The sequence below is a fragment of the Oryzias latipes genome, chromosome 21 (genome assembly GCF_002234675.1).
Source record: "Oryzias latipes chromosome 21, ASM223467v1".
NCBI classification, from domain to species: Eukaryota; Metazoa; Chordata; class Actinopteri; order Beloniformes; family Adrianichthyidae; genus Oryzias; species Oryzias latipes.
Window position 1 is genome coordinate 29,467,095 of NC_019879.2, and position 288,358 is coordinate 29,755,452.

The 288,358-nt window shown below is 40.1% G+C and overlaps 10 protein-coding genes across 24 annotated transcripts; 2 read left to right on the forward strand and 8 right to left on the reverse strand.

Moving 5' to 3' along the window:
- Nucleotides 1-6,592: 6,592 nt before the first annotated feature.
- tex30 (testis expressed 30) lies at nucleotides 6,593-10,472 on the reverse strand. The gene is made up of 5 exons (XM_004086917.3): nucleotides 10,123-10,472; nucleotides 9,702-9,938; nucleotides 9,463-9,514; nucleotides 9,171-9,385; nucleotides 6,593-6,813 (listed from the first exon to the last, which is right to left on the reverse strand). The coding sequence occupies exons 1-5, from the start codon at nucleotides 10,138-10,140 to the stop codon at nucleotides 6,658-6,660; spliced, it is 678 nt and encodes a 225-aa protein (XP_004086965.1). The 5' UTR covers nucleotides 10,141-10,472; the 3' UTR covers nucleotides 6,593-6,657.
- Nucleotides 10,473-10,574: 102 nt separating this feature from the next.
- On the reverse strand, nucleotides 10,575-19,911 carry kdelc1 (KDEL motif containing 1). Its single transcript, XM_004086918.3, has 10 exons — nucleotides 19,536-19,911; nucleotides 18,370-18,575; nucleotides 18,057-18,262; nucleotides 15,198-15,275; nucleotides 14,881-15,053; nucleotides 13,089-13,326; nucleotides 12,808-13,017; nucleotides 11,650-11,739; nucleotides 11,475-11,579; nucleotides 10,575-10,696 (listed from the first exon to the last, which is right to left on the reverse strand). The coding sequence occupies exons 1-10, from the start codon at nucleotides 19,724-19,726 to the stop codon at nucleotides 10,679-10,681; spliced, it is 1,515 nt and encodes a 504-aa protein (XP_004086966.1). The 5' UTR covers nucleotides 19,727-19,911; the 3' UTR covers nucleotides 10,575-10,678.
- Nucleotides 19,912-23,820: 3,909 nt separating this feature from the next.
- On the reverse strand, nucleotides 23,821-184,091 carry stxbp5l (syntaxin binding protein 5 like). 13 transcript variants are annotated; one of them, XM_023950971.1, is made up of 30 exons: nucleotides 182,247-184,091; nucleotides 148,694-148,791; nucleotides 118,405-118,486; nucleotides 106,836-106,936; nucleotides 97,327-97,461; nucleotides 87,171-87,234; nucleotides 81,408-81,491; nucleotides 76,468-76,591; nucleotides 73,783-73,858; nucleotides 73,367-73,521; nucleotides 70,631-70,703; nucleotides 69,947-70,094; nucleotides 69,478-69,545; nucleotides 68,868-68,908; nucleotides 68,109-68,323; nucleotides 67,828-68,003; nucleotides 67,419-67,544; nucleotides 66,062-66,213; nucleotides 61,821-61,889; nucleotides 57,574-57,639; nucleotides 51,397-51,501; nucleotides 47,767-47,820; nucleotides 44,445-44,624; nucleotides 35,113-35,217; nucleotides 33,872-34,111; nucleotides 30,972-31,335; nucleotides 28,437-28,602; nucleotides 27,963-28,074; nucleotides 26,995-27,215; nucleotides 23,821-26,247 (listed from the first exon to the last, which is right to left on the reverse strand). In XM_023950971.1, exons 1-30 carry the CDS (start codon nucleotides 182,412-182,414, stop codon nucleotides 26,206-26,208), a joined length of 3,810 nt encoding a protein of 1,269 aa, XP_023806739.1. In that variant the 5' UTR covers nucleotides 182,415-184,091; the 3' UTR covers nucleotides 23,821-26,205. The 13 variants fall into 13 exon arrangements, with proteins under 13 accessions (XP_023806739.1, XP_023806740.1, XP_023806742.1 ...); XM_023950972.1 differs by lacking the exon at nucleotides 47,767-47,820; XM_023950974.1 differs by lacking the exon at nucleotides 35,113-35,217.
- Nucleotides 184,092-198,466: 14,375 nt separating this feature from the next.
- Nucleotides 198,467-205,468, reverse strand: gtf2e1 (general transcription factor IIE subunit 1). The gene is made up of 6 exons (XM_004086919.4): nucleotides 205,278-205,468; nucleotides 204,508-204,811; nucleotides 204,274-204,431; nucleotides 201,403-201,598; nucleotides 201,075-201,313; nucleotides 198,467-199,502 (listed from the first exon to the last, which is right to left on the reverse strand). Exons 2-6 carry the CDS (start codon nucleotides 204,795-204,797, stop codon nucleotides 199,060-199,062), a joined length of 1,326 nt encoding a protein of 441 aa, XP_004086967.1. The 5' UTR covers nucleotides 204,798-204,811; nucleotides 205,278-205,468; the 3' UTR covers nucleotides 198,467-199,059.
- Nucleotides 205,469-205,938: 470 nt separating this feature from the next.
- Nucleotides 205,939-208,922, forward strand: rabl3 (RAB, member of RAS oncogene family like 3). The gene is made up of 8 exons (XM_004086920.2): nucleotides 205,939-206,090; nucleotides 206,624-206,715; nucleotides 206,790-206,919; nucleotides 207,000-207,114; nucleotides 207,197-207,347; nucleotides 208,183-208,254; nucleotides 208,384-208,422; nucleotides 208,516-208,922. Exons 1-8 carry the CDS (start codon nucleotides 206,045-206,047, stop codon nucleotides 208,570-208,572), a joined length of 702 nt encoding a protein of 233 aa, XP_004086968.1. The 5' UTR covers nucleotides 205,939-206,044; the 3' UTR covers nucleotides 208,573-208,922.
- Nucleotides 208,923-209,037: 115 nt separating this feature from the next.
- LOC101157849 (granzyme E-like) lies at nucleotides 209,038-211,130 on the reverse strand. The gene is made up of 5 exons (XM_023950984.1): nucleotides 210,966-211,130; nucleotides 210,707-210,872; nucleotides 210,407-210,548; nucleotides 209,720-209,980; nucleotides 209,038-209,645 (listed from the first exon to the last, which is right to left on the reverse strand). Exons 1-5 carry the CDS (start codon nucleotides 211,015-211,017, stop codon nucleotides 209,490-209,492), a joined length of 777 nt encoding a protein of 258 aa, XP_023806752.1. The 5' UTR covers nucleotides 211,018-211,130; the 3' UTR covers nucleotides 209,038-209,489.
- Nucleotides 211,131-216,395: 5,265 nt separating this feature from the next.
- Nucleotides 216,396-217,921, reverse strand: LOC101158094 (granzyme E). Its single transcript, XM_004086941.4, has 5 exons — nucleotides 217,802-217,921; nucleotides 217,543-217,690; nucleotides 217,189-217,330; nucleotides 216,741-217,001; nucleotides 216,396-216,665 (listed from the first exon to the last, which is right to left on the reverse strand). The coding sequence occupies exons 1-5, from the start codon at nucleotides 217,851-217,853 to the stop codon at nucleotides 216,513-216,515; spliced, it is 756 nt and encodes a 251-aa protein (XP_004086989.3). The 5' UTR covers nucleotides 217,854-217,921; the 3' UTR covers nucleotides 216,396-216,512.
- A 7,987-nt stretch (nucleotides 217,922-225,908) lies between these two features.
- On the reverse strand, nucleotides 225,909-232,985 carry LOC100125517 (UDP-glucuronosyltransferase). The gene is made up of 5 exons (XM_004086921.4): nucleotides 232,072-232,985; nucleotides 231,459-231,590; nucleotides 231,112-231,199; nucleotides 226,861-227,080; nucleotides 225,909-226,327 (listed from the first exon to the last, which is right to left on the reverse strand). Exons 1-5 carry the CDS (start codon nucleotides 232,930-232,932, stop codon nucleotides 226,045-226,047), a joined length of 1,584 nt encoding a protein of 527 aa, XP_004086969.1. The 5' UTR covers nucleotides 232,933-232,985; the 3' UTR covers nucleotides 225,909-226,044.
- Nucleotides 232,986-240,070: 7,085 nt separating this feature from the next.
- Nucleotides 240,071-261,032, forward strand: nxph2 (neurexophilin 2). Its single transcript, XM_011473651.3, has 3 exons — nucleotides 240,071-241,335; nucleotides 241,450-241,608; nucleotides 258,006-261,032. Exons 2-3 carry the CDS (start codon nucleotides 241,564-241,566, stop codon nucleotides 258,750-258,752), a joined length of 792 nt encoding a protein of 263 aa, XP_011471953.1. The 5' UTR covers nucleotides 240,071-241,335; nucleotides 241,450-241,563; the 3' UTR covers nucleotides 258,753-261,032.
- Nucleotides 261,033-262,023: 991 nt separating this feature from the next.
- Nucleotides 262,024-276,481, reverse strand: spopl (speckle type BTB/POZ protein like). 3 transcript variants are annotated; one of them, XM_023950604.1, is made up of 12 exons: nucleotides 276,294-276,481; nucleotides 275,183-275,267; nucleotides 273,233-273,351; nucleotides 271,484-271,605; nucleotides 271,216-271,367; nucleotides 270,994-271,121; nucleotides 269,954-270,131; nucleotides 268,461-268,516; nucleotides 268,180-268,302; nucleotides 264,222-264,364; nucleotides 264,069-264,122; nucleotides 262,024-263,549 (listed from the first exon to the last, which is right to left on the reverse strand). In XM_023950604.1, the coding sequence occupies exons 3-12, from the start codon at nucleotides 273,308-273,310 to the stop codon at nucleotides 263,405-263,407; spliced, it is 1,179 nt and encodes a 392-aa protein (XP_023806372.1). In that variant the 5' UTR covers nucleotides 273,311-273,351; nucleotides 275,183-275,267; nucleotides 276,294-276,481; the 3' UTR covers nucleotides 262,024-263,404. The 3 variants fall into 3 exon arrangements, with proteins under 3 accessions (XP_023806372.1, XP_011471954.2, XP_023806373.1); XM_011473652.3 differs by lacking the exon at nucleotides 276,294-276,481 and adding an exon at nucleotides 276,024-276,242; XM_023950605.1 differs by lacking the exon at nucleotides 275,183-275,267.
- Nucleotides 276,482-288,358: the final 11,877 nt, after the last annotated feature.

Sequence of the window (288,358 nt, forward strand, 5' to 3'; positions counted from 1 at the left end):
TACAAATTAAGCTTTCTTTCAGCAATACAGCATTCAACCCTGCATTTTCTTCTGGAAATGCAGCTCCTTCTAGTGTTACATTTGTTTTCTTCTCATGCTATCTTCCGCCGTTTTTCGGCACTTAACTCCTCCTACAATTTTTAACCTATTTGAACCGTTCAACTTTTAAAATGTTCAGCTCTTTCATCTTATTACTGCTATGACTTTTGGTTTTTCAAATCCTTGTACTTTTTAAGATATTTTAGGATATTTCAGGATTTTTTGCTTCATTGAAATACATTGAAAAAAAATCCTTGCAAACCTTTGTTTCTTTCAACCATTATAACTTCAACATACTTGTAGCTAGAGACACCGTTCAAACATTAAAATGATCACAAGGCTTTGGACTATAAAATACGTTCAGAAATCATTATGGGATGTCGACACAAACTACTGTTTGGTGGCCATTTTTTGACAAAATCTGAAGCAAATGTTGCAATAAACTTCATCCATGGCTGGTACTGAACATATTGAAATTCACTGGATCTGGACATATAAGGAATGTGGGCGTGGTTAGCAAACAAACTTCGTTGCTAAGGACGTCCAAAGGTTTACTTTTTCCGATTTGTCTGAAACTGACGTCAATCTGTTCGTCATGCCCCGGTGACCCAAACATAAAATGGTTGCTATGGAGATAAAATCAATAGAAAAGCCGCCATTTTGAAAAAAGTGGATTTTCTGTCAACGTAGAACATGTAGTTTTACCAATATGATACTCTTAAACAATGTGTTTTTTTGAGTCAGTTGATGATGCTGATTTTAGTGCTAGCACTTTTAGCCATATTAGCAACATCTTCACATTTTCGAAAGTTTAGCCATTTTTTCAACAATTTCAGCTTTAATGCTTAACTCCTTCTACAAACTTTGACCTATTTCAGCCATTCTACTATTACAATGTTTAACTTTTTCATCTTATTCCTTGTTCAGCCATTTCTTCAGCTAATTCAGCTTTCATTCAGCACTACAGCATTCAACCCTGCATTTTCTTCTGGAAATGCAGCTCCTTCTAGTTTATTTATTACGCTCATCTTCCGCCGTTTTTCGGCCTTTAACTTCTTCTACAATTTTCAACCGATTGTAACCATTCAACTTTTAAAATGTTCAGCTCTTTTACCTTTTTTCTGCTATGACTTTTGGTTTTTCAAATCCTTTTACTTTTTAAGATATTCCAGTTTTTCCGGGAATTTTTGCTCCATTGAAATACATGGAGAATTTTTCGTTCAGAAGTTCACAGTTAAACTCCTTCTACAATTTTTCACCTATTTTAACCGTTCGACTATGAAAATGTTCAGCTCTTTCATTTTATTCTAGCTATGACATTTTGGTCCTTCAAATCTTTGAACTTTTCCAGATATTCCCGGATATTCCCAGATTTTCCAATGTTTTTGCTCCATTGGCCACACCTTTGCTTCTTTAAACAATTGTAACTTTAACATTCTTTTGGCTAGAGACACCGTTCAAATATTGAAATGTTCACAAGGTTTTGGACTTCAACATAAGGTTTAAAAATTATTATGGGATGGCAACACCACCTACAGTTTGGCGGCCATTTTGTGCCAAAATGTGAGGCAATTTTAAACTTCTTCAAACTTTCACCTATTTTTACCATTCTACTATTACAATGTTCAACCCTTTCATCTTATTCCTTTCAGCTATGACTTTTGGTCCTTCAAATCTTTGAACTTTTCCAGATATTCCCGGATATTCCCAGATTTTCCAATGTTTTTGCTCCATTGGCCACACCTTTGCTTCTTTAAACAATTGTAACTTTAACATTCTTTTGGCTAGAGACACCGTTCAAATATTGAAATGTTCACAAGGTTTTGGACTTCAACATAAGGTTCAAAATTATTATGGGATGTCAACACCACCTACAGTTTGGCGGCCATTTTGTGCCAAAATGTGAGGCAATTTTAAACTTCTTCAAACTTTCACGTATTTTAATCCTTCTACTATTACAATGTTCAACCCTTTCAGCTTATTCCTTTCAGCTACGACTTTTAGTCTTTTAAATCTTTGAACTTTTCAAGATTTTCCAGGATTTTCCAAGATTTTTGCTTCATTTAAATACATGGAGAATCCTTGAAAACCTTTGTTGCTTTCAAGCATTATAACTTTAACAAGCTTTCAGCTAGAGGCACCGTTCAAACATTGAAATGCTCACAAGGCTTTGGACTTCAACCTACGTTTTGAAATTATTATGGGATGGCAACACAACCTACTGTTTGGTGGGCATTTTTTGACAAAATCTGAAGCAAATGTTGCAATAAACTTCATCCATGGCTGGAACTGAACATATTGAAATTCACTGGATCTGGACATATAAGGAATGTGGGCGTGGTTAGCAAACAAACTTTGTTGCTAAGGACGTCCAAAGGTTTACTTTTTCCGATTTGTCTGAAACTGACGTCAATCTGTTCGTCATCCCCAGGCGACCCAAACATAAAATGGTTGCTATGGAGATAAAATCAATAGAAAAGCCGCCATTTTGAAAAAAGGTGGATTTTCTGTCAACTTAGAACATGTAGCTTTTACCAATATGATACTCTTAAACAATGTGGTTTTTTGAGTCAGTTGATGATGCTGATGCTAGCACTTTTAACCATTTTAGCATCATCTTCAAATTTTCAACAGTACATCCATTTTTATCAACAATTTCAGCTTTCATGCTTAACTCCTTCTACAATGTTTGACCTATTTTAGACATTCTACTTTTACAATGTTCAGCTTTTTCATCATATTTCTGCTTTCATTCAGCAATACAGCATTCAACCCTGCATTTTCTTCTGGAAATGCAGCTCCTTCTAGTTTATTATAGTATCTTCCGCCGTTTTTTGGCGTTTAACTCCTTCTACAATTTTTAACCGATTTTAACCATTCAACTTTTAAAATGTTCAGCTCTTTCATCTTATTTCTGCTATGACTTTTGGTTTTTCAAATCCTTCAACTTTTTAAGATATTCCAGTTTTTCCGGGAATTTTTGCTCCATTGAAATACATGGAGAATTTTTCGTTCAGAACTTCACAGTTAAACTCCTTCTACAATTTTTCACCTATTTTAACCATTCGACTATGAAAATGTTCAGCTCTTTCATCTTATTCTAGCTATGACATTTTGGTCCTTCAAATCCTTGAACTTTTCCATTTATTCCCGGATATTCCTGGATTTTCCAATGTTTTTGCTCCATTGGCCACACCTTTGCTTCTTTAAACAATTGTAACTTTAACATTCTTTTGGCTAGAGACACCGTTCAAATATTGAAATGTTCACAAGGTTTTGGACTTCAACATAAGGTTCAAAATTATTATGGGATGGCAACACCACCTACAGTTTGGCGGCCATTTTGTGCCAAAATGTGAGGCAATTTTAAACTTCTTCAAACTTTCACCTATTTTTACCATTCTACTATTACAATGTTCAACCCTTTCATCTTATTCCTTTCAGCTATGACATTTTGGTCCTTCAAATCTTTGAACTTTTCCAGATATTCCCGGATATTCCCAGATTTTCCAATCTTTTTGCTCCATTGGCCACACCTTTGCTTCTTTAAACAATTGTAACTTTAACATTCTTTTGGCTAGAGACACCGTTCAAATATTGAAATGTTCACAAGGTTTTGGACTTCAACATAAGGTTCAAAATTATTATGGGATGGCAACACCACCTACAGTTTGGCGGCCATTTTGTGCCAAAATGTGAGGCAATTTTAAACTTCTTCAAACTTTCACCTATTTTTACCATTCTACTATTACAATGTTCAACCTTTTCAGCTTATTCCTTTCAGCTATGACTTTTGGTCCTTCAAATCCTTGAACTTTTCCAGATATTCCCGGATATTCCCAGATTTTCCAATGTTTTTGCTCCATTGGCCACACCTTTGCTTCTTTAAACAATTGTAACTTTAACATTCTTTTGGCTAGAGACACCGTTCAAATATTGAAATGTTCACAAGGTTTTGGACTTCAACATAAAGTTCAAAATTATTATGGGATGGCAACACCACCTACAGTTTGTCGGCCATTTTGTGCCAAAATGTGAGGCAATTTTAAACTTCTTCAAACTTTCACGTATTTTAATCCTTCTACTATTACAATGTTCAACCCTTTCAGCTTATTCCTTTCAGCTACGACTTTTAGTCTTTCAAATCTTTGAACTTTTCAAGATATTCCAAGATTTTCCAGGATTTTCCAAGATTTTTGCTTCATTTAAATACATGGAGAATCCTTGAAAACCTTTGTTGCTTTCAAGCATTATAACTTTTAAAAGCTTTCAGCTAGAGGCACCGTTCAAACATTGAAATGCTCACAAGGCTTTGGACTTCAACATACGTTTTGAAATTATTATGGGATGGCAACACAACCTACTGTTTGGTTGGCATTTTTTGACAAAATCTGAAGCAAATGTTGCAATAAACTTCATCCATGGCTGGAACTGAACATATTGAAATTCACTGGATCTGGACATATAAGGAATGTGGGCGTGGTTAGCAAACAAACTTTGTTGCTAAGGACGTCCAAAGGTTTACTTTTTCCGATTTGTCTGAAACCGACGTTGATTTGTTCCTCATCTCCAGGCGACCCAAACATAAAATGGTTGCTATGGAGATAAAATCAATAGAAAAGCCGCCATTTTCAAAAGAGTGGATTTTCTATCAACTTAGAACATGTAGGTTTTACCAATATGATACTCTCAAACAATGTGTTTTTTGGATTCAGTTGATGATGCTGATTCCAATGCTAGCACTTTTAGCCATTTTAGCAACTTCTTCAAATTTTCAACACTTCAGCCATTTTTTCAAAAATTTCAGCTTTAATGCTTAACTCCTTCTACAAACTTTGACCTATTTCAGCCATTCTACTATTACAATGTTCAACTTTTTCATCTTATTCCTGCTAGGACTTTTGCACATTTAACTTTTCAAGGTTTTCCCAGTACAGTTAAGCCATTTCTTCAGCTAATTCAGCTTTCATTCAGCAGTACAGCATTCAACCCTGCATTTTCTTCTGGAAATGCAGCTCCTTCTAGTTTCTTTTTTAGTTTTTATTTCCTTCTGTGATTGTTCTTAATAATTAAGACTTTCCTAAGGTTATAACATTATTATTATTTATTCAGCACTGCATTGTACTTTGTATTTGCATAAATGCTGCATTTTGGTGTTTTTGTTGTCTGCAATTGTACAGTAAAAGAAAATCAGATCTGATTTCTGGTTTATTTTTTACTTTTATATGTGTGTGTGTGTGTGGGGTGTGTGTGTGTGTGTGTGTGTGTGTGTGTGTGTGTGTGTGTGTGTATTTGCAATCATGTTCTTATTGCATACCTGAATGTGAATTTTTGTAAAACGGCATAATGTGCAATAAAGTTTATTTAAAGAAAAATCTGATCCTGGTTTCAAATCCAGAAAACGGATTAAAATAAAATAAATACTTCTTAAATACTACAATCAATGTCAATCTACAATACTTCATTACAAATCACAACAAAATTATAAATAATAAAACTTTCAAGTTCTTGGATATTAAAAATGTTGTTTTTTTTAAGTTTTAAAACTAAACCTAAACTAAGGAATCTGAAATGAAAGTCAGTTCAGAAGAAAAAGGTAAAATTATGACCTATATATATATATATATATATATGTATATAACCAGTTTAAAATAAAGTTGTATTTTTTCAAAAGATTTTTTAATTGCGATTTGTTGTTTGTAAAGAATCATTTTTCAAGGCTGAATGTTGATGTTGACTGATTATTTTCTTTAGAATTCAACTTTATTTTTTTTAAATACAAACTAATAACATTCTTAAAACATAAATTTGAAACTTCGTAGATGTATAATGATATTTTTGTTGATTATAAACAGAAACATTTCAGATTTAATTAATCTATCCATGCATTTTTCACACCCGTCCATCCCTTTTGGGGTCAAAGCGTTGCTGGAGCCTATCCCAGCCAATGTGAACGTACACCCAGTTTACAGAAATCAGTTAAACCATGAAGCATATGTTGGAATGTTGGAGGAAATGCGAGTGCTGCAGATAAAACCTGTGCATGCATGATTAGAAACATGCAAACTCCACTCAGACAGATCACAGCTGGGCCTTCGTCTGAGGCAATAGTGCTAACAACACAATTGTGTTGCCCCTCAGCTTAATATTCTAGAAATCTGCAGAAAAACGCTCAGAACTTAAAATAAAACCCTCAGTTGTTTTTGTTTCACCTTATATTACAGTTACAAAAAATAACATTTTAAAATAAAGTAAAATAAAGAAAATCTAGTTTCATGTTTTAAACCACATCTTGCTTAAAAAAACTAAACTCTATATTAAGTTGAGCTGACTCTCTTATTTTTATGACCTGATTACAGTAAATTGTTTTTACAAAGTGACAGCACATAATTAGTCATCTCTATCTAAATTTAATTATAATTTAAAAAACAAGTTTAAACATTCCCAATGATTAAAAACTGAAGTGATCTAAAAAAAAAAAAGTTATCGCCTTTAATTAAAAAGTATCTGTTTAATGCAATAATCAAGCGTATAATAATGTGGAAAGACGAAAGAATAGAATGCATTTTATTGAAAAAATTAACACAACAATATAAACAAGTTACATGTGCCCTAGTCTCACATCTCACTTATCCAGGAGATAACTTTTTGGTTGACCTCATCCATGATGGATTCCTCAGACCGTCCTCTGACAGCCAGTCCATGGCTGCCTCCCTGCAGCCAGAACACCTCAGTGGGAGCTTCCATGTCCTTCATCATCTTGTTGAAAAGGTCCTGAGAACAGATAACATTAAAACCGGTGCCGCACAAAAGAAAAAAAAGAGAGCTTAATGACAACAAGCAAAGAAGCCGTTTGCACCAGAAAAGCGTGGATTATTCAGGAGAAAAGGTGGCATCCTGCCAGTGGCGCCTCCAGAAATTTTTCATGGGGGTGGCCGGTAGGGGGCCACATTAAATCTTGGGGTGGCACACAAAAACCATGAGCTAAATTTTTTAAATTCATTCTACTAAACGTAGTAAAACAACCTTTAGAAAATCAACAGATAGTTAAATGCCTACTGATTTTTTTCTAAAACATTAACTTATAGTTGATACTACTGTAAATTCTAGTAGATATCATAGGGCCAGTGTTTTTCAACCATTTTTGAGCCACAACACACTTTAACCTTGAAAGAAATCCTGCGGCAAACCAGCAAAAAAAGATGTAAAAAAAAATTTAGAAAAAAAGGAGAAACTCATAGTCTGTATTGATCTACAGTCCCTCTGCAATCTCACATGCATTTTTGTGATAATTGTGGCAGAAAAAGCTGATGTAATAAAAGTTAAGTGAAAAGATTCAAAAACTGTTTGATGTGTGTTCGTTGTTGTTACAAGACGTTAAGAGGAGAGACTCATTGTGCGCTGAGACGCTGTCACTTTAACCCAATGCATCATGGGAGATGTAAACAGCCGCCAAACGCAAAAATAGCGTCTCTGAGCTTCATTGTTTTGTTCACTTTTTTCACGGTCTGATACCAGATTCTGTGGAAAGCTACACCGCTAAAGACGAGCTTTATCTGGTACTTTTCTTGGAACTGAGCGGCTTTATGAGCAGAATCAGAACAAGGATGTGAAGACTTTAACCACTTCTGATTGGTCAGACTGATGACATGTGATTAAGCCTCCTAGAATGATTGGTGGAGACAGTAAAAGGGGCGGGACCTTTCAGAAAACAGTTAAAACTGCAGCTAAATCGGGGTACCCCCATTCTTATCAAAATGTTTTTAATAGAATCAAATAAACACAAAGAAAAAAGTATTTACGATCTTTCATATTCCTAATTTCAAAGTGTTTTATCAGGGGCTGTTTGGATGAACACAGAGCTGATATCCTGGAGATGGAAAATGTTTTAGACCAGTTAATGACGGTAATTTCCCACGGCACACTGGTGCGCTGCGGCACACTGGTTGAAAAACACTGCATTAATTCTAACTTCACCAGTTGGTCCAGGAACAGGTGGAAGACTTTTTGCTGAGTTCTGCCTTGTTTCTCTGAGCAATGATGCTGACTGTCCCTCATCAGATGCCGTCTCCCTCATTCTCTTCTGTCATTCATGCTGGCTGTGGATCATGCTGCTCTTTCTCATCTTCCTTCTCCTCACTACTCCTCTGTTGCTCCCCTACCATCTCTTTCGCTCCTTCTGCTGTACTTTTCTTCTTAAAATAAGAATATATGTTGAATTTCTCTTCATTCTCTGAAAATTGACTTACACAAGCATCAACTATGACTATAGGTAACTATATGTAGAAACAGGACAAAAACCCATCAAAATGTTGTGGTAACACAACAACCAGTGCTTAAATAGTGCCATAAAATGAGAGGCGCGTGTGACAGGGCCATTCTTTTTTACATATTAATAAAAAGTAGTGGCACATCCACCACCGCTGATGATGTGGTGTATTTGCACCAAGTATTTGCGCAAAATACAGATCAGGTGACCTAAAGTACAGTAAAGAGATTGTTAAAAGACACCACTGAAAATATTTAACAGGCATGAAAAGAAATGTAGTGTTTTGGGAGGTGTGATGGTGTGCGCGTGTGAGTGCGTGCGTGCGCACGTGTGTGTGCGTGCGTGCGTGCGTGCGTGCAGAAACTGGTGCTCGCGCGATCCAGGAAGAGAGGGGGGAGAGCGCGTGTGAGTGTGTGGAGCGCATACACACGCGGTCAGTCGCCGTTTTGGACTTAAGGAAAAAGTCATAAAGAAAGTTCATCTTTAGGAACTGAGACTGGTTCTTTTGTCTAACCGGCCCGGAGGCTCTGGGGGTTCGAACGCGGAAGTGAACCCCACGTCTTATACATCTTCTGCGTCCCACGGCTCGTCTTTAGATGTCTGCGCACTCAAAGGCAGCAGGGAGGGGAGGGGGTGAGGGCCGGTTTAGGTGATCAGAGCGACTTGCCCGCTTGCTGGCTGTGCATTTGGGATGAAATGCACAACTGGTCCTACCACAGCTTATAGTGGCTAGTGGGGTGGGGTGGCCACTGGGGTGGCCAGGTGTCGGAGAGGGGTGGCCGTGGCCACCCCTGGCCACCCCCTGGTGGCGCCACTGCATCCTGCAGGAATGAGCATCAAACTTTTGCACGAGTTTGCTCACCCTGTCACACATGTCGTCCTCCGTCCCAGACACAAACAGCACCGGGATGCTTGCGGGGAGCATGCGCAGATCTTCACTCCTCTGCAGGTGGGCGTGGCTCTGCGCTGGAGGATGCAGGGGGAAGCTCAGGCAGATGAGGCCCTGCGGAGCATCATCTCCGTCCTGGCTCAGCTGCCTGGCCAGCGCCGCAGCCGCCCGGCCGCCCATCGACCTACCTGTGGGAGGACATCGTTACCTGTGAATAAAAATACAATTGGAAACGCGACACAAGCCGGAAGAATCTGTAGGTTACCTCCTAGATATATGGATTTTACTGCAAACTTCCCCTGTGATTTCAAGTAATTCTAAAGAGGGAAAAAATGTAAATCAGTTCATTTACAGGATGAGATAACTTTATCAGGAAAAGTTACTATGGCAGCAGCACAATAAAAGTTAAAAAGCACACAAAAAAGGAAAACAAGCATAAGAAGACCTATCAAGAATGAATATTCAGGTGTATAAAAATGCATCTCCCCTTTCCTAGTGACTGACCCAGGCAGCGTGATACGCTTTCACCCTGTAAGCCAGGTTTAGAGCCCTGCAGGTGAAGCGGAGGCAGAGCAGTCCGTCTGATGCCAGGGCGCGCGCCAGGGACGCCAGGTGCCTGAAGTTCATGTCTGCGCCTGCGCCGTGTGTGAGTATGACGGCGGTGAGCGCATGCGTGGAAGTGGTCGGGACGCTCCACGCCGCATCCAGAATCTTGGTCCCAAACGGAATCTTCACGGTTTCCTGTGATCGACAGGGCGGACACCTTAAAAAGTTCACACGAACAATAACGACGTTTTGTTTGCGCGTAAAACCACGCCCACTGGTTCATCTCGCGGGTAAAGTCTCGGTTTAGCATGCAGACCTGAGCTTCTACTTGTCAACTGATAAACGTAACCCGACTTGCAACCCAATTTACGAGATTTACCTCGAAAAACGTGTCCATCGCAACCGAACCGAGCGACCAACTTAATTCACCGACGACAGAAGTGGAAAGTGCGACACCTAGTGTTTCAAAAGATTCATTACACCTTTTCCATGTTTCTGGGCTTTGTGACGTGAAGAGCAAGATCGTAAAAATCTAGCGCTTGTCATGCAATTAGAGTACACATTCAATAAAAAAACAATACATTTGTAATTTCTGTTTTTGCCTTTGGTGGTCATAAACCTGTTATTTTAATTATTTGTAGATGAAAAAAAAAACTTTTTGGGTTAAATCGGTCCAGGTATAAAAATTTCCCTAACTTGTTATTTTTTCCATAAAGGGATCCGTTGAAGAACTGATTCGTATCATTGTCAAAAAGTCAACAATTCTGTGTTTCAAACATCATTTAAAAGTGTACAAATCCTCTTGAATAATGGCAAAAAGAAAAGTCAAAACACAGTGAAAAAAAACGTTTATTAAAAAAGTTTCAAAATACACCAAAGTCACAAAGTTGGTCGTTTTTGGCAGCATATGGTATGAGGACGTTGTTTTTCAGCTATCAAAGCTCATCCTTTATCTGTAAAAGCAAAAAAGAAAACGTATATTAATATTAAAACAAAATCTAAAATTCTTGGTTAGTGTAATGTCACTATTTCTACAGCAGGGGGAGCCAGACTAGAATTTCTTTATGCTTGGAAACATTTTCTCCCATTCTTTCAACAAAAATAAGAAATTAGACCTCATATTGTTCATCTTTATGCTTTAGTTTAATCATTATATTTATATATGCGTCTTTTTTTACTTGATTTATTTTCCTATTAATTTATGACCCAATAAGGTCTAAGAATTGTGTAAAATCTTCCTCTTTTTGTTTTTAATAGCTTGAAATAAACAAATGCGTTACAGTTGTCGACGCATTTTATAATCCAGTGTAGATGTAGAACATTTCATTATACCCAAACTTAAGGTTGAATTTTTCGGGGGAAATTGGGGTTTTGAGATTGTTCCAGCATTTTTCACATATAAAGAAATTAAGCTTAAAATTCCATTTCCGAGTATTTCTCTATTCAAATCGTCGTGAATCTGGCGCTAAAAGATCGTAATTGTGACGCACAAAATACGCTTGGCAGGCCACAAGCTCCCTACTATGACGAGCTCTCAGCAACGGAGAGGGGAAGAGGGGCGGGGTTGCTCTGCACTAACCGTCCCGCCTATGAAACTATGAAGACGACAGGTTCTTAGTCCACATAAGCGTATTACATGTTCAATTAAACAAGGACTATTTAAAGAGACAATAACAGCGACAATAAATGAAATGCTTTGATGCAACAGAAAAATGAATCGTTTTCTCGCACCCCGGCTCTGTGACAGGAACACGGGAAGAGTTCATCCGCCGGCTGCTCCACCGGCTCCATTCCCTCCCGGACCTTTGGCTGGCTCACCTGGAGTTTGGAATACTCCTGCAACAGCAACACTTTCAGGTCTTTGATGCTTTTTTATTTTATTTTGCAGTGATGCAAACAACGATACCGTGAAAAGTCTGTAGTAGTAACAAAAAACGGTGTCTCCCATGAGGTGACGGCGAGCAAACTGTTGTCCTGCAAGTGCAATCTTCTGAGCCTGATGGAGAAAGAAAAACGTGTTTACCTTTTTTCATTTTTTTAAATCGTCGGTGGGTTCATACGACAGAGTTTAAGGGCCACCAAAAAAATAAATAAAAGTAAAATTACGAGATTTAAAGTTGTAAATTGACTAGATTAAAGTGGAGGTGATCATACAGAGCAGCAGGTGAAGGCCTCACAGCAGCAGAGCAGACCCACTAAACTCAACAGGTGAGCTGAATGTTTATTGATAACGTTCCAAATGTTTGGAAGCTCATTTGTTTGATTAATGATTTATCAATGTTTTATTTATTGATGGGGGGTTTGCAGGATCTCTGCAGCCGTTGATGAAGACGTCGGTGTCGCTGCAGATGTCCACTTCAATCCTTTATTCCTCCATTGAAGACCAGATCTCTACGTCTGTGTGACGCTTCCGTCTGAAGAGGAGGAGCACTTTCTGGCATTGTCAACGTTCTAATATAACAGACCATTTTCATTCCTCTTTATTGTTTTATGTTGAAACAGGACGTTCCATCTGCAGGAGGGGGCGTATGGAACACTGTTTACTTCTGCATTGGTGTTCGGATGACAGGTTCATGACGTAATGTGACAGATGAACTTCAGGTTATGTGAATGAAAAGCAGAATAAAGGCTGCAGCGGTCCTCTGCACCCAAACGTGTCTCTGACCTCCTTATTTTACAGATGAAACTCCGCTTTACTGACACCGAACCCCGGAAAGACGAATACACTGACAATAATCTGATTTTGAGTCGCCAAAAGGTTCAGAATTTCTCTGTATTTGAAACCTTGAGCTTCACAAAAGGCTCCACATCTTTCATCTTCAAGCTAGGCTCTGATAAACAGACAACATTGTTTTTCCCCTCATTAAGGTATGACTTTTTTTCTCAAACATTTACGACTTTAAGATCTCGTAGTTTAACTATTATGACTTTTTTTCTCGTAGATTTACCACTTAATAGTCGTAATTTAAAAAGAAACAAATTGTTTGTAAAGTGGCCCTAAAGCTCCGTCGTAGGACCACCTGGGAGGAGGACTTCTTTTTTTATTTTTTATTTTCATCCTCACCTCTGAGTCGTGGTCCCGAGCCCACTGGATCTTCTCCAGCAGGTCCCCCAGGTCCGCTCTCACGGGGACGTAATGCTCCCACGCTCGCAGCTGCTTGTAGAAATGCTCGTAATAAGCAGAGTCCACCTTGAAGACCACGCTGTCTCCTGCCAGCAGGTACGGCAGCCTGTAGGCCGCCACGGTGCCGTCGATGTTTATCTGATACTTGTACTGCAGGTGAACAGAGAGGTCAGGACTCCTCCGTTGGGAATTAAAATAAAGAAAAAGCGGAGAAGTTTCACCTTAAAGAAGTCGAAGAAGGAGACGTGTTTGACCAGCGGACCGTAGAGGCTCTCGTCGTGCTTGAAGAAGAAGAAGTTGGTGAAGGCGGCGTCGATGAGGTCGGGGTGAGCCCTGGAAAGCTGGACCAGCTCAAGTCGCTCCCGACGGCTGTCCCGCCCCCTCCAGAAGGCCGTGGCGTTCTTCTCGGGCCACGCCGGCCCGGTGTTGCCCTGAACAGACATCATGTCCAGGCTTACTCTGTTTGTTGCACAAAATCAATGTCAGGATCTCTGCTGTGCTAAAGGTTCCTCAGGTTTTTAGAGTCATCGTGACCTGATCCGGAGACATGGGCGCCAACTACAACTAGGGAGCAGTTGGCGCCCATGTCTCCGGATCAGGTCACGATGACTCTAACAGCCTCAGGCTGTTAGAGTCTAACTACTAACAACAGTTTGAATTGAACTATGAAAACATAGGAGTGGGTGACCGGCTGCTCTAAAAAAAAACAAAGTGTGGCCGCAGTTTAAATGTACTAAAAGTCATAAGAAAAAAAATAAAATAAAAATGGTTGGTGAGTTTTGTTTCTTCCTCACAGATTTGCGTTTCAAAGCGCAAACAGATTTAAAATTAGGAGTGCATGCTTGTGTGAAAATCTCTTCTCCACCTTGAACTTCAGTAAGTCTAAGTAGAGTCCAGATTGACTGTCAATCATCTTTAAGCCACACTGAGGGTCTCAGCTGTACCAGAGGACGCAGGAGCCGAGTGTCCAGCAGTAAGAAGACGGCATGAGACGCCGCGTTCAGAAGATGATTGAGGTGACAGAACTGTAAAACTTGAGTCTTCTGTTGTATTTAACAGTAATAATTTCAGTGTTAACTGAACTGTGTTAATAATGATGTTTCAATCTGAAAACAGCAGATATAGAAGACCAAATAAACAGAAAGTTACTACTGTTTTTTTAACTTATTGATTTTGATTTGATTGAGAGTTTTATAAGTAAAATTGGTACAAAAAAACAGTTCTTAATAGAGTATAGTTGGTACATGTTGTGTAGCAGAGAAAGTTACACATAACTTGTTTACACCAGGGTCCTTAGTCATCTTATTTTGGGTTATAAAATATAATAAAAAGTCAGAGGAGGTGGTTGTTGTTTTTTATTTCTGATTCAAATCGGCATCGGCCCTCAGACACTCACAAGTTCAAAATACGTTTCCCTGTTTGTTAAGACGACTGAACCAGTGGGGATACCAGCTCAGGCCAGACTTAGGTGGCAGTGGAGTGACAAGAGCCACAGGAGGAGGCCCCGCCCACAGAAAACAAAGATTCAGGTCCGACCCATAAAGTCAGCAAAAGCGCATTTGGCCTGAACACGACTAAAACCGTTCTCCTCCTCTGGTTGTCCATCAACTCAAAAGTCTCCAAACCGCCTCTCTCTTTTTTACGATCAAAGGACTGAGAATCGATTCGTCTTCTCCGTCTGTGCTTCTCGCTCGAGTTTGAGAAAACTTCAGGTTAAAATACTGCTGGGAAGAAAAACAAGACGTTTCATGCAAATGCCTCCGCTGAAATTCAGGGTGGAAGGTACTTCAAACCCCTGTGTTCCTCATTTCCTTTTAAAGTACCGGCTCAGATGAACGCAGACACTTGAAATCCTCACAGAAAGAGACGTGAATTATTAAAAAACCTCCATAAAGACGAGAATAATTCAAATGCAGCCCATTTTTAGAGAACGTTTCAAACCGTTTTCTTGGTTTCTGTCCGTCTGCACGAAGCGGTTTGTCTTAAATGTTCCTGGATGGGCCCATGCCTCACCTTCCCATGGTCTCCAGGACGGACTCCGTCAGGTCGTACGTGGGCATCACGATGTCCCGGCTGCTGTTGGAGCCACACCAGGAGAAGATGGGATGGATCTCCTCCGTGGGTTTCCTCTTCTCCAGGGGCCAGTCCCCCAGATTGACGAAGAACTCCACATCGGGGAGGTGCACCTGCACTCACAGGACGCCCCCACGCCACAGGTCAGGCCTAAATAGCCAACACTGGGCACTTCTGCTGAATCTCAAAGACTTTGGCAGCTGAAAAGATGACGTGGTCGGGCCTGCATTTTGTTTTCAAACCTTCAAGGCGCTTACCTTCCGAGTGAGCGACAGCAGAACGGCGTCCATGAAGATCCGGAAGCCAACGTGTTCTCCAAACGTCTTGATGTAAACCTGAGAGGAAATGGAAAACCGTTCTAAAGTTCTGGAAGTTCTGGCTGGAAATAAACCAGAGTAGGAGCCAGAATGAAGAAAACTCCCATTCCTGTCAGAGTTAGACAGACTTGGCTAATTAACGGACATCCTTGATTGATCATCAGCTGATCTCTGCTTTGAAAGATGTTCATAAATGACCCCCCCTCAAAAAAAAAACATTTATGAACAGAGAAGAGAAAAAAAAACTTTTATATTGTGAGAAATCGAGAAATCTTAGAACTTCAAATTAAAGTTGAACAACGGTTTTTATGAATGATTTGATTTTTTTTGCCCATATCTTTTACATCCTACATTTATTTTCCAACCACTTAACATCTGAAATGGATTTGATATTTATGTGTCTTGTCATTTTTAAAGTATTATTTCTATTATTTTTAATGCTTGAAAATAAACCAATCTACCGTAAATTCCGGACTACAAAGCGCACCCGATTACAAGCCGCACCCACCCATATTCACGTGTTTGACTGCGTTTATACATACACAAGCCGCGTCAGAGTACAAGCCGCGCATGTGATAGCCGATATTGTCATCCTGACAGATCACGCCCAGCATCCCAGAGCGAGTGCTATTTATTAGCACATTGTGGGTGGTGCCAGTTTTGCCTCTGGGTCACGTATTTGAGTGTATCGACATCTGTCAAACAGCATGGACCTCTATTCTGTTCACAAGTCCCTCAGTTATGGTGTTTTTATTTCATTTTTTTTTTACTTATTGACAATCTAGGTATCATACATAAAATTACAAACAGTAACCATATAATCAACATTACATCCCTCAGTTATAATGAGGAAATTTACATCCGCGATTCCACATTTCCCATGAGTCTTAGGGGCTAAAGGCGGGGCCAACGCCCGGCTCGCCATTCTGTTGTACGTGTTTAAGAATTAGCAAGTAGCAGCAGTGCATGGAGGGGTGAACGGGAAAAGCTCTCCTTCCGCTTGTGTCGCGGCAGCGTTATGGGAGTAACAGGACTGGTTAGAAAACACAACGGTAAAATACAGCAGCGGCGACTGAAAAGCGCGCGCCTCAGTGCGGCGCGTGCGTCAGAATTCAGAAGCCTCTGCGCTCCGCTCCCGCCCCGCGCGCTCCTTGTCTCCCCTTCCTATCTACTCCGACACCTCTGGCCAGGGCGGCTTCAAGGAGGAGCACTTCGTCCCCGTTGCGCCGGTGGATGGAGCAAATCGTTTCTGTGCAAAGCAATCGGACTTAATACTGTACGTTTTGTGTATGAGGGGCAGATGCGTTGTTACGTGTGGGAGCCATCAGACTGCCATCGGCCCCGCAGCTCAATCAGCAGGAGAAGATGTCTCCAGCTCACACGGAGGCTGTGAGTTTTTCAAAGCAAAATTCCGCTTTTACGGTTTCCTTAGAAACCGTAAATGGAGTGTAAATTCACTCCATGCGCTGTTCTCTCCGTCACGCAGCAAACCGGGTTTTCCAAACCCGTTGGTGACGGTGGACTTTTTCACGCTGCCTTTAACTATTGCTTTTAACTTGAAAGCTTCATCATATTGTAGCGGCGATCACGTGCACGTTGGGTCTGATGGCCCCAAAGGATTCTGGGATGCGGCCGGGCATGCGTGTTTCATTTTGTTGAACCATGACTGAAGTGTCTAAGACCTGAAACCAAGTCCATGCTGTTTGGCTGCATAGAGGTGTGTTGAATAAAAATGCCTCGTGCTTGGTGTTAGATAGAGAACTCAAACTATTCACTGAGTTCGAAAGTACGTACATGGCGGCCGCCAATTAAATCCATAAATTAGCCGCGTCACTGAATAAGCCGCAAGGCTGTAAGCGCAGGAAAAAAGTAGCGGCTTGTAGTCCGGAAATTACGGTAATCCAAACATGAATAAATATAAGCAAAAACTGCTACTGTGTGTTTTTGCAATAACCTAATCAAAGATTATGTCATTTTTAAACATTTTTATACAAGAAAAGTAAAACGTATGAAACTCTAGTGAGTAATAGCTAAAGAAAAAAACCAGATTAAAGTCATGATGATTTTGATGGAAATTACTCCTAAACAGGAGATTAATTTGATAAATGTGATTAAATGTCACTTTTTTCTGCTGTAGACAAAAGAATTTCCCCATCATAGGATAAAAAAAGTCTTTTAAAGTCTATCTGTCAATCCAAATTTGAATCAGAGCTAATCAACATTGTGTTTTATTTTTAAAAAGTGCGTTTAATAACTTTAAGGTAATAAAGAAAGCAGATTTTTTAACCCATTGGGTGAAGTTTGGCCCTTCTTGTTTTTCCTCTTTTTTATCCATTGATCTTATTAATTGATTTAAATTATTTTGTTACTGTTAATTGCTGCAACCCCAAAAACAACAAAATTAAAAAGGTCAAATGAACTTTAAAGCACAAGTAAAAATTGCTTCTGGGTTCTCCAGGGTAAAAATTTTTATTTTTTTATTTTTTGGGGGGGGGGCTGTAAGATTTTAGGGTTAAAAAAATAAAAATATTTAACTGTGAGATTGAATTATTTGTTTCACATCACTAATAGAAATTAACTGTTGAGTAAATAGTTATTGCTAATGGAATTTTCTTTTCTTTTTCCTGCTGTGAGAAACACCACAGAGTTTCAGACTTTAAAGTTGGAGTTTTGTTAAACCTCCAAACTCCCCTGAAAACTCTCCAACTGTCCCAAACACTCAGACTTTGGAATGTAAACCCTCAGTTGGCTCATTCATGGCACACTTGCTGCTTCTCACAGGGATCTGGTGGAAAATACCTTGTTGTCTTTGATGGTGTAGTGACAGAGGCTGTGGCGCTGCCTGAACCGCGGTGGGATCTCCCGCGCGTTGCGGTCTGGATCGACGGTTGTGAAGACGGACAGATCCTGGTCTATCTGGGCGAAGGCCTGAGGACAGTGCATGTGGGCCTCCCAAACAGAACCGCTCGGCTCAGGACAGTCGCAGCCTTCGTGATAAACCGGACCTGCAGGGGAGGCAGTACTTTTCAGATCCTTTTTTTGGAATTTCAAAGCACTATGAGGTTTGTGAAATAATTTTCAGAACTAGGAGGCTTTTTAAAGGCTATTCTACCTTTAAGCGTATAGGGAGACTTCCCAACGTGCTTCTCTTTGTGCAAAATGTGGATTTGCAGGTCTGTGTAGGTGGCATACATTCGATAGCGCACTAAGAAAGACCCGTCCCGACGGTCCAGGACCTGGACCCAGATCCTGGGGAACTGCTCCACCGCAGACTTCATCTTCACCTCAAAGGTTTTCTCCCCCGGTGAAGCTGTTAGGCTGTGAGGAGAACATTTTACACATAATCACACATCTTAGAAAACGGGTTGGAATTCCTGAAAACTGTTGTTCTTTTTGGAATGAAGACATTGGAACGACTGAGCATCTTTTCTTTGAATGTTTTTACTCTAATGTCTTTTGGGATAATATGCATTGTTGGCTTTTCACCAAAATTCCATGTTTAGCAGACTTTTCTATTAAGGACATCATTTTGGGTTTTATTTTAGAAAACAAAAACACAGAATTTATTTTAAATGTAATAATCATTTTGGGTAAATTCTATAGACACAAATGTCAATTCCGTAAAAATCAAACCCTATATATTTTTTTACATTTCATGAAGAACTTTGCTCTTTTTTTTCATCCCTAAACTTCATAGAAAATAAACTTGCTATGGAACTTCAAAATATCATAGGTACCTTGCAGATGTTTGATAACCCCTAAGTTATTGATCATTACAATGCCCATGTCACCCCTTTATTTTACTTATTTTTAGTTCAATCTTTTTTATTTAAGTTTGTATTTTTCTGTATAATTGTATATTTAACTTTTTTAATGTTGATACATTTTTCTATACTTGTTGTATTTGTAACTTGTTGAATATTTTTTACAACTTCCACAATACTGTAAACCTGTAGCGTTTTTTCAATTTAATATTTTTTTTAAATATTTCCTCAATAATTATGAAGGCTGGGAGGGAGGGGTCCTTTCTCATCGAACTGAGACCTGATTGGCTGCCAGACCACTGCATCCAGCTGTGATTGGCTCTCGTAGTCCATAACAATGATGTGATTTGATAACAACGCGGAAGTTAAAGGAAAGAGTTTTCTGAGGCTTATAGGGAATGTTTCTTGAGTCAATAAACACAAACTACAGTACAGTATTTCTGGGAAAACAAAACAAAGATTTGAGTCATATGCTGCGCTATGAAAAGGTTATTAAAAAAGACAATTAACTTACTTGGTCCCCGAGCTGTCAACCGCCTGGATGTAGAAAAACCGAGCTGGAAGGACGATGTTTGTTTCCAGTCCTGGTCCCCATATCAAAGTTTGGTCCGCATCCAGAACCGAAGCAGCCTGAGCTCCGAGGTGCCCATCAAACACCTCCAGACAGAAACACGTCGCTAACAGAGGCAGCAGTCCCAGAGACATGATGGTGATGACGTCCTCGGCACCGTGGACACGTATTTCACCTTTCTCTGCTCACCGTATCGAGTTGGAGTCCGAGGGGCATTTGGACTCAAACAAGTAAATACTAGCACTGCCAAAATGTACGGCTATCACCTGCAAAATTGTCTTTAAAAACGATTAAATTGTCTTTGTTCTCCTTCTTCTTCCTCTAGTTAAATGGCGGGAGGCACCAACGAAAAGGCGCATTACCGCCACCTACTGTATGGAGGATGGATCGGAGTGGGGGACTACCTAACTTAAAAACAAAAACAAAAAAACTTTATTCTCCTCAATAATCTGGTTCTGGTCAAAAAACCTATAACTGCATCATTTAACTTTACCTCCCGTCCCAAAAGCTTCTTCAAAATCAGCCGTTCACCTTCTGGCCACGGGCTCAACTACCTAATTTCATAGGGGTATGCGGCCACATCAATTGCAAAATAATAATATTAACTTTGGTTTGGCGCTCCTATGCGACGCACATGCTGCATACCCACATTTTGCTTTTTTCTGCCCTATACAATTCACAATGACACAAAATGTGCTCCACTGGTTCTTCCCCTTTCCTGCAATCACACAAACCAGTTGGATGTTTCCCCATCAAATGTAATGTATCATTTAGAGCAGCGTGTCCCATCCTCAATCGTGATATTATGCCGTGAACTCTGGTCTTTACTCTGATATTCATACCTCTCCCCACTTTGTTTTGAATACTGAATAGATGTCGACCTTTCCTCTCACGTTCCCATCGTTTCTGCCATTCTTCTATAACACGCCTCCTAATAATCGCCCTAATTTCCGTTCTGCCTAAAGGAATTTCCATCTCTACACCCCCTTTTAACGCCCGTTTTGCCAGAAAATCAGCCATTTCATTTCCCTCCACCCCCCCTCCATGTGCTGGTACCCACATAAATCTGATGCTTATCTTCACTTTTTCCAACCTGAAGAAACTCTCATAAATTTCATACATTAGATCTGACCTGCTATCAGAAGAAAAATATTTCAAGGACATCAGTGCAGATAATGAGTCTGAACATGTTATACCATCTCCAATTCTATTCTGTTCTAACCAGTGTAAACTAAATGATATTGCCAACATTTCAACTGCAAACACTGACAGATCCTTTGACGTCTTGATTCCGACATATTTTCCTAATGTAGGGATACAGAAAGAAAAACCAGTCCTCTTATGTTTTGTTGTGGATTTCTTGCAGTCTTGAAAAGGCGGGATCTTTGCTCGTGAAAGTGAGACCTGATTGGCTGCCAGGCCGCTTCATCCGACTGTGATTGGCTTAACCCTTGTTCTATCCTAGGCACTTTAACATTGGGAGTTGGGTCATCTAGACCCACTAGACAGTGCTCTGAACCTTTTTTCTTCAATGATTTGTGATCTTCACTGGTGTCTATGGATTACATGAAATCTAAAGATACTCTCTCATGCTTAACCAATGATTTGATTGGATAGCACCACGGAAGTGAAAGCAATCGTTTTTTTTAAATATAACTTTATGTTAAAAAAATTGGATCAGAGTAAACAGAAAAAGTGAACAAGGGGGCGAAGGAAAATGAACAATAAATTAAAAAGAAAGTAAAAAAAAGATTCACAGATTACACCGAACAAATCACAAAATTAAACAAAAGCCAAATGGGTTACCACTTATCCAAACTATACCTTTCAAATGGGTTACAGGTTTTAACAGCTTTTAAATTCACTGAATTTTGTGGCTAAAGTGATGTATTTTACATTTTATTTTTTGTCTTAAAGTTGTATTGATGTGTTTTTTACTGTTTGTCTCAAAGTTCAGTCAGTTGTCTTTAAAGATAGTTTTTCTTTCCGCATCGGTGTTTTGATTATGATTCTGACGTTTTTTACTAAAATCCCACAACGTGAATGTCTTAAATAGCAATATTTCTTGATTACGTGAAGTTACTGTGGTCATTGGTGCACATACGACACACACAGATCCAACTGTTCCCCTCCTAAACTTCCATCCATTTTCTTAACCCGCTCTATGCCTTCCGGGGAGGCGGGATTTCCGGAGGCTGTCCTGACTAATGTTGAGGGATGGCGGGTATTACTCCCTGGTCTGTTGCAGGGTGGATGGAGCTGAAGCAATCCCGATCACTATGCCGGCTCCCGGGAGGTGAGCTGGCGGCCAGACAGAGACCCGGTGTGGGATGGAGAGCCAGCCTGTTTGGGCCTCCTGAACATTTTTCTTATTTCCATCGAGGCAATAATTAAAATGGTCCCCTGATTCTATTCTTGTTTTTACTTTGACCCTCTCTGGTTAATGCGGGACAGCAAGTCTTCAGCAAGTCGTTGTGACATCACAAAAGCTCATTAATTGAAACCGCGCGCCTTTAAGGCAGTTTGACAGTGATTTAAAAGAAGAAAGACTCAGAAATGCAAAAACAGAATGATTTCTTGTATCATTGGTTCTCTCTCATTAGAAAAATGCCACAGAAACATGTCAAAAACTCAAAAAACATGATTTTCGTCGGAGCGGAACCTTAATGAATGACGGCCAACAATTATAACTTGAAAATTCTTATTTAAAAATATGCAAATATTTTTTATGCATGCCACAAAGACTATATGATTAGTAATATCATATTTCATTTTTAAGTATTGTGAAATATATTTAAAAATGATTTTTTAAATATATACTCCCAAAATTCCACAGAGCTATGGTAAAGGATTTGAAAGGACAATAAGGGAAAGTCATTAAATATGGTGCATTTTAAGGTTTTATACAAAATGTAAGTTAAACTGATCTGAAATCTTTAAATATTATTCAACTGAAATCTTTATACATGTCAAAGGAAATAAAAAAAATACACAACTTAAGCCTGCTGACTGTTAAAATACTCTTACCACCTTCAAAATTCTTCTACAAAACTCAATTTTATTTTCCTGCTTTTTTCTTGGATTTCTTTTTGATCATTATCATGGTAAAAATTATAAACTCAAAATGTTTATTAAATTGTTCTTGTCTTGGAGAAAGACAAAAGAATAAAAAAAAGTGAAAGGAAGAGGCATCAGACCCTCAGTGGTTTGTAGGCTTTGTTTCTCAATCAACACATGTGGTGAATCTTCATTTCTAGCTCCCTGGATGGGAAAATAAGCGAGCCAGATATACTAATGACTGCAGCAAACGCAGATGGAGAAAACGCCGCCTGGATGTTGGCTGCACATTTGCTGGTTGAACCCAAGTCTCCACTTTTTGCTCCTAAATTGATGAAGCCAGGAAATAGTGAATGCAGCAGTTCCTCCAAAGACTTCTGGAGGTAGTTTGTAGACAAGAGAAAGTCTCAATGGCCTTGTCCAAACTGGAGAGCGGCATTCTGCATATGAAGGCTGCTGACGTCACAGCGCCGCCACAAGTGCTGTCCAAATTCACAGACTCCTTCATGTGGCCAACGAATACGGCCTTCTTTTTCCTGATTTCAAGGAATGGTCTGGTGTGTCCTTCTATGCCGTCCGTATCCCAAGATGCATTGCGGTTGTACCCAGACATTTTCTGACAACAATGGGAAACCGGACCCGGGGTTGGAGATAAATACACCTTTTTATAATTACACCTCCTTGATTAAAAGTTGTATCAAATAAGCCAGGAAAGCTTTGAGCTCCATGCCTGGTTCACTACTCCTCTCTGTTTGGGACTCACGGTTGCTAGGTGACAGGACATTCGTCGATGTAACGGCTGGAATTATCTAAAGGTTAGACTAGTCCAAATTCATAGCCGTTTACATCCGGCCTGTCCGCTGGAAGAAGGACCCGGCCAACATCGCCCGGGAAGACCGCGGCCATTGAAGGACGCAGCCCTCGAATTTGGACAGACCCAACGACTATGCTATCAAGTTCAACTTTAAACCTTCAGCTGTTTTGTTGATTACTGTTTTGTATTTCATACTTGACAACTTTGATCAATCGGTGAATATGTTATTTTCTGGGGGCACATTTTTTTGCCCTCCATATTTGCCTAAACCTGATGGACTTCTAGAGTAATTCATAAAACCGTTTCCCACCAAACCACCCAAGATGCCTTCACTCAAAGACCAGGGAGCCCGAGTGCTCAGCTGTGTACATCAATCAATGTTTATTTCAGTATGTTTTTGCATCAACATATTTTCAGACCTTTTTTTTTCTCAAGTAATGTCTATTACACTAGTATATATTGATATGAACAAAAAGTGGTAGAATCCAAGAAAATAAGACAAACTTGGCTGCCATCATTAAGAAAACCAAATGGATGCCTTTTCAGCAGACTACAGTGTGAAGAACTACATAGTTCCAGTGTTTTAGACAAAGCCAGAAAAACCATGAACAGATAACACATATACAGAAAATATTATTATTATTTTGTTTCACCCAAAGTTCAACTGTACAGTTAATATAAAAACAAACAAAACAGAAAAAAACATATAAACCAAAATCGTACTAACAAAACACCCTGTCAGCAGAAGTCAGAACGTTTTTTTTTAGGGTTTTATTTTTTTAATTTCTTTTTTTTTTTGTGTGTTTTCGTTGCCACTGAAAGAACTCCACTGAACACAAATCTCATTGACGGTACAGAGATAGGAGAGAAATGTATGAGTATGATTCTGCCATGTTTAAGACACGTGTTTGGTCATGTGCAACTCTAGAAGTCTGAGCTCAGCTGAGCTGAAGAGCATGAGTTTGAAGGCCATTAAAGTCTAAGGAACGTCTCAGCAGAGCAAGCAGAAATGACTGATTCCATGTTTTATTCCTTTATTTCTTTTTTAGCTTTACAAATGGATTTTGTTTTGCACTTTGTAGATGGGAGTGTGTTTCTTTGTCAGATCTGCGATGATTCTTATGTCTCCTATGTGAGATGGGAACAATAGATTTTCTGTTGGATTTTTTTAACTGTTTTTTATTTTAAGATCAGTTCAAGATACGGACAAGTACACGAGTACGAAATATCCTCCTCACTTGATGTGGCTTGTCTGTCGCGTGGCTACCCAGTGACGAACAACACTATCACAATTTGATATACAACCATGTATCATGAAACATTAGTTGTTCATAAACTACATATGCCTTTAGTTAACGAGGCCAGAACCATCAAATATAGGACTGCGACACAAGAATATCATAGTCAGAAAGAACGATAGAAAAGAAAAACACAGGTTTTGGCTTTCATTTGAAATTACTGCCAGTGTCTTACAGGTTTTCCTCACTGACTTAACATCACCTAAAGAAACACGATTGGTTGGCATGAACTCACTAGAGGTTTGATCATGCAGGTCCTCAAAAGAAGATGACCGTTGAGTTCAAACCGTGAGACTGAGGTGGAGAGAAGCAGGTAGATGTCCTTCCCTTTCAATGTTTGGCAGAGAGGGACTGAGTTTGCACAAACACAGAACCTAATGGCTTACGCAGCCGTCCATCCCATCCTAAGTTCTTTTGAACTCAGATTCAGTCTGTGGCCGACTGAAATGTGTCATCGTATCTCTGTTGTGAATGGATTCTTCCAACCTTTTTGTTTTTTTGATGATAGCTGAATTTTATGCAGATTTTACAAAGATAACGTTTTTCTCACACCCATCTCTGTTTTCATACTTTCTTTTGGAGTATCCCTCATCCCCCTTTAACGCCTTTTGTTAATTAGCAGCAGCTGAGAAAGAAAGAAAAAAGTAGCTCAGTGTGATTAGAGTATGCAGAGTTAGGTGGTAATACTACTGAGTCATATTTGTACTGTGAAGCAGTTAAAGTAAGAACAAAGTTGTACTATATTTGTATAGGTGTGTGTAAATAGTTACGTATGCTCGTTTATATTGTGTCAACTAATATTTTCTGAGTAGGAAAACAATCAAATCCACCAAAAAAATAAATAAAAACAAAAGGGAAAGTAACAAGATTTGGCTTAATAGCGATGCAGGTATACATTTCCCTTTTTATATATATAATTTTTGCCAGTATTTCAAAAAATATAAAGTTTTTCATAGTTTCCTTTCATTGGCTTACATTATAAATAAAACATTTTTAATATTGATCACTTAAAATAGCATGCTGCTTTTTAATATGGCAGTTGTATATTTTTAATACTCATCCATTGTTGTTTCATGCATTTCTTGTTGGTTTCTTAACTTTGAGCATCTACACTGTAAGGTCCAGAAAACTCAACCACGTCAGTAGACGCTCACACACACACACACACACACACACGCACGCGTGCGCGCACACACAGACATGTTGAATAATTCCAGGTTAGTCCTCAGACCTTCCTACTCCACCATCACTCTCTCTCTCTCTCTCTCAGATGAGGAACCGGCCCTTCCTCGCCATTTAGCAACATCGCTGAAAACGCAGCCGGGCCCCAGAAGACAGTCACTCACGTTTCATCCAACTGATTTCATATTTCTAAAAATGAAAGTTCTGTTGCAGCAACACATTCCAAGCAGACCCAAGGCAGCCTTGATCCTCCATCCTGCTCTCAGAACTGGTACCATTTCTTGTCCTTGCATTTCAGCATCATCTGAAAAACAGAAGGGAAAATACAAACGCTCTCTTAGCGGGAACAGCACTTTTTTATTTGAGCAGAACTCTCAGAGTATCTTAGTATTTTTGAATAAAATGAGGTTTTATGTTATTGTGCCAAAACAAAATTGGTTTGTCTAACGTACACCCATTGCTTGTATTTTGTCTCAGAGTCCAGACTTGTATGTAATTGTTGTCTTTTTCAGGTTCTCTGAAGGTCTTTTTAAAAGTGTTTTTGTTCTAGATATTTCAAGTCAATTTTTCTTCCCACAATAAAAAATCTGGTTCTATATTGGTATTTTGCATTGACAGAACCTTTGCTCTTCCCTTGTTATAGTTATTACCTTTATTATTATTATTATTATTGGCTTGATGACTTAATGTGTCAGTGTATAAGATGGCTAAATGTCAAATAAAATCAACATGAAACACTTAAAAAAACTTTATGGAAAATGACTGACGGGACTTTAATGGGAAGGATTGCATCTGAAACATTGTCATTAAAAAGCAAAATTAGCGTGTTCTAACATTTAATGCTAATACTTGGAGATGATCCTTTCTTCATTTATACCAGTTCTTTTGCTCAAATTATTTTTTATTTATTTAACCTTTATTTATCCATATATATATATATGTAACAGATTAATATAAATATAAACATAAACTGGTATTTTTCTAGGTTAAAAACAGATTCAGGTTTTCTTTAAAAAGTCGCGTAATGCATGAGAAAAGACTTTCTCCTAACCTCGTGAGCGTGTTTGGAGAACGTTTCTGCACTGGTCATCATCAGGGCGGTGCGCTCCTCCAGCTCTCCCAGCCTCTGACCTCTCTCATCCAAGGCGATGCGGGCGCGAGCCAGCTCACCCACTGCTCCACCTGCTGCCACTTTCATTCCCTCCAACCCTCCCTGACCAGGAATGTGCTGCGCCAGACTCCGGGAAGCTTTCCCAGCAGCTGCTTCCCCGACTGCAAACCGCAGAGCGAAAAGCCAGAAGATGAAAAACAGAATTATGCTTTTAATAAAAAAAAAAACCTGTGTTATAAGACCCTTTATAGAGCTAGTTATTTGGATAGATAGATAGAGAGATAGATAGAGAGAGAGATAGAGAGAGATAGAGAGAGATAGAGAGAGATAGAGAGATAGAGAGAGAGAGAGACAGAGAGACAGAGAGACAGAGAGACAGAGAGACAGAGAGACAGAGAGACAGAGAGATAGAGAGATAGAGAGATAGATAGATAGATAGATAGATAGATAGATAGATAGATAGATAGATAGATAGATAGATAGATAGATAGATAGATAGATAGATAGATAGATAGATAGATAGATAGATAGATAGATAGATAGATAGATAGATAGATAGATAGATAGATAGATAGATAGATAGATAGATAGATAGATAGATGGATGGATGGATGGATGGATGGATGGATGGATGGATGGATGGATGGATGGATGGATGGATGGATGGATGGATGGATGGATGGATGGATGGATGGATGGATGGATGGATGGATGGAAAAGGAGTACACAGACCCACTACATTAAAAAAGCACAGTGTCAAGAATACACAAATTGAGAATCAGTATACGAAAGATAATAATTTAGCTTTTAAGTTTTTGTTTGCCTTTTTTCAACATCATACGACAGCTTTTAGGCTGATCACAAGAACAGACTGAAATCAATATTCGAAATATGTCAAGAAGACGCACACAACTCTTCTCTGTCAAAGGTTTGAGGGTTTCCTCCAAAGAAACCCTTTAAAAATCCTCTGTTCTGGGCCTCTGGTGTTTCTATTGGAGTGAATAGTTCTCCCAGCATTTCCTGGAATAAATAAAACAACAGGATCAATGTTGGCAAAAACACATTTCTTGAAAATATTTAAAAGTGGCAGGTTTTTTTTTCTGCAGCCTTTACCAAAGGGCTGTAATTAGCAGTAACCCTGTATCGTCTGTAGGTGGCACTATAGCAGCGTCCGTTACCGAGGACATCAGTTACCAGAGGGCAGTGAGGGTTGCTAAGATTAACCATCCAAAAGGATGCTGGTTTCAACGTGTAATCATGCACAATGTCAAACTGCATTCAACTCTGCGGAGCTTCAGCTGCTTGCGACTGCAGTCAACAGCATCTCTGCCGACTTAATGCACCAGCATTGTTCCTACATTGAGGATTGCAGAAATGCCTACCTGCAGGTTGTCACACATCTCCTGGGTGTAGGTAATTCTCTGAATCTCTGTCGGGGAGCTGAGGTATAGGGCCTGCCCCCCATTGGTAAAATAAAAGGTTCTTGCAATGCGCATGTCTGTCAGAGGCAGGTAATTGACATCCATCAGTGGTCTTAAGCTGGGCAAACTGTGGGTACAATGGCAGGAGAGAAAGAAGAGTTAGACCTGCAGTAACATATTAGAGCCGAGTTTACTGCATGATTTTCGAGCAAAGCCTCAGCAGAGTACAGATCAGTTCATGGGACGTTTCTGGTGTCAAACGGTGCAGAGTGAATTGGATTTTCCGTCCTTTAGGCTCACATTGATTAACCACAGACAAACATACATTCACAGTTTTTCTTTTACTGTGAGTGGACCAAGTTGTCTGGAAAGATCTTACAAGTGTCGATCTGGACAGAAAAAGGAAAAATCCACTAGAAGACCAACAGTACAGTTTAGGTGGAATATTATGGGTCATTCCAGAAATGGAGGACATCTGGCGCTTCACGAAAAATAAACCTTCATTTTTCTGATTTTCTGCTACATTATTTCATCAATAATATTGATCAAAACTGTTACCACCTTTTGCAGGTAACAGGGTTGCAAATCTGTAGAAGCATGTTCTGGGACACATGTTCCATATTATTGGAAATATTGTGTGTCTTAAAACAACAGACACCAATGACGAAATTAACACACTTGAAAAATGAATGAATGAATGAATGAATTCATCTTCTAAACCCGTTTTGTCCCTGTCTGGGTCACGGGCTGCTTGGAGCCGGACCCGGCCACTCGTGGGTGAAGGCAGGTACGCCATGGACAGGTCGCCAGTCTGTCGCGGGGCCACAACCACACATCCACACTGAGGGACAATTTAGAGTAACCAATGAACCTATGAAGCATGGACGGCGAGAGGAGGCCGGAGTCCCTGGAGAAAACCCACGCATGCACGGGGAGAACATGCAAACTACACACAAATTTAACTTTTTATTTCAATACAATACAATTTTATTTATATAGCCCAAATTCACAAAAACAGTCGTCTCGATGGGTTTCGTATCTGTAATTGAAAAAGTAAAACATAAAATCAAAAGGATCATGAATACATAGAATTCAATGGGAAAATACTAAATTGACCTAACAAACTGACTAAACTGCCCTTAGACCCTCCTTTGCGGAAATTTCAGATTTAATTAGGATATTAGGGGGGTGTGACAAGAGAAATATTGCATTTTAGGGGGTACTCCAGATTAAATAGGTATTTTTAAAACGATTTTAAAGTATTCTTTTCTCCTAATTTTTGTAGATTTGGTCTTAAAACAAATACATTTACTTAGAAACTGCACGTTATTTTGTATATTAACTGAGATGCAAACTGTCCTCCAATTCTGAAATGACCCTTATCGGAAAAACAGGACAAACTCCAAAAACTTTAGATACTGTTGGACAGGCACATGCTATGAAGAAAAAATGCAGTATGTACAGAGCCATAGCAATCCTTACAAAGGTGTTTATTGCAGGCCATGGTAGCACCACTCTGCTTTTTTGGCTAGGCATCAAATAAAATTGTTACTGCTTCATGTTTTGCCCTCAAACTTAAAATACTTCTGAACCGATGACTAAAGCTTAGATCCCATCCTTTTTCCTTCTGCTTCCCTAAGATCAACAGACTAATACTCATGTTTTACAAGTGCTTCATGCGAAAAAAAGTCCCAAGTTCATTCATCCAAATGTGCACCAGAAAGCTGGGATTTAACCCCCAGATCCATGGAAAAAACCAGGTCTAACATATTGACTTGAACTTTAATTTCTCATCTGTGTCTCCACCTCACTTTGCTTTAAAATGGATTTGCTGAATCTCCGATCAGATTAATGGAACTGTAGAAAGACAAGAACCTAATGTATTAAGTTCCTGTCGGCAGTGGCTCAGGCGGTTGAGTGGGTTGTCCAATGATCGAAGGGTCGGCGGTTCGATCCCCGCTCCCCCCAGCCAACTGTCGTTGTGTCCTTGGGCAAGACACTTCACCCTCCTTGCCTCCAGTGTGGCTCCACTGGGGTGTGCATGTGTATGAATGATTCCGGTGATGGTCAGAGGGGCCGTAGGCGCGAACTGGCAGCCACGCCTCTGTCAGTCTGCCCCAGTGCAGCTGTAGCTACAACCATAGCTACCATCACCAAGAATGAATGAGGAGTGAATGAATAATGGACACAATGTAAGCGCTTTGAGCGTCTGGAAAAGCGCAGATAAATCTAATCCATTATTATTATAATTATTATTATTATCCCAGTAATATCAGCCATTTATGGTTTAAATGTATGCTGTCTTAAAGCTTGATAACAAGTGTTTTCAGTGTCACTTTCCTGCTTGCATGCGACGCATATATTAGTGGCATTTACATTTTTGGAAAACTGCTGCTAATTTTCCACCAAATCATTGAGAAATATTTGTGATAAAGCAGAAGGAAAATAGGGGACGACATATAAGAAAATGGCCGTGATGAGGCCTTGTGGTCATACCTGAGCATCATGACGTGCCCGTTGGCACAAAAACAGGCCAGGCACACGCTGTTGCACACAGACACCACGTCAGCTCGCAGGACAAACGACGACTCTGTGATGTTGTGCACGAAGAGGCAAGACTGCGAGGGCATCAAGAACACTTTGGCCTGCCTCTCGGAGCACACCACAGTCAAGTGTCCCTCTCCGCAGGCATCTTGGGAGGACGAGGGGGAAAAGTGGACCAGTTTGCGCCTCCGCGGTCGATCAGAGTCCTCTGGAGCGTTCTGGTCCCGCCACACCTCATAGGGGCACTGAATGAGGGCTCCAGAGCAGTCCAAGAATGCAAAGCGCAACACAGAACCCTTCAGCATTTGGACTGCTCCTGAGAACGTTGGGGGGAAAAAAGAAAGGAGTGTAGTCTAAATCTGGGATTTTGAAAGCAGAACCCGCAACACACGGTTTCACATGGCAAAGACAGAAGAAAAAAAAAACATTGTTTCTCTACCGAAAACAGCTAAATGCTTTAAAGCACTGCACTTTTTTTTTTAAATAGGGAAACATAACTCAGAGGGTGGACAGAAGTGCACATTTGATCAGATCCAATATGCAGAAAGACACAAAAATCAAAGGATGAGTGTGATCTTTATGATCTGTTGGAACTAAAACTGTGTGGGAAATTAGCTACTGGTTCACTTAATCCCTAAAGAGCTTTTACTACTTTTACTATTTGACTATACTGGTATTTTGACTTTTTGAAAAAAATCATCAGCATCAGGGCAGTAATGCACATGTAATTGCCTGTTTCCTGTGCAAAAACAAGGAGGCTCCACAATCTAATGCAAGAGCAATGATTTGCATGCTCATGCATTAACATATTAAAATACCCTCTGTAATGTATTTGTCATGCGTTCTCCACAGAGCATCTATTTAGTAAAAAAGAGCACTATTCAATTCTGTGACGGGCAGTCAGAACACAGCAAATTGTGCTTTGAACATTTTAGCCCAATTTACATAATCCTTCCTTTTACTTTTCTAAATATTCTTTTGTTTCAATTTGACCTCAGTTGTGATCTAAGTTACCATTAGTTTGTATCAGTTTTCATAACAAATTTGGCGTTTTTCCCCTTAAGGCACCTCTCTCTCCAGATTGTTGTTTTTTTACTTTTTAGAAAAATGAAGGGATTTTAAACAATTTTGCTGCAGATTTAAATTCCAGCCAACAATGCTGGGATTATGTTCCATCCCGTCTGGCTCCTTTTCTTTTATTGTAACTTATCTTTGAGAGAGAAAAACTAAACTGCAGCTATTTTATAATCACATTTACATCCACAAGGTGCTGGACTTGTTTTCTGATTCTGCTATCACTATCAATGAACTCAATCATAATAATGACAGCAGTCTTATGTATAAAAGACCACAAGTCTGGGCAAATGAAGAAGGAGGCTTTTGATGCTGTAGTAAATGAGAATAAACCCGGCTGGACCCTGAGCAGCTAGAGAACAAATAAAAATGACAAAATAGATCAAATAGATGGGGGAAAACCATCTAACATGGGATTTGCAGAATGAAGATGAGCAGCTAGAATAGATGTGTGAGGCGATTGTTTGAGGCATCAAGCATAAAAACATAAAATGCCTTTTAAATGATCAAGGTGTGAAAACTGACAGAAAAGTCATACAGACAGGAATCCAGGAATTATTGCTCTCAATAAAACCTCAACATGCATGTTTTAATGGGAAATAGCAGGACAAAAATGAACCTTTAAATGACTTATACATCACATTTTTTATTATTACCAGTCCATAAAATCTACAAATTATTATGTCAAATCAGACTCTCAGCTGAAATATGAATCTAGTCATTCTTTTCTCATGTTAAAAAAATTATTTCTGTAAAAATTAAAATGATTTATTCTAAAGAAGTGAATACGGGAAGAAAGAAGAAAAAATTAAAAAAGATTTGTATAGAAAGAAAGACTTTATAGTAAGAAAAAAATTGAATTATTTCTGAGAATAGATAAGATATTAATATAACGTGAAATTTTGTTTTCACAGATAAACAGCAAAGTTGGTCTTAAAGGTAAAGAGGACTTAAATATATTTTTTGTACCTTTTGACTGAAGAAATAACTAAATATTCAACATGTGCTTTAAAACAAAGAACATGTTGGTAAAAGATGAGCATTTCTTTAGATCTACTGATCTTTAAAGGTGGAGCAATAAGAAAAAAGGAAAATGCACTTCAAATACTCCCCAAATTCATCGTGGTCTTTCTAAAAATCCAAACGTAAACCATCATTAAGGGCTAAACAAAAGAAGTGCGGGATCTTGTGGGCTAAACATTAGCAGTCATGTACAATGGATGAATGAAAAAATGCTTTGTAGTGATTAATCTTAACCTCTATAGTGGAGACATCAAAAAGTTTGAGCTTTTTCCTTTTAAAACAGATGAAAGGAGGTTTGCTGACGATGATGAACATTTTAGAATGATGCTGCTGCGTCTCGTTAATGTTTTGTTTAGCAAAGACATACAAACTCAATGATGCATCCCCCAAACGGAGCACAATTTAAAGAAAAAATGTTCATGACACGGCTGCATCCTGCAAAGCTGATCTCCAAGCTGCTGGATGACAGAGTTGGAACCTGATTGATGAAGTCAACAGTTTTTCATCAGTGACTCAACAAAGTTATCGTCAGAAAAGATGGAAGAGCTGCAGCAAAAGACCCATTGAGATTTTTCTTCCAGACTGATGTCATTTGTCTTTTCTTTCACGTGTTTGTTTTTGTTTTATCTAGGAAAAATGGTTTTGTATTTCATCTTTTCTGCACATAATGCAACGTTGCAGACCAGATAAGGAGTTTCCAAAAAATACATTTGATCTGAAACCCAAGTTTTTAAGTCTTTTTTACTTTTACTTACCACTGGGGCCTACAGTGACGGAGTCCTCCATCCTCTCTTCATGGTCGATTGGAATGGACATTGGGATGAGCAGGACCACACCTAAGCTGGTGCCCACCCACAGACACGGACCGGGCAGTACGTCGTTCTTGCGTCCATAGGACTCTCCGAACTGCAAAGTGGTGACGGCCTCTTTGGTGTCCCTGTCGATGCTCGACACGCTGGAACTGCGAGAGCGGCTGAAGGAGTTTTCGCGACTCTCTGCGGGTGCAGCCCCCGAAACAGACCAACAAAAGCGAGAGAAGATAGAAGAAGCAGTGGCAAAGGCAAAAATGGACATGAGCAAAAGAAGAATGACAGTGTTTGAAAAAGTAGAAGAAGGGAACAGCACCATAAGAAGATAAAAAAGGAAATATGGGGAGAGAGCCAGATGGGGAAAAAAGACACGTATTGTAAGAAGAAAAACATATATTTACTGGTCAGAAATGATTTTTCTAAAGACTTCAAATGATGTGAAACAGCAACAAAAATGCCAATAAATGAATGAATAACACTGAGAAGCAAAGTGATCGACCATCACAAAGAGACAGCGAGACAGAAACTCCTCAACACACAAACCACACACCTTTCTGCCTCAGGTTTGTTGAGATTTAGTCACTAAATTCAAGGACACAAATGCACCAATTTCACAGCCTCCCAGCTCCCATTTGACTGCAGCGTTCTTACATCGTCTGCCTTGCCTCCATCGTGAAAGTATTTCTGTATTGCCGCATTTCTGAATTATTCAGAGCCAAGAAAATGTGTAGAACTGCACTTCCAGCCCAATGTTGCACAAAGCGTAAAGTTTATGTAACAGCCACTGTAAGCCTGAAGAGTAAAGTTGAACTAAATCTCCGATGACATTAGATGGAGAAAAATCTTCCCGGACAGTCGGATCAACCAGCAGATTTTGCCTGATAAGATCCATTGTCCAGTCAAACAAACAGGCACAACTATTGAGCTGAACGGTTTCTCTTTGACCTTTACCTGTCTTTGCATAACTGCACCTGCTAAATAATGCAGTCCACTTTAGAAACAAACCAAAAAAAGGCTGCAAAGACCGCCTCACGCATCCAAGTTCCTCCCTGTCCAGGACAAGATGAACCAACCGAGCGAGTGTTTTAAATGACACATGGCGTAGGTCACAGGACGAAGCGACATCTGGACGGACGAACGGACGGACGTCAGCAGGACAGCGGCAGACATGGCCAGAGCCCTCTTACCTCTCTCATTCCAGCAGTAGGAGGTGGTGGTGGTGTGGTGCTCATCGTGCGAGTACATAGTGACGCCATGTAACTGCTGAAGCATTGCCCTCCTGGATGCATGCCCTACTCATCCCCCACAACATCAACCCCCACAGAACAGACCGAAGCCCGGCGTGACCCAAAGAAACAAGCACACACAGGTGTGCAGCCAGTCCGAGCCGCGGAACAGACGAGACGGACAACAGCAAGTACCAGAGAATGACAGAAAGGGAAAGAAAAAAAGAGGCAACTGAGCGTGGGAAGATTGTTCAAAAATACACAAAAATAAAGATTGTAACTTCATCAATCCCCCTTTCCCAGTCCCTGTGCAGCTTGTGCAGATGAAACTGTGCCAGTGTCCTCACATGCAGTCCACTGAGCCCGAAAGAGAGGCGTAGGCTGTGTCCAAATTCCCACCCTAACCCACTAAAAAACTAGATATGTAGTGCAATGGATTTTAATGCTCAATACTTTTTTTTTAAACAGCGGATATGATGTAATTGATTTCCAGAAGTTACAATCTAATTAAAATGAGCATTTTGCGATGGTTATTAATGAATACACTGTCTTCTGAAGATAAAAATGTTGATGGTTTATTAAAAAAATACATTAAAATCAGTTTTTTGGGGGAAAAGACGCAATGCATTGTGGTCAATATTCGCTGATCCTAGTGAGCATCGATGGACACTATTTCAGCAAAGACTTCTGGGAAATTTCTAGGGCACTGGATTTTGGAATTGTAGATTCGGACAGTACTACAAAACGGCAAATGCACTATAAAGTGCACTATGTAGTGAGTAGGGAAGGAATTCTTACACAACCCCAGTGTTGTCTCTCAAACATGTGGATGTGGGGTTTCATAAATCGTGTGTCAGCTAAACCTGTGGTGCAGGTTTACAATGGGCCCCAAAGCATGCCAAGTATGGTGTTCCACAGGGTTATAAACATAGACCACTACAGTTTGGTACAGTGATTTTGATGATCCAGCAGAGCTTAAAGATGAACAGAATCAGGAGATTTTAGGCAGAGTAACGCACTCAAACACATCATGACACATTCGGAGACACAGCATGTATTTTCAGTGATCCTCTGATGACAGATAGCTTTGTAAATACACCTTGAAGAGTCCAGTAGGATGGAGAAAAGTCACATAAAATACATCTTTAGAGAGGAGGGGCAGAGCTACGAGAGCGGAGGGGGGCGGCTGCCATTCCCCACAGCAAAAAGCACCCCCCAAAAACTTTACCCCGCAATTTTTAGTCAATATTAGTATCATTATTGCCATAGTTAAGGAAATCATCAATACAAGCTTCTTCAAGCTGTTTAGAGAATATTTGAGGCATTCAAAAACATTGTGTTCTTGTTGTTGTGAAGGTGGGCTGCACTGTGCCACAGTGGTTAGCGCTCTTGCCTCACAGCAAGAAGGCCCCCGGTTCAAGTCCTGACTAGGGTCTTGAAACAGAACACCAATGGGGAACCTTTCTGTGTGGAGTTTGCATGTTCTCCCCGTGCATGCGTGGGTTTTCTGCGGGGTCTCCGGCTTCCTCCCACCGTCCAAAAACATGCTTCATAGGTTAATTGGCAACTCTAAATTGTCCATAGATGTGCGTGTGAGTGTGCATGGGTGTGTGATTGTGGCCCTGCAACAGATTGGCGACCTGTCCAGGGTGTCCCCTGCCTTCGCCCACAAGTGGCCGGGATAGGCTCCAGCAGCCCCGTGACCCCGAAAGGGACAAAACGGAAGATGATGAATGTTGTGAAGGTTCAGTGGATATACTTGATTCTCTTATTGTGCATGAATTCCACATTAGAGGGGCATATTAATCTTAAGAATTGCTATACATTTGTTTGCTACTGCTTTATATTTGTATTGCCACCTCAGCTGAAAATAACTGTGGTTTTAATATTAATAACAAGAACAATAATCAAACTTTTTGAAATATGCATTTGTGATCCTTTCCTTTGTAATCACCTTCCGCTGTTCTTATTTGCCACACTTCCAAAGTCTTCCACACCCACCTGCCCCCCATAAAAAATGTTGTAGCTCCACCCCTGTAGTAGATTCATCATGCTCCTTTGTCTTTCATAATTCAATAATTAGCTTAAAAGATCTTGTTTCAAATATCAAAGTTCAAATCTTTGCAATAAAATAAAAATGGACCAGTGTTATAAAATAAACACACACTTCTCTGGCTGCAATCAAAGTTTTCTATCGATTTGGCAAACTGAACGCATTCAGTACAGGAAACACGGCACGGAGGAGATTGATTGACAGTGGGCTGCAACCAATCAGGACACGGAAACATTGTGAACTGCTGAGAAAAAAAAGCATGGAAAATTACACTGAAAGAATGAACAAAACAACTAGACAGCGTAAGGTAAAATGAGATAAAGCAAGATTTGTGGAACAACTTTCAGCTTTTTAAATTTGATATAATTGAAGCTTTTTAGCCTGGCAAATGATCATGTTTCTGCTTCTATTTCTATTCTCATTTATGTTGTTTCATGTTTGACTGTGTTGGGCGCGTGGGGATCAGGAGCTTGGTGTATTTTATGATGTATTTTCTTTTCTTTTCTTTCTTTTCTAAACAATGTATTTATCCTGTAAAGAAGCCCCTCAATGAAACTGGGTGTGAAAAGTGTTTTTTTTAAAGAAAAAGTTGTATTTGATGCTCAACAGAACAAAAAATTCTACAAATCCCTCCGTGTAACCTGAATGTTTCACAACTCCCCTCTAGAAAGCTCTTATTTCAGAAGCAGGTTTGGTCTGGAGCTGGAATCATGACTCATGTTTACAGGCTTTCCTCCTGTCAACATACAACATCTGATGTTAAACTCTTCTCTCTGTTAAGGCCAAAGCTTCTGTTTTTTCAGGAGCTTCTTTTCTAAAATACTTATCTATATCTCTCCCTTCATCCTTTGAAGGGTCACTGGGTCGCTGGAGCCTATCCCAACTGTTTTAGTGGAAATATAGTGGAATTTACCAATCAACCAATAGTGATTGGTGACTAACATGGCTTCCCCATGTTTGTGGAAGCCAGAGTGCTCTGAGGAGATCCATCAATGTGCAGGGAAACAACACTAAATATTGCAGTATTGTTTTTTTGTAATTTCATTGATACTTTCGATGACATAAACATGTTTCTCTACCCCCTTTTGTTTCTCATGTGAAGCCCTAAAATATGTTCAGATATAAAGGTCTAAAATAACTTTCACAAATGCCAAAGTGTTGTTTATCCTTGCCATTTTCATTTCATCGAGAAGTTTTGGGGCATGTTTTCAGAACTCTTGGGTCTTGGACAGCACTGGCGTGCAGAGCCGCTGAAGATCGCAGCCTTCTGCTGTGCGTCTGGGCGGCAGCAGCATGGTTTGGCCTGGGTGGGATTACGCTGGGTGACAGAGCCTGTGGGGGTCCTGGCTACTGAAAGTCAGGCACAGTGGTGCTCTGACAGGACACAGGGGCCCCTGGGGGTCCCTTACAGGGAGCCAGGGGCATTGGAGGCCATGTCAGGGTGCTGATAAGAGGAGACAGACAATCTCAAGTGTTTAGACCAACATGGTGCCACATGGTAGAAGGTAGTAAATTCTTGAAACACAAGTTTGTTTTACAGGCAACTGATTAAAAAAAAATCGTTTGATCTTTTCCTGCTACTTTTTACAAATTTTCTTTAGGTTTAACAGAAAAGCCCTGCAGCTAAGAGCATAAAAGTCCAGTCTGCTGCCTCTGATGCTGTTTTTACAACTATGATGTGAATCTTGGTAGTAAGATTCAGGTTTTTTTTGCTCTTCTTGCTTTTTTTAATTATTTTGATAGAAGCTTGCGTTCTGCGTTCTGATTGGATGTAGACCGTTGTCAATAGATTCCCTCCTTTCTGTGCCTCCTAAAATAATTTATTGAGATTAGATGGTCTCCTTTTTTTTTTTTACCCGTGGAGCCTCCAAGTGCATCTGAGGATACGGCCTGAAAGTGAGCGCTGTTGACCCCTCTTTCCAGGAAAGAAAAGTTAGAAGAGAATGTCCAGCCAAGTCTCCCCAATAAAACATGTTTCTGTTTTACGACATTAAGGAAGGAGTGGACATTGGGCCAAGAGGTGCGTCACAAGGCTTATTAATGAACCTGGAGAAAGAAAGCGGGGCTGTTCTGTCTCTGCTCCTCTGTCTGCTTAACTGTTTTCCTATATTCCTCTGCATAGCTTCCTTTAATGCAGTGTTTTTATCTGACTTCTTGCAAAAGATTCTTTACCGTACTACACTATGATAAATGATTGAATTTAAGGTCTTTTCTCTAAAAGACTTCAGTATTTCACCAAATACATATCCATCTTTGATTGTGAGGAGATCTTTGTTTTCATTCTATAATACTGGACTCATTTTTCTATCAAGATCCAAACAATAGAAAAGTGTGAAAATGTTCGTGCCTGTTAAAGAAAAGGTTATAAAGTGTGAAGTGGAAAAAGATGAGTATCAGATTTTATCTAAGTTATTTTAAGCAGGTAGCACTGCAATAAACGGGGGACTACTGCATTGTGGGTTAAACTTGTTGTTACGGCTGTGGCCGTATTTGGTTTTCTTCGTTCTGTTTAGTCTGTGTTTGCATATTTGTTTGTATCAGAGTGGGACTTCTGTGTTTTGTGTATCTTTGCGTGTGTGTCTGTCTGAATATTTTCAGGTGTGGTGCTGGAAAGGGTGTGGCCTCCATTTGGACCCAAGCTGATAGATACAGCCTTTAGAAGCACCATGTGGACCTCCAGCCTGGAACAAGGGAGCTTGGCTGCAACCGGTCTCCACTGCAGTTTGGTGCTCTTCTCCATTTGTTTGTGTTGCACTTTGTAATTGTTTTGTTATAGTTGTGTTTAAATGACGCTGTAAGGGTGAACTGCCATTTTCTTTAGTATGAGTTTTCTCCTGTGTATTTTAGTCCAGGGAGGTTAGTGTCTGTCTTTGATTTCCCTATTTTGTAAAATCAGGTAAGAAGTTTTCTGGGCTTAGATAAGTTTTGGTTTTGTTTATAATTTTGGCCTTGGCTCACCCTGAAGCCTTTTAGCTTCACTTTAAGTTCTTTTTGGTTGTTCTTTATTCCTTTGTAAATAAATGTTTTACTTTTTTATGGAGACACTCTTTTGGTGTTTTTGTTAATTTAAGTTTGGTGATAAAACCATTGACTTTTATGTTCTGCTCCTCCAAGTACCCCTAGACCTAAAAAGGGGTGTAACACTTGTGGTTTAGTTTCATAGTTAAACAATTAGCTGCAGCCTCTGAAGGAAAGAAAGCCATATGGAAATGTTTACTGAACAGTAAATATATGAAGCCATCATCCTGGCTTCCCCTGTGGTCTCCCTCCTCTTGTTTGCTTGCCTGCCATGCAGGCCTTATTAACTTCAGCCTCATTTCTCGCAGTGCTTGGTGACCTTTAATTATAACAGGTATACTGCTGGGTCTTCACTGTGGTAACCCAATGCAACTGGTGCACAGCAGTGCAGCGAGTAGACAACAGACGATGCACAAAGCTCTGTGAGGGGCTCACAAGGAGCGTGACCGACAGACTCAGACCCTCGTCAGTAACTGATGATAATAGAGGGATTTTGTGCTTTACTTGTTGCACACATGCTCTTCCTGGTTGAACCACAAAGAAGTACATAAAACAGCGTTTAGGAAGTCTGCAGCCCAGCTGCCATAGAGGGATTAACAAGAATTCCAACTCCCAGTGAAAATATTTGTCATTTAAGTTTCAGGAATGCAACAAAACAAATATTTCCTGTAATTTTGTTCCCAGGGATCTCTTGTTTTAGTCATTTCTTCAAACGTGGTCTACAGAGACAGTTGTCCTTTTACCTGACGTCCTCTGTCCTTAGAGTGACAAATGATGAATATTTTGTGTCTCTGCACACCTGCTGATATTCACCTCATCAACGACTAATGATGAACAGCACCTGCTGTACTTCTAATACATAAATGATGACACGTTATAAAAGTTACATGATTTTGTCTCTGAAGTATAAGAACTACTGAAGCTGATTTATTTTTACTTGAACAGGACAGACCTGAGGTTTGAAAGGACAAATTGGGTGAAGTTTTAATTCAATATGATGTGTTCAAATCTTCTGGCTAATTTAACTTTTAACAGACTAAAGAAAGTTCCTGTTGCATGACATCATTTTGCAAATTTGTTTCTTAAAGACAGCAAAGAATCAATGAAAAAAAAGGACAATTTCCACTATTATCCACAAAACTTAAAGCACTGAAAGCCAGAGCTTTCATGAAAGCATTCATCTGAGGCAGGCCAGCTACCTAAACCAGGCCACCATTTCATAATGGAGTTGCTGAAGGTGACGACTCGAGACTAATTGCAAAACTTGCTGTGTGTTACTCCTTTTGACTTAAAAGAGAGCACACATCGCCACCCTTCAGGCCACAGCAACAAGTGTTTGGGAAGCCTGCATTAAAAATCTTTAAAAACTTGAAAGCAGAACTCAGATATGAAGAAATAATGGAGCGTGACCTTCGCTTCAGCCAGCAGCTCTGGTTGATCTCTTGTCTGATGTTTTGTGCAGCGTGGCTGGAGCAGCTATGACATTTTGGAAATCGTTGCAAAGCTGAACCTCCTGTTGAGAGATTTGCCTTTTGTGAATATAATGAGAAAGTTTTGGCTTATGTGAGACCTCAGAGGGAAAGACTAAACCCGGGTTATAATTGCGCCACAGCCAAAGACCTGTCCAGTCAGAGCCTTACAGAAGTTTTGGCACTCATCGAGGCGTTTGACAATCACATGGCTTGTTTGCAGTGACGCAGGACTGACACCGACTTCAAATACTTCTTATTTAGAATTTAACGTGAAGGATTCAAAGGGTTATTCGCTTAGTAATTCTTGGTTTAAAACAAACATAATAAGAGTTACAGACCATAACTGATTCCACTTAAAATAAACCCTTTGTCACTTAAAGCCTTAGTCACATGTGCTAGGGGCAGCCGTGGTGAAGGAGTAGAGCGGTCGACCGCATCCACCCTTAAGGGCAGTTGTGACGAAGACTTGAGTGGAGCTTTGCCTGTTTTTTTAAAACACATTTTCACTTTGTTTTGACCTCGTCTTTGCTGTATTATTGGAATTATGAAGTTTTGTTTTGTCTTTGCTTTATTTTGGGAATTATAGATTTTTATTTTATCTATACACTTTTGTTCTTTGTTATAAAAAAAACAAAACAAACAGTTTGATATCAATTTATGCAGTAAAAAAAATTGAGAATCTTTATCATATTTATCAAAGTATAAGTCGCTTTTTTGTCATAGTTTGATCAGCGGTGCGACTTATACTCAGGAGTGACTCATATATGATTTTTTTTTCTTGTTTACGTTTCATTTCTTGGCTCTTGTGATTTTTACTCCGGAAAATACAACTACTGGTACTTAGAACTGAGTTTTATGTAAAGTTTCAGGTATATTCTGTAATGTCTTGGAAACAAAGATCTGTCAAAAGGATTTGTTTAGTCTGAAAGTAAGAGGTAAATCTAAATGTTTGTTATAATTGGATAACGTTTTTTTGGAAGCATGTACACGGTTAAATTCTTATCCGATCTTTGATCCGATCAAAGATATTTTGAACATGCAACCGCAGCTATTGACACAAAATAACTGTATTATCAGGGCAAATTGTAAGGTAGGAAAAAATGCCTAAAAAGGCCCCAGTTTACTCAGGGTTAATGTCATCACAAATGGCTCCATTGGTGCTCCTTGATCTGTATAGGGCTCTCAACAGGAACACTGCTACACAGTTAACTAAATTCCCTGAGTTAAATCAGAGCCCTGGGATCTTTAACACCCTCATTTCTCATTCATGTGGGGAGCTTCCATCCCAGACCTTGCAATCACCTTGACCAGTGTTTGCCTTCTTCCCTTTTATTCCTGCAACCTCCATCCCGCAGCCTTTGCCATGCAGCCACACCAGCCCCTCCCCTGAAGCTATTTTGCTGGACTTTAATAGAAAATTCTGTTTTGACAGTGAAAGAGATAAATAGGGTTTTCAACATGACAGGAAATGTCAGGAGTCCTGTTACGATAAAAAATGTGCATCGCTCTTCAGTCCTGAGTGGGAGGATGTTGTTTACTCAAAGTCAATAGAGGTCCTGCTTCATGTCTTGATGTCGGCTGCCTGGCAGTGACAGACTAAGTGCAAGGATTCATTTGTATCGAGTAATCAAATGTCGTTAAACACATCTTTGCTAAGGCTGTTTTTCACTGACACTTTGGAGGCCATTCGTTAAAAAAAAGGCAAAACAAAAAACATGCTTCATCTTTCTCCTTTTGGAAGAAAATAGAAGCTTATCTCACTTTGAGTTAAATTCTAACCATAGCACAGATGTCCTAACCAGAGGATTGGTCTTCATTTGATCGAAACATCAGAAAAACGACCAGAAGTGCAGAAAATTGTCACTGAACACAGGAAGTCAGATTGACCTTTCTACCCCTTACTAATTCACAGGCACACACACTTCCAAGCTGATCAGGCCGTGACACAGGGTGGCAAAACGAAAGCGCAGTGGAAGAAAAGTAAAATTTGTGGAGTGCTTTTTAACCGAACCACTTAAAAACAAAAAAAAAAAACTTCCTTAAGCTCAAACTGAAGAGGAATAAGAGAAAATTAGCGAGCGTGTTCACGCAGTATTAGACGTTTGTTCCCCCTTTGTTTGTCCTAAAGCAAACGTATTGTTAAAAAGTTACAACGGAATCATCTTGTCATTTTGTGTTGAAGACAAACAATGTCATCCCATGCATTGCAAATTAACCAGTCCTGTCATAAATGAGCAAAAATACAAATGCTCACTTATGCACAAAACAAAAATTAACCAGAAGCAGAACTTAAAGTACTGTGCAAAAATGAAAACTGTTAATCACTTAACATTGCACCAACCTTCAGGCCTGGGACATGGCAGACACAAGCAGCAGCTTTGTTGTGTTAGAAGCAGAAGGGGCCTGCAGTCCTGTTGCAATGTTATACGGTGCTGCTAATGCAAGCTGCAGATGTGATAATAAATGACATTTTTACTGCCAACTATCGGCACCTTCATGTTGAGGCCATGTGTCACCGTGACAAATGGTCCATCTTTTTCCGTCAGTTGGGATAAATGTGCGTGTTTGCTGCTTCTATCCTGAGCTGCACTCTGATTTCCCGCTCTCTCCTGCCAGCTTGCATTAGCACGTGCTTGCCTTATGTTAACTATGTTACAGGCCGACATCCACTGACCTCAGGGATGGGGTGACATGCACTCGTTGGAGGGAGGGGTAAGGTATGGATGGGAGTCAGGAAGACAAGCACACACCTTCAGTGTGGGACACAGGCAAAGAGATCTCCATGCAAGCAGCAGACTGGGCCTTGCGGAAGGGCGGTCGGCCGGGGCCTCTGCGGGTAAGCCTTGGCCCCTCAGGACCCATCGGAATGCGAGGCTTTCCCGCGGAGCAGGGCTGGGAGGTGGGGCTAGTGCAATGTCCATTGACATGATCTGTAACAACGGCAAAGCATTATCAGTCGATGGACAGAGTGAAATCGTTCAATTCTCAAAGACATTTTAATCCACTGCAGCAAAATCCATCTGCATAAGTCTAAAGAAGCAGTTTTTTATGAAGAACAACTTTTCTGAACTCACTCGGACAATATTCCTTCTTACAAATGTAGACAAATAATTACAGCAAATGGCCTATGAAGATGGAGCTTTGTGCAGTGCAGGATGAGGGATCTGGTTATTGAGAAGTAGTGATTACAGGTGAAAGGGAAAAGTGCATGACAAAGGCTGGAAAAGAGCATTAGGTATGTGTGGGGAGGAGAAAGAGATGCTTAAAGAAAAGAACAATTTGTTCTATGACAAGAAGAAGAGAAAGCAGGCCTGTTTTATGTCCAGTTTTTTTTCTTTTCTTTGTATGAAACCAGAAACGCATTTAAAAAAAAAAATAAGGCAAGGCAGAAACATTTTGTGTGATTCCTGGAAGCTTGAAGTGAAGATCAAAGATAAAACCAACACTAACATCTGTCTTTTTAATTCCAATGCGAATGGGTAAAGCTGGAAGAGCTACCGTTTCTCTCCTGCAGATGACGCCGGCATGAAAACATTTGTTGCTTCCTTCACATGGTTTCCCCTCGGGAGCAGCATTTGTTGATGGCTTTATGCTTTTTTTGTAGAGCTCATGTGGGATTAAGGGTGTGAGCACAATAATTAGTTTGCAACCCTATTAATGAAGCAATGAAAGAGGAGCATGACTGTGCGACCTGGACAGACTCTGCCTTTCCTTTGTTGCATTCAGGACATTTAACAAAGAAGAAGCCAGCAAATGTAATTGATGGCCCTGTGATACCTGCACCGGGCCACTCTCATTCCTCCTTGTCTTGGGAAGCAGGAGTAAATAAAACAATGCCCTTTCCCTTGATGACAACCTTGAGGCTGTAAAAGCAAGGTTAAAAGCATTTGTGGTTGATAAAAAGGTCTGATGGAATTGCTTTTTTCTTTATTGGGGTTTGAAGAACCCGTTTTAATCGCCCTGCTACCGTCTCTTTCTACAAATGAAAACCTCCACCTCTGTAAAACCCCTTCACTTTTGGTTGAACCTACAAAAACCATCACAATCACACAATTAGATTGGGAACAATTTGTACTGGAATCTAAGTAAATCCATACAATAAGAAGAAATTAATGCAAAACTAAAAATATTCATGCGTAAATAAGATCAAATTAGTCCCATGCCAGAGTTCGCTTTCTGATCGTGAAAGCTTAGCTGAACCCTGATGTGGACCAAACACGGAAACTCTGGTTGCCTTGAAAGCAACAGCACGCTTCACTGTGAACTGCAGCATGGTTCACTTCAGTGTAAACGCAGACTCTCTGAGGTCTAAATCGAGGAAATGAATTGAGGGAAGTAGAGGGACCGTTCAATATGAGCAGGGGCCCTCCCAGTTCAAACAGGCTAGTGCGACATTTTCCAGGATAAAAGATAACCCAAGTCCAGCTGACAGCCTCAAACAGGATGAATGAGACACAGGCATCTTTCTTTTTGTTTTTTGTTTTTCCCAGGGAGCGTGATTTGCTTCAGTTTTTGATTGGGAATACGCCATGTTGAAGCAAATTAAAGTAAATGAAGTTCTTTATGCTTTATTCTTTTATTTTTAAAATTCTGACCACTTTTGGCCTAGAGTTAGAAGGGCAAAAGTATTGGAAGGGTTAGGGCAAGATGTATGATGTCAGGCGCCCTCCGGGTCCTCCTCACAAACTTGTCTCAGCCATTTATGGACTTAGAAACCAAATTGCAATCATTTGTTTTTAGAATCTTTGAAGTTCCACTGACAATATTGGCCGTTTTTGCGAGTCAAACAAAAAGCCATAGTGAAAAATGGCAAAAATGGGTTTTGGTCATGACACCAAGTGAAATACAACCTTATAATTGAGGGTACCATTTTTTTAAGTTGACCATATGGTCAGAGGAGGAGCTGACGGTCTCTCAGAGCTCCCCACTGCTTTCATTTTTTCTCTTTTGTGAGAAGAGGACATGCAGTATTCTAACAGCAGAGTACATGTTGTTCCCTGTTCTCTCTCCATTTCATCTGCTGGTCAAGAATAAATTAGACTCCTATTCAAATGGTCGTCACACAAATGATCCAATTTCAAAGTGAAGATGAAAAACTCGAAGGTCCCGCCCAGTTGATGTGCCGCACGCTCACCAAGTTTCACAGCAGGAGGGGGGGCCGCGGGAAGCGTTCACTGAGCGTAATATTGGGTAATTTGAAGGATTAATGTGAAGCCAGGAGAGAGCCTTGCTGTGACTCTGTGTTAATGTGGCATCAATGTAGAGTTTAAATGTGTCCAAAAACTGGAAAACAGCTTTTTTTAACGCCACACAAAGAATGTCACACATTGTATACCCACGGAAACACAATCAACTGAAACTGAAATTTTCTCTTTAATGTTAAATCTTTTATTCTAGGTGTAGAACAGTTTCTGTGCCTGCTTTGCAAAAGAAAAGCAGGGGGGGGGGGGGATTAGGAGGGTCAGTGGGATTGGGGGGGTTCCAGACACATTTAATGTTATGAAAGCAGATGCTCAAAGAGTGGACAGTGTTTGTGAAAAAAAAGGAGAGTAAAAGGGAAACCTCAGGCTGTGATGCGCACGCAGCAGTTAGAGATGCATGAGGACGCTCAGTATCTGTAATGCAGATGACTCAGTCATAATGGAAGAAAGACTGTTTGAGAGAAAAATGATCCAGTTATAATGGCGGAGGCAGTGGGTGATCCAAAACCGCAGAAAGGCTGTCAATGGAGGAAAGACTGAGCAAAAAACCAGAGGATGGTCCAATCGAGACGAAGCGATAGGGAAGCCTCAAGTATAAATATGGGCATGAGTTACAAATCACCTTTAGAAACACTTGCAAAATGTAGAAGAAAGAGACAGCTGATTAAATCAAAACACATTTAAAGCAGAAAAATGGACAAAGACTTCAGGCTGACTGTCTCATGGGCTGGTTGAACAGGGAAATTTTGAGGAAAGTAAAAGTGGTAAAGCAAAGAAAACAACAGAAAAGCCTAGAAAATATGTCAAAAGCATAAATTAATCAAATTCAAAAGAAAATCTAGTGAAAGCTGCTGGCTTTCGCCTACCGTACCAAGATCAGTCTTAAGATCTGTGGGCAGACTTAATTTTCTGCCGGGTCCCTTTACTGAAACAAAAGAATAGGAAACAAAGCACCAGTTAATCCCTTCAAACAAAGTGAAATAAATAAATAAAAGGCAGATAATATATGGGAGAAAAAAAATCCAAATAAATGTTCAAAAACAAAACTGAGTTAAAATGAGCAACGAGCCAAAGCATGCAGATCGGTGCTTTTTGCACATTTCAAAATTGCAGGCTCCATTCTCGCCCCAGGCCGGATCTTTACTGGCATTCCTACCACTCAAAATACAGGTTGTACATTTTCAAATCTTGCTTTTAGTAATAAATAATGGCTTGCAGATCTGCATGATCGTATTCTCCGAGGCCTGGGACGTCTGAGATGGAGATACAAACAAAAAAAGGGCCAACACTACAAGGTGTTGCTTCAACGGCCACATTAAGACACTGAAGTCAACCAAAAGAATTCAGGGAAACATTTTGCAAGCATTTTGCAGTTGGTAGAGAACTGGAGAAGTTGACAAGCTCAGTCTCAAAAAAAGGGAGGGAAAAAAATCTGTTGGTCCACATGGAGAAGTGTGGCAAAAGTGGTACAAAAACTTTAAGGTGATAAGGTTTTGGATTATTTCTCTGTATGGAGCAGTGACTGACTTCAACCTCTATCCAACCATGTATGTATGATGGCTTATGCCTTAGTCACAACTACCTTTATGGACGGATATGGGTGGTCTGCGGGGAAAAAAATAGTCAAAACTGTTCAGGGCCGGCACGAAATTTGAAAAAAATCGTTGACTTCTTGGCAAGCCTCAAGGGCAAAAATGGTTGTGCTTTTTTTGTGATCATGAGAGAGGTTGTAGCGAACACTGATAGGGTAAGTCAGGATAAAAAACATGCAGTTTTTCCAATCTTAACGGACTGCGTAATGAACCCGTTGGTGCTGTTCACCTGGTAACTGCACACTCCTAGCACGCAGCCTGCCTGTCAGAGTGTAGTTTGTGTGCGTTATCTTATGGGCACTGAAGTGTCACGTGCACACCCCTTTGCAGTACTCGCACCATACTGAAGACGTGTAGTGTGTAGCGTGAAGCTAACATACGACAGCATCACCTGTACGTCTCAAGTGCATGCAACTACCATGAGCCTCACAAATACTTCACGATGCACTTGCCACGCACACGACAATGGTACGTTCTATGTTCATGACCTCAAGATGCGGCCGCTGGTCTCCACCCTCCGCAGGTCGTACAGGCGCATGTGACTAAGGCATAAGATGTGATGACCTGCAGTGTCACATGACTGCTGAACCCTTAAAAGTGTTTTAAAGTATGCCAATTTAAACCCAAACATCTGCAGAAAAGCTTGTGCTGCCCTTATGATACACTAATATCACGTATCACACGTGAAGTGACAGTTTCATATAAAATGTGTGTTTGTGTCACTGTTGTTTTTTGATTAGGTTATTTTTGACTCTTTGTTGCTAAACTAAAGCTTCTCTGTCATGAAATTTTGGTTCTATGAGTTGTTTTATCACTTATAACTAAATAATTGTTTCGATTGATGGATGTTTACATGTGGAAGATACAATTTTGATGTCAAGACACATTTGTAATCTGACAGATCTAAAATGGGTCAAAGTTGAGTTTTCTTTAAGCAAAATGTTGAGTTTTTCATTCAAAAGAGTGGCTAGACCAGTTTTCCAGCCTTTACTCCCAGAGTAGGTAGAGAATCCTGAAACCATAACAGCAGAACATTACACTACAACATCCCAATTCCATCTTCTATTATTTAAAAAACAAACAAAAAAAAAAATTTAGCCTATTTTTGAGGATGAAGTTCATAAATGTTTAGATTAAAGTTGCTGATCTTTGTGTATTTTCATCACAGCCCCGATCAGCCGACGCCGCTGCAATAATGAACAAAATACCAGTAAATATGCTTTCATAAGTCTATCACACAGTGGCTGCACAAACTCTTCTTCTATGGTTTTAATCAAAGCAAACATAAAGCTATGTTGACAACGTTTTGCGCTTTCCTGTTAGCAGATTCCTCATGGGATTTTATTGATCGATGTGTGCAATGTTAGCATTCAATTTAAAAAGGATTTGTGAAACCCATTTTGTAATGGATTTTGGTCTAAATATCTGAATGTTTCGCAGTGATTTTTAATCACACTGAACCCTGAAACACTGAACAAAGCATTTATAAATGTATATGTCATTCCTTACAGACCTGTTTCAAAAACCAACAAATAATGTCAGCCAGTAACTGTTTATAATCTTTAGGAATTTTAGGAGCTGCAGCTACAAGAGCAGTTAGAAGGACTGCATTTGTGATGTCAGCTCCCTGTTCATTAATACTCAAAAAATGTACAAACAGGCCTCATGCCTTCTCTTATGCTCTGCTTTCTTGCTCCGGCACGGCAGCAAGAAAACTGGACTTTTTAGGGCTTTGTTTTTGTTCTTATCTGCAAACAAAACTACTTTTCTTGGAAAAATGTTCAGTAATTTGCTTCTACTTTAGAAAATTAAAAAACCACATCTGTCTTGGCTGTCTAAAGGTTAAAACTCTTATTCTTTCTCTTATTATAAAACATATTTTATCTTGACTCAAACAGGTTTTCAAACGGACGACACAGCCCACAGTTCTCAATTTTCCTCTGAATCTTGCATGGGGAGTATCATCTGACCAAATGATCATCCAGTTCTCAGGGCTGACATCACCAATGGCGTTTCTACGGGACTAAAATGCAAGCATTAGTCATTTTCATCAGCACCTGCTGCCGGCCTGTCTTTGGGTTTCATGCAGTTAGTTCAACACAAGACCAGGATGGATGTTAGCCAAGAGCACACCAAGAAAGGTTTATGGCATTATTGACACACAGCAAGAGACTCTGAGCCCTACAGCTCCTGAAACGAGCCTTTTATGACAACGATGAGTGATTCCAGAAGATAAAATCACAGAGAGTGAAGGACTGGAAGTACCAAATGAGAGAGGGGCAGTTTCCAGCTGGAACACACCCCCTTTCCTCCTCCTGAGAGAACTGATTCACATTTTCAAACAGTGAACATAGGTTCTACAAACAAAGATCTGGCACACAGAAACACAGAAGGACCACAAACTGCCCTACAGTCATCTGCACTAAGCATGGAGCACATTCAAAAGGCAGCCACACGCGCTGTAGTCCTGGCAACACAATCCCTGTAAGCTTGATTACACTGTAAGCAACCTGGCTGATGGGTCATCGCATTGTGAGTCAAGGAGAAGGAAAGGCTCTAATTTGTATCGTCTGAATGCATCTACTTCATCGCTTCAGAATGATCATTTTATTACGTTTTTTTGAAAAGCAGCTGATTATTCCATCGTGGCCCTTTCCAGAACTTATCGGGCTGAACATAACCTAAAAATACTCGGCCAGTCGAGAAACACGTGCCAAGGATTAGTGGTGTCTTGCTGATAGTGTTGCTCACAGTGTGGAAGCAGAGACAGCATGCAGGGTGCAACGTTGAAACAACCAACAACAAAAAAAAGAAGAAAAACTCTTGGCTCCGCGTATCGTCACACAAGAACAACCACAAGCAGGTGTCCGTGGAAAGAGCCGAGCACGGAGTGTCATCCCTCCTCTTACCATTGTCCAGTAAGTAAAAGACTGGACTGCAGTGGCTGGCTCTCAGACTGGCCACAGGCTCTGGCAGCACGCGGGGGTCATTGTGGAGAGATGTTGGATAATGAACTGGAACAGGAGAGCCAACAGAACAGACAGACTTGTTTAAGGAAAACAGGAAGAGACAAGCATGTTGGATAAACTGGGGAGAAGAGAGACTTGCAGGTCAAAGAAAGGAAACAACTGGAAGACTATAAAAAAGGCAAAACAGTCGGTCCAGCAACAGCATGACACTCCCAAATTATCATAGTGCAGTCTAGGAACACAGAGACAAACACAACTCATCTCTATGGCATGCATCCATCCATCCCTTTCTTTGGAGTTCCTGCACATTCGTTCATTCTGTCAACCCAGCAGCCACTGACACAAAGCAATGTCCCACACAACATTGAATGCTCCCTAAAACCTGAAACATTAAGAGCTACACAGCTGTACCCACATCTCAAACCTTCCAGCAAATTCATTAAGATCCAATAAATACTCCCTCAGATTGATTGGTTCAAATCCAATGAGTCATTTCTCTTCTTCCTCCGTCTGCTGTCATGCTTATTACGCCGACGCCTTTAAGGCGGCGGGACCGGTAGCCGTGTGCACGAGAACATCAGATCCCTGACAGCCAGCAACTCCACAAACAACAGAACTCAGAACCTGCACGAGATTTTCCCAACCTAAATAGGGGGACAAGGTTTTATCTGCATACAAAATGTACAGCACTGGCTGCAATTCACACTACACTGGTGTGCACCTGATATTACAGTTAAGGAATTAATACTTCTTTATGAGTCTAATTACTTTGCTACACATCTTTTTTCATGCCAGAAAGATAAGATGCAAATGAATCTTTGAAATTATTTTTAAAAAGGTAATAAAATTAATGTTTTAGAAATTTTTATGGGTCATTTAGTAAATTAACCAATGAATTCATTTTCTAGCATAAGAAAAGGACATATAAACATGTTATTTAATAGCTTTTTTTCTGTTTAACATTTAGCTGCACAGCAGTTTCAGTTACCATGTCGCCCTGGGTGCCTGTGGCTAAAAATACCGCCGCAATCATGTCATTTTGTTAGTCCACCTTTCCATCTTAAAGTAAAGTAAGCCGTGCTGCAGCTGCATGGCTCTCTCAGGAATACAGAACAACACAATTAAAGAAACGGGTACACGTGTGGGGCGTGATGACAAGAAAAGAATAATGACAAAAAGCAGACAAAAAAAGGACAGGAGCCGGCAGTTATTGACACTCATGGTGAAACGGGACGACGGCTGACGTTCCTAATAAGCTGTCTGCAGGCTGGATTTGGTTGTGAGCAGACACAGCACACCTGGGCTGCCAAGGATAGTCAGACAGGCTTTAATGACCGCAGAGGAGCATGGCAGTTGGTATTCAGCAAGTGGAAAAACAGCCACAAACAGGGGACACCTGTGCCACCTCATTTGACTGCAGGGATTACAGCTTTCAGCGTGTTTTGTACCACTCTTTAATTAACCCAGGGTTGTTTTTAAGCTGTAAAAAAAGGACCAAATCTTCGGGGACAAAGATTCCTACAGACTTTTCAATCTAATCCCATTTATACACTGCAAAAAAAAACCTGTGACACTAGTCCCCATTTTGCTCTTTTTCTGGGTAAATGTCACTCTGAAGTAGGTACTCGTTAACACCTTGTCGTGCTTCACGTCCCCGTCATGCTTTTTCTTCAACCTTTCATAATTCTTTACTTTTCAAATCTCTAATTGCACAAAGACAGGCCTGAGATGACACTAACCACCACGATCTCATCGCCCTTGCTGTGTAGAAAGACACTCTGCCGTGACAGAAAAAATGTCTAATTCTTGCTCTGCCCGTCCCGTCATTTGCTCAGAGGCATCAGTGGATAACACAGGCAGGAGAGCCAAGAGGGAAAAGGTTTGACAACACAGGAGACCATGAAAGTCCAACATTGCACTGAATTCCTGGCAAATTGGTTCTTGTTGTTGGTTTCGTTGACAACTAAAATATAAAGGAAAACATCCCTTTCTTATCTATAAAGTCAAATGCTTTTAAAAACTCATTTAATGAGAGCAGTTCAAGTGAAGGGTACCGTAATTACAAACAACATTAATTCAAAACTACAACAAAGACCGGAAACTGAAAAGAAGCAATTAAACGGGTTATGTGGTCATAGCAACTATCTTCACACTGACAAGCACAAGAATTCCATGACCTTTGCTACGATGGATGAAACTGAACACAGTACAATTAATTAAAGAGCAAAAAGATATCAAGAGCATTTTGAGTGTTAATACTTAGTAACGTCTGGTATAGGTTCTTGATCTGCTAGTTAAATTCTGTACTGTTTTTAGCTGAGGTTGTATTGACTGAGTAATCTATGAGGGTTATCTAAGATTTTGCACTGCAGGATTGCATTTTCCAATTTCCTAATAAGACAAAAGACAGAATGTCTGATATCTTACTTTTCTGATGGCTCCCTTTAAGTGTAGCACTTCCCTAAACCCTTAGTCACATGCACCTGTACAGGTGCTGTGAGTTTCTGGGATGTTTTCACTTGTGGAGGGTCGTAGAGAGGAATGGCCACATCTTAAGGGCAGTGCAGGAGTGTCTTGTTGTGCCCCTTGAGGCTAGTGCGGCCATCTCAAGGGACTTCATCAAAATGGAACGTACCACTGTCATGCGAGTGGTAAGTGTACCATGAAGTATTTGTAAGGCTAATGTACGTTGTACGCACTTCCGGGTGATGCTGTCATACGGTGTCCTTAAGCCGTACTCTAGTCAATACGGTGGGAGTACTAGTCTTCACTGACTTAGCGCAAATGCCGCATGTTCAGGGCGTTCAGGTGAAAAAATTTAAACGATACGCCTGCACCTCACTTCACCTTTACTTACCCCAGAGTGTCGTATACGTGTTCACTACGACCTGCCGCCCGTAGAGAAAAAAAAAGCACATGAACGTTTTCTCTCTAGAGGTTCAATGAGCGGTCTATGATCTTGATATTATCACCTGCGTGTCCCGTACAGGTTTGACTTCTGTTCTCCCACACACCTGTATCCACGCGTCAGGACAGTTGGGATTAAGGCTTAACTGCTTTCTTTTTCCATCTGACCATGTCTTTACTCTCCAAAGTACTTCTTACATCTAGATTTTCAGGGCAATCTTTGACTTAGACCTGCCTACAACAGGACTGAGGCATTCTATCAGGCGCAACATTATGCCCAGCTTCCCTCTTTATAACTGCTCTCTGAGGGAGAGCTGACACAGAGAATGTCAGACTAACAGCACGGAGGCATGTCGGTGTCCTTGGGACTCTGAGGGCTGCAACATGAAGGGAAATGGCTGCTGGCTTCTCCCCTTACAAATAGTCTGAGGTGAGTGTTTACATTGCACTTATTTAAAGGCCTTGGCCTGAGAGGCCCAGGTGAATAGATTCTGACAAAACAGCAAACGGCAGAACCAAGCAGGGTTATCACTGTTAGGACATGAGTGATGATGCTGCCTTTTACTCGGGCGGTAGGTAGCAGCAGTGTTCTTAGTGACCTGAACACTGAAATTACCCTTCTTTTTTGTCAGAATTCAAGTCATTCACTGCCGGCTGGCAACTAGAAAACTTTGTCCTCCAACGGCCGTCTGCCAGTCCAGTTGGTACTAGGAAAATTGAATTTGGAAAATAAAGAAAAACGTAGCAGCAGCCCATCACTTCCAATCGGGGAAACTGTATTTCCTTTTTTTTTTCTAACTTCACAATGAACTGTGATCTAGATTTAATGTGTTTTCAGAGGTGAAGTGGTGTAAAACATTTAAAGGGAAATTTCATAACTCCATCCTAAATTGTGGAAGATTTGATTCTGCAAAGTGTCTTGTTTTTATGAACACACATGAAATGCTCAGGTTGTTGGGTTGGCTTCCTCTGCTTTTTACACGTTTTAGTCTCTCTGCACCAACACACTTTAGCAACACACAGCTAATCACATCACCGCGTCCGGGTGAGTAGATGTCAGTTATTAGAGTGCTGCAGCACAACATTTAAACACCATTCTTACTCTTTTCTTGTGTCTTCTTCCTAAATTTATGTCAAGTTAAAAGTCAACGCAAAGATTCTGTTACTGCCACAGTTTTGTGCTTTTATTTTACTAAACTGAAACAAGTAAACCCTTGAAAATTAAAAATCTCATATATGAGATCTAAAAAAGCAACAATTTTCACAGTTCACAGACTATTGACTTTTGTGATTGAACTCAAACAAAAAAATGTGGGAGAATCTGATACTTTTTTTAAAACATAGTCATTGAGGATGGTTTAAAAACTTGTTCCAGACTCTTGTGGAGATATTCTTTATTCCATCCATCATACTTGTCTGGGTTTGGGTTCAGATACGTAGCGGTCCAGCTGTTTGGACGCATTTGAAAATAAGATTCTCAGAAATTTGACAGCAACAGTTGCAGCTCGGTTAGACTCAACAATACCTAAAACTAAATCTTACATTGACAACAGAGGCGAGATAGTGATGACTAAGATCTCTAAAAAACAAAGACATTATTATCAGGAGGGAACCAGCCTGTTAGCCAATCAGCTGGTGAACAAAATGTCCCTTCAAATAAAAGTGTCTGCCAAACTATCTGTAATATAAGCATCTCGATGTCTAACATGCTTAAAACACATTTTAGAACAAAAAAAGGGTCAAAAGGTCATTTCAGATCCACTATTAAGTCGGCATATAAATGATGACCTGATGGTCTCTGCTTAAGCCATCAGTGGTTATGATGTTTGGTGGTGCAACCAACGCTAAGAATGAGAAATGTTCTCATAATCTGGTGTGTGAATTAGCTTTAAAAGCTAAAATAAACTGATAGAATGCTGATTTGAATGACTGAGGAGCTCATGAGTAAAAAATTTAACTTTTGAACAAATAAAAAGAAGATAAAAAAAAACATAAAAGCCATTAGATTATCTAATACAGAAAATAAAAAGACTGCTAACTTTACTTAATTAAAATGGAGATCACACATTGCAAAAAAAAAACAAAAAAAAACAAACATAAATAACATGATTATCCTGAGTTACAATGATAAAGCTTTTGCATACCAAGCAGTAAACACAAAACCCGAAACAAAACAGTCATTAAAGTTTCCAGAACAATCTCTACTACCTAACCATGACATTCTCTGTTTTTTCTTCTTCTGGTATTTATTTAGTACTAAGTCAGTTTCATTGTTACATCAATTTACAGAAAAAAAACCTGATGATGTCCCACTATGGCCTGACTCATTCTGCAGCATGTTTAGCAAAGGCTAAACAAATGGAGCGTAATAAAAAACAAATGATCCTTCTGATCTTCATACTCTATTCGATCAAACATACCCCATCAACATGTAAAAACACAGAAGGCGATCTCATCTTTATGCTTTCCTTTCATGATTTGCAATTCGGTTTGTTGCAGTTAAAAACTTACAATATCCCAGCTTTTTCTGGTGTTTTCCTGTTCTTTTGTCAGATACCACATGTGCATTTCTCCAAGACTACACGCCATCCCATGGTACAACATAAAAACCACAGAAAAAAAACACAGCGATACAACCGTTATGCCTGGTCCTTTTCTTTTTAGATCTGTTTAGCCAACAGAAATGCAGAAGAGCATCTTATAATATATTAAACGTGCTAGAACATGCATTTTTAAGCACTTCGGAGAGAGCACGGACATTTAAGCTTGGACTCAACGACGTCATGTTAGTTACTGCCACACTTTGTCAGCTTTCTTGCTGCAGCTAACTGCTGTTTATTCAGTGTTGGTTCAAAGCAAACATGCAAATGCATAAACAAACTGAATCGGGAGGTGATAAGTGTTACTGTTTCTCGTTCTTACCTTTGTGAAAACGTACATTCATTACAGCATCACGGGAACATGTGGACAAGAGTGCATTAGATATGCAATCCAGTTTCAGTGCAGGACAGCAGCTGAACATAAGCTATCATCTCAAACAGCTGCAGTAAAGATGCTCCGGTAACAGACCTGTGGGCTGACCCCAGCTAGTTAAAGTCAAATGAATCCCAGCCACTTGGCAGTAAAAAAAGAAGGTAGGTGAAACATGGCAACAAGGACACGTATGCACACATGGAGGAGCTGTAGTGGATGAGTGCACATGAAGGTTACCTGAAGTGGGCGACTTGCTTCTGTCCATGTCGGTAGACTGCTGGTTGTCAGTGAGTTCAGTAAGGCCTGCAGCAGCCGAGAGGAGGAAGAAGCAGAACAGATAGTCAACCAGGGGACTACAGAACAGAATTCATCTAGACTCCAAAAAGAACAATCTTTAGGATGTCACCTTTGAGTTTTCAGGAGGTTTCAACACTAGGACAGTCCCATAGAACTGGTTCAATTGGGTGCAAATCTGTCCAAGTGCTTGCACATCCTTCTGTCACCGAATTTATTGATGAAAGACTGTCACATTTGGTTTTAACTGTTAAAAAAGGAGTTCTCCTGTCGATGAACTCTGGTAAGTACAGAAGAGTTCTGTGCAAAAACATCCTTGGTCATTTGCCACAGCTTCAGTTTTATTTAGATCTTTAATGTCTACGTCAAGAGTTTTAGCTTGTTTTGAAAGTCAAACCGCAAGTTCACATCAATTTGGAAACTTCTAAATACTTGTGACGGACTGGTGTTGCTTTATTTAAGATGGTGAAAGGACACACTCCTCAACATTTTCTACTTCTACCAGTCTTCAGGTGAATATCATGAAATATTGTACTGGCTTTTCCGTCCCCCTGACCTCCAGATTCTGGACTCACGCCTTCTCTGCATCTCCAGTCTCAAAACTCACCTTTTTGGACTATACTCTTCCTGACTGCAATGGATTTGCCTTTTTAAACTTTTAACTTAATATTTGTGTTTCTTAAATTTGTGCTTTTATCCTTGCCTGGTGACCTTGAGTTCAGAGAAAGGCGACTTATAAATTAAATGTTTTATTATTATTAAAATGGTGACAGTAAAACCTTAAATTTGATGGTCATCACATTTTGAATACATTGTCCATTGCGTTTTTCGACTCTTTTGTGATTGCACTCTACGAAAAAGTCACAAATGGCACTTGTTGAAGCACTTGGCATGGTCACAAATGTGGTGGTTTGTCCTAAAAACTGCAAACAATCAGCAGAAATATAGTCTACAATATTTTACTGTAAACACTTTATATTAAGATTCCTTAACAAGCTCTGTTAACACATTAACAAGCATTATAAATGAATTTATAGGGTGTTAGTAAGACATTTATTAGTACAATAAGTCTAATAAGGATTATTAAATTACTTAGTTAACACATTTACAAGCATTATTATTAGGATGTTTTCAAGATGCTAATGATGCATTTACTGATATTATAGGTGCCTAACAAATTTTTCAGTGTTAATAAGCTTAATAAGATTTATTAACAACCTTTGTTAACAAATTAAGAAGTATTATTATTGTTTGGGGTTCTAGTAAGATATTTATTAGCATTATAGATGCCTGACACAAGCCGAAGTGTTCATAAGTTTAATAAGTTTTATTAACTAACTTAACAAATTATTTGGCTTTATTAATGTGTCAGATGCTAGTAAGATATTTATTAGCATTATAGATGTCTTGCAAATACCTGAAAGTGTTAATAAGATTTATTAACATCTAAGGTCAGACCATTGTCTTCTAAATCCATATTACTAAACTGTTTATAAGCTTAACAAATGTATTAATTAACTTTGTTAATAGTTTATTAATTGTTTTGCAGCACCTCATCTAAAGTGTGGACGTTTTTTACCACAAACAACCACAAAGCATAAAGATTGTAAAAAGAACTTTATGACATTAAAACAGACAACATACACAAATCCCTCTGTAAAAGATATATAATAATTTAATTCAGACAAATAATTTTTTTTTAAAAAACATATATACTGGTGTTGGATGACTAGCATCATAGCTATAAGGATAAAGTAGTAGCATCTATCCTGAGTGAAACATTCATTGCAAATCCCATCACCAGGAGACAATTCTCTGCATTCAATGCCAACTGCATTCAACCACTGTTGCCTTGCTTCAAAGTCCACAAAGAAAGTTGCACAAGCCAGTCATTTTTAAAGAACGAAGACAATAAACCTACAGGAGCCATGCTAAAGCTAACACGCTAACGACCGACCGGTACAGAATCAAAGATGGGCGGGGCTTTTTTCGTCACCTGTGTGAAAGCAAAGTCTAAGAGGCCATTCAATTGGCTGAAATCGAGCATGCCTGCTTTGCTGATGAGTTTGATTGACAGATTCATTAGCCAATGGTGACATTGGTTAACCTGCCCATCTTTGATTCATAGATGGGCAGGTTAGCGTGTTAGCTTTAACATGGCTCCTGTAGGTTTATTGTCTTCGTTCTTCAAAAATGACTGGCTTGTGCAACTTTCTTGTGGACTTTGAAGCAAGGCAACAGTGGTTGAATGCAGTTGGCATTGAATGCAGAGAACTGTCTCCTGGTGATGGGATTTGCAATGAATGTTTCACTCAGGATAGATGCTACTACTTTATCCTATTAGCTATGATGCTAGTCATCCAACACCAGTATATATGTTTTTTTTTAAAAAAAATATTTGTCTGAATTAAATTATTATATATCTTTTACAGAACGATTTGTGTATGTTTAGTCTGTTTTAATGTCATAAAGTTCTTTTTACAATCTTTATGCTTTGTGGTTGTTTGTGCTAAAAAACGTCCACACTTTAGATGAGGTGCTGCAAAACAATTAATAAACTATTAACAAAGTTAATTAATACATTTGTAAAGCTTATAAGCAGTTTAGTAATATGGATTTAGAAGACAATGGTCTGACTTTAGATGTTAAAAAATCTTATTAACACTTTCAGGTATTTGCAAGACATCTATAATGCTAATAAATATCTTACTAGCATCTGACACATTAATAAAGCCTATTAATTTGTTAAGTTAGTTAATAAAACTTATTAAACTTATGAACACTTCGGCTTGTGTCAGGCATCTATAATGCTAATAAATATCTTACTAGAACCCCAAACAATAATAATACTTCTTAATTTGTTAACAAAGGTTGTTAATTAAGCTTATTAACACTGACACATTTGTTAAGCACCTATAATATCAGTAAATGCATCATTAGCATCTTGAAAACATCCTAATAATAATGCTTGTAAATGTGTTAACTAAGTAATTTAATAAACCTTATTAGACTTATTGTACTAATAAATGTCTTACTAACACCCTATAAATTCATTTATAATGCTTGTTAATGTGTTAACAAAGCTTGTTAAGGAATCTTAATATAAAGTGTTACCGATTATTTTTTCTACTGTAAAGAAAAATGCGTTGAGCTGTTTAAATTACAACAAAAGTAAACCAACATTTCTTTATCCTTCACAAGTCTTGGCCAAGTTGGCAGTCTGTTGAATTTCTAGAAACTCAATCTGTGAAACTTTTCCCCATCATGAACACAAAAACTCAAATTGAACTTGGTTTTGTCTTCCTGGAGGGCTTTGTGTTACACCGTTTTATGATGTGAACATTTGGGAATCAACCGGGTTGCACTAAAAAGCAAATAATTCTGCAGTTTTTAGTGCAAACACACAAAAATTAAAAGGGCAAACACACAAACACAAAACAGATCAAACACAAGTCCAAACAGAATCATTTCAAGTCTGATCGCATGCATCAAGCACAGGCCATGAAGAAGTCCCAGATCCCTCCCATGTTGAAGAAGACTATATAATAGAGGAAATTTATGAAATATTGATATTTATCATCTTCTTTACTTTGGTCAGAATGCCGATAATTTATGGGGTAAACTTTTTTGGAGTCATCACACTTTCGGTAGAGTTTTTCAATTTAATATGTCTTTGTTGTCTATGTCTAAGGTTCTAAATGCTAATTTACTTTCAACCATTTATACTGGCTGTACAACAGACCGAAGACATTGAAAGGGACTCTGAACATTTACTAGAGTTTGGAATCAAGAATTCCTTTGTAACCACTTCCTAAAAGCCTTTTTTAGGCTCAGCCCATGGGCAAGGCTTTACTCACCCCAATGAATATACTTCAGTTAAAATATACATCACATGGAACATATAATATTTATAACTGCCTTCAGTTAACAGAGTCCAGGAGTGACTTTCTTTCTGCTCAGGACATACTGTAGACATGACTGGAATAGCTGCTCTTCATGGAGCAAAAATGATGTTATGGGCTGCCATAACATCAGAAGCGATCATTATTCCAATCATCTCTTTGGTTTGTCACTTTACCGTTGGTCTACATGCCTTCGCTGGCAAAACACTCACCCATAATCCCCCTCTTTTCTGCACACACACACACACCGAATCCCAACAGCTTCAGTGGTAGGAAGGCTAGACTTACTCTGATAGGATGTACGGATCCTTTTCTTTGAATCTGAATAAAAGTTAGACAGGCCGCGCATGCAAAACTCTGTCAGGCAGGCCCGCATGCCCACATCGGCAGCCACAGAGGAGGAGGAAGCAGGGGAGGGCAGAAAAATACAGGATGGAAGACGGAGAGAGGTGAGATTATAAGGGCAGAAAGAAAGGGAGAAGAAGAAGAAGGTGACAAATCAGGGGGGTAAGGCAGAGGCAGATTAGCACAAAAACCGAGGAAAAAAATTGATGACACAAGGGAAAGAGTTTGAATGAAAAAGGGGAAAGATGGAACAGTGTTAAAAAATTTTGGGGTGGAAAAGCAGGGGGTGTTAAAGGGGAGAGAGAAGAATACACAGACTTAGAGTGGAAAAGAAAGTGAGAGCAAGCAGCAACTGGGTTAGTGTCAGGGCAAGACAGACAAGAAATACCAGCTTCTCCGGCAAACCCCAGAAATGCTGAGTTGACTGGTAAAAAGTTCAAACACTGCAGAAATACTTAAGCCTTAGTCACATTGGTTAGGATTTTTTTGCTTTGTTGGGACCCGTGGAGGGTCATTGAGAGGAGCAGCAACACGTGTGTCTTAAAGCTCCATCGAGGCTTGTATGACCACCTCAATCATGAAAATGGAAAGTACCATTGTCCAGCGTGTAGTAAGTGTATCGTGAAGTATTCGTAAGGATAGTGGACGTTGCACGCACTTATGAAATGCAGGTGACGCTGTCGGACGGTGTTCTCACGCTACACTCTAACCGTTAGTAAGGCGTGAGTACTGGCTCCTTAACGACTGTACACGAATACCGCACACAATGGGTGTGCATGTGATCTGTACGATGTCCACACAAACTACACCCTAAATGTCTCATTTCTAACAGTCAAGAAGACCACGAGGAGCTGGCACTAACGGGTTCCCTGCACCTGTACGACACGCGTGCATCTCACCTACTTCACCCTTACTTACCCTTGAGTGTTGTTTTCATTGCGACCCGTCGACTGCAGAAAAAACGTGCATGAACATTTTTTATTTCGCACAGGCCGCCAGCGTGCCACACACAGGTTTGACCATATTTTACTTGCAGACGGCCTCCATCCACCCATAAGGGCAGGTGTGACTAAGGCTTAAGAGATAAACCTCAGCAATGAACTAGATAAAACACTGCACTTTTCAAAATTATATTAAACTATGACTAAGTAAACATGCAATAATAAAAAGCATTACTGTGATTTTTTAAACTTCCTTTATTTAGGAACAGATTTGCTAAATTTCTAAGCAAATTCGTGATTAACAAAAATTTGTATTTTCATATTTTACTTTAGTTTTATTGCCAACATGACTGTGTGCATCATCATTAGGCAACTATACCCCAACAGATTTTAACATTCTTCTCAGGGAAATCTCAGGAATTTTTTTTGCCAAAAAACGTAAATATTTTTAGAGATAACAAAAAATGATAAAAAAAACATTTTTTTTGGAAAAAGAAACCTTAGGCCTTTTCTTTCTCAGTAAACTCGGCAAACTGCCTGTTTTTGTCTGTTATGTTTAACTAACGCCTGACTTGACAAGTTTGATGTTATGGCAGCAGTTTACCAAATGAGAGAATGTGAGAATAACCTCTTATTGGACTTTTGCACACTAAAAATAGAACGATGGCAGTGTGCATTCATCTGGTGGAATCCTTCATTAAGTTTTATTTACTTTCTTTATTCCTAAGCTGCTGGATCTGACAAGTGTTAAGTTTAAAACCTAACATTTTCCTGCTCCTAGTCATATACCATATTGTAAACTATTGTAAACTGTCCTGTAAACGCTTTTAAGGATAACATTAATCAAATCTCATAAAAATGAGGGTTGCCTAATAATTGTGCACACAAAATTATACACAAACACACATATCTGACAACAGCTAAAAATGCATTTGAAAGGACAAAAAGCAACCTTCATAAAAGCAACTAAATTAGTTTTCCAACACTTGGTGTACTGACATTTTTGCATTACTTGGTTGTAGACTCTAGATTATAAACCAATAGTGTCGGAACATACAGAAACATTTTTACTGTTTACTTCCATCTCAAATGTGACCCCTATGGCCCTGCATCTAAAGCCATTTAGTGAAGTCAATAACAATTCTGAAACAGCATATGTGAAAATATTGATCTCTAAAGGTCTCAACCATTCAGCTTTATTAACATCCTGCTCTAAAGATAATTTGAAATGTTCTAAAATGAGTTCCTTGCACAGCTGTAAATAGCTGGTTAGGGTACGACCAATGAAATATTCATGCTTGTGTTATGGGGTTATATATCAACGTAACACCTTCTTCTTTGCCTTTTGGCAGCCCTCTTTTAGTGCCAAAGCGAATCCTCTGCCTCCATCTAAGCCTCTCCTCTACATCCTCCTCACTCACATTCTTTTACCTACATCATCACTGTTCCTCCTCTCAACGTGGCCAGACCATTTCCATCAGCTTCCCTGCATTTATCTCCTAAACACCTACCATGATCTGTTCCTCTGATAGATTTATACCTGATCCTATCCATCCTGCTCTCTCCCATAGTGAGCAAATGTGTCTTGCTAAAACATATTTAGTCACAATTCACACCTTAAACCTTCCTCCACCTGTTCCATCTTACTTGCACATGCATCTCCACTTCTGTCCTACACACTCCGTTGTTCTGGACTGTTGACCTTACGTTATTACAGGCATTCACCTTGTCATTGTTCCACTTGAGTTGTTCTTTGTCCTGATCTTCATTCCTCTTCTTTCCAGAGCAAACCTCCACCTCTCCAGATGTACAGCTGCTCCCTGCTCTCACTACAAATCACAGTCATCTGCAAACATGATGGTCCACAGAGATTCCTGTCTAACCTCATCTGTCAGTCTGTCCATCACCATGGAAACAAGAAGGAGCTCCAAGCTGATCCTTGGTGCAGTCTCACCTCCACCTTTAACTCCCTCAAAGACCTACAGAACTTCTCACCACTGTCTTCCAGCTCTCATCCATGTCCGGAAGAGCTCCAATGTTCTTCTCTGTCACTCCAGACTTCTTCATCCAAACCACAGCTCCTCTCTCTGTGTCCTTTCATAGACTTTCTCAAAATCAACAAAGACACAATGCAGCTCCCTCTGCCCTTCCCTTTTCCTCTGCAGCAACATCCTTAAAGCAAATTCTGCATCTGTGGTTCTCTTTCTCTGCATAAAACCCCACTGTTGCTCTTTCCAACCACACCATAATAAATCAGCTTGAACCTGCTCTTGCTCTCTTTCCATTCCGTCTCTTCAACTTTTAGGACATCCACCTTCTGCCAACTTTCTAGTTTTCCCTTTCAAAGTCCCCTCATTGAACACGCCTTCCTTCTTTCTTTTGCTAACCACCAGTAGGTCAACAGTATCAGTGGTGGTCGTTGTTATCTTGAGCCCTGACTGATCTGGTTCCAAAGTTCTGTCTGTGCTTTGGATGATTGATCTGATGGATTAGACTTTGATTTTAAATCAGATGCCCTTCCTGACACAACCCTCCACATTTAGCCAGACTTGGGCACACAACCATCCTAGATTGTGCTGGTTTGATTATGGTTTATCAGTGTAACATGTAATGTTAAATCATTTGCCTTAGAAGACATTTGCAGTCAAGACAAGCAGCAGAAAACAGGCAGACGGGGGTCAGGAAGTACAACAAGACCTCTGTGGCTTTTCACCAACAGATCTGGGCTCAAGCAGAACTAGCAAACAGAGAAACCAAATGACAACATGCATAATAATGCCAATGTCGGATGAGATGTGACCTTTTGACATGCACCTCATAACACGGTGTCAGGTGTTCTTGTTTTGTGTTATTGTGAAAGAAAAAAGGAGGAAACAGAAGAAGATCATCCACTTATTTCAGGCTGGCTCATTGATGCTTTTTTTTTCTTTCTCATTAAATCTCAGAGATTAAGAGATTTTAAACAAATTATTTTCCCATCTGTGCATGTTACAACTCATATGTGAAACCTGTAGTTCTATGTTTTCTAGAACATAGAAAAATCAAACAAAAAGGCTTGGTCTACAAACTTTTATCTTGGTCTCATTACAATTATAAATAAAAATGCCTGAAAGATCATTGAAAAACAGACAGAAAGAGAGAGTATAGGAAGAGATGAAAGGAAACTGTAGTGTGTATGTGACGGCTGCTTTTTCAAACCTTTGTGTAAAGAGGCGCAGCGGCGTGTGAGAATAAGAGTGCTACCTGAGGTGGACTGCCTGTTCCTGCGCGGGGAACGGGTAAGGCGTTGGTAGGGATCGGTGGCCCCGTATAGATCCAGTGTGGAGATACACAACAGCACTGTCTTCTGCAAGTAGTCCACCACTGCCAGACCATTGCAGTTCCCAAACGCCAAGCTGGAGAGGCACACAAGGGCAGAATTTGTCGTCACACTAACACATCAATACAATTTCACCATCTGTGATCTGCTCGTTTCCACACTACAAAGTAGAAACCATCATAGAAACTGTTTGTTCTAGTCCTATTAGCTGTAGAACTGGACTGAGTGACCCCACCCCCAGGCGTTCCTAATAAGAAGGACCTGCTGGCTCCAAGAATCCAAAGTCCCATAAACTTCTATACAGACATAAACAACTGTTACTCAGTCATTCTATTTGTCAAAACAACCTTTCTTGCACTGATAGCTTTTATTAACATATTCTTGGTGTGGTGTAAGTCATTCAAGATAAAAACTCGCCAATCAGACGCCTCAATAAAAGTGGGTGGTGTCACGTCAAACATTTTAAGTGTTTGATTGACAGATTCTCCTGAGCCTGCTTATTGTGGAAAGTAAATGAAGTCTTCTAACTTTCCTGACTGGAAAGCGTGGTTGTCATAGGAATGTGGACTCAGACCGACTCACAACAATCACTACATACTGACGACGTCTGGTTCCAACGTCATTTTCTATGGCTAACTTCACACTCTGTTTGTCCAGTTCTCTTAAACTGAACTAGTTTAACAGTCACCCCCCCCCATTCCAACCCCTTAATGGTAAGTGTCAATAAGGGAGGCATTGGGTCTCATTTTAGAGTCTTTGCCATTACCCATCTGTGGATTTAAATTTACAAGCTCTTAGCCTTATTTCAGACACTCTGCCACTACACGGTAGACCAATGGCCAGTGGTCAATTTATTGCAATTTGATAGTCTTTTGCTTTTTAAAAAACGTCCCTGTCCCCAAACCTAATAATAATGAGATTTTATTTTACTTACAGCCATGAAACCTAACGTAAAAATAGCTACAAATAAAGCTGTTTCCAAATTGAGACACTGCTAATTACAAGGAAATATTTACAAATACTCAACCCTAATCATGACTCAAAGTGATTATTTCTTCTGAAATGTTTTGATTCACAGTTTAGAGCTATAAAAACAAACTTTAGCCCATTACAAATCAGGTCACTGATGCTAGCTTAAATCTTTACTTTTTTTAAATCGTAAAGTAATTAAAAATAACATCTCACGTCTCTCTTTTGAGGAAATTGTTAATTGACCCATTGTCATTGCTCATGCTGTAAATGCTCAGACGGCTGATAGACAGAATGGATCTGCTGACTTACAGGCCGTATGCAGAGTTGATGTCCACGCTCGTGATCTGTGGAGGAGGTTCTCCATCCACCCACAGCAGCTGGATGACCAGCTCCGACTGGTAGCCAGGAGGGACTCGGACGACTCGGTCCTTCACCCTTAGACAATCAGGATAGAATTTTACATGGGGACCCATACATTTGATATCATTATTGCTCACTTCATATTTGTTATTATGAAAAGAATTCATGACAACAAAGAAGTCTTGACTGAAGTCTTTATCTGTGCTAAAAAAGGCATCAAAATGTTAACAAAAAAGATTGGACTGCAAACTGGTGAATGTTTCGGGTTTGCAAGCCGACAAGACATGTCTTAGCAACAGAAAAACGGCTGTATCTGTTTTTTGAAGTGAACGTTTGGAAGGCTTTTTGGGGGTCTTACTTGAGGCAGGGGATGCTGTCTTTGGCACCCTCGGGGGTCCTGCTACCAGGACTAGCTGGGTGTTGATGGTGGGGCTGGGGTGAGTGGGGGCCCGGCTCTGAGAAGCAGGGATTGTTTTCATTTTCTGACGGAGTGATGATGTCTTCTGAATCGCACTGCAAGCGGACCTCTAGTGACTGAAGAAGAGAGGAGAACCGAAACATGCACAAGTCTCTATCAACCTCAGCAACTTTACATTCCACAAAGAAGGAATTGTTCCGTAGGGACAAACCGTAACTCACCACTATCTGAGTGTTGGAATCATATTTGCTGAAGCGGTACAGAATGATGTGCGCTGAGATGCCAACCACACAGAAGATGCGGCTTTGAGGGCACCAGCTGACCATCTGAACAGCGAAGGGGTCTTCCTCCCCCAACTCGGCAGCCCGGCCCTCACCGGGCTTCGGCTTCTCAAACACTTTGGAGGTCTTCAGCTTGTACAACATCTGCAGCGTGACTGTTCAGGCACATTTGGGAACATACTCATGAGGAAAAGCACTTTCTGTTTCTTAAACTAAAACTTGTGCGCAAATGACACATCATTAGGAGTAATGTGGCTGATTTAGTTTGACAACACCAACAACATTTCAACATTTACAGAATATCTTTCCGTAGCACGGCAGCATTTTGATTTCCACTTGTGCCTTTAATGTACAGTGCCTTGTTTGACTACAGTCAGGAGTTTTAGCCAGACTATTGCCCCAGGACTAAGTTTAAGCACCGCTATATTTTAAATGTTTGTAATGAAAAACGAAATTGAGATCATGTTGACTTTCTGTGTCATTTTGAGGAAGTCTGTAGGCTCTGATAAGAAAGCAGAAGCCTGCATGAGTCACAGTCAATGTCTGCTTATAGGTGTGGTTAGAAAAAGATCTGAAAGACTGCTTGAGTTTGAAAAAAATGTCCATCGACAGTCATTTAGGTGGAGAAACTGCATCTGGGCCTCAGATCACATAAACAAGGGGTGGTAACATCAAAGGAGATAAGAAATGAAGCCTTACATGCAGATGCGTCCCAAAACTTCACGGATCCATCAGCATGTCTGGAAAAACACACAACAGTTAAGAGTTGAGAGAAGGCAAACAGATATTTAGACGTAGTTGCATGTTTTAACACTAGTGATACAGATCTTAGAAATGTCATAAGTTTCTTAGACTACTTTTTCAAATTGCTTGAATTTACAGCCAACACATTCTACCAGCTCAGACTGCTTCATTTAATCATAGGCATGAAAATCGGCATATTTCTAGCGTTTTTCACAGTGTGTTCTCCGCAGAAAATATTGCCACATCAGAGCGGCTCAACCAGGCTGCTGCTGATATCTGTGAGTTTCATTCCGGTGAGGAAGACACCACCTGCTGTGCAAGCTTCAGAGCACATTAACATCATTGTCGACCCCTTACACCGCAGCACGGTCCTCCGCGGCCCCCTCCTGAGGTTTCAAAGGTCTCAAATCATACTTCTAAGTACCAACAATTCAAAGTATAAATCACAGCCATCTGGTCCTGCCATAATGATAATGGCTTGCACAGACACTATTGTGGACTTTTTCCCAAAACTGGATCTTTCCAGCTGCTTGGACCCATTTCAACACATTTTCGGCTGACCTACCCTGTAATGATGATCTCAGGATAGGTGTGGGATCCTAATGTCCATGATCCTCCACTGACCGGCCACTCCTGACACAGTGACAGAGAAAGGCCTAGTTATTTATACTATCACTACCTTGATTCTCCTTTTCCTTTTATGTCTTTGTTCAGAAACTTACAATGCCATCAAGCTTCATTTTTCAAAATATCCAAACACAAAAGTAAACTGGCTAAAAGGAGGATCAAAACCAATCATTGGCTTTGGTTTGGTAGCTTTATTTTGTGAGAAAGTTTACCATCAAAATTCAGAAAACATAAGGCTTTAGAAGTAGAGTTCAGGTTTGTCCCCAAAAGATCAGAAAGGATTTACTTTTAGGTGTATGAACATTATTGGCACTTGCTTATGTTGACTTTTAAACAGCAATGATTCACAAAAACAGTCCCAAAGCAGATTTATAAATATGTATATATCTCTGTGTTTTGCTTCCTACCTTTTGGCTGTAGCCGGTCTTTTTGTGTTTGGCTCCTATAGAGTACAGAATGGGTATAATATCTGGTGGGCAATCTGCAAAATAGGCTGTGCAGGTAACTGGAGACTCATGGACGTCCATGGGATAAGGGTTTTCAAAGACAGGGAAGCTGGAAGATAGAAGTATGAGGATGGAATGAATAAGTGAATGTCTACACGTGCACACGGATGAGAAACCTCTCTTTAAGAGGCTGACAGGTGAGCAGTCAGTCAGTCAGTCAGAAGAATTCATTCCAACTTCAGGCATAATTTTCATGTCTATGCTGGAATCATTTTAAAGACCCACTGTGATGAAAATTGTGTTTTTAACATGTTCTTCTGGCATTTTCGTGATGATGGGGGAGATGTATTAAAAAGCCTATATCATGCTTTTCTTAAGCCTCTCATAGTAAACTATATCTATATTTATGATAGTATATAACATGCCAGGGCGTGATACGACTCTATCTCTGAAGCACCACCTTTAATCCTACTTAAAAGACCATAAAAAAGATCAAAAGATGATCGGAGTTGGACTTTAAAACAAGACATAACGTTCTATTTCCAGAGTTAAAAAAAAATCTTCCAAATTTTTTACATTGTTTGTGTTTTGTTCTCCTCATCAGGCAGTGATGGAAATCTGTGAGTAAAACAGTGAAACACATACTTGCTCTGCGTCAGATCCACTACGATCAAGTCCTTCTCCAGTAGGACCACCACTGCATACGGATCCTGGACCTCTGCAAAGTACAAAACCATCAGATTATTCTGCACAAAAATCTAACTTTTTTTTTTTTAAGTGTGGTCCGTCCATGATGAAACCTGATATCAGCAAAAAATTAAATAAGTCATCACAAATGGGTTCAGGGTAAACAATTTGGCTTATTTTTTTAAAGAATTTCATCATGTATGAAAATGTACTTAAAACTGTAAGATGAAAACATGCGATTGGAGCGCTTTCATTCTGTGCTTCACCTTAAACCTCACATCTAAGGGAAATGGAAAACCATAAATCATTAGTTTATTATTTGACAAAACTCTTCCAAACTATGACTGGCAGGCTTTAAAAAGAGCTTAAGTCATGCAGCAGTTCTCCATGAGTAAACATACAAACAAAACATGTATATTGGAAACCTTAAGGTTCACAGATTTATCTATCACATAAAAAGTGAACAAACCCAAAGTTAAAATTATTTCTGCTGCGTTTATGTCCAGTTGTCAAATTGTTAATCTAAGTTCTAGCTTTATCTATTCCTGAATGACAAAATTAGGATTCAAGTAAATAACCACGGCACGGTTAATGATGTGTCAGAAACCACCTGGATCTCTGGAGTTTACATGTGATGCAGTAGAGGATAAAACATGTCTACTCAACAATTCAAATCAATTCAATTTATTTATAAAGCGCCAATTTGCAATCGAGGTTTTCTCAAGGCGCTCCACAAGAAAAGCACGAAAAATCAAACCAAGAAAAATTTCAAATTTATTACAATTGTTTTTGTCAAATTTATTCTAAAATTGACAAAAACAATTTTATCGGGCTCTGATCAGACAAGACAGTGTTGGAGGTGAACAATAGATCACGTCAAAGATTTTTCAGTAAAATCTTCCATACAGAACATAAAGGTCAGACAAAAATAGAGGGACTCTGAGACAACCTTAACCTAAACAGCTACATTTACCATCATGCTGTGCAGAAAATCTAATTTAGATGCTTAATGTAGAGTCATAGCAGTAAAGGACCAAACTGATTTACAGTGGGGCAAAAAAGTGTTTAGACAGCCACTACTTGTGCACATTATCTCACTTAAAAAGATGAGAGAGGCCTGTAATCTTCATCATAGGGAAACCTCAACTATGAGAGACAAAATGAGAAAAAAAAAAAATATCCAGAAAATCACGTTGTCTGATTTTTACAGCATTTACTTTTAAATTATGGTGGAAAATAAGTATTTGGTCATCTACAAACAAGCACAATTTCTATCACAGTCCTGTAACTTCTTCTGTAAGAGGATCCTCTGTCCTACACTCAATACCTGTATCAATGACACCTGTTTGAACTGGTTATCTAAAGAAAAGACACTTGTCCACAACCTCAAACAGTCACACTTCCAACTCCACTATGGCCAAGACCAAAGAGCTGTCTAAGGACACCAGAAACACAATTGTTGACCTGCACCAGGCGGAGAAGACTGTATGTGCAATTGATAAGCAGGGAAGAAATCAACTGTGGGAGCAATTTTTAGGAACTGGAAAACCAAAGTAACAAAGGCTACCATCAGTAACACACCACACCAACAGGGAATCGAACCCTGCAGGGCCAGACGTGTCCCCCTGCTAAAGCCAGTGCCTGTCTAAAGTCTCCTAGAGAGCATTTGGATGATCCAGAAGAGGATTGGGAGAATGTCCTATGGTCCAATGAAACCATTTTTTTGGTAGGAACTATACTCATTGTGTTTGGAGGAGAAAAAAATGAAGAGTTGCATCCAAAGAACACCAGACCTACTGTAAAAGGAACCAGGATGACTGATCCGAGTAAAACAAAAAGGATTAATGGGGTATGGTCAGATTTTGAGTGAAAACATCAGGGGTGCTCATTACGTCAATCACGATCGACATAGATGGCGGGACATTAAATAAAATAAAAAAAAAAATATATATATATATATATATATATATATATTTTTTTTTTTTTAAAGAATTGCCGTCAGCGAATAATCATCCCCACAATGATTTAACTTGATTGACCTGCAGAACAGCCAATCCAACATCCTCTAATGTATATATGTCACTGTGAGTTAAACTTCAGTGTGCACAGATCTTTTGGAGGTTTTAGTCTCAAAACAAGCTCATATGCTGAAAAAGTGTGAGGACCCCTATATTGAATGCTTGAATTTCCTCCACCAAACCAAGTCTCCTGCATCTGAGGTCCTACACCACCAGTTCCTGACAGTTTTAGTCTTAATCTTTACACTGTAAGGTTACGTTTAAACCCTGTTTTAGTTTAAATGAGGTAAAAGCTCTGATCCATACTTTCAACCCGCCCCGTTCCCAATATCCAACTTCAATGAGCGGTTCAAAAAAGAATAATAAAATGATTGTCCTACACCTCCTTACAGCTTTCCTAGCTTCTAAAAATCTTCACACATAAGGGGTCCCCATGTATTTTATATACTTTTTATGGAGGACCAACGAGCTTAATAATGAATCAATATGAATTTAACCCAGATCAGATAGGCATGAGGACTGTGTTCTAAACTGCATCTGTCTCTTGTCTTGTTTGGTTCCATGGTGGAACAGATCAGTCATTTTATGGAGCTTTATTGTCAAAGACTTTGTGGAAACAAAGCCTATCTGTCAGCAGATATGCAGAGAAAAATCAAAAACCAAAGTTCTGACTCACCATTGATGTATGGAGTTTCACATAGAACCATGAACTCCACGATGGGATAGTCCATCTCCAGAACAGTGATGGCTTTACCGTGCATGATGGTTAATGTGGGTCGTCGTCCCGCTTTGTCATAGGAGAGACCCCCAGAGAAGATAACAAATGGTTCGCTGTTGTGAAGGATGAGTGACTTAAGTCAGTAAAACGTTGCAGAAAACATGGTCATTTTTCAGTTTTATAAAATTATTAGGAGTTAAAAATAAGAAAACAGAAAACAAAGATGCGTTCTCAAAGAAAAGAAAGTTGGATGACAGAATTTAATCTTAGAAACAAACAATATTCTTGAAAAAAGGTTATTTTTCATCATAAAACAGTCAGAATTATTCATGCGGCATAGTCTTTTTAGAAATTCAAATGTTAGAAATACACACCTGCTCCTGGAGGTCTTGTACTCCACCTTAAGAATGGGTTTACACGACTCCTTTCTTCCATCTTTTTGTATCTTTCCTGTTGGAGAACAAAACCCATTTTGAATGTTGGTCATATAACTTTACATATTTTACTGCACCGTTGAACTCCTATTAACTTATCAGGAGTACAGAATAATCTGATTCATAATTTATGGTCGTTGTGCAGGGGTAGAGCCGTTGACCTCTAATCTGAACATCGCAGGTTCAGTTCCCGACTTGCCAGGAGCCGCCATCAGCGTGTGAATGCGTGTATGTGCGTCGGTAAATGAGACTGTAAAGCTTTTTGTACCTTAAAACAAGGTAGAAAAGCGCCATATCCTCCTGACCATTAGGAAAAAGAAAAGTCAAGTGACACATTTAACACTAAAATGATTTGTAAATCCACCAAAAACTAATCCTAAATCCCCACCCCTTCACAATCGGCATCATTGAAAGCCTCAAATGTTCTCTGCAGATCCCAGAAGGAGTTCATTCAGTAGAATGCAGTCAGTGGGAAATATTTAGGTTTGAAATATTTGCATTGCAGTCAGGACGATGTACGTAAGTACATGCCACTGTTTGTGGTTTACCCTTCAGGTTATCGCTTTAGGGGTCGCACAGGTGATTTGGGAGAGAGTTTTTATGCCAGATGCCCTTCCTGACACAACCCTGTATTTTCAAGGCACAGGGAGATCCAGATAGGCGGCAGGGACAACAGGTCTTGCCTGAGACCACTGATTTTTGGATCAGGTTAAAATTCCTGCGTGACAATCCTTCACCCAACCAACTGAGCTATCCAGCCACTACGCCATGTACCATTTATGCCGTGTCCTTTTGTGGGAAAAACAAATATAAAAAAAAATTTAAACAAGGCAAACTGATTTTTACGGGCCTTTTGATTATATATTAAGAAATATGTTCTTCAGCCTTAAATATGATTGATCAGACTTTTGTGGATAGTTAAAAATAGGTTTTATTGTTTAGAAAACACTTTCGAGGGTAGTGTTTAGGATTGCCTTTAAACCAGACATGTCCAAAGTCCACCCCAGGTTCAGATTTCCACTGGCCCCCGCAGGCCCCTGCTATAAAATTTATAAAAAACCTGGCACAAAACCTTTACAATAATGACAAAAATGATCTAGAAATACCACATACACTTTTATTTTCTCTTTTAATAATTAGTAGTTAATACTTCAATAGAGTATTTGATACCAAAATTGGTGTTGTACGGGTATCATGATACCTTGGTATCGATACTCCTTTCACTAGTTTCTGAAGATTTGAAGGAGTTCTGATAAAAACTCTCAACCTGCTGCTAATTCAGGAAGTAGAAAAGCTAACTTATGTTGAAACTCCTGGTTACAACCATGTATTTTCTTACAGAGTTTCTCCATTTTTACTTTGCTCTTTTTCCCGCCTCCATCTTTTTATTTTGACTTGCTATTTTTCAGCCCTAATGCAGCACTTCACCATCAGAATATTTTCCTCCACGGCTTTAATCTTAATGTGAGCTGAGCGCCCCCCCATCATAAATCATTACACAGTTTCAACACAACAACGCTTGCCGGATATGTTTGTTGTCCGTCCGTGTTTCCGTCTCTTTTTACAAAATGAGCCGATGCATCAAAGAGATTTTTTTCTTCTTCTGCATGTCAAACGGAAATGCTTTTGTTGATGCACAAACAGAAATTCTTACAGCTGTGGGGATTTAGGTTACCCAAGCCTAACAGTTTCAGAACCACGGACAGAAACAGCCCCTCTGCTGTTCATTCATTACAATCATGGAAATGTCAGTTTCAAGGTACAACAAGGGGCTGTTTTTACAGGTCAGACTCGGAGTTCTGCAGCTGCAATATCCAACAGAAACACATCACGGTCAAAAAAATCCAGGCTCTCCGCTGAAGGTTTCACAATATAAGAAAAAAAAGGTTGCCTCATTTCCCTGAGGAATAAAACAGCTTTCAACACTTATAGAAATGCATGCGTGCGTGCATTATACTGCTGTCTGAGATTGGCCCCTTAAGAACTGTGAGCTTTGCTTCTCATTAAGCTGCTTTCATTCAAATGCAGGAGAACATGACTGCATCCCGATTCAATAAAGGCAATTAAAAAAATGCTGCTGCTTTACTTCCACAATGGGAGCCCATTTAAGAAATGTTTCTAAAAGCTGCGAAAGAGACAACTGGTGGCCGAAGTGGATAATAAGTCAAGCAAGGAGCTGTAAGAAAGTATAAGTCAGGATTTCAGGTGCAACTGCGAAAAAACTAAAATGCTTATTTTCCAATGACAAACAAATAGAAATATTAAAAAAATATTCATAGGACAGCACATATCTGTCATGTTCCTTTGAAGCCATTGATGCCTATTGATGCAAATATGCATCAAACTACTTGGGCTCCTTAATTTAGGTCATCACAAATTTGCACAAAGTTGCACAACTATTTATGAATCTATTTACTTATTTGTTTGTTTGTTCCGATATCTGATGAGGTGTAACTGTACTATCACCTTTTTCTCCCTCGGGCCGTCATAACAGGTAAGTTCAATTACATTTCAACCAAGCATCACACAGACGGTCCAAATCCCGCCTGACGGCTGTGTGAGTTTGACAGTGAAGCCCCAATTTTCACAGTTTCAGTTCAAGTGTCGCCATGGCGCGTGTCTCACCGTGAGGGAAGGTGACCTGGAAAGGTTTGGTGGTGTTTCTGAGGTTCCACAGCGTCAAGCTGCCGTCTGAGTGACTGCACATGAACGTCTTCCCCTCATGGTGCCAGCTGACTGAATGGATGGCCTGAGGTGAGGAGACAAACAAAACAAGAGGGGCGGAACGGCCTTCAGTTTAGTGAAGTCAGTACCGTTTGGAAAACACATTGGCAAATCTAAATGTTTTAATTCTCACGTTTTATTCAAAACCATACATTTAGGGTTAAAATGGACTTCATCATAAAAAACAAGTAAGACTAAATCTGCAACACATGCTCCGATTTGCACAAATTCTGCAAACTTTTTGTTTGGTTGTAAAAAATTAAAAGTAATACAAAATAAATGTGATCAAACCCCAGAACTTTAACATTTTATTTAACATTTCTACTCCGCCTTGATCGTGTTTGAAACTGATTTTGCTTTTTAACTGCTTCAAAAACTTTTCCTACTGTCAGCTTTAGCTCCGCCTCCTCTGATCAGTGCCGCAGCAGAGACATCTGTATGCTAATACGATGGAAAAACTTTGCCACCATCAAAAATGTAAAATAGCAGCAGGATTTTATCTTGAAGTACAAACACACAGGAACCAGAAAAAACTAAACTAAACCAAAAACGACATTTTCATTACCTACACGTTTAATTTATGCAACATTATAATATAATATTAAAAAATCTAAATTCAACAACAGTTTGACATTTTCTTTGTGTTTTCATGAATTTTTCACTTTGTATTTATTTATTTTTTTACACAAATTTGTGAAATAAGTACATGGATATTTTATTTCGAGCACTTACACATTTTTTTTTCAACTCAGTTTTTATTTCTAAAAGAAAGTATGAGAGTGTGATTATTATCAGTTGGCCATCTTTCCAAAGAATAAACAAATCTTTACATTTCGTGCTTTTAAGTTTACTTGTCAATGAAATAATAAAGAAATAAAGCACATGTAATGTGTCATCGTCAGCCTTAAGTTTAGACCATAAAAGACACAAAAAATATTATTTATTTCTTTTATTTTTTGGCGCAGTGACTCTTAAATATTAATCTCAAATATACTTATACTAACCTCTTTTATTCAATCTCAAAACCACAATTAAAACTTTTAGCTGGTCTGCAGGGTAACTCTAAGCTCAAGGACCCAGAAGTTTCTAAATGGTGGAATTTCAGAATAAAAGACTTTGTTACATTTGCAAAACAGGACGTATGTTTTTTTTTTCAGAAGCTGAGAAGATGAGCATTAATGGTGATTGGGCCCCTGCTGTGGGGCCCTTTTCCTGTGAGCTGGGGAGGACGGGCCTGGGGGCTGACGTCAAGTAGACCTGCCACACCTGGAAAAAGCTGAAAAGGATAGACCAGGACAGAAGACGATAAAGAGGTGGTTGATGGCCGATGCCCCAGTAGGGGCAGAAAAGAGCAGCAGCTACATGTACAATCTGCTTTATTTTCTATCAGCATTTTAGCAAAACAATAATGTGAAAGGGGGAAATGATCCTAAAATTACAATTTTACCAATTGCAAAGCCATTTATCAACCCTCCCATCAACAAAACCATCCGTCCATCCATACATTCCAGTGGCTCAGGTAAAAATATCATCACACCCTTGAGATTAGGAGTTTTGGGCCTGTTAATCTCTCAGGTTTTGTCTGAAACCATCTTCTAAGTACTAAAAAGTGTTTAATTGAAATACGGAAGGTTTTTAGAACAGTATTATTAATAATGATGGATTAGATTTATCTGCGCTTTTCCAGGCGCCTATAAATGTGTCCATTTTTCATTCACTCCTCATGTTTTCTTGGTAAAGGCGTGGCTGACCGTTCACGCCCACGGTCGTTCTGACCATCACCGGGACATTCACATTCACAGTGGAGCCACTCTGGAGGCAGGGAGGGTGAAGTGTCTAGCCCAAGGACACAGTGACAGCTGACTGGGGGGAGCAGGGATCAAACCCCCGACATTTCGATCATTGGACGACCTGCTCAACAGCCTGGGCCACTGCGGCCCAACAGCGTTAAATCTTGTTTTTGACAGAACTATATGGCTTTCAATTCTCAGATAGTAAGAAAAAAAATACAAGTGGAAAAAAAAATAAACAACTATAGGGTTAGTTTGTTTGTTTTTTAAGATTGGGACATAAATTCTATATTTTATGCCAAAAAGTCAGAGTTAATTTTAGCAGAAACTGTTAAGCCTCAGTTTTTATGAGTGACTACGGTTTGAAGTGTGAGTAACTGCACTGCTGGACATGAGGGTCACTTTAAGCAAATATGTAGTATTTATGCTCACTGGAGCTGGAACAAAGTACTTTTTATGCTCATAAACATTCTTCACAGTAGTGCTGTTCTCTACAAACCTCTATGCATAAGTCCAAGGTAGAAGCCTTTTTTTTTTTAGCTTTTAGCTTTAAATTTAAAATTCAATGAGGTCAACACAGGTCAGCACTTCAGGGAAAGTCGTGACAGTGATGTGTACTGTCCAGTACAAAATCAAAAGGACTAATTCGGAGGATATTTGACCTTACATTGTTCAGAATTAACATCTTTAATGTGCACAAAGTGAGGCTGCAAAGGACTTTCTCCTAAATATTCCAAGCAGATTGTTTTTAGTTCATGAAACAGAAAAGATTTTTTGTTCTTTGCATATTTTTCAACATTGGGTGAAAAGGTCAGCAGAGACTTCTGTTGAGGCTTTGTTCTAATAACCCTTAATGTGTCCATTATTTTAATGCACTTTTAATTCATGTTCAGAGAAAATACACAGAAGGATTACAGGATACTACAAGCCTTTAATTATTCAGCTACAAGATTCACCTCCTGTCTGTAAATTCAGTAATGTTGTTTTTTTTAGAAAAAGAAAGCAGACAGGGAAACAAAGATTTTTGCGTTAAGTCACCCAGTGACTGGAATAATCTTCCTCTCTCTTTACAAATACAGGTCTTGCTTTCCTTTTAAAAACATATCCCATTGTTTTTGATTTTTTTTAATTGTTTGGGGTTTATAATGTTACTTCTGTTGTGTGTTACTTGCTTTTCAGTTTTGCTATTAAAATTATCATTGTTATTTTTTCCATCAATTATTCTCCCTCAGATGATGGCTTCTGTTTTTAATATTTAATTTAATTAATTTGTTTCAACTTTACACTTTAAGTCACATTTATTTTGTGCAACATCATTTAGCAGATGTTGAACACGGAGAGCCGAATTTTACTGCCTGTTTTTTGCCTGTTTTTTGTTGCTTCTCACTTAAATGTGTTCTATAGAAGAAGCCCTTGAAAATGTTACATCTCAAGGGGCTTATTCTCATGTTTAAATGTTGAAAAAAAATACATTTTGTAGTATTATTAGTTGTAGTTATATTAATATAAGTGTTTAGGATCCTCTGAGTTTTTTGCACCTTAAAGAAAATAAATGAATAGTCAGCAGCACAACAAGACAACAAGTTTGTTCGGATTTTTCTCCTCTTCAAGAGAATAAACTGAGCACAATTAAACCTAATTTATGACTTCTGCTGTGTCAAATTTTCTTAAAATAAAACATTTTTGCTTAGATAAAGCTTTACAACACAATTACCTTAATTTTGATTCTTTTGTTGTTCAGATAATTAATTTCTTGTTTGTCGTTGACCTGCACTCTCAGCTTCTTTGACCAAAGCAGACCTGCATAAAGCGATAAACCTGTTCTAGCTGTCTGAGGTCTTTGGAATTAACGTGAGGATCTCTGAATTTTCCAGTTTTTGTAAAAACTTAAGTCAAATTTCTCTTTTAGGTTTGAAAATCATCCAGTCAGACTGGACAAAAGGCTGTGAAGGGCTTCAGTATGCATTCCTGTGCAGCAGGTCGAACCAAATCTGCTTCAACAGCTGGACCACGACTTACACAAGTCATGTTCTAGTCCTTCCAACATCTGCCAGTGTCATGCTCACATAAACTCCTTATTATGTTGTAACTCAGACTATGAAACAATCGTCAGTGACAAACGCGACGCTGCGAGCTATAGGGGAATCCTGGTGGGACAGTTCAATAAGCAGAGCTGGGAGAGATTTGCTGACAGTCATTAACTCCTTAAAGGGAAACAAGTACAACAGACACTTAAGGTGGGAAATAAACTCAATGATGATGGACAGAATCCACATCAGTTAATTCCAGACCACATCTGGGTCTTTCTCTGTTAGAGAGGTGTCGTTTCAGCATTTTAGTGAGGAATTAACGGTCCGGGTCTCTGTGCATGCTCATGTGGACGGTGCAACCTCACGCTGCATCGCCTCTAATACGATTTTATCCAAAGAGTGCTGCGCAATGAAAAATCATTTTCTGAGATTTGAAGCATCAGCTGTCATGGAACGAGTAAATGACAGATTTGTTTTAATGAATCTTTATTTTTCTGTGTGGGAGGGCTTTTTTTTTTTAAAGTGTATTAGCGGGGGAAAAATGTTGGGTTGGAAGCCTCATTAAGCAAACATATGAAAATTTAAAACAGAATAAAATATTTGACTTGGGAGCCATAAAAAGCCAGCTCTTTGACCTTTTGATGAGAGGAAATTAGCACCAGACTTTAAAAATTAAAAGCCGTTGTTCAAGAAAATGGAAAATCGCTTTGTTCTGTCTTTAAATGAATTGATCTGGTTTGGAAAACTCACTCTATCATTTTGTTTTTATGGAACATTTTTAGTTTTAGTTTGTTGTCATCACAAAAAAGCCAATTATATGAAAAGTGTTTCGGACGCAACACTTAGCAGATAAAAGTTCTGCATCAGAAAGGTCTTCCTCCAGTTTACATTTAAAGTGTTTTTCCTGCCGGTAAAAACAGCTGCACACATTTAGGAGAACTGATAGAAGCTAAATTAGAAAAGATACAGATTCAAATATTCAAAAAGAGCTTGTAGTCTGTGAAGTAAAAGAAACTTTTACCTCATCGTAGTAGATTCGGAAGTCTGCCTTCTTGGCCCGGAGGTCCCACTGGACCACAGTCCCACTTTCAAAGCCTATTAACAGCTATGGAAAAAAAAAAAAAAAAAAAGAAAAAGGAAATGCATGTCAGAAACATGAGCAACAACACAATAATTTAAGCCTACATAATTACTTTGTTTTAAAAAATATATATCTTTATGAACGCCCAACTAAGAGAAATATATTACCAAAACACTTCATAACAGCTGCCAAGCATGGTTGTAGTATAATGATCTCGACTTTTTTTGTTTAGACATGGCAAAAATTGGATTCTTGTACAGAAGCCATGTCACAAGAACATCCTGTACTTAAGTCCAAAATACTGCTGAGTATTGTGGAGGCATGTTTCCAAAGACCTGTGAGATCTGTCAGCTAAACCTTCACTAAGACTGAGCCACAAAACACAAAAAATATCTGTAAAGGCCCGTACACACCGGGACGAATATTCGCCAGCCGTTATTCGCCTGCGTTTTTCGCCACGTTTTTTGTGTTCACACACAGGCGATTTTCGCTGACGGTGAGCCGAGCGAACATGCAATTTCATTCCCTGACATTAGATGGCGCTTAATGTAAACAGAAATACTCCTGTACACAAGGTGGCGCTGCGCAACTTTACGCTTCTTAAAGTCACTTTTCACTCATAAGAAGAGAGCAAGTATTTACGCGCTTGTCAGAATCATACAAAGAAAACATGAATATTTCAAGCACCAGTAGCTCCAACTGGTGCTTGGTTCGGGGATATTTTAGAGTGTCCGTCATTATTTCTTCGCAGCAGTGTAGACGCTACTTGGCGTCTATCTTCTTCGCTGGTATGTGTGCTAAGAAAGGCAGTTTTGTGTTTGAGCGCCCCCAAGTTGTGTTTTACTGTAACTTCAGAAGCTCCAGACACGTGTGCAAAAGCGCCATTCTCATTGGTCGTATAGTTTTTGACGCGGTGCGTCAAACCAAAAAAACGAACCCGAGGCGTTTTTTAAAAAGTGACGCTTTGACGCGTGGCGTTTTTTCGCGTCGGTGTGCACACTCTCATTGGTGCCCTTTGTTTAGTCACGAGGCGTTAAATGTCGGCGAACATCGCGCGCGAAATTCGTCCCGGTCTGTACGGGCCTTTAGCCTTTCTGCACCCGAATGGATAATAAGTAGATGTGGTTTTTCAATGTTCAGACATAGAGATTAATATTAACAATAATTAAGGTAACGATATGCCGCCAAGCAAAACAATAATAAATCCCTTCCGTATGCTGACGACTGTAACGCAATTAACCTGTAACGATTCACTCTTATCGTATTTTTATCTGTTTTCTAAGCGCTCCCAGTGGTTTTTTGATTATGACTATGCCATTTTAAGCTAAAATATTTTTAAAAAGCTGTAAATTTCTATGACATAGTTTCTGTAGAGCGGCAGTAGTTCTATAGAAATTCGCCTCTTATTTGTGGGCGGGACCAATGGTGCGGAGCAACCTGCCCCCTCCGTCACGTCCATCACCTCCCAGCTGTCTGTTCACTCCTTCTCCCTCTAGCTTACAGCCCCTCACACCAAGAAGCTAACATTACTGGTGCAACAAAAACAGTGAGCAATATTGGAACCATCCAGCCAGATGGCACCTCACACGAGGAAAACGGACCTTCCCAATGAATTTCTGGCGTCACAGATACGCTCCTTTTTAAACTGGATGTTTTTCGTCTGCCCCTGATTCACATGAACATGTTCAAAACACCAAAAGCACCGTTTTAATCAAAGACCGTCTTTAGTTGTTAACAGTCTTTTCAGAAACAGTTTAAGTTTTTGTATTTCTTTTTCTAACACATTGCTTCTGAAATTTGGACAAATTAATAAAACTTAATTTTGTATTTTATCTTAGCAAACTGTTATGCTGTTTTCATAGTTTGCTTGTCATTTGCATTTTCAAATGGTTTCTATGACATTTTCTAGTGTATTTCCTTTGGGTTTTGTTTCCAGTTTTCACAGATTTCCCTGAAATTTGTTTTCCAGGAGGATCCAGGAGGTCCTGCCTCTCCAGAGCCCTCTGTTTGGTTTTCTGTCTTCTTTAACACTTGCCTCTCTCCAAATTTCTATCTTGCACCTGGTTCTGGTTAGCGTTAGCATGTGGGAAATGTCTGGAAACAAATCCAACAATAATTTTCAAACATTCAATTTTGACAACCAAAAACTGCTATAATCCATTTTACATTTTTTTACTTCATATATTTTCTGGTTGATGATATATTTTAATGATTAATTTGGAGAATGGAAGCTTTATCTTGAACCGGAAGGTGCATAGAGTTCGCCTTGGCATGTCACATATTATATTATCACATGCAGTGGGATGTGAGAACCACGTTTTCCATCCACCATGGAAAAATCATTTTCCATTTTGTTAGTAGTGCAGTTACAGTTTGTAAGCAGAAGCTGTGTTTTGTTTACTGCTTAAACAATTTAATAAAAAAATAAGAAGATGATCTCTTTGATAGTTTACCGAGCCTTGTTGATTTACCCATGGCACATGCACACTCTGGGGCTTGTTTGCTCCGCCTTGATCCGGGCGGATTAAGCATCTTCCCACACCCACTCCATTCATTTTTCAGTGGCTTCCCACTAGACAACGCCTCCGCTGTCCTCTCTGCAGGACACAAAGGAGGAGGAGCTCCTTCTTTTGCAAAACTGCCTCAACTCACCACACTGGAAAAACATCATGGGTTGTCCACGCCTTCCTGCACCGTACTGAATATAAAATGTGGCTATTGCACATGTAAATATTTTATTTCTATGTCGTTTGCAGTTGTTTATTTCTTGTTTGACAATTTTTTGTCTTCTTGTTGGCTACACACCATGCTGTGCCCTTCGAATTGCCCATATAGGGGGGTAATAAAGCTTAATAAATTAAAGATTGAATTGAAACAGAACAGGAGGTTGGTTTGGATAGCCAGCGGAAAGTCAAACTTGTTTCCGGTGACAGGTAGACTTTACAAGAGTCCTAGAATTATGCAGAAAATTTCTTTGGAAAGCCAGGAGGTGCATTAGGTTTGACCTGGTGAGCCTTAAAAATCCTGTCTTTGTAAAGCTGGAACGGAAGTCAGCACCTAAAAAAAAAAAAAGGTCCCTCCAAGTCAGGAAAGCAACCAAATTTTGCAGAAACTATATTTTAATTTCTATTGTGTTTTTCACAATAAGAGTAATTGTTGGCTTTGTAGAAAACTGTCAAGAGTGTAGATCCTACATTTACCAAATTGTGCTGCAGATCTTATTATTGACAGCTTCAGTTGCAGAATGTTCACCTCTGCTGCTCATATTAAGCACTAAAACATGCCTTATATCTGTAACATCGGTGCAGCAAAATGATTTTTAGACAAGAGTCCAAATGTTTATTTGCTAAAATCCAGAAATACTTTGAAACTTTCTTTCATGAGGTTTTATAAAATCTTATCAGACTACTAAACTACGTCTGCTGCTCCGATGTCATTTGACCTCCAAGAACCATCCACTACAAAACTACTATTCAACTTCTACTAAAGACGGAACCTCTTAAGAAATTAGAGCGTTTACCTGAATACTAAAGTGCAGAAAAGTCATGTTAGGAAAAAAAAAGATTTTTTAAAGCTATCTATGCATTGGACACAAACTACTAATGACACAGAAACAGCCTAATGTAATGGCCTCCCAATTTAGTTTAAAGTTTATCTCGCTTTTATTCTCAGTAAGGCTCGTGTAACACCTGCACTAGTGGTGCTGGTTATTTCACTGGTTGGTTGGTTGTTCATTGCTAGTCCGGCTTACACTCTTCAAATCATTACACTAGCTGTGTTTACATGGTCACAAGCAATCAGAATAAAAGCCTGATCAGAATAAAAATGCATCATGTTAAAATGCCATTTTGAATACTCTGACCTGATCAGACTCCTTCAGATCAAAATTTCCTTCCCAGTAGCTGCGGCTACACGATCGGATCAACAATCTGCAGATCTCGATAGGAAGGACATTTTGGAAAGTCTAGAACTGCGAGTCTGATCGGGACAGAGTATTCTGAACAGTGTTTTACATGACGCATTTTTATTCTGATCAGGCATTTAATCCGAATACTTTTGACCCTGTAAGCCCAGCTGTTGAGATAGGTGGGTTGTGCTGATTGTGGTGCATGTAAACAATTTATTTGATTGATTCATTTCTGCCCTGCTTTTTACGTCATAAGTAGACAATGGGGGCTCTGGAGAAAGCTTTGGATCATGAACAGGACCGGCCGGCTGCTCTGGACTCATAAGTATTGTCTACTATGTCTTAGAGTGAAGCAGCCAGAAGGTGTGCGCTCCGGCTGCGAGCTGCCTGGCTGCGTTAACCCGTGTCTCGCGGGAGACCTGTGTCTCCGTCCAAAAGAGAGGGGCTTCGAGACGGGGTGCAAGATCAAATAAATAGTAAATAAAGGCTGGTGTTTATCGCACTTATTTATGTGTGGCCAAGACGTACATTTCTGCATTGCCCGTACGTACTTTAAGTGTGTCCAAGGTTAACTCTTCCTCCAAGACAGAAAAGAGTTCCGAACTAGCTGCACATGTTATGTGAATTATATACTCTCAAAAAATAATTATTAACTAAAGGGAGCTGCATTTCCAGAAGAAAATGCAGGGTTGAATGCTATATTGCAGAATGAAAATGAAACTTAAAGGGAAATAAAATCAAACAAAGAAATGATCAAAGTTGACCATAAAGAAAGTGAAAACAACATCAACAAAAAGATACTTTTGTGAAAATGCCAGCGCCGGGTATTGAACCACCGAGCTTCTGCACCACAGAAAGAAGCAAAGGCTTTCAAGGATTCCCCATGTAGAACTCCGCTACTTTTTCTTCTACGGCTGTTTCCGGTCTTGTTCTGCACATCTCAAAAGTTGTTTTTTTTTTTTTAATCAAATGTGTGACAAAATTTAAACGTCTGTTCTAACTGGTTAACGTTTTTCAGGGCCCACGTACACAGTTTAATTTTAATTTGATCTTTGATCAGAGTAGAGAAATTTTGCAGCTTTAGTATCGATCTAAAGATTCACACTAGAAAAGAATGTTTTTCTCCTGCATCCATGTTTTCGACATATAGGCACAACAGAGAGGAAATTCTGTCTTTCTCTTCTCCTCCTTTTAATGTTACCTGATTATTTTAGGTTCCCATCCTGCATCTTTTAGTAAAAATAACAAAAACTGTTTTTTGATATAAAAAAGGGAAGAGGCAGTGTATTCCTCTAAGGTTTTGTTTTGCTCCTCATCGAAACATCTGCCGAGTGTTTGGAGGGAAGTACCTCTTGTTTTCTAAGACATTTTTGTTGAAGTCTCTCCAGATGGTTCTGAGTAACAACCCATCTGGTGCATCAAGCAAAGACACATCCAGCAGCCTGTTTTCTCCTAATTGCGCAGCCACTACGGTTTGTGAAAGCAGCCATAAACTTGACACTCTTTTTAGTACAGAGAGAGGTTGCCAAGCCTGCAGTCATCAGAAGCACAAATCCATCCGCAAATCAATATGCAACCAGCCTCTGTCTCGCACAAACCTGCCACTTCTCCGCACAACTCGTCTCAGTCTGACCCAATAAAACTCAACTATTTGGAGCTGTCCGCCCTTTCACGCCATTAAAGAGAAGAGGCAGAATGAAAGATAGAGAGGCAACAAGAGATTTTGTCAGTGATAAAGTGATTTGAAGGAAACCCGAACAGGTGATGGCGGGCTCCTCTTTGATCTAATTGCTCACCTTGCCTTCATCCTTTGGGCTGTCGCTCAGGTGAACCACGGGTCCTGGGTGTGTTTTAGTTGATCTGAGATGGGAAAGAAAGAGAAGAGGGAGGACAACGTCAACTGCAGTGCTATGAGACATTACAAATATAAATGAAATGACAGTGTTCTATACTCTGTGTACCAACATTCTTAAAAGTAGAGTGACATTTACTGGCACTTTGTGGAGGAAAAAAATGAGCCCTCATGTCCTGAAGCCAGCAGGGACCAAGATCTTCCAAATGTTACAGGCAGGATGCCACATTTTTCAAGGTGTTATTGTTAAAAGTGCAATTTACCATTATATCCCCACTGACATCAACACTTTTATGAAAACAAGCAAAATGTGTTTTTATGTGTGTTATTTAAAATTCATTTTTACACAGAATAGACACCAGAAACCAGGACAAGAACATAAACAGGCAAATAAAAGACCCCAACCACAGACTCACATGTAAAGCTTTTTCTACCAAATGGTTCTCCATTTTAGGAATATTTTCTAGAATTTCCATTGATTCAAATAAAGGGTGTAACGATTAATCAACTTAAAAGATGAATTGATTTATATTCCTGCAATTCAACCATATTGATCTGTCTGAGGCAAGTTGTTTTGCATCAAAAAAACAAGAAATATAAAGAAGTTTAAGGTTTGAATTATTGTGTAGTATATTGAAAAAAATATTTATTGAGGTTGAAGTAAAGAGGTGGATATCATGCATCACCGCAAAACAGATAAATTATAAAAGAAAATTCACAAAAAACACTCCAAAAGGCCCCACGCTACAAAGGCAGTCAGAGATGGGTCAAAGGATCGTGACAATACTTTAAAGTGAAATATTTTTGGCTTTCAATGACATTAAGACTAACGGGCCCAGTTTGTTTGGAGACGACAGATGATAACATATCAACAAAGAAAGGGTTTTACCACTAAATAAAAAAACAAAAAAGAAATATTGACCATGCCCGTCACAGAGAATGTAAGACCCATGTTGTCACCGCAAAGGATAAAAGCTAGCTAAAAACAGAAATAATCTAAATCATAACCATCTGTTAAAAATAAATACCAACCCTTAACATTAATATTTAAGGTTTTTTTTACAGCTGAGAAACAATCTGTTGATTTTCTTAAAAACCTCAGACCACTTCTTCCATTTATCAAATGTAAAATTATCAAGAAAAATGCTCATCCAGCCAATAATTTCAAACAGTTCAACTAGCAATTTAGCAGAGATCTTCATCAAAGTTCCCTGAAGCTGCCAGTGTGGGAATCTTTTAAAATGGAGCAAATGACATGTGATTATGTTGAGATTAGATGGTTACCCTGCAAGAACATCTGAGGACATGGCCTATGGGGGAACCGGAGCGTTTTCGACCACTCATTCCAGATAAAGATAAGTAAGAAGCCAGTCCCCCCAATAAGATTCGACACGAAAAACATGTTTTGTTGTTATAGGAAAGGAACAATGTGTCGAGAGTCACATGGTAAATGGCCTATACTTATATAGTGCTTTTCTACCTACAAGGAGAAGCGCTTTACAATCACACACACATTCACACACTGGTGTTGGCTCTGCTGCCAAACACAGGTGCCCGGCTACCACCAGAGGCAAGGTGGGGTTCAGTGTCTTGCCCAAGGACATGGGTGTGCATGGCGGGAATCGAACCTGTAATAATACGATCATGGGTCGACCGCCCTACCGCTGCACCACGGCCGCCTTCAGTCTATAAAAGCTGTTGGGTAACAGAAAGTGGGAGGCTTTGATCTTTGACTTTAACATTGGGAGTTGGGTCATCTAGACCCACTAGACAGTGCTCTGAACCTTTTTTCTTCAATGATTTGTGATCTTCACTGGTGTCCATGGATTACATGAAACCTTTCACCTTTATCCACCTTTGTCATGGTAGGGAGAACACGTCAATGTAAGGGTGGGGTCATGGTCTGGTCAGTCTCCTCCCCCTCCATCTCAGTTCCACTCCGAACCACCTCCAGCTGTTGGCACTCAACCTCATCTGCCCTGCTGTTTAAAAGGAGACTCAACCCCATCATTCAATGCCAGATCGTTGTCCTCTATGGTGACTACCCTGGTCTCACGTCTAGGTTTGCTCTGCTGTTATTCTGCTCTCGTTCCTGCCCTAACGTTGTTCTCCTGCTACAGGAAAATCTCATCACGAGTGACACCTGCCATCTCTGAACCATCGCCATCTTAAGCAGAAACTTCTCGGAGAGGGATCCAATTAAACTCTTCTTACCTGTTACTCGCCGGCCTTGTTTCTGGGTTTCAGCACCTGGGTCCGCCACGTTCCGGGAACCATGACAGGGGGGGTTATAGGTGTCCAGCAGCCAACTTTGAGACTACCGGTACTACATTTGAAGAAATCCCTTCCAAGAACAGTCCTGTCTGAGGTTTCTGAGGAACCTTAAACCTAAACCAAACTAGTACCTAATCCTATTAAAAGAGCCTAAGAAATAAGAATCTCTTGTCAAGATTTTAAAGATTACTCAAATTTCCACTGTAGTTATTTTTCCTTTAAAAAGTTTTACTGCTGAAGAAATAGTTGCTTTGCTGTGCTTATTGAGTTTTCTGTGACACTGGCCATGACCTCAGGCTAATGCTCGCCATTGTGAGCAGAAGGCTGTTTTCTTCTGCAGAGGAAAGCTTCACTCTGTACAAACAGACTGAAGAGCCAGAGGTGGGCTGCTGCTGACTTCCTGAATATAAGTGAAAAGTTTCCCACACAGCTGACAAGGCCACGCTTTCAAATGTGCAGAAAAGCAAATTAGAAAAAAATGAATACGCCGATGAAAGCTGAGCTACTGCTTTTGTTTGGAGAGATTATTAAGCCAAGTGCAAGATGTCTTTCATTTCTTTCCACTAATTATTTATTTCACCTCAGAAATATTGCTGTCAATTTACAGACTGTATTACCTTGGTTTATTTCAAAGTTCAGAAGACTTCAGCGTTAACTCCTTCACGCTGCACGTCGCTAATCTGCAATTTAATTTAATTTAATTCAGGATGGCTGCAGATATTTAACTTTATTTTGAAAAAAAGGAAAGACTGTTTTTATAATATAAAAAAATAATTAAATAGATGGGCATAAACGGGTTAAGATTTAAAATTGTAAGCAGTCATTAGCCATTATGGATTTCCCCGGCAAAACCAATAACGAAAAAATAACATTAAATAAGGAGAGAAATTTAGAAAGCTCACAGATATTAAAGTTCAGAAAGGAGGATATTACTGGCAAAGAATTTTTTAAAGTCTATTGCGAGTGAGGAGGATGGCTTTAAGTCCCGCTATGATCGTCTTTTGATCTATTTTCAAAGCGCTCCCTGTGGTCTTCTAAGGATGACTTTGCAGTTTTAAGGCCAAATCCAAAAACCTGAGTCATTTTCTGGGACTGTTTCTCCAGGATTTCATGAGAAATTCACATCTGAGTTGTGGAAAAGACCGTTGGTACGGAGTGACCCCCTCCCCCCTTCCTGTCACCCAAAGCGCACTGTGAGAGGGCACTGTTAACGTGCTCCTCCGCTAGCTTACAGCCCCTCACACTCCATTACTGGTGCAATAAAATGGCGAACAACATGGGGATCATCCAGTATAGATCCAGATTCCAGCTCAGACGAGGAGAACAAAGGCATAAACAGATCTATTTATCTACAAGTGGATGCATCAGAATGGAGCTTGTGCCGCCCAGCGAATTTTCTACATCGCAAATACGATCTTTTTTGAACAGCGTCTTTTTGTCTGCTATTCATTCATCATGATTGGAATAGCGCTTCAACTAGATCCTCTTGGTTTGAGTGAATAGTGGTTCTTCTCCAAGTTGCTCTCTGCAAAATATCTTGTACTGTTGTACTGAGATATCTTCTGTTGGTCAACAACCCACAGGTCCAGGCTGTAGGTAAATGGAAGAGCATAAATAAACCAGCAAATGGGGAGCTTTGACTGACGCTCTCTGTTTCACATAAAGGACCAGTACAAAGTCTGCATCAGGCCCAAATGTCAAAGTCTCCTACCAGGGGAACTGACTCATTTCTAACCTTTTTCTTTATTTCACTGCATGTTTTATGTTATTAACTCACATGGAGAGTTGGAAGGACTTGTTAACTCCATCCAGCAGGATCAAAGGAGTCATGGCAACCCATTTATGAAAGGGTAAATAATCATCACAGGAGCTCAAAAGAGCAAACGGGCAGCAAAGCAGCTGCAGAAATGGCAAGACATATACACGGCCATGTTTAGATTGATGTGAAAAGTAAAAAAAAAAAAGAAAATTATGTCAACTTAATGTGTTATTTTAATATAGATTTTGTCTTTTGTTCTTTAGGTTTGTAGAAAACCGAAATTCATAATCCTCCAAATTTGTTTTTTGAAAAGTTTTATTCCTCATCTTTATAAATCATATTTTTTTTTTAATTGTTTCATGAAAAACAAAAAGAAATCATCACTGATGTGTAAGATGTTTATTAAAAAAGTTCTTTCATTAAACATATACTGTACATGTCATTTGAAAAAACTGAACATTTAAACTTGACTGCCAAATTATCTCTGTGGTAAATTCCATATTTGAGGCTGTTGGCGATGATGAAGCTGTTTTTACCAAAACGGCATTTTGAGACAATAAGACGGTAATTCAAGAATTCAAGAAGAACGACTTTATTGATCCCCGAAGGGAAATTTAGTGTATAATAAATAGAGTATAATAGTGTATGATAATAGAATAATCCATGCCTTCATTACATCTGGGCTGCATAACTCACTCTTTCCCGTCTCCATCTGGTCCAGAACTTTGCTGCTCATGTTCTGGTCGGACCGCTAAGTGGGACCACATCACCTCAATCCTGGAGAACTTTCACTGTGAGTTGTAGATTTCCTTTGAAGATTCGTTGACTTGTTTTAAATCGTTAAATAATCTGTTCCTCTCTGAGCTTTTCTCTCCCTACACTCCAAAACGGTGTCCAGTGTTTTCAATCTGTGCACTGGACCCGAGGAAAGCTTCAACAGAAATCCTAGTTATCCATAAAACTTAAAACAAATTTTTATTGCGAGGTTTATGACACAGCATAAAACTCTGCTGCTGAGTTTTTTTTCCAGTGTTAGTATTTTACTGTCTTATTTTTATATTTTCTTTTTTAAAACATTTTTAAGCCTTCAGTCGCTGTCTTAATGTTTTTAGTTTTTATATACTCTGCATTGACTGTGGTCAAAAATAAAAATAAAAGCATTGATATTTATGCAGCTCTGCCTTGTCTATCTATGCCTGGAAAAGACTGGTCTACATGACGGGACAGAAGCACCCATCCTGGCTGCAGGCCCGGAGCACCAGAGCGATAGACTCCCAGATCTGGCAGGGAAAGCATACATGGAGCCAACCAAATGTCTGGAATAATATACAGAACCATGTGTGCAAAATATGAACTGGAAACCTCAAGGTCAAAATGGGAAACACCTCCGACGGTGGTAGAGAATGAGAGAGCAAAGTTCCCGTGGGACTTTCAGATCCAGACTGATAGGATGGTAATGGAGAACCAACCAGACATTGTAGTGGTGGATGAAGAACAGAGGAAAGCCGTTGTGGTGGATGTGGCAGTGCCAAGTGATGGAAACATCAGGAAGAAGGAACATGAGAAACTGGAGAAATACCAGGGACTCAGAGAAGAACTGGAAAAAGCCTGGAAAGTGAAGGTGACAGTGGTGACTGTGGTAATTGGAGCACTTGGGGCAGTAACCCCCAAGCTGGAGGAGTGGCTACAACAGATACCTGGAAAGACCTCAGAGCTCTCAGTCATGAAAAGCGCAGTGCTAGGAACAGCTAAGATACTGCGCAGGACCCTCAAGCTCCCAGGCCTCTGGTAGAGGACCCGAACTTTAAAGAGTGAGAGAGAAAAACTGACACATACGCTTTTTCATGATGCTAGAATGTTAGCAATCCTCCAAGTATCTTTCCGATGTTGCTGTTTACTCTTCCAATGCATCCACTGAAAATCCTTGTTTAGCGTTTAATTTTTCAAAAGGTAAAAGCTGCTACAACCTCAGTGTCATTTCTTGGTTCCATCACTGCTTAGCAGCATCTTCCTCATTTTTTTTGTATTTTTGGAAGTCTTTCTTGCAGTGCTGTGGGATTTTTCTGCCTGACTGCAGCATTGGTCATACTGCAGATGAAACGGTCTGTCTGCTGAACATAGGCTTGTCCGTCTTTGGGTAAATAGACATCAGCCTGTAGTCTCTACACACGATGGATGCAATTCCTCCGGTCAGAAGCAGCTAATCCTCACTTTTAAATGTACATTTGAACCTAAAGTCTCAACAATTCAGTGCTTATATTTAAGAAAAATCAATCCTAAACAGTCATAGTTCTGTTGGCATGTACATCATGTTCCCGGAGTAAGTACCTATTTTCAGACTTTTACTGGCAAAGGTAAACATGCCAGCTTTGATTACTTGATAAAAGACCTGAACTCAATTCTATTTATGAGAGCGACGTATGAACTGCTGCAGAGTGTTAGCTGGGCCGCTGTGTTTTCCAATTTTTCTTTGCATCTCATTTTTTCCATCTCATTTTGCACAGATTCTCCCGCAGATGAAATTGGGCATCAAATGTGATGCAAACCCATTTGAATTTTAATGAGAGACGTGCCCTCCCATGAGCGCCGAAGCTTTGTTAAACTGTAGCTACAACTGATTATTTTCAAGAGCGACACTTTGGTTTGTATTAAACTAATGGGTCTGTGAGTGGGTGTGACACCAACAAACCCAAAAGCACAAAGCTGACACCTCAACGCAGAATCCAAATAACCACGTCACCCAGTTAAGAAAATACACAAAGTTCCGGCTCAGACCTTTTTATGACAACGTCAAGTCAGTCCCTATGCATAATGAGTATCTCAACTTGTCGTGAACTTTTTATTTAAAGAGATGGACCTCTGATAGGCTGATCACACAGATTTGTTGTCAAGAGTACACACAAATCCACTAAAGTCATCTTGGATATTTGCCATTACACCCCAAAAATGTTTAATGTCAAAACAACTGTTTGGCAAATGGATGACACATTGAGCACAAGGTGAACTGAGAACAGCAATAGTTTGCTAAAGTAACTGAAATATAAGCAAAAACCTAAAAGCAACAAGACAAGCTGAAAGACCAACAACTGAACTCTAACAGAAAAATAAAAAAGTGTACAGAAATATTTAAATCAGAATAATAGCATGCTTATTTATGCAGAAAGGAAAATGTCTGATTCTTTTGTGAGCTTAGAGCAAAGTACATTTTCAGAAGCGTGCAATAGTGAAAAAAAGGATCAAGTTGAAACTTTGAAAATGTAATAATAAGACAGAAAAAAGGGCTCTGACATTGAAAAAGGAGTTTAAAACTGGTCAGGGAAATATAAAGTTTGAATCAGTGAACTATCTCGGCAATGACTCCAAAGTGCAGGACTCCCATATTTTCCATCTCTAGTTGCTTTAACTGACCCTGGTCATTCCCGGCCAATCAGTGAAGAGATCTTTAATCGCATGGTTTTGTGTACAAGCTTTGGTTTGAAACAGGAAGGTCCGCTTGAAGGCCGTCTGAAAACAGACCAAATGCAAGGTTCAGGACTCGATCCGGACTAAATTAAGCAGACTCGATCCGGACAAAATGATTGTGCAGGATTTAAGGGATTAAAAACGTGAAAAATCTGCATGTTACTGTATGTTATATATATATATATATATATATATATATATATATATATATATATATATATATATATATATTTTTTTTTTTTTTCCCCATTCACTTCAATATTATTTAATTTCTTCACGGTCTCCACTAAAAAGTTGTGACACTACCTTTGAGGTTTTTGAACCGATTGGCAGTCACGCTCCCTGTAGTTTGGGCTGTCACTGAACAACGACTTGGTTTGGTAAGAGAGCGACTTCTGACTGACAGTGCGGCAGCGAGCTTGTCAGGATAGCACCAAAGGAGCAGAGCGGAGGTGGGCGAAACCAAGAAAAATGGGCACACAATGGAAGTAAACATCATTTGTTAACTTGATGGTGCTTTAAGCTGCCAATCAGGCATATGTCAGCAGAACAGTCAATGCATTCAGAAAGTGCATGTCAGCTCATCAGACCCTTTACATCAGTGAGATTAATTATGAGTATTTTTTTTTTCTTTATGTCTGTATTTAAAAAAAAAGACAACATAAAAGTAAAATCGTTTTAAAGAGGCATGTAATTCTTTATTTTTTCCAAATTGAAAAAACAACAACATTAATTTTCATAAAAAACCAGAATTATTGCAGGGACTCGAAATGTAATTAGAAATTCAATTACTGTTTAACAAACTGATGTTTTTAGAGACAAAATATAAACATTTGTTATGTTTATTTAAGTCAATGACTAAAATAAATCAATGCAACTTGTCTTTTAAAAAAAAAAAAAAAATCAACAACAACAAATAATTATATGGATTTGAGTTTATTTCTACATTTTAAATTGTTGAATTCTATTACTGCCCTTTCATTTTTTATTTATTTATATGTTTTAGTTATTTATTGTACAATCCCTTTTACCATTGTAAAATTTAAAATACTGTTCATGAATTAAATAGTTAAGCATTATGGCAAAATGCCCATCAACGTCTTCATGGCTCTGTTTGATACTTAAATTAGTTCTTCCCATAAAAGTGATTTAACGCATTTTTGGAAGGCTGACTTCAATGTCACTTCCACACCCAAGTCCATCTGCTGCCAGAGTTGTAAAAGCCTAAAAGTCCACACTAAAGCCCTCCCAAGTAAAGTTTCAAAGACACGAAAAAACAAAGTTACTGACGAGTATCAGTCTGAAAGGAAGCTTTTTGAGAGAATTTGTTATGTAGAAACACAATGAGGACAACAAAGGCCTGAACAGGGTGCTGACCCTGCTAAAAAAGATACATTTATGGTTTCAGGCATCTGCATTCCATTGACTGCATGGAATACTCATTATTTTCTTTATCAAAAAACAGTTTTTTTTGCAGCAGGTTGAATTCGTGTTTTTAAAATATCGTTTCCTCCTCCTGTCACTGTCTCCAAAACTAACTAAAAACCCCACCAGGGGCCACAGGGGTGAACACAGTTTGCTAGGGAGGAGTCATGATACAGAATACAGTTTCATTAATTATAATATGAAATACAAAAGATCTATTTTAAGATTTAAAACTGTTTTAAATGTATACATTAGACATAGCTAAAATCTATAAAATTAAACTAGATCTGGTTCCAACAGTATATGAGAACTGGACTGACTGACTCCTCCCCCTGTTTTTTTAAACAGGAAGTACTCTTTGGCTCCAAGAAGCCAAAATCCCACAGACTTCTATAGGAAAGTAAACAGCTGTTACTCAGTCATTCTATTGGACACTCTGATATAACATGTTCTTGACACCCCTCATTATTCAAACAATAGTCTTTCTGTAGAGCAAGTTATTCAACTTATATATTGTCCAATCAGAGGCATCAATGAAAGTAGTTCCAATGTTCAAAACGTTGGATGGGGAAATCATTTGGTCCGGATCGAGTTCTGAACCTTGCATTTGTTCTGTATTCAGACTGTCGTCAAGCGGACTTTCCTGTTTCAAACCAAAGCTTGTACACAAAACCCTGCGATTAAAGGCCTTTTCCCTGATTGGCTGGGAATTACCAGGGTGGGTCAAAGGAACTAGAGACAGAAATTGTGGAAGTCCTGCGCTTTGCAGCCGGTGCCGGAAGAGTTCATTGAATCAAACTTTATATTTCGCTGCTTTCAAGTGGTAGAGGTGTGGCCTTCCACACCTTCTAACAAGTTCACTTCTAATTAGTGAGGGCAGTTGCCATAGAAACTCAAGCCAATCACAGCTTACTGACGATGTCTGGTCCCAACATGGCAGCTTCCAAACCGCAACAAAATGTCTACAGAATTGGCTTTATTTTGGAAGTAAACTATTTTCTCTGGGTGACCTCACTTATTCCAGTTCTCACTTACTGTCAACAGTGCATATTTTTGCCACAACAATATTTCCACTTTCCACTGACTTCAGCTTTATAATCTGAATAAGTCATTCAAAACTTCACATCGCCACTCCTTAGTTTCTAGCATGGAAATGAGGATTTGAACATCAGATACTTACAGTTCAATGGCCTTGTTCCACATGATGACATATCCAGAGAGAACAAAGGACTCTATGTTGACAATGTGTGTGTTGCCACGCTCTGTCCCCACGTAGAGCCACTTACTTTGAAATGGCAGGTGGCAAAATGTGATCCTGGAGAAAAACAAAGAGCAAAGAGACTTTGAGTTAGGATGCAAACAGGCCAGAGAGGGTTTCTCCTTCACTTTGCATGAACACTTATTTTAAATGATGTCTTTTGCAGCATGTCTTCACATCGATGCCAACCTGCTGCTGTGCATCTGATCCACAAACTTTCCTCTAAAGAATCCGAGGCATTCTAACAATATCTTAAATGCCAGTCTGTGACACATGCTGGTCTGCGTTCAATGTGATGTCGTCAACAGTTACCCTACAGAGGCTTTTCTGAAATATCATCAGAATGAAAAATCAAGGTATTTTGAGACACGTTTCCAGCACACCAATCAATCATTTGAACAGGGGGTAGGAGGCAGTTAGTCATCGAAACAATTGGCGTTCGCCACAGTGGCTGAGTCTTAATTTAAGTATTGCTGTTTTCGCTTTTAGTTGCAATGACATTTCTATACACTCTAAATGTCATTGTATACAGCCCAGGCCACGGAAAGAACCATAATCTTAAGTTAACTTCTTTTTTCAAAGACGTCATACTCTGACTCATTCACAAAGTCAACTTGTGATTCATCCGCGGTCAGGGTTTAATTGAAAACGCTGTCTGTTTCCTGCACCCTGCCGCACCTTGTGTATAGGTATAAATGTTCGCCTTGGTCTTTCATTTTTATATAGCATGGTGAGTTTTTCCCCTATTAGAGTCTTTTGCACTTCTCCAGTGAGGATGATTCACGTCAGCACTCAGTAAATATGTTGACTCATTCAACAATTCCTCTTGACAGAGATCAGATTACTTTGAATGTTGGCATGTTCGTGGGCAAATGTGATAGTTAGCAAAGTGAAATACCTGAACATGTGTTTTTTAATATTAGAACAGATTATAATGATCACAAACCACAACAAAAAAAAATCACTATTTTATTATTTCAAGACCTAAAAGAACTCAAATAATTTTACAACTCAGAATGAAATATATAATTCCAAAACTGTTGGATCGGGAAGTTTCTAGTCTACTAACAAATGTTGAAAGCAGCTGAGGTGAAAGTCCAGTCAAACAAACAAAACATCTTTAAATGGCTGAAATAGATCAAATTCAAAATTTTATATTTACTTTAAAGTAAATTTTGATTAAATCTTTAAACATCCAAACATTTATTTTAAAGGATGGACATAAACCGGGATAAAGGAAATTTATTTTCTCTGTGGTCTGGGAGCTCCACCAAACCTTCTTCCTATCACGACTTGGTAGGAGATGGTGCTGGATTGTAGATCTGATTAAAGGAAACGAGAGGGAAGATGAAAATCATATCAAAAATGAAATATAGCATGTTCTAAGCCTGAAAGAAAACTATTTACGTGAGGATGATTTCCCAGGCCTGCATCCAAGAATGCTAACACTGTTAGAACAGAGAAAAAATGCTGAAGCAGCTCTCACCAGGGGACAGAGGACTTGTATCGCATCTTTCCTCTACATCCAAATCTTGTGCCAAAACTGCGAAGAGCAAACCAGTTTCATGCATAAATCTGACTGTTTGCTACTATTGCTTGGGTTTTTGGTTCCTTTGATTTGCAAGGAATCATGGGATAGTTTGGGCTTTAAAGTAAGCCCCTGTTGCTGCCTTGAAGAAGAAGGTAGTGTCAGGAAGTGGGGTTGTCGAAGGACCAATATGCAGAGACGGGAGGCAGGTTGTTCCACGCAAAAAAGGTTTTAATTCTCAAACAAAAAGCGCTACTGAGCAGGGTAAACAAACAAAACCAACTGTCGGGGTAACCAGGAAGACAGGAAATCAGACGGTCTGGAAAATGACAGTATGGACCAGCACAAGAGGAAGACAGAGACAAGACCTAAATACAAACAACTGACAAGACACAGTTGAACAAGATCAGGAGAGATTGGGACCAGGGAAGTAAAACTCAAAACTAATACATACAGGAAACCTTCAAATTAAAACAGGAAGCAGAACTCTAACATGACAGAAACAAAATAGAAGCAAAAACTAAGAAACCCAAACTATGACAGGAAGCAACACCAAGAAATGAAAGCACTTCAAAAAAAGATTTCTGGAAGTGCAGTCCGTGAAATTAGACGTTGCTTATGTGAGAATCTAAAAGCTTTTTAATTTTCTTTCTCTTTTAAATGTAGATAAAAAAGTTAAATGGATACTAACCCTTTAATACTGGAGCTGTCGCCAGTGACAGTAAAACACAAGAATTCCAGTAAATCTTCAACCTTTCAGGTAATTAATGTACCGGTAATTCCAACAGATTTAGACGTGAAAAAAATCCGTTTTGCAACCTTAATTAATTATGTAAACACTTCATGACTGTAAAGAGTTGCATATCAGCGCAAAGCTTCAGAATTTGTTGGACTTAATGTTAATTGCGTAAACGGTTGAAGAGTTACGGTAAGAAGAAAGGTAAATGTACTACACCGTGTTAAAGTGACATGTTATGGACCCACGGGTGTTATTCATTCACTCATTTATTTATTTACTTTTGTTGGCGTTGTTGTTTTCAGTTGTTTTTGTTCTTTAACGGTTGTTTTTTGGTGTGCTTTTTCACTTATTTATTTTTGTTTAATTGGAATTTACTTTGTGGTAAAAATCTGTTTTTTTGCAGATATTCCTCTCTTTTATTTATAATGTTGTTGCTGTTCTGTAAATATATTGAAGATCACTTTATCTTTTGGTTTAACGTCACTTTAACTGCTGTATTTTTGAATGTCATTTTTGAGTGTGCCTTTTTGCTGCTGCAGATAAGTAAATTTCCCCTTCGTGGGATAAATAAAGTTATCTAATCTAAATTCTAATCTAACAAATTTCTGAAGGGTAAGAAAAGTGCAACATTGTCTTAGTACAGTAGCCTTTACATTTTAGTTGTCTTCCAGTTAGCTATTTGTGGAGAAACAGAAAATTGAAGAATAATTTAAAGTTTTGACGATTGGCTAGGCGTTTCGTGTTTTCATCCACTCCTTCAAAATATAGCTGGACCATGTATCTCACGTTGTTCTTCTCCTTTGCATAACAGGCATATGGATAGTACAGAAGGCTGCAATGGCCCCGTTTTAGAAATCAGAAATGATAACAGAAGTTATAAAAAGAGTTTGGAAGAGCACAAACCAGGATGTTCCCTGGTAGGATGATTGAAAGTAGTCACTAATTACACTGTTGTAGGCTATGTCTACCTATAGAAACCGCTGTACTCAAATTTGTCTACTATCTGGGGAGACTGTGAGATGCTGGATACCGATTTCCAATTGCAAAAGAAAAGAGAGAGCTCTTTTATTATCATGGCTTAAGATGGAACTCTTGAACTTCTGAAAAGGAGAAACAGTGATATGGAGATAAATCCTGAGAAGTACCATGGGGGATGAAGGGCTCGTCTACAACTGATCTGCTGTAAAATACCTGTCAAATGCTGCTGAAACCAGTTTACTCACAGAACACCATTTTAAACGGCACTTGGCAATTTGTTGACAAGCTTTAGATCCATTACTTGTAATTCTTACACAATTCAAAACCCGTTGTGCATCTATCACCTTTCAGAGAGCATATGGAGACAAAACTGAGGGGAATACCAGGCTTCTAAAACAATTGTTCTACCAGTGGCTTCTGTCATAACCTAAGAATAAAAATCAGCATGCAATAAGTCACTCTTGTCCATGCTGATTAGGTGTGGCTGAGGGATCACTGGGCTGCAACCCAACAGGCCCCTACCCTGCAAGCAGCGGGATTATTAGATGGAAGACATATGAGATGGGGGGCAATTCAATAAGGATTTCAGGAGCTTGAGGAGATGACAATATTCAAACTGGCAGTGACGGGTGGGATATAACATATGTCATTCCGGTCTCAGAAGATTATAAAGTCTGCTTCTGTTCGCGGTACATTGCAGCACAACAAGTTCCCATGTTGAAGATTTTAGTTGAATTCTAATGGGGTAACTTTTGAACACAGAAAAAAAAAATATTCCTTGTTGTAGTTGTATGTCTTTACTAAGATAAAAAACATAATTAATTTTGCAGTACCTCTGAAGGGTAGGGCATCGAAAAGGCAACCATTTGAAAATGGAAAAGGATAATGCCTGGAGATAGGATGGGCAACTAGTGGGATAGTTGCACAAACAAGTCAATCTCCTTTCATGTCAATGTTAAAATGGCTTTAAACAAACACATTCTTGAGATAGGCTCAGAAAATGGGTGATAATGTGGGACAAAGTAAAGTGAGTTTGGTTAAATCCATAATGCACAAATTTGAACATCAAAAGAGTTGACTCTAATAACAAAAAATGCACACCCATGCATTTATTTATCCATTTTCAGAACACGCCAAATCCCTTTTGTGTCACACAGTTTAAAGGAGCTACTGTTGGGTGATGGCGGAGAGTACACCAAGAACAGGTTGCTGGTGTGTTGCAGGGCAAAAATGCACTAATGTATAGTAAAAATATTTTTCTGTTAATGAACAGTTTGACAACTTAATCTAGGAGTCAATGAGACATTGTCTTGTTTGGACACTAGCATCCAGTGGTCTTTTGAGAAACAAATAGATTTGGTACTTCTGGGCTGGGGTTGATTTAAAGTTGACAGGATGAGGAGATTTGGACCCACCATGCATCAGAAAGAATGGAACTTACAGTCATGTTCTGAAAGCCTTTATCACTTCTTGACTAAACTAATTCATTAATCTCATGATTCTATTTCACATTTCTTCTTCTTTCTCTTTCGGCTTTTCCCATCAGGGGTCGCCACAGCGAATCATCCTTTTCCACCTCACTCTATCATGAACATCTTCTACCCTAACGTTAGCCAACTTCATGTCCTCTGTTAAGACATCCATATATCTCCTCTTTGGCCGTCCTCTTGCCCTCCGGCCAGGCAGCTCCATCTCCAACATCCTTCTACCAATATATCCACTATCCCTCCTCTGAACATGTCCAAACCATCTCAGTCTGGCTTCTCTGACTTTGTCGCTAACACAGGCAACATGAGCCGTCCCTCTGATGTACTCGTTCCTTATCCTGTCTAACCTGGTCACTCCTAAGGAGAACCTCAACATCCTCATCTCTGCTACCTCCATCTCAGCCTCTTGTCTCTGTCTCACTGCTACCGTCTCTAACCCATAGAGCAGAGCTGGTCTCACCACTGTCTTGTACACCTTTCCTTTGAGTCTTGCTGGCACTCTTCTGTCACACAGCACTCCTGACACTTTCCTCCACCCGCTCCAACCTGCCTGCACTCGCCTCTTCACCTCTTTTCCACAATCCCCATCACACTGAACTGTTGACCCCAAGTACTTAAACTCCTGCACCTTCTTCACCTCAGTCCCCTGTAACCTAACGCTTCTACCTTGATCCCTCTCGTTCAGACACATGTATTCTGTCTTACTACGGCTGACCTTCATGCCTCTTCTTTCCAGAGCAAACCTCCACCTCTCTAGCTGTTCCTCCACCTGCTCTCTACTCTCACTGCAAATTACAATGTCATCCGCAAACATCATTGTCCAGGGAGATTCCTGTCTTACCTCGTCTGTCAGCCTGTCCATCAGCATAGCAAACAAAAAAGGACTCAAAGCTGATCCTTGGTGTAGTCCCACCTCCACCTTTAACTCCTCTGTCTGACCTACAGCACATCTCACCACCGTCATACTTCTCTCATACATGTCCTGAACTACTCTGACATACTTCTCTGCCACTCCAGACGACCTCATACAGTACCACAGCTCCTCCCTCGGCACCCTGTCATACGCCTTCTCTAAATCTACGAACACACAATGCAGCTCCTTCTGACCTTCTCTGTACTTTTCCATCAACATTCTCAAAGCAAAAATGGCATCAGTGGTGCTCTTACGGGGCATGAAACCATACTGCTGCTCACAAATCTCCACCTTCTTCCTAAGCCTGGCTTCCACTACTCTTTCCCACAGCTTCATTGTGTGGCTCATCAACTTTATTCCTCTATAGTTGCTGCAGTTCTGAGTGTCACCCTTGTTTTTAAAGATCGGGACCAGAACGCTTCTCCTCCATTCCTCAGGCATCTTCTCACTCTCTAAAATCCTATTGAACAACCTTGTTAGAAATTCCACTGCTGTCTCTCCTAAGCACTTCCATACCTCCACAGGTACGTCATCAGGACCAACGGCCTTTCCGCTCTTCATCCTTTTCAGAGCCTTCCTAACCTCATCCTTTCCAATCTCTGCTACTTCCTGCTCCACAACAACCACATCTTCCTCCCTTCTTTCCCTGTCATTTTCCACGTTCATCAGCTCCTCAAAATACTCCTTCCATCTTTTCTGTACACTCTCTTGGGTTGTTAGCACCTTTCCATCTCTGTCCTTAATCACCCTTATCTGTTGCACGTCCTTCCCATCTCTGTCTCTCTGTCTGGCTAGCCTGTACAAGTCCTTCTCTCCTTCCTTTGTGTCTAACCTGTCATAAAGCTCATCGTAAGCTTTCTGTTTGGCCTTTGCCACCTCTCTCTTCACTCTACGCTGCGCTTCCTTGTACTCCTGTCTACCTTCCTCAGTCCTTTCTACATCCCACTTCCTTTTAGCCAACCTCTTCCTCTGGACGCATTCCTGTACTTCCTCATTCCACCACCAAGTCTCTTTACCGTCTTTCCTCTTTCCAGATGACACACCTAGCACCTTCCTACCTGTTTCCCTGATAATCTCTGCTGTAGTTTCCCAGTCCCCTGGAAGCTCATCCTGACCACCCAGGACCTGTCTCAACTTCTGCCTAAATTCCTCACAAGTTTCTTCATTCTGTAGCTTCCACCACTTGGTCTTCTTTTCTGTTTTCCCTATCTTCTTCTTCCTGACCTCCAGAGTCATCTTACACACCACCATGCGGTGCTGTCTGGCTACACTCTCTCCTACCACCACTTTGCAGTCATTAACCTCTCTCAAATGACCTCGTCTACATAGGATGTAGTCCACCTGAGTACTCCTACCTCCACTTCTGTATGTCACTCTATGTTCCTCTCTCTTCTGGAAGTAAGTGTTGACTACAGCCATTTCCATCCTCTTCGCAAAGTCCACCACCATCTGTCCCTCCAGATTCCTTTCCTTCACACCAAACCTGCCCATCACCTCCTCATCACCTCTGTTGCCCTCACCAACATGCCCATTAAAGTCTGCTCCAATAACAACTCTCTCTCCTCTGGGAAAACTCTCTATGACCTCATCCAACTCATTCCAGAATCTCTCCTTCACTTCTAACTCACAGCCAACCTGTGGCGCATACCCACTGACTACATTCACCATCACCCCTTCAATTTCTAACTTTAGGCTCATCATCCTGTCTGAGACTCTTTTCACCTCTAGAACACTGTTTACAAACTCCCCCTTCAGAATCACTCCTACCCCGTTTCTCTTCCTATCAACACCATGATAGAAAAGTTTGTATCCTCCTCCAATACTACGTGCCTTGCTGCCCTTCCACCTTGTCTCCTGCACACACAGTACATCTACCTTCCTTCTCTCCATCATGTCTGCCAGCTCTCTGCCTTTCCCTGTCATTGTGCCAACGTTAAGAGTCCCTATTCTCAAACCTATGTTCCTGCCTTTTCCCTTCTCTCTCTGGCAACGGACCCTTCTGCCTCCCCTCTTTCTTCCACCAACAGTAGTCAAATTTCCACCGACACCCTGTAGGTTAACAGCATCGGTGGCGGTCGTTGTTAACCCGGGCCTCGACCGATCCGGTATGCCTAAAGTGTTGTGGATGATTCGCATGGTTATTTTGGCAATTTTTACGCCGGATGCCCTTCCTGACGCAGCCCTCTCTATTTATCCGGGCTTGGGACCGGCACAGAAGTTACTGGCTTGCAACCCCTGTGGCTAGATTTTCTATTTCACATTTGATCAAAAGAATTCAAGCACAAAATGAGAATTTGGTTCACATCAAACGTGATTCACCCGGTGGAGGCGGCCAGTTTCAATGCTAAGTCAGCTCACACTCTGGTTCAGACTTTTTCGACCTGTTGCCCTCTGGGAGGCACTACAGAGGCATCAACACTGAAACAAACAGACTTAGCTTCTTTGTCATGGCAATGACCATGCTCAACTCCGAAAGACACAGAGAAGATTTGCACAACACATGCCAATGCCCTCTTTTATGTGTATATATATATATATATATATATATATATATATATATATATATATACACATATATACACATATATATATATATATACCTGATTATTTTGGGGGGCTGAAGATTATTTTTCTCTGCAGATGATATTGTGTTATTTGTTTAATGAAACTTTGACCTCCAGCTGCCACCGGAGGAGTTTGGGATGAATCAGTACTTCCACCATTAAAAGAGCCTTTAATTTTTTCCAAGATGAGATTTTTATTTCTTCTTATTGTGCTCTAATGACTTCTATTATTTAAAAAGCAATTTCCACTTTCTTTTCAAGGCGAGAATGCTCAGCTTTTAAATAAAACCTTGTCAAAATATCGTAGTTTGAGTCAACGAACAAAGAAAATAAATCATGAAAATTTAACATTGTAAAAAGCCTGAGCTTCACCTCTAAGAAAAAACAATGAGTGAAGGATATAAAACAAACAGTAAAACTATTGGAAGCCAATATTGATCTTGTATAATAATATGCAATATTATTTTTGTATTATAGATTTTAATATTGCCTATAATCTTCGTTAACTCATGTTAAAGGAAGTTATTCTACTTAAAATTGAGAAGAAAGGACTGACACGTTTTTCAAATTTTAAAACATAGATTTTGATTACGAAATTTTTACTCTGTTAAGAAATACACAAATTAAAAACTACAAAACTCTCAAAAATCATAAAAGTAAAAAGATAACGCCTGAATGGGAGAATTATTTAGACTTAAAGACCAAACATACAGATGTTAGATCAAATACTGCTACGCAAAACTGACCAGTTTACTAAACGTGCTCAACAAGCTTCTTAATTCTGGGTTCTACAAAAAGTGGAGTGATGCGATCTCAACACTGATGAGTTGAAGTGTGATGCTGGCAGTACACCAACATTTTTGTTAAGGTGCAATAAATCAAAACTAAACGCTCCTACAGAAGAGAAAGCTGATGCAGTTATCTTTGTGGAGCATGAAGGGCTGGGTGCAGTCCAGCAGCACAACAGAGACAAAGAAGCCAAAGGGTCTGCAGCTGGGGGACCAGCATGGATGTAGCAGACATCAGACGGAGTTAGAAGAAGCAAAAGTCAGAGGTGTGTTTTGTGTGTGTCCATGTGTGTTAGGTAACATCAGCAAGCGTGTCAAAGCCGATCCTCTGCTGCATCCTGCACAGTGACAGCCACATTCACCTTTCACTGCAGCTGTGAGTGCGTGCATGCAGACATGCGTGTCACTGTTGATCAGGCTGAATCTCTGCTTACCTCTCTCTGTTGAATTTGAGGGAATGCAGAACAGCGGGCCGCCTCTGACGCAGATTCCATAAGTGTAGCGTATCATCTGCGCATGCTGTAACCAGAGCTCCCTAAAGGAGGAAACACAGAGAGGAACATATTGATTGATTTGTGTGGAAACACACGTTTAGTGTTCTGTCCTGTGAAAATAATTCAGATATGTGACACTTGAATGTATTGTTCTGCTGCCTGAGTCGGATGACTCCAGACAGTCATCTTGGTAAACGTCTGCGCCATGATGGGGTTTCAGAATGATCCAGTCATTCTGAAATGGAGCATGGTTAGCTTTCCTTTCATTTTGAATGTTTTGTTTGCAAAACTGTCAGAAAAACTGAGACCACAGCATGTTCTCCACGCATATGGAGAACAATTGCAGAATCCACTGTGAAATCACTTTCCAATCAAATTTCCAACTTTAACCAAAAACTAACCCTATGTAGTTCAGGAAGTTTCTCCTGTGGATTTCTCTGAGTTTATCTTGCCCGTGTTAGAGGTTTCAGAAAACAATGCTGGATTAAACACCTTCTTTGTTAACATAAATGGGTCTCTTATGTCAGAATAAGAGGTGAGATGTCTGCGACAGACTGGCGACCTGCCCAGGGCGTACCCCGCCTGTGCCTAACAGTGGCTGGGATAGGCCCCAGCCACCCTGTGACCCCAAAAGGAATTCAGCAGATTTGGAAAATGAATCCATGATGGATGGATGGATGGATGGGTGGATGAAAGATGAGACATGTTCAAAAATAAAAGATAAACCAAATCCAGTTGGCAGCTTTTTTAATTACTACTGTGATGCAGAATTACTTGGAATAAAAAAAAAAAAAATTTAAGTTTTGCAGCGCTCCTTCCTGCAGCTTGACTGTTAAAAATGAGGAAATGAGGCTATCAGAGTTTAGTTTGTGTGGGCATACGGACGTCCTATGGGCACTTATGTTTCATGTGCACTCACCGTGTGTGCAAGCCTTTGCACGGGGTCAATAATAATTCAGTACCCGCTCCTTACTAACTATGCAGCGTTAGAGCACCGTACGACAGCCTGGACCTGGACCACTGATTTCATGAGTGCGTGCAGCGACCATTACCCCGTATGAATACTTCACGATACAATGGTACAGTTGTACGTTCGATTTTAAGGACATCCCTTAAGGTTCCCCTTAAGATGCGGTCCGCTCCTCTCTACGACTCTCCACAGGCCGGGACAACCCAAAACCCACAGCCTCCTGTTCAGGTGCATGAGGCTTGTTGGAGTCTGATTCTGTTGAGGCAGCTTTTTTACCTGATGTTTTATGCATGCTCACAGGTTTCACTCCAGTTCTTTGATCTCCATGTTCTCTAAACTACTTTGTAATGTAGTTTAGTTCTCTAAACTACTTTGTAAAAGTTGATTAAATTGGTACGGAATTGATCATGCAAATCTGAGCTGGAATAGACATTTAACCAATTCTTTTAACTTTGCTTTTTCTTTACAGTGCAACAAGATTTCTTTTTGTCCTAAACTTGTTGAGCAGAACCATTGTACTGAGTACTAGTACTAGGTTATGATTATTGTTGAAAGGAGTTTCATGAAATAACCTTTAGTGTTACAGTTTAACAGATTGCAGGAAGTGAGCAGCAAAGAGCTGTCCAAGCTAACCAATGACCTTTGACGAACCTTCACCTTGCTTACAATCTGCTTCTAGTACAACTCATCTTTGTCATCCAAAGAAATAATGTAGAGCTGAGTGTGTAAATTGAGGTGATAAGTGCCTAACCTTAAACACCAACAAGACAAAATCAAGGACTTTAGGAGACATCAGGCAGGATCCCGATCTCCATCCTTAGAGAAAAGATGAAGGAGGCCGTGATGTAAATGAGCTGAAGAAGAAGGTTGGTTGTGTGCTGGAGGCACTCTGAAGCTCCTGGAGCATCTGCAGCTGCAGGTCCTTTTAGCAGAGCTCCGGCTCACTATTAGAATGAATCTGAATTCTTCTTTACCTCCTTTATTTCATTTTAAAGTTTATTTTTTAGAGTTTTCCTTTGTAATAATAAAAGAAGAATTCAACAAAAGGCATTTGTCTGCACCTCTCTGCAGCTTAGTCGACTGTCATTCTCAGAGCTGATGATCTGCAGCACATCGAGGAAACCAAGAGTCAGACTGTGTTGTCTGAGCACAAATAAAATCATCATGGAACTGATGGAAATTGAGAATGAGAGATGACAAATTTACAATAAAATCCTGTCAGCCGTTTGTGCTCAGAGAAATAAAGCAATTACTGTTAACTTCTCCATGAGGATTTGCTGGGGGGTCAATAAACAGCAAGAATCTTCTCTAGATTACAAATCTCATCATGGGATTAGAGTTTGTAAGCAGTAATGCAATGTTCAGCATTTTCTAACTTGGTCATTTTTTCTTAGTTTTCCTATTTTATCTCCTAAAAAACCTGCGGTTGATGTAAAAAGACCCTAAAATAAGCTTCAGGAAAAGAAAGTATCACACTTAAGTATAGCTCTGTCCATTTAATTTTCAATATACAAAGAATTACTGAAACATGATAACTCATTTGCTCAAAGGTTGTTTACATAAGCAAAGAAAAAAAAAACCTCAAAGTAGCACTTTTTTTTGGATGACCTTGATGTAAAAACAAAAAGGTGATGATGGAGCTCATCTGCATCTCTTAGGTCTTAGAGAAAAGGGGATTAACTGAGGAGAAAATTTACATATCTTTTACATTTTTTTTATCTTTTAAATGTTGTCCTTTGACTTCGACTCACTTTAATCTTCACAAGTAAGATAATTGCCTCCTAAAGGGATTGAAATCACTTTGTACTGATGAAATAAAGGAGTTTATGGCTTTGCCTTTCGCTGCACAACTGCATTTTCTCAGTTTTTATGGTTATGTTTATAATCTAGTTGCTTGATTTGTTAAAGAAAGGAAAGTATTTTTCAGAAGTAATGAATAAACCTAATTCTTGTTTTTGTGGGGATCGGTACAATTTCTGTAGACAAACTTTATTTTTTTCTCTTTATGTACCCATTTTTATTGTTTAGATCCTAATATCTTTCTGCACATCATTTTTTTGAGTAATGATCTAAATGTATAGCATGGTCTGAAACCTTCCAACAGCAGCGTCTGCACGCCGTTACATGGAGCCAGGCAAGAGTGGGCCGTCTTCAGACTGCCTTCCTGATGGATCCGTGCTTTTACTGCCCATTTTCCCAAAGAGGAAACATTGGCAAACTGTTAGCAGGAAGCTGCAGCCTGACAGACGTGATGAGCCTGTGTCTATAGCTCAAGCAGCACGGCAGAAACACACCCTGTTGAGAGCTGCTGTCATTGACGGATAAGGCAATAAAGAATTACTTGTTTTCCTGCCTGAGGAGTTATACACAACTGTTTGTTTCAGACCATAGTGTTTATAAGATATGCTGGAAATGGGTTTTGCAGAAATATGACAATATTACAACAGCAATCTGCAGTTTGGCCTCAAAGGGAGGAACTGGGCTGTGGCTGCAATTGATTAACTGCAAATGACATTTATAGAGTTTTCCCAGCATCTTGAGACATTTGAGCCATTTTTAAACTTTCATAAAGGTCGTACGCTTCACTGACAAGTTGCTAAAATTTTGAGCCTCTTTGCAAAAACAGATTTTTTTCAAAATAAAGAAATTAGTGCTTTAAAGTCCCACTCTGATGATCCATTTTCACAGCGATCTCAGTGGTCTTTTAATTATGATAATGCCGTTTTTAGCCAAAATAAAAAATTCTTACACAAAATAAAAATGAAAAAACTGTCATTAACTGTCATTTTCAGGACATAGTTTCTGCAGAGCAGCAGTAAGTAGTTCATTAGAAATTCTCCTCTGAAATGTGTGCAGGACCGTTGGAGCGACCCCGCCCAGCTCTCAGTTTATGCGTTGTCCCACTAATTTTCATCAGAGTGGATCTTCTACATCTAGTTTACCTAAAACAGCACACTAGTCACTTTTTTTCCTACTATGACAATCAAATGTCCTGAAAAACAGCCACATGATTTCCTGACAAAGTTGGGGGGAAACTGACAGCTCTTGCACGGTATTTTTGTACCTGGAATTTTCATTTCTGATAAATCACAGTTTTGGTTTATGTCTCAGCAATCTCTCACTCGTTTATTTCAGAGTTCTCACCACTTTGACTCACTATATTTCAGAGTTCTGGATACTTAGAACTCTATGACAAGATTACGAACGCTCTTGACTTGGATTGTCTGAATCCTCAGAAAAGTTCAAAAATTCCATCGACTTAAAAGCAATACGTTGGCAAAACTACAACGACATACCATTCTGGATGCAAACTTGTAAATGTTTTCAATTCTTGTCCAACTGTCACAACTACACAAGTCAATCATCTTTCATTGACCTTTACTGAATTCAAAATTCAAAGGGTTTATTGCCATATGCAGTTAGGAAACGGGTTTCCTTTACAATGAAATTCTTCCTTTGCAGTTCACTCTGAATGCCGTTAGAGCATTTAAAGCGGAATAAAACTAATAGAAAATAGAGACAAATATTTACAGGATATCTGAAAACGAGCATAATAAGTAAACATTAACACAACATATTAGCCAAGTTTCAGTAAGTGAGTAAAGCTGCTGTGCAAATTCAGCAGAGTGAATAACTGTGCAAAAAGAGACTGTCAGGAGGTAAGCGGTTTGGTAATGTATTTGATATCGGAAGAGAGCGAATAAAAAGCAACAATTTATGCATTTGTGTCTAAAATAATACTAAATAGTAACTCCAATCCGGAAAATAAAAAATTTCCAAAAGGCAGATGAAATTCACCCCCAAAGCTGTGCTTACACTGTTGTCCAAAAACAGACGACTCAGATTTCCCTTTTTTTTGTCACGCATTTTTGAAACAAATCCAGCATCAGTCAAAGTTTTTTATTTATGAAAAGGTCTTCCATATAGTAAAATAATAATAATAACAATAATCATCTGGAACCAACTTCCCTCAGATTTACGGAGCATGGACTCACTCAGTTTACAAAACATCTCCAAACCCACCTCTACAGACCAGCATATCCACCTTAATTAATTTATTATTCTATTGATTTTTTTTTTGACTAATGTTTCATTTTTGTAACTGAATTTTATAATAGTTTTGTATCTGGTGCCCGGAAAGGCGCCATATAAATAAAATTCACTATAACAAAATAGTAAAAGCAAATTTTTTTTAGGTTTTTGGAAAAACAGAATTCATCCATTGCAGCCGGATCTGAAATGTTCTTAAGGGATGAGAAACGGCACTTTCTACCTTTACAGAGTACATACAATCCGTAGTCATCTTTATTTCAGGAAGTGGTTCTAGGTTTTATTAGTAATAAGTTTGAATGCAAAAATTCAGCTTTACAGTCTAGTGCAAAACATTGTTAACTTCGCTTTTCATTTCCACATCACATGTTTAATGTATCTGTTATTTAGATCAAGTGTTTTTTTTTATATGGGCTGGAGATTTTTGTTCTAAACATCTTATTCACTGATTAAAGAGTAAATGTATTTACACTGAGGAATGTTGGAATTGTCTTATTTAAAACCCGATTCATCACAGAGAATATTTCCTCTAAAGATCCTACTTATGCGGTGTTTTCCTTCTTTGTGTTCTGGCAAACCCCAGATGGGTAAATGTGGAGGAAGAGGAGAGTGAAACGAAGAAAGACAAGGTTGAATGTCAGTTAATGAAGAAATTACTGCAGACAGAGGGAGCAGAGGACGTGAGAGGCAGACGGGGTGAAAGTCAATCTGTCTGTCATCGTGGAATTATCTTGATGGCACCAAAGACGAGGCGCCCAGGTGCAGGCGTGGAGGGAAAAATGACAATGAGCCGAGCTGACAGAAAAAAGCCAGTGAGAAGCTCAGAGATCAGCTCAACACCTTCTTCTGTTGAGGTCCAAATCACAAATAAGTGCATTTTTCTCCACAATCTTAAAAACAAACAATGCACTCTTTGGATTCATCTGTGACTGCAGATTGCTGTAAAAACAGGCTGAATGGAGCTCAAAATAAATGAAGGTAAATTTTCTGATTTTAGGAATTTTCAAAAATCTGAGAGGGGTGAAGCAGCTTCAGGTTGTTTCATCCACACGGTCCATGGGTTATCAGCACAAACCCGAGGATGCTGAGCTCATTGGCTAAGAGTTTTTTTTATGTTGTTCCAAAACTGAACACTGTCTGTACTGTGAAGATGCCCCCCAGGCAAGTTCTAGTTGAAGCTTACAGCACACGGACACGACACGAGGCTGTAAAATATTTAGGTAAATCATTTCTTTACCCTGCAACGCTGCAGTACTGCACCAATGTTACGGAAGCAGGGGGCGACCCAAGTCAGACTCACAACTAAAGAAATGCAGGAAAACAGACCTAGAGTTTGAAAGCAGGTCCAGCCGTCCTCTCCAGTCATGAGGACGGACGACACCAAACCAAAGAGGTTTGCTTACAGTTCTAACAGAGATTACATTATTATATATTCATGAGGTTTTCATGTTTAACAACAAAACTAAATCTTGTTTTTTTTCAATACGATTTCAATATTGGAGAGGTTATGAACTTTAGTTAGCAGATTTAGTAGACTGGGTTGAAGTTCTGCTCGTGAGCATTTCAAAACCCCAGAAAGAGGACCACTGCTCCAAAGATACTGACATTTTACAAGCAAGAACAATAAGAAAAATAAAAAACCGTTATGTAAACTGACCTAAAGCAGCTCCTCCAATTTGCGTCATCTTTACGCTTTCTAAACCCACAGAAGGTGGCCGCAGACGTATGACAGCTGGGACAAAAACAATATCTAATTACAGCAATTGTGTGAGAGAAAGGATAAATGGTTCTAATGAAAGCATGCAGCCTCTGCCTGATGTCGTCTCTTTTCTGTGTTTGTACGACTAACCAGAATAAATCATTTCACCTCACTGGATGTCAGGGGCTGACTCCGACTTTACAGACTGATTAACAAAACTGGTGACAGCCCACAGTGAATCTAAGCTACGAGCTCACTCAGGGGGCTATTAAGTCTGCTCTCAAACGCTGGAAGTCCCAGTTACTAAAAAAACTGAATAGAAGGAAGTTGGGCTTTTTTTAAAGTAGAAAATTCATATATGCAACTATGTAAAACCACAAACAACAATACAAAACCATGGAAAAGAGAATGACAATTCAAGCCGCGAGCGGCGTTGTATGGTCCACAGACACTACCCACCCTCACCCCCCCCATTGCCCCTTTTTGACCCGCCCTCAGAAAGTCCTTCACAACGAATGCAAAAAGACTTTTCAATGCAGCTAGGAAGGGATGGATGGGGTGGGGGTGGGGGGGTGGGGGCACTGAACAGTCAACTACTTTAATTTATTTTTTATTCTGTTCTTAGTGAATTTGACAATTGACACTGTTTTTAGGACATTATTGTTACTTTTTATATTTTTGATATCATTGTACTATCCTCATATTTAATTAAATCAGTGTATTTGGAGCACTGGAGGGAAGTTCCATCCATCCATCCATCCACCCATCCATCCATCCATCCATCCATCCATCCATCCATCCATCCATCCACCCATCCACCCATCCATCCATCCATCCACCCATCCATCCATCCATCCATCCATCCATCCACCCATCCATCCATCCATCCATCCACCCATCCATCCACCCATCCATCCATCCATCCATCCATCCATCCATCCATCCATCCATCCATCCACCCATCCATCCATCCATCCATCCATCTTGCATTTCTTTGACAGTGGAGTTTTTTGTGAACCACGCCCACATTCCTACCATGTTCATTTTGTATGTCTAAAGGCCCGTTCACACCGGGACGAATTTCGCGCGCGATATTCGCCGACGTTTAACGCCTCGTGACTAAACAAAGGGGCACCGATGTGAGTGTGCACACCGACGAGAAAAACGCAGAAAAACGTAAAAGCGTCATTTTTTTAAAAACTCCTCAGGTTCGTTTTTTTGGTTTGACGCGCCGCGTCAAAAACTATACGACCAATGAGAATGGCGCTTTTCCAAACGTGTCTGGAGCTTCTGAAGTTACAGTAAAACACAACTTGGGGGCGCTCAAACACAAAAGTGTCTTGCTGAGCACACATACGTCAAGGCAAAGAAGATATTCGCCAAGTAGCGTCTACACTGCCGCGAAGAAATAAGACGAAGAAGATGCACTCACTGACGGACATTCTAAAATATCTTCGAAAACGCTCATGATACATTTTCAGTTCTTGTACAAGTCGATAAAACTTCCCATGTTTTTCTCTTCTCGTAACTATGGGATTTACCCAAAATCGACGTCTTTTACGGCGTCTTTCATCATTAGGCAGAACAATAATTTCTTCATCGCTGGAGCTGGAGCTACTGGTGCTGGAAATATTCATGTTTTCTTTGTATGATTCTGACAAGCGCGTAAATACTTGCTCTCTTCTTCTGAGTGAAAAGCGACTTTAAGAAGCGTAAAGTTGCGCAGCGCCACCTTGTGTACAGGGGTATTTCTGTTTTACATTAAGCGCCATCTAATGTCAGGGAATGAAATTGCATGTTCGCTCGGCTCATCGTCAGCGAAAATCGCCTGGGTGTGAACACAAAAAACGTGGCGAAAAACGCTGGCGAATAACGGCAGGCGAATATTCGTCCCGGTGTGTACGAGCCTTTAGTGTGTCGTTCAGCTTGATCCAGGGATTCATTAAGTACATTTTCATAATTTTTTGGAAATAGTACGCAAGCAACAGGAAAACGAGCTCACCTTGCTAACGCAGCCCCATGATGCACAAGAAGTTAGGAGGTGATGCATTGAAACCAACGGGCTTAAATCTGTAGAAGATACTAAAGGAGATTTTTCTTTTAGAAAGTCCAAGATGGTGCCCTCTTACCAAAGTCAAAGGTCCACAAAACCTTGGTTGTGGTTTTTGAGTTACTTTGGTGATGTGTGTTGATTGAACAAAAAAGTTGATTTTTTTCAAAAAATGTAAAAATTGGCAAATTTCACATTTTGCAACAAAATGGCCACCAAGCCATAGGTTCTGTGAACATCCCATAATAATTTTAAAACTTCCTTTGGATATCCCTTGTGTTTTTTTGGGAACTTTTTGGGAATTTGGGAACTTCCTCAAAAACACTGAGCAAATGTCAACTGAAAGCCAATTTGAAGTTGAGGCTTGCGTTCTCTGAACTACACATTTTACATTTTTACACACCCACATACAGAGTCGATACCTGCCACAAACACTGGAACCCCTCTCAGAGCCCGTCCACCTCCATTTACCTCATCGACAATTAGATACAGGAGAAGAATGAAGGAAAAGCAACAAAAACACAAATGGAGGAGGAATCACAGAGCAATAACTAAGCAGACGTGCAGCTTTGTGTTTTAGACTTCCCTGTATGACATCTATGCAGGAGTTTTTCACAAATCAAATATTGTTTTGTCGCACAAGCAGAAGAAGTCAATAAACTAATAGAATTCTTCATCTGACAGAGGAGCAGCAGGTGTTTGCCGACTGCATCCGAGAAAAAGGAGAGGACCGATTTTGCAGAAAGAAAAGGACAATTCCTCTCAAGCAGCCGAATCAGATCAATCTGATTCTATCACCAGAAAAGTTGAGCAACAGGCCAACGATGTTCGGAGGGAATGATCAGACAGGAAAAGACTTGTCAAATTCTAAAAATCCTCAAAGCTCTTGAGTTTGTTTGTTCCTGAGTTGGAGGTTATCAAGGCCAACAGATCAGGAAAACATGACTCATCCTGAACTGCTAAAGCATCATTTCCCACTTCCAAGGTGGGACGACTGATCATCCGCACTACGCCAGGCACCACAAGAAACTGCAGACTTGGTCTTTTTCCAATTTCCAACCAAAGACCGCGCCCTCCATGCACACCCACAGCACAGGAGGGCAGGTTTGTGCACAGGTTATCCAAGTTCTCTAAATGAAAGAATCAATTCAATACATAGAAGCAACTTTTCATAAAGGAACAAACGAATAAACAGAAAAAACATATTGTTTTTATTGTTTTGTTTAACATTCTTTACAAGTTAGTTCTTACACAAAAAACCCAAAAAATGATAACGCTTTTAGGGAGAAAAAGGTTTGCAGTTAAAAACCCCAAAAGTACATGGGTCTGCACTCCAACACCAGTGTTAATGCATGTTCTCTCTTGACATACAGAAGCGTTTCAACACTCGTGTTTTTGCAACTGCATCAACTCCTGCAAACATAAATGCTGACAGAGAGCACCTTCACCTGAAAACCCTGAAACGCGGCAGACAAAGTGTGGATAGGATAAAGTGTGACTGAGCATTAAATAGAATTCTTTTTTTCTGTAACGGTCGGTGGCTTTGATGCATACATCCATGCACCATCAGCCGTAGTCCCGCCCATGCATTGTGGGATCTTGACCCGGGCAGGTGCTGTGGGGTTTTGGGTCGTTAGGGCCTGTGGGGGGGTCATAGAGAGGAGGGCCTGCATCTTAAGGGGAGCGCACAGGGGCAGCTTCCTTGAGGTATATACAACCACCTCAAAGGATGTCGTGAAAATGAAACATATGTGTGTGGTAATTGCATCCTTAAGCATAAGACCAATGCAAGTTACATGCACTTATGACTTACGAGTGATGCTGTCGTACGGTACTCTTACCGTACTGGTGAATTTAGTCGTGGGTACGGTGTGAGTCCTGGCTCCTTAGTAACCGCACGCAAATGCACACATGGGGTGTGCACATGACATGTAAGTGCCTGTAGGATGTCTACACAAACTACACTCTGTTTAATCCCCTCATTTCTAACAGTCTAGCTGCCACACAGAGTGCACACTTGTGATGTGAAAAGGACTAACGAGGTCCTTCAGCCGTCCGCAGGTTTCAGGGGTTTGAGTAAATGAAATGACGTACCTGCGTCTCACCTACTTCACCTATACCTAATCAAGTGTTCAGTTTGACTTGTTGCCCAGAGCATGCTTGTAAAAAATGTCCTTAGAAGTTTTTTCTCTGCCACTTTGAGGTCTACAACCTTGATATTTTGTGTGGGCCACCTGCATGCCCCATACAGGTTTGACCTTTTTTTTTTTACCTGCAGACACCCTGTATCCACCAGTAAAGGGCAGTTGGGACTACGGCCTTAGTTAGTTTGGCTTTGACTTACTGACCTTCTGTTCATTTTAATTGAATAAACTGACTGCATAACCCAGAAACAATATAATCTTTTTCATGCTTTTTTTAACTTTGCAGTGATAAGCACCAAGTATATAGAATATTTTTGGACCTGCACAGAATGAAATATAAATTATTATTACTATAGTTGTAGCGTTCCTTAAATCTAATAGGAAAGAAAAAAATGTAAAAAAGAATACGGCTAACTGGTTACAAGGAAGACAGGAGGATGTTAGGGTACCTAAGGGAAATGTCTACTTTTTGGGGTAGAATGCAAACCAACAAGCACAAATGGGTCAGCTCCATGTTTTTTGTATCCCAGAAGCCCCAGAATTTATAGTAAATAGCTCAGCACTTCAAGAACACATTGATGTAGTTCTTAACTTACCTCATTGATGAGGAACTGAAGCTGAAGGACAGCGGCGCCGCTCTCGTGCTGACAGTAACAGTCCACACCAGGTCGGCCCAGTCTGAGCACATCACAGAGTCAAGGAAAGAACGTAAAACATGAAGATGTTTGCAGAAGGTTTCTGCACTGCAGTCAGGTAAAAAGAAAAAGAAACAATCAGCAAAATTTCCATTTCCATTTAAAAACGTTTCAAAGTTGCCTAAAATTTGAGAAATTGCAAATTTCGGGAAACATCTTAAGGTTTTAGTTCTGTTAAGGTTGGTGATGTGAGTTTGCCAAAGGCGTTTGAGTTTCTTTCTATCCTAATGGTCTTACAAAAAGACAAAATTATAACCGGAATATAAAGGACAAAGGCTCGTTTGCACTGAGCCAGCATCATCGAGCCACCAAACCATAAAGACATGTCTGGTTTTAGACTTATGGCAACGTGCAATCACAAAGAAAGGCAGGGACCGCATGAAGCAGTCGATAAGTATTTCTGCTGTGAATGCTCACACCGTAGGAGGCTCTTTGAAGGCCTAAATGAAAACAGCCCTGAGGAAGGTGTGTTCAAAAGGTCATTCCTGACAGTCAGACTTGTACTTGTTGAAACTGTTCAATCTGTTTTCTTTACAGTATAACTGCACACCAGGTTCCAGCAGAGTATTAGTCTGTTTATTGGAACTAAAGATGTTTAGTTATCGCCAGCGTCCTCTTGTGTTTGTAGTATTTAAAAAGTGTCGAGCGTGGATCCTAATCCTTTGAGACAAGAAGAAAAAAAAAGGGTTTTGATGAATATTGGTCCAGAATTAAGGTTAGTTAGAGTGAGAGACCAAAATAAAAAACTACGCATCTTTAGATGTGCACTCTGAAAGACCGTCTCCATCTGTGGTATTGAAGAGCCAACTTAAAAGGGAATGGTAAATTTAAACATCTCTCTGTCAGTCCATGCCATTCTTTCCCCGACAGCAGGTCTGTGTGCACAGCCCTTTCAAATACATCTGGGGACCGCATCAAAACGCTTGAGACTCTGTCAAAACAAGATCGAGTCAGACAGCGCTGCCGGAGCCTGCGACAGGAGAGAGGAACATCAGTAGTCAGAAATACTGCCAGGGCCTTTGAACGCAGCAAAGTCAAAGGAAAAATGTCACAGATTTACATCCAAACACTGGCAGTTTGGCACAGAGAGATACTTTAAGGGGAAGAAGAGGCAAAACATTGCTTAATGGATGCACAATTTAATATATGAACACATCTGTGCACTATTAAGACTGGAAACAAGGAAATGAAGTGTTATATTCTTATATATTCAAAACGGAACATAAAATTATTGGTGTTTTCTTTCAAAACGCAACTTTGAATTAAGTTGAAACTAAATGAAATGACGATTTATCGTATTTCGGGCAGATACTCGCTGCAGTGTTTTATAGGTAAATACCCTAGGGCGGTTCAGTCAATTAACTCACCTGCTCAGCGTCCTATTTAAGCCCAGGTGCGCAGTCGTTCATTCTCTTTCTTACCTTCAGCGCTCATTCTTCACCCCACCCTCCTCCCCGGCTTCCACCTGTGGGCTCCGTAAAGGGGGGTTTTGTTACCCGAAAGTATTATGGAAATTTCTCATGGAATTGAACGGAGCCTTATGCCAAACGAAAATATGTGAATGCCAACTTAAAGAATGTGGAAAATGTCAAATAAATATTTCTTACTGCAAGAGTTGTCTGACTGAAACATCTTTTTTTCAGATAATTGCTGCTAAACCATCTTTATTATCTTTCTTTCTTATTACTCTTTTCATCAAAACAGACAAAAGCAAGCTAACACAGTTGAAAAAACAAAACAACTATAGTGCTTCTAACCAAAGTAAGAAGCACCGACAAAAACCACACCTATTTATTTGCATTGGTTAAAAGGCTTCAATTATACTTTCAATAAATAATAATCAGCCTGTCATGCTGTGAATAAGTGAGCCACCGTGATGTTTAGGGCTGCATGTGGCAGCCCCCAATCACAAATCACTTGTGTATTTACCTCAGTAACAAAGCATGCAGGCCACTAATGCAAAATGGAATGATTATTGTTATTCTCATTGGAGAATGCAGCTGCAGTAATAACGTAACAACAAAAAAAAAGATAAGCTACAGTACAGACCAAAAGTTTGTACACCTTCTCATTCAAATGAATGGGAAGGTGTGTCCAAGCTTTTGGCCTGTACTGTATGATTATTTGCCTGACTGTAAAACGCCACCCAGAATGACCACAGATTAGCCGTAATCTGTCAAAGATCAGGTGTCCTCTGCAGTGCAGCTCAGTCACAATCCTTCCTGTGTGCGGCACTGACTCTTCGAAAAGATTATGAATAAAAACAACCCATATTACACCCGATATCAAAAATATTTCCTTTTTATTTGGCCTTTTGAGCAGAAAAGCTTTTAGAATAGAATAGAATAGAATGCCTTTATTGTCACTATACACATGTACAATTCGCATCACACGCGCATACAGTGAAATGAAAGCCGCTCACTATTCAGTGCAAACATGCATGAGAAAAGTAATCTCACAAAATAATGTAATAATAAAATAATTTCACAAAGATGAAGAGCACAATTTACAAAAGTACAAAATTTACCATTTATTGTCAAAATGTGTGTTTTCAGCATTGATAGGGGAAAAAAGTGGCCATGCCGGGCTGTTCCACACATGCTCAGCATTTGCATGAAGTAGTTACCTTTGTGTTTGCATTTAACAAAAATGCAAACAGAACTTAAGTTATTTGTTTTCCCTGAATGTTTGACCTGCTGCAAATCAGACTCACTTTGACTAACAAAAAGCCACTTCTGTGGATCTAAGCATACTCAAGCAAACATCAATTCTCTCAGAATCAATACCTTTCAAGGAGGTGAATGCAGCTTTTCCCGTCACAACTGCCTGTTTTTCTGCAGATCCCATGATGGCACATTCCTCTTGTCAGTGCAATCTTACCGGAAAATGTGCAACATGCATGTACAAGTACACCTAACTAAAATAAACCACCCGCCTGCTTTTGGACAATCAATGTAAATCGGTGTGCTTATTTCTGAAACATAAAACATGTTAAAAATATATATTTTCTAACATTATGAAGTTTTTTTTTCTTGTTTTACTCTGTTGCTCTAGGAGGAATGAATTTAAAGAATGAAAAAGTTTTATTACTATTTTCCTAAAGTTAATGAATGTTCTAAAATAAATCAAATGTTCTTTTGAACCAATTTTAGCCAAAGCTCCTTTGTTTTTATTGCTAACTCTGATTTTCTGTGATTTATAATGAATTTATGGGGGGAATTTTGTGTCACTTGATGTAACAATGTATATTCTAGCTTCTTAGATTCATATTTATAGGAGACCACAATGTGCTTGCTGTAAGAAACTAGTCACATGGAAACATAGCCTCTTAAATTATAAAAAAGCTCTGCGTAGAGCTAGAACCCAGTAACCTTAATACCAGAGACTGGAAATAATCCAAGATTTCTTTTTAGTACAATAGCCAGACTAACCGGTAGTCAGAGCTCAGTAGAACCAGACATTCCTGTTTCTCTCAGCTCTGATGATTTTCTTACATTTTTCTATAGTAAAATTTCAAATATTATACACAAGTTGAATCTAGTTATTCCTTCTGTCAGCCCACAGCAGGCTGAAGCGGTAGAAGTGAATCCATAGAAATGTCTGTAACATTAGATGCTTCACTGCTGTGGATCAAGCAGAAATAGCATCAGTTATTATGTCCACCAAAACCTCAACCTGTCTGTTAGACCCAATTCCCACTAGACTTTTTAAAGACACCTTCCCCCTAATTAATGATTCCATATTAACTTTAATAAATACCTCTCTAGAAACAGGTTACGTGCCGCAGTCTTTCAAACATGCAGTTGTTAAACTTCTTCTGACAAAGCCCAGTTTAAATTCTGGTAATCAGGCCAACTATAGACCAATATCAACCCTCCCTTTTTTTTAAAAATCCTAGAAAGAGTTTTAGTTAAGCAGCTTTACTGCCACCTACAGGACAACAGCCACTTTGAAGACTTTCAGTCGGGGTTTAGACCCCACCACAGTACGGAAACTGCACTAGTTAGAGTCTCTAATGACTTGTTATTGGCCTCAGAAAAGGGACTACTCTCTATCCTGGTCCTGTTAGACCTCAGTGCAGCCTTTGACCCTATCGATCACAGTATTTTACTCCAACTGGATTCCAGATTCCAGCTGTTTACAACTGTTGTAATCTGGGGCTATAGAAATAAAACTGAATTGAATTGAATCTTCCATGTTTTTAACGTGGTTTATTCGTGATACATCTGTGAAAATTTCAGGTAGAGACCAAAACTTTTCTTACTTTTTCCATCTATATTCACATATGACCAATTTTCTTCCATACGATGTGGCAGTGTGAACTTTGTAAACAAAGAAAACGCTCTCCCACTGCTGTGTGGCCTTTTATCAGTTTTATTTACTTTCCAAGTAAAAGTTTAGGTTCTACTTGCAAACTTCTTCAGAAATGTGTCCAAATCCTCCAGAAAACAAGTGATGAGCTTGCTCCCAGGTATGATTTTCCGCTTGCAAGGCTTCCGATGTCCTGGACTCTGCTGTGGGTTCAAATGAGTGGCACTCGAAGGGAATCTTTATTAAAGTTATCCCTCAAAATTACACCACAGTGGTTTCCTCTGGAATTGTTCCCAATACATATTTGTTTTTTTCCCCCCTCATCCACGCTCACATTCTCCCCATCCTCTGAATCAAATTACTCTCATCCAGCTTCCATCATTTTGCCCTCTAATACTCTCCTCTGTGCATGCATCAGTGTGTGTGTGTCTCCTAAAATCTGTTTTGTGGGGTAATTCAGATTTGAGTCCAAACATCTCAGAGCAGAGAGAATACAGAAATGAATGTGTACCTGTGGAGAATGCTGCTTTTTTTACTGCTATAAACGGATATGTATTTAAAATAAACAGGATGACGATCATTTTCAAATTTTAACTATGAGGTGATTTTAATTACACAAACAAAATTCTAATTTTGGTGTTAGTCATTTACTGTGCATTCAAGCTATTGGGAAAATAAATATTTCATTCTGTGCTTAGTTCACAGTGACCTTCAGTGATGCATGAGGAGATTGTCCACAGAAATGACTCACTTTTAAAAGATAAAGACTTAAAATTAATCTGCCCTGAACAATTTGGGGTGTATTGACAATAATAACCAAACAAAGAAAAGAATAAAATGTAAAAAAAAGTTTTTACATTTGAGATGTGAGTAAAAAAATTTGAATTTTATTGTTATTATTTTATTATTATTTTGGTTAAATGATATTACCAATTAGACATTGCCAATTTGAATGTAACCCAAATTTATCAAAAGTAATGTCCTGAAGCTTCTTCATAAAAGAAACATCAAAACATTTCTGCTCAAATCAACTCATTAAGAAATACATCATGAGTGCTTTGGAAAATTACGAAAAGAAAACTTTCTCTCTAAAATGCCCGTTAATTTTAAAATAACCATTAAATCAGCAGCATTTGTGAACAAATGTAAAAGCTTTTCTGCTGCTGTTATTGCTTCTATTATCTTTTAAAAGGAATTATCACCTCCCATGTAAAGTCATTATCATAAACTGTCATCATAAGCTGTAAAATTGTTAGGTGGTTCAAACACATTTGCCATCAAGCCTATAACTTAGATAACTCCCTGCTGAACACACTAACTGATTAAAAATGGTTTTGTACTGCAAGCAATTTTGTTTTTTTATTATTAGACCTCTCGGTTTTTTAGGTTCAAATGGAGGTTGTTCTCTGAAGCACAGCTCCAGGCTAACATTTAAGACTTTTCTCTGGTTATGGAAAGGTTGACGTTTTCATCCTATGGATATATTACAGCATTTCCTATGGGAATGCTTTATACACGCATGGCCCCATCCAGGCTCTACGCACCTTGGACTCGGTTTTTCACACTTCTCTGCGTTTCATAACAAACGCAGTTCATAGGGTCATGTGGTGGCACAAACTCATATAAAAGGCCTCATTGAACCGCTCCCTCCACATTTGAATAGTTGAATAGCTGTCAATGCATCTGGACAGAAGAAGGAAAGATGGCTTTTCAGCATGAAGCACCTACGGAGTGGAATTCTTTAAACTCCCAAAACTCTTATCAAGGCCTCAGTTTGATGCCACTATAAGGACCTGGAAATAAAATAATAAACCTGTAGCTGTTTTTAACTTTTAATGGTTTTTAAACTTGCAAGAAATGACTAAGGTATTTGTGGCCAAGACTCCCTTGGTAAAAAAATATTTCAATGGGACTGCCATGGGTGAACAATGGTAAATGAAATATTAAAATTACCCAAATTTAATAATGAATTTTAATCACTCCAATTCACTGAATTTAAGTACGTATGTCTTCATATTTGCTTTGGAATTGTATTCAGAATGAAAATAAACGAAAATCTTTCATTAAAGTACAAGATGAAAAACAGAACTCAAAAGGAAAAAAACTTTTCTCCCAATTACAGATACATTTTATTCACACGTTTGAACCCTAAAAATGGGTTTTAAATTAACAAGCTTTAAAACTATCAAAGCATTTGCTAAAAGATTTCCACACAGCCAGGATAGCAGCTTGTTAACGCAGGTTGCATGGACTTCATCTTCATGAGGCTAAAACCATTTCCTCGCCTATAATCTTCCACAACAGAGACGAATCTTGTTAAACTGTATCCTCGGTTTAATTATTTCTTTCAGAACTGCCTCCCGTGAATAACTGACACTGCTTCTGTGTCCTATCATGCCGATTGAACACTGATTGAACTCCTCCCCAGTGCTAACAAATCCCCATGCTGGTTGTTCATCTGAGAAACAGACACATTCAGTGTTTAAGCAAAAATCCACTAGTTGTGTTTGGAAAAATGATTGGTAATGCCAAAGCCATTGTTACACAATGACCATCCACCGCAAGGTATTACAAGTATTCAGGTTGCATTTTGTTTGGACACGCATGGCTGCATCTTAATGAGCGCTGCAGTGAGTAATTAACCTGCAGATAACCTGCTTTGAGGCCATTGGGTCGACCGCCTGAGAGTGGAAATGCAGCACAGTACCGAGCCTTTTAGGTCAATGAAAAGCACTGGAAATACAGAAGAATGTGTGTCTTTTAGTCTCATGATACAAAGAGCCGGAGGCAGTTCTGACCTACAAAACGACGGCGTGAACAAAAAAAGGGCCGCTGTGAATTTGTAATGATTGTCTCTTGTGTTCTAAATGTAGGAAAGTTTTATTTTGAGCAATGTATAACTATGAACATTGGTGAGACTTGACATTTCTTGACAGGTAGTTAAACATAACACACCAAATCACTATACACAGGGTGTGTACTACATGTGCTACATGAAAAGATTTTGGGCATTGACCAAACCTGAGCAATCTGATCATTTGTCATTACACACAGAACACCATGTTCATTTCTGACTCTAGTGTGTGTATCAGCATTTACAACACCACAAAAACAGACAAAAATACTCGTGAATGGGACCAGGTGCACACGTTAATGTAGATTAAGGCTGTGTCCAAATTCCCTCACTGCTTTCCGGTTAGAGCATTATAGAGGCCGTTCACCGTTTTGTCGGGGGGTACAATTCCAAAATATAGTGCCCTGGAAATTTTCCAGAAGTCTCTCCGTAAAGAGAAATGGATTGAATGACCCTTCTGTGATTCAAACAGGAAATACCCGGTGGCACCAAGACGCCAAATTCCCAAAGACTTCAACAGAGAAATAAACTGTTACTCAGTCCTTCTATTGGTCAGAATAATCATCCTGTTCATCATAGTTTTTCTTTATTGCAAGTTATTCAAGTTATAAACTGACCAATCCGATGCCTCAATAAAAGTAGGTGGAGCCTGCTGGTCCTCATGGCCAACATTCAAATCATTTGATTGGCAGATTTCGCACAAAGGTAGTAGGGGTAGTAGTAGGGGTGCAGCCTTCCAACAAGCTTGCTTCTGGTTGCTGAGAGTGGTTGCCATAGAAACGTAGACTCAGACCGACTCAGAGTGATGGCTAATCACTGCTTACTGACGTTCTACGTGGCGTCGTCTGCATCGTGAAAAAATGGTGACTGACTTGACTTCATTTCATTGGAACTGAAAGTAAATAATTGTCTACGGGTGACGTCACACTGTCAATTGTATTGATGCTCTTGAGATTGATTAATATGGACCACGATGTATTGCGTTTGAACAATTTATCTTTTAAAAATAAATCATGCACATTTATCTTTTAAAAATAATCCAAGGTTTTATCTTTAGAACACATAAATAGGTTTCGTGAAATGTTCATTTTTCTACTTAAGCAAATGGGTGATATAATATTTAGTGTTTTTAAAAACATTAAAAGCAGTGAGAATGTGTGTGAAATGCAATTAAAGTCCAGAATACAGGACAATCACTGTTTCAGAGGTTAGTGAGGGTTTTCATACAAAGCCTCAGACTCAAAAATATACATAACACTGTTGTGTGTTATTATTGTAAAAAATATGTGAACGCTCTCTGCATTTACACAAAATTTTTTTAGTTTAAAAAAAAAGAAGATTCAAAGGAAGAGAAAACAAATTTTACCTTTAATAATATAGCAGTGTAAATAAGTGCAGAATCAAAGCCACATCAGGAGAACAGGAAGCTTCCAAAAGGAAAACTAAGATGAAGCAACTGCTTGTAAAATGTTTAAGGATGAAAAATCACTTGACAAAGTCTGAAAACTATGCACAGTTCAAAACACAAAAAGCAATTATAAAAACATTGTATGCTGTTATAGTTGCAATAGAACAACTCATTTTAATATTTCATATAGTTACTTTTTTTAAGCCCAACTCCTAAACGACACAAGACCAGCCATCTGACAAAAGTGATAGACTTTATTTGGGCTGGGAATGAAGGTATTTCTAGCACATACATGCACAGCACGTGGTTGGCCGCGAATTTGGCTCCTTCATTTGTGTATTTAACAGCTGTAAAAGCCAGAGGTGAGCCATTTGTAAAAAACACAAAATGGTGAGCCCTCTGAGATTTTCTGCTCCAAAGATCCAAGGAAAGTTACTAGAAGGTCCTGCTGTGGCCGAGCCTTCCGGAGTAAATGTGCTCTGAATTAAGAAGTGCACACAGACACATGCACGGGGGAAAAAGAAGCTCAAGATGTGGTTTCTTTGCCTGAGTAAGGTGCAATTTGACAACTGGTGCTATTGATTCAGCTGCCTGCCTGCAGGCTTTTTATAGAATCCAGCCCCATCATTATGACCCATAGCCTGGCCTAGCCTGCCTCTTTGCCTGCCATGATCCATCCTCATCTAAGCAGAGACATTAAAAAAAAAATAAAAAGCGCGGTGACAGTCAGAGCAGAGAAGTGGAAGGTAGAGGAGGCCATCATGTAGCTGGGGAAACACACCAGGAAAAAAGATGGAAAGAACTATGGAAGAGATCATTTAAAAAAGGAACAAACCTAGATGGTTTAAGGATCCATTTATTTGAAAATTGGGTTTTTGATCGGTCCTTTTTCCCATGATGGAGGACATGTATAAACAAAATTAAGATTAGATTTCTGAGTATTTCGTCATTTGAATTGCTGTGAATCAGCAGTGGATGAGAAAATAGGCACTTCAAAAAGATCATATTTATGACATAGAAAATAACTGGGCGGGCCACAAGCTCCCTGTTCTGCTACATTCTGATGCATCTTCTTGCAGACAAATGGATCCATGGACGTCTTTCTTATCCTTGTCTGCGCTGGAATATGGATCTAAAACTGTACGATTGGATAGCTCTGATACTGATCGCCATTTTTGTAGCGCTGGCAATATTAGATTGGGGGTGTGAGGCGCTATTAGCTAGTGGGAGAGAGTGTAAACAGAGAGCTCTCAGCAACAGGCAGGGGACGGAGGAGGGGTTACTCATCAACAGTTCCTCCAACAACACAGAGGCAGTAATGTGCGTTTAGGTTTCACGCTCCCTGGGATCACCAGCGCCCTCTGCCTATTTCTAAAGCGCATTTTTACCAGATAAAAAAGACTAAACGGGTCACAAACTGGCACCAACACAATCAGATAATTGGCGAGGACCCAAAAAATGAAGAAATTAAAAATAAAGCACCTTTTATGATGATAGAAAAGGCAAACTGGTAATGCACATGCGTCAGCTGCAGCCTAATCAGAGTGTGGGCGGAGCAGGGGAGGAGCGGGCTGCCGGGGCCTCACCTGCCAGGTTCTCGTGTATTTCAACAGGAAGTGTGTAAATTCTCTTCTTTTTTTAATTGTTTATTTATTTATTTATTTTTTTACCAAATAAAAGTTCAACACACACACACACAAAAAGTAATCATGGAATAGACATGTCAAAAATATTTTAATTAAAAAAAAAAGTATGTTGATTTTATTTCATTTGAGCTGTATTTTGCAGCCTCACCTGACTGCAGGTAACTGCTCAGAGGTGAATTTTTGATGAACTCCTGCCACTTTGCAGAAACTACTGTATGTCATAGAAAACAACTACCGGTAAAAGCAACATATTCATAATAGAAAGACCACTGCAAGCTTTGACTATGGATCAAAAGGTTATTGGAGTGAGACTTCAAGGACCTTTGGATGCTTGAAACATTTGTAAAAGGAAATCCAAACAAGATGGTTTATGTGCTAAATGCTGCGACGTGGAGTAAAAAACTGCAGTTTGCTATGAATTTCAAAAGCAGAAGGGACCAGTCCACTTTTCCTGTGCTAAGATCTTGTGAAGTATGTGTACAATATTTTAACCACATGAGCCTCCTCTAGAGGTTTTAGTTAATCTTGATGTAGTCAGTTTGTCTATTTACGTTTATGTATTTATTTTTTGAACAGTGCAATCTGCCAGCAGGAGCATTTAGCATAGACTCCCCACCTCTACAACCCTGCAAGGACACAGCAAGTACATACAATTGGTGAATTCTGCTGCTATTAAATCAATAGTAACAGTTTTTAAAGAAAATCTCATGCATTAATGAGTTTCTTTACTCTCTTTGTGGAAAATGGCTGACCTTAGGACAAAGTCAGACTGAGCTGAGCGACTGCAGGAACGTGCGTTTCTGAGGAAAGAGCTTAACCTGTGAGATGTGTGGGAAGCCTCCACAGGTTTCCTGATTCTTATCACTTGAAAGGAAGCCAGTCAGGTGTTCAAAAGCTGCAGACAGGAGAATCAGCGAAGGACAAGGTGTGATAAAGAGACCAACGAGAAAATGCTTTCATGTAAGGGGATTTTTGTCGGGTTTTTTTTCTTAGCCATACCTTGGTGCCAGTTAGAATCGCATAATGTTTAAAATAAAAATGTACTCAGTTTGTGGACCTCTGATCCTCGCATATTTGGTTCAGATTTATTTTGCATGTTTTAAGGCTTTTTAAAAGTTTAGATCCATTGTCCTTGAAAATCCCAATTTGTCTTAGAAATGTCTCTGGACACAAAAACCTTTTTTTTTTTTTTTTGAAACAGCAGCATTAAGGCGAAAAATTTCAGCACAATACCCATCCTAAGTATACACCTGTGATCATTACTGACACATCACCAGAATGCTTCCTGCACAATGAGTCTGATTGCTTTCCCTGCAGCATGTGAAATTATCTCAGACAGTCTGACGGTGCCTCTGAAATAAGATGTGATGACAGTGACTGTGGCGGGAAGATACCGCCCATGGATGGAAGCAGCTGCACTTTTACAAAATGCAATTTTAGGTAAAAACTATCAAAATCATCAATCAGCAAAAAGAATTTGTCCAAATGAGAATTCGTCTACTATCGGTCATATTGGAAATTTAACAAAAGTAAAGACGACAGACCACAGCCGTCTGGAAAATATTAGCAACTTTTATCAGCGCAGACAGTGTAAAGGCGTTAGCTTCGTCTAAGTTTTACTCCGTTTTTTATTTTAGGGGTTTTCATTATTTATTTATTTATTATAACTTAAGGATGAGATTGTGTTGGTTGCAACAGTGAGCACTGATGCATGAATGAAATCTAAATAAAAGTGTTACACATCTTGCTCTCAAACAGCATCATTTTCTGTAACTACAGATAAACGATGACATCAGTAGTTGCCTTCAGTCCTCCGTTTGGCCTTACATGTGCGGTCTGTGCCAGGTGTTTACTGTTGTCCAATAGTGTCAGAATATTTCTTGGCTCACTAAGTGTTGATCACCAAAGCAGGTCGCCCAAACAGCGCAGTCCTCCCACTCACACGTTTTCAAACAAGCATGTGTTACAAGGTTAGGTTCTGCAGTGTGAACAGTCAGAACACTGTGCTCCATGTTTGGGGGGCTGGGAGAACATTTTCTCTGCCAACATGGAAAACACAGCAGCAAACAAACAGGGAGAGCAGGGCTTTGGACGTCTCAATGAAGCTTTAGCCGGGGAGAATTTCACCCCAACGTGCTTCATCTTCACACTTGAATCCAGTCGAAGAGAAAATGATCAGAATAATTTATTGGAGAAAAGGATATCTATAACTAATCTTCCACCAAAACAAATATTTATTGAATTTTATTATATTTACCGTTTTATTAATATGTTTATTAGGTTTTGGTGCACTGGTACACTGTTGGACTCAGAAACTCACAACTCATTTTGGTAAGCTAAGTCAAAAATGGCGGAAGATTCTATACTAAAGAAAGAGAAACAGGAAAACAATAGGTTGAATACTTTATATCATTCAACCAATAAACGCTGGAAGCAGAAGAGCAGAACAGCTGCTTTGCTTTGGAGCCACTCTGACTGAAAGGTGCTGCAGCAAAGCTGGACCTCAGCTTTATCGTGCTGGACAGCTGCTCAGCGTCAGTCAGAAGTTAGAGCTTGACCAGCAATGAGGAAAAGCTCGACTCCATGATACAAATACATCAGAGTTTTCTAGGAAACCATTTTAATTTCCCAAAGCCACATTTTTTCTGAGGGAAATCATTTATTTTTACATCCCTTCCAAAAATGTATTCAGGTTTTTTAATTTGCTCTTCTTTTACTTTCTCTTGCTTCTTTTTAATTAACTCCTCCTAATTCTTGCTATTGCTTTCTCTGTTTTTTTTTTTTCAGTAACAGATTTGAAATGTTAACAGTGTGGTTAAAAACAGTGAGTCATGCTGTGGGAAGATGAACCAGCCCAGCTCTGCAGTGCTTCCAACGATCCTTTTCATTCCAGCCTCTTTCGCTCCATCTCTGCTCGTAGGCATCGTTGTGTTCGCTCTTGTGTTCACACATGTACACCTACACCAAACGGCTGCTTATCCTCAGAGGCAGGGCAGATCTTAAAAGCCTGCACCCCTCTTGTTTTTTCACTTGCACTTAGACCTACATCGCAAAACACGTGCATGGTCCCAGTCAAACCCGACGGCGCTTGCATGTTTCAGGCTTTGTCTACCTGCAAGCAGCCTTCCAGGAGATTTTACTGACTCATCTACCCCCCCCCCAAAAAATGCCTGTTTTTAAAACAACAGGAGGCATCGTTTTCTTTCTAAAGAGCGAACAAGGCGAAAAGGAGGCAGGGAACACGATATGAATGTTAAGTGGAAGGGGAAACATGATGGATGGAATGGATAACATCATCTCAGATGGCAATTATGATAAATGGGACCAGGAATGACAATGACAGTAAGTATAGTGACTTGAATAGCCCGCTATGATCCAGATGGCCTTGCTGGTCAGTTGTGAGAAGACTCGTGACTTTGGTTCTGATCAAAAAATCTTTCAAAATTCATTTGGGAAGATTTTAAATGACAACAGGTCACTCCATTAAAGTGGAAATTAGGTAGCTAGAAAATCCTTCCCTGAATTTGATTATAAAAAAGATTCTTTGGCATGTTTTAAGATGGACTCTAAAAGTAACTAAATTTATAATCCATATTTTGTATCCACTCTTTTGTAGATTATCTGTTGTGGTTAAGAATAATATAATGATCCCATTTTCAACCACGCTTCAGCTGTTGGACTGTCATTGTTTTTGAATCACTTGTTAAAGATCTTATGAGCCCATAAAAGTGGTTTCCAAACTCAATTTAAAAGAAAGATAAATCAAAAAGAAAATGCAAAAAAACTTTGAAGTACTGCGCTGTTGGAGATACATGTATTTTGAGATGGCCTCTCATGAAAGACCAACAACTGTTTCGACTGCTTGTGAGGGATATTTCTTACTCCAAAACAATGAAGTCTGAACTTTTTTATAAATGGTTTTACAATAAACAAAACATGGAGTCTTTGCTGGTGTTGTGCTCACCTGAATGCTTTAGCAGGTCTGCAGACTGACTGATGATCTTTACTTGAACCACTGATGATGCACAACCAACTAATTTGTAACCAGACATACAATCTTAAGGCTTTGAATCAAAGCGAGAAAGAGTTTTTGGTCATTTCATGTTATTCTTTGGCTTTATAGTATGGTTATGTTGCTATATAGCAGTAAGTAGTTTTTTTTTTTTTTTTAATCTGTAAAACCTATGACAGGAGCTGAAATACCAGGGCCTCGTTCACAGGTGAAGCTATATTGGGTTTGACATGAGAAAGGCAGCCTCTGCAGTCATGCAGAAGCTTTACAGGTGTGTTGTTGCTCTCAGAGTCCCTCCAGAACCCTCTGTTGCAGTGTTTTGGACACTATAAAAAAGCCCCAGGGCAGATCCAGGATGTGTGGGAGAGATTTTATCTCTGCTCCTTTTGAAATAACGCCTCCCTTGCAAAAAGAAACACACAAAAAATACCTGAGAGATGGCTTTGCAGCAGGGAGGTTTTTTAGTTTTCTACTAAAGCTGCTGTCTCACCTCTGCTTCATATCTCTTGCTACCCTTTGTGTTGTCCTCTGATTTTCTTCTCCACACCTCACCTTTTCACATGCTGTCCCCGCATAATCCTCTTATCTGTGTCTGGACATTTGCTTCTCAGTGATCTGCTGTTTTTACAATGCTACATGATCAGTCGAGGGCCAGAAGTGTAGATAAAAGCATCAACTGCTGGTCTCAGTCTGAGATTAGAAAGTCATGCAGGCTGCAAGAGGCAATTTATCTCCTCCTATGAAGTATAACAAGAAAAACACAAGTGTTGATGAAAATGTACAAAAATCTCCAGTGCATGCACATGTATGACTATTCAAAACTCTAGCATCTGATAGCTATCACATTGCCAACGAGATTGCGCCCTGGGCGATCGCCCATATTGCCGGTGCATAAAACCGCTTCTGCATTTTGAAATGAGCAGGAAGATTTCCTCTACTGCCTCTAAATGGTGATGAATCACGGGGGGGGGGCATGGACCAGGACCAGGTTTTTGAAGAAAGTTGGACTGTAAACTTCTAAGAAACTCACGAAAAATTTTGTCTACTTGTGAAACACACTTTTTTCCTAATATTAAATATTCTCCTTTTCCCTCATGCTCTCCTAGCTATCAGCTCATGTCACTCATAGACACTGAAGTGAAGAGTAGAAAAATACCTGTCACTTCAGCACCTGCTGTCAGTTTGCTCAAAACCCTCCAGCAAACGGGGCCTTCTGAGGAAGAGGGAGGATAAAACCGCTAAATAAAATAGCCTTTTGTCTTCCGAAGCAGATGTCCAGACAAAGCGCTTGGGCAGCTTGGAGCTGACTCTTCCTGGCCTATGTGATGAGGTGAGGAATCAAATTAACAAGGGAAGCAGCTGGCATTGGTGGAGCCCTTTGGCAATGGCCTGTTGTTTTGCTAAAAGACACAATGAATAAATGCGATATAATTTGCTGCACTGCACTGTTTCACCTTATGACACTAATGGTTACTTTGCACATCTTTGCCCAGATAGGACACACCTTTGAATGCTCTCCACTTAGGCACTAACACAACATAAAACGTCTGGTTTGATGCCGTTGTACAAAGCCTGAATTGTCTGTTTTTGAATATTCATCCTCATGTTTTGGTTTTTCTCTGATTTGGTTTTCTCAATAAGACACTAAAGCCAGCAGCAAACATTGAGAGGACATGTGCATCACTACTAAACAAGAGTTTTCAGTGCTTTTTTTTTTCTCAGATGCAGCGAATGGGAATATGCATCAATTGCCCTGAGACCTTGTATGACTAAATCCCTAAAAACATTATAAAGCCAGACTGAACAATCCTCATTAGAACTGCAGTACCTGAAACCTGATCACCAAAACAGGTGTCAATATAATCAGATCAACCTTGGAGTTTTGTGAAGAAGAAGGAAATTAAAACTTAAAAAGGCCACATCCCATTAATGGAAGGTTAGTTTTTACACATCTTTACATCGACATGAGTTTTGCAGCAGTTCATGAAACTATATACAATAAACAGATGTTTGCTTTTTTTTTTAACATCTTTCCAAATCATAGGTTTTAAATGATCCTTCTCCAACATTATGGTAGTGCGGAGCCATTTAAGCATTTTTTACTGTTCTAAAATGCATTGCATTCAACGTTGTCATTTGTTTTTACTTAAAAAACAGATTAAATGGTTTTGATTAAAGGTGTGTAGATAAAATAAAAACGTATGAATCCAAAAATAAAAGAAAGACAAAGTCAAAACAATGGGAAAAAAGTTAACAGTCAAACAAAATGTTCCAAGGGTTTATTCTAAGTGGTATCGCAATTATCATCACAACTCTTATCAGGTTTGTTTTGAACCTGAAATGTTTTCAAAAACCTTTTGAATAAAAGCTATTTTAATTGCAGATGGGTGTCATTCCTGCGTCATTACAAACAACTGATGTGATTGAGAGACCCACCGGTGAGTGCAGAGACAACAAAGGATTCATTAGTGTCGGACAAATGATCAGTTTTGCTAAAATTATGAGGCAGTTGTTTTTGTCAGTGTTAGAAAGAGGTAGGGACTTCGTTCCCACTCCTGACACCACTTGTTAGAGAAAGATCTTCAAGCAAATAAAGGCCAAGCCCTAAGAAAGTGAAAACACAAACAACTGGGTCAGTCTAAAGCCACATCCCATACCTGCTGAGCATTGAAAAACAAGCATTTAGCTTACTGAACAGCTTTTGTCACAATGCAATTTGCAGGAAAATTTAAGACAAAATGAGGAGGAAAAACAAAAGACAGAGGCTCATGAAACTTCATCAGCCTAATTGTTTTAGTTCACTACATGAAGAACCACATTTAAACTTGAGAAAATTATTTTATCCATCTATCTATTTATTTATTTGAATTAGGAAAGTGCATATTAAACAATATTTAAGCAGCTGCTTTAACATAAATATGCCAGAGAAAGCACAGAAGCTAAATTTCATGCGTTGTCCTTAAGTAGGATAAAAGGTTCAACATTACATTTACAAATATTTACAAAGGTTATTTAGAACAAAAAGCGAGTCTAAAAAAAAACAAGAAAACAGCATTAACATCAATGTCTGCAGGACTGGATTGTTTTCAGCCATTGTTTAAGAGCTGTTTGGAAGGTAGGATAGTTTTCACAGTTTCTAATCTGCTGTGCAACGTATTCCATAACTATGTTCCTCTGATTGACACCATTGTTTGGCTGAATTTAGTCCTGCGCCTTTAAACATTACAGTCCCCTCGAGTTAAAGCCCCGGTTCCAACATTTGTTTTTTTACCTATAAAATCTAATAAGGGGGGAGGGGCCAGCCCATTCAAAACTTTAAAAACGAGACAGGAATCCATGCACATTTTGTAACTTTCAAAATCCATTATGCCATACCTGGTTAGAATGTCCCAGTGATGTTCACACAGAGGCTTTTTGTCTAAAACTTTCAGGGTTCTCATATAAACAGAGACTTGAGGGGTTTCAAAGTGCTTTCATTTGTCTGGGACCATGTAGACAATAAGTTATATGACTAAAAATCATCGAATGGATGTAAACCTTTGCTGCCTCAGTAGTCAGAGAACACCTTATTTGCTTATAATTTGACAAATTAAATTTTACAATCCTGGATATTTTCTTTACATGATCTTTAAAAGTTAAAATTGAATAGAAGATTACGCCAAGATACTTGATTATTAGAAAACAGACATATTAAGGTACATCTGTAACTATATGCACAATGCCCCCCCCAAACATTTAAACTTATGATCTGACCATCTACTGGATGACTAATAAAATAAAAAAACATGAGTAAAACCAATCCAGCAACACTGACTTTCTCACAAACAGGAACTATGACCAAAACGACCAACACCACTACTGATGAGAGAGCCTGAAACTCCAGGAGCATGAACCTCAAGCAAACCTATGCATTAATGTTATTGCTGCATGTGCCGTGCATTATGCAATTCCAACTGAAAACTGCAGCAAAAAAAGTATTTTTCTCCCTAAATTGTATCAAAGTATCTAAGCCCAGGCAGATAAAAGCCCCTATTTTCTCCATTTGGTGAGAATGATGGGTTCTGCAGGTCATGGACTCTTAAGTTAAACTCTGGTAGATCTTGTTCTGTAAAATGGTCAGAAGAAAAAGACAGTGACCTACACTCCAGTCGATGTAGGTTAATGCTTAACCTACATCTCAAGAATAAGATATGCAGTTTTTTAGGACAGAATTATAAATACTTTATTAAGGACAAAGAAGCTGGAAATTTAAGAGACCATAAATATAAGCCATCGGCTTTCATAAAGGAAAAAGTATATCTAAAAAAAAAAAGGCCTTAATTATACTTTTCTAACACTTTAAACACATCCTCTTCACAACCAGTGACACCTCCAGTCATGTGACCAACACCTTAGACTAATTGGCAAGGGAGATGAACAGCTTAATTTGAAAGAGACCCAAATAACCCGCGGGAGGACTAGCTTACACACACACGCACACACTAACACAAACAAACAAACACACCCACACATCACGGTTTAAAAAAGGTGAGTTTGAACCCTGAAGCCTCCACTCAGTGAGAAGCAATGAAGCAGATCAGACATGCAACGTCAGCAGCAACTGTAACCGCTTCTTCTTAAGCGCATGGGATTTGTTTTGCTTGCACGCATGTTTACGGCAGGACTTTCTCCCTTTAAGACTGGAGAAAAAGCATGCAATCTTCCTGCTTTGCGTCTTTAGGGGTTGACTGACCGACTAAATTCCACTTTAATCCTCAAATTACAAAGAGGTTTTGTTCCGTTAGCAAACCCTTTTTGTGTATACTCTGTTTTTAATCCCTACATTTAAATAAATAGTTGTAAGAAAGGGACAATAATCTACTAAGTGAATATCAATATCAAACTGTTCGTATACTCTATTGTTCAAGTCTTTATAGACTTTTTCCAAGTTTTTTTTTTTTTTTTTAAGAAATAAAAATACCCTGCAGCTCTTTAGCGGTGCTTTTCCCCTCCAATTATCCTCATGAATCTAAGACACAAAAGTATTTTCTTTATCCGTCACACAGCTACAACATCTCACTCAGTATTCTCTTTTTTCTGACTGCAGTAGAGTGAGAATTCTGCATTATGTAATCTCAGAACACTGTGCCAAAATTAGCACCATATGGAGGTAATTTAATTCGTATCATTCTTATAATGGCTTCATTTTGTTTTTCTCAGCTCATTTTTGGCAGACGTGTCTCCAAAATCTCCACTCAAATACAAACACAAAATTTAAAGTCCCACTCTGATCCTCTTTCTATTTTCAAAGCGTTTATCAGTAGATTTCTGCCTTTTTAGCCAAAATGTAAAGAAACTTGAGTCCTTTTCCTGGACATAGTTTCTGCAGAGTGGCAGGAGTTTACCTACCAGTTTTGATGCAAAGCGACCCCCTTTCCTTCCCCATCGTTGAGTTCTCAAAGCAAGGAGCTAGTGGCCTGCACAGCGTATTTTAAAATGTGATCTTTTTCAAACTGCATTTCTTTTGGCTGCTCCTAATTCACAAAGATTTGAGTAAAGAAAACTCAGAAATGCAATTTTGAGCTTAATTTTTTTATATGCTGTCCATCATCAAAAAACAAATCCTCAAGAACATGTTAAAAACACCTTTTTCATCACAGAGGCTCTCTAAAGGTGAGACAGTAAACTATAAGTAACTTCATGAATGGGAAACATTTCCCATGATTGATAGAAAGCAGTGTCTCAATTCAGGCTAAAAATATTCCTCGTCTTTTTGTTTTTCTGGCAGCGTCTTTTTCAAAGAAAGCATCTTTTTTCTTCATCTGCGTCTGCAGAGTGTGACGAGGCAGATAAGCTTCCATTTTAATCGTTCCTGCTGTCCACACAGGCTTCTCTTATGCTAACAGCTGTCTTTGCCTGAGCTTTAAGCTCACAAACACAAAGCCTGCATTTCCTGTGTACTCAACAGTCATCCTGCATGGACACAACCAGAGCTGTGAAGCTGCTGCTGCTGCTCTGCTCACATGCTTTTTTATAGTTGACACGGTGGAAAAGTTTGGTGAGGGTTTCTTTTGATTACAGAAAGCAGTGTAGGTCACAGATTTTCCTCTATGGTTAAAGACACAGAGCAAGAATCACTGAAGCCTTCATGACCTTTCTGCTGAAAAGGTTTGAAACTTCAACTATCACATTAAGACAAAGGTCAACCTACCTGGTTTCCTCTAAAAAACAGGTAGATCTTACGAAAATGTAAATATGTCTATACATATTTTTTCTAGTATTTTATCCTTGCATGTTCAAAGCCAATGGAATTTATTCAAAGATGACACATTTTTTCTTTTGTTCCATCTGCAGTCAGACTGCACGATTCCCTTGAGGCTGGTGAAAAAGAAGAAAGCTCTTTCCGATGAGAAGCGCTTGATTCTTTGGTTTGAAGTTCTTTTAAATTGTGGAAGCAGGATCAGCTAATCTATGAGTTATAATCACTAGTTTGTATGTTTTTGTCCATGTGAAGAAGCATTCAAGCAATTCCCACCAGAGACAATAACGTAAATCTCAATAGATTAAAGCAAAAATGTTCATTTTTATCCAAGTTTACCAAACATGTTCTTTATTTGATTAGATTTTGACACAAAATGAAAGAAATATGTACTTTTGTACTCCTTATTATATTATATATACAAAATTTAAAAACTAACTGGCTTTCCAGGAAGAAATTGGATTTGTTTTTCAATCTGAGTTATAAAGTTACCCACAGAAAATTTGCTAAATGGAAAAAAGGAGCAAAAGCAATTAGCTCTAAATTCAGAGTAAATGATCCTGCAGAGGTGATAAGACCGACGGATAAAAGAAACATTTGCATTACGAGACGGTACAGAGGACCATCAAGTTTAACAGAGCGGGAGTCAAGTCGACACTTCACACACGAGACGATTTTTTCTTTAGCAAAACGTGACACATCAGGAACCCAGCACTACGTTTCAGACATAGAATAGCAATCATTCTCTTTTTGCAATTGCATCAGAAAAACCCTTCAACATTAATACAACAGATTTTACCATCAGTGGTATAAATGTTTTGTTGGAAAAGAAAAAAAGTAGACATAAGGACTTCATTTCAATCAACTATTACAAAAAAGTTCTTGATAGTTTTATTTTTTTGAAAATGTGCTCAGTCGCAGACCTGTGTTGTTCACGGCTTTGACTGCGATTCCAGACACGTGTGTGGCGTGTTACACAACCTCCGTTCTGCATGTGTTGGTCCCTGTGTGTTTTTCTGTCCGCTGGGTCATGAACTTCATGTGTCTCTGGCTCTGTCAGGTTTTATCTCTGCAGCCTCGTCTTTTTACCTGAGGCCCGACAATGGAAGGTATAGGATAAAACTCATTCTGACTGATGCATGGTATTTATTTTTGCAGATTTACCCAGAGACAGCATTCTTCATCCTGACCTAGTTTTCCAGTCTTTAATTAAAGCTTATCACATCACAGTGCATAGAATTGTTGTGATTGTAGATCCTATATAAGAAGGTAAATAAAAAATCCTTAAAATAAACCATGGATAAATGAAAGGTGGGAAATTTAGAATCTCATTTAAAATCTTCGTATTTTATAAAGGCTATGCATGAAAAGCAAATGCAGATGTGAGAGATGAACTATAGAAACAACTACAGCAAATTCTCAGGGCTGAAATCTAAACTCACCTTCAAAGAAATCTGCACAGACAATCTGTTATTTTCAATGAAAGGTCACATTTTGATTTGGGTTTTTGATCCAACCTTAGAAGAATGAAAAAGAAAAAAAACAAAAGTTTTTGTTGTGTGATCAAGCCTCAGATGTTTTTGGAGTCCACTTTTTTAGTGTTACGTGGTAGATCATGTTATATCAGTTTAGTAAAATTTGCTTTATGATTAAAACTTTTAATGTTTTCTCTAAATGTATGAGAGGTAAAAGTTTGTGACATGGATATTTAAAGATTAACTAATTTTCAAGTCATTTTGAATACACTACTGACCATATTGTTAACATTACAGAAAAAAACAATTTCTTATTTAAATCTGCTAAAATGTTCTTCTGCTGGTTTGCCTGTATTTCTATTTTATATTCTTTCTTCTTTACACTAGTTTTATTTTTTATTCCTACAAAATCATACATTGCACTTTCAAAAATAAGACACAAAGAATGATTCCTTTCTTGTGCAAATGTGTCAGAATGTATAAACCATTAGGTGAGTTTATGAAAAAACGCAAATTTGAATGAGCAAATGAGGAGAAATGGGCTGGAAACACTAGAAAACAAAAAATGTGTGGAAAGAACAATCAAGCAACCATGAAGAGACCAAGCAAAATCAAATCATAAAAGGCACAGTGGACAAAGATGTGATCTTAGCTTAGTATCCATGGTCCTCCTTCACCATTTTACACTTATATCACTTTTAAAAACGTCCCAAATGAAAGGAGGTTCAATTTGATGATGTCACCTTAATGTGCCTCCTGTGTGGGAAGCTGCTGATCAGCTATGAGAACCAACCTTCCGTTTCACTGATAGACATTGTGTTACTTATTTTTGAATTGAAAACCATTTAACATAAATAAGTGACATATATGCCAAAAATATTTGTACAGAAATTAAAACCAACAAGGAAACTAAAAGGATTCTGTAGTTCAAGACAGATTTAAATTAATTTTCAGCAAGTTACACCTAATGTGATTCTGTTCAGTCATCAGATTGGAGGGCTCTGTGGAGTGAAAGCCTCTGCACTGCATTTAGCCTGCTGCACTGTACCACACCCTGCTGTCTTATTGGGGAAAAATGGTGAACAAAATAAACGCACCTGCAGGTTACACTGAAAAAAAAAGACTGCAAGAAATAAAAAAGCAATTTATAGTTGGAGTCGGAAAAATAAATGAACCTCGGCTTCTCCTATGAAAACATATTTAAAAAGATCATTTAAAACCAGTAGGTTTTTAGCCAATTTAAGCTTATTCTACTTCATATTACTTCTAATTATTATAGTTATAAGGGTTTTTACCTCACCCAGGATTATATTCTATTATTATACACCTTACAAGGGTAAATTGAGGAGCCACTGCAGTTTGGAGTAATGAATAACTTAATTCTGCTGCCTCATCGCTTTCACAGAACTGCATTTTTTGCTTGCTCACCTTCAGTGTTGGTTAAAGCTGCTGTTACTGGAGTTTACAGGCAGAAAGCTGCAATTCCCTCTAAGTGGAATTCACTCCAAATCTAGTGGGATGCTGTGCACCATCACAGTCTCTTTGTAGTTAAGCAGCCGGTCTCTTTTCTGCATTGAAAAGTGACACAACACTTAAAAAAAAGAAAACTAGAACATGTTCACAGGCCAGACAAGGGAAAACAATGGCACAATGATGCAGTTTTAATAATCTTTTTTTTCGGATGAGTTTGTCCAACTTCACTGCAGAGCTCTCCTGTCTCCCCCTCAGAAAGTGTTATTAGAATAATCTATCATAGGAGCTCTGTGTTTACAGACTGGCTTCCTCCTATCCACACAGAGCCCAGACTCAACTGCCAAAACGAAGCGGTCTGAGTGCTCGTGGCTGGTCACAGAACAATATATCACTGCTGATGAGAGGACCTGTTCTCAAAGGAAGAGCTGCAGTCTTTTATGGAGACTTATTTTGATTACTCAGCACAGTCAATCCTCTGTTGGACCAAAGTCGGTATTAGAGATGATACAAGTGCAGCCAGCAGCATCATGACTCCTCGATACTTAATGCCAAAATCTGACAGTGTTATTTACCCACAACCACTTTGTTGCTAAAACTAACTTCTTTTTTTCTACAATGATGCCAACAATAATAAAGGTCATAAAGTTAATTATCTCATCAAGCGTTGGCTGGGTGTCTCCTCTGGGACACATTTGGCTGTGGTGGGCTTGGCTTGTCTCATTTCAACATACGCTTTCGCACACATAACATTTACATCACAGTGACGTCTTGCAACAAGTGAAATCAGCGTCAGGATATTATTTAATCATATTGAGCAAAGAAGAATATAATCGATGCTAAAAGAAAAAAACATGGTTTCTCTATAAGGATTCAAGGAGTATTTATAGCCATTTTCAGTGAACAGAGCAGTTTCACAGAATAGGAATTTGCTGCGGTGCTAATGTGCGACATAAAACACTATAAGACAATAAAACTAAAGAAGAAAAAACCTGATGAGGCAAGTATTTTCAACTGAAATATACAATATTTCAGTTTGAAAGAAGCTGAAAATGGTCATGGTTCCTTTAACCATCACACTATATATACATATATATATATATATATATATATATATATATATATATATATATAGCGAATATAGCGAACATGCTATATCGAAGGAAAGTACATGAAACGCGGTCTATGCCAGTTTACAGACTTTTCATTGAAAGTGGCTTTAAATGCATGTTTTAGTGTGAACACAGCCTTAAAGTCCATGTCAGCAGTGGAACATTAAAAACCTGCTAAAACATAATTATCTGCAATAAAACAACCTGCCTTTGTTTACGTTATTGGGGAAAACTGACAATATTACTATTTTTATTTTGAACTGCTGTGTCAGGGTAAACACATGTTATTAATCTCTAGTTAGAAAAAAGAACATCTAAAAATCTTGTAATTACAGAATTGATTAACTGCAGAATAAATTTAGGGAAGACACAGGGTTGTTTAGCAGATAAAGAAAGAACTTTTTTTTTTAGAACAACAGAAAAAAGTCACTTTTTGAACTTTTTTTTATGTTATATTCTTGTTTAAGTAAGTCAGAGTTAACAGGAAAAGAAAACAAGACAGTTTCATCAAAAATGAGTTGACCTCAATATTGAATTGTCACCCAGCTTGTGACCCCCTCTAATAGAATCCAGATGATAGTAAATACACAAAAGAGTCGGATGCTGCAGTATCAGCCCATCTCAGGGATACAAGCACACTTCTGACATCGCCAAGCGCCCTTTTCGTGTCTTCTTTTCTATTTCTATCTCCTCATCTACTTCACTTTTGTTCTTTGTCCTCGGATCTCTCTGACTGTTATGAGAAGTGACTGTCTATCAGACTCTGGGCAATTCCATTACGAGACCCCTTTATTGAAACTGCATTCACTCTCACCGCACTGAGACACAAACCGTCACAGAGAGAACACAGCCACTCGTCTGTGCACATGCGTCCGCGTTTGTACGGAGGGAATCTCACCGTAATAAGGTTGATTTCACATGGATGCATGCTCAGCAGGCAATCACCCAGGTTTAACCACAGAAATGCAGACAAAAACAAACGAAAGCACAATCTATTACACACCCTGGTCAAACCCCGTTTCTCTTCTATTTGTTCTCAATAAAGTGAATCTCAGCGAATATGGCAGTCGTGCCCCAGGCAGAGGGAGGTGCGTCTTGGGAGCCCACTGCAGAGAGCGTCGTTGCCAACCCACTGCACCAGCCCTCATGACATTGTTGCTATGCACTATTCACCAAAGCAGCAAAAGGCTCTTGAGTTAATAGGAGTTTTGTACCTGTTTATTTACTGCCATTGCCATTCAAAAGCAGTCCACCTTTTAAACATAAAGAAATTGGTAAATGATCCTCAAATTGTCTGAAAGGGAAGTAGCAGAATATAGCTTTTTCCTTGCGTGTCAATTGTGGACCATCCTGGGTGAGTCCCTATTAGTCTAGCAGTTTCTCAAAGGGAGGAAAGTATTTTCATGTCGATCTCAGTCAGGACTATAAATTTTCCCTTAGACATGGATGTGTTTGTGTGTATGTTTGATTGTGTTGTCTTGCGACAGACTGACGACCTGCTGATGGTGTACCCTACCCTTGCCCAACAGTGGCTGGGTTGCCTCCAGCAACCCCTGACCCTGGAAGGGATTCATCAGAAAATGGATAGATGGCAGGATAGATCCAGAGACCTGGCACTGTAAAGGTTTTTACTTTGAAGTGTGTTCTCAGATAACGCCTTTGTCACGTCATACGTATGGGGGGTGACCTGTATGGGTACTGTGGGTTTATTGGTTGTCTGGGTTTGTGGAAGATTGTAGAGAGGAGCAGCCACATCCTAAGGGGAGCGTAGGTGTGTCTTGCAGTTCCCTTGAAGGTTGTGCGGCCACCTTAAGGGACATTAGGAAAATGGAACATGCCATTGCCATGCATGTGTTAGGTATTTGCAGGAATAATACAAGTTACACTTACTTATGACATAACAGTGATGCTGTCATACGGGGACGTTATTCTCCACTCTAGTCGTTAATAAGGTGCGACTACTGGGTGTGCATGTGATATGCAAGTCCCCTAACTCTGTAATATCCTAATTTTAAAAAGTCAGGTTGCAGGCGCGCAATGGTCACGCACTTATCACGTGAACAGCACTAACTAGCTCCTTGCGCAGGTTTCGGGGAGTTTCAGAAAATTAAAAATCTGTACACCTTTGTCTCACCTACCTTTACCTGCCCTTATGTGTTATACAAGCAGGGCTCTAAATGAACCTTTTTGGTTACTAGCCGGGGTGGCCGGTAGCATCCAAAGTCTACCAGCAAAATTAGATTTCTCTGGAAAAATAATCTAAGTTATGTATTTGAGAGCAAAATCGTTCTGTCCTTTATTTTGTGTGTTGAATCTGTAAGCTTAGTCATTGCAAAGAATTGCAATGATGTTGAACAACAAGTAAGTGTGTGATTTTGTTGGCTGAGGTCAATGTGAGCTAATACTAGAAACTACCAGCAGACCTGAATGCAGCAGGAGTGCAGAAATTTCACGTGGCCCCTGAATGCACCCCCTTAAATCTGTGCAATAAAATCAGACTTGAATGTTCTAACCGACTATGGGATGGACGTTTGTGGTAGCCACATTTGGGGGGAGCAGCAGACACTTAAACATCACGGTTGTGAGTTTGATTGTTCATTGTTCACCCCTCAGAGCAGTTGTGACTAAGGCTTTAAGTCTTCCTGTTGCAGTTAAAATACAGATAGCTACACCAGGACTCCACCAGAATTGACTCTGAGCAGTACAGCATGCTACAGTAAGGTGTGCATTTTTTATTGTACTACTTTAAATTCTGGAAAACATCAGTTCCAGGAGTTGAACCTCTTCATGTTTTTTTTTTTTTTAATCTTTTCAAGCATGCAGACATCCTGCCTGTTGGTGTGGTGATGCTAAAGAAGTCTTCATTCAAGAACTTGAAGTTTTCTTTTGACTTTTTCTTAGAATTTCAAAGTTGGATTGCATGAGTAGCTCCTGCACACTGGAAGTTGGACACAGTATTGGGTTGTCTCACATCGACATTGTGACAGATTATTAAACACAACTTAGAGAAAACTTTGCACTTAAATAATTTTAGCCAGTTAATGAGAAATTTTAAATAAAATATACATATCTAAATCTGTGTGACAATTGCTCATCCAGCTGAATAATTTATGAATGGAGGCTTGTACATGCAAACTTGTTTCCTCCATTATACAGCATCACCACTGTGCTAGCTGACAAAAGGATAGTCACTTTTTTCATTCAGGAAAAAAAATTAAAAATGAAAAAGACATTGAATATAGACCAATTATTACCAGTGATTTGTTGGTTTGTCAAAAAAAAATGCAAAATGTTTCTCATCCACTGTGGCTGGGAGAACTCAAATTTAGAAAAGTGTCAGTAAGTAAGACTCTGCAGCCAATGCAGCAAATTATAGAATAAGAAGATATAAAATAATTCAGATGAGAACCTCCTCTTCTTCTTTTTAAAGTTGTGTCATTCAGATGACAGTCAAATTCATTTAAGTGCTTTTACTGTGATTGCCTGATCAGCAGAGTGCAAGACTATCCAACAAAGAAGGACCCAATGGAAAGATTTGAAAAGGGTCTTTTTCTCTCAAGAGGTCCTTCAAACATGTCAATACAACCTGAACCTCTGCCTCCTACAGAGTCTCCTTAACCGTCCCTCATGGTCATGAAGAAGGGGCATCTTCATCTCCAAACTCTGGAGTGAGTCATCACGGACATAGAAAGGACTTAAAAAAGAAAAAAAATCCATAAAGGGAAAGAAGGAGCACATGAGAAAAGAAAGAACAAAAAGAAGAAGATGACAGGTGACTGTTGAAAGTCCTGGGAGGCAGAAGAGGGATGCTAAGAAGAGCTGTGGAGGACAGATGAAGGGTGGATTGAATAAACTGAAGAAAAACAAGGAAAACAGATATTATCTTAGATAAAAGGCAGTAAAGGACAAGTGTGAGCTGAGGAAGGTGGGTGCAGCATGGACATTTTTATGCGCTTGACTTCTCAGGGGTTGTCCCAACTGCCCTTACGGGTGCTAACTGTGGGCAAAAATGGCCAAATCACACAGGTGGCCAACGGAAAATTATAAGATCATAAACCACTCATAGAGAAAACATGTTCATTCCCAGTTTGTTTTTTTACAGGCATGTTGCAGGCGACAGGTCGTAGTCAACGCTTATACAACACATTAGGGTGAAGTTGGCCAGACGCAGGCTTGTGGGACGGATTTTTCATAAGGAAATTAGACAGAGTGTAGTTTGTGTGGACATCCTACTGTGTCATATGCACTTACATATCACGTGCACACTCCGCGCATTCACCCATGATCAGTAAGGAACCAGCACTCACTAATGTCTAGAGTGTGCGTACGACAGCATCACCCATATGGCATAAGTACGTTTAACTTCCATCATTCCTATGAATACTTCACAATACACTTACTTACCACACGCACATCAATGGCCGGACAAGCCTTAAGAGAATTCCAAGACTCATCTGCGTTCACCTTAAGACGCAGCCGATCCACTCTACGACCCTCTACGGACCCAGACAACCCAAAAACTCACAACCCCCCCATATATGACATATGACTAAGACTTAAACAGTGGATGAAAAAGGAGTAAATTAGAATAAAAAGCAGATGCTTGTACAGAGTTTGTATGTCTCAATGAAGACAACCCACTGAAAACCTTTTTTTTTTTTAATCTTTCTGTGAATAATCAAAGCAGAATCAAGCCTCGCTTTTGTTTCCGTCAACACACATACTCTCCGTCTGTCTGTCTGTACACACATGCTTAGGCATCCATAACAACCTCTGCCTTTTGGTGCAGGATCCCCACAGGGAAACATGGATGCCAGAGCTTTTATGAGGGCATAATATCCTACCTCGGTTGCACATCTTCCCCCACCCCTGTAAGTGTTTGAGCCAGGGGAAGGGCCAGTGGATGGACAGTTCTGAGCCTGCAACATGACAGCGGAGCAATGTGAAATGACAGGCTAGAAAGAGCGGAGTAGGAGAGCAGGGAGACCCCTTCTCTAGAAACAGGATAGTCCCCATCCCCTGTGAGGAAAAGGCCGTCTTTCATCATGTTTAAATTACAAAATGAAAAAGGTTTAGTTTTGAAATATCTTAATTGAACAGAACACTTGGAACTAAATCCTTAAATACTTAAAAAAAAGATATTTTAGACAAATCAGCTAATTGCTGTTATTTTTTTGAGTGAGAAAATATTTTTGTGTTCGTTTATAGTGGGTTTTTATGAATGAAAATGTTATAGTTTACAACAAAACGTTAAATTATTGCAGTTAAGCTGGTGAATGATAAAAGGCAAATCAGAACCAAAAAAATAAAAAGGGAACATCCTAAAAAAATATATATGAAATGAGTAAAAGTACATTATTTTTTTGGGGTACATATCACACTTATTTTTTTACCTGGAGGGTATTAAAAATCATACTCCGTTCAAGTTGCTGTAGGTTTTCCTTATATTCTAGTATTTTGTAAATTTGAGTCTAAATACTGACTTTGGACTTTCCCAGGATGCTGATTCATTTAAAGCATACAATTTCCTGATTTTATCCTGTAATCTTCAGAGGCAAAGTGCAGGTAACATGTTTTCAGAGTGATGGAAAGGGTGGTGTGGTAGCGGTTTTACCGTTTGTTCCGGTCAGAAGCTGCAGAAAGTAACTGTGGAGTAAAGGATACATTCGTACACCGCCTGATCTCGAACCGATGGCCAAGATCTTCTGCACCGGGTCAAAGGCCAAAGCTGTGGGCTGGTAAGGGAAGCCATGACGTACAGTCTGTAAGGAGAAAAAAATAAAACTCAAGTTAGAAATAAAATAATAAAAATATATAAAAAGAATGTTTTACTTGATGAAAATCTTATATAATTCAGATGGTGTGTTTCTGTTCTGTGAAGATGCATAAAGCATTGCAACAGCATTTAGGACTGAAAGTAAGAGAATTCCTTTAAGACACATGTCAGGTCTGACAGGGCAAACAACAGTCTGATACTCCCACTCTGACAGCGCTGCATGCTCTGCAGCTGTCTGCCATTAGTCATGTTAATTATCCCAGTGGAACGTCACTTACAGTAGTGTGCTGTGTGTGCAGAAGTGAGTGCATGTATCTTGGTGGGGGGTGGTACAGTAGAGACAAAGACATCGTCGCTGATGGATGAAAACCTTTTACTAAGGATTTTTTGGTGCACTTTCTGCAACACACCTGCAATATTTTGTTCATGAATGCAACATTTAATGACAAAAGCAAAACACAAATTCAGTATTTGGAAATGTGTTAACCTGTACATGGTTGATTTCTCCTCTAGTCTAGACACTGGCTTAAATCACCTTTAATGAGACCTTCGTTTTAAGATAAGAAATAAGATAAGATAGGACTTTATTGATCCCCGGAGGGAAATTCGGTTGTCACAGCAGCCAAAAACAAGAAATATAGCAGTTGGAAAAGTACGAAGTCCGCTGATGCCAAGACTGCAGCCCTCTTCAGCCTTAGACTAAAATGCTACAAAATGCGTTGCTTCCAGAGGCAAATGTTCCGGTAATTAAAAAGTCCAAAGATTACAGTAACAGGGAATCAGAATGGTTTTATTGTTACTGTCCACATAAAAAGCTGAGCATGTGTCCACACTATGTTGATGACAATAAGAAAGAATCTATGTTTTATTGAAGTGAAATTTTATTTAAAAATTGTCATTTGTATTGTTTATATCTGACTCTCTGCATTTATATGAACAACAAATGGCAATCGTCCATTTTCTTGTTTCGATTTATATAAATGGGGTCTAAACTTTTTCAGGTCATGGACCATTTAGATTTTCACACATTAATCCAAACGGGGCCAAAGTTTGCGTTTCATATTTTTAATCATCCGGTTTCTAAAATACAACAGGGTTTTAGGGCTTCCAAAATAAAAATAAAAAATAACAGTAATGTTACAAGATTTAAAGACGTAAATTTAGGACTTTTTCTTCGTAAATTTAAGAGTCGAATCGAGCACACAGTGCAGCACGTGAACTAGCAGCAGAGCTAAAACTGTGCACACAAAAAGACTAAACGTAGTTGAACAGGTGGGCTGAATGTTTATCGATAATGTTACAAAAGTTTTGAAGCTCTTTTGTTTAATTTACTATTTATTCATGTTTTGTTTATTGATTGGTGGCTTGCAGGATCTCTGAAGCCCGTTGATGAACCCATCAGTGTCCACTTCAGGCGCTTCCGACTTTCAAGTTGTGATGCATTAAAACATAGCAGTTTTATTGACCGGTTGGTTTTTCAGGATGAAAAATGTAGTTGCCCCGGCTTTTATTCCAAAAATGTGACAGCTGGGTCGTCGCTTATTAGTGACAGGTGTTTGTTCCATCACAGACAGAACGGTGATGGCTAATGGGTTCATTTTGCACTGAGATTCGGTCAGGGAATGTAGACAGCACCACCAGATAAAAATTTTAGGATTTTTTGAAATGATGAGAACATTTATTATGTTCTGGTTAGCACTGGCCGCTAATTTTTCCTTTCTCTCTTTGAAGCGTCATAAATCTCCGCTTCAAAGAGCGGCGTCTAAAGTAACGATCAGCAGTTAGACCTGGAGACTGGTGTCTATTAGAGACCGGCCACTGTTGGATGATATATGGTAATCTAAAAAGCTGCAAACATGGATTTTAGCCTTGACATCAGTGGTCCCTAACACCCAGGCTGCAGACAGAAAAAAAAGCATAAATTAACTTTGATTATTTCTGTTTTGTTATTTTCTGTTATATTTTGCAAAACTACCGGATTATGTTCACCTCATTTGACTGCCTTGACACGTCATGTGACTTTTAGCAGCTGCTCGGATCGCAAAGTTAGTTGCTCAGTGGTTACAAGGTGATGAAAACCCAACAATAAAACGTCTATGGAAAGTTTTCTGGGAGAAAAGAGTCAATGAAGGTACCGAAGAAGAGGCTTGGACTTCAAAGAAAAATAAAGCTGCTTTTTACAGACAAAACCAGAAGTCTTCCTCGACGTAAACATTTACTGAGACAGTTGATCTCACGTGTCAGAGGCTGCTCGCTCTGCCTAATATGACGTTTGAATGTTTCACACACAAAGATAATAGATAGACAAGGGTTGTGTCGTTTTATTTTGCTCTTTAATGCATCACAACTTGAAAGTCCGAAGCGCCTGAAGTTTTCAGTGTTGGTAGGAAATATTTTATTTGGGAAAATAGACAGAAAACATACAAAAACATATCATTTATTGTCAGACACCACAGCAACATCATAAAGTGAGATGTGCTGCATGTGTAGATTATGTCCACCTACGTATTATAAAGTGCATAACTTCATGACATTGTTACTGTTCTGCACGCTTGGCCTAAACGGTAATATTGCCCACGCATTGCATCAGACATGTCTGAGCAGGTCATGGTTAAAAAAAAACAGACTCAAAATTCTGGGGTAAAGTGTCATCAGTATGAGAAATATAGCATTATATCATGCTTTCAATTGTTCATATCCAATCATCAAATGATCAGACCAATTTGAACAATGAGATGAAATGGATTGAGCACTTCTGTTGATGACATGTTGTGACACGCAGCCGTTAAATTCCTTCATTCAGAACCATTTAGTCAACGCTTTTGATTGCCTTTGACTCTCCATTGCGTCTATAATCCTTGGAACCTCATTCTATGTCAACAGTAGCAGTTTAAAAGACTTCAGCATCTGCTGTCTATATATATATATATATATACTGTATATGTCTGTGTGTGTGTGTGTGTGTTGTATTCCAGAACTGTGCACACATCTTGCTTTCTTTGACAATACTGAATAATCATGAGGGTTTCCACATTTGCACAGACTTGATTTCCACTTTAAATTATCAATGGATGCAGACATGTTCTTGCTTTCTAATTTGCATTTAGAAAATAGTGTTTGAACCGCCACTAGGGTAATTGCAATTAAAGGTACAGCAGGGATATGAAGCTTTATCAATTATGAAACTGACTGATTAATAAAGTCAAAAAAAAGAACAACATTTCTTTTTTTTGTTCTAATTTTGAGACACAATCTAAATAGAAGCTGCAACTTGAATAAAAAAAACGGGGGTCATCATTTGCCTTTTTTAAAGCTAGGAACAACAGATTTTGGAAGTAAAAATAAAACAAAATACTTGAGCAATCAACCTGAAGTTGCACAAGAAATTAGATAACCAAAATATCCTTAAACAATTTACTGTAGAGCATCTACTTTTGGACCTCCTCCCATTCTAAGACAGAATTTATATCAAAGATGATATTAAGTTAAGTTAATAACATTTAATCCTATTTCCTATCAAGTTCAACACTGCCAGATCGTTGTATTGGCAATAACTGCTAAAGGGGGAGGAAACAACAACTGGGAAGAGATTTTATAGACTTTCCAAGGAGATCCTTAAAGATGAGAAAACTGTACATCAGCAATTTAAAGAGCAGAGCCCAAAGAATGACCACTGGTGACTGTCTATGAAGACTCTCATTCATCCAGGTTGGTTCCATTGTAGTAGGTTTAAGGGATGTCATCTGGACTTGGTTTTAAAGTTGGAAGACGTTTCACCTCTTATCCAAGAGGCTTTGTCAATTCTGAAATAGCTGGTCTAAGAGCTGGTATATATGCGCTCATTGGGGGAGGAGTTAGACCTGAAACTGGAGGTGTTGTCCACTTAGCCTATGTGGTTTCGGGTCGTTAATAGTCCTTTGTCCTCAGCTGGGGGTTGGGGAGTCAGTGACTCCCTCTCCAAAATGGTCGTCTCTTTCAGCGGTTAACGACTCAGGTGGAACTGGTTTGGTTTGTTTAGGTTTCAAAACACTGCCGTAGATGGATGGAAGAATAAACCTGAGACCACCATTCTTATTAAGAGAAGGTTTATCCTTCTTGACAAAGATGGCTTCTTTCACTCCTCGCTCAAACCATCCTTTCTCTCTGGCTAGAATTTGGACTTCACTGTCCTTGAAAGAGTGGTTTGTGGCCTTCAGGTGGAGATGTACTGCAGACTCAGGTCCACTTGGGTTGGCTCTGCGATGTTGGTAAAGCCGCTTGTGTAGCGGTTGTTTGGTTTCTCCTATATACTGTTCATTGCAGTTCTCTTTGCAGTGGATAGAGTACACAACATTACTCTGTTTGTAGCTGGGAATTTTGTCCTTTGGATGAACCAGTTTCTGTCTGAGGGTATTGACTGGTTTGAGATGAACTGGGATGTTATGTTGTTTGAAAATCCTTTTAAGTTTTTCAGACAGGCCTGAGATATATGGAATTGAAATACTGTTCCGTTTCGGCTCTTGTTCCTTCTTGTCTTGTTTTCCTGTATGTTGGGATCTGGTGAATGCCCACTTGGGATATCCACAGGTTCGGAGGGCTTGGTGGATATGTTGCTCTTCCTTCTTCTTTCCGTCAGAGCTTGTGGGGACCTCCTGGGCTCTGTGTTGTAATGTCCTGATGACGCCTAGTTTGTGCTGTAAAGGGTGCTTTGAGTCAAATAACATGTACTGATCTGTGTGAGTAGGCTTTCTGTACACTTCAACCTGGAGCTGTCTGTCCTCTCCAATGATCACAGCACAGTCTAGAAAGGCTAGGGTGTTGTCCTTTGTGTCTTCCCTGGTGAACTTGATGCTCTTGTCTACTGCGTTGATATGATCTGTGAAAGTCTCCACTTCCTGGCTTTTGATCTTGACCCAAGTGTCGTCCACATATCTGAACCAGTGGCTTGGAGTTGTACCTGGGAAGGAGTCCAGGGCTCTTCTCTCAACTTCTTCCATGTACAAGTTGGCCACAATGGGTGAGATTGGAGAGCCCATAGCACAGCCGTGTCTCTGCCTGTAGAAGTTTCCCCTGAATTGGAAATATGTGGAGTTGAGGCACACTTCCAGCAGTTCGCAGATGTGGTCTGGTGTCAGATATGTTCTGTCTTGTAGCTGAGAATCCTGTAGTAATCTCTTCCTCACTGAAATCACTGCCTCTGTGGTGGGAATGCAGGTGAAGAGGGAAGTTACGTCGTAAGACACCATCGTCTCGTCAGAATCCAGCTGAAGATGTTTGACTTTGTTTGCAAAATCTTGTGAATTCTTAACATGATGCTCTGTGTTGCCAACTAGAGGGGCCACAATAGTAGCCCCTCAACAGGGAGAATAGAGGAAACCACACTAAGGCAGGGATTGATAGAGAGAGGTGGATTAAGAATATTTCCGACCGTGAGCTGACCCAAACAGAGAAAGAGGTATTATCCAAGGGGCTGAATTTCTCGGTTACACCAAATCATATCCCCGTGGTAGACCTCATCACAGCTACAGAAACGGCCATAAAGGGGAACAATCTGACTGGATCTCAAGCTGAAGAATTACGACTCAAAATTTCGGCGGCACTGTCCAGCGCCAAACCACCACCTTCCAATCTTTCCTCAGATGAAAGAAAGGCCTTGACAGCCCTGGAGAAGGACCACAGTATCAACATTTTACCAGCGGATAAAGGGAGATGCACTGTGATCCTGAATGCGGCGGACTATGAAGCCGAAGTTACCAACCTACTCAGCGACACCACCACATATGAAGCTCTTAGAAGAGACCCAACCAGCGGCTACAAGAAAAAGGTTATAGACTGCCTACAAAGACTGGAGAGAGATCAAGTCATCGACAAGCCTCTTTATTACAGACTGTACCCGGGTAATACCACTCCATGCATTTATGGCCTCCCAAAAATCCACAAGGAAGGAATACCACTGAGACCCATTGTCAGCAACATTGACTCAATAACTTACAACATGGCTAAACACCTGGCTACTATTTTGGCCCCTCTAGTTGGCAACACAGAGCATCATGTTAAGAATTCACAAGATTTTGCAAACAAAGTCAAACATCTTCAGCTGGATTCTGACGAGACGATGGTGTCTTACGACGTAACTTCCCTCTTCACCTGCATTCCCACCACAGAGGCAGTGATTTCAGTGAGGAAGAGATTACTACAGGATTCTCAGCTACAAGACAGAACAAATCTGACACCAGACCACATCTGCGAACTGCTGGAAGTGTGCCTCAACTCCACATATTTCCAATTCAGGGGAAACTTCTACAGGCAGAGACACGGCTGTGCTATGGGCTCTCCAATCTCACCCATTGTGGCCAACTTGTACATGGAAGAAGTTGAGAGAAGAGCCCTGGACTCCTTCCCAGGTACAACTCCAAGCCACTGGTTCAGATATGTGGACGACACTTGGGTCAAGATCAAAAGCCAGGAAGTGGAGACTTTCACAGATCATATCAACGCAGTAGACAAGAACATCAAGTTCACCAGGGAAGACACAAAGGACAACACCCTAGCCTTTCTAGACTGTGCTGTGATCATTGGAGAGGACAGACAGCTCCAGGTTGAAGTGTACAGAAAGCCTACTCACACAGATCAGTACCTGTTATTTGACTCAAAGCACCCTTTACAGCACAAACTAGGCGTCATCAGGACATTACAACACAGAGCCCAGGAGGTCCCCACAAGCTCTGACGGAAAGAAGAAGGAAGAGCAACATATCCACCGAGCCCTCCGAACCTGTGGATATCCCAAGTGGGCATTCACCAGATCCCAACATACAGGAAAACAAGACAAGAAGGAACAAGAGCCGAAACGGAACAGTATTTCAATTCCATATATCTCAGGCCTGTCTGAAAAACTTAAAAGGATTTTCAAACAACATAACATCCCAGTTCATCTCAAACCAGTCAATACCCTCAGACAGAAACTGGTTCATCCAAAGGACAAAATTCCCAGCTACAAACAGAGTAATGTTGTGTACTCTATCCACTGCAAAGAGAACTGCAATGAACAGTATATAGGAGAAACCAAACAACCGCTACACAAGCGGCTTTACCAACATCGCAGAGCCAACCCAAGTGGACCTGAGTCTGCAGTACATCTCCACCTGAAGGCCACAAACCACTCTTTCAAGGACAGTGAAGTCCAAATTCTAGCCAGAGAGAAAGGATGGTTTGAGCGAGGAGTGAAAGAAGCCATCTTTGTCAAGAAGGATAAACCTTCTCTTAATAAGAATGGTGGTCTCAGGTTTATTCTTCCATCCATCTACGGCAGTGTTTTGAAACCTAAACAAACCAAACCAGTTCCACCTGAGTCGTTAACCGCTGAAAGAGACGACCATTTTGGAGAGGGAGTCACTGACTCCCCAACCCCCAGCTGAGGACAAAGGACTATTAACGACCCGAAACCACATAGGCTAAGTGGACAATACCTCCAGTTTCAGGTCTGACTCCTCCCCCAATGAGCGCATATATACCAGCTCTTAGACCAGCTATTTCAGAATTGACAAAGCCTCTTGGATAAGAGGTGAAACGTCTTCCAACTTTAAAACCAAGTCCAGATGACATCCCTTAAACTTACTACACTGGTGACTGTGTTGTTGAAAAGCCAGAACAGAAATTATGTTGTAGAAATCAACAGGTTTTGTCATTTTGGCTAAAAACGCCATAATCAGAATTAAACAGACCTTGGGCAATGCTTGGATCTAAAGATCATTGGTGTCTTTAACTAACGCATTTTGGTTTTGCAGTGTTCGTAAACGCTAATGAAACATGAACATAGGGATCTTGCATGCTGCTGTGTGGTTTCTTAATCCATTCTTCTATTTGTTGAATTCTGAATAAAAACATTCCTAAGTAAGCCATGTCTTTATATAGTATATTTGAGGCCTTGTTTTTTTGTTTTTTAGACGTTTGCCAAATGTCCTGAAATAGTACTAAAAAAACAAACCCGTTTTTGTCATAGTAACATAGTTTAACTTGTACATTTCTAAATATGGCGGCTGCTTCAGCAGCGTTAAGCAGTAAGTTAAGCTAATGACCCATTGGTTGTAAAGCACCTAGATGCGTGAAATTTGTTCTCTGCATTTGACCCCTCCCATGGGGGAGTGGTGAGCAGCAGACAAGAACCATTTGGTGGTTCAACCCCCCAATCCAACCCCTTAATGCTGAGTGTCAAACAGGGAGGCATTAGGTCTTCAGTATGACTCAGCCTGGATTTTAACTCAGGGTGGACACTCTACCACGAACCTTCCAGAGACATGACTGCAGACTCTACAGCTGCCATCACTACCTAAATGGAATGATGATTTAGATGTTAAATGGATAATTGGGGTCGGCACATGCAGGAATGAGGCCCACAGACTGACAGACCTTACATCTGACCCTCATGCCAACTTCACACTGTACAAAGCACTAAAGCCCATCAGAGAGCTGAAACAGGCCGGCTGAAGCTCAGGAGCATGCTCAGTGTCTCACCATCTAGGGTCCAAAAACCAGCTACCATTTTCATATAACAGCATATTTATTAACAGAACATTTGTTTTATACGAGATATATAATTAAAAACAAAGAACAGATAATTGGAATTCTGTAAAAACAGCTTTTTTCACGTGATCTACAACCTAGCCCTTAAAAAACTAAAGGAAGCAGCTCTAGAACAGGTTCAGAAACATGTAAAAAGTGGGTCAAATGCGTTCCATTCCTTGCTAGATACTCCCTTTCTGTTCCGCTACACAACATATTTGTCACAATCATGTGGGTGTGTGCTGTGTCTGTGTGTGCATGTGTGGGGGTTTTGTACCTTGTTTAAAACAAAATAACCATGAGAATGAATCCTTTATTTGTATCCAAGATCATTTTGCAAAACCTGGCGCACACTGTACCACAGTAAAAAATAGAAACTGTAGTGTGGAGTACAATTGTACCATAATAAACTCAAAACCCCATACCTGTAATTACATTTTGGATCTGCAAACAAAATTTGTGCCCCAGAAAAACACATTTTCAAGATTTACCGCTATAAAAATATTGTTTTAAATATTTTGTCTTAGAAAAAAAAGCACAAGTGGAGGAATTTCCAATACATTTTTAAAATATTAATAATTGCCTGTCCAATGTACAAAATATTTATGTTACAGAAATGAAAATAAAAAATGCTAAAAAATAAAAAGAATCCTAATACACAATGCAGCACATTAGGATTATGTTAGAAGAAGCAAATCCGGTATCAGGTATTCTATTCTTATACATTTTTTTTTCATCATTTGTTTTGTTTTGTATGCAATTTTATTTTGCTTTTCTTTTTGTTCCCTTTTGTTACTATGTGAAGGCAAGATAATAAATTACATCTTAATAGCCTGGTTTTTGTTTTTATTAAAAAAAAAATCTGTCCCAGTTAGAATTGCCACATAATCCATTGAGTCAATGGAATTTATTAGAAGGAACATGAGTTAGTTAGTTTTCATGACGGATTTGCAGTTTTTTTGCTGCTTATTTATATTTCCTTAACAATAGGTTGAATACTTTTCTCATGTAAATATGGTTTCCATTAATTAAATGATAGAGCGAATTATTTCAAACTATTTTAGGTTTAACCACGCGGCTTCCTGACAATACAGATTAAAAGAAGAATCAAGGATTTTCAGTAAAACACCTGAGAAAAAGTGCAGAGTATAACATGAAATATTACAATATTAAACTTAAATTTTATACATTTATTTAAATGCATGTTTTATATTACTGCTTGACAGATTTTGAATACTACATCTGCAGGCTTTTATTCAGTTACCTCCAGTTAAAAAAGGATATATGGTAATAATATAAAAACGTTTAGGAAAGCATGTACTTTAGGTGAACCCAGATGTATTTTCCAATTCTAGATGTTAAATAGGCTTCATGTGTCGTTGTGTAAACAATCCTTTAAATGAAGTTTCCAACAGGTGAAACTGATAATCAACACAAACAAAGCGGGATGCCACAAACATATTGAGCCCTTTGCATAAAAATGGATTTGTGAGTAAAAATAACTGTTATTCAGTGTAGAAATTTTAAATCTCTGAATAATGTAAGAAGAACATTCAGGCTAATCTCCGTGTGTCATAGTGTGCAGCGTACAGCAGGAAAGACACAAGAGCGGAGTCACCAGGAGATGAAAATTAAATAAATAAATCTATTATCAAGGGAAAATAAATCTCTGCCAGAGCAGGAAATCCAAAACAGGTTTCCAGACTTAACCTTGCTTCGACAGAAAACAAGACAAATCTGTCATATGTCCTAGTAGAAGAAGAGAAGGCTTGAACACGCTTGAAAAGTGCTGAGAAAGACGATGGCAAAACTGGAGAGACAACTGGAGCTGGTTTGGAAATTTGCAGTAAAAGCTAAATGAAATGAAACGTCTACAATTAACGTGAAACATTTTAACCCTGCATATTTTTAAATTTTTTAGAAAGAAAGAAAAAACAGGGAAAGAATTCATGTCAATGTAAGAAGAAAGTAATTATGTCGTAAGATTTTTGCACTTATGCATAAATTACAGACTTAGTTCACATTAGATTCATTAAATATTCTGATTATGTCCCAAAGTCAAGTAGGGTTTGATTTCATTGAAAATAAGTGATTGCTTTTACATTTTACAGTGGTTGGCGCTCTTGTCTCACAGCAAGAAGGCCCTCGGTTCAAGTCCCAGCTGGGGGACCTGAACCAGAACCCCAATGGGGGACCTGAACCAGAACACCAGTGGGGGACCTGAACCAGAACACCAATGGGGGACCTGAACCAGAACATCAATGGGGGACCTGAACCAGAACACCAGTGGGGGACCTGAACCAGAACACCAATGGGGGACCTGAACCAGAACACCAATGGGGGACCTGAACCAGAACACCAATGCGGGACCTGAACCAGAACCCCAATGGGGGACCTTTCTATGTGGAGTTTGCATGTTCTCCCTGTGGATTTTCTCTGGGGACTCCGGCTTCCTCCCACTGTCCAAAAACATGCTTCATCGGTTAAATCAGGGGTCGGGAACCCATGGCTCGCGAGCCATATATGGCTCTTTTGATGGTCACATGTGGCTCGCAGACAAATCTTTAATTATAGTAATTTTTTTTTCATTAGACCAGTCCTTCTCGGGCGCAATGCCAGAGGCGCGCAGTAGTAGCAGTGCTTAGAGAGAGAAATCTGCGCCAGCGCTATCAGTTACTATTATCTATTATTTCACAGAGTTTGTACCACCCGGAAACCTGTGAATTGACGTGCCTAAAACTGCGCGCTCCCGTCTCTGAGAAAGAGCGCGCAGATGCGGGGACGGGATGTGTGAGGAAGAAAGCAGAGGGTGGGGGTGAGGGGTTGTGGGGACAGGCAGCAGGTGAATCGCGCAGGGATTGTAAAAACGTAAAACCCGCTTCCCGTCACTCACTGCAGCGTGTGAGTGTGTGTCTGGCTCCCCGTCTGCATGTGAGCAGTCTTTGTCACATCTACAGAACATTCAGACCTAAGATCACGTTTAAAGTCTCAACGCCTGAACGAAGCAGAAACTCACCACGTATCAACCAGACTAGACCATCAGCAAAACTACCACGAGAAATACTCATCATTTATTAGCAACAGAATAACAATGTTATTAAAAAGAATCCACAGACTTATTGTACTTTAAAAATGTTGAAATTAAATCAAATGCACACATTCATTTGTATATTTAGTTTTAAACAAATTGTCGCGGACTGAGTTGGGTGGCTGTTGGGCCGCGTTAAAAGTTCTGGAGTTCATTGAACGCGTCAAGCAGAGATCTGATTGGCCCTCAGTTCTGTCGCTCAGCCTGTTGTTAGGTAGTTTGGACCAATGGGGTTCAGCTATGGGCCGAATAAGGGAAAGGGGAGGGCTGCAGCGGGAGCAGGGGAATATAAAGTTGGGAGAAGCGCTCTCGTGTCGGCGGGAGAGATTCAGGAGTTGCTGAATTATTTGTACGGCGTTTGTTGCGGTCTACAGTAATCGGAATAAAGAACTTTAAAAGAGGTTAAGTCTCCGTGCCTCAGTGTGGGGAAGGGACACTACATTATTGTATGGCTCTTTCGAAATTACATTTCAAAATATGTGGCATTTGTGGCTCTCTTGGCCAAAAAGGTTCCCGACCCCTGGGTTAAATGGTTACTTTAAATTGTCCCTATAGGTGTAAATGTGAGTGAGTATGGCATGTGATTTGTGGCCTTGGGACAGACTGTCCAGGATGTCCCCTGCCTTCGCCCACAAGTGACCGGGATAGGCTCCAGCAGCCCGTGACCCCAAAAGGGACAACACGGGTTTAAAATATGAATGAATGATTTTGTATAAAATCAAATTATTAATCCTTCGAGTTTTAGATCCTATTAAAATAAAAAATAAATAAATAAATAAAACAACAGAATACAAAATAGACTGAATGTTTTACTATAATGAGAATAATAATTCCCAATACAATCTCCTAAAAACATTCATCTGACTTACTCCTTTAGCTTTTCAAAAGAAGGAGTTTACAGAAACTTGTTCCTTGAAGCTGCTGGATTGCACTTTGAGGAGGAAAATGAATAAATGCAGTCCTCCGGGTGTTGACATCAGGCTCTCTTTACAACTGGACTTGCCTGTTTCTGGTGGATAGTTGCTGGGATACGGGTTCGCCACCCCATACCTGTAGCGCACACATCTAGGAGCCAAGAAGTGGACGAGAAATTGTAATACAGCTCCCGAAGTACCAGCCTGTTATGTGGCCTGTCCCCAGTCAAGACCAATAAGCCGCCAGAAGCTGCATTTTATTAACTCAGCCCCCCATCTGCCCCCCCCTCCTCTCTCTGCTGTCCACACATATACAACCTTAATGCATCCGAGCCCCATGCTCAGATAACCAGCACACAGATATCTCCTCTCTGTTGTCAAACATCACCGCATGCCACCCAACTGCCTCCCTCTTTCAATGCGCAGAGCTCAGCTGCAGAGCTGGTCTAGACCCCCGCTGCTATAAATAGCACACAGCACCCATGTCTACCACCGCCAGCCAAACGTGCGCTGAAAAGCTGAATCTCCAAACACAGATCAACAAAACCCAATGGAACCTGCAGTTATTCATCTGTGTGGTGATGCAGGACACATGGCTCTGACTGTACACACTCCATACATACTGCAATCAATGCTGTGTTTCTGTGTGCTGCATAGTTTTACTTCATCTGAACAAAAACAGTATTTAATGGAAAAGGGTTCAGTATCAATCATTTTCCTTGTAAAACCAATAACATCTTTGCAGGGGTGTACGTTTTGCACACTTGCTGTTGTTGTGTCATAATATTAAATAAATAAATAAATCATGTTAAAAACTCTGTGGCTAATTTTCCTTTTAGCTATACAGTTATTGCTGTAGGAAAAGTGAAACCACTTTAAGACAGTTTGGATAAAAACAGTAACAACCTGAAGGTGTTGATTTGGTGTTCCCACTTTTACTATGACCCAGTGATCCATGCAGGGACCGGACACCCTCAGACCTTGACTGTTCACCCCTCCCACACACACGACTGCCATTTAAGCCGAGTGACCACATCAAGAGTCTGGTGCCCACTCAGTTTCATCAGGAGCCCGTCGGATGCTGCGGGTGTTCCAAAGTCCAATGAACTATTGGGCTCAAATATGGGCAAAGCTCAAAGACCTCCGCATCTTAATAATTGGAGATGCGGGTTATGAATGAACACCTTGCCAGCGGCTACGACCAACTTTGAAATGTCAGAAAACCCCTGAACTGCCTGCAAGCCTGTGATGCATGTTGAACAAGCATCCCTGAAGAAATGGAACAATCCAGCATGTGATTCATGTCTGTGATAAACCCTCAAGCATTTTTTAGACACTCATTTTGAACTCTTTAACCAAAATCAACCTTCACTGCTCTTTCAAAATAAATAAATGTAGGAGATAAAGTTTAGATCTGCTGCAGCCATGGTCCAAAGGAAAACCAAAGTCATTTACATGTCTAAACTAATTTAACCCTTTGGGTCTTTTGGATCTTTTTTTTTTTTTTTTTACAGTTGGCTCTACTAGTTTATCCTTAAAACATTTGTGGCAAAACTGAGTGTCCATCTTTTTTTTATGCAATCCCGTTTTTTTTGTTTTTGTACCAATGAATTTATTTATTACACAATAATTTCACAATGAACCTAAAACTGTCCCAAAAAACGTAATTACCTGTTATTTTGCAACAAAAATCCCCCCCCCCCCCCAAAAAAAAAATGTTTTTACATTTTTTAACAAAATATCAAACATATAGAGACTTTTTTTTTAATAAATTTACAAACAAAGCAAATATAAGTGAAAACAATGTGAAAAAAGAAAAAAAACTACAAATGCATGATGAAGAAACATCCAAATAAACAATGAAATTTGCTCGAGGCTTAATGTCATCAATAACTATTTAATGAAGTACTTCATTTTTGTACACAACCACACATCTACAAACTCAAATATTCATGCACACCCCAAAAAGCACACACAAAACCCTTCTCTGCACAAACCTGGACGCACATGCAGATCTACATGTATAGATCTACTACGCATGCACACTAGCAGCACAAACACTTGCATGTGTGGGTCGTTTTCATACACCCAGCATGTCGCATGCATACAAACCTCTGCATACGTGCAGAGGAGAGCAGGCAGGTGTGTTTATGTGACTGTTTGCTAAAACATACAGTCGTGTTATGTAGCCCAAACACACAAAGGGCCCCTGGTCAGCAGCACAAGTAGTCAGGGTGGCCCAGACCCCCATGGGGACTTCCATTGGAGGGACAGTCTAATACCAGCCACCCAGAAACAGGACTGAGAGACCACCATTAGAGCCCCAGCCCAGGCAGGGACCGGCCCCCGCACATTCAAATGTACTTGTTGCATTTTATGGCTGAACTCTTGACTTCTTTAACTTTTTGTATCATGAAAAAGGGACCTGCTGATAAATTATTACATTTCTAGTGACAGGTTTTAATTTGATTTAACTGAATGGATTCAGCTTGAATGTTTTAACAGTGGCAGCACACTGGTTTCCTCCAGTCATGCTGTAGATTTTCTCTATCATTCACTTCTTTGATGAGAGGTCCGACTTTCACATTTAGAGCTGAAAAATCTACTTCTACTGTTGTCAAATGGGCCTCATGTGAAGTGCCAACACTAGCTTCTGGTTCTGCATGACTAATGTTGGGGACAGACATCTAAAATGGACATTTATCTGAGGGTCACAAAGGCTAAAAGCTCAACCGAAAGCCAGGTGGCCAATAGATATCGGGCCGAGGCGGAAGATAATCTTTGTCTGGATTAATGTACCGCATGAGCCCTGGTAACAACTGTGGGCATTTTAGGGAGCCTATATTTCTTTTGTTGTACACATTAAAAAGTCAATTTTTTATGAATTGAGTTTTTTTTGGAGGATTTCTACTGTTGGTGTTGCACAAATTTAGGGAAATGCCAAATATTTTTGGAGTAATCCCACTGATGAGTTCTATGATTTAGTCTTTAATGTTTTATAAGACCTAAACATATTAATCACAATAAGTTTTATTTTTTAGATCTTATCCCTCTGATGTGTTTCACAAAGACACACACAGGACGTCACACATTAAGAAATTATTGCTAAAAATGAAGCAGGAGTCCAGCTCTAAAAAAAATGCTCTAAAAAATGATAATAGAGCAAAAAAAAAAACGGAATTATTTGATTTGTAATTTCTTATTAATATTTCCAGGCTTTCTTTGTTTTGTTCTGCAGCATGTTCATATTTGTATAATTTTGACAGAATATATTTCTATGGAGAGCATAATATTACAAGTTATTTAAGGTTTAACTTGAGTTATTCTGGATTAATGTTCCTGTTTTTATTCACATTTATGTTCAAAAAGTTCAGTTTAAAAGGTTTAAAAGTTTAGCTTTAGCGTGTTCAGTAAATGATTAACTTCTTCGGCCCTTAAGCATGTTTTTAACTTAGGCCCCTGTGTGACTGAGTTTGACCCCCCTGTAATACGAGTCTAGAAATATGGCTAAATAGAAGATAGGGAACTGTGATGGCAGCATACCCTGCCACACCCACAAACAACATGGCGGTAACCTCCCTTCAGCATTGCACACTTTCTTTTTAATTTTATTATTTCAGATTCTCTATTCTTAAATAAATGCACACATTTCTTTGAGTTAAAATGTACATTCATTATCTATTTTCAATCATTTCTAGCACATGTACACTTATTTAGTTTACTTATTTTGGTTTGTTTAATTAATGTCACCTGTTTTTGAGTTGCCAGTGCTGAGGGGGCTACTGGTCTCTACGGGTGTGGCTGAGGTTCTGCTCCTGGAGCTGTGCTGTGAGGACTGGCAAAGGAGGAGCTCAAGTCTTCACAGCCTTTAAATACTCCAGCCAGGCAATTAGGAAGGCACCATCTACTGAAGCCTCCAGGGGAGAAACTAATGGACTTATTTAATGTTTATTTGCTTTGCTTCTGTTGTTCATTATTCATTTTGTTCCACTTTTGATGATTTTTCTCTTCCACTAAGAGACCAAGTTTTGTGTTTAGTCATGTCTTTAGTCTTTGTTAAATGTTTTTCTATTCATGTTAGTTCCCCCCCATGTTTCTCAAGTGGTCTGATCAGCCACTATATATGTTCCCCTGTTGTGTCTTTGGTTAGGTCAGTTTGTTTCTGTTACTTGGTTTGTTCAGTTGGTTAAGTTAAAGTTATTGCCTGAGTTAATTATGTTTCTGTTGACCTCTTTTACGGGCCCAGTTTGTTCATCTTTTTACATTTTTTGAGAAAATTAAAATTTTCATTTTTGATAAACTTCTGTTGTGCTCTTTGGCCGCTCCATCCCTCACAAGAACACAACAGGATGTTGTCAAATTTTGTATGTGTGCGGGGGAGGGGGGGGGGGGGGGGCGCTGGTGGGGTTACTCGCCCAGGGAGTAAGTTAGTGTAGAACCACCACTGTATATATATATATATATATATATATATATATATATATATATATATATATATATATATATATATATATATATATATATATATATATATATATATATATATATATTAAGGTAATTACTTATAAGAAATACTGCTTTAAGTTGATCATTTTATGTTTCCGAGTTTGACTTTGCTTCAGTTGCTCTTATCAAAGCCTTTTTGAGTTTGGCAACTTTCTTTCAAAGAACTTTTTGAACCTTTTATCACGGAATGAGGTCACAGCAGGGACTGCTACAGGTGTGTTGAGCCAGCATTCACTCAGCACAGAAAGAGCAGATGGAACGCTCACTAATGGTGTCCAGGAAGTTCAGGTTTGGCCTGAACTTGGTCAGTGATGTGTTGAAACAAATGGATAATCTGTTAACTAGCATCTGTGTTTGTCACAATCAATAAGCATGTGAAAAAAAATCATTAAAGGGATTTAATTTAGTGCTTTTTTACAGTTATAGACTTCAAAATAAACCTAAATGTTGTCAAAAATTTGCATCAGGAATTCTAGTTATCCGGTGTTTGTTGGTTGTTTATCTGTTTTTATTTAATTCTGACAAAATAATTACAAAAAATTAAATGCAAAACTAATTTCATTTTTGTGACGAGGAAAGGGGAAAGTAGACAAAAACATTATTTTTGCCTCTTTTACTAGATCATTAAACCTACTGGTGCATTTTTTTCATTCTCTCGAAAAAAAACAAAAAGACAAAGAAAAAAATAAAATAAGTAGCAAACACCAAAAAATGTGTAATCCTTCATTTAAAACATGTACCATAAATATAGCGAAGAAGACAATAAGACCGAAATTTGCTTTTTTTCATATTTTAGAAATTCTACATTTAACATTTTTTTAAGTAGATTTTTTGGTTTAACCTTTGTTTTATTTTGAAGTTTCTTCTACGTAATACCCAAAATACATCTTTCTTCAATTTTAGCTCCAGATGTGTTTCCTGAAATGTCCTTTTAAGATGCGATTACTTTTTTCAAACTTCCCATGTCTATTATAAAAGGTAAATAATCCACTTTATGCGATCATTTCAAAATGCTATATTTGAGTACATTGTGAATTTGAATATTTTTAATCAAAAATTCAGAATATATTGGATTTTTTTTATTGTATCTCTTTGAACAGATGTTCACAGCAAAAAAAAAAAAAAACTTTACTTTTGCAATGTTTGTTCTGCAGTCCGTCTGCTGACTCTGTTTGTAAATGCTTGCAGCAAAGCTGAAATAGTTTCAGCGTTGGCTGCAGAACTAATTATTTATGATTAACCCCTTCATGTCGGAATTTACTTGGAATTGTATACCAACGTATTTTTCTGTTTAAGGTGATGCTAAATGAAGTGGAGTGCTGGATTTTATGGTGCGCTGTTAATTGGTGACCTACGGCGTGAAGAGGTTAACAAGATGGTACAAAACAGACTGATATTACCTCTTTAAAGACATTGGAGAAGTCTGAGTGACTCACTGGTAAATATACATTTTAGTGTGAAAAATAGAACGCAGTCGTTCTGCTTGGAAAAAGGATGCCGCCGGAGACCCTCGTGTTCTCGAAGGAGCACTTTTTTCTGAATGTGGCACAAGCGAGAGTTACCTTAAAGTTGGAAAGGATTGTTTTGGGGTTGCCATGACAACACAGTAAACCCATAAGGGCACATCGTCCTCGAATTATAGAACGCGTCTTTGTGTCTCACAATCTGCACATCTGTCTTTGCAATCAAGTCAGTCCTGTCGGAGCAGAAAGGGCGTTTCGGAAACACATCAAGCAAGGAAAAGCATCTGCATCATGTAGATGATTTCCATGAAGGTAAAAGGCACTCGTTCAGGGATTTAAGCACTTAAAAGCAGATGATGAAAGCATCTGAAATGAGATTCGTTGGAAATATTTGAAATGCGAGAGGCTCATTGTGAGACCTTGTTTGTGTTAGCATGTACTTCACATGTCTCCATGCATTACCAATGAACTCGTTATGCTAAGAGTTTGCCTTTGTGCGTCTAGTGTGTTGCCTTTGTGCATACAAATCGTTCATCAGCATCGCCCTGGTGTTTTAGCACCTGTCCCCTAGGGCGACATGTCAGGATGGGAGGCAGCAGCAGCGTTGCCGATTCCCGTCACAGCCAACCATTCCAAACAACTTGACTCTGCGCAGACAGAGAGCCCATCAAACAAATACAGATACGCACGGGGCTCACAGCCCACGAGCAACTGAACCGAGATATTTTGAGGGTGCTCTAAAAGTCTTTTGATCTAGTCAGGAGCTGCCAAGGAAAGAAAAACAGGAGGCAAAACAGAATCTGGAAGGGAGGAATGATGTCTGGAGGAGGAGTAGAAGAAAAGATAAGGGATGTCTGAGTATCTTTGGGCAATAAAAATGTGGAAATTTCAACAAAATCCAGTTTGAGACTAATTTTCATTAAATGATGAGTAAATGACTGGCCCCTCCGAAAAAACAACAAATATTATAAAACCTTGGTAAGTTCTAATATCTAAGCTGTTTTTATCTATAATATAGGCTTGCTATGTGTGATAAGGCTAAAACAAGAGTTGTTTTATTTTACAATATATTCAAAAATTTGTGTTTTTGTATAAAAAAATATTTTAGATTTTGATTCTTAAAAAGTGTCAGATACAATAAGATATGTATGTATATTCACTTTAAGGTAATTTATCTAAATGATAAAAGTGCCGCCATGTGAGTGAACACATTGAACCGCTTCTTCAGATTTATTACCCTCTGTAATCGCAGCCTTATCAGATTTTGATATTAAACACTAAAAACGTGAAACAATCCAAGAGCATGTTTCTGTCTAATTCTGAAAATGAAATGATGAAGGGACTCTCATTCATCACTGAAACTGAGGCTGATGTAATCAGCACCTCTTCCAAGCGGGGTGGCACACGAGCATGCCCAGATTCACACAGAATGTTTGCAGGGTGACAAATCAGGGTGGGAGAGCTAAAAACCAATGAATGAGTGGGGACAAGATCCCCTCTCGACTTCAGTGAGCTCATTTGAATCCGAGCTGCAGAGCGGCCAGATGGAACGGACAGGAACCGCGTGTTTTGTATGTTTACGTCTGAGCACATCACTACATTTTCATCGTTTGATTTGCAGGTTGTTGGGGGGGGGGGGGGGGGTTATCCTGTGACAGTGCCTGTGGACTTTATTCATAGCATTTCCTGCTTTATGCATGGCTTTTCTGCACTCATGCATGAACTCCATGCTTTCGCTTTACTTTTCTGCTCTGTTGAACACTTACATGAGCAGCATTTCAACCAAAGGTAAAAACCTTTAGCCTCCAAAAACCCCCTGAAATAACCTGGCATATTTTCTTTACCTATTCTGATCTTTGCTCTCAGTTCCACAATGAATTAGAGTCTGGAAAGGAAACCTGATCTCTGCTGGGACCTGAAGGAAGAGGTGATTGTTTGTCCTCATCTGGTACATGCAGTCCTGGAGGTGATTGTGCAAACATGCAAAGGACTCACATCCACTGAAACATCTTTTCAACGAGGAAACAACAATTTGTTTTCCAAGCTGCCTCAACAGCAACAATTTGTCAAGAATGCAACAGATCTTTAGAAATAAGCTTTCTCCAAGTAAATGCCTAGCTTGATTTTTTGGAACATGTATCATTTTTCACTGCAGATGTCTTACAGGTGGTTGTAGAAATTATTTTCTGTGTAAAAATGTTACTTTATGTCTTCAGTAGTAGCAAAAAGACTGCCGACTGTGTTATTATGCCAAAAGCTGTACTTTATAAATCTATAATAATATTCTCAGCTGTAGCTGCAGAAGTGGTTGAAAACCAAAGTCTGGTAAAAGCATTAAGATGCATTGTGCAGTTGTTGTTTTTTTTCCATCTCTGGCAACATGTCACGTGATTCTTTTGCATTTGACCTCATAATGTTGAGCACATCGCTCTTCAGACGAGAGTGTGGGCTCAACAACCACAAATACATCCCGTATTTCATGCAAAGGCGAAGTGTGTGGGTGTGAGGGTGATTGACTGCAGGCCTGCTGTCAGAGAGCAGCCATGTGTGGACGCGCCACACACGTGCTTTAACCTTACAGCCGCAGCAGCGGGGATGTCAGCGGATCTGAAGTGACATCAGCACCAGTGGATAACACTAAGGACGCTCGGATGTCACTCTGCCCCCTCAGCACAACTGAAAGGGGAGGCTGGTTTTCCGTACAAAAGGCTGGTGCCCCCCAGGTGTGTTTGGGAGATTCCAATTATGTCGGATGCTGTGAGGAGCAGCGCTTTCAGAATTTCTGTTGGGTTTTTTTCCCTCTGCATTTGAAGTTAGGTGACTGGAGGCAGACTGGATTACAGACACGATAGGCCAGCTTGCCTGCATCCCATGTTCATAAGTAAAAAAAAATTCCCCTCTGAGATTCAGGCTAAAAAAAAAAAAAAAAGAAATCCGGCTTCCTTGTATCAGAAATTTGTTGAAGGAGCTGCTCAGGTGGCCTCCATACAGCGGTGCCATGTGGGGGTGAAGCAGCCATCATCAAGAAGGCTCAGTTAGAATACGTCTAATTCATGCAGATTTAACTTTTCAAATAAGTGTCTATGATTAAAGGACTTTAGATACTTGTTGGTTTCCAGTCCAATTTCGTTTCCACATGTAGTTTTTATCACCAAATTTTTCTCTTTTCCCCATTACTGACAAAAGACTGGCAATGACCGAGTTAAAAGTACATTTTACAAGCAATACTTTATTTATTTATAATGAAATCAAAATTATAGTTAACATTTAAACCATAAATGAAAAAGAAAATTTTGATTTTTATTTTTTAAATCTTTAAATGTGGTAAAATCTAAGTTGGGTGTACTATGTTATTTATTTTTACTCAAACTCTTAACCAAATAGACCCACATCTGAAGTCTGTGCGCCTAAAAAGGAATTCCAAGTCAGCACATTTCCATTAAGTAGAGTCGAAGTGAGTATAAATTTCAGATGAGGCAGTCTTTGGTTTGCGTGATCACAGAGCTGCAGAGTTTAGCTTTGATGTTGTGCTGCAACGTGCCGTGACTGCCAGTGACTGTTCTCTGGCAGAGTGTGGTGAGCGGGAAGGTTTGGAGACCCGGATCAGGGAGTTCAGGTCTGACATGAGCAGGAAGTCAGTGCACAAGTCCCAACAGTACGGTGGCCCTGAAGTGCAAATCCCATCAATGCAAAACCATTTTTGAAAAAAAAGGAAAAAACAAATGAAAAAGGAACATTACATTTTAGAGATCAAAACAAAATTCCAGAGACCAAATAGGAAAAATACTAATTAAAAAAGAAAAGCTTGTTTGGTGTTCAATCAACTTTTTACCAGTTTGGACAAAACATCTTTCTGCTTTCAGTCTGCTTTAAAACTCAAACATGAGTTTTATCATCCTATCAGTGATGACCTATTATACCGATGTTCACTCGTTTCATTTTTTTGACATTTAATTTTGATTTCTGAAAATGACTCATTTTCTGTTTTTTTTATGTTTTGGTCTCTGAAATTTTACTTTGATTTCTAAAATGTAATTCTTTAATTTATTTTTTTGCTTTTTTCATTGCTGTTGTGATTTTTAATATGTTTTTGCGTTGAGTGATTTGTTAGGATTTGCACCTCAAGGCCACCGTAGACCAGCGGCGTGTTTGTTTTGGCCGATTAAAATCATAGCTTGCAGCAGTGTTTTTAATCATCTGTAGAGGCTTGTTTAAAAATGTATTTTGGCTTTTATTCTGCTCAGGTATTGATGTATTATTCTTCAAACTCAAATAATGGCTTAAAACATATCGATTTAGTACGAGCATCACATTTATGAACCAGTTATTCCTACAGGCTTTAGCAACAATAGAAAAGTGTTGCAAGCCAACAATAAAAAAAAACTATCCTAAAAGTGGCAGCAGAAGTCTGATAACTAAAAGATGAAACCAACTTCAGGAAGCCTCAAAGTCTGCACCATCAGATGTTCAGCTAGCAGAAATGAAAGCATCAGCTATCAGATGGTGACAGTATTCATGTCAGGTTTGTTGTGAGAACTGCTAGCAAGATCGTTGGTGCACCTCTCCCGATCCTGAAGGAGTTATAGGAGCAACGCTGCCTACGCACAGCAACCTCCATCATTAGGGACCCCCAGCCCCCCTCTCATGGACCCTTCTCCCTCATGCCATCTGGGAGGCGGTTCAGGAGTATCAGCTGCAGATCCAGCAGGATGCTAAAGGCTGTGAGGCTGTGAGGCTGCTGAACGGACTGTCCTCCTCATCCATCCATGCTCTCACAAACTCCACTCTGCAGTAAGACCAAAAGGATTACCCCCAACCACTCAAACTCGACCCCCTCCCCCATAAACAAGACTGCTGCTAAACACACATAAGTCACTCTAGTCACATTAGTCTCCATTTCATTTCATTGTATTTTTATTTTATTCTATTGCATCTCCATCTATCTTATTTACTGCTATTTCTTTTTATTCTTTGTTTTTTTTATTGTTGCTTCTTTGCACTGTCATGCTAGTGAGAAACAACATCTCGTCTCACCTGTGTCTTGCTCTGCAGAAAATAAATGTTGAATCTTGAAGTTATCACTTGGGGACGGGATGGAGGGGCGGTGGGTTAGGACCAGCGATGGAAAATGGTTAAAAAGGGCTGATCTTTCTGCTACCTGCAAGCGAAGGAACCCCTCATGGATTTGAGAAGGTCGTCCGCTGTGGCGTCATGCAGGTCTTAGCCTCAGCTTTGCAGCCTGCAGTAAAGCAAACCCCTTTCTGCAAGCGTGGTCATCTTTGCAGGGCTGAGAAAGAGCAAGGCGTGTGTATTAAAAGCACGCTCCTGCTGTCATCCTTCAGGCGGCTTTACAGCCAATTATGGACATGAAACTGGAGTAAAAGGACAGACCTTCTGGACTGCTCTCCAGCTTATCAAGCCTTCCAGGAATCTCCACTATAGATGTGATATTGAGGTTCGTCGGTGGGATGAAGTTGACTTCCACTGTCTGCCTTTTCCACACATGTGAAGCAGGGCTGTAACCATGGAAACTCTCACAATGGAGACAGTCATGACATCATGGGCGTGTTTACACGCCGTTTTGGATTCTAAAGTCAGGATTGTTTCATTAAAGCACACGTGCATTAAGGCAGTTTTTAAATGAATAACAAATATTTTAATTTGTTTTAGTTTTTTTTTTTTTTTTTTTTTAAATTGTAGTGACTTTTTCATGCTATATGCAAAAATAGCAAAACATACAAACATACTTTAAAATTTTTGTGATAAATATCAAAAAGGTGGGTTCGATCAGATTTTACATCCTAATTCTTTTTCTTCAGATTTGAACATTTTAAGAAAACTGTAAAAATAGGAGATGACATTATAATGAAAGAATATTTTGTGTTGGGGTTTATTTGAGCCATTTCCTGTCGCTACACATTTAGCTGCATAGTACCTTGAATATTAAAACACGCTTTGAAGGTTATCTTTTATTTTACTTTTTGATTTGTTACTTGGGCAGTTCTGGCTGCGCAAACAGATTGAATGGAATCATTCTGCATGAGGGCTTGGCGATGGAAAACTGCATGAAAGGCAGGTCTGTTTAAAAAGCCTGCTCGAGTATTTGCACAGCGTGAAGCCGGGCAGGCAGTCTGCTGTCACTGTATGCACAAAAGCCTTTGAAAAGACCCACACAAAATCAAGAGGCCACTACTTCTCGTTTGCTCCGTCAAATGTGGTTGAAAGTACTTGAAGACGTCAAGCAGGTTTCCTACACATATTCACGTACTCTGGTGTGCTATAAATACTCTTACAGATTTTAAAACATAATGACAGATTTAGTTTTTTTTGCACAAACAAAACATTTTCCTAAAGCCCTGCACCTGAATTCAGTCTATGGAAGACTTTGATCAGATTTTGGTGGGTCTCATTGTTTTTTTACTCGTCTCGTCCTCTCAGCCCGACAGCAGCACCTCCCTAATTGATCCCACACTGTGGCTTCTGACAGGCATCCGACACATGGTAATGTGAGACTAGCTGGAAGGCAGCCCACTGAGTCATCACACCCATGAAGAGCTTATGGGGTCGCTGGTGAGCGAGTGAGCTGATGTCATCCTCACTCGCCAATATGTGAGCGGAAGAAGAAGCAAAAAAAGGTCAGCAAACCTTTGATGTCAGCCATGAGCTTTACCAAATACTAGATTCACTTTGTGCACAAATAAATGACTCCTAATGGGCATTTTTTTTAATTCCAAATTAAACCTGTATAATTGCTCCACTGCATTGTGTTTTGCTTAAGTTGTTTTCCATAATTTCATCCATTATTTGTTTTAAAAACGTGTAGGAAATGTTTAAAAAAACAGAGACGGATAGGTGTGGTTCCTGTAGGGAAGGACGAGCTGAAAGCCACATCGCTGCTGACTTCACTAAACTCCTTCTGCAGACCATGATGAATGCAGTTGTCATATAATTCACAAACCCGTTTAGTTTATTAGCACAGCGTGATGAGATTAGAAAAACATTACAAAAACATGCTTTCTGCAGACGAATATAGTAATTTAAAAAACGATGCTGAAGTCTAAATCTCATTTTAAAAAAGGGGTAACGCAGGGGATATTATGGGGTATCACTGATTAGATGATGATGATGTTTGAGTTTTAGAGAAGAGGAAAAACAGAAGAAAGTTTTCCCTGAGATGTGGTAAAGAGATGATCGATCAAACTGATCATTTTTGCAGCGGCTGTAACCACAAACTCACTTCCTGCTGAAAAGGTGAATAAACCTTATCATCCAGTCAGTGATGTACCGCAACACCTACCTTTTCCGATCATCATACGGTTACTTTGTTTCTTTTTGGTTTCTAGAATTTTGTTTTATTCTCAAAAATATTTGTTTTGTTTTTTGGAATTCTGTTTGTTTTTTTTTGTTTTTTTTTACATTACATTCCGTTTTGTGGAATTCTGTTAAAATGTAACATTGCTTTTTGTGAAGTGTTTAGCATTTTTGATTGTCTTTGCGATCTCTAATCTGTTTTTGCCCTTCAGGGTGACTGTAAGAAACAGCTAATCATAAAGCCACAGTTGCAATTTGTCTGTTAATATGTGGCACATTTAATTTATTTGTATCCTCCTCTATCATTTCTATATGTCATGCAGCAACTTTAAAATTTCCCCACCGCAGGATGAATAAAGGGTCATCTTATCTCTTGCTACGGACACAGCGACATCCAAAAGAGTCTCATTTGTTCAAAAAAATATTCTCTCAGATTCCGGTGACTCAGTAAAAGCAAAGAAGACATTAGCTGCAGAGTCAAGCCTAATATCCGAACATGCAACAAAAATAGTGGTTTGGTGGTCTTCAGAACAAAAAAGCATATAAAAAAATGACAATAAATAGCTGTTAAGACATCATCAAATCTTTTCAGGTTTGATAAGGTTTATGTAATTTGTTACTAAAAGTCAGAACTTTTTTTTATCTTTTTTTTTTTTTTTTAAAGCTGGGAACAAACATACAAGATTTGGATTAAACCCATTTGACTGTAATTTGGCACCAGGTGGAAGAAAAAACAGATCTAATCTATTGTAATAATGTTTATTCGATGTGTTTTACAGAGATGATTATGTTAGTTCACTTTGGCACACAAACCTTCCTCATGAGCCTCAACCTGAACTTGCTGAACCTAGCCGGTAAACCACTCTGGAGGGAAAAACAGTGGGATGCTGCGTTAAATCATCGACCATCTGTTTAGACCCGGACACTCTAATGTCCAAAAAGGAAGCTTCATGCCCTCAAGCAAAGGCCCTTTGAACACCGTAATCTGTAAAACAAATAAAGCAGGTGGGAGGTCACATCCTTGAACTTAACCAGGGGAAGAGTAAATAACGTCTAAAAACCGCGAACCTTAGAAAATCTGTCAGCGGTCAGGCTTTGGTCTGTGTGGACCTGAACTGGAAGGTCACCCAGAATGACTCCTGTTAACCTGCCGACAGTCTTTACAGAGAATCAAGCAGAGCGCAGAGAGATATTTCACCGGAGAAATGAAATGTCAGAGGATCTCCAGAGTCACAGCTCTCTGATGAGCTCTGCAGAACCTCACAGCTTTCTTTACACCACTCAGTCTTAGTTTAGCATGCAGCAAAGTAAGGTGTGTGAAATTGAAGCTGTAGTGAATGAATATTCCTGAAAGTAAAAAAAAATTCCCTCAACCTCCTGATCACCTTGATGCAACAACAAACTTTGATAGAACCGTTCCCATTCCATCACAGACTTGGAGAAACTTTTATTACCATTTCCATTGAGAAACACAGTTGTGCTTCTGTTATTGGTAATTATTCCTCCCAATGTGAAATAAAGTAGACCAGAAACACAAATGTGGGCAAGATGTCCCAGCTGTGTCACTTTTGATAAGTTCAAACCAGGAGGGAGCTCGAAATGTTGGAACAGGAACTGAATGTTCAGAGAGTTTTACGTCAACAAATCCTTTTAGTCCTAATCACATTTTAGATGTCTTTGCTTCCTATGGATGGAAAATATCATTGATAAGTATTAAAGGTAATGTTAGATTTTATCGTTTTCTTTAAAAACATTTTATTAATGACTAAAAAGATAAGAACAATTTTAAAAAAAATGTCTCATTTAGCTAAATATCTTCTTGCAGTGATAAAAAAAAAAAAAATCCAACAGCTCCTGTTAATTCTTTGTGATCAGCCATCGTATCCATCGTTCTGCGTCCCTAAAGCAATCGTGCGGTCAATTTCAAACAAAGGTTTCGCTTGGGACTGTCCAAGAGAACTGCAACCAACTTCTGAGTGCTGTTTCTACTTATCAAGGAAGATGTGACTTTTTCCAGCGTTTTAGAGATTCGGTATTTTATTTATGGTGATATATTGAGATCTCTGAGATTCCGTTTAGATATACATAAAGCTTTTTTTCATGTGCAAAGCTCTCCTACAGATGCTTGCATTTATTTAAATAAGTTTGTGGTCAATCAAGAATGCAGACAAGACACGGTAGATGACGCTTCCGGTTTTTGGGGTTTTTTTGTAGTAAAAACCTCAACATACTAAATAAGGAAACTTTTTTTTTCTAATAAAAAAGCCATTTTAAATGATTTGCCACCTGCTCTATTGTAACAGAATAAAGTTGAGGTTACAGCTGCATTAGAAAGTAAATATGCCGTAAAAATGTTTATTTTTTAGGAACTGAGCCAGAATTAGATCATGTCAAGCCTTACTTGAATTTAGAATGTAGTAACAGCGGTTTTGCCTTTGAATTCCTGCAACTAGAAAATTTCCTGGATCAAGTTTGTGACGTCTTCAAATTGCTCTTGATAAGTTCATTTTGTCAGAAGTCAGAACTCGGTCTTCCCTCTGGTCACCGGTGGGAACCATCTCCAGAGTTCTAAACACGCTGCATTTCCATTAACAGGAGCTTCAGCAACCGTGCGCTGGGGTTGCTGGATGCCACACACCTGACTTTCATTTGCAATCACCTGCAGTTTACTTAAGCGCTGCACTGAGCCTCACTCAGTGTGACGTTTTGTTTGTGCCACTCTGCCTGCATTACCGAGCGTTAGATCTGGACCTGATCTTCTGTTTTGCCACTAACTTTGTTTGCCTGCCCCAAATCTCCCCTGGATCTTGACTACTCTAGTTTCCTCCCTGATGCTCCCATGCCTGTTATTGACCCGTGCCTGCCTGACCCCGATTTAGCTTTGTGGACTTTTAGCTGAGTAAATAAACCTGCTGCATTTGCAAACAGACGTTTGCCCATTTTGTGACATTCAGATTAAATAGCGCGATTGTACCATAGGCATAAAATTCCAATCGCAGATGACGTCATCAGCTTGTGATAGGCCATGGCCTTGCGACCAATGCAACCCGAGCGATTACAAATCCCTATGAAGCATGAACTAGTCCTTAGGCTTAGACAAAAAGGCCTCAAAGGGGTGAAACACAGCTGCAGTTTGGTTGCATCGCAGAAACAATCTGCGACATTCTCTTACACAATGACTGCTGAATCATTTTCCACCATGCCGGCTTTCTGATCATCATCTCAGTCATTACGGCAAAAATGAGATGGGTTCTCTGCCGTGAGAGAACTTTACGCAGCTGCCATCAACTTCAATCACCTCCTGCTGATCCAAATCAATTCATAAACACAGCATCCCACTCAACAAACCCTTATCTGCTGCCTAATTGGGTCTTTGAGTCCACATGAGTCTGTCTCCGATGTATCAGGACCTTATCACCCGTGCGTTACAAACCAGCACATTGCTTTCTGTTTTAATCATGGTTCTTGTTGAGGGCTACTCACATTTATTTTAGGGCACATGATAGAACAACTGTTTGTGTAATGTGTTAACTGCTCCACTGGATCTGATGTTCTTAGAAAAGCTTGCCTGGAAAAACCAGAGTGACACAGCACAAAGCAGAGATGCTGCTCAGCTCCGATTCACACCAGCAGTCTTTTACCAAAAAAGAAGAGCAGTTTTAATACTTCCCACCTTCATTCGTACCACATGCAGTCAAACAGGAATCTGCAAACAACTTTGATCGTGTTCCAGTGAGATTGTCTTTACCATGTGAGTCTAAGCTGTGAGAGTGCACGTGAAGTTTGGAGCTTTGTGCACATTTCCATCACTAAATGTTCCTTCAGAAATACCGCTTTGTGTTCATGGGTGTCGAGGGTTTTGGTGTCTATGCTTCACCATCTCTGCTAATTCAAAAGGTCTGTTACATCAAGTTTTAACTTTGATCAATTTTAATGGACTTTTTACTTTCTGTGAGGATTTAGTTTATTATTAAATCAAATTGTTCATTTAGGACAACTTTGTGAGCAGAAATAGACTGCAGAGACTAATTCAGGGTCATTAAAACAAACCTTTTAAATTGGAATTTAAGTCGAGTGCTTTTGTTTTCTGAAAAAAAAATCCCTTTTTTTAAATCCAAATCCACTGATTTTGTCATGAATACTTTGGATTTAGTCCATAGAGGAAAGCGTGGAAGCATTTTGGACTGACTGAAAATATGGAGAAAGACACTGCAGACCCATAAGTACTAATTTAGCTGAAGATCTCAGCTGATTTACGATGATGATCACATTTGTGAGTAGAGCATCACGGTTCAAACTGCTCAAATTCCATCTGCATCCACTTCAAATCATACCAACAGTTTCCACAGATGTTAAAGTCCCAATAAGTGCCACAAACACAGGTGTGCAAAACCTGTTCTTTGCATTTGGCGCACCCCAAAGACAGAGGGAGAGGTGAACTGCAGTCACAGCCTAACTCAAAGAACTATTTGGTGGTTTAGACTCTACCCCAAAAGGCTGATTGTCATACAGGGAGGTTTAGGGTCCCATTTTATATTCCAATTTAGTACTGTGACCGTGTTCTCTGAAAAATCAGAAGGAGACACTCCGAGTATAAGATATCCAGTAGATCTCTATTGTAGACAACATTATGTCACTTGATTAGATGTCCACCAACAGTGTTCTGAAGGATATCTGCATACAGCGATCCCCAACCCATCTACCTGTAGCCGTCTCATTTTGGGAGATAATAGAAACAAAATTTAACATTCCAAGAAACATCAACCATTTCTACAGAAATCTACCAGGGGTTAAAGCTCTCAGAAACTTGCATTAAAACAACAATCAAACACATAGATGCAACGTCAGCATATTCATTCATTCATTCACTTCAACAATCTTACAAATCAATTTGAGGCATTTTTTAAACACAAAAATCCCCTCAATTAACACAGCAGATAATCACTGAAACCGGTTTACAGCAACCTCTGCTGAACGTATTAATATGTTTGAACAAGTGAACAGACACTTAACCAAAATGATCCTGTGTTCAGACACCAGAGCGTCTTTACGAATGCTGTCCTCCACTGCATTGTAGAACGATTGAAAGATTGTTTCTAAAGCCCACAAAACCACCATTAATGCAACTCCTAAATTATGCTTAATGTTATTTAAAATAACCCTATTTAATAAGCCCTAACCCTCTTTGAAAAAAAAAAAAAGGTGGCTTGTTTACAACATGCAAGGCATGATGGGACTGCGACGCAATTAGCTGTGGGAAAAATCACCTGTTAGAGATCTAAAAAGTGATGTGCAATAGAGCTCTATGAAGTAACGTCCATCTGTTGCATAATGCATAACTTCAGCTGTAAACGTCAAAATAGCCATGATTTAGATATCTGATAGATGTGTCAGTGCCCATGGGAGCTTTAGCTCCTTTAGAACACAATGGACAAGGTTCTAACAAGAACCAGGAGAACTGAGCTCATCACTATTGTTCTTAAATATGCATAAAGGATACACAGAAGACCTGAAAGTGTTGCTGCTCCTCTGAAAGTGTTGCTGCTCCTTTATAATCTAAATATATTTCCTGATTCATTGACGGCAGTGCATCCATTTGTATTTTTTATTTTATTGTAACCATTTTTCAATCAATCAGTTTGATTCTTTTGTCAATTCTTCCTCTCCAAGTCATTTATATGCCCATGTTTGCAGTCTTTTGTTCCAAAGTCCTGTGAGGTGCTTAGGGGGACCTCTCTGTTGGAAACATGCACCTGCAGCTGCCTCGCCTCAATATTAGCAGAGATCAATCTCCAGACTGGATGAGATGTCCTCGTTTGACTCCCTTGTGCTGAGTGATTTCAACCAAAGCTGCAGTTCAATTACACCCTCCGGTACGAACCGTTAACACATTAAAATAATTTCAAATTAAAGCTGTTGTTGAGTCCTCCCACACCGCACAGCGAGGACAGAAGTCATGACTAACTTTATAAAGTAGGCCAAACACTCCCACGCTCCGCACCAGCTGACAGACCATTTTTCCCTACAAAAGGCAAAAATGTCACCAAAGAAATATTTGGGCTAATGCGTTGTGGGGTATTTTTAAATGTCTGTAACACTAACAATTCATTAATTAATTATTATGATTATTATTATTTGTGACGAATGTAAACTAACGTTTAAAAGGTTTTTCCCGTGTGCACCCTGATCATATGTCTGTCTCTGCAAATGAGAGGAAAAAGGTCTGGGAAGACAGAGTTTTACTAATTATGCAGTGTTGCGTGTGCTCGTTTGCACAACATCCTTCCGGCATGACATGAGAAAGCAGAATTCCTGCTAAATGAGGAAAGAAGAAATAAACAATCTTTTTTTTTTTTTTTTTTTTACAGTCATTGTATGTACATTTTTAGATTCTATTTTTTATTTAAATCCTTTTCTTAGAGGACCATGCTGCTTAAAAAAATATTTAAATGGACATTTCTGCACACGTTTAGGGGCGTGCATTTGTCTTCAAATAGTCACTAAAGCCTCTTTGTTATTTCCTGAACATGATGTGCAGAACATGTTTCTTATCACATATACACAAAGGAGGGCATCACTCCTACACCTGTTTAAAAAAGAAAGAATCATTGGTGGAAAGCATGCTTCTATTTTCTCGCCTTTGTGTTCAAAAAGTTTAAAAATCCGGCCAGCCGTGGGGTGCAGCGCAGGACCAGGCGACCACACTTCCCTCTTCTAGCATATTCTGTTGCAGCCATAGGGTGCTATGCAGCATCCTTCTCAGCTTATGAATCAACCTCCCTCCTCAGCCCCCCCCCCCCCCCCCCCCCCTCCAGCCCACTCCCTCCTCGACCAGCACCACACACTACCCAGCAATAACACAGCTCTGCAAAACAAGCCACCCCCCACCCCCCCGCATCTTAATTAATTATTCACAGCCATATCCGCAATTCACCCCCGTTTCTTTGAGGATAAACAATAAACGCAGCAAAATTGATCCAGAAAATGGACCGCAGTGGGCGGCAGTAGCGGCTATAAATACCTCCACCCCTCCATTCAGCACCCCTCCCTCATTCTCTGCCTCCTTCCCAGTGAAAAGCGCATCAGCTAGAACAGCACTGCAGGGCCCCTCCGCTGACTTTTTTTTTTTTTTTTTGCAAGGGAGGGACACCAGTTATGTCATCGCTCCCACACCATTCGTGTTGCTCGTTGATGCAATAGGGATGCTGCTATTCATTGACTTCACTTGCACTGTTTTGTAGCGCATGTACATGAGCCTCTGCAGCCTGGAGCTGTGCTGCACATACTGATGGGAGCTGGGAGGGAGAGCACCACCTGCGCACCAATTTGTGGAGCTTTTTTTTTTTTTTTGTTAAACAACGGAGCGTATCGAGTTTAAAAAAAACGCAAATAAAGAAGAAAACACGCTGCAGCTTTGAGCAAACCACGACTGCTGGCCGGAGCTGGCCGTGGTGCTGAACTTTTAATCCACAGAGCGACCGGATCAGAACCAGCAGCTTCAGAACTGAACTGAACTTCCACCCTCGCTCCTCCATGAGATGTTTGCACGCGCACGTTTAGGGATAACGTCGCTTTTGCCTGCAGTGCAGTCTTGCAGGCCCATAGCTTTACACACCCACCTTGCACAGCTGAAAGTTTTCTGATATTAGCGTCTCCTGTACGTCGATTTCTTTGGGGGTTGGCGCCGCGGTGGGGGTCCCGGCCGCGCTGCCGCCCGATGGGGTCCCTATAGTCCCGCCTGGAGAGGATGTGGTCAGGCCGTCCAGCACCTTCCGAAACTTCTTCATCTTGTCGCTCGGTCTATTTTTTCCCCCGAGGGAAAGACTGCTGTCTTTGTTTTCCCACGCTGCTTAACAGAAAGATGCTGATTGTTTTTTCTATTGTTTTTTTTTTTTTTTTTTTTTTTTTTTTTGCAAAAGCAGAGTTGAAAGTATTTTATTCTGGGGGGAGAACAGAGCAGTCACAGATGAGACTCATGGCGAGCAGAGGGAGTTGAAGGAGTCCTGCGCACGCTGATGCTGCAGATGCAGGTCTGTCGGTCTTGAAACTACTCAACTTCATTTCCGTTTGCTTTCTGCGGCAGCAGCATCTCCCGAGCCCGGAAACCAACCCCGCATCTCAACAGAGTCCACGGACAGGAAGCGGATGGGTCCAGAAGTGTAGGAAAAAGTAAAAAGAAAGAAAAAAAAAGAAGGTAAACTTCCAGCGGGAAAAATCCTCCCCCCTCCCCCGCCCTCCGAAAGAAGTCTTCTCCAGCAGTGGTTGTGGTCGCCAGGGACAGGAGGAGGAAGAAGACCCAGCAGCCGCAGAGGCAGCAGCAGCAGAGTAGTCAGGAAGCTGGTATCCTCACTCACCGCCAAACTACCGACAAGGGGCCAGGGTGGGGGCGGGGGAAGGGGGTCTTTAGTTAAGGTTTGGCGCGTGGTTGATGAGTGGTCAGATCCCGGTCGGTTTTCAAACAGATCCAGCTGCGGTAAAGGGTCGCTACCGCGCCTGCGTTCCGATCCAAGTGACGGGAGCTGTCCACGGTGCTGAAAAACCATAGGCAGTTACCCCCACCCCCCACCCAGCTCTTCCTCCTTTCTGCTCCTCCTCCCTCCCTCTCCTCAACGATTGGCTGAAACCATCTTCCTCAGAGAAACAGCATGATGGGTTTTTCATTTTTTCCTTTGGAGGGAAAAAAATCTGAATAAAAAAAAAAAACTACTATAAAAAGTAACTTATAGCCGTTCGGTTTGAGACATGAAAAAGGACTGCATTTATTTATTTTTCATAATTTTCTTGCATTAGGAAACAATCTGTAAGACCTCAACCATGTATATGCAGATGAAATTTGGCTTTTGTAGTTCTCCAAACCTACAACTGCATTTTGATTAAACGCCACATTTAAATTCAAGTTTAAATGGTTTGTTCCAACACTCTTATAACTATATTGATCTAAAAAAAACTTGTTTAATGATTTTTTTAAATGTAGATGTGTGTTTAGTTCAATGTAGAAATAATAGAAAAAATGTTTTTGTATGGAGCAAAAGTGGAAACTAAATCCAATTAAGCTTTACTTTTTTTTGAAAAGCAGAATAATAACAAAAGATCAACATGAAGTCACCTCACAAACATTAAGAGACATATGAGGGCAAACCTGATAAGAAAATACAATAAAGCTGGTGTGTTGGGCTGTGACAACTAGCGAATGATTAAAAAACACATTTTACTGTCCAGTTTTTAAACAAACACTTGTAAAGCATTTTTTTTTGTCTCGGTAACAGATTGTCCCCAACTCCAATTTGATCAAACGTCCATTTTGTAAACCTGCTTATTCCTGTTTAGAGTCACAGAAAAGGCCGAACCAACTCAAAGGAGTTCATCCGTCCATCGCATGGCTGCAAACACACAGCCCCCCCTCAAACACACACAATTTGTAGTCACCACTTAACCTGTAGAGCTGTTCCCGGAACCCGTTTGTTATAGCTAACGTCACTCTTTCACCCTTCAGTAGATGTGATTTGTTTTCATGTTAGATCACAGGAAAACTAGCATGCAACTGTAAAAGTTCAGACTGGTTTCAAGTCTCACTCCAATCCTCTCCATTTTCAAAGCGTTCCCAGTGGTCCGTGACTTATAATTATGCAGTTTTTGGCCAAAAACTATAAAACCTGTGTCCCCTATTCCTATCACCCATCTGTTTACACGCTTATACCAATTTACAGTTCCTCACACTCCTAAGCCAACATTAAATGTACAACAAAAATGGCGTGCGATATCGGAGCTATCCAGCCGTAATGTTTAGATCCAGATTTCAGAAAGACGTTCATGGATCTATTTGTTTATTGGTGTATTTTCTGCATCACAAAATTTGATCTTTTCCAAATTTTTGTCTGCTACTGATTTACAGCTATTTGAATAAGGAAAAATTCAGAAATGCAGTTTATTTATGACCACCATCATTAGAAAAATGCCACAAGAACATGTTCAATAAACCAAAATACACTATTTTATTGGAGTTGGCTTATAAACAAGCTGCAGTGCACTGTTTAAAGACCAAGTGTGACCGCTTTGTCAGTTCTCCTGAGCTCTATTGTAGCTTTTTTTTCTCTGTGTAATCGAGCTGATCCCAGCCAAACATGCTGCTGAGAACATACTTGTGTGGGCTCCAGCACTGGAGGAGGAAAAATGATCAACAATACTTACCCCACTTGATTTTTGAAGACTAGTGATGTTGCATAAGCCCTTACATCACCAGCCTCTGCCTTCTGGCCATGCTTGGTATTATAGTCAGAATGGTTCCTCTGTTCTGTTCTAAAGTCCAAAGCAGGTGAGTAGAAGGGATCTGGATATTCTGCAGATGTAACAACAAAATCAGTAAACAACAGTGGATAATTTTATTTTCCTAGCGATGAGGGAGAAAAGACGTGAGACTATAGCTTTCCTCTCTGCAGCTCAAGTAATAATCACTGATGTATTGAATGTGACTTTTTTCTTTCATTTTTTAAATCAATAAATACTTTTATTTTTTGGCTGGTTGACTTCATAAAGAATAATTTTACATTTTCTGGTGAAACATTTAAGGAACACTTTCAGCATAAAGACCTTAAAACAATAAGCAGCTGTTTTCTCTGTTACAAGAAAAATCAGCATTTAAACTTAAGGTTGTTAGAAGCGAGTTTAAATTGGTTGAGCAGATGTTTTTACCTGGGATAAGGGCTGGTTTGAGGTGGTCTGGGATCAGGTTAAAGCTTTCATTTTGGGTTTTCTAAGTGCTCAAAGAATTGAAAATCATGTCGCTGCTGATTGGAATTGTCTCTAAGAGTTCTGGTACATCACCTGTCCATCCTGGGGGAGGATGCCTCCTTCATGTGGACACTCCTGAAGTTTCTTCTTTTATAAGAAGGAGGGTCTAAAGGAATGCCCAGTTGAGTTTAGTTTAGTCATTACCGACTGAATTGTATGACTTCATGTTCTTTATGATTCATATTTATTATACAATTACCAGTATGAAGCCCATTGAGACGACTATTATTGTAAATATTGTGCTATAAAAAATTAAATTGAAACTTGAATTGAATTGCTGGATAAACATTCTTAATTAAAAATCAAAAATTATTTGCAGATTTATTTTTAAATGAAGAATAGGAAAGGTCAGTCTTTTGTTAAAGACAAAATGATTGCAGAAAATGGTGATGGCAATGAACTTGCAATTTAGTTTAGTGGCTAAATGTTTTTGTGTTGGTAATTTGTCATTTGGCTGTAAAGATAAACAGTGAGGAAAAGAAAAGAGTTTCTTAAAAGGCCAAATAACAATAATCATAACAGAAAGCAGCAGTTTCAGGACCATGACTCAATGCTTGGCTTGTGCATCATGGAAAATGATGCCCCTCTGTTCAGCTTCACCTTAGATGATTTGCCAAGGTTGATTAATTTTGAGGAGCAGATGTAATTAAAATTCAGTCCAAGTAATTTGAACTTAAAACACACACACACACACACACACACACACACACACACACACACAAGGCCAAATGTGGAATAATGACTGTTGATAAGGGCTAAGTCATTACTGTAGACGGCAGCCGTCAGATTAACTGGAGGGTGCGTGTGTCTGTCTTGAAGCTCTCCAAACATCATGTGAGGCTGCAGGATTTAAGCAGAAACTGACACTTGAACACAACAGAGCGATGACAGATGACTCGCACGTTACCTGTGTGGCCACAACACGCCACAATTGTTGTCATCATCAAAGAGATGATGTGGAAGAACTTGCCTCTAGTGCCCCCGTGAGGTTGGTATTCACAGATCTGCCGGCATACGTCCCCCGCTGTCTGAAGCGGAAACATGATCAGTGGCACCAGCATTATAGTGGAACCCTCAAACATGTTGTTCTTGTTCCTCTAAAAGGTGTTGCTTAGCAACAAGGACAGGATGACTCCACCAGAATCCTCACCAAAGCCATCAGAGCAAACCTAGGCTTCAAGCATTCTCTGACAGTCCCTACTGCAGGTTAGAAGAAGACAGGACTGACCTGTGAAACCTAAATGCTTCATTTGAACTCGATGCTCCAGAAACTGCAATGATGGCTTTTTATCAGCAAGTGCATCTTTGATTTGTGTCCATTTATCCACTGAAGTCTCAGCATGTGCAGTTGGAGATGAAGCCCTAATCTTTATTTTAATGCAAACTTAGCTTCTAAACCACTTTAAATCCAACTTGATTTACTTTTTCTTTAGGTCTCCATTGATTAGAATTTAACTAAAAACTCCTCAGTCTGGTTTAAAACAGATCAAATTTGGACAATCCTTCATGCATCTGTGTTTACAGCAGGCATCCATCAGTATTTCAGCAGAGCTTTTTCCTCCTCTGTGTCTTAAATTTTTGATTGTGGGCGGGGCTGACCTTTGGTCTACATTTGGATCACAGATTGGGGTTTTCAAATATTGATGTCTTAACCTGTATGCAGCATTTGATGCTGTTGCTGACATTCCTCATGTATTAACGAGCGAGTTGCTGATGTATGGACAGATGTTCATGCTGAAAAGAAGCAAAGTATGTTGTGGTTTTTGTTTGTGTTTTTCATGAATGCATTTCATTATTTCTGGAATGAGTTTGACAAATGCGTTTGTTTTTTCCCCCTCTTGTATTGTGTACAATTAATGCTTCAAATAAACCATAAATCATTCATTTCAGTGAATTTTCCAAACATTTGTTCATGCATTGTTGACATTTTTGTCACATTTATTAAGTCTTTTGGGTTTAGTAGTGTGAAAAAGCTCCACCTGAGCAAGAATTCAGACGTGAAAAAAAATTCACACCTTTTAGTTGCCATCAAGCAAAGACTTCAGAGTTTTAACACCATATAATTAACATTTATTTGAATCCAACCAGATGTGGTTTATGTTTCTTTTATGATAAATCAAATTGTTTTTTTGCTTCTAATGACCACTCGTAAATTTCTTCCCGAATTTTCTCTTCCCAACCACCAACCAGTATGTCGAGTTACTTTGGACCAATTACTACCCGCTGGGTGATTTGATAAAGTAGCAGACGGTTAGAGTTTAAAAGCAGAGTGAAGCCATGTAAAGTAGTCATTTAAATCAATTTCCAATTAAGAAAGCTTCCCACCTGTTTGTCCTTAGAATTAAGTTGAGGTGGAGTAATTGAAGGTTTGGGAGTTGAGGCAATTCCCTGAGGGATTTTTCATTTCCATTTAAATGAGCTCGCAAATGCACTCCTAATTTTCTCAAATCATTATTGAACAGGAAAAGATTTGCTGTGGCCACTTTCAGTTTTTGCTTTAGAGCCAATTTCTTACTTTCTGTCAGCTGAACTGTGTTTGCTGCTTTAAAGTCTCCAAAATGCTCACATTGGGGGGCGTTCACTGACCTGTGAGTTCCAATGAGTTTAGCAGCATTAGTTCCAACACAGTACATTGTGTTAAAAGACCTACTCTAATAAAAAAAAAAAGTGCTTTTTAACATGTTGCATTTTGCTCATGACGGAGGCCATACTGTATATAAAAAAAGATTAAAACTGTCTTTCTGAGTATTTCTTTTCCCAAATGGCGATGGATCAGGATCAGACAAAAAAACTGCAGTTGAGGAAGGCCCATTTGTGGCGCTCAACTGAAATGGTTACGCCAAAGTCTCCAAATCAGACACATCTACTATTGCTATGTCTATATGCCTCGCCAGTTTTGTTGCACCGCTAATGTAAGCTTGGCGTTGTAAAAGGCTGTAAGCTAGCGTGAGAGCATGTAAACCAGGGGGTATTCCAGAAGGCATGTTTAAACTACACTGACTTTAACCCTGAACTCTGGCTGAAATCCGCCTGAACTTGCTTACTCTGGGTATGTCTGTTCCAAAAGACCGGATATGAGTTTACTCTCGACTTGGTAACCCTGGGTTAATGCACGTGCACAGCAGGTACATAAGGACATTCTCAATAGAATCATCATGGAAACGCGTGGAGGAAAAAAAAAAAAAAAAAAAAGAGCGCTATACTTCAGTGAGACGGAGTCGAAGATTTTAATGACGGCGTATGAAGATTATACGTCCATCAAAAAAGTAACACGGCTGCATCATCAGCAAAAGAAAGAGTTTCTGCTTGGAGAAAAAGAACGGACAAAGTAAACGCACGAGTTTCTATCTCATTTCTATTTTCATTGTGACTCATATATACATATTTTGAACTTATCCAACTTAAATGAAATAATTACTTCAATTGGTAACAAGTAATTGAGTTAATTTTCTTTCAACCTAATTCATTACATCTACCCAACTCAATATTTTTTTACAACTCAAATTTACATATTTATCTAACTAAATGTCATTTTACTTCAATTCAATAATCTTTTTTCCATCTCAATTTATTGCACTTCTTGAACTCTCATGTCTAAGTTTGAGCCTGCAGATAAACCGGTACTCATTTTTATAACCATAAAATGAAACAAAAAGGATTCACAACATGAAACATAACATCATTTACCATTTCTGGGACTTTAACCTTACACCTCACAGTAGTAGGGGTGCTAAATAAACTCATCCTCTCACTCATGGTGCTGAGAGAATTAAACATAACAGGATAAAATAACTAGACACACATTTGGTCAAATACCCACACTTAAACCCAAATCCGTCCAGACAGGCAAAGGGAATAGTATCCCAGAATCCCTTGCGGTGCCGATCTAACAGCAGCACCAAAGTTACACCTACTTAATTGAATTAATTTGAATGACATTAAAATAAATGTCTGATAACTATGTGTTATTTTTAAGCTGACTTAGCTAAAAAAAATGATTTATCTTAACTGAAGCAAATAATTAAGTAAGATCAATGTAAAAAAGTTTATCTTTCCAACATCCAAACGTGGTCTTATCACCCTCTCACGGTGGAAAAAGTATTATCTGAACTTCTTCATCCACTAAATCATCTTCAAATGGACACGCCATGCTGCTTCACCTCTCTGTAAACAAACCAACCTTCAACTAAACCTGCTCCAGACCAGGTTATGTTCAGAGCATGAGTTGCTATGGCAACTTGACCTACACTGAAACATACATCCATTTCTGGAACCGGAAGCTGAGGTTATCCGCTTCCTTAGCCTCAAACTTACCGTGGGAGCTAGCATAACCTGCTTTCTGGAATACCCCCCTGGGGTGCCCAAATCCAGGCCTCGTGGGCCGGTGTCCTACACGTTTTCCAACCAACCTGTTATTGAAGCTCCTCATTGGCTAAACACACCTGATCCAGGTAATCAGCTGCAGATAAGGCAGGATTTCTGGAAAACTAGCAGGCCCTCAAGGCCGGGATTTGGACAACCCAGATGTAAACAAAGATGTTGGGATGTCAGCAGTAGCTTACTTCCATGCCAGCTGTCCCGCCCACAACTCAGGTAAATTTCTGAAGACCTCCTGCTGCTCTGCAGAATCTACGTCTTAGAAAACAACATGTTTTCAGATTTTGCCTAAGAACTGCACAATCATAATTACTATAAAATAACCCAAAGTGGGATGTCCACTCGTGGACCCCAGATCTGAAGATGTTAAATCCATCCCTGCTGCCGGAGAAGCAGCTGCAAACAAGTTCAACCATTTATATTCACAGAAAATGGACTTTTCGCTTGAAAACTAGAAGTTGTTTTTTGTAAAATGATGGCACTTCAGCCAGTCCCCCTGGTTGCCATGGTAAAGATCCCTCCTTCTGTTGCCTCCAGTCGCCTCTGAAGTTTTGTGTTTGAGTGCAGCCAATCAAGCACCGCAGGAGGTCTCATTGACGTCTTTCTCCCCGTGTTTTTGAAGTTTAAATAGCCAAAGGGTCTTCTATGCCAACAATTTCAAAATCCTAGGTTGCAGTGTTCAGGGAAAATGATCTGCACCTTCCCTTTACTGAGAAACTGCAGGGAACGGACATCAATATGAAACCATGAAAATAGTCTCAAAGAAGTACGTCTGTTTCATCCACTACAGCCGTTTGCATACAAATGTTTAGCTTCATTTCAAACACTTGGAATTCATTCAAATGGATATTAAAGTAACGTCAAAATACTTCCAACACCAAGTCTAGCCATCAGACAAGAACTGGTTTTCAGTCTGAATCTGATAAGTAAAGGGTTGTTTTTTATTCATTTGTCCCCTATTAAAAAGTACACAAAGACTCACTGTTTATCCACATGCTACACAATACCTCAGTGCATAAGTAGAGCATTTAAAATCATTAGATCTGTTTTCTATTCATCCTCAATTTCAAAATAATTAAAAAACTATCAGGTGACAAATGTTGAGGTAGAACCCTCTTAGGAGTAAACAGAAAAACACAGATTAAGAAATGTTCAATTTAAAATTAAAGAGCAGCTTCAGACTGTAGATTCTGCTGACCTGTTGTCAATTAGTTGTTTGGAGCTTAAAAGAAAGGATTTGTAATTTTTTCTATGGTTTAATGTGTGCTAAACATTTCTAATTTAAGGATTATGTTTAATAAGACACATTTTAACGACAGCATATTATAAGTAAAGAACTTGCTGAGGAGAATAAAGTTCTCAGAGTTAAAGTGAAGCTAAGCGTTGGTTTCCTCAAGGAAGCACCATTATGTTGCTGAGCTTCTCTGGAAATGTAGAGCTAGATTTTCAGTCAGTTCAGTTCCTTGCAGATAAAATACCAGCATTTCAAAATAATGGTGTTATGCCAAATATTTGGCAAAAACTAGGAAAGGGATGATACTTTTCAAGGACCCTAACCTTGTTTTTTCTATGGGTTAAACCTTCACTTTTTGCAACAACCTTCAAAAAACATTTAAATTTGTTTGGCTGTAGCACATCAGGAGTCAGAGTAGAGAGTGGTGAGCTCAGTGAAGGCAACCCGAGGATTCCTGCAGAATGATGGGGTCTGGACATTTCAATGGTCATTATGAGACACACGTGAAGAGACAGTTTGAGGCTGAGGAGGGGGAAGGGGCGCTGGTGACACCATGCAGGGACTGAAGAACCTGTTAGGACAAAGGGAGGAACAAATGACCTTTCAGACCCCCGCTCCACACCAACATTTTTAAGATTTGGCCAATCAAAATCTCTCAAACAGATCGATCACAGATGAAAACAAAACTGCCACAAGCCTTTTGTCCATGAGACAAACATCCACATTCAGCTGGTGCAGGAGCAGTGATGCGCTGTGACAAGCAAGGACATGAATAGGGCTACAACTGCAGCCGTCTCCTCCGTTCCCGATTAGGAGCTTCTGCTTCTACTGGACTCCGAAGACATGAGGTTACATTTCTGTGTGTACACTAATCAGTTTCTCACAGCTTTTATGGAGTTTGATTAATTACTATCGTGCTCAGACATGTTTCAACATGCTTTGGTCTTCACCCGCTGTTCCATCATACACTCCACTTATTAAGAAGCCAAAGCAGCTTCATCTTTCAGAGACAAAAGGAATTCAAAATCATTTACAGAAGCAGGAAGAGAAAGAAATGTAGAACATGCACACACACACACACAGACACAAAGCATACACAAATGCATGGAAATTAAAGGAAATGTTGATGTCAATATTTGCATTCAACAACCCTTAGGTTTAAAAAGAAAATGGCCCACTTTTTGATATATAAAGACCATTTTAAAAAATAATTCCGGTGCCACAGAAGCTGAGACAGATGTTGGGGTAAACTGGATACACAGCAGAAGCTGTGATCACTTGAAGGCAGATGTTCTCATGAATAAATAACTAGATTATTGAGTGTGAAATGTTGCAAAATAATGTTAAAAAAACCTCAAAAAAGAAAAGAAAGTGTAAGTAATGTAATGTAACGACTTAATTCCACCCTCAATTACAATGCAAAGAAAAATCTATATATTTCTGAGTTCTAGCAACTTCTGTTCCAACGCAGTCTTTAAATTATTGTTGTTATGGTCAGTAGATTTCTTCATTTTTGTGTTTTAAACATTTGATGCCATTTATTTTCTTTTTACAGAGGCTCACTGCAAAGAAAACTGTTAATAAGAAAAATATAATAACTTCAGTGTCATTCATTTGCCCTTGGTTTGATTTTTCTTCAACGGTCAGCGTTTGTTCTCCAAAAGACGTTATAGGTTTCTGGACTCACATATGTAAGGGTTAATGGCCGACCAAGTGTGCATTATCAGAACTTAACGCACGCCATGGAAGCCTGAGCGGATAAACCCGCTTGCAACGTGGTCACTTACAAATGAAATAAATGTTGCACCAGTTTTTAGTCCTTTATTCTTGTTATTTTTACGGTTTGAATCACCTTTTTCACAAAAAGCCGACTGTTTGTTACGTGACAACGTGCATGAAAGGTGAGAGTCCATTTCTTAAACTCAATACAGAACCGTAATCGCCCAGACAGTTCTTGTAGAAACAAAACCTCCGCCAAGTTTTCCATCAACATTTTTAAGAAAAAGCATCTAAATGTGGGAGTCACAGCTGTAAACCAAGGCAGAAGCAGGATAAGAAACTGAACAGGAGACACTAAAGAGCCACTCCAATGGAATTGGTTTTTGAACATCTAGTGGCATTTTTCTGATGGTGGTGGACATTTACAAAGATTCGATTCTGGTTTTATTTATTTTTTTATTCAAATTGTTGTAAATCAGGCAACGTAGGCTGGGAAAGGCGGGCAGGGTTGCTCTGCACCAACAATTGTCCCCCTCAACTCAGAGGTGAATTCCTACCGAACTCCTGTCGCTCTGCAGGAATATGTCCTAGAAAATCTTTTTTTTATTTTGCCTAAAACTGACATAATCATAATTAAAAGAGCACTGCAGACACTATAGGTCAGAAGATGATCACAGTGGAACTTTGAGGCAACGAGACATATTTTTCTTTTCATTGTTGTATTGCTCTGCGTGGGAAACAAATCTGATCAAACGTTTCTGTTAGTAAATATCTGAATACTATTAATAAGCTAAAGAGTCATTTTCTATCTTCACAGGAGCTCAAAAGAAGGTAATGGAAGAGAACTGCAGGCACAAAGATGGGGAAGGCAGGGTGGATGATTACCGGTAAGTCATTAATCGTTGGGCTTTATTGGATCAGGAGTGTCAGGGGCACCTGCGATCAATCAATCCTTATGTAATCTGCTCAGGGAAATCTTGTAAAGCATCAGTCATTACATCATGCCTTTGTATGACTCCACAAACCAAAACAATGTCAGAATAAACTCTAGAATTCAGTTGCTCTTTTCTTCCACAAGAGCATTAAAGGAAGTAGGTCAAGAAATGTCAAACCCCAGTTCTCCTGCTTGTATCAGCACACAGTCTAGCTGCTCTCCAGTGTTTCTATGACTTTTTTTTTGGTAAATTCCCTGTTGTTCCCACCACCCTTCCTGTGACCGAGACCTGCCTTGGTAGATCAATGGACCAGCAGGAGGTTGGGACTTTAATTGAGCTGTCCTGAAGGGCAGAGGATGTTTTAATGAGCCCCGGTCCTGTTTTCATCCTGACCTTTGAGCTTCTTCCCTACAGGTGTCCATCCTCTCAACTTAAAACGAATGTATGGGCTTGTCGAGCGACCCCACAGGTCTTTATCTCACCCAGATTCTCTTGACATTTTCAGCCAAATATCTGTAAGGGGATTTTTTTTTTGCATCCGTTTGACACATCTGTTTAGCACTTTCTGTGTCGTCGTCTAGCAAGTAATGGATCTTTTTAATTAGGTTCTTAAGTCAGAAGGGAGAAGAAAAATGGAGGACAGGGGCCCTTAAGGAGACAGAAAACCTGAACCACTGAAAATGCAGCAAGTTTCTACTGAAGATCATGCTGGCTGACACATTCATAATTGTAAAAATGACTGAAGTACACTCAGAAAAAGACCAATAACAAAGGAAGACGCTTTGATCCCATTGAAAGGCTTCTTCACCATTGTGCTATCTTTTGGGGTCCAGATGACCCCACTCTCAAGTGGGGTCAAAGAGTGGGTTAAAGAGGCATTAAGGCCAAACTCAAGAAGAGCTAAATGATAAACTCTTTTCCTCACCGCTAAATACTCAAAAAGAAATGTTGTTTTCACCATGGAACTTTTAGTGCTTTTCTTTGAATGAACCCAGCAACACGACAACGCTCAGTGGCCTCTAGCATGTGTGGAAACCCCACAACCCTTAAAATCTCAAAATAAATGCAAACAGAATTAAAGCTGCGAGCAGAGTTGTATAGACCGCAGGCGCTACCCGCCAGCCCCGCCCACCTTTGACCCGAACTTACTTGCTATGACCCACATATGAAAACCCGCCGACCCCCCCCCCCCCCCCCATTCCATCCCTGTCAGGCTGGTCAGAGCTGCATGTTATTGTTCGTTTGTTTTTAATGGCGGCTTTTCTGTTGGCGTTGTCTCCATAGCAACCATTTTACTTTTGGTCACGTGAGGATCCTGAGCAGATCTAAGGAAGTTTCAGAAGAATCTGCAGAAGCAAGCTTTTGGATTTCCTTAGTCACAGAGGTTATTTGGTAACCACGCCCACACTCCTAATATGTTCATATCCTATCATTTTTTTCAGCCACGTTCCATGCTTTACATTTTCACAATATCCCGTAAAAAATAAAAATAAAAATGCAAGTAAGAGGAGAACGCCACTTTTGCGAGCTCATCGTGAGCACGGCATTCAAAATCTACAACTTGTAATTGCAAAGAGTGGAAAGAGATTTCAATCATAAATAAATATATATTTAAATATAATATATTATATAAATATATTAGAACACAACAGTAAATATTTGTTGTACTGCTCTTTGATATTACCATATCTCACTTACTGTATAGACATTTGTGGGAATAATTCTAAGAGTTCACTTCATCCTCTCTTTTTACTTCAAAAACCAGCCGTCAGAATTGTACATAAAGCCGGAAATATTGATCATACAAACAATTTATTTAATCAATCTAGACTTTTAAAACTGTTTGACCTTGTGGATTTTTACACCAACAACTTGTATACAGAGTCAGTGTGAAATTGTTACCATTCAATATCCAGAAACAGTTTTTAGAAAATGAAGAAGAAACAAACTGAGGAAATGTAGGAACTTCAAGATCAAACTGATAAGAACCACAAAGAAAAGTTTCTGTGTGTCGGTGTGTGGCACTAAACTTTGGAACGGGTTCAGTAATGAGCTCAGACAATGTTCAAATATCCAAATATTTAAGAAAATGTAGAAAGAAACTCTGATTTCAGGATATGAAGATAAGAGGAGTTAAGGATCAACAGGTGTTTGAATGATTCCAAATTATTTCCAAAAATGTGTAAACTTGATTGTGTTGAAAGAATCAAAGCTCTTTTAATTACAACCAATGAGTATTACATTGTAATGTGCAATAATGATTAGTGAAATGTTTAAATTACAATCAATAAACTATTGATTTTCTTTACTTGATCTGCAATGTGTAGCAATGATTACCGTTTTATTGTGATCATGTGTTCTAATAATCAATGATTATTACATAATGGATACTGTTACTGTTTACTGAAATCATGAAAGAAAGAATCTGTTGGATCAGAACCAGATTACAAAAACTGTAAAACTATAAAATAAATTAACTGAGCAGGGGTGGGATTATATAAATTCGCTTCTTTCTGCTCCTTTTCAAGCAATAAATCAACGTTAATGATCACTGTATTTCATTTAGCAAATGTGATTTAAGTGACTTTTTTGTTTTGTTTTATTTTCTGTCTTTTTAAACTATGCATTTCAACATTTCTGTAATGAGTTTGATAAATATGGGTAAATTATTTATTCCTTCGACTACAATGCTTGAAATAAATCAATGAATCAAATCAAAATCCCCCCCCCCCCCAATCCCCAATGAAGTCAGGAAATGCTGGATGAAAAGTCCTGTGGAATATTATTATTTAATTCCTATGAAATTTATGTCAACAAAACTCCAGGGGGGTGAAAAATAACTCGAACAAAAAAAAAATTATAATTAAAAAAAAAAAGTTTCCTTTTCCCAAATAAAGGGAAAACGGGAAAATTTCCAAATTTCTCATTTTGTCACATAATGCCAGCCATAGGTCCTGTGGCCATCCCATAATGATTTCAAAACTTCCTTTGGATATCCCTGACATGTTTTTTGATTTCGTCAGAGGATATGTACTTTTTTTTGGGGGGGGGGGCTCCATTAGCGATTTCCCACCCATTTCTTTTTTTTTTTTCCCCATTTTTGTCTGCAATTATGTCATCGTTTTTTTTTTTGTTGTTGTTTTTTTTGGGGGCTCCCTTCAGACAGACAGTGACCTTCACTGTTACAAAGAACATTTCAGAAATAGTCCTTCTCACCGTTCGGCATCGCGCTCAAGCACAGTCACTCACCCCCCAGGTAACAGACACTTACATTTGGTCATAACGATCAGGAACCTCCGGATGGAGAACCTGAAACGCAGGCCGAGGCTGAAAGGGTTCAAAAATGACCTTAAAGATGAGCTCAGGGAGCAACAAAAGAGTGACAAAGCTGCCACTCAGGTTAATGACCTAAATACAAACAGCTGAGGATCTTTAGGACCTAGAACCAGGAGTGACTGGCAGGAGAACACAAACCTGAGAGCAGAACATGAGAGGAACCAAACCCACAGACATCATCCTCACACATCTCAAAGTTAAACCTGGACTTCTTTTAGACTGTTTGAGTTGTGCAACGTTGCACTTTTTCTTCATATTTATCGTTGTTTTTTTGACAAATGAAAATGTTCCTGTTTTTCATCTCCCCCATTTTCCTGAGTTTGGTCAGAGTGGTTCTTTCATTGTTTTCGGGTGGCAGCGGGGGTCCGTCTTCCTGACTGGTTCCTTTTGTTGATTTCTCCTTATTAGGAGAGATGGTGCTTGTAAAAGATTCCACTTAGCTATAGACCAATTCAGTTTTCTTAGCTTTCCAGCCATAATATAAAATTCCCAGATATACAATTCAATCTCCAAGTAGGTTATACCTTAAAACATTGTAGTTTGGTCACACGCTTCTCTCCTGCTTATTTTCTTACAGCCTGACTGCAGTTTCTGCTTTTGTCGTGACGTACAGGAAATTCATTTTAGTTCCTCGGGACTGAAACAGAATGGCGGCGCAGCTCAGAACCCAGGTTTTCAGCGGCCTGCAGCGTCTAATCTCATTGGCTGTGTGCCACATGGGGGGGGGGGGGGCGGGGGGGGGGGTTTGCTTCAGAGGAGGGATAATCCCTAAACTCACCTTCCTCATTCATGCTCTGACACACCAGGTGTCACAGAGACAAGTCCCCAAAACAAAGAGAAGGAGCTTCGTAACAGCTCCTGCAGCGGCTGCTAAAACTGAATAAAGTTTCTCATGAAAAGACCTTTGTCTATATTTGGACACAGATGCAGACAGCAGCATCGTGTAACCCTTGTGCTATCCTAGGCTCTTTAACGATGGGAGTTGGGTCATCTAGACCCACTAGACAGTGCTCTGAACCTTTTTTCTTCAATGATTTGTGATCTTCACTGGTGTCCATGGATTACATGAAATCTTTCCACCTTTATCCACCTTTGTCGTGGTAGGGAGAACACCTCAATGGAAGGGGGGGGTCATCTAAGATAGCACAAGGGTTAAGGGAAGAAAACCGTTTCCATTCATAGCAGAACCAGAGGGAAAAGATTCACACACACAAAAAAACAAACATTTGTGTTGTTCACAAGCTTTCCATGTGTGGTTTCAGCAGAAATGTTGAGCTGCACATTTTTCCTTTTTGTCAAAAAAACCCCAAGATGTTCAGGAAAAATTCTGATTGGCTGTTCTGGTTTTTTATCGTTTTTGTAGTTTTTCTTACAGCAAAAACTGTAGAAAAATCATCTTTGGGGACTCCTCAGGTTTAACAGAGCAACAGAGAAAAAAAATGAATCAAAGCTTCAGAACAAAAGTTTTATTGACAAAAAACTCGTATTAAAGGGAAATTAGCCGCTGCCATCCACTGCTTTGATTCCCACAAACTGCAAGTTTGGCATTTTAGCAGGAAATTTAAGAACGCAGCATGAAGACAAAATGCAATGGAAAAAAAGGATGTAACTCTGAACATGTTTTCACTTAATACTGAACCCACACTGACTTTTATTCTCAGCATCTAACTGTAAATCACTGCTATAAAACTCTGTGTGGAACTAATTTAGACTTTTTTTTTTAATCCTGTCTTTTGAGCGGCATCGCTGCTGAAGGAGTCTCAACTCTGAAGAAGTCCTTCAGCAGCCAATCCAACTCCTCTTCCTCCTCCCAAAAAGGAGACAGGAAGCTGTAAAGGCTGCAGACAGACTTTGGGTGGATCTGCCACCAGGATGTTTGTGTTGAGGACATCATCTTTCCAAACACTGCAGATGGATAAAATACTGCAGGAGGGACACCTCCCTAACAGATGACAGCTTTCCTCTGCTAAAGTTTAAACACGTGCACGTGTGCACAGGTCCTCCAGCCGCCGCCATCAGATGAACACTGGGTGTGAGCCGGGCTCAGAAATACATGTCCTGGAAAAGGTTCTGTCCCATTTCGATGTAAGCCTCCTTCTCCTGCGCAGACATCTGCTCCACCAGCTCGGGCCTCTGGCTCACCTCCCTGTAGGAGAACGGCCGACCTCCCACCATCACCATGGGCTCGTCCCCCACCTCCTCGAAGTCGTCCTCGTCCTCTTCGTCCTCCTCTGGGCGCCGTGCGGCTGCGATGGGAGGAGGACCTGCGGGGAACTCGTCATCTGATTCACTGGTGTCGCTCTCTGAGTCACTGGCGTTGAGGGCGGAGGACGCGGCAGGTCTGGAGGAGGCGCCGGCTCCGCCCACCCCTGGTCCTGCGCCGGCCCTTTTCTCGTGGATGAGGAGGGCGCGCATCACCTCCTCGTTTTCGTCTGTCTGATCGCGAGCTGCAGCTCCGTCCTGAGCCCCAGGCAGAGCGGCTCCATCTGAGGGGACAAAACGTGAATCCATCCCATAAACGGATCTGCAGAAACCGAGCCAATGCCAATGTTTGCAGGTTTTTATTTGACTAAAGAAATGATCGGTCTACTTCCAGGCTGCGCTGCACTAAAGGAACTTTTCTCTTCCATGTTCTAATTCAGGAAATTTTTCTTTTTTGAAGTTTAAAATGAAACTAAATCTGACATTTTGGACAAAAGATTTAAAAAAAATCAAATCAGGAGAAAAAAGTGAGAAAATTATTTCTGCCTTCCAGAATTTATGATGATTTAGATCCAGACGAACAAAGAAAAAAGCTATTATGGTTTATACTCAGCATACAGATAACTGTATGCTCAAAATAAATAATAACTCAAAATAAATAATAATAATAAAAATTAAAATAAAGACCACTGTGATGAAAATGATGTTTCTAGCGAGTTCTTTAGACATTTTTCTGATGATAGAAGACATGCATAAAGAAAATGACGCATAAAATTGCCTTTTGGGGTTAATCTGCCAAAACTGACTTTGCAGAAACTATGTCCTCCAATAAGACTGTTGGCTAAAAACGGCATAAAAAAGAAAAAAAACTCTTTCCTGTGGTTTTTACCAGAGGAATTCATGACTCCATAGTAAAAGTTACATCTTTATTCAGTTTAAAATGCTTTTTTTTCTACAATGTGTTCACAGCCTGAACCTGAAAAACGGCACTGGGGCAACAGAATTGTTCTTGTTTTTTCAAATATAAAGACAATTTATTACTAATAGTGAACTATTTGATATCAATAAAATAAAGAATCTTCTAATCATTTGCAGGTTGAGGATTTCTGCCTGAAGGGCAACAACAGACGCAAACAAAGCAAACAGACAGGATGTTTGGAAGGAATGATTCCTTCATTTCCACAAAAATGGGTTTTATTAATGAGGCGCCCGTGCTCTGCCTCCCACTAATCAAGTCTGTGATTGTTTTAATTGAACAATTATGGTTCTGGAAGGTCTGACCAGCTCTGAGTGTCACATGGCCTTTGGCAGCTTCCTGGACGGAGCCTGAGAGCCTCGTCTGACCTTTGACAGTCTGCTCTGCCTCCCCGACCTTTGATTTAATGCCGACTGTCCTCTGGAGCCAACTGGAGGTCAAGGCCGTCGATTTCAGTTCTTGCTAAGCTCCGCCACCGCCGCCCACTTTCATTTAACCAGACGAAAGGCGGCATTTGAAAGAGCAGACGGGTTTTCTGACGGAGACCCAGCGAGAGGAACTGATCATGAAACATGAACTGGTTTGTAACTGAATTATAATCAAACCTTTTTGGTTCTGTTTGATCATTTTGCTGTACCTGACCGTGTTCCTCGTCTCTGCTCCTGCTCTTACACACAGTGCCTGTATTGTTAACAGACTTCTTAGGTTCCTCTGTTATCAGACACGGTTGTGTTTGTTCACGTACCTGACGTGTTTCGACGGACGTCGAAACACGTCAGGTACGTGAACAAACACAACCGTGTCTGATAACAGAAGAACCTAAAAGGTCTGAGATGACCATTGTGGCACATATTATATGAATTGGTAAGGGAAACGGTACCGCTCTTGAGGGCGTCTGCGTCGCTGTAAGCCCCCTGGACGGTGCTCTGGGTCAACCACACCGGCCGCTCCTTCAGGGCCTTGGCCTCGCCGATCGCCTTCTGCTGCGCGTCCTGCTCGTCCATGCTGATGACCACGTTCTGGGTGTACAGGTCTGAATAGGACGCTCCCTTGGTGGACCAAGCCTCCCGGTGCTGTCCACCGGCGGCGTTTGCCGCCGCCGCCGCTGCGCGTTCCCGACTACAGAGAAGGTTCGGTTAATTTCTCGTCCTCCAAACTTCCTGCAGGGATGACCCCCGATAAGTGGAGAATTACAGACTGATGCAGACCTCTGTTTGAGAGCAGGGATCTCTGCGGGCTCCGGCTCCAGCAGGTCATGGGACAAGTTGACGTCTTCGGTTTCACGTAGAAGCGCGTAGATGGGCTCGATCTGCTCGTTGAATCGAGCCACCAGAGTCCTGCCGTCGGGACAGACAGAACTGTCCTCCTCCACCTCAGTCTGGCAGAAGGTGCAGCGAAACGTCCCTGAAGGTGGAACAAGAACTCACCTTGAAGCTGTGAGAATGAGGAACCTTTAAACCAAACTAACTTGGAGATAAATCAACATCTTTTAGCTCAATTTATTATTTTATTCTCCATGTCTATCACCTTCTATGGCCTGATTTTTGTCCACTTCACCTGATGTTTAGCAGAAATCCTAAAGCAGCTTTAACTCTATAAAAAAATCTGGTTTGTTATGTAAAGAATGAGTCATTTTCATTTTATTTCAGTCATTTTCCGGTGTAGGTACCATAACCGTTCGGCCTGGAACTTCCGTTCGGGATCCTTTCGACTGAAGATAACGTCACACTACAGCAGTGCTTCTCAAATAGTGGGGCGCGCCCCCAGGGGGGGGCACGAAGCGATGCCAGGGGGGGCGCGCGGTGGTGGCGGTTTTAGGCACAGGTTTGTCCGGTGCGCAAATTTAACGTGGGGGCAGCGGTGACAGCGGCTCAGTGCTTGGAAAATAATCTGGTCCACTATTCGGTTCCTATTGTCTGTTCTGTCTGTCCGCGGCTGCGCGAGTGAGAACGAAAGGGGAGGGGTGGTGTGGGCCCTGTCTGCCAGGGGAATCGGGGCACGCGGACCACTGCTACCGCTGCCTGTTGCCCAAGATCACCGCTGCCCTTAGATTCCTAAGCTCATGCTAACAATGTCATTCTTTATGAACTATTGTAGACATTTTGATGACGTGTCTTTATTTTCCATCCATGTTTTCTTTGTCTGCCTGTGGTTTAGTTGGTGTCAGACAGACATAAAGACAGCAGGTAATGCAGGAAAACAGCTGCACTTTTATGAGATCAGAAATAAACAATCCGTCATTTAGAAAAAAAAAATCAGCACGTTTTTACCTATTTCTTCAGACTAAAAACGTTAAATATATTGGTGCTGCTGTGTTAATGTTTCAGATCAATTTAGATTTAATATTATTTATTGATTGAATTATTTTTTTCAGCATCAAATGGTTCAGTTGGTCAAAATGTTTCTAGTTTAAATAAGGAATGACAGATTTTTTTTATTTCAGGTACTTTCAGCTTCTTTTCTGTTTTAGACTAGAACAGGGTTTCTGTGGCTAAATAAAGTTAATATTTGTTGAAAGTGGATTTATTTTGCTTTTTTCTTTTGTTAGTGTTAAAAGATACAATTTTAGGTATACAAATTTTATAGATACTGACCTGATGTATTGTCACCGCGCGAGTGTGTCTGTGTGTGTGTGTGTGGGGGGGGGTTATGGGGGGGGGTCAGGGGGGGCGCGAAACATTTTCTTTTCCTAGGGGGGGCCTGGCAAAAAATAATTGAGAAGCACTGCACTACAGTAACCCCACTTGGACAAACTACGTACGTCCAGATCTGCTCGGGCTCTACAAATTTTAATTTCACGTTCCCTTTTCTAACCCAGTGTTTTTCAACCTTTTTTGTGCCACGGCACACTTTAACCTTGACAAAAATCCTGCGGCACACCAGCATCCAAAAAAATATTTAAAATGGAAAAACTCATAGTCTGTATTGTTCTACAGCCCCTCTGCAATCTCACATGCTGTTTTTTTCTAAAAGATATAATAAAAGTTAAGTCAGAAGATTTAAAAACTGTTTGTGTTCGTTGTGGTTTCAAGACGTTTAACAAAGAAAACTCATTGTGCGCTGAGACGCTGTCACTTTGACCCAATGCATCATGGGAGATGTAGTGATGGCAGACAGACTCTCGTCTCTGAGCTTCTTTGTTTTGTTCACTTTTTCCACGGTCTGACACCGGATTCTGTGGAAAAACTAACCCAGCTAAGGACGAGCTTTAGCTGGTATTTCTGTTGGAACTGAGAGACTTTATGAGCAGAATCAGAACAAGGAAGTGAAGACTTTAACCACTTCTGATTGGTCAGACTGATGACGTGTGATTAAGCCTCCAAGAATGATTGGTGGAGACAGTTAAAGGGGCGGGACTTTTCCTAAAACAGCTGTAGCCACGGCTAAATGGCGGTACCGTCATTCTTATCAAAGTGTCTTTAATAGAATCAAATAAACACAAAGAAAAAAGTATTTTACGATCTTTTATATTCCTAACTTCTCAGTGTTTTATCAGGGTCTGTTTGGATGAACACAGAGCTGAAATCCTGGAGGGAAATGTTTTTACATCAATTAATGAGGACAATTTCCCACCACACACACACTGGTTGAAACACACTGTTGTAACCTAAAGTTATTTCCCCTCATAAATTTTGTCTGACATTATTCTTTGTAATTTTCATAAAGAGATTTTGCCACAATTCGCTTGCAATTCCAGTTAAAGTTCAGCCGTGGCTGAAAATGTTGTCAGCACGGCTAAATGTTCTTCCCGGTCCGTTCTGCCAATAAAGCACTGGTCCAACGGATTAAAAAAAACTATAAGCGAACATGCATTCAATAATAATCATAACAACACGTTTAGAAGACAGAGCTCTGTTTGTTTACAACAGACTTCTTAATTTCTTCTTCTTTGGTAGTATCGTAATTTGTTCAGACCAATCACTATATTTATTTATTTATTTATTTATTTTTCACTATATGACACGCCATCGGACCAACGGACAGCCTTTTACATAATGTGACGACAGCACTAGTCCCAAGACCCCGATCGGAAGTTCCAGGCCGAATGGTTGTGGTACCTACACCGGGTGTCATCATACCTGTCATCATGTCAAAGAGCAGGTTGGCTTCCAGGTCGGTGAAGGCGGAGGAGCAGCAGGGACACCTGAAGGAGGCCCGGTTGGTGGAATCTCGTTCATCCGTCTCAATGCGCCGTCGCATGTGGTCCAGTTTGTATTTGACTACGTTGACCAAAACTCTGAAGAAAACAAAGATTTGAGACTTTTCAGGTCCATCGTCTGAGGAAGTGAAACCACGGCCAAAGCGGCTCGAACCTGTAGTTGATGAAATAGTAGTTGTGCCTCGTCGTCTTGCCATCAGGAGCCGTCTCCACTCTCATGCGGCACTTGACGAACTTGTCTGCCTTCAGGGTGTTGAGCACAGAGCGCAGCTGTTTGCGGTCGAACTTGAGCAGCTCCTGCATGTCCTCCTCGCGCACGCAGGGATTACGGATGAGCACGTCCAGCGCCAGGGCGTGCTCCACCTCGTAAAAGCCGCGAACGACCTGTTTGGCCAAGCGCTTCAGCGCCGCTGGGACCTCCGTCAGGACGTCGGGTTCGATCATCTTCAGAACTCCAGCTAAGAAGAGAGAAGAGGTTGAAAACACCTGCAGCATTCATCCCACGGGTCAACGTATACATAATAAAACACATAAATAAAATAGGGGATATGAATTAAGATCCACTGACAAATGTGTCTAGAAACGAATTTTGACACAAAAATTTAAATGAAACTTTGATCTAAACCTGATAAATCTGTACAGTAAACAACATAATGATTAAGTTGACTCATAAAGTCAAACTTGGAATTAGTCATGAGGGTGATGACTTTATTTAGACCTAAATAAATACATGAATAAATATAGCATTTTTTTTAATTTAATCTTCCTGTGGGATTTAAAAAATGCCGTCAGTAATAGCACCCAAATGTGAAACTGCGATTGCTTCAGTTTTTTATTTGTTTGTCTGTTTTTTAAATCTAACACATAGCCGCATAAAAATTCAGCTTTTTCTTTCGCTAAATGTAAATGACACTCATCTCTTACCCGAAGCTATTCCTGCTCCTCACAAAAAAACAGAAGAACCAACTTCTCCGGTCATTTCACACCAATGTCTCTTATATTTTCATTAAAGACAGACAGATAGATACATTTTGTAGTCGCAAAACCCCAAACAGCTAGCATAAGTTCTGTGCTTCACAGCGTTGGAGTAGAAGCTAACCCGGAAGTGATAAATTGGGATTTCTTTTTTTCACGAAGCAAGGAAGTGACTACAGAGTGACGTCATGATTTAGCGAATTGAACCTCTCCATTGTGAACTATTTGACCAATCATTTCAAGGGCTCGTTTTTTTGGGCGGAACTTTCAACTTGCTACTTCCGGTGTAGTGATAAAAAATGTTACTATCGAAAAGTGTTCACAATTAAGCTCAGCCCGTTTTAAACAAAGTAGAAAAACCGATCATACAATAATTATTTCTATATATTTTATAACAATAAGATAGATTATTTATGTGGACCAAAAAGGGATATGGATACTGCAAAAAAGACAAATAATATAGTTCATGAAGTGAAATAAAAAATAAAAAATTGAATGTATTTCCGTAAATAAAAATTAATTTCTGTCATGAACAAATCTTATGTACAACGATACGGTGTACATTGTTCTTAAATCCAACAGCCAAACGGTCTTCTCTTATTTTCAGTGACGTCGAGGGAAAACAATGTGCGCAGTCGCAGCATGTGAGGACGGAGGGGAACAAATTTCTTCGGGGGGACATATTTCCACAGAACACCCAAACACTGACATCCAACATGGCGTCTCTTGACAGAGTAAAAGTGTTGGTACTGGGAGATTCTGGTAAGTCGCCGTCTATGTATCATAGTCCGCATAATTTCAGAAATATTCGTTTATGACGTTCAAACTGCGTATGTGGCGTAATAAATGCATAATAGAGGAACAAATAGCAGTGCTTGTGTGGGAATTGAAGTTTGAACCCTTCTCTGTTGTTGTGGTTTGGTTTTGCTAAGTGCTAACCTCTGTTTTTCTTTTCTTTTTCTTTTTTTATATCGAAAGCTGTCTTCCACATTAGGGAAGATACCACTTTTATTGTGTCTCTTTAATTTACTTTTGATTATTATTAAACATTTTCTGTGTGTCTGTTATAACTAATTAATTCGTTCCCATAAATAGAGTAAAATTCAAATTTTCGCAATTTAAAAAACAAACAAACAAACAGATAAGGAAGTTACAAAGTCAGAACTGTTTGAGTAGAGCAGTAACTTTTCCGTTGAAATGTCTCTAAGACTTCATAAAGATGATTTTAAAAAATGCCCAACAAAAGCAGTTTCTGTGATCCGTCTGACAAACTTTTTTTTACTTTTCACTTGCAGGTGTTGGCAAATCGTCTCTGGTCCATTTGTTGTGTCAAAACCAAGTTTTAGGAAATCCTTCTTGGACAGTCGGATGTTCGGTGGACGTTCGGGTAAACGATCATTTCACTTTGTTGACATTGATTTCAAGAAGCTTCACAACAGTCCCATCATTTTCCAACCAAAGATCCACGACTATAAAGAGGGAACTCCGGAGGAGAAGACCTTCTACATTGAGCTTTGGGACGTCGGGGGGTCCGTTGGAAGTGCCAGCAGCCTCAAAAGCACCAGAGCGGTCTTCTATAACTCAGTTAATGGTGACGTGACATTTCTACCATTTTTAAACCAACATTAAAATGGCAAAAACTCAGTCTGTTGATATTTTTGATCTCTGTAGGAATTATATTGGTGCACGATCTGACGAATAAGAAATCCTCGCAGAACCTCTATCGCTGGTCGCTGGAAGCTCTGAACAGGGACTCGTCTCCGACCGGCGTCATCGTGTCCAATGGGTACGGCGCAGGAACATGTCAGCTTCCTCCTGCTGGAGGCACAATAACCCTAACCTAACCCACTGTTTGAACCCACCTTTAGGGACTACGACAGAGAGCAGTTTGCGGAGAACCCGGTGCCTTTGCTGCTGATTGGAACCAAGTTTGACCAGATTCCAGAGAGCAAACGGAGCGAGGTTCTGACCCGGACAGCTTTTCTGTCAGAAGATTTCATTGCAGAAGAGATCAATCTGGTACTTCTTTTTTCATTTCTTGTCAGTTTCGATGTTCAGCTGAGGCGTTTACTGTCAAAACAAACGTGGTCGTAAAGTGTATTCTTATTTTGATGCAGCAGTAAATACACCTGTCCTTTACGTCACTTTTTTAGTGACCTTGTTTAATTCTCAATCGTTGGAAGTTCCAGTTATTGACGATTCCATCATATTTTCGTGTTTATAAGTTCTGCAGTTTGTGGGAATTCAAACCTCTTATGACCATTTTGTTCTATTTTAAAAGCAGACCCCATGATAAGATCTTTTTTAGCCAAAATCAAGAAACCTGTGTTGTTTATTTAGGACATAGTTTCTGCAGAGCGGCAGGAGTTCGCTTGAAATTTGCTTCTGAGTGGTGGGTGGGCTCGTTCAGAATGGATGTGGAGCAGGAAGCTTGTGGGCACCCAGAGTACTTTCTACAACACAAATATGCTTTTTCAAACACAATTTTTTTGTCAGCTCATAATTCAAAAAGATTTGAATAAAGAAATACACAGAGATGAAATTTTAATTTTGTCCTTCCTTATCATAAAAATGCCACAAAACATGTAAAAAACACCAAAAACACAATTTTCATCAGAGTGGGTCTTTGAGGTGTAAAATGGAAAGCAGACTTTGGCGACACCTAGAGGCAGTACTAAAAAATACATTTTTATAAAAAAAACAATTTCTCTTTTTGGTTGTCAGCATGGAAGTTTTTCTGTTCCACCAGATTTTGATGATTTTAAACCTTTGAATTTTCTTTATTGAGGTTTTGAGAGCTACTTCTGAAACTGTTTTCTACATAAAAGTCTGTTTGTGATGTGACTTCCCCCAGGACTGCACCAACCCCAGGTATCTCGCCGCAGGCACCTCAAACGCTGTGAAACTCAGCAGGTTCTTCGATAAGGTGAGAGTTTAGATTTCTGTCTAAAGAGAGGAGTTTTCTGTTTGCATTGTTTGGGATCAGATGTTTAGTTTAAATATCATTAAATGTTCCGTCTTTGCATTAAAACATCTGTCCGGAAACTCTTGACAGGTCATAGAGAAGAGATATTTCACCAGAGACCCAAGTCCGGTGAGACTTTCATTTATTTATTGTTTTGAAGATGAGATAAACTTTCCAAAACTAAACAAATGTCGTAAACCCTCCTCTCTCTTTTGATCGCAGATGGCGGCTTTTACCGACAGGAAGAGGTTCAACTTTAAGAGTCTGCATTATGACTAAAAAGCCGGGAGATCGTGTGGCTGCGAGTCCGAAGAAAAACCTTCCTGAGCAAACTCTGATAAACACGCAGAACTTGAGAAAGGAAGCAGAGATCCTCTCAGAAATGACGAGGAACCAAATGAAAGATTATAAAAATGTGCATCACATTGGCGTAGAGGAGAGCTCATGACGTCCTTCAGCATTCCACTGCTTCCTCATAACTTCCTTAATTCAGGAGAGGAAAAAGCTCATCTTCATGAAGACTCTGGATTATCATAGGTGGAAGCAGTTGGACCCACAGGTTTGGTGTTGCAGAGCTGTGGTCCAATCAGAAAAACATATGTGATTAAAGCATGAATACAAACCTGAAATGTCTCCTCTGACTTTCATTCCTGCCAGATTCCTCCTTTCTTCTTCTTCTTGGGAAACGCGGCGCAGATCATTTGCTGTCATTTCTGTTTGAATCATCTCAGCGGTTTCCGTCAGAACTTTTCAGGTTCTAACCAGCAACAGAATGTCTGATGTTGGCGGGAATGAGGGGCTGGACTTACTGATTGAGTTTGGCTTTGAGTTTCAGCGGCGAAAGACAACAAATTCAGATGGAAATCAAACAGAAAAATGCATCACTTCTTCTGACTCTTATGCTTTTTAAATCATAGAGGCAAGCTAAATTAGTATAACGTCACGCCCCTCAGGGGCATGTAGCCAGTGAGGGTGGGGGGTAGTTTCTCTGGATTTGGTTGTGAATAGACTCAAACTGTTTCAACCGGGTTTTGTGATTGTTTACATTAGGAGGTAATCTTTTATAACTACTGAAACTGAGATGGAATAGAAAACTCATTTAGCACATTGAATGTAAATTAAAAATTTCTAATCCTGAATGAATCCTTCAGCCGTCACACGTTGGAAGGAAAGTAACCCTCATGAAGAAACTTCACTCAGTGTTTCTTTAGAACATCCTGAATCCAGGGCAGAAAGGAGCCGATCTTCATGAAGACGTGTGGAAACTTTGGATTATCGCAGCTGTTTTCTTGAGTAAAAGCAGTTAGACCCAGAAGTTTGTTGTTGCAGATCAGCGGCCCACCAGAATCCCCCTAAAACCAGTCAAATGTCACTCTCCAGTAGAAACCATTACATGCAGAATCCATGAACAGAAGTATCCGATTACCTGGCAGATTCCTCCCGTCTTCTTGGTGAACTTGGTGCAGATCATTTGTGTAGAATTAAAATGTTCTTTCCAAATGTTGTTGCACTCTGCTTTGAACTGGGTTTCCTCTGTGGCCTCCCTCAGGACATTTGAACCCGGTCCATCCACTGCAGTTTTGCCCCAGCCAGCAACGGCACATTTAATGCGGGCCCGAATGTCCCCGTTTTGCTTTGGCAGGTGAATGGGTTTGACGTATTTGTTGAGTTTAGCTTTGGTTTCCAGCTGTAAAAAAACACGATTAAACTGGAAATCAGAGAAGTTGTCGTTTGGTTTTGTTTTTTCTGATGAAAGGCTTGACTTCCTGTTAAGTTTCTACCTGAACTTTTTCTGAGAAAGTAAAGCTGCTCTTATTTAAAAAAAAAAAAAAAAATCAGAAAAACTTCACAAAAATAATCATCAAAACGACTTAATTATACAATGTCTCGATGCCTCAGAGAATAAATTATTTTAGCCTTCACTAACATATAGCACTGCATTCTCTAAGGTGCTGGTTTGGACGCATTTATGAGTTTAAGTTTGTGATTTGGGTTCTTTGCATTTATAAATGCTTTCTTTTTTATTGTAGCTTTTATGAAAGTTGTTTTTTTATGATCTTGACATTTTCACTATCAGTCCATACTAATAAATAACTCATTTTTGAGTTCTTACCTTCATCAACATGATGTCGTTTTCAAATCCTCCTGTAAAATCCTCATGTTTTCTGTACTTCTCCACCTTCAGACGTTGCTGAGTTTTCTCTGGTTTGGAGACGTCATGCGCTCCCAGGACCGCCATCAGAGGCTGACTTTTGCTAGTAAAAAAAAAAAAATTTGATCTATTTTAAAATGAGCACAGCACAAAGCCATCAAGAATGTCAGGGTTATGACACAAAGTTAGTTCTAAATTAGGGACGTTTCACAGAAACTTGAATGATTTTTAGCTGAGGGATGATGATAATAGTCAGCTCACTTTTTGCAGTGCGCTGCAGTTAGAATGTAATCGTCTCTAACGAGGATCCCGCCGCAGACATGCTGTCCCTGAAACTGCAGAGACGCCATGAACGGTCGGGAGTGCGGCTCTGCAACCCTGCCGCCAACAATGCCGCCCTCTGAAGCCCCAACCGGTAAGAAGTTCTCTGGAAATGTGTGCAGAAAAAGAAAACACATCATCTTTAAGCAATGACAAAGAAAAGGATCTGACAGAAAACTGGTTGTTGTCTTGATCTCACCAGCCATGGAGACCAGCGAGAGCATGTGAAGAAAGCTGCTGCCTTGCATCATCGTGGCAGAAGGACAGGAGAATCGACTTCCTGGCCTCCTCTCAACCTTTACTCAGCTTTCATCTGATTACAATCTGTGGACGAATGTCAGAGATGCTCAAGCACAGACAAAAGTCACCACGCTCTTCTCTTTCAATATAGGAAGTGACGATTCGCACGTCATTAGGCCGGGGTGAGGGTTGTGGTCGTGGTTAAAGCCAATGTTCTTTTGAATCTTTGCAAGCATCTTAAATGGCTGAACATTTGCAACCAGAAAAGTTGGAGGACATGAGTTGTTACAAACCTCTGAAGCAAAGACGATTTTATAGCAAGCACTTCTTGATTTAAAACGTAAAGAAAAAAATGGTCCAAACAGAATTATAATCAGCATCCAACTCCAGTTCAACGGGCAGAGTCCAAATCCAAAAATGCAAACAAAACAGGTCAAGGCGTGGGCCTAAACTCAGAGGTCAGAGCTGAAAGCAGGTCAAAGTTCAGAAGGGACACGAGAATTGACAAGCTGGAGGAAAGTCCACCGTCGCTTTACGCTGCGGCAGCAGGTGATGAGCGTGGGGCGCTAAAGCAGAGCGAGACACGCGTGAAAGGAGAAGCAACTGGCGGGAACAGACAGCAGAGAGAGAGGCGGCTCAGCCATGACAGGAGGGGTTGAAGGGCCGTCACCAAAGGGCGTTGAGCTGATGTTTCCTCGTCGCTTGTAGAAAGTCCCTCTCCAATGACATTTAGGATTTTTTAACGTTAAATTTCTCAGGATTTCTTCAAATTGTTCTGAATGTGGAACAGACGAAAAAAATGGAAAAGATCGTAGCGTATTTGTGATGTAAAAAATGCGCTGGGCGGGTCCAAAGCTCCCTGCTCCGCCCCTTTTCTGAATCATCCAAAACAACACACAGCACCTTTACGCACCTTTACACACCATTACACACCATTACACACCTTTACTCACCTTTACTTACCTTAACACATACTCAGTGTTTACTATTTCTGCTCCTAAGATTCGGCAACATCCAAATGCATCACTGCTTAGCTCATGAAAGTCTGTTTTGCAAAGCTGATCTCAGCTGAATTTGCACAACAGCTGATCTGTCTATAGGTTTAGTCTTTTACTGATGCAGTTATATTTTAGGTTTGGTGTGAGTGTTTCAATATAAAAATCCTAGCCTATCTTTATTTTATTTTGTTTAACCTTTTGGCATTCAGAATGAACAGCAAAGTAAGCATCAACCAAAGTTTTGTCTCATAATAAGAATTACTGGGTTTGGAAATCATTATGTTTTTTTGTTTTTTTTACTTTTTATGTACTCAACATAAACATTTAGTTTACTTTCCATGAAAGCTAAACTTTTCCCCCCATTCATCTGAGATGTGAACTCTGCAGATGCATCAAGGTGAATCCTGAAAGATGATCCTTCAAACTCGGACGATTCCACTTTCATTTTAGCATGAAAAAAGATACACTTGGTGTTTTATAACTCTTAAAAATAATCAACATGTTGCCTCAAATTGCAGGTTCTACAGACTAAATGTTGATTTCTGTTTGCATTTTGTTGAAAAGTAATGAAAAGAGCATTTTTAGTGTTTGATCTTTGCATTTGTGAGCCATAAATACATTTAAAAAAGGAAAAAAACAACACCTCAGCAGCCTGTGACCTACTTTAGAATTTCAAAAAAGAACATCTGTATCTTTATTTTAAACCAAAGGCAGGAAAAACTTTGCTATTTCCATCTTATATCATAAATTCCCTAAAGCAGGAGAGTTAAAATGTTATTCTCAGTTAAGACATGCACAAACTTGCATTATTGCAGCATTTATTTTTTTATTTTATTTTTTGATGAAAGCAGTTTGACCCAAAGGTTTGGGGTTGCAGATGCACCAAAATCTCCATAAAAACGGTCACGTTTGATTGTAAACAGCAATCAAATTTCCACTTTTGCACATTTTTAGCTAGTTTTTCAAATCTACTTTTTGACATAGATTGGGTTCTTGCAGTGGCGGTTCTACACTAACTTACTCCCTGGGCAAGTAACCCCACCAGCCCCCCCCCCCCACACACACACACACACATACAAAATTTGACAACATCCTGCTGTGTTCCCTATCTTCTATTTAGCCATTTTACACAAAAAATGCATGAATTGTCTAGACTCGTATTACAGGGGGGTCAAACTCAGTCACACAGGGGCCTAAGTTAAAAACACGCTTAAGGTTTTGGGCCGAAGAAGATAAATGTTTACTGAACACACTAAAGCTAAACTTTTAAACCTTTTAAACTGAACTTTTTGAACATAAATATGAATAAAAACAGGAACACAAGTTAAACCTTAAATAACTTGTAATATTTTGTTCTCCATATAAATATATTCTGTCAAAATTATACAAATATGACATGCTGCAGAACAAAGCAAAGAAAGCCTGGAAATATTAATAAGAAATTATATATCAAATAATTCCATTTTTTTTGCTCTTTCATCATTTTTTAGAGCATTTTTTTAGAGCTGGACTCCTGCTTCATTTTTAGCAATAATTTCTTAATGTGTGACGTCCTGTGTGTGTCTTTGTGAAACATATCAGAGGGATTAGATCTAAAAAATAAAACTTATTGTGATTAATATGTTTAGGTCTTATAAAACATTAAAGACTAAATCTTAGAACTCATCAGTGGGATTACTCCAAAAATATTTGGCATTTCCCTAAATTTGTGCAACACCAACAGTAGAAATCCTCCAAAAAAACTCGACGGCTCCGTCTCTATGACGGGAGGCGCAGCTGCGGCTCAGAGTTGATTGTCAGATAGAAAAAGATCACCTGTTAGTGTGATTCAGCCAGCCACCGGCGAGTTGCGCTCCCCTCTCGAGTTTTTTGACTTATGTTCCAAAGACTACCGCAAAGAGGTGTGGCCGCAAGCGTCTTGCAGCAGAGGGCGGTGGTCACGTGCGCATCGGGTCTGCTGTGTCGGAGCAAAGAATTCTGGGAAATAATCTCCATTGCCTGCTTTTTTCAAAATTGGGTTGAGCACGGATGTTTGTTCTGCCTAATTCCTTTTCATGTGCCTGTTTTACGTTGTTTCACTCTGAGGTATTCTTTTTTTATTATTTTTTTTTTTTTTTTTTGCACCATAAGTGTGAAGAGCAAATAGGAGGAAGACATTCTTAACAGTCTGATGTGTCACACTGAAAAGAATTCAGTGTCGGCTGCTGAAGCAATTTCAAATTAAAAGCTCCAAGCTTCCTCTTTGAATATAGTAAGTAGCACATTATGTGTAACGCCTCTGGTACGGCAAATGCCGCCCCCCATGAAGTGCCGCCCTGGGCGACCGCCCACATCGCCCATATCAAAAACCGCCACTGGGTTCTTGGATTAATTGCTGAGTTTTCACTCTCAGAGGCCGACTTCTGCTGAATTTTTTTTTCTAAAAGTTCTTTTAAACTGTCCACATAACAAAACCTCCACATGTAATGTTTTAAGATGACAAATGAACTTCATTTCTTTAAGTCTTTCTGTAGAAATGTTTAATTAAAAACCCAATCCTAGCCTCTGTGATGCCCCATCCAGAAAGAAAAGTTTGAGTATATCGTAAAGTTTGATGTTTTTTAAGCTTTTTCAACGTACAAATGACTTTTCTCGATGTTTTAATGACCACAAGGGGGCCTTCAAGGCTCCTTGTTTTACTGATGGACATCTTCACAATGGTTCAACACATCAGAGCAAATGACAGTTTGACACTTCTGTGACTATAGCAGTTTTCTTCAAATACGAGGAGGTGGTTCTGCCTAAACATCTCTGACATCTGCCCAAAAGGACTTTCCCTTTGTCAGTTCCGAAGAAGACGACAAAATGTGTTGGCGTTTTGATTTTTCACACATTCAGCTGAACGTTCGGTGCCACGTTCTTCCCTGTTTGTTCTCTAAATCGCTCCTATGTATAATAAAGTCTGTTGTTTTTAAATGCAAACCACATCTTACTCTGAACACGTCTGGTTCTTCCTTCCGGTTTCCCCTCATTCTGACTGCTTTCTTTTTCAAACATCAAACTTTGTAGCTGCACAAGACCCTCTGGTGCTGCGGTTCTTTGTATTCTTTGTATTTATGAATTTTTGCAAAACCCAATTTCAGTTTTTGGTTGGTTTAGAACCTTTCTGCATCTCCTAAAATGTGGTAACTCAATCATAATGTAAAAAATTCTGAAGCTTTAGAGCTTCAGGCAGTTTTCTAATTTGGCCTCAGCTCAGAGGAATCTGAGGTGTTGGGTGAGGGAAGGCTTGCCAAACGTCAACAATTGCTTGATGTGTAAAAAGCTCAGTTGCTGACAAAGAGACAATTCTGTTTTCTTCTTTATAAAACAAGACAAATTTCAGAAAAACAACAAAACAATTTGAACAGAGTCTGTCTATGAATATGAGCTTGTGGTGGAGCGGCATCCGTCCAGGCTGGATGGTTAGGGCCTCATCTTTCTCTGTGCTGCAGGTTCAGGTTTTTTAGTGGTTTGTGGTTTGGCCGAGAAATGTGAAAGTTGTTTTGCACACATTCAGCAGACTCTTCCTGTGTGTACTCTGACCCAAAATACTGTGAAGGTGTCAAAGGTTATTGCAGGAATGCTTCCAGTAAAAATCCCACAGCAGTCAGATATTCACGTTTTAACCCTTGTTCTATCCTAGGCACTTTAACATTGGGAGTTGGGTCATCTAGACCCACTAGACAGAGCTCTGAACCTTTTTTCTTCAATAATTTGTGATCTTCACTGGTGTCCATGGATTACATGAAATCTTTCCACATTTATCCACCTTTGTCATGGTAGGGAGAACACGTCAATGGAAGGGGGGGGGGGGGGTCATCTAAGATAGCACAAGGGTAAAAAAATGAAACTAAGGTGTAAAGAAATAAAAACAAATCACAACGCCGGAGAAACTGAATGTAAACTGAATCATTCAAAGAGTGCCTAGGATAGCACAAGGGTTAATACTGAACTCACTGCTTCTTATATAATTCTGACTTTCAGTCTTCTGACCACTCTATCAAAATGGAAAACTATCTGCTCTCAATTTGTAAAATTTACTAAAATATCTGAGATAATTCTTTCAAGATAAAACATCCTTCTCTTTTCAAATCTCCACCAGCTGCTTTTTAAGTTATTGTTTTTTTTAATCATTTGAACTCCTTCTCGTTCTTCTAATTGTATACAGCTTCCTTTAACTGTATTATTTTGTCTTTTATTATCATTATTATCATTTAAATGTTGTGCTTTCTCCCCATGTATTGAAATAATGCTGAAGAGCTTTCTGTACCATGTTTGAAGTCCAGCACTGCTTTCTTTTGAATTAAATATTAAAAACACAAAGAAAAGGACTTTACAGAGCCAAGCATGTGAATTTAGAAACCAAAAGCTGCACACAGATGCCAACAGTTTTTATTTAAAGGAAGCCCTGAGGCTTCTTAGGCCTTAAGTCCACCTCAGGGTTTCACATTTGATCATCATGTGAAGGAGTTTCACTCAGCATTTCTTTATTCCGTCATGATTTTCTTAATCCAGGGAAGATAAAAGTTTATCTTGATGAAGACGTGCGGAAACTTTGGATCATTGCAGTTGTCTTGCTTGGTGAAAGCAGCTAGACCCAGAGGTTTGGTGTTGCAGATCAGTGGTCCACCAGAATCGCCCTAAAAAAAAAGAAGCCGTATTTCAAACTCCAACATGTGCTGCATCTACAGAAACAGGACTTCTCATTTGATTACCTGGCAGATTCCTCCCGTCTTCCTGCTGAACTTGGTGCAGATCATTTGTGTAGAATTAAAATGTTCTTTCCAAATGTTGTTGCACTCTGCTTTGAACTGGGTTTCCTCTGTGGCCTCCTTCAGGACATTTGAAGCCGGTTTATCCACTGCAGTTTTGCCCCAACCAGCAACGGCACATTTGATGTTGGCCCGAATGTCCCCGTTTTTCTTGGACAGTTCGATGGGTTTGACGTATTTATTGAGTTTAGCTTTGGTTTCCAGCTGTGAAAGATAACTGGTTATATCGTAGAAGTTGTCGTTATGGTTGTTTTTGATGAAACGCTTGACTTCCTGTGTGACTTCCTGTTAAGTTTCTACCTAAACTTTTTCTGACAAAGTAAAGCTTCTCTTATTTTGAAACCTGACAAAAAGGATTAAACCAAGGCCCACAAACTAACTTGGTTCTTACCTTAATCAGCATGATGTCATTTGCTTGTTCACATTTATAATCTGGATGTTGGTTGTACTTCTGTACTTTGAAATGTTGTTGGGTTTTCTCTTTTTTGGAGATGTCATGGGCTCCGAGGACCACTGTCATAGGCTGAACATCACTGAAAAAGGACATCTGTTTATCAGTTTATGCTTCTTCTGTCCATGGCTTTAGATTCGACTGATGATCCAGTCATAGAAAAAGCAAAAAGCATCCTCCTCTACATCCATTTTACAGGTGCAGTTTATCATCTAAACCATTTTTTGATTTTACCACCAATCGAGTTGCTGAAATGAGGAAGTCTTAAAGGTTTTATGAACTTTAGACACTTACTTTTTGCAGTGCGCTGAAGTCAAGACGTAGTCGTCTCGAATGAGGATCCCACCACAGGAATGCTGTCCCTGAAACTGCAGGGACGCCATGTACGGCCTGGAATGCGGCTTTGCCACCCTGCCACCAAAAATGCCACCCTCTGAAGCCCCTTTTCAGAAGAAACAAAATACTTTAAACCTATGTTTTGTGTCTGTTTTGGGTTCAATCCAAGTGCAGGTCCTTTAAAAGTCTGAGCCAGTGGCTTCTGTCCTGATCTTACCGGCGGTGGAGACCATCAGGAGGACGCACAGAAAGCTGCATGCGCCTTTCATTCTGATTGCTTAGACTCTGGCGTGGATTTCCCCTCCACCTCCTTTTCTACCCGACGTTCAACCCTGGTGGGCAGATGTCTGAGATGCTCACGCAGCTCCAAGGGTGGGACAACGCAGAGACCATCCCTGACCTTTTGGTTTGTGAAGTTAATGAACTTAATCAAGTCTGTTGGAGGAGGAATTTCATTTTAGGGGTCTTTTCTTAGTTGAAGGTTCAAACATTTTTGAAAACTGAAGTTTGGTTGCATTTGCATTTTTCACACCTTGGCTCACACCTCAGAACCACGCGATGCTCTCTGCCACACATTTGCAACGTTTAGGTGAGAAGTGAACTCAGATTTTTTCCAATCTTAGTGCAAGAATGAGAGCTCTCACTGGATGTTTGATGACCTTTTGATGTCACCAGGCGGCGCTCTAAAACAACGCCCTGCATGTGAAAAGCATTATAGTACAAAAAATACAACCTCGTTTCAACAGGTGACATTCAGGGACGGGGTAAGCCAATGGTAGAGCTCCCATCCATTGGTCAGGGGCTCAAATCAAACCCAGCCACTGCCATTGTTAGAGCACATCGCCCTCTGATTGTAAGAAACCTGGATAAATGTGAGAAATGTGTCCAGACTACAACTTTCTTCCATGACCTTTCGCCTTTATCTGCTGTTATCTTTAAAAAAAAAAGAAGCTTTCTTTCTTGTACAACCCAGACCCACCTTCAGTTTTCCAGGAAAATGTCATATAACACTCCTACCATTGAGTTATCTGACAGCCACTTTCATTTAGAGGATTTTAATTTATGGTATTGATGTAGATACATTTGCATGCAAAAAATCTTTTTTTTTTTTATCTCAGCCAGAAAACACGTGTAAATATGCATCTTACTGGGTGCAGTAACTGTATTCGCCAAAGTAGAAGCCAAAGTTTCTGAGGAACAGGAACATGTGTTCAGCAGGTCACGTTTCATCGCCTCTTATCTACCTCAGGAGGAAAATTAAACCAGGTGTGTCTGCAGAACAGAATGTGGTTAAGGGCATAATCTTCTGTAAATGAACTAACTAAAACTGCTGAAATAAAACAGAATCCTTGAACTTTTCAACGTTTCATTGAAGTTTCATCCGTTTTTTTAAATGGCAGAACATCAACATCTTAAAGCCTTTTACATTGTAAATTGTATTTTCCTTATTTCTGTTGCCAAACATTAATTTTGTGACTGAATTTGCAGAGCAACTGTTCTGAAAATCCTTTCTGGATGAGGGAGTGAGGGAGTCCAAGTCATCTTTGTGTTTCGTTTACAAGCCAGGAAAATATGGAGCATGAAATGAACTGACAGTCTGGTGCTGCGTCAGCAGTAATGTGTCCGTCTCGCTTTGGAACAGCCTGGAAAACAAAGAGGGAAGTGAGAGTCCTGTGCTGGAGGGGGGGGGGGGGTGTCTCCCTCTGAGGCTGACCCCCGCCCCCCTAGAAGTAGATGTGACAGAAGCTCAGAATAAGGACTATTGCTTGTACACATCACAGATCAATCCGTCAGAGCAAAGTATTGACTCATTTCTTAATAATGTAAACCTACCCAGGTTAAATGAGGATCAAATCACAAACTTAGACTCTCCGCTCTCGCTGTCTGAACTTCATGAAGCTCTGTTACTTATGCCTAATGGTAAAGCACCAGGGTCTGACGGCTTTCCTGCTGAGTTTTATAAAGAATTCTGGGAACAGCTGGCACCAACGTTTTATAAAACAGTCACATTTATCAATGAAAGTCAATCACTACCACCTAACATGAACTCAGCCAACATAATCCTTCTTCTAAAACCAGACAAAGATCCCACTAGTCCTTCAAGCTATCGCCCCATTTCTCTAATCAATGCAGATGTAAAAATTATCTGCAAAGCACTAGCACAGAGAATAGAAATAATCACTCCTCACATAATTCACTTCGACCAAACTGGATTCATCAAAGGCATACACTCGGATGACAATCTCCGAAGACTCGTTAATATCATAAACTTTGCCACCATTAAAAACCAGGAAATGACTATACTATCGCTGGATGCTGAAAAAGCCTTTGATAGAGTAAATTGGAAGTTCCTTATTGCTGCCCTCCATAAGTTTGGTTTTGGAGAATCATTCATCAAATGGATCAAAATATTATATCACAACCCCAATGCATCAGTTAGAACTAATAAACAGACTTCCAACAGGTTTTTTCTTGGAAGAGGAACCAGACAGGGTTGCCCACTCTCTCCTTCTCTTTTTGCTATATTTATCGAGCCTCTAGCTGCAGCAATAAGACAGAATGAGAGTATTAAAGGAATTAAAACCAAACACAGCCATCATAAAATTAGTCTCTATGCAGATGACATATTACTGTTTTTAAGTAATTTACACTCTGTAAATGAAACAGCAACAATCATTAATGAATTCCATTAATTGGAATAAGTCTGTTTTATTACCACTCAACAGGAATGCGGAACAAAGACTCACAATACCAGTCAAATCAGGAAATATTAAATACCTAGGTATCAATTTTTCCCCCAAACTATCAGAACTGGTGCAGCTAAACTACACCCCATTACTGAAAAACATACAGGACGATCTAACACGCTGGACCAACCTGCCTCTGTCCCTTATGGGCAAGGTAGCCACGGTTAAAATGAAAATCTTACCCAAAGTTAATTATCTCTTCTCAATGATTCCCACACAACCGCCATTAAAATGGTTCAAAACATTAGACTCATCCATATCAAGCTTTCTATGGAGCAATAAACCTGCAAGAATTAGTCTAAAAACTTTAAAATCTACAAAAAGCTGTGGAGGATTAGAATTACCTAACTTCCACAAATACTTTCTTGCAAATAGATTACAATACATCTTAAAATGGTTAAAAAATAATCCAGAAACCAACTCATGGTTAGACTTGGAACAGGCGTTATGTGGAAAGATCAACCTGTCAGATCTACCATTTATTAGCCAAGCGGTTAAAAAACAGGATTGTTTTCAAAGTATTAATATAAACACCACTTTAACAGCCTGGTGGGACTTTCTCAAAATATCAAAATCATCAATTCAACCATGCAAAATGAAACCCATCTGGAACAACCCAGACATCCTTATAAACAAAAAAACGATTCACTTCCCAGCTTGGCAAGCAGGGGGCATAAAACAACTAGAGCACGTAACTATTGATAGAAGATTCATAACTCCCCAGGAACTTCAAGACAAACATGGAATATATAACTTCTTGGAATATCAGCAACTTAAATCAATTATTACTAAAAAGTTTAAATACAGAGACAACGATTTTAAGCTACCAGATGTAGTTACCACTCTGACTAATTTCTCAATGAATAAAACTCTCTCCAAAATATACAAACTTTTATGTAATTTAGATAATAAATTGGATTTGAGCATCAGCACAGATGAAAGTTTCTGGTCAGAACTTTGTCAAAACACCTTTAAACTGACAAAAAGTCCAAATCTGCAGCTAATCCATCTCAAAACTCTTCACAGAATTTACTATACTGGACAGAGGATGTTCAAGATGGGTCTCAGTAACTCAGACATTTGTCAGCACTGTGACAGTAATCTACCTGACAGTTACATGCATGAACTATGGTTCTGCACGCCTGTCCAGGCTCTCTGGCAGCAGGTATGTGTCGATCTATCAGTCTGGCTTAAGGTTTCAATCACAGCTTCACCGTCACTTTGTGTGCTTGGTGACATGAGTGCCATCGATGTAGAAGGAGGATTAGGCTCTATCATTTTCATAACTCTTTGTATTGCTAAAAAATTATTTTAATAAATTGGAAAAACAAGAAAAATATAAATATAAGTCAACACAGAAATCTGCTGCTTGATCACATCAACCTGGAAAAAATGTCAGCCCAAAGTTCAAGTAACTTTGAAAGAATTCAGTCTCTCTGGTCTCCCATAGCTGACTTAGGGGGTGGGGGGGCCTGGTCGTCGCTGCTCCTTGCCCTTCTGCCGTGGTTCGGGGTGGGGGTCGGGGCCTCTGGTGCCTGGCGGGGGGTGGTGGGGGCCCCGTTGGTCGAGGGGTCGGGTCCGGTGCCTGGGTGGGGGGGCTTGGGCGCTGCGTGGTCCTCTGGGCTGGGGTGTGGGGGTGCGTGGTGGTGGGGGTGGGGTGGGTGGAGTGGTGGTCTGGCTTGGCTTGGGGGGGTTGTCCGTTTGCCTGTGCTGGGGGGGGTTGGCGGGGGCCCTGCTCGGGGGGGGGGGGGGGGCAGCGGCACTGGATGGGCCCATCTACACCTGGGGCTGGGATCAGCCCTTCCCTGGCTCTGGGACGGGACGGCCCTCTTGGGACCCCCGGTCGCTCTGGGTGTGTCATCCGCTTTGGCTGCGGGGTCTGGGGTGGGGGTGGGGGGGCTTGTCGGTCGTGTCTTGTGGGGGGCGTTCTGTGGGGGAGGGGGAGCTCACTATTGTTACGGGACATGGGGGGTTGACGGGTCGGGGTCTCCGCTGAGGCAATCCCCGGTTGCCCCGGCCGGTTGGCTGCCTCGGTCCCGTCGAGGCCTGACCAGAGCTTTTCTAGGGCCGGCGTTTGGGGGTGGGGGCCTGGACTTGCTCCGGGGGGGGGGGGGGGGGGGGGGGGGGCGCTTTCTGGCTCCTCTCTCTCTGTGTGGGGTGGGTGGTGCTGGGCCTGGGGTGTCTGCGCCTCCGGGGATGGGGCCCCTGGGCTGGATGGACCTGGCCCCTATTACATTTTGACCACCGGGGGACAGTCTACCAGCTGTCCCCAACTTACCCCCTTCCTCATATAACCTCATATTAGGGTGAAGGGGGGGGGGGGTTTAGCCTGCGATGCGCCTTGGGGTGGGATACTTGGCAGTGGCCCTCCTACCATGGTTGCCGTATGGAGTGGGTCCCCCCTCTTTCCGTTTTATTTGCACCTTAGACATGTAGGGCCCTTGGTAGGGGGGGTGCTTGGACATCACTGCCAGCAAGCAGCAGATGTCCTCCTGGCACCCTACCCGCCAATTTTAACCGCACCTTAGACATTTAGGGCCCCTTGGTGGGGAGGGTGAGGGGACATAACTGTGAGTAATTAGGAGATGTCTCCTTAGTGCCCTACCCGCCAATTTTAACTGCACCCCCCTTAGTACACACACCCCTCCCCCCTCAATATATACATCCCAACATAAACACACACACATGCACACACACACCCTCTCAAACACACGCACACACATTTTGCAAGGAAGGTGGGACCTAGGACCATCTGTCCCCTACCCCTTCCCTGGTGGGGGGTACGGGGCCCTTAACAACGGCGGCCGTGTCCCTTGGGTGCCGGTTTCCTGGGCCCGGCGGTGCTCTCTCCATGCGGGGAGGGGGTTCACATTACACCTGAGCCGGGGGTGTTCGTGCCCCTGGGGGGTGGGTTCTGGTCATTGCCCCTGATCGCTGTGCCACGCCAAATTTCCAACTGTGGCCGAGCCTGGTCAGGCCATTTTTACAACACCCCTTGTGGGCCCCCTTTTTCCCCGGGGTGCCCCCCTCCTGGGCGGGGGCGCTCTCCTGGTTGGGCTGGGGCGGCCCTCTCTTTCCCCCCATGTCTCCCTGCTCTCTGGCTCTGGGGGCCTCGCGGCGGTCCTGCTGGCCCTGGTCTGGGTGGCGGATTTGGTCGCCCGGGGGGCGGTTGTTCCCTGCCGGTTCCCGTGTGGCGTTGGGGGGGTTCCGGCGGCCGCTGCTGCTGTGGCGAGGGTCTTGGTGTGGGGATGGCTGGGCACTCTCCTTCCTTCTTTACACATTCCTCCATCCATTTTAGAAGAACATAAAACCTCACCTGAGCAAAGGTGTTAGCTCACCTTTGCACTAATAGTTTGCGTGATAGAATGAATGAAATATTTCACACTAGTTGGTTTTAAGGCATAGGTATGCGTGTGTGAACACTATCTGTTTTGTGTACATGTTGACATGTGGACATTTTTGCAGCTAGCAAGTGTGTTGATAACATTTGAGTGTGTGTGTGGACAGGCCCCGCCCTGTTTGTACTACATTTGAACCTTACCGTAATGATAAACAACCAGTAAACTTGCTTTATGCTGCTTCATGGTCTTACCCCCCCCCCTCCTATTATCACCCTCTTACCCCCCCCCCCCCCTCTCCCTCTAACATCCCTCTCTCTTCTTCCATTCTTTCCTTTTCCGTCCGGTCCAACACCAAAGATTTTCAAACCTGATTGAAATTAATAAAGTTTGGCCTCAATTACAAAAGGGGTTTATTCAGACATACCTTTGGTTTGTATGAAGATTAATAACCCCTGTTGTTAAAGTAAAATATGTCCAACACAAGAGGCCCTCAGCTCTCATCTGCCTGCCCAGCTGTTGGACAGGACAAATAAAAAAAAAAATCCCTGTCAAGACCTGACAGAAGCTTGTTTGACATGAGAATGTCATCCAGATGTCTCTTTCATGAGGACAAGCAGGAGATTTCATGAATAATAATAATAATTAGTTTGATAAGTCTTTGTAGAAATATATGAATGCTGATTGCATTGTTTTGTGCATTATTCTTGCCTTGATTGATTAAAATAAACCATTTCAAATCAAATCAAATGAAAATCAAAGACCAACCAGGAAGGTTTTGTCACTCAGCTGGTCTGGAAATTCCTCATGGAAAGAGCATCCAAAAAGTACTATTACCGATATTACCGCTACTCACGTAGAAGTCAAAGATAGTCCTCTGAGTAAGTAAGTAAGGGTATAAAAAATGCAAATAAAAATATAGAAACTTCTTAAACATATTTGGTCAAAACAATAAGAAGGAGCTTTATAATCCCAAAGGAAATTAAAAAGCGGCCAGCTGTTTGCATTCAACACACACAATAAATCAATACAAGAATAAAGCCATAAAACCATCAAAAGGAAAATCTATTAGTTAAAAATAGTAAAACATTTAAAGTATATAATAAATCTGTTGCTTTTAAATTGTAATTACTTTGTAAATCCTGGTATTTTCAGGTGAATATTGAAATTTACAGCTGAGGGACATCTGTCTGTTTACAGGCTGTTTGGTAACGTCTATAATACATTTTTATGTGTTTTCTGCTAAATATTCCAATCCTAACCCAACATTTCAAGTTTGTTTTCTTTTTTTTTTCCAGTCATGAGTATGTTTGACCACATGACATCATTGCGTTGTCCATCAGCGAGGTCTCGTGAGGGAAACTGTGGAGCTCTCTCATCCAACGATCAAAGATCATAAACCCCATCAGAGCGAAGACACTTCAGCGCCGTTCATTCACGCCGTGGTTGGAGGAGCGCCATCGCTGGCGGACTGGCGGACCGAGGAGTCAAAATGTGGAAAAAAAGATTCAAACTCTTCAATAAAAAACCTTGTTTTGATGATGAAGATGCAGCAAATCTTTGTTTTTTGACTGAAAGATCATGACTCCCTGAGAAGTGAGAGGAATGTTATGATTGTTGTGTATGTATTTTGTCAGAGCAAAATCCTACGGCGAGGCCAATATTTCTGTGGAACGGCCAGCCTGAGGATGTGAGGGCTTCCCCCTCTGTGGAAATGTTTGAGCAGGCTGGCAAATGCAAAACACAACAGCAGAAGATGGAGAAAAAAATGAACGCCAGCGAGCAGCTGCTAACGGAAAGGGAATACCCTTAAAACCGGGAGTGAAGCAAAAACTTTACCTTGCAAAACATTTAGTCATTTTTACTGTAGCAATGGGATTTTTTGAAAGTGTTTTTGAGACATTTCATGTATTTATAATGTCCACATAAAGAAAACAGTACTAAATAAATCTAAAAAATCCTACACGATTGCTTTTATATGACGTCCCTTTCTGTAAGAAGCCGAGTCTCCGCTTTCGTTGTTGTGTTTCAGTATTTGGTCATTTGTACAGGGATTTGTTGTTGTTTTATCTTAAACGTAAGCGTGTCTTGCACCTCTCAGCCGCCATATTGATGTGCAGGATAAGTCCTGTTTAAACAAAGCTGAATTTGAATTTGTATGCATCACACCGTGGAAAGACCCAGCTATATCCCGAGAGATCAAAAAAGTTTAGTCAAAAAATGTAATTGGAGAAAAAACTGTTTTTTTCTTTTTATTATTTCAAAGAGGGGTTTAGGAAATCATTGCTTATGGATGTCTTACACTTTGTACACACACGTTCACACACAAACAGTGCACCTCAATGAAACTTCACAGTGGCGTTTGAACCGTTTCCTCACTCAGACTTCTTCTTTGAGCTTCGGCGTCCACAACACTTGCGAACGCCGAACGAGCAGCATTTCAGAGTCACCCACAGCACGGTGATGACGACGATGGCGAGGACGCCGATGACGTCCAGGCTGTGGTACTGAAACCAGTTCAGGTCATGTGCAGCCACCCGTAGATGTGTGGCTCCTTTGTGTCTCATGACAAACTCGGTCCAGAAAGTCGCCAGTTCCAGCGGCTCAATGGGCCGGTCTAAGTGGATGGAGGACAGAGTCGCCATCCGCTCTTTGTAGCTGAGGGAAAAGCAAAAGAACTTTGTCAAAAGAATTAGTCGACATAGTGAAAACGTAAGCTTAATTGGTGGGGCTCCATGTGTGGAAGAGCCGTCCAACACCAGCCACTTTCTTTTCAGGCATTCTTGGGTTTGTTTAAGCTTTCTGACAGTTCAGTCAAGCGTTCCATCTCACACAGATGGCCTCTATAATGATGTCAATCACAGAGGAGCAAAATTACTTAAGGTGCTCTGGTCGTTATCCTTTCACCTCTTCTACATATATGTCATGCCATGCTGGGTTCAGTCCAAAGAAAAAGGTCCCCACACTTAAGAAGTTTGTAAACTCTGTGATGCAGAAACCGGCTTGACGTCAGAATTCCTCAACAAACCCAAAGTGTCATAATAAAATGCTAAGAATAGTTTGGCATCTTGATAACATCACACCTAAAATTAAAAACAGAATAATATACGATGCGTTTGTAAACATTGTTTTCTTCTTCTTCTTCTTTTAAAATCCAGGACTTAAATGTTCTTCAGCTGTCACATGGTCACCTTTTGTCATAAATGAGTTTCTTCAGTGCAGCCAGTAGAGTTTCAGTCGTCACGTCCAACATGCTGAGCTTCTCTGCAACCCCGCGAGCCACCAACCGATGCACGTTATCCCCCTGGTCCCCGAAAAGAGGAAACATCAACATGGGCACCCCGTTGCAGATGCCCTCATAGATTCCATGGGTGCCTCCATGAGTTATGAAGACTTTGATTTTGGGATGGGCTGAAAAACAAAAAGAAAGCAGCAACAGTTTATAGAGTTTCTTCTCAATTTGTAGACATTTTATCAGGGGAAAAAAAGCCAATCGAAACTCTAAATTAACTAAATTGCTATTTTTTTGGTGAGGATTCTGGGCTATGAATTGACATGCTTTAGTCCAGGGGTGGGCAAACATTTTGACCCGTGGGCCACAAAGGATTCTAAAATGTGAAAGAAGGGCCGGACCTTGAGCAGATCTGTGGAGCGTTTTGGTAATCCACCTCATTGGAGAAAGAAATAATATGGTATGTGGATGAAAATGGGCTTTCATTTTGGTTAATTTCTTCTTTCTCTTTCGGCTTTTCCCATCAGGGGTCGCCACAGCGAATCATCCTTTTCCACCTCACTCTATCATGAACATCTTCTATCCTAACATTAGCCAACTTCATGTCCTCTGTTAAGACATCCATATATCTCCTCTTTGGCCGTCCTCTTGCCCTCCGGCCAGGCAGCTCCATCTCCAACATCCTTCTACCAATATATCCACTATCCCTCCTCTGAACATGTCCAAACCATCTCAGTCTGGCTTCTCTGACTTTGTCGCTAACACAGGCAACATGAGCCGTCCCTCTGATGTACTCGTTCCTTATCCTGTCTAACCTGGTCACTCCTAAGGAGAACCTCAACATCTTCATCTCTGCTACCTCCATCTCAGCCTCTTGTCTCTGTCTCACTGCTACCGTCTCTAACCCATAGAGCAGAGCTGGTCTCACCACTGTCTTGTACACCTTTCCTTTGAGTCTTGCTGGCACTCTTCTGTCACACAACACTCCTGACACTTTCCTCCACCCGCTCCAACCTGCCTGCACTCGCCTCTTCACCTCTTTTCCACAATCCCCATCACACTGAACTGTTGACCCCAAGTACTTAAACTCCTGCACCTTCTTCACCTCAGCCCCCTGTAACCTAACGCTTCTACCTTGATCCCTCTCGTTCAGACACATGTATTCTGTCTTACTACGACTGACCTTCATGCCTCTTCTTTCCAGAGCAAACCTCCACCTCTCTAGCTGTTCCTCCACCTGCTCTCTACTCTCACTGCAAATTACAATGTCATCCGCAAACATCATTGTCCAGGGAGATTCCTGTCTTACCTCGTCTGTCAGCCTGTCCATCAGCATAGCAAACAAAAAAGGACTCAAAGCTGATCCTTGGTGTAGTCCCACCTCCACCTTGAACTCCTCTGTCTGACCTACAGCACATCTCACCACCGTCATTTTGGTTAATTTAATTATTAATTATTATTAATTTTATGACATATTTTAAAAAAGAACATTTAGGAGCTTTTATTTCCAAACTATTAGTTTTGTTCTTATTTTTGTGCCATTTGCATCAATGGGTTGTTGTTGCAAAAATGGTGTGTACATGTGGTCTGAGAATCCATCTTCTAAACCAGTTTTGTCCCTTTAAGGGTCACGGGGCTGCCGGAGTCCATCCTGCCAGCTCTGGGGACATCCTGGACAGGTCGCCGGTCTGTCGCAGGGCCACGGGGAGAACATGCAAACCTTACACAGAAAGGTTCCCCACTGGTGTTCTGGTTCAGGTCCCCCAGCCGGTACGGTACTTAAACTGGGGGCCTTCAGGCTGTGAGGCAAGAGCGCTAACCTGGTATGAGATTGATCAGAAAAATGACAGCTGACTCGGAAAACGCGTGAACAGCTAAAACACGACAACTCTTCCAACACCTCACAAACGCAGAACAAGTTATAATCAATAAGTTATTCACGTATTATGTGGACTTGAGTGGGGGGGTCACTGATGTGGACAAGTCCCCAAAATATTGTTTCCCCACTTCAGTGCAAAGCCAGATTTGTATTGCATCAGTTTAGTCAAACATCTTATGGTGTGTATGGGTGTGTTTATGTGTGTGTGTGGGGGGGGGGTCATTGTATGGGTTTTAGACTAAATATTTGTTTAATGTCTTGTCTTTTGTTTTTAAAATTTGACTATGTTTTTATGTAAAGCACTATGAGTAGCGCGAACTGAAAAAATTGCTATCCAAATAAAGTTTGATTTGATTATTATTGGTTATCAATATAATCTATTCCAGCATTAATTGTTTAACGTGCAATACACCTCCCGTTCAACTCAACTTAAACTAAATGATTACGTTTCAAAAGTGATGGAAAACATTGCATCTATAACTAAAATCTACACTTCTACACAATTATAAAAATTTCTTACAAAAAGCAAAAGACTGGAAGACGTCCAAAACCAAGACAAATCCAAAGTGGATAAGCAGTAAAGTTTTTAATGTGAAATTTAAAAATGTTGCTAAATTCTGTTTGCTTTTTTTCAGAAACCTTGTCTCATCTGCTGCAGATTGCCTGGGGGGTATTCCAGAAAGCATGTTTAAACTACCCTGACTGTAACCCTGAACTCTGGCTGAAATCCGCCTGAACTTGCTTACTCTGGGTATGTTGGTTCCAAAAGACCGGATATGAGTTAGTGTAATTACACTCGACTTGGTAACCCTGGGTTAACGCACGTGCACAGCAGGTACACAAAGACATTCTCAATGGATCGCTGATTTCCGGAGTCACCATGGAAACGCGTGGAGAAAAAAAGAGAGCTCTATACTTCAGTGAGACGGAGTCTGAGATTTTAATGACGGCGTATGAAGATTATAAAACCATCAAAATAGTAATATGGCTGCATCATCAGCAAAATAAAGAGTTTCTGCTTGGAAACAAAGAACAGAAAGTAAACGCACGAGTTTCTATCTCATTTCATTTTTCAATGTGACACACAATTTAACTCAATTACTCTATAAATTTATATATATATATATAGAGAGAGAGAGAGAGTCAAATTTATTCAACCTAATTTCTTACGTCTATCCAACTCAGTAATTGTTTTCACAACCCAAATTTACAAATTTATCTAACTAAATGTCATATTACTCCAATTTATTAAATGTTTTTTCATCTTAATTGATTGTACTTCTTGAGCTCTCATGTCTAAGTTTGAGGCAGGAGATATTCTCATTTTTATAATATTAAAATGAATGTGGTTTTGCAATCTGAAGCACAGATTCATTTAATGTGACTCCGACTTTAACTTCAGATCTTGTCACATTGCTCAGCACTAGTGCTGCTGAATAATCTCATCATCTTCTCCCTCATGGTGCAGATAGAATTAAACATAATAGGGTAAAATAATAATAATAATTGATATTTTATTTATCCCACAATGTTGAAATTCTTCTCCGCATTTTGACCCATCCCCTGGGAGGAGTGGTGAACTGCAGACTAGCCGCGTTCGGGGGGGGGGCAGCTGGGTGGGGAGAGCGGGGATCTAACCACCTACCCTTCAGTTGTTGGACGACCTGATCTACCGGCTGAGCCACTTGCCGCGAAACACAGTAAAACAGCTAAACAACTAAACACATTTGGTCAAATACCCACACTTAAACCCAAATCCGTCCAGACAGGCAAAGGGAATGATATCCCAGAATCCTTTGCGGTGCCAATCTAACAGCAGCACCAAAGTTACACCTACTTAATTAAATTAATTTGAATTAAAGGAAAATAACTGTCTGATAACTGTGTGTTATTTTTAAGCTGACTTCAGCTCTCTGAAAACAAACTAACCTTCAACTAAACCTGCTCCAGACCAGGTTATGTTCAGAGCATTAGTTGCTATGGCAACTTGACAAACCCTGAAACATATCTCTGTTTTTGGAACCGAAAACTGAGGTTATCCGCTAACTTAACATGGTAACTAGCAAAACCTGCTTTCTGGAATACCCCCTGGATCAGGTGTGTTTTGCCAACAAGAAGCTGCAACCGCAGGTTAGTAGGACATTGGCCGTTGAGATCTTCCACCTTGTCTGCTTTATAGTTCTCTCTGCTTTCTGCTGATTGGCCGACTCAGATTTCATTCTGATTGCCTGAACACACCTGATCCAGGTGATCAGCAGCAAGAAGATCTGGACAACAGCAGCTGGGCAATCCTGCAAAAAACAGTCTATGCTGATGAATTTTTCTCCTTACCTAAAAGGTCATTCTGAGGTAGCCAACTCATAACTTTAACATTTTTGGGCATATCTTCGGGCAGCTCTCCTGTGTATCTCCACAAAACCTGAAACACAAACCACACCACGGCGTTTTGAGCACATGCAGACGCTCAGAGGTTTTGCACATTTACCGAAAGACCAAGAGCAAAGTCCAGCCAACAATTCTGATCAGACCTTTCACATACATGCACTCAGAAGGTGGACACCTCTGGTTAATGTGTCGTGTTTCTATAGCGCAGTGGTCTTTTACATGAGAAATGTCATGGGTAGTTGGGGTAAAGGTTAGCTGAGGAATGTGCGGCGAATGAATCGGCTCATATTTACCCTCTGGGGGATCTGGCGGAATGCATCGAAGAACTGTTTGGCCTTCTCCGCAGGCATTGTGGACACCATTGAGCCCAGCGTGAAGACGATGAAGCCGTCGTCTCCTGAGCCGTCCACAAACTCCTGCAGGTCCTGCAGGGAGGAGGATGAGGCCGAACAGTCACCACATGAACAACACAGCATCTTTTTTTTCTTCAAAATCACTGTTAATACAGACAAAAACCTATTCATGGATACAAAAAGGCATCAATTTCACTAACACTGTGCCACAGATATCTGTTTTTTCCAATCTGAAGCACAATGTCATTGTGATTGGATCAACAGGCTGTTGTTTCTGCTGAGCTCTGTTGACCGGGGCCATCAGATCTTAACTACTCTACCACAATCTATAAATCCACATTGCGTCATCCTCAGAAGCAGAGAAACCAGTTCCACTGATGCATTTGCAAGTATCGGTTTAGTGAATGTCATTTTTGCCCTCAGCAAGTACTACAGAATGAAATTAGACTTTTAAAGTGAAACATGTTAAAGGGATTACGCTTTTGAGTCTTTGAACCTTCAATTTAAGTAGGGCTGCATGCTCACTTGCTCCTAAATGTAGTGGAGTACTCACGGTTGGGAGAGGGGCTTTCTTGGCACAGTTGATTCCACCAATCAACACCATGTTTGGCATGAGGGGTCTGGGCCATTCAAAAGTGAAATCATATCTGAAGAGCCAGATCGCCCCGTGGCTCAGGAGATCTTTGTAGGACATGCCACTTTCGATGCGCCTGCTAACCAGATCGTCAAAGTGCTGGTAAAGCACCGTGCAGACGTAGGACTGCACGTTGTACATGAAGAAGTTCTTCACTCTCTGCAGGAAGTTCATTTTGTCTGTGCTCCCGGAGTAAAACACGGGAACAAAAGAAGGCGGAGAGGGACACTGGTTGGCCTTGTAATCCAGCTCACATGGAAGCCCGCGCAGAAAATAAACAGCTGGAATGGAAAACATCTTAGCCAGGATGGAGCCGCAGGGAAGGAAGGGGTCGGTCAGCATGGCATCGAATCCTTCTCCTCTCAGCCTCTCCATCAGATCCTCGCTGTCCAGCAGACTCTCACAACCTTTCACCTGCAGGGTGGTAAACTCCACCAAACGCTGCACATTGACAAACATATCTGTAAACTCTGGGGTCTTGACGAACACCGACTCCCTGAGTTTGTCAAACTTTCCATTCAGTTCCTCCTGGGTGAAGGGAACTTTGTGGACCTCCGTCTTGTAGTCCTTCGAGCCTTTGATCAGCAGGCTGCTTTCAGGCACCAGAACTGTGACCTCATGGCCTCTGCGACTGAGCTCCTTCACCAGAATCTTCATGCTGAGCCAGTGACTTCCATCCACAGGCATGACCAGCACCTTCCCCCCCTGAACGGGCCCCAGACTGAGGCAGCACAGCCAAGCCAGCAGCCCTGCTGTGGGAAACCACCCTCTGACACCCATCGCCTCCTCCTTTCCTGCACTCCAAATTGACTTGTGGAGAGCTGGAGGTGCCTGTCGGGGAGGCGGCTTTATGTGCGTGCATGCGAGGGAGGGTTTCCTGACTCCACAGGAAGTGCAGGCTGCACTTTGAGTCAAGCGGTTACACAACCGCGGAACCAGCAGAGGTTCCCCGGAGGATTTCTTTAGGAACTTCTGGCATTCAGTGTGTTTCTGTGCTTTATTGTTTCAACTCAACAGGACTTACTGAGAACCCACTCACTCTGATCATGACAAAGTCCTCCAAGTTTACTTTATCATTTTCGTTTTCCCCCTCCCACTCGGATGTTTGCTTGCTGAAAGCATTTACCCATTTCTTCCTGGTTTTACAGTGTCACGCACTCAGGTATTTCTTCAGCCTTTGTAATGACAAGGTTGCGTGCGAAGCATATTTGTAACATGAAACCGATTCCCATGGCTTTGGCAGTGGTGAGGGAGGGGGATACCATCAAACAGGCTGTGCGACACATGGAAATATACATTTTTGTTCCAACTTTCAACTGTAGGCGAACACCAGTGTCTGCACTGATTCCTACAAATGACTAAAAAGAAATTGCTGTGCGTTTCAAACAAAGCAGAAGTTTTGCCTTCCCTTCACAGAGCGGTCAGCTGTGATTACGGGATGAGGAGAGACCTCTCACAGAGAAAGCGTGCGCTCACATGTGCGGACGTGAAGTTAACGAAAGCAGAAGAACAAAAGCAAACAGCTTACAGTTGTCTGCAGGGTGTGTGATGCAGGAATTCAAGAGGAAAACTGAAAGCAAATGCACACAAGTGACTTAAAATGCTTCTTAATCAGGACCCAAATGATGTTAGTGCAGGCAGCTGCTCACTTCAGGAGGAGATTGATGATGCTCTTCATGGATTTTATATGTTTTATGTATATGCTAAGTTAAAATACATTTTTAATTATACGTATATGTATACATATATACTGTGTGTAAAGACATTTACACCCTAAGGTTTCCTGTCCTTTATAATGTCATGAGAAGAGAACCAACAAAGCCGGCTTCCTGGGAGGCAACAGGCATAAACACCATCCCATAATTACACCCTACCAAAGATGCCAGTTTGTAAAAAACAACTGGAGTAAATTCTCAAAAACATAAATCTGACTTTTTGAAATGAAGATTTTAGAAACCTGTTAGAACAAACTAAACTGTGGTTTCTATTTTTGCTTTAAGTTATTTATTAAAGTTTTGTTTTGTTTTTTCAAATAAAGCAAAAATCTGGCAAAAATGATTGGGAAAAAACAGATTCAGGTGTGTTGCAAATGTTATTTATTTGTGCCTTTTTTTTGGTAAACGTGATATTTATTCATCTAAAAATACACATATTGCTTTTTTTACCCCTCAACATTTCTGGTCATAAGAATCAACCAGGAAAACATTTCCCTGTGAGTCTGTTGTTGGGCCTGAAGGTTTAAGGGCCCGGCACATGCATGTGTCCCAGCTGGGACCAGTACTGCCCTCTGCTGGACCAAAGAGTCTGCTTGACCCAATCTTTAGAACATTCAAAGCAGTTTGGAAATCCAAAAAGGTTATCAAAATCCTTAAAAGACATCTGCTCACAAGGCCGTCGTGATTAACCCTTGTGCCATCTTAGATGACCCCCCCTTACATTGACGTGTTCTCCCTACCATGACAAAGGTGGATAAAGGTGGAAAGATTTCACGTAATCCATGGACACCAGTGAAGATCACAAATCATTGAAGAAAAAAGGTTCAGAGCTCTGTCTAGTGGGTCTAGATGACCCAACGTTAAAGTGCCTAGGATAGCACAAGGGTTACAGTACAAGCATGATATACAACAACAGGAAGCATGATTATTTTTACATATTTTATTCCTTTTAATTTGAATGTGGAAACTTTAATTTAGTTTTAAACGTTTATTTAAGGATGTTAGAAAATCAAATTCAATGGTGCGTTGATCATCTCTTGCAGACAGAACACGCTGATTGTGTCTTTCTCTCAAAGATTGTGCAACAGATAAAGTCTTAGCTGATAAGGTTCAGGTTGTACATGCCCTCAGTCAATGTTGCTGTGTCACGGCTGCAATGAAAATGTACCCTTTGGTAGACAAGGAGTGACGGATGAGGTTTCAGGTCTGTACAAAAGTGAAGAGCTGAGTGAATTTCATAATCAAACAGAAAAAAAGGAGTAGATCCGCCCATGTAAGTCCACACTTTGTATTATATAAGAACCACATTTGAGAATGCTCAGTCGCTGCAAACATGGAGTCTCCATCTTTGTTTGGAAGAGGCTTTAGCTCTTTCTTTGTGCTTACCAGGTTCAGTTCAATGCAAACAGCATAGATTAACCGACTCTGCCGTGAACTCTGAACATGGATCTCCAGCTGCCAACAGGCTTTCACGCCGGATTGGGGCTGGAGAACCGGTACCTTGGAGTCAGTGACTGAAGGACATCCCAGTGCAGGAATCCATGACAATAAGCAAACATTTTTACAAACTGGTTCTTTTTAATGTTCTGTGCTCCTGTATAGATAAAGGCTCCCGGACATTCGGATGAGAACCGTGAGGTTTTTGCTTCTCTCCTCTCCTCTGAAACATCCCAGCTGCTGATTGAGGCGAGGAGAACAAACGGTCTCATCCTGCGGACCCCAATGACCCGCTGCGCCTCACGTTTAGAACAGGACCGGTTCTGAACGTGTTTTCTGAGGCGCTGCGAGCATCACATCCATGTTTCATGAGAACTTAGAAGCAAACGGAACAAAGACTGAGGAGAGACTATTCATTTACAGTTTCACAAACGTATTTCCTGTTTCTTCAACTGTTACGCGTTGAAATGAAATTGATTCAATTTTGATTGATTGATTGAATAATTTTGAAGCACTGTAGTCAAAGCAATAAAGAATGTACACAGATTTATTAAACTCATGACTGAAATGATGAAATGCATGGATAAAAAAACTGAAAATAAAACAAACAAAAAGTCTCTTAAATCACATTGACTTAATTAAATATAGTGATCATTAACTAAAGTCGAGTAGAGCTTACTTTTAAATTAATTCATATTCTAATAAACACATAAAATCTGTGAGTTAAACCAGTCTGCTTTTTCAAATAGAGGCATAAAATGAATTTCTTCAGAAATGATCAAAAAAGTATTGCTATCTGGGTTTTTTAAAATACGTTTATTAAATCCTTTATTTTAATTATCTTATTCAAACGGATTTAGATGCTTTAACAGATATTATAACTTATCCTGAATGTTCCCCGTCAGAGAAGTTTTGTTTCTGACGGTTTCTGATTAAAGATTCCAAAAAAGAAAATGCCTAAAAGCGTCTGTTTTTATATTTATAACAGTCCGTCACTGGAAGCTGCCGCGTCAAAAACATCTTTATAGTTCGGAAACAAATTCTAAAAATGTCAAAATCAAAGCATGAATGTTGTAAAATCAGCAAATTCAAACTGAAAAAGTTACAAAATGAGCTCAGGGAGACAAACAAGCTCCTCCAGTTTTGTTTTGCCAGCAACTTTCCTAAACCGCCTATTTAATTCAACCAGAAGTCCTGCAAGGACAGGACGTCTTGTTGCAGCTACAACTGCTGGTTGTCAGTCCTGATTGCACAGTTGATTCTCCGTCATCTCTGCCATGACTGAGCTGTTTCCAGAGGTTTCAAAGGTGAGTCGCTGCAAAGGTTGTTCTTCTGCACACAGCGGTGACGTCATTTTTTAACGCCGCCGTTCATCCAGATGGTGGCGCCAAAGCCACGAGACTTCATCATCAGTGTGTCTCATCCCAGAGACCCCAAGCTCTACATCCTCTTCATCAGCAGGATGGAGACGTGGAATCACACTCAGTGACTCTTCTGAACCAACATCACAGTCTGACGTCTGCGCCCTCAGCTGCACACAGAGGTGATAAAGAAAATGGCGTGAACAGGAGCTGCATGTGCTCTTTGCCCACTTCTCCCCCACTCTTGTTCACTGTTCAAATAAATCTGGGTGCGTGCAGATATTATTACTTTATCTAATGAGGACAGCAGAACTTTGATCTTCTTATCAGGTTTCTCGTTTTTAGTGCCGGAGGAACAAAGATGATTTGTAAACATCGTAAAGCTAGAGACTTAATACAGTTACTGTAATATGTTGCTTTAATAAGATGTGAACTTCTGTTAAAAAAGGCAGTTGAAACCACAAGTTAAAATGATAAACACTCACAATCTGGTACAGCTTGAAACCGAAGATCCTTTTTATTCCAAGTTATCATTTTATGAGTTTTAAATGATAAGAAGGTTAATTGAAGCAAGTTAACATTTACCAGCTGCTTTTCAGGGTCAGCTATAAAATTAAAAGCAATTGAGTGCAGCTGGTTGATGAATTCTGATGAGTTTAGATTTATATGATGCTGTTCTCGTCTGAATCTCCAGCCTCAGATCACCAGGGGCCTGTTTCAGAAAGGAGGTTCGACCAACTCTGAGGTTGAACTTGAACTCTGAGTTGGTCAATCGAGAGATTAACAACTCTGAGTTTTCTGTTTCAGAGAAGCTGATCCGAGTTAGGTCAATCAACTCTGAGTGGACTGATTCGGAGGTAAGCGTGAGCACCGTGACTATAAGAAGCCATTATCAATGGAGCGCAGATATCACGAGTCACCATGGCAACCGTGAAAAAAAGAGGTCTGCATATTTTTCGCCAGCTGAACTTGACGTGCTGCTGCAGAGTTACAGTGAATATGAGCAGATATTCCAGAAGAAAAACAACACCGCTGCATCTGCAAAACAGAGACAGTTAGCGTGGAAAAACATAGCTGCTCAAGTTAATGCCTAAGTTTGCATTTAAATCATTGTTATAAAATATTGGCTGTAATAACTTTTTAAATAGCGTACGGTGTGAAATAAAAAATGGTGATATTTAGGTGTACTTTTGAAGTGTTTTTCCTGGTGTAAATGCATGAAATGCTGCATAGTGTACAGAACCAATCTGGGGAAAAATGCATTTAACGTTGATAATGTTTAGAGGACTTTTTTGTTAACCTTCCCCTCTTGCAAACGTTGGTCAGTTAAATATTAATACATGCAATTGTGTTTTTAAAAGTGAACTTTTGTCTACTGTTGAACCTTTCGCTGCGCGAAGACTTCTCCTTTCTTTTCTCTCGTCTTTCCGACCGTGGTCAGAAGCGCAGCGGAGATTTCCTTCAGGGCCGAAGGGAATTCTCCTTGTTAACCTTCACTTCCCGTTGGAAACCCTCAACCTCCAGAGCGGATTAAGAATGACTCCAAAACAGTTATTCTGGGAATGACACCTTCTCTTTATTTAACTAAGTGCTCCGTCCTCCGAACACACAATATATTCCACGTACGCACCTCTGCTCCGTGCTCACCCCCCCCCCCCCCCCATCTGCACCTGCAATCGCCCCTCCCCTTGTCTCTCGTGGATCGCACCCCGCTCAGCACACACACACTGCAACACTACCCTTGTATTGATCAAGTGGTATAGGTTTATACGGGATTAAGAAAGTAAGCAGTGCTAGCAAATTGTGTTTCCATAAAATAATTGTTACATTAATCTAATTCAATGTCCCTGATTTCATTTTCACGTAGATGCAATCCTGCAGGAATTAAAATAACATGGCAGCAGTTAAAAGTGAAAAAGAAATCGAGTCTTCTCAAAATCCTCGTACGAGGTAAATATAATTCTCTATGAATTAATGCAGCCTCCTCGTCTATTGGGTCCTCCAAAAAAGGACAAGCCATTCTTGTCACTTAGACCGTCTCTGTGTGACGGAAATGTGGGCAATGAAGGTTAAAGCGAAAAATACCACTTCGTCTTTAAAAAGGGGAGGGGACTGGCAGAAACCTTGAGTTTGGAGAATAAAACCTGCTCCCGACCAGGTTAGGTTCACAGCATAAGTAACCATGGATACTGACTCCGAGTAAAAGTTACCTCTCTTTCAGAAACGGGTTTGACTTACTCTGCTTTCTCTGGTTTAACAAACCTCCCATTCTGAAACGGAAAACCCAGGGTTTCCCTGATTTCAGGGTTAATGCACTCAGAGTTTACACTTAACCTCCTTTCTGAAACAGGCCCCTGATCAGTTTCATTTGGAGGCTCTGAGACCAGAGAAAAAAAGTAGATTGAACCGCAGGAGGTCAGGCTTAGTGACAGAAACTAAGAGATTAACATGCCAAAGCCATGGAGAAACAGACCGGAAGGCAGCCCAAGAGAACAGAGCAGATGAGCTGAAAACCAGACGTTTAAATAGATCAACGGTGATGAGCTAAAAGAAGACAGCTGTGGATGAACAACCTGAACCCGGTGCGACAAACAAAGGCTAATCCAAACACACAGGAAAACAATCTGAACCCTCACTTGTTTTATCAAAGTTATCATTTGGTCTCCTTTTAATACCATTATATTTAAATACAATTATTCGTTTGTTTGTTTTGCTTTTATGAACATACATGCTATGTGTTTTCTATTAATTAATAAGAAGAATCCTTTTTTTCTGGAAAATAAAAATATCAATTAAGAAAACAACTTTTTTAACTGCATAACAGCTATTATAAGGTAAAATGTATTGGAATATTGTTGTGATTCGCTGATGATGTTGTTTGACCTATGAGGATAAAGAATTCATGATTTGTAAAAAAATAAAATAAAAAAAAACCTGTTTGTTAAAAAAGGGACAGAAAATAAGAAATGTAGTTTTGCTGTATTACTATTTCTTCAGAGCAATGTGGATTTTTCCAAAATCTCCTTGAAAAAATTATGGAAAGAATAAATTAAATACTTTAAATTCTGACAAGGAAAAGGCAGCTTCTTCATTTTTATCTGTTTTAAAGGAAAACTGACCTTTAAGTTTTCTTCTTTCTGTTTGCAAAGTGTTGCATTTTTTTGTTTTTGCAATTGTTTGTGGGTATTAAATAAATAGATAAACTTAAACAAAACAAAAAACATTTAAGAAGATTAAAATCTAAAAACAAAGTTAATTAAAAAAGGACAAGGAATGGAGTCAATCAGAAAAACAAAGTTCCACTGGATGACAAAGAAGCTTTTTTTTTATTTTGCATAAACCAGTAAATATGTTTAATGAAAAACTTAAAAGGTAGATAAAATCATGGAAAACTAAAATAGATTTAGAAGAAACAGGAACAACTTCAAGGTCTGGCAAGCAAAAGTCAAAATTAGATGTTCAAACATGTGTTAGTAAAACTATTAGCAACCATTTTTGTGACGGACACATGAAGAACTGCAGCTTAAAGCTGTGGGAAGAGGATCTAAAAAATCTTCTTTAGGGCTGGAGGATTTGGCCCAAACTATCTTATTGTAAAAAGAACATTATATATTTAACATACACACGCAGATAATTTAGCATCAACGCTGAGGTAATAATAAAACTTCAGGATCAATGCATCAATAATACATAACATTTAGACAAACTAAAAACGTTCCCATAAAACCAGCTGTTCACCTGAACGCATCACATCCTCCAACCATCATTTGAGGATTTTCCTCATGTTCCTTCACTCAAAGACGCACGAATGAGACCGTGAAGGAAAATGCGCGTCTAAGAAGCGTCAACAAAGAAAACTGTTCTTGCTCTGACCACACGGGGGCGTCAAAGTAACACTTTTCTCTGGGCATGTGGTTTTTATTTAACCGCAGAAGTTGAACTTCCTCCTTCTGCACTCATGTTTTGACACTTTGTCATCTCTGAAACTGTTAAGACAAAATGTTTGAGCGCACAAAACAGAGACGCGTTTCACAGGAAAACCTCGGAGAACGGGTCAGTCAGAGCGTTTTAAAGAGCCTCACCCATTATCTTTGGCTTTGACAAAGTGTTTTGAGTTTAGTTTACATCCCTAATTCCTCCTTTGAATGAACGAACTCTTCAAAGTAGCAGTACTTTTGTTACGTTAATTTGCGCTTCGGAGCAGTTAAGGGGTTAACATCTTGGCGGCGTTTCTGAGCCAAACCGGATAACGGTGACATCAAACCTCGCAGTGATCTCTTAAATGGAGAGAGTGCAGCGTCAGGGGTGGATCTTCAGGGTCTGAACCTCTCCACGGATGTGCGCCGACCTTGGAGTCTCCAGGCGCGCGTAAAAGGGAGATTTTACGCACTGAAATTAGCCGGAGCTGAGGAGCGGAGTCATTTTGCGTGACTGCTGTCCAGCATCCGGCACACGCGCTCAGATATCCCACAGACCCCCCCCCCCCCCCCCCGGACTTAATCGGAGCGAAGATCAGAACCAAGCAGGACGCAGTTTCAGCTGATTACAGCGGCGTCTTGTTGCAGAGTGCTCACTGGAATTTTTCCCATCACCCCGAGAGACGCAGGCTTTGGGAATTTCTTCGCTGAAACGAGGATTATTCCTGCGTAAAGTGCAGCCTTTACGAAACAGTAAGAAAAAAAGTTTGCATTTGCCCCCAAATCTCAATAAAAGCCCAACATTCCCACTTAGCCCCAGCAGGGAGCGTAAACGCTTTAACCTGAATGTTTGCGCTCTTCTCCAAGGTGATCTCAGTGATGCTTTGGCGCCGTGCGCTTCTTCTTGGCTCCTCCGCGTCTTCCAGGAAGGATTTAAACGCCGCTCATCTCGATTAGGAAGCGTGAGAGAAGTGGTTGAAGATGAGCGCCCTGCAGACTCTCCTCCTGCTTCTCCTCCTGCACCAGGTGAGCCGCCACGCGCAGGATTCTTGGCTGTTTTCTCGGAGCGTAAAGTTGAAGGCGCGTTTGGAACTTGGTTGGTTTGGTGCGGCGTTCTGGCTGCTGCTCAGCTGCTGCTTCAAATTCACTATATTATTTCTCACATAAACTTTTGAATGTTCCTTTATTTTTGGATCATGCTAAAAGAAAAAAATATGACGTGGATCATGCAAAAGAAAATATGACGTTTTACGCTTAATTATTTTTAAAATGTCACACTTGCAGAAAACGCTGTAAAATGTTTTATTTTAGGACATAAATCAACATCAAATATGTTCCATAATAATTCAGTCTTGTTGTTTTTTTAGACGTTTGCTATTTTATGAACAACGCTTATTTTTTATTTGAAAAAAGTGAAATAAATGAATCAAGCAGAAATCATTTTCAATTTTTTTTCCTTTTTTCATCTTTTTAAAATTCATGGATTTCTCAAATTTTTTTGGTCTTGAATCAGGTCCTTATTTTCTTCTTTCTTCTTAACCAAATACAGCTTTTCACTCTTCCATCATCTGTTTGTTAATTCGTGTATTTTTCTTCTTCTTTTCTTTTTGCTGGGAGTGTGATTTGACCTCTGTGTTGAAACCAAATCATCTGCTATTATTGCCACCAGAGTTTCAAACACAAGGACACCAGATGAAAAGTTGGATTTTGCACGCACTGTGTCATTTGTCCTGCACAAACTGATGAATAAAACAGCTTCATCTGCTCTCAGAAATGATTGTTTTTAAGCTTTCCGACGTAATCCTTCTGTGCTGTAATTTGGTTTCTGAAGATGGTCTTTGGGGAAATGTGAAGGTTCTGGTCAAATGTGATGAACAGAGGCTGACGCTGCCTCTAGTTCTTTCCTTGGGGGCAGAGGGGGATCAATTGTGGGCTTTCTCGTGATTATCCTCTGCGTGATCAGACTTGAAGCAGCAAATGTCATGCGATTGAAGACGTTTTCCACATCTGTGCTTCATCCTCAGAGAGAGCTTCTTTACAGATAGCCTTGAACTGAGCAGCTGCAGCAGCAAAGCGCTGTCTGCTTGGCTGTAATCGCCGCTGAGCCGGTTGGGAGCTGCGCCTCCAGAGAGGAGGAGGAGGAGGAGGAGGCAGGCTGCCTCCCTGGAGAGGCTCTCTGTACGCTTCAGCGGCTTCCTCCCCCTGTGCACCCCTCCAATGTCTCACTGTTGGGCCTTTCTCAAGCTGATTTTATCAACAAAAATCACTTCATCAGGGAAAATTCAAATTCTTTGAAACTTATGCTGAAAGGATGAAGACATCAACATAGAAGTTACCCAGTAAATTAAGTGGTCCAAACGATACCACCCTGATCAAATAATCCCAGCACCAACATCTGTGCCAAACCCCCAGGGGCAAGTAGGAGGGTCAGAGTCATTCCTGGGAGAATCCGTTCAGTGCCTTAACATCTGCTGCAGGTATGGATGCAGGAATGACAGCAGAGCCATGCAGATGTCTGAGTACCCCTCTCCCTGTCATCCTGCACTACACATAGGGGGGAGAGTACAGGTCTGATTTGGTCAAGTCTGGGATTAAGATAATGACAAATCTTTATGCATTAATCTCAGAATAAAATCCTTCCAGCGACTTGATGTGACAGTGAGGTAGCCGTTCTTAGGGCCGAAAGGATCAGTGGGGTGCTACATGCACGCCGGCCTCCATTCTTTGGGCTGGACGGAGCAGGGATGAGCGTCCTCATGGACAGGTGTGACATCCAGCTGTCAGAATAAGACATTTTCCACCTTTTGATCATTTAGTTTTGGGTTTAGTGTGTCCAGCTAACATTCTGTTCCGTTTTTTCCCCGTGGTAGCACGCCGCTCCACACAGAGTTAGCAAAGGCTCTTGTGAGGACAACAGTTTTCATGTCAAAACAGAAGAATTCCCTCTCTGTGGACTCCTCAACCCCCTTCCCCTTTGCCATGATCAATTAGCCTGCCTTTTCTTTATTTATTTATTTATTGTATATTTAAAGGCAACTAACACTGGGAAGTGTAATAAAATGTACAGTTGGGGGATTAGGAGCAGCTCTTTTAATCTCACGCTCCTGATAATGCTGCATGGGCTGATTGATTAGTTTTTCAGGAAGCTTATGTCAGAAAAACCTAATCCGTCTTTGGATTGTGCCAGCCTTGTAAGGTTTTCCGCGCTGCCACTTTATCATGGCGGCGAATTACGGAGCTGCTGGGCTGTGATAAGGTCCTCGTCTCTTTTACAGACCCCACCGCCCGTCCCCACCGAGCACCCCCCGTTCCCTCTGGACAATAAAAAAATAGTGTTTATATTCTTCACATCCCTGCTCTGCCTGCTCCTCACATCAACCTCTCCCAGGATTTGCCTTGTAAGAAACAGGGAGAAAGAAAGAACTTAAGTCTTCCAAAAGCCACCAGAGAAATTGGTTGGAGAGGCAGAGAAAGTGGCAGGCAGGCCAGAGAAAATTTCTGTGGAAGTGATTAAAACAGGGATTGACAGAGTGAAGGGGGCATGCGAGCGTGTGCCGCCCTTCCTCGAATCATTCTGGAGCTTACCCGGCGCTCATGTGAACATGCTCTTATATTGGGGTTGCAGTCTTTCCAGTCTGAAGGCTCGACTAGATAATCCCTCATAAACAATAACGTCTGTGGCATTTGCAGCCGCCGTGTCGCCTCAAACCCGCCAGGAAAAGGTTTTTTCTGAGGCGGAAATCCCTCCGATTCAGTGCTACTCCAGGTTTCTCTGCAAGCATCTCCCATCATCCATCCTCACTGGGAGCGCGGACAAAAAAGAAGGTCCTGGAGTGAGGAGGGAGACGCTCCAAATGATTGATCCCTGTGACACAGCTGCCCTTTGTGCTGACAAAACCTCCAATTTGGGGACTCAACGGCCCATTAATTACTTAAGCCAAATAGTTATTAAGAGCATGATTACTTTCCCAGGGATGAGAAGAGGTCAGAGAGAAGGTGTTGAGACCTCAAAGTGCTTTTGGTGCAGGAGACATTCCGTCAAACCCGTTGTGGCGGTCCCTGATCCTGGTCTGCAGCTATGAATTTTTATGGGTGCCGTGCTGCCCAAGGGGGTGTTCCATCTAGAGTCTCTGGTACCTTACAGCCTCGACATTACAGCTGTGCAATCTGAGAGTCAGCCAGCATCCTGCACTGCTTTTTACTGCCTTGCTGCAGCAAAAACATCATTTGCTGCTGACACCACATACAGTGAAATCAAGCGTGGCAGAATTTTTTTATTTTTTTCATTTCAATGATTATTTGTATTTCGCCCAGACCGCCTAACTAAATTTCCAAGTTTCTGCTTTTTATGTTCCAACAGAGCTGTAAGTCATCGCCTGGTTAGCTCCTGCAGAAGGTAATCGCGGCTCACGTCAGCTCTCAGGAAAAAAAAAGATTGACCTCTTTAATTAAAACTGTGTTGCTTTCCGGTAAAAGGCGCGGTGTGACAGTTTGAGAATGGGTACAGTGCATTTTCCTCTCTGATTTTGCATTTCTCTGTGCCTCGGAGCTGTGAAGCTCCTCTTTCAGCTCGTCATTTTCAGCCCTAACAACATGCTGTCAGCTCCCTTCTGTCTCTGTGTAGGTCTTGTGATGTACCTGTCTTCAGAGCTACTTAGGAAAAAGCGGAAGCGGCGTCGTGCCAGCTCTTGTTTCTTCTTCAAAGGCCGCCGTTTCTGTGAAATCAGCCAGAGAGCAATCAGCTTTGAGAAAAGAAACATTTGCTCTGTCAAATTTAGCAGACATGTGTTTGAGCAAATCAAACCATTTCCATCCGCTTTTTTCTTTTTCTTGGGAATTAAAACTGGCTTATCATTTATAGCACAGATTTGAAAATGGAAAATATGACTAAACGGCGGTTGTCACAGACAAAAAACAGATGTCTTTGAGGACAAAAGCTGGAAATCAAAGAACAGTCATTGAAGAATCTCCTTTAGCGAAGAGTTTTACCTTCATGTGAGGTGCTGCACTGGTCAAGAGAATGATAATTACAGCCGGTCTTGTGGGCTTTGTGGTATTATCCTTCTCAATCCCTGCTATCAGGAATCCAGAGGATTGCTGCAGGTGTCAGGAGTTGGTGCTTTGACCATGTAAGGGGATTAGGAAAGTGATGACGCGTTGAAAGGTAACGCCGCCAAAAAGTGAAGCGTTCGGGGCTTTGCCGCTGTCAAATATGGCAGGTGTTGAGATAACACGAGTATCCAGATTACCTGGAGGCTGCCATTCCTGAGGCTCGGCTGCTCGCTCCTCTCCCAGGTGGGATCTTTGTTAACACTTTCCAAACAACCAACATCATCGACGCAATTAAACTTCCCACACCGAGCTGCGCTCCCTAACATCCCATTTTCACCCCGAGGCCTCCAGCAGATATTTCACAAACTCACAGGAAACAGAAAATCTCAGAGTGTGACTAAAGCACAAAAATACTTTTTCATATTCATGCAGTTTTTAATTGGTTTATTTTTTTCACCCATGTTGCAAAAGATTGATTTCACTCGTTATAGATTCAAGAGCCACGCCTGACATTAGACAGCAAAAACCACTGATGGGCTTCACAATCTAGTCGCACGTGGATCTAAAATGTATGTGATCAGCAGCTCGGGAGGCAAAGAACGTAAACAGAAGTTTGAAATGAACACTTCTGTAATGCGATGGCTTAAAAAATGAATACATTCATATCTGGTGAATTTCAAACTGAGAGACGTGAAACTGCAAGAAGAAGAGTGATCTTCCAGGGAGGAGGTTCCTGCACTCACCTGCATCAGAGCAGGTAAAACAGAGGAACTCTTTCAGTAGATGCCACCTTAAGACAACCTGGAATATTCTGCAGGCGGGAACACGTTCACCAGTCCAAACAGGACCTCCTCATCATGCAGTCTCAACACTGAAGGCAGACAGAGAGGCACTGGGCTGCATCCTGATGCAGGAAAAAACTACATTCACAAACACAAAACAACCCTCACGATCTATGAAGGGATGAACATACTAAAATGCGTGTTTTGTTGTGTGTATTTGTGTAAAACAACTGTTTTGATGATCCGTCCTCATTTAGGTTTGGCTGCCAGACTGAGAGCGTCTGAACCCCTTCCTTTAGCTGTAAATGGATTTAGCCATTTGGACCACAATTATCAATTATGATGTTTATTTTGGTGATAAAATCATAAAGATTTCTTAAACAATCTCAAACTCAAAGTGTCTAAAACGATCAAATCCATTGCATAAAAGTGTATTACAAACAGAATAACATTGTCCACAATTTCCTTCATTTTCTAAAGAGCAAAATGAAATCTAAATGAGAACAAGTGAACATTTTCTCTCCTCAGACTTGTTAAACGATGTGTAAGGATGATCATTTGTTCGGAGCAGCCAGAATGTTGACTCATTATGACAGAACGAATAATATGGAAATCCTGTCAGAGATTAATTTCGGGTAAATATAGGACTGACTTCAGGCTAAAAAGTTTTATTTTTGTGAATTTTCCTCCACACCTTGCAGAGTGAGAGCCACACACGGTGGCATAAACAGATGTGTTTGCAGGTAAAAAGTTGCATTGGAGTTCCTGTTCATTTCAATGTTTAACTTCAAAATTCAGGCATTTAAAATGACATTATTTAGTTTAATCAAATATTGATTGTGAAACAGTGTCTGTGTTTGTGGAAAGATATATTAAACGGAAATAAATTGGTGTTTAAGCTCCAGCATTTTGCTTTTTTTTGCTCTAAAAAGCCACGCATTAAAGCTCAGACTTCAGTGTGTTTCATTTGCACTTTTCTAATCTGTAGCGTCACACACACTTGCAGTTTTGCCTGCAATTAAACTGCTTTGGTCACACTTTTCCCGTGCATATTTATTGTGAAGCAAACAGCGCATTAGCACCATTCTAAGTGAGCGTGCTCATTAGGCGGAGGTGAATCAAGTTTAACAGCTTGTGTATTTAAATGATGCGTCTGCAGACGTACAGGTGAAGGGTACGAGAGCGCCGGCTCGGCGCTCCGCCTTAGGAACTGAAGCCTACAGTGTCTTGGAGTTCGATGAGGTAAATCTAATATATTGATCAATAGATGCCGGCTGATAATGTCAGCCGCTACCCAAGATAGGATTTTGTCACACGTTAGACAGAGAAGTGACCACATCAGTCTCTTTCTCGCAGAGGTCAGGTGGTAACAGCCTAAAGGATGATGCAGGAGGGCCTCAGACATGCTTCATGCACATGCTAACTGCATACCCCCCCTCCCCACTCCCTGGCGTGGATTTGCGATCCACCACGGTGCTGAAGCACCTGCCATGTGTTTCCCCGGACAGCCTCTGATTAAAAGTGATGGCTTCGGAGCGTGAGGCTGTTCCAGCGATCAGAGCAGCAATCTATTCTCCAGCAGGATGCAGGCGTCTCTGCTGCAGACTGCCAAAGCGCCATCCAGAGCCCGCCCTCCTGGATCCAGCTCTGAGTGGGAATCATTACAAATGATGTGCCCTGAAACATCAGGGGAGAGGACGGCCGCGGAAGGTCTCCGGGGCTGAGAGGGGTTTTAATGTCAACGGGGGCCGTTTGTCACGATGGAGGCTTTGAGAGCCAGACGCTGAAGTGGATCTGTGGGTTTGCTGACAGCGCCGGCTCAGCGACTGACAGGTCTTATGTTCGACGTGGTGATGAGACAGTTTTGCACAAAAAAAAAAAAAAAAAAAAAAGAGCAGGGGTGGAGGAGTTGTAAATTTGGTGGGGTGCCAGATTTTTCTTACGTAGAAAAGCGTTGAGTTAGTGAAGCTTCAGACACAGAAAATTAGCAGAGAAATGAATTGCACCACCAAAGTGAGGTCAATTTGCACAGATAAATCCATGAAGAACAGCGGGGGGCATCATTGGAAGAGCTCTGCTTGCACTGATGAGCAGGTTAATTGCCCATTTTGTTTATTGTGGAAAACTCAGTTTTCCCCAGACACAAATCCAAACCGTATGTGCAATAAAAAAGAAAAAAAAAGAAACGAAAGATTTCAGGAGTGTAAAAAGGTAAAAATGAAGATGTTTCTGAGGAAAAAGCGTGCAGCCATGCCCATCACATCGTCACCAGCTTGTCATTGCACGCATGTGCTAACGGCATTTCGTCTGATGGTCCAGAGGCCAGATGTCACCGGCTTCCTAATAACTTTCTAGAGGCTGGTTCTGGTCACTGTGGCAATTACCTTATGTCAGGCCTCTAAAAGATATCTCTACCCACGGGACAAGCAGGCAGCCAGCTCCATAACACTCATCACAAATGAAGGAGGAGGCTGATTCTCCCCGACGCTGCTCAGAACTCTGCTCCTGTTCTCCTGCAGAAAAACTAGACTCTATTGATTGGTGCAACAATAAAAAGTCCTTATCTTTCAGCTGAATAGGTGAATTTTACTGGAACAACGATACAAAGGTGACGTCTGAAGCCAAAATATTCAGATTTCTGCAGAATAGTTTCAAACATTTTTCTTTTTTAGCAACAATTTCTTCCTTTTACTCTGCAAACTGTGAAAAAAGCTTCTGAAGTAAAACTTACTTTCCATTTGATCCACTAACAGTGAATTTATTCAGCTGAGAATGCATTTCTGACACGCCACGAAATAATGTGACAAATAGGCCGGGCACAATAATTGCTCGTGAAGTAAGATGAAAGGCTGGAGATGCTTTTGCAACTCACCCGACTCCTCCATAAAGCACAAAGATTTCCTCAAACAATCTTTCATCTGTTCTTCGTGGGTGTTGTTTAAAGTCATTTTATTTTTCCAGCTTTTATGAAAGCATGTTCAAAATCAGAATAATCTCAGAGTTCTCCATTACACTAACATCATTCAGTAAAATTCAGGCAAATGGGAGCCGGTTTAGCTCGTGCTGGTTTGCGGCGCCTTCCGTCTATGAATCCGGGGTTCAATTCCAGGCTGCTGCCTATTCCCTTCTCTGCTTCTGTGCCGGTCCCAAGCCCGGTTGGATTGAGAGGGTTGCGTCAGGAAGGGCATCCGGCATAAAACATTGCCAAGTTTACCATGCAACTCGTTCTCGAAAGAGAGGTTGTTTCGCTGTGGCGACCCCTGATGGGAAAAGGCAAATTTGGTCAAGTTACAACGAATTACACTACATTTCATATGAAAGAAATCCTTTTTTACCCATAAATATGTCAATTCTGTGGACAAAATATTTTCCCTGTCAAAAACTTAAACAGCTTTGATACCATCAGTCGAGCTGAAATGCAAATATTTCTTTTGACTCAGTATCTGAGCGCACAAAAGGGACTTTTTTCTGAATCCTGAGCTGGCTGTCGTCTCTCCACCTGAGCAGACTGCGTGGCAGCAGACGGCAGAAATGCCACCCAACTCTGACTTCCTGTTCCACCTGCTGCTCGCGTGACGTTTCACGTTGTGTCTGAGTGGATGGAGCAGCTTTTGGACCGGAAGAACAGAACAAACACACTGAACACTTCACCTTCCCTGAGAGCAGAGACTCTGCTGACTCGTCATGGGGAGGGGGATTCCTGCACTGATAAATGTGTTGTGTTTGCAGGAAAACTCTTGTTCTCAATGACTCAAATTCAAATCCTTTTGGAATGTTTGAGTTTTTTTCCATCATTCTTATCAAAGTCAAAGTTTTTCTCTTGTCACAAGGTTTCTGAGCTGCTGATCTGTTTTTTTTTTCAGGGTACATTCATATTTTGGAAGTGAACTTTGTGCCACTTTATTCCAGAAGCTGTGAGTCAAAGATTTTTAGCCTGAACAAGAACAGCAGCTATTCAAACTGCATCAGCACAGCACAGGTAGCAACCAATCCTCTTCTAGAAGGGGTACGGGCCCATTACTGGACATTGATTCTTGCAAAATGGAGGAGAAATTGCTAAAACGTAGCCACATTTATGCACAAGCAGACTTTGCCGGTCATGACAAACACTCGGAAACAGGAGACAGCAGAAATGATGGAAGCATTTTATCTCACATGTTTTTGACGGATTTCGCTTGATCTCGGTTTCCAGCACTTCTGATGAGTGAGTCTTACTTCCTGTACGCGCTGCCGGAATCGAAAACAAGTCAAAACCAGCAGCAAGTGGTGCCTTTTGGACTGAAGCCTTCAGTGACATCACCGCTCCCACTATCTATGTAGACACACCCACCAAAGTCTTTCCCACCCAAACCCTTTTGGGATCACAAGGCTGTCCTACTTACTGATGGGCGAAGGCGGGGTTCACCCCGAACAGTTTGCCAGCCTGTTGCAGACACTACAATGTCATTAAAGTTGACATTGCTTTTTCAAACATGGATTTCTTCTATAGCATTCCTATTTAAAAAAAAAAATTCTTCCTCTTGTTCCCAAATGATTGAAAGAAGGGCTACATTTATGTTTTTTTAGGGGAGTTTTTAAAACACGGGGATGAACGGAATTAATCGTCATCATTTATTTATTAATGAAGCACCTTCCACCCCTAGGCAAGGAGGCCCAAAGTGCCAAACACATGGAGAGCAAAACATTGTACATTTATGAAAACCAAAAGAATTTAAAGCATAAAACCAAATTAAAAGTGATTAAAACCAGGGCTAGGCTGATGCTAAAGTGCTGAAGAGGAGGAACAATTATTTTTTTAAAACTCTCCAAGAGCGTGACCAAATGATTCCAGGAGCAAAGACAGCAAACGCACGATCGCCCCAAAACGGACGTTTGATTCTGGGAACCATTAACACAAACTGGTCAGTGGAACGTAAGGACTTTAGGGGGGAATATCCTAGAAGCAGACTGGAGAGGTGAGAAGGTGCTGTGCCTAGAATAGAATAGAATAGAATAGAATAGAATAGAATAGAATAGAATAGAATAGAATAGAATAGAATGGGTCTTTAATAATTCCTAAGGAAATTTTAAAATGGCCATCTGCTCACACTCATAAAACACACACACACATTAAAAACAAAAAAATAGAAAAAATAGCAATAGATTAAAAAGATTAATAGATTAAAAAAATAGAATAATAATTTAAAAATAATGGGTAAAAACCAATGGGTAAAAAAATAAAAATAAAAGATTGCAAGAAATTTCTTTTAAGATGCCCTGCCAGAGAGTTGTTTTGCCTGATGGTAGAAGGAACAAACGATTTCTTCAGTCTTTCTGTGGAGCAGCGCTGGGACAGCAGTCTGTTCAAAGAGACCACGTTCGGTGTTATGTGGTCAAACTTCTTTGTCCCACAAATAAATCTGGCTGCTGCGTTTTGCACCAAGTGCCCCCATGGCTATGGATGTAACCCAGCGTTTAAAGAACCGCAATAATTTAGTTTGGACGACACAAAGGCATGGGTGACAATTTCAAGGTTCATTTTTGATATAAAAGACTTAATCCTAGCCAGACGTCACATCTGAACAAAGCAGGACCTGGTCGCAGCTTTTATTAGATGCAGAGACACAAACAAACAGGCTAGAACACAAAGCTGATCCATGCACACATTTCTGAAAATAGTTCTTATTGAGCCTGGGGAGGCGTACCTGTCATCCTTGAGATCAGAATCAGAATCAGAATCAGAATCACTTTATTTGCCAAGTACAGTGCATGTACAGGGAATTTGACTTGGTTACTTTTGCTCTCGTGCAAACTAGCAAGGTAAAAAGGATAAATAATAAAGATAAATAATAAAAAGAAGGTAGATGTAAGGTGGCTGTATGAATAAATAAACATAACTAAGTAAAGGAATGGATTAAATAAAAAAAGTCCAAAAGATGCAGCAGCAGTAATTCCAGTTTGACAGTTTGTGGTTGTACAGTGTCCCTGAGTAGTCCGGAGTCAGGAGTTCATGAGAGTGACAGCTTGGGGGAAGTAGCCATCTTTGTGGCGAGTGGTTTTCGTTCGCATTGTCCTAAAGCGCCGTCCTGATGGGAGGAGGCTAAAAAGGCAGTGTCCAGGATGAGAGGGGTCTTTTACGATCCTGCCAGCCCGCTTCCTGACTCTGGATCGGTACAGGTACTGAATGGGGGGAAGGCTGGAACCAATAATCCTCTCAGCAGATCTGATGATTCTCTGAAGTCTGTTTCTGTAGTGTCTGGTAGCTGAGCCAAACCAGACCGTGATGGATGTGGTCAGGACAGACTGGATTATTGCCGTGTAGAAGATGGTCAGCAGCTCCTGAGGCAGGTTGAACTTCTTGAGTTGTCGCAGGAAGAACAACCTCTGCTGAGCCTTTTTCCGGAGTGAGTCAATGTGAGCGGACCACTTAAGGTCCCGTGAGATGGTGGACCCCAGGAACCTGTGTGAGTCTGTTGAGGGGACAGTGCTGTTGAGAATTGTGAGTGGGGGGGGGAGTGGTGGTGGGGTTCCTCCTAAAGTCCACTGTCATCTCCACTGTTTTAAGTGGAGATGACTGATCTGATTGGCTCCTCTGATTGTCTGCTTTCAGCTTCCTGCAGCCTGCTTTGTGGATTCTGAGGGCCTGAGTCAGACCTCACAACACAACTTAGCTGAATAAGAACTCTGCAGTAATGTCCAACACCATCAGCAGATCAATATACAGCAGATACATGAAAAATAAAAACAGACATGAACAGTCACAGAAATGACTAGAATTACATTTGTAGGAAAAGCAGATCTAACGTGTTTTCCAGCAGAGGAAGCCTTGCAGGTCCTGACACCCGTCTTAACGTTGTGCACGACTCTTATGGAAACTTCAACATTACCAAACCCTTTCAGCCTTTTTGCTATATATTGGTTTAGCAAATCCAACTGAGGTTTATTGATCATTAATGATTTTTTTCACTGTTTTTCCTTTTCTGACCAACTGTTATCTTCCATGTTGTTGTGGAAACCTGCAATGTTTAATCTTTTGTTTTTTTCCCATGGCAATACAAAAAACAACAACTTTATTGAGCTTTTAAGTGTATTACAGTGCCCATTCCTCTCTTTAAACAACCTCAAAGGGGTATTTTGATCCGTTCACGCATTTTTCTGAGTATCCCTCTTGAAACCTGCTCTCTGAGCACCAGCTCCCTTTTTTTTTTTTATTAGGTTTTGATTCCGTATTGATCATACAATAACTTGTTAGTTTGGATGTTTTTTCTCCAGCTCCTTCAACTAATTCAAGATTTCAAAATGAATCCATAACATATTTAACTGCCACAATAATAGTGTTGGCATTTGTAACTAATTTGGTTTGTTTTGTATAATTCTTTTTCTTTGTGTATTTTCTCTTAATTTTTGTGTATTTTCTCTTAATTTTTGTGTATCTTTTATATTTATTTTTTAACATGTCCAACAGCTGAGCAGACAGATGAGAGATGAAAGCCTCTTGTGTTGGACATATTCTACTGTTACAACAAGGGTTATGAATCTTCTGACACACCAGAGGTGTATTTGAATAAACCCCCTTTGTAATATAGTCTAAGTTTTCTTCATCTTTAATATTTTTGTAACAGTTGTTTGTTGGACCGGACAGAAAAGAAAAGGGGAGAAGAAGAGAGAGGGGTGTTGGGGGGGTAGATTATAGAAGAAGGGGGGTAAAACCATGAAGCGGCATAAAGCAACAAGTTGCAGGAAGGTTATAATCATTACGGTTAGATTTAAAAGCAATACAATTTTTTTTAATACAAATCATTTTATATGGGGGCGAGAGGTGGGCCAGAAAACTTTAGAAGGGTGGCAAAACATTAGAGTAGTAGGCCATTACAAATGACACCATTAAAAATAAGTATTTCTTTCACTATCAATATTGTTTCTCATTGGATGTAAAAAAATATTGCTTTTGTCGTTTTTACAAAGCTTAAAGAAGTATTGAGGATTTCTTAATCTTTGTCAATAATGATACCATTATTGACTCAAAAATTGGGGGGGCAGGTGTGGGACAAGGCTTTTTGCTGCCCACCTGTAGCTCCGCCCCTGGTTGTGATGCAAGCTTTGTGTTTTCCTGTTTTGTTTATGTCATTTGCCATAAGGAAACTGTGTAATGAAGTTGTGTGTGCACTAGTGTGTGACGTCGTGGAGATAAGAAGAAAAAAGTCGCAACGAAAGTTGCAAATAAAACACAACAGCCCAGTTTCTTCACCAGTGAAAGTGATAAAATATCTGAATCAAATTTTATCCTATCACAATCAATACCAAATATAATTTGCATAATTAATATACTGATTACATTTTTAACTATTCAAATTTGTGGATAAGACGTCTGCAGTTTCTTCAGTAGACCAAAATGGGCAATAAGTATTCTTCCTGTTCAATAATATTTACTTTTGAAAGCCAGACGTTGTTTACTTACTGCAACAGGAACATCTTTTAAAATTATGTGTTATTTGATTGGTACCAAAATCCTCTCATTGATCGTATGGACTGTTGTGGTTTTAGCGTCTATTCTTCTGTGACAGGTTGATGCATGTTTCTCTGTGAGATACATGGAAAAGGAAGAAGAAAAACCACAGACACACATCCGCCTGCGTTGGCGAGCTGAAGTTTGCTGTTCTCAGTTCTCCAAGTCTGCTCATATTATCATAATAATGTCTTGTTTCAAGTCGCCCTGAAATGCCTGGAGCGTGGCTGCACCGATTAGGAAATCTTAATTAAGCTTTTGTAGATTCTCCTTCATCAGACCTTGGCTCGTTTTGTGCAAAAGCCGTCTTCTCTCAGTCCGTATTTAAGAAGCACCACTTCTGTCTGAACGAACGGGATGGGCTGGCGTCTGTGTGTGAAGCGAGACAGTCAGCCAGACGGAGACCAAAGCCTCAGTTTCGCTGTGAGCTTTCAAGTTCCCCGTTTTCCGTCTCTCCCCGGGCCTTTAAGTATTAGGTGTCCCTACTCTGATCCGCTTGTTGTCGCAGCTATTTCCCCGGTGGCTCATCATACCTAAACTCCTCTCTCATTTCCATTATAATCACCTTAGACAAAGCTCACCTGAGATTTACGCCGAAACACAATTTAGTTTCACCTCTGAAGCCGTGCAGCATGACACCCGCTGTGTAATGGATGAAACGCCTGGGCTGCTGGGAGGACCAGCGGTGACGGAAAATGTTCCTGTTGGGAGCTACAGATTTTATGTTCAGCTTTGGGTGTTATGGTGATGTTGTAAAAGTTCAATCAAATTAGCAGCAAGGCTCACACAAGGTATTACTAAGTGGCAGCATCAGCTGGGAGTGTAGCCACTGGAAACGGTCGATTAAACGGTTGTAGCTGTGATGAACTGCACAGAAGGACGTTATTACCATGTTGTTTCATCCATCTGTGTTTACAGGGAGCAAGTGTCTTCATTAAGCTTTAGGGGAGCTGATGGATCAGCTTGAGCCAATGTCCATACGAGACACTAGATGAGCGATTTCTGCCTGCTGTGCAGAGGTGCCGCTGCAGCCAAGCAGCGCTGGGAATACGCCGCCATATTTACCGCAGCGTACGGTACACAGCACAGGGATGTGCAAACCCCCTTATCCATGTCAGCTAGAAAGGTTTCCGAGTAAGTGACTGTGACAAAACAAAGTGAGGCGGACGACCCAGTTTGTTTGCTTCCAACACATGTGCTTCACTGAGGCTTGCAGCTAATTTATAATTAGTCTGGGAGTGTAGCGCAGCGTCTCGCTGAGGATTCAAGCAGCGGCTGCTCTTTACTTTCAACATCTGCTTCCCTCAGTGATCCCTGCAACGTGGCCCAGGGAGAGGAAGCACTTCTAATTACAAATAAATCTAGCTAAGCTTATTGCTGTGAATTATTGCAACTTTATCTGAAGTGGACCAGGAAGTGCTCCTGCAGCTAAACAGCTTTGAGGTGCACACAGGAAATGAAACTACGTTGCAGAAGTACAATTGTGCGTTCAGGAAGTGGTTCACCACGGCGCAGCGGAGGACTTTATCATCGTTGGACATGATTACAATGGCAAATAGGTATAATAGGTATTTGGTTCTTTAGAGAAACTGTGAAAGTGGCAAGAATTTAAACATCTTCCAGATCTACCTTTGACATCCCTGTAGCTGCTAAATACATTTGTCTTTGTTTGTTCTTGGTCTAAGTCAAGGTTCAACCAACCCCCAATATATCCCTTGTGTTATTTTGTGGAGTCATCTGGACCCCACAAGATAGCACAAGGGATAAGAGAAAATGAGAAGTGCATCCTGGCCTTACAGTATGTCCTTTAAAGGTTGTTGTCCATATCTCATAGGTAGCTCGATCACTTGAGGCAGTCGTCTTTGTCTTTCCTAAAGAAGGTTTCTTAAATTGCATCCACGTATTTTCATGCTTCTCAAAGTTGAAAAGCTTTTCTAGGAATTGTTGTCATTTGCAGGAGACCCATTCTGATAAAACTTGTGTTTTTTACGTGGTCTTGTGGCATTTTTCTGATGATAGAAGAAAATGAAGCTTGAAATTCCATCTTAAGCTTCAAGAGAGAGTGTAAACCAGTAGGTGGATGGGGGCGGGCTTGCTCTGCGTCAACAATCCCGCCCACAATTCAGAGGTGAATGAGCTCCTGCCGCTCTGTCCTAGAAAATGACAGCTATTTTATAATTTTGTCTAAAAATGGCATAATCCTAAGCAAAAGACCACTTTAATTGAATAGATCAAAAGATGACTGAAGTAGGACTTTAAGTACAGCTATGTGTTATCTGCATAAATGTGGTAGAATTCACTGTTTTCATGAGTGATTTGGCCAGAGAAACATATGTGGACCTATAGAATTCCATACAGATCAGGTAATTGTAATCACAAAAAACGCAGACAGAAAAAGGCAAGAGATTTCTGAAAGACTTCAGACACCGTGACAACCTTGTGAAGACAACAAATCCAGTCTGATGCAAAGCTAATGTGGCAAAGAAAAGTTCAAATTCGATTTTTTACACTACTTCATCGAAAAAGCATTACTGCCCATCTATACCCAAACTAGACTTCACCAACAGCTTAGTAGGTCCTTCTCCTCCTCTCACTGTAGTGATGTTTTCCTTCATTGTACACATTTTATTTTGAAATCCTTCACATCAGTGTTGGCTCTGATGATAAACTGGCTAAACTACCCAAAGGTACTAAATGACAAGTCCTGTATTATTAAAGCTACAATCAATTTCATCAGGTTTTTTGTTTGTTTTATTGCTTTTTTCAAAAAGTGAAAAGTTGAAGAGTACATTCTCTATGTGTGTGTGCCAAGTAACACATTATTTTTACACATTTTTATATAGAAGTCCCATTTATCTTTCCAAAAAAAAACAACACAAACACTTTGTTTCCTGTTTTCTGTAAATAAATCTGTAATCATTACGGGCTGCTGATTTGCTTGTGGGGATCTAATCCTCTAAAACTCTAAAATGTTGTGATGCGATTAAGAAACATGACTACCAAACGTGTGTTCCAGTCAGAAACAACACGTGTCTTTTCTGCAACATTGTTCAGCACACATTTTAATCTCATTTATGTGTTTATCGTTCTCTCTTCCTGAAAAGGTCACATGCAGCAAGGTGCATGGAGGAGCCTCAGAGCCAATCCAGTGGACGGACCGTGAGAGCGAGCAGAAGACATCTCCCGTGGGGGCCAGTCCACGAATGATCAACCCCCTGCGTTTGTTCGCCAGGGGCTCCCCCGAGCTCAAGGGCGGCGTGAGGGAAATGACATATTTACAGAACATTGAGGACTTTTGGGACTGGTTATCTAACCAGACAGATGTTCAGAGCGCTCAGGCCAGAACTAAACGCAGACCCATCGTCAAGACTGGCAAGTTCAAAAAGATGTTTGGCTGGGGGGACTTCAACTCCAACATCAAGACTGTCAAGCTCAATCTGCTGATCACGGGTAAGATCGTGGACCACGGAAACGGCAGTTTCAGTGTTTACTTCCGTCACAACTCCACCGGGATGGGGAACGTGTCAGTAAGCCTGGTGCCGCCGTCCAAGGTGGTGGAGTTTGAGATCAGCCAGCAGTCCACACTGGAGACCAAAGATACCAAATCCTTCAACTGTCACATCGAATACGACAAGACTGACCGCAGCAAGAAGACTGCTCTGTGCACCCATGACTCCTCCAAGGTGTGCTATCAGGAGCAGACGCAAAGCCACGTGTCTTGGCTGTGCTCCAAACCCTTCAAAGTCATATGCATCTATATAGCCTTTTACAGTGTAGACTACAAACTGGTGCAGAAAGTATGTCCAGACTACAACTACCACAGTGACACACCGTACTCTTCCACGGGATGAGGTAGCCTTTAGAACAGCTTGGGTTGGTCTCATCATGTAAATACGAAGCTGTAAACTCCCGACTGTCTCCCGAAATTCCTAAAAATCCGACCTTTGTTGCTGTACGTACAGCTGAGTGGGACGCTGGCTGGAGGGACGTGGCTTGACCCCTGTAGATACTGAACATGTATGAAGATCCGGGGTGTGGGATTTTAATAGCAAAGTGAGATTTGGAACAATGAATCATTATCCTTACAGCAGCTCCTGCTCCCTGGAGACCCGATGATATAATTACTGTGTTGTCCAGATGTTTTCTTTGAGGCTAAACCATAGGCAACTGGATAGCTGGCACACTAACAGTGTCAAGATACTGCCTCACCTTATTTATGTAAAAAGAGGATTTTTGCATCAGACTAAACTAGATTAGCGAAGATGAACGGTGCAAACATGTTTTAATTAGTTTAATTATCAACTGTCTTACAGAAAAAAGGTTTTGCTATTATTTTTTCTTAATTCTCAATCTTTCTTGTGGTTGATTTGACATCCTTTATTTGGTTATGACTAAATTAACTGTCTAGTTTTAAAAAAGAAAGAAGATGACCACACCCCAGGGAGAGTATCAGTTACCTAAAATGTGTAGATTTCCTGGTACAACTGAAGACACGAGTGCGCTTGACGTGATCCAACATCCCTGACTGCAGGACGGACTTTAAGAGTGAGTCGCACACTGGATTAATGTGTCAGGAGAGGGGGGTAGGGGGGCAGTAATTGGAGGACAGGTGGATTTAGTGAGTCTGGCAGACAATTATCAGCACTTTGTAATGGTCCTGCCACCAGCCCTGACATTACCTGTCTTTAATAGGCTTTAATTAGCCTGGGAAATTTCACTTACCAAGCAGGGAGAAATGAAGGGAGAAAAAGAAATACATAAATGAAAAAAGCAGAAGAACAGATCCATCTGCACTTTTAATGAAGAGAGAAAACACGTTTAAAAATAACTAGCTTTTCCCAATCGTGCGGCAAGCTTAAGCCGGACGTCCTTTGCGTACATTCCAGCTGTGTATTACATGCGATAACGTGCTTTGACCTCCAGTTCACCCATGCGGTTTTAAAAGGATTTGTCATAAACCGTCACCATATTAAATGCCACAAACTGTTGTCTGTGCTAACGGCAAAAAAACTGCAGGTGAAAAATCTGGAGTCACCAATTTTGATGATTTATTTTGTAGAAAACAACAAAAAACACACACATATGTGACAGAAAATACTTTTATTTTGCAGTTGAATCATCTGGGTAAATATATATATATAAATATATATATAAATATAAAGCTGTTTTAGAGGAAACTGTCTCTGACTGACCTTTACTTAGCTAAAAAAACCACACACTGTGAATCGCAGATGGTACCAACAAGAAACCTGTTTTAAACAAAGAATTACAGGTCTGTTGGAGTCATTCTTGTTATCTGAGAAGAAGAAAAATAAGTTTTTAAATTTCCAGTGATGCAAAAACAAAAGAAATGATTTGATTAAATTTGGGACATAATGTCTTAATCTGGATTTTTTCTGGTCATGGATGAGATTTCAGTTTGGTTTTGGCTGAATAAAACAAAAAAGATAAGCGTGTTGAGAAAAAAAATCTGCAACGGCATAAATGCCTTAAAGTCAGCCAGAGCAAGAAAGACAGGAATCTAACCTCTACAAGACATGTCCACTTGTTATATTGGATTACTGGGGAAATGATGAGACGCTGTAATTATGTTTTTTTTATGCTCAACAAAAATGATGTTTGGGTTATACCATTGACCACTGATGACAATTATTCCTGTCCCGTCTCCAGCCTCTTATCATCATCTGTAAATGTTCCTGCCACCTTTTTTGCTACGAGGTGTATTATAAATTGGAGCTAATCTGTGTTTAGTTTTTCTCCTTTGTGCAAATTCTGTGTATTAATGTGAAACTCCAAAACCCAACATGTTGAAAAATGACGTCAGAGACGACCTTTTTTCAAACCCCCACCCAAGAAAAAAAAAAAAATGTATTCCTTGTTTTTGGTGTCTTCTCAGACCTTTTGAGCCAATAATTGTCCGATTTGTTGCCTAAAGTCATCCAGTCCTTTGATTTCCATGTTTTCCTGCTTGCTCACACCTGTTCAGATTCTCCTGTAAAATAGGACATAAACACTTCTCTGTGTTGTGTTGATTTCTCAATATTTGTTTTCCAATGGATTTCATTCTGTTCAAGTGTTATTGGAAAAGAGCAGTTAAGGTCTCTCTGGCATTAAAGTTTCTTTGAACTTGGCTCGTGGCATTTTGACGCACAGTTTCAGCTCTCGAGCCTCACAGTTGTCGGTTTTCATTTCCAGAAGGACTTCTCCAAAGCATAAACACACCATTTTAAGAGTTACATTTCAGTGTAGCTTTTTAATGGGCAATAAATCTGTGTCCACAGGCATGGATGATACCAGAGGTACACCTCGGGGAGCACATCCATTTTGCTGTGACCATCAGAGACAGGGGTCTTTTCATCCGCTTCCATTACTCTTATCTGATCAGTGTGAGGCACGTACGCCTTCGCCATCCAGTCACACCACTTGCACTCATCCAAATCCTTGGAAAGCCACATGGAATGACACCCTATCTATCTACAGCTCACCGCTGATAGCATTAATCATGCGCAGCCAAATCAAGTGATTGCACAAATGCAAGCAGTGGGAAATATGCTGGGATTTTTTCGAGTTTAGCGGAAGAAAAAAAAATCAGATCTAGGTGGCCCTTAATTGCTGACATCACCTGCTTTTTCCCAAATGAGGATGGGATATTTCCATTCTTACTGCGAGCATCTCGTCTTCTCAGAGGGAAGATAAAAGGCTGGAGAGGCATCCTGAAGCCGAGATGGTATCGGGCCTGTTTTTTTTTTTTTTGGGATCTGTGCAAAGGGGGGCGGACGTGGATCAGCAAGCCACTGATGAAGACGTCTCTTCTTGCAGGAGAGCAGCCTCAGTTTCTTTTTAATTAGAGCTAGCATGGAGGATTCACATAAAGCGGGAAGAAAACTCTTTCAAGTGATTGTAAAAAGGGGGTTCGGCCTGGTACATTGTACCCTGCTTGCGCATTTCTTTTGATTACCACAGTTTAGTTGTTTTGCAATTATGTACAAAAAGGACACCGGTCACAAAAGAATCACCCCAGCTCGTGTCCATTGAGGCCAACAAGGATGATTATCAGTTTTCCCTCAAATCTCCCACTTTGTAACATTTTAAATGGAAAACAAAAACAATTGGGGGCTTGTCCGGGATGCTGGAAAATGTTTTAATGGGTTAATGCAGGCATTCTTGCAGACAACTTCATCTTTTTTTTTTATTCCTTTTTTTGAACTTCCATAGTTTCAACATCGAAACATGACGCTGAACAATGTGTAACATCATGTATAAATGACGCCACTCTTAATTTACAAAATCCTGTGAAGTGTCTGTCACACACTAAGTACAAGACTGACTTGGGGAAAACAAAAAATGAAATAAAAACACGAATCCGCCCGCCCGCCCTCCCTCCCTCAGTCAGTTCAAAAAGAACATTGCCAGTAGAAGTGATGCTCAGCATCCTACAGGTATCCGAGGATGTGAGAGGAATCTTTTGCACATATTCATTTCAGGTGACTGCACAAATATTGCAGATAATTGCAGAAAGTAAAGTGTTAAAAAATAAAATTGGTACATGGACACTTCCTTTTGACAATAATATGACCATGCAATCATCTCTTCACATTTAGTTAGCCACAGTATACTGAGAATACATATTTGCAAGTTGGCGATACGAGAAGAAATAAATCGTCAAAATTGAATTTATAGTAATTCACAGATCCATCATCTGGAAAGTACACACTTCCATGTGCTTTCATTGTTTTTTGGGGATTTGGATCAGAGGATGGACACTTTTCTGACTTAATAGATTGACATTGGTCTTTTTTTTAACGGCAGATTACCACTTTCCCCATACAAATATGCAGTACAACACACTTTCTTGTACATTGGTCTTCTGAAGATGATTCAGCTGTCATTTACATAGAAATGTTGCCATCAATATGGGGCATACGCATCTTTTAAAAAGTGTAAAGAACTGACCTTGCACTGACTGTTCATGCGTTTTAATGTCTAGTCACGAAACGGGCTAAACATTACAAATATATAATATTTCCCATTTAGTTAAACCTTTGTTACGTTCCTATAGAACTCCATATCAAAACGACTGTACATGGGAACTAGTGCAACCTGGAGGAGGCCTGGTCTTTGTGACAAGGCAGGCACAGAGTAAAGAGACAAAGTACTCCAGAGCAGGTCCAGAGCAATGGCAGATATATTAAGGCCATTTTGAAAGTTACAGGAAAAAAAAAAAAAAAAAAAAAAAAAACAACTGTTGGCCTGCTACTCAGATTGAATTACATCCAACATGAGCAGCCCAGCAAAGAACATCGACTGAATCGTTTTGTTGTCCAATCCACTGATGTCGGCCTTCCACGTGCCAGCCTCCCCACATCTCTGGCCAGAAAGCTCCACTCGTCTTTATTCAAGTGTGTTCAGTTTTGGTGGAAACAGAAGAGGTGACCTCATAAGTCCTTCCTTTGTAAACCCACTTTTCACACCCCCAGTCAAGTGCCGGCCCAAAGTCGGGCAGTCAAGATTGTTTTAGACGTTTCCTTGGAAGTCCGAAGGGCGGGCACTGCGCCGAAGCCAGGGCGCGGAAGGCTTCGGCTACCAAGTGAGGGTGGGACTGGATCATCGACTTCCAGCCTGCGGTCTCCATGATGTCTGTGGCGTGACTGTAAGCACAAGCAAACGGGCGTCAACCCTCAGACATGATAAGCTGCACATTAAAAACCAATAAACACAAACGAGATTGTAATGACAAAGTAAATAAAAGGCATTTAATTTGTGAGTTGGTGGGTGAACTGGGTCATTAGTGTTTTCTGAATGCTAGAAATAAACAAACGGATGCAGGATTACATCGTCACAGAGCAGACGACGCACGGAAAGGGAAAAAAAAAAAAGTTCAGCACTTCAAGGTGTCCTGCAACAACACACTACATCATTGGAAAGAAAATGCCGCCGCCGCCGCCGCATCTCCCCTCTTGGAATTTGTATGAATATTCCCTTTCCGCTGGTTATCCAGGTATGAGTCAATTAATAACACGGATACAAAGATATGAGGCTTCAAACTGAATTGGCAAACAGCACTTTGTCTGCTCAGGCTAAAACAATGAATTCTAATGCATCTGGTTGTGGGGGGAGATAAGAGAGTGTTATTAATCTTGTGTCACATATATCAGCTAATTACATACTTGCTATTCCAGTTCTTTCCATCTTTACAGCCCAGCTGTCTCAGGACACTGCACCTATGGCAAGGAGATAAAAAGGTAAGCATTCAGGGCTGGTAAACAGAAATGGCAGCAGGAATTCATCACCGGAGGTTTTTTTTCTCTTGCAATACTCGCCTGTTGATAAAATCTATGGCTTGTGCTTTGAGCTGCTCGGCACTGTGCAAGTCAGCCAGGATGAGGGTGTCGGCCACATTCTCCACCGAGAGGCTGTTGCACAAGGCCTCTTCACACATGACCTTTAAACGCTCCAGAGCATACTGGGGTGGGGGTGCAAGGGAGGAGGGGGGGACAAAAGAAGTTAGCCTGACCGTCGGAAAGGGAAGTTTGAGGCTTTTGGGTTGGCTGCCACCTCCAAATGTCTCAGTGCCACCAGCTGAGGTCGCTTACTCAAACATGTGATCCAATATTTCCGTTGTTGGTCACCAGAAAGGAGGAAACGCCAAGCCAGATGACAGATTTGTATTTAAATAGAGGCAAAAGGAAAAGAGAAAACTTGGAAGACAAAGTGAATTTCCTCCCAAAACAAATAGAATTTTATTTAAAAGAGTGAATATTGTTGTTTTTTTCCCACCACTTTGTACATCTAATTTAAAGAAAAACCATCGTCAATGTTGCTTGTTTTATGTCAAATCGATCAGTTTCACAGGTATGGAACTACCATAAGGTAATATTAAATCAAACAGGAACAAAGAAAAAAACTCATGGGAGGAAGTCCCATTAAACTTAATCATAAGACCTTAAAACGCAAACTTTTATTTTTGACAACTTATTTGCAAGTTTGAATTTGCAGAATTCAGTCATTGAAAAGTAACAGCAAGGAGTTATGAAATAGTGTGATCATTAGAATCATGCTTTAGTCAGTTTGCATAGATTGGATTTATTCCAGTTTTTGTGAGCATGTGACCAGCATCAGTAACTAATATTAACTGATATCTCACCCAGTATTCACTGATATTTGACCATTTCTTTAAAATATTGATTCAACCATTGAATGCATTTTAAACTGCAAATGATCTGGTGGCCATAATTCCATAAATAAGTTTGAGTGTTTTACTGCATTTCAGTGGAGTTCTTTGGAGGACATAGTTCTGAGAAGTTGCACCTCCAACACTTGCTCAAACAGCTGATGTTTAACCGCCTTTTCATTTTGTTTCCAACTTAAACCAAATTTCCCATTATAGCTTTAAAAAGAAACACTTGAACAGTGGTGTTTCTAATAGCGGCCTAGTCCTGCTTTTAAGCCAATAGATGTCCGTCTGTCCTGATGTTGTTGAAGGTTAAATGAAATCCTGTTTAACATCCTTTTATCAGGTGATGATATTTTTTTTATTATTATTCCTTCTTGCTTTTCTTTCTAAAAGGTAGTTAGGCTGGATTTTCCTATTTATGGACAAAACTGATGTTCCAACTGTGTTTTCATGTTATCATGAAATAAATGATATTGTCCTTTTCATACCAGTATCCTCTGCACAATCTCACCCCGTAGCTTTTTTGTAAAAAAAAAAAGGAAATACAAAACTAACATTTATACATTTTTAAGCAGTAAGAGTTCATATGGAAGAATGACAATTTAGAAACCTTTTTTTAAAAATGGAGCGAGACCTGAAGAAAACTCTGAACCATCAATCCAGTTTCACATTAGATGGAGCTACCAGCTGCATAATTACAGTAAGCCTCATTGACTTGCACACGGCGCTCTCGCTCCCTCTGCACTCATGCAGCAGTCAGAAGCTCTAACAGTCAAACAGGTTAACTTCAATTCAGCGTTTCCAACAACAGTCATACAGCAACGGTATGTGTGGGTAAACTTTGTCACACACTTTGTCTACATCAAATCCTTCATTCTTGAGAAAATCACAAACATTACCAACAATTATGATTAACAGAACTGCGTTTTGTACCGTCGCACCCCATGCTTTAAGATACAACCTTCCACACATTAGCAAACGCCGCCATGATGAGGATTCCACCTCCGTTACGTTAGCCACCGCCTCCGCTACGTTAGCCACCGCCTCCGTTACGTTAGCCACCGCCTCCGTTACGTTAGCCACCGCCTCCGCTACGTTAGCCACCGCCTCCGCTACGTTAGCCACCGCCTCCGCTACGTTAGCCACCGCCTCCGCTACGTTAGCCACCGCCTCCGCTACGTTAGCCACCGCCTCCGTTACGTTAGCCACCGCCTCCGTTACGTTAGCCACCGCCTCCGTTACGTTAGCCACCGCCTCCGTTACGTTAGCCACCGCCTCCGTTACGTTAGCCACCGCCACGTTACGTTAGCCACCGCCTCCGTTACGTTAGCCACCGCCTCCGTTACGTTAGCCACCGCCTCCGTTACGTTAGCCACCGCCTCCGTTACGTTAGCCACCGCCTCCGTTACGTTAGCCACCGTTACGTTAGCCACCGCCTCCGTTACGTTAGCCACCGCCACCGTTACGTTAGCCACCGCCTCCGTTACGTTAGCTACCGGCTCCGTTACGTTAGGTACCGCCTCCGTTACGTTAGGTACCGCCTCCGTTACTTTAGCTAGCGCCTCCGTTACTTTAGCTACCGCCACTGTTACGTTAGCTACCGCCACCGTTACGTTAGCTACCGCTCCGTTCCGTTAGCTACCGCCACCGTTACGTTAGCTACCGCCTCCGTTACGTTAGCTACCGCCTCCGTTACGTTAGCTACCGCCTCCGTTCCGTTGGCTACCGCCACCGTTACGTTAGGTACCGCCTCCGTTACTTAAGGTACCGCCTCCGTTATGTTAGCTACTGCCTCTGTTACGTTAGCTACCGCTTCCTTTACATTAGGTACCTCCTTCCTTACGTTAGGTACCTCCTCCGTTACGTTCGGTACCTACTCCGTTCTTCTTCCACTTTCGGCTTCTCCCATCAGGGGTCGCCACAGCGAACGAGTCGCATGTTAAATTTGGCAATGTTTTACGCCGGATGCCCTTCCTGACGCAACCTTCTTACGTTCGGTAATTCCTCCGTTACGTTCGTTACCTCCTCCGTTACGTTCGGTACCTCCTCCGTTACGTTAGGAGAAAAAAAAATTGTTCATCTCAACTTGGCCATTGGAATTTGTTTTTAAAGAAAAAAATTCAAAGCTTTTTTAAATTTTATTTTTTTATTGTTGCATCTGTTGATTTCTACTCTAAACTGAAAAACCAGCATTTTTGCATCAAGAGGACAAGGCCGCTTAGTCCTTAGGTTTACATAGGTTCTCTACGTGGACTACGGCTATAAAACAAAGAACTCAAGTATCTTTAAAGATTGATTTCCTATTGTCCTCTGTGCTGAAGGGCCATTGTACTGATGATGACTGGAGCACCGTCTTGAATTTCAAACTAGAAAAACATCCATAAAAGGATTCGGCTCCTTTTGCTCGCACTGGTTTCACTACATCTCCATGCTTGTTCTTTTTTGCATCCCTCATCTTTTCATTTGCATAACTTTCCATCTGCATCTTTAACTCTTCCAAGGAAACCAGCGTATAAGCTGCCAGCAGCTCTATATGTCTGTTGCACATCACGTGATCAGAACAGCATAATTAAGAGAAGGAAAAAAAAATGAAGGCCTAAGTGATTGGACTCATCAGATAACCTCTGGACCAGCTAAATCAAACATGTTTGTCTTTAAGTAATGTTGTGATTGTCATAGAATTTTGGATTGAACTGGTAAATATTTGTCAAAAGAAAACCACTTAAAACAAGACTAAGTAGAACTGAGAATTGAGAATTCAGTGGTGCGGCTGGACCAGTTCTAATTAATTAAAGAGAAATATTCTGACCATCTCTGAGATTATGGTCAGAATTTGTAGTCTGAACCTGAAGAAAGGAAACGAGCTGCATGAAGTTTGCTGAGTAAGCTCTGCAGTATGTCAAGTGAGTGGACACTAAAGGTATTTCTGACCGCCACGCTTAATCAGGAAGACTGCGGAAAAGCCTCTCCAAAGTTTTTTTAAATGGCAAAAACCCAAAGGAGCACAAAACTGAGAAACATTTAAACTCAGCAGCCGCAAGAGTTTAACTTGACATTTTAAAAGTGGGCATTTCATGGTAGGAAAAACTGGAAAGTCTTCTTACTTTATCTGCAGCTGCCAGCAAATTATCTGCCATTTTCTCCAAATTTGGGGCTTTTCCTGTGTAGATGAACCCCATCATTTCCCTAAAGACATCAGGATCCACATCACTGATGTCAACACGATTCTGGAAAGAAAAAAAACAGAGTTTGGTCAATTATGGGACAGAAACCAAAATAAAATCCATTAAAAAATGATATTAAGACTAATTCTTTTGAATCTAATCATGATATCAGACTAAAAAGACGAAGGACAAACAAAAACAAGTAGCGATGATGTCCTTACCTTTTTACTTTCTTCCATTTCATGTTCAAACATTGCGTTAAAGACGGGTGATCTGGCTGTAGACGAAAGAAAAGTCGACATTTCAGCAAAACGTGTTCAATTGAAATGATTACTGATTCCACGCGATAAAAGGTAATAACATAAGCTGATAAACATTTGGGGGAAATGTTTGACAATTTACAACTTAGTGCAACGAAAGGTTAAAATAAAAACCCAAGGGTGGCATATAAAAGACAAATGTTTATACCGTCATATAATCAAATGGTTTCATTTACTTATTGGCTCTTAAAAGTGAGAAAAACTGGTGTACTATAAAGTACTGCTGGGGAACCTCCATCAGCTGCAGTTTGGCAGCAAAAGTTGTTTTAATTTAGCTTTAACAGTACATGATAAGAGGGTTGGGTGTGAACCAAAGCAGCAGTGAGGCAGACAGAGCTGGAAATGCGGATGATAAATCGCAAATTTATCATTATCGCAATATAAAGCTTTAGAATTCACATGTCGCAAAAGAGAGAAACTGCGATAAATGGTTTCGTTAAATGTGCTAAAACAATCTTATGGCAGCTTGAAGTATTTAACTAATCAAATAAACCCCTTTATGCATGTGACCAATCGGTGGAGCCCTTTCATGTTAGATGTTCACCTCCTATGTAGACGAGGATCATTTGGAGAATAATTTAAGTTATGCTGAATCTTTTTTAAATCAAACTGTTGCAAATGTAAATGATTTTTTTGGCTGTTTTGCTATTTGTTCATGCATCACAAGCTATATTGTCATCACAATATTGATCACTAATATGGCAAGTTTTCCTCACATCGTGCAGCCCTACTGATGAGGAAACTGTTACTGCTACTGACGAAAGCCGTTTCCATTCATGAAACCTGTTTATTTTTCCCTGTTCAATAAATAAAGACACAAAATAAAAGTTTGTCACTAGATGAAACAAAAGAAAAATGAAATATTGCAGTCATTTATGAATCCTAAGTTTCAGTGCACACATATCGTTAGTCCTCCCTTTCTGCTGTCGGGGCTCAATTAATCCACATTTCCCTGGTTTCCCTGGATTTTATAGTCTTGCCACTCCTCTCAAATAAGCAGGACTTGGTAGTGTGTCAGCTTTCTATTGCACTAAAGAATAAATGTTGTTCCCCATTTGTTAGTAGTTCTGAGTAAAAGCATGTGCTAATTGTAAATCTGTGCTGAATTATCGTAGAGCCGAGATGCTGCACAGTCGGAGTAACTGCTTTAGTCAGCGCCTTTATGATGAACACTTCAGCAGCCACCGTGTCTACCCCAGAGGCAGCCTCTGTCTCCAGAACCCAACAGTCAACTGGGTCAAACAGGGTCAAAGAGTAAATATAGATGAGAAATGAAAGCCCAGCCAGACGGCTACAAAGCAAAGCCTCCTCCTTCTGAACAGCTCACAGCATCAACATGGCTGACCGCCTTCTCTCCTGGACGGTCAAAACATCTGAGCTTCAGGATGTTTTACCTGCAAGGATGGATTTGTGGGCTTTGAACTCCTGCCCCCCCACATACAGGCTGCAGTCTGTGAAGCGTGAACACTCCCACAGGTTACCCAGGTCATCCGACAGCTGACACTCCGGCACCTTCAGCATGTTCATGTTCGACTGGCCCGAAATGTTCACAGAGTCCTGGACGACGCTTACCTGAGGTGCAACAACAGGAACGTCAACAGTAAACAGACCAAAGGAGACTAAAGCATGCTCACCTGATGTAGATACCTGATTATTTATTCCCAAACCAAAACACGTTCATACGGAAAGTCCTATTCAATCATTGCTACACAACATTTGCACAGAACTGATTCTTTCTAGAAGCCCATTTTAATCTCACACTGATGGTCCTTCTGGGACATTTAAACTGTTGAAGTGGGAAATCCAAACTGATTCTCTCACTGACAGAGGTGTGTGCTTACCATCAACTAGGAAGGAACTCTGGAAACCAAAATTATCAACTGTTGCTTAGTTAACTACCTAACGAGGAAAGGCATTTTGTCCCTAATTCAAAAATGATTGGCCGATCAAAGATGCAATTTTCCTAAAACTGCTCAACCTCTGTTCCATCCAGGAAGACATTCAGCCAATTTCTTTTCCATTAAAAATCCACCGGCGCCTCGTGTGACTTGTTCCTGGAAAATTTCATTTTCGGGGACACTTACTGCGCTTGACATTTTAAAGGAAACGACTTTAAAAGTGGAGGAATAGTTTTGCTTATTACTAGTAAAAGGACATTTGTTGACATTTTTAACAACATGCCAAACATTTGTGACTCAGCTGTTCACTCCAGAATAAAGACAGTATCAATTAGAAAAGTGACATTTTGGATAGTCAGTACTTCAGTTGCGTAATGATGAGGCTTTCACCATTAATGCAAAACAGCTTCACGGCAAAAAGTTCATTATAAAAGCAAGCATTTAGATTGTTTTGTTCTGCCTTTCTGACATTTATGCTTTTTATAATGGGAATTTCAAAACACGAAACTCTTCTAAAAATGTTGTATATCACTTACTTCGCAGAAGAGTGTAAGCTTGTCGTCTGGTAGAAGTCCGTTAGCTTCATCAAGTAGGAAATCTCTTCGTATAAACTTTTTGAATCCCCAGTCTTTTCCTTGAACAAATCTATATGCTCTTTGGCTTTCTGTGATCAACACGGAAGGAATACGACAGCCGCAATGTTTCGATTACATTTTATCCTCTAGGTTTCGAGTCATTCTAGTGAGAACGTTACTCACCCATGGCCTTCGTTTCCTCTCTTTTAGCATTCAACAAAGAAAATTTGAACTTAGCTCTAACTTCACTTTTTGGACAACTAACAAGCAGTAAGTAAAGCGACAGATAATCTTTGCTTTCATCGTCGAGTCCCTTTGGATTAACTCGCAGACACCTGGCGGAAAAACGAGACATTACAGGTCAGTCGCCAAAACCAAACTTTGATGAAAACAACCCAACTTCCAAAGCACGGAAAGTTTTAGAAGCAGAACAAGAATCTTGATGACTGACCATTTCATTTTGTCGTTGGGGCCAGAGGAGAAAGTCGAGCTCTTCAGGACTTCTCCCATTTCTTCTCTACAAAAACTAAAATTATTTATGGTCCACATGTAGGAAAACTTCACGACCTTGACCTTTGAACAAAAAGAGGAAAACCAAGTCAAACCAAACCTACCGGAATTTTATATAAACATTCATTAAAACAACAAAAACTGGATTCTACATTTTAACGGGTCTGCTTGTATCCAATAAACTTTTCATTTTAGCACCCAGAGCTTAAATGCCCACTCCGTCAAAAACTGCATTTTTAATATGTTCTTGTGGTATTTGATGATGGAGGACAGATGTAAAGAAATTTAGGCTTAAAATGGCATTTCTGAGTGTTTTTTTATTAAAATCGTTATGAATCAAGAGAAGACAAAAACAAAGCAGTTTTTTATGTAGAAAATAAACTGGGTGGGCCACAAGCTTCCTGCTCCGAGCTCTTTGCAACGCAGAGAGGAACGGGGGGCGGGGTTGCTCCGTGCCAAAGCTCCAGCAACCACAGTGTTTTCTAATAAACTACAGATTTTTTACATTTTGGCTAAAAACGGCATCATCAGAATTAACAGAGCATTGGGATGACCAGAAAGACTTAAAATCCTAAAATCCCGCTTCATTCATCTTTTTTCAAAGCGGCCCCAATGCTCTTTTAACTATAAGTACGCTGTTTTTACGCAAAGTAAAAAAAAAACTTGTGTCGTTTTTGCACACTGTGTTGTCGACACAGTTTCTGCAGAGCGGGAGGAACTTATTAGAAATTCGCCTCTGAGTTGTGGGCGGGACTGTTGGCGTGGAGTAAGCATGCTTCATATCCCATAATCTCTTTGTTTAAACCCTCTCCTCCTAGCCTACAGCCCACCACAACCCCAACATAACATTACTGGTGCAACAAAAATGGCCAACAGTATCAGATCCATCCAGCTGTACAGTTTAGATCCAGACTGCAGCTCAGACGAGGAAAACAGTGGATGCATCAGAATAGAGCATCCGAATGGAGCATCCGAATGGAGCGGGCCAAAGAGAGCTTGTGGCCCACAACAGTATTTTTTTTGTCTGCTCCTGATTCACAATGCTTTGAATAAAGAAATACTCAGAAATGCAATTTATCTTGTTATGTCCTCCATCATCCGAAAAATTCCACAAGTTAAAAACACCAAAGACTCCATTTACATTGAAGTGGGTCTTTAATGTAGGAACGGTTTAAAGTAAACTGCAATAGATATTACACCTAATTAGGCCAAGTTCTTAAAAGTATTGTTGCTGTAAATAACCTGAGTAGCCTGTTTGCACATAAATATTGCTATTAATTTACTGATTTCAAATTGGTTAATTAAAAAAAAAACTTTGCGAGTCTGAGTGGCAGCAATAACTGTTCCAGGTCTGACTGACGCATTTCCTCCTAGTTTTAGTAACACATACTGGAAAGTACTGGAGCAGAAAATTGAAGTGTACAAACTTGTTTATTAACAATCAATCAAATGTGTTTTTGTTCATTAGCAGTAACTGAATTTAACTTTATTTTTCAATTTCTGCAGCTGCAATAAGTGTTTTAATCATTTTCCACACAGTGATTCTGATTTTGGCTTCCTGTGACACGAGGTTTGTTAGATCGCACGCTTTTTTTCTTTTCCTTAAAGAACAGGATAGAAAGCAGATGTTTTCTATTTACACACATGTACTTTCATACAGTGATGTACATCATCCGTGTGAAGTCCGTACCTGTGTGTAGCACCAGCTCTCTGCCACAGGTCCACTTGACATCTCCCCTGGAGGAGGGGGGGTGGGAACCCGGGACATGATCAGTTTAGGGGGTACCCCTCACTCTACTTCAGCAAGTACTACAAGTCAAATCAAAAAGTATTTTAGTACAAATTAGAGCATTTTTCCATTCATTAACAGAAATCTTTGGCCAGTACTTTGAAGTTTTAAACACCAGAAGTCCAAAATGTGTATATAAAAAGGAAACTATAACGCTCAATGTGCACGATAGGTTAAATGCAAACAATGCTGTGGTAATTAACTTGCAATAGGTTATAGAAATCTGACCTGCACTAGAATGTTCACCACAAAAAGCTAAGACGGAAATCTGAGCTTTTTATGCAGGACCAGAAAATAAAGCTGTAACCACTGCAGCTCCAGTCCTACCAAAACAATGGAACCTTGTACAGATCCTCTAACATGACACAACTTTCTGTAGTGAGGGACAGATTCTGCAGGATGTAACCTCACTGATAAACACCTCTAATGTTAACTCTGTCTGTGACACCACCCCAAGAGAAACTAACCAACTTTGAAACTGACAAAAGCTTTCGATCTGTGATATTACTACAACATTGGTTCATAACCCAATCAGAATTGGCACATGATCTACTTATGATAGAATCCTGAACTCCACTGACATTCATCATATCTAGTTTGATTAAAATATAAAGAGTGAAATAACAAAAATGCTTAAAGTAAAGTTTCTATATTTGAGATGTTGGTTTGACTCAATGATAGTAAATCTGTACGCCACGAGGGATCATTGATGAAAAATGTAAAGGTAAATTGTCTTAAAGCTGAAATTACTTTAGGAAAACTGCTTTCTACAGCAGAACACTCAACAAAGCAGAAAAATATCAACACTATTTGAGTAAACATCGATCTGTGCTTCCGTTTGCCTTCTTCAGCAAGTTCAAAGCACAGAATTTAAGTTCTCTGACTCACTCCTAGGTTCTAATGCTTCAAAATTAACACATTTTATATTTCATTGTTGTTTGCAAATGTGCCAACATTAAAAGAGTTATATTTTATTGTTTCATTATATTTATTTTATATGAAGATTATGTGATATTAGAATGAATTTGCCTATAAATGGGTTTTGGCCTGTTGGCAAAGATGTATAGATAAATAGTATCAGTCTTAGTATTTGTATTACATAAGTAAGAACAAAAACAATGGAAAATGTAATGAGTAAGCAAATGAAAATGAAGATAATACCGAATAGGAATGAAAGAAGCAAGAAGCGTTATAGGCAGCAGTGACCCAAAGGTTCACAAATTTGGTGGTTCTAATACCCCGCCTTGTTTTAAAATGTGTTTTTGACCAAGTTAACCTCATCGAGTCAGACACCTATCTATCCACTGGATCCATTTCCTACATTTAGATTGACATTTCAGAATCAGGAGTCGAGTCAGTTTGATCAATTTCTTCTGATCTTAGTCATTTCCATTTCTATTCCTGACATTTTTATTTTACTTCATGATAAAAACTTAAAATAAACAAAGAAATCGTTGCAGATTTTGTAACACATTTATCGTGTTACACAACTTTTTTTTGGTTTTGTTTTCTCTTTAACAGGATTTTAATGGAGCGTTTTCTTATGAACATCATCAACCCAATTGACAAAATTTTAAAGTTAACCAATGTTTTGTTTTTTGTTTTTTTTTAAAGGCGTTTGTGACCAAACATATTTAAAGAGTTTGAACTGCATGTCCCATGAATATAATGCTTTAAAAGTGATTAGGTTGCCAAAACAATGACTAAAAAAAAAATAGTTGGATGTACACATGAACTTGCAGTGACTTGCAACTTCAACAGTGCTGTGAGCATTGTGTGGCAGGAAACATCCACAGCATAAACACAACAGCCGAGTCACACAGACAGATGATGCAAAAACCTCCTCATCACCTCTTGGATTTTTTTGAAATGAATAAAGGTGGAGCTTGTCTATGTAATCACGGAGTCCTTCATGGCCCCATTCTCACGCTACTCTCTACAAGAAAACACAGGACAAGCTCTAATTAGGAACAGGAGAAGACAAATCAGTCAATCCTTTCAATAAACTGTCATATCCTAACTGTTTAAGCCTCACATATAGCCTTCAATTAGCATTAGAATAACATGTGGTTGACTCTAAAAAATACACTGAAATCAAAAACGAAGAAATAGTTTTTTTCATTTTTCTTTAGGCAATACAAGTCGTTCAGAAAATATATCAGCCAATAAAATCAATCAGGATGAAAGTCAGAATTAACCTGCAACTTTGGCTAGCACACATTAGCAAGAATTGTGCAACATCGACGCCAGCACAACAACTCGGGATGCTACGGACAAGAAGCACCAAACTGGCTTTTGCTTATTTCACATCAAGACTGAAGCAAAGAGAGGAAGACTGGCGTCTCTAAAAAGGGTTCTGAACCCACGTAACCTCACATTTTAATACTAATTCAAACGGGTGTGTCAAAACCGCTGCCCTAGAGTTAAAATAAACAATGCAGGCGAAACGTCACCTAAAAAATCTCAATGTTTGTTTTCAGCTCATCGACGTTTCAGAGTTTCAGACCGGATTTCTGTCTTAAACTGAACATTTTATGCCTAATCAACACCAAACAAACCCAGACTGTTTTGGTTTCTACAAGCAAAGCTAATGTTGATTCCACTTTAGCGTTTCGACCGCAAACAACGAGCATTGCCGGATTAGCTTCACAAACAACAATGAATCTGCCTTCGTGCCACCGGACAACCTTACGTTTTTGACGTTACTGGTCCATAAGGATATCAATTAGCTGACCATGCTTCAGGAATAATCGGTAGAATAATATTTATCTGTCGTAGTAGTAGCCGGTGTAAAACAAAAAGGCCTTGCGGATTCGGTGACAGGATGCTAGCTATGCGAGCTAACGTAAAGCCTCACGTCTACTGCAGGGGGGAAAACAACAGCAGCTAACTAGCGGCTAGCCGCGGCTAATACCTCCACTCACTGCTTACAAAGTTTAAAAAAGACACGGTCACGTCGTACCTTTTAATTTTAAACTCCCATAGACATCGAAAGTCACATATAGCTGTGTGTTACACTCGCCCCTTTCTCCGTCCGACACTTTGAACTCTTTCATTCAAGCTCTCACAAGGTTTCTTTGTCTAATTTGTCTGAGCTAGCTTACAGTTGTCTAGCTGGCTTGTAGCTTTACGGTTTCGAAAATATAGGCACTGCGCATGCGCAGTTTTAGGAGACAAGTCATTTCAACGACTGCAATGAGGTCCATTCTACAAGAAGTTTAATATTTTTTTGAACATTTAAATGCAAGAATTTTTACTTTTGGATAAAAATGTATAAAAATATGCAAGTAAGCTTGGAAATAAAAAAAAAATTAAACAATTATGTTTTAGTATTAGTGTGTTTTTTTGTATGGAACAAAAACAACAAAAGTATTCAAGTTTTTTGAAATGCAAATAACTGCATTAGTAGCTGTGCTTTTCTATTTATCATTATTTCACACTTCCCTTAAAGGGAAATATTAAAATAACCCTCAGAGGTTTCCATACAAGTGATTGCTTTTGAAAGCCAGTGATTTTTCTTCAAAACACTACTTCTCTTGTCATTGGAGGGGTAATGATACATTTTAAACAGATATAAACTAAAGGGATGGTAAACTAATAACCATAATATGACCTTTATGTCTCTTTTTCTAAATATTCAATCATCGGATCTTCACAAAAACTCAGTATTCCATTTCATGTGGTATTAAATGCATTAATGTTTCGCCAAAAATATAATTTATTCTCTCTTTTTTTCTAAGTAATGCACCTTTATAGTCTTTAAAAGCATCCAAATGAATTAAAATGCCTCGTGACATGCTAGTGTTTCAGAATTACAGGAAAACAAAAGGATTCTAGAAATGAAGATGCAAATAATGTCAGATCAGCTGCCTTTTGTCAGTAATCAATACATCAGGTTGTACTTTTGTTGAGGTCTTACAGACAGATCGATGTTGGAACACGTGCATTACTAATAGCTTAACAACAGAACAGACAATTCCTGTAAACTTCAGCTCTTAAGAGGCAGCAATAGAAAACTGTCCGTCTTCCATCACCTTTAAGATGTGGGGTGAGCTGTCTGAGCTTCACATCTTACTTTGGTCTAAGAGTTATGCTGAATTCATAAAAAGCACACCACACCACACACACACACACACACACACACACACACAGCCTGCCAGTCCATCACAAAGTCAAACCTGGATATTCCTCATGAATAAACCTCAGCTGACTCTAAAAGCAGAACATTCTTGATGTGAGGGATTGGTTATCTCAGCACGCATAATCATTTTAATTATTTACCATAAATATTTAACGCAAATTATGCATGATCATACACTTTAAATGATAAATGACACGATTTAAAACGTGTTTCAGGTTTAAGTTGAACTCAAAATAACAGAATTTAAAGCTAAATTTAGGACTTAACAGGTAAAAGCCCCTAAAATGTCAACAAAACAGGGAATTCATGTGAAGACATCTAATCAATCTGTCACTTTATTTTAATGTCAAATAGAGAGTGATGGAACCTGAACAGACAGAAAATTTGAATGTGAAGATGAGTGAGACGTCAATGTGAAGTTTGTTTTCACTCTATCTGCTAAAATCTGTCAAACATAATGAAAGTCACTCCTTAGAACAAACACACTTCCATTCTATGATGAGCATCCTTTCTTACATAGAAGAACACAGAAAAGGATCATTCACACTCCTTTTACACTTCAAAAACCAAAGACAACATTTTATTTTGTGCTTTAGATATGGAACATATGGTCAAACTAACATTCCAAAAATGCCACATTTTGCTGAGCACATCAAACATCTTTGCTATCACAGAGAGGAGACATCGACCTGTCTTGAAGTAGAAGCGCTGGCTGATAGGATCACATTTGAAGAGATACAGAAATGCTTATCACACATTTAAATCAGCTTAATTTAAGGGCAAAGAAACAGCGTTTCCTTAATGCACTGCCAGAATGAAACAGTATTTTCTTTTCCTGCTTTGGAAAGGTTTAGGACTAAGATGTTCATCTTATTTAGCGGCATTGCAACCCCAGCTCTGCTGGAGAGGAGCTGAAGTAGCTGCAGAAATCTAACCAGTGCTTGAAAAGGCGCAGAAAAAACAATCAGGAAGCTTTTTAATTGAGCTTTTTAAGGAGCCTTCCTGAATAAGTTTTGATTATTTGCCATCTATTGTTAACATACACCGCAGATTAGTTGTGGTACATTGATTCTTCTTTGACAATTTTTATTCAATCCATTGATTATTTTTGGACTCTTACATAACAGATTGTTCCAAACATTCGATGTGGATGAATGATGGAAATAAGAACAAATATTGTTAAAGATGGTTAATGTCTGTTTGGCTTCAGAATGATTAGCTCTGAATACCCCTTTCATCTCTTTGTGCTATTTGATGTATTCATCAGGTATGAATAGCCCACCGCATGAATATCTCAATGAGCAATGAGTGTGACAGTCTTCTACCTCCAATGTACAATACTCTAATTAAGGGAATCTCAAACCACTGCTGATATTATTCATGACAAGCATTCAAGGCCTTAAGTGATGGAGACTGATCCAGACAGAACTTATGAGCATGAAAAAAAGGCGACGGTGACAAGAAGCACCCCGTTGACCTCATCAGAACATGTCAAGAGAAAAATTGATTTAGACATTAGTCACACTTCTTTCCCACTGTATTAGGAGAAGAATGATATTGCTGAACAATGGGGTTGGCAGAAAGAGAAAAAAAAATCTACTTTCATATAATTTGATAAGATCTAAGTAATAACATGTATGCTAACACCCAAGTTTTCTCTTTGTGGATATGAAAAATAGTTATAACCTAACCCAAATTGTGAGAAGTTCTTAAAGAAGTTCCATTGTGTTAGCCAAAGTAGATACTATCTTCAACGAAATCAGCACAAAAAAAATGACAGACTTGTGTTTTAATTTAGATATTTAGAAGAATATGATCCACCAAAGCCAGTGTCAGCAATCTTAAGTCTTGGTCCCACCTGTCATCACAGGTGGACGGGCTGTTTGCAGGTGAAAAATGGTCCAAGCTGTACGCAGGTGTAGTAGAACTTTCATTGAGCCCATAGAGAGAAAATGTTCTAGCACATTTTTTTCCTACGGGCATGATGCAGGTGGCAGGTCGTAGTGAACACTAAAGGGGGAGGTAGGTGAGACGCGGGCGTGTCAAACGGTATTTAAATTTGTTCGACCCCCTCAAATACTGTGCAAGGAGCCCGTTAGTGCTATTCACGAGCAGCCTGACTGTTACATATTAGGAAATTAGACACCGTCGTTTGCGTGAATAAAACATGGGGAACCTAAAGACAGTTACCAATCACCTGCACACCCCATGCATGCTCCATTTGCACATCGTCAGTAAGGAGCCAACACTCGCACCTAACTAAGACTAGACATCATCAACCGTACATCGTAACGGTTACACAATGCTTTACTTACTACACGCACAAGAATGGTACGTTACATCTTTGGAGATGGCCGTACAAGCCTTACGGGAACTGCAAGATACACCTGCGATCCCTTTAAGATGTGTCCGTTCCTCTCTACGACCCTCCACGGACCTGGAGAACGCAAAATCCTGCAGCACCTGAACGGGTCAACCCCCCTATGGGTGCATCATGTGACAAAGGCTTTACTAAAAGTTGTGCGTTTGAAAAAACATGTGTTAGTTAAGATGTGACCTACTTCTAAAGTCTTTTGAGGTTTTCAAATAATTTGTTAAACAAAATTTGATTAAACCTTTAACACCTGACCCATTTATTATGAAAGAGAGACGTAAATCTTTCCCACAGCTGTTGATTTCCATCTCCTTGTGCGCCTCGTCTTAGAGACTTTGAACACCATTGTTAGCTTTCAAATAATGTGAAACCTCTAAACTAAACATCTAAATCAAATTAAATGGTCAAATCAAGAAGTCCAGCAACAGACCGGCAACCTGTCCGGGGTGTGGACCATTTTCGCCCAACAGTATCTTGGTTGACTCCAGCAGCCCCATGACCCCAAAAGTGTCTAAGCGAGCTCTGCAGATGGATGTACATTTTCTAAAGTCAAAGTCCAAGTTCATGTTTTTTTAAGCCTAGTCCCACAAGGTTTCTCCATGATTTGGATCTAAGAATCACATATTTAATCACATCTCTATGAAGTGTCAATCATTATGAGGTCTGTAATATTATCTACTGCTAAACCTTGAAAACTAATTCCAATAATTGACGTTGATTTCTATAAAATATGCAGAGGAGTGTTAAAGTCTTCTCTGATACTATAGGAGCAAATATTTTTGGTTAATCTCAAGGTGTCCTTTTATCATTTATCATGATGCACCGGTTTTAACTTCTAAAATCGTTGTTGTGAGATCTGAGTCATCTTTGTGTCGACTAACTCATCAGCCTGATCAGTTTGTGTCTCAGGTGTTACTTCATCTCATTCTTTTTCAAAGAGGTGCCTTTACGGTGTGAAAGCGGGTTAAGACATCTTTGCTGTGTGGAGATCAGCGTGTGAGTGAGTCGTCCCTCCAATGTGGTTTTGCATTGTTGTGTGGGAACAGGGTTGTCTGAGGGACAAAACTCAGCTGGTAGGAGGTATATAATCAAAATGTGATTTGAGTACTCACATTGGCAAAGCAGCACAACTTCATGTGATTACAGACCCTGTGTTTTGAACTAGTTTCTGATAATATTCTGGATGTCCTTTTTCTTCTTTCTTCTTCCTCTTTTTGCTCTCAGATGATGATTTTAATGCAGAAACTTTGAGGATTCTCAACTTAGACCTCTGCCTGCTTCCTTAAGCACTGAAATTCTCTTATCATCTTTAAGGTCTTCTTATGATGATTACTGCAGGGTGAAAAAAAAAATCTTGCTTTGAGAAATGTTGTTTTTATACGTTACAGCAGTTTTCTCAAACATGTTTTTACCCCACTTATTTGTGCATATTCGCACCTTAAATCCTTTAATGGACATTTTGCCTTTTATCTGAATTTTTTGCTGTTTGCCATGAAGAAAGCCAGAATAAATTAAACTTCTCTTTGAAAATGTAAATTTTGCACAACTACCAAAATGATTCTGTTTTGGAGTTGCAGTCTAAGCACATATTTGACAAATAACACTTATAGTGACATATTGAGTATCCATGTGCTGGCAGGTGTTGCTCTAAAGTGCATCTAATTAACAGGTTGGACATTTTTGTTAGTTAACATTTTTAATCCCCACTTTAATTGAATTACCTTTAGCAGCAGCTAGTGTGCTTGTGTCAAGTGGTGATCTAGAAGATGGCTTAATGTGGGATTGCTTTTAAAAGTGCATAAAAAAAAAAGTAGTTTCTTGAATGTTTTAGTGCCAGAGCGTGTAAGAGAAACCTGCAGACAATCTAGCTTGGAGGGACAGCGGGAGATGTAACACACAAAAAAAAATTACACTTAGTTCTTCTTAATTAAGTGTTTTCTAGGTTTTCTCTTTGAATAATACTTGAGCCTCTTTCAGAATTTTTGACAGACTTGATTATGTAGCAGGAAGCAGATGCTCTGCTGCAGAGCTGCCCATTGACAATTATTGCTATTCTTCATAGCTCATTTCCCATGGAGGAGTGAGAGAAATTGCATACTGGCTCTTCGTTATTAATAGAGTCTATTCATATGGAAATGAGAGACTAATTTCATCAAAATGAGCAATTTTTTATTCTGGTTTGATTATCATGTGAACTGTGTCACTCTTGAAATGTGTTCCAGTTATTAGTTTTGATTATGACACATTTCAGCCACATTCTGCCATGTTTGACTTGATTAAGAGAAATCAAATCAAAAAAACAAACCAAATGTGATCACTTGACAAGCTCATGGACAGAACTGTTTGTTTGGGTTTGATTGTCTATTTAGCCATCTTGCTTCAACAGAGGAATGCAATTTCAATTGTGTTAAGATGAATTCACATGTTCCAGTGGTTTCTGCCGCACTGTGAAGACAACCACAATTCAGTCCTTTCATGATTTATGCTGCTGATGTTTGTTTGTTTTAAATCTTTTTAAAAATATTTTCCCATGAACCCAATAAAATGGAAACTATCTAGAAACAATTGGCATCATAGTTTTTTTTTTTCTAATAAAAGTTTTAGTTCCAACTCTCCTAAATGGTGGATAAGAGCTGTCAGTGGTCAACAAATGGTCAAACCTGTATGGGACATGCAGGTGACCCACATGAAATGTCAAGGTTGTTGACCACTAGGAGAGCCTGTAGACTGAAAATGTTCATGCATATATTTTGTACAGGCATGCTGTGAGTGACAGGCCGTTGCAAACACTTAGGGTTATACAACATGCAAGGGCAAGTAAGAAGAAGAAATTTATTTATATAGCACATTTTAGAAAATTAGTACCTTGACCAAGGAGTGATTAACCCTTGTGCTATCCTAGGCACTTTAACATTGGGAGTTGGGTCATCTAGACCCACTGACTAGATAGTGCTCTGAACCTTTTTTCTTCAATGATTTTGTGAACCTTACTGGTGTCCATGAATTACATGAAATCTTTCCACCTTTGTCCACCTTTGTCATGGTAGGGAGAACACGTCAATGTATGTCAGTTTCCGTTTTCTTCTTATTTGAAGGCAGTTATTGGAAACCCAATATTAAATCGAAGAGACACAGTTCAAAAGTTGTGCAATCTTGTATAACAGTAAATTTGAATATCATCTGCATAAAAATGGTATAAAACATTTTTGAAGCTGTTTCAAAAAAGCGAAGTAGGTGACACACAGGCAGGTCATACAGATTTTTCCTTTTTTTTTGTTTGGAAATCCTACGGACACTTTGGTATCACATGCACACCCTGTGCATGGAGCAATTGCAGGCAGTCAGTAAGGGACAAGTACTTCCACCTTGATGTAAACTAGAGTGTGACGTAAGGCACCACCGTACGACTGCATCACCTGTACGTCACGAGGACCTGCAACTTTCATTTGTCAATACTTCTCAATACTATTCATTTACTTTTGCAGTTGTTGTTTTCAGTTGTTTTTGTTCCTTAACGGTTGCTTTTTTGGTGTGTACTTTTTTTACTTTATTATTTATATATATATATATATATATATATATATATATATATATATATATATATAAAAAGTGGATCGCATGTTTACAGTGGATCACATGTCACTTTTGCTGCTGCATTTATTTCATTTGAATGTCATTTTTGATGTCCTTGCAGCTGCAGATAAGTGAATTTCCCCATCGTGGGATAAATAAAGTTATCTAATCTAATCTAATCTAATTTATAGACTTGGTCAGAGAAATAAAAAACACTTTGCTTATTTGAATTGTAACAACTTGCCAGAACTTCTTCGCCTCAGCAGTGCTAACATTAAGAGCTCACTATAAGTTACTACAATCTCCTTAGTTGTGACATCGAATTTCCTGTGTGTCCTTGTTGTCAATAATGACACACAAGTGTGTTATCAGTTTAACCCAACAATTATCATTGTTGGGTTAAGTTTGGGAGCCCAGTGTTTAGGCATGTTATGGTTAGCAGATCTAAATAATATGTAATCAACAAAAAAGTAAAGTATTTTAAGAAATTAAAAACTTTTATGCTCTCGCGGCCACATAAAGTGACATGGCGGGCCACATTTGGCACCCGGGCCTTGCATTTGACACATGTGCCTTACATCTTTCAGCAGAAAATACCGTGGAATGTTTGAGTATCAAAAGACAAGACAGAGGAATATTATTCTACTCATCTGTAGCTTTAAGTGGTAAATGTAGAAGTAGTTGTTGATTTGTTCAAAGACTGTGACAATTTATAGGGTGTTAGTAAGACATTTATTAGTACAATAAGTCTAATAAGGTTTATTAAATTACTTAGTTAACACATTTACAAGCAGTTTTTATTAGCTTTAATTTAATTAATAAACTAAAGAAATTGAAAATTGAAAATATCCCTCTTAATGTCACTTAACTTTGTATGTTTTCAGCTTGTTTGGCTACAAAATACAATGGCAGTTACAAAAACCTGAGCTGAAAAATATACTTTTTTTTACAGTATGGATCCATAGTATAACTAAAAGTAATGTTACATTTGAGTAAGCAACTCTGAAGAATCCCCCGTCTGCCATGACAGAAGGGAGTGGGACCGGGTGGAAGAGTCAAGGGGGAAATAAGACATCATGATGTGATGACGTGACGTCTCATTTCTCAAGCATGGTGCTGATGATAACCTGTCGCTCTTCTGGTCTGCTACACCTGCTCACTAACAGGCTGCTAGAATGGCTTCTCCCTGACAGGCTCTTGTCTTCTTTGCCCTTTCATCTCCTCGTTCCACAAAAGAGAGTTTAGACGTCTTTTATCTAAGCCTGAGAGGGAATTGTCTCTCGTCTGTCAACTGAGGAATCCAACCAATTAAATTTGCCATGCGGTACTATGCTTATGAACCATGAATCAAAGGGAGGACTCTAAATGTTTCTCATTAATTCAGCTTGTAAAATTGGCAAGTGTTTTTCTAGTCAATGAAAAAAAAAAGGTTCAACAAAACCTGTTGTTGCATGCCAACATGGGCATTATTTTCAAAGTTGAATTCTGTATCAGAGGCAGTCATGTTTGCCAATTACCTTAAGCTTCCATTAAGGTTCTGCATCATGTGTTCTTGGAGTTGCCATAGGCGCATGTCCTTTGTACATGTTAACGTTTATACTGTATGCAATTTAATGCACTGAGCACCAAGTATTGAGTTAGAAATATCAGATTTTACTAGTCTAGCAGACATACCTAATCCAAAACAAACACGACTCACAATAAGTTAAGGATATTATTATTTAAATGAGCGCTTTTCTTATTTGGTCTGAATTTTTTTAATGAAATATGTAAACGTTCCCTTTGATATCACTAATTATGAATGAGAAGAAACGTCATTTTCATTAGTTTGATATTTAGAACCTCAAAAATGAAGACACTTATAATACCCAAATAACAAACATTGACTATGTCAATAACGGATATTTCCACCATTTGCTGCAATAACAGCTTGACAGAGACGTCTCATGCTCCTCATTAGCTTCGTGATGTTGTTCTGAGGTGTTTCATTCTTCCACAAGCTTTACATGCAGTTCTGCCAGGTCACTTGGGGGTCCGATCATCCAGTCTCTGTTTCAGCTGGTCCCAGTCGTGCTCTGTAGGGTTCAGGTCAGGGGTCATTGGTGGCCAAACCATATGAGGAATTCCCATTTCCTGAAGTCCAGCCGTGACAATTCTGGCACTTGAGGTGGTGCATTATCATCCATGAACTAAAGTTGGGGGTGTTCTGGTGGAATTGGGGGATGATGATGGTTCTATGAAGTCTCTGAATTAAGAACCTGCAATGACTGGACCATCTACAATAACCTGGTGATGCCTGCCCAGACTGTTGCCCTCCACCACCAAAGCAAACCATGTTGACCTCGGTGTATCGCTCATCCTGCCTTCTACATTAACGCTGATGACCATCATTGCTGTGTGAGGTGACCTGACACTAAACCCTGAACAGGACAGTAGACCATTGCTGGATTGTCCTGCAAACGTTCACTGCGGTGTCTTGGTTTCAGTGGAGTCACCTTCAGCGGCCATCTGTCATTGAAGTCAAAGGGGTCAAATTGGTTGTGAAGGGTTTGTCTGGAAACCCTAGTACCCTTCACATCTAGTTCTAGGGTTTTCAGATGTGAGGGGTACTAGGGTTTCCAGACAAACTCTAGTACCCCTCACATCTGGTAAACGGGCCTCCCTCCAGCTGTGTGGCGTTTGCTAAACCATGTTTGAGGTCAGATGTCCTTAGGTTCTGGTCATGGTTGTGGTCTGTCACTGGCAGGGCTCCACTCCTGGGTTGGTCACAAACTGACAATAGTTCTGAGTCTTGATGCGAGTCTGCTGATGATACTTTGAGACTCACCAAGTTCACCTGCAACACCTGACTGTCGACCACCAACGGGAAGGCGCTATGGTCAGGTGTTGCTGCTCGTCTGTACAGCTACGTTGTGTGTTTAGGGATGTTTGAAGGATTAACTTGGAATGACTTACTGGCAAAATCAGTTTTTTTGGCCCACAGAATATTAGCACTGATGCCACATTGAAAAGGCTTTTCTTTCAGAATCCTTTGGTTTTGGCTACATTAGGTGAGACATGCTGTAAACAGTGAGACCGTTATGTGGAAAACACTATACATGAGGTGTGTCTGTCACCACAATATGATCACCTCCCCGTCTCAAAATCCATGAAGTGAAACAAACACAAAATATGACATCCTCTGAGAATTTTTTTTTCCCTAACTAATTGTGAATGGGGCATGTAAACTCTTAACCTCTTTATTTCTTTTTCCTTAGTGCATTTACTTAAACTTTTGTGATTTATGCATTTTTTTATGTCATTTGGATCCTGAGTCTTTGTGACATAAGAGTTTCCTGGGTTTACCAGACTAAATCATTATAGATTTAAAAAATGTAAACATGAACACAAAATGATGAGGAAATTTAACAAAAATTATAACAAAATTTAAGAAAATGTTGACAGACATGTAGAATACATGTTTTGGTTTCTTAATTGTTTTGTTCTCTGTACATTTCTCACTTGTTGATTTACTATTTTATGATTGTTGATCTTAACCGCTTTCAGTAAAGTCAAAAGTGGGTTTTCCACACGGACAGACAAAAAGTCTTCAATGAAACAGAAAAATAAGGGAAGTAGAATTTCCAATCATATGTTTGGTTCGGCCCCCAAAATGTCTGAATCCACCTCTGATTGGAGTCGGTAGGAAACCACTCTATATAGAGAATCGTTTCCTTCTTTATTATTTTCTTTCGCTCTCTTCTATTTTCTCCCTCAAACATTTTGGTTTAGCAACAGAACATCTTGTCTGAATTTATTACTCAGACAGAAATGGATTATTATGTAAATATCAAGCCAGAAGAGGTCCCATTTCTGGGACTTTGCATTTCTTTTTACTCATCTAATTCCTCTTCAAACTGGTACTTAAAATGTTCTGAACTCTCACTGCACCACTTTTTCTCTCTTTTGTATTCTCGCCTAGCTTGTATATTGCACTTGCAAATCACATAGCTGTGTTCTGAAGAGATACAGCATGGCATCACTGAGAGACTGTCGGTGAGCAATTGCTGATCCTGGGGAGTGATAAAGAGAGCCAGGCTGTCTAAAACCTAAAAAAAAAAAAGAGAGAGAGACTGGAGAGAGTCATGGAGCGTACAGACCAGCAAGGTCACCAGCTGCCGGAGAAGGACCAGACCGTCTCCAGAATGTCCAGCTTTTCCTGTATTTACAGACACTAATGACATTGAAAGTCTGCAGTGTTAGCTGGACCAGACTTAGATAAGAAAAACTAAACTTTAAAAGAAGAAAAAAAATTAAGTTAGAATCCTTTACAAGTTAAAACAGGTAAAGAACAATTCAAATGTGTTGAAATCAATTAAAGATGTTTAATTTTACATACAAACCAGACTGAACACTAGTTGATTAGAAGATATGCAAATCCGCTGCACAGGGCCACTATCGCTACGTTTGCATATGGTCATTTTAAGGACACTCTTATCTCTGGCACCACGATAATAGATCTGTTTCCGTACTTCCGTTAAGATCATCCGTCATTCATTTGCATTTGTTTGGGCATCTAAAAGTCACATTTACTGAGCCAAGAGTTTTACATCTTCTCCCATAAAGCTGAGCAGCCTGCTGTCAGCATCCAGCATGTTTAAATGAAAAACATTGTTTTCAAAAGTCCTCTCCCATCCATCATTTTCAATCGCTCGCTCCCATCTTTGCTCGGGACTTGTCAGACAATTGGATCTGATTTTAAACCTCTTCTCCCAGATTTTCAGCAGTGTTTAGTCACTTCGTTATCTGCAGGCTTCCCCAATCACATTTCTGGGCAGGTGCACGGCTGCCCTCCACAAATTACATCCTGGATAATTTCATATTGATTAATGCAGATGCGTTCCTCTTGGCTCTCATACTCTACCTGCAGTCTATTTGGTATAAATTACTGAAGCTATTT

Bases quoted from the DNA above. Each gene is read 5' to 3' on its own strand.
- tex30 (XM_004086917.3), bottom strand. The intron at 9,515-9,701 runs GTCAGTCACTAG...TTCCCTCTTTAG, and splicing joins AAGCGTATCACGCTGCCTGG to AATTACTTGAAATCACAGGG. The intron at 9,386-9,462 runs GTAACCTACAGA...GTCCTCCCACAG, and splicing joins AAAATCCATATATCTAGGAG to GTAGGTCGATGGGCGGCCGG.
- kdelc1 (XM_004086918.3), bottom strand. From the start codon at position 19,726: ATGTCTCTGGGACTGCTGCCTCTGTTAGCGACGTGTTTCTGTCTGGAG. The intron at 18,263-18,369 runs GTAGAATAGCCT...CCTCCCCTGCAG, and splicing joins GTCTCCCTATACGCTTAAAG to GTCCGGTTTATCACGAAGGC. The intron at 11,740-12,807 runs GTGAGGATGAAA...TTTCTCCATCAG, and splicing joins CTCGGGACCACGACTCAGAG to GCTCAGAAGATTGCACTTGC.
- stxbp5l (XM_023950971.1), bottom strand. From the start codon at position 182,414: ATGAAGAAGTTTCGGAAGGTGCTGGACGGCCTGACCACATCCTCTCCA. The intron at 68,324-68,867 runs GTAAGGCTTCAT...GTGCCTGAACAG, and splicing joins GTTTTGGGACGCATCTGCAT to TCACGCTGCAGATGTTGTAC. The intron at 47,821-51,396 runs GTAAGAGGAGGG...CTTTTGTTTCAG, and splicing joins CTTTTACTTACTGGACAATG to TAAAGGGACCCGGCAGAAAA.
- gtf2e1 (XM_004086919.4), bottom strand. From the start codon at position 204,797: ATGATCGAACCCGACGTCCTGACGGAGGTCCCAGCGGCGCTGAAGCGC. The intron at 204,432-204,507 runs GTTCGAGCCGCT...TGTTTTCTTCAG, and splicing joins TACTATTTCATCAACTACAG to AGTTTTGGTCAACGTAGTCA. The intron at 201,599-204,273 runs GTATGATGACAC...TTCCACCTTCAG, and splicing joins GCTCTTTGACATGATGACAG to GGACGTTTCGCTGCACCTTC.
- rabl3 (XM_004086920.2), top strand. From the start codon at position 206,045: ATGGCGTCTCTTGACAGAGTAAAAGTGTTGGTACTGGGAGATTCTG. The intron at 207,348-208,182 runs GTACTTCTTTTT...GACTTCCCCCAG, and splicing joins TTGCAGAAGAGATCAATCTG to GACTGCACCAACCCCAGGTA. The intron at 208,423-208,515 runs GTGAGACTTTCA...TTTTGATCGCAG, and splicing joins TCACCAGAGACCCAAGTCCG to ATGGCGGCTTTTACCGACAG.
- LOC101157849 (XM_023950984.1), bottom strand. From the start codon at position 211,017: ATGATGCAAGGCAGCAGCTTTCTTCACATGCTCTCGCTGGTCTCCATG. The intron at 209,981-210,406 runs GTAAGAACTCAA...GTTTTTTTACAG, and splicing joins ACGACATCATGTTGATGAAG to CTGGAAACCAAAGCTAAACT. The intron at 209,646-209,719 runs GTAATCGGATAC...GACTGGTTTTAG, and splicing joins AGACGGGAGGAATCTGCCAG to GGGGATTCTGGTGGGCCGCT.
- LOC101158094 (XM_004086941.4), bottom strand. From the start codon at position 217,853: ATGAAAGGCGCATGCAGCTTTCTGTGCGTCCTCCTGATGGTCTCCACC. The intron at 217,002-217,188 runs GTAAGAACCAAG...TATCTTTCACAG, and splicing joins ATGACATCATGCTGATTAAG to CTGGAAACCAAAGCTAAACT. The intron at 216,666-216,740 runs GTAATCAAATGA...CTTTTTTTTTAG, and splicing joins AGACGGGAGGAATCTGCCAG to GGCGATTCTGGTGGACCACT.
- LOC100125517 (XM_004086921.4), bottom strand. From the start codon at position 232,932: ATGGGTGTCAGAGGGTGGTTTCCCACAGCAGGGCTGCTGGCTTGGCTG. The intron at 227,081-231,111 runs GTAAGGAGAAAA...TTTGTTTTTCAG, and splicing joins ACCTCAGAATGACCTTTTAG to CCCATCCCAAAATCAAAGTC. The intron at 226,328-226,860 runs GTGACCATGTGA...CTTTTCCCTCAG, and splicing joins AAACTCATTTATGACAAAAG to CTACAAAGAGCGGATGGCGA.
- nxph2 (XM_011473651.3), top strand. From the start codon at position 241,564: ATGAGCGCCCTGCAGACTCTCCTCCTGCTTCTCCTCCTGCACCAG. The intron at 241,609-258,005 runs GTGAGCCGCCAC...CTTCCTGAAAAG, and splicing joins TGCTTCTCCTCCTGCACCAG to GTCACATGCAGCAAGGTGCA.
- spopl (XM_023950605.1), bottom strand. From the start codon at position 273,310: ATGTCCCGGGTTCCCACCCCCCCTCCTCCAGGGGAGATGTCAAGTGGA. The intron at 271,122-271,215 runs GTGAGTAACGTT...TGTTGATCACAG, and splicing joins AGAGGAAACGAAGGCCATGG to AAAGCCAAAGAGCATATAGA. The intron at 268,303-268,460 runs GTAAGGACATCA...TTTTCTTTCCAG, and splicing joins AAATGGAAGAAAGTAAAAAG to AATCGTGTTGACATCAGTGA.